Source organism: Bacillus rossius, chromosome 15 (assembly GCF_032445375.1).
Source record: "Bacillus rossius redtenbacheri isolate Brsri chromosome 15, Brsri_v3, whole genome shotgun sequence".
Lineage (NCBI taxonomy): Eukaryota > Metazoa > Arthropoda > Insecta > Phasmatodea > Bacillidae > Bacillus > Bacillus rossius.
Window position 1 is genome coordinate 34,707,987 of NC_086342.1, and position 248,758 is coordinate 34,956,744.

General features: G+C 37.9%; 3 protein-coding genes across 8 annotated transcripts; 2 read left to right on the forward strand and 1 right to left on the reverse strand.

Moving 5' to 3' along the window:
• Positions 1–114,512: 114,512 nt before the first annotated feature.
• LOC134539190 (protein inscuteable homolog) lies at positions 114,513–146,313 on the forward strand. 2 transcript variants are annotated; one of them, XM_063380957.1, is made up of 9 exons: positions 114,513–114,601; positions 128,895–129,297; positions 133,204–133,425; positions 135,787–136,036; positions 138,433–138,672; positions 140,096–140,267; positions 140,949–141,306; positions 142,304–142,427; positions 143,263–146,313. In XM_063380957.1, the coding sequence occupies exons 2-9, from the start codon at positions 128,906–128,908 to the stop codon at positions 143,392–143,394; spliced, it is 1,890 nt and encodes a 629-aa protein (XP_063237027.1). In that variant the 5' UTR covers positions 114,513–114,601; positions 128,895–128,905; the 3' UTR covers positions 143,395–146,313. The 2 variants fall into 2 exon arrangements, with proteins under 2 accessions (XP_063237027.1, XP_063237026.1); XM_063380956.1 differs by having other exon boundaries at positions 142,304–143,356.
• Positions 146,314–148,700: 2,387 nt separating this feature from the next.
• LOC134539191 (MIT domain-containing protein 1-like) lies at positions 148,701–195,313 on the reverse strand. Of its 5 annotated transcripts, none has more exons than XM_063380961.1 (5): positions 195,146–195,313; positions 162,475–162,654; positions 161,729–161,967; positions 155,676–155,872; positions 148,701–150,763 (listed from the first exon to the last, which is right to left on the reverse strand). In XM_063380961.1, exons 2-5 carry the CDS (start codon positions 162,608–162,610, stop codon positions 150,607–150,609), a joined length of 729 nt encoding a protein of 242 aa, XP_063237031.1. In that variant the 5' UTR covers positions 162,611–162,654; positions 195,146–195,313; the 3' UTR covers positions 148,701–150,606. The 5 variants fall into 5 exon arrangements, with proteins under 5 accessions (XP_063237031.1, XP_063237032.1, XP_063237030.1 ...); XM_063380962.1 differs by having other exon boundaries at positions 162,475–162,624; positions 195,146–195,312; XM_063380960.1 differs by having other exon boundaries at positions 194,919–195,305.
• LOC134539189 (zinc finger protein 37-like) lies at positions 195,074–243,497 on the forward strand. Its single transcript, XM_063380955.1, has 5 exons — positions 195,074–195,212; positions 208,362–208,622; positions 211,812–213,533; positions 228,357–228,633; positions 230,892–243,497. Exons 2-5 carry the CDS (start codon positions 208,377–208,379, stop codon positions 231,338–231,340), a joined length of 2,694 nt encoding a protein of 897 aa, XP_063237025.1. The 5' UTR covers positions 195,074–195,212; positions 208,362–208,376; the 3' UTR covers positions 231,341–243,497.
• The last annotated feature ends 5,261 nt before the right edge of the window (positions 243,498–248,758 follow it).

Sequence of the window (248,758 nt, forward strand, 5' to 3'; positions counted from 1 at the left end):
ATGAAGTTTAACGGTAATTCCTTGCTAATGTGTTGTTGACATCTTTGTTTTACAACTCTCACTTAACGATGATAATTTTACGATCCTTCCTAGCGATTTTTTTTACAAGATATTTAACAAACTTTAAAGCCTTTATGCCGTTATTGTTTGTTTTGCTAACCAGTTGCTACTAGCGTGCCTTCAGCCTTGAAGCAGAAACCCACTCCACAGAACAATACTATTGGCAGTTACAGGTATTTATTTCTGGAGGGGATTTGAAAAATAAAATTAAACTAAGAAGTAGTATAGGAATGGCGGTACTGGGTCTGGGTTCTGGGTGTGGAGACTGTGGAAGCAACCACCATATTAGATTGTGACGTCGCGGCGGCCATCTTGGGCATTGACATTGACATTGACCTTTGAACATGGCTTCAAACTTTGACCTTGACATTTGACCTTAGTCTCCATCTTTGACCTCCGACTTTGAACATGACTGCATTTTAACATTGACCTTAACCTTTGACCTCAAACTTCATATTGTATTCCGCCATCTTGTTATCGTGCGTCCCAATCACAGTATGTTGCAATTTTAGTTATGGTTGCCATCTTGAATTCTAATTTCATGTCCACCATCTTGTTTTCGTTTGCCGAAGGCAGCCATCTTGGATAATGTCACAGCCATCTTTTTTTTTCTTCCTGTGTTGCTGTTCTTTTTTTTTCTTTTTTTTTGTGTTTGTGCCTATAGAGCGTTATTATCACGACGTCTCATGCACATAAGGTCAATGTTCCATTACATGCCAATATTATTGTGGTCCTTATCGACACATATACATAATACATTGGAAGCGCTGTGATTCGAAACATGACAGCTCTGACATCTGGGTTGGAAAACACAAGCCTTTAACTGAACGGCCAGGCCGAGATTTAAAAAAGGTATACTCTTATACTCTATACTAAGGCAACTCTTTACTGCTGTTTTCAGAGCTAAGTATGTATTATTATTTATATTTGTTTTGATATGTGAGCGCACAAACACTGCTAAAGGACAGCGGGTGGCCTGTAGGCCGCCTGCTGTAGTATAAATCTTTAATTTTAATGTATTCAAGCTGTGCAAAGACTTTGTTAAACTTCCCGCACAAGTAAGGGTTGAAGTGTGTTTTAGCAGAAGTAAAAAACTAATAGCCATAATATTTATGAGAGTATAAACATTATGTTAGAATTGTGCCTTAACACACAATTGTTACATATATAAATATATTGTTATTAATTGTCATAATATTATCACCATTGACAGTAAGTAGCATAGTTTTTGATCATGGATTGAATATAAATTAGATAAATGTAAAAATACTTTGTGAATTACATTACAAGATTCTTGCATTTTTTGTTTTCCTGCCTAATACACTTCTTTCACTTAAATCCCCCTTATGGCTTAGAAATTGAGTTTTAACTGAAGTTAAATTGTTTGGCTCATTCATAAATTGTATAACTTAGTTTTTTTTTACTTTAGTGTTACCAAAATAATGATTATATTTAATAAGCTGCATCCTGTTAACTTTCAATTTGGGACTTGACTTAGATCCATGAAGTAATTACTTGGGTGGAGTTATTTCTATTGTCTGCTTGTTTCTTAGTTATCTCACAAACGTTATTTTAAAATTCATGCTTTTCATTTATTAAACATCTGTAATACTATGCATCTGATTGCGCGCTAGCGAATTGATCACAGCTTATACCTGTCTACCCGCAGTGTTTGTTGTTTCATTAATTAATTAAAATATTGTTACGATCGCGCTTGGCTGCAGTGCTTGGCGTCGCCGCGCTCGTTCGGCCTGTCTGCGCCCCCCCAATAAGCTGGGATGGGTAGCCTCAGCCTCTGTGTATAGCCAAAAGCTCTAACGCCCTTCCCGGTTGCGTATGCGGCGTATCCACATCCATGCCCATGGGGGCCCCAGGGCGGTAGGCCCTAATCGCTAAGAGCGCTGGGCAAACCCCTGTAACAGTCTATGTCTGCGCCCCCCTTCCACCCGCATCCTCTCCCTGGTATCTCGTGTCATACTATCTCGCGACATCCTGACCTTCGCAGCGCGCACCTACCTCAAATCGAGTTACTTAAAAGAGGCCGCACTGTGGCATAAAAGGACTCAGACATGTTTATCGGCCCGTTTTGTGGGAACCTGATGCTTGTTGCGTTTATCGGCGTTCTTTGAGCAGCCGCCGCGTCCTTCGACAGAACTCACGACGCGTTTCTAGGCATTTCGACGGCGAAGGTCGCGCGATATCTCGGAGACATGCCCGATTGTTGTGGACGGGAACCCAAGGGCTATATAAGGAGGTGGGGCCGACCTTCGAGTGAGTCTGAGTCAGAGAGTTCAGAGTTTCCGGGCGATAGTGCCGCGGGTGCGGCAGAGTGGCGAAGTCCTTGGACGAAGGTTTCAGGGCAGGGAGTGAGTGAGTTCAGTGGAGTCGGGAGTTTTCCCGCGGCGAAGTTTCCGGGCGATAGAGTCGCGGGCGCGGCGGAGTACCGAGTGAAGTTGCGAGCGAGGCGTCTAGTGGGATCCTCGGCGAAGGCAAGTGTCGGCGGCGGCGGAGTGCGGCGACGGAGTCCCGCGGCGGAGACCCACGAGGGGTGCTGCGGCGAGAGTTGCGCCAGAGGTGCGGCCCAGCGAGGTGTGTGGAACGAGTGACTGAGGAATAGAAGTTTCTTTAAGTGTAATTAATTATTTGCCATTTTAGAAGATTTTTGTAAGTGACATAAGTAGTGGTAATAAATAAAACTGTGTGTGTAATGAAATCTTTAATTGGGCTATCCTTTATGAACCCGCGGTAAATCGTAACAATATGTATGGAATAAAACACTATGTATGCAGGGATACAATATAGAAAACGTTATGAACCTTATGTCCAATTAAATATGTATAAAGTAAATAGCGAGAAATGAAAAAAAAATTTTAATTTGTAATATTATTTTTTAATGCCTAAACTTCACAACTACGGAATATTTTGTAAGCTCTATTTATAGTTTATTGTAAGATTCAATTAATTTTTATTTCACCTTTTTAATCTAAATTAATTATTTGTTTTTACAGTTCACATCTGACTTTATCCACTGTCAGAAAATACAAACACAGGAAAAAAGATTCACAGTTAAAGAGAAAGTAGCCGCATTGGCCCTGAATAAACAGAATGGCAGAAGGTACCATTTGCTGTCCAAATGGTTTGCTCTGGCATCAAGCAAAACCTTATCTACTCTTATGTCGAAATTTCACTTTAACCCTGGCATAAATTTGCACATAGCACATCATCTTCAAGAATGTGTAAAGAATATTCTTCCAAAGGACAGGATCTGTAACCTCATATTTGATGAAATGAGTATCCAAGCAGCTCTTCATATGTTCCCCACAAAGATCTTGTTGTAGGTTTTCAGGATATGGGGGGTAGTGAAAGAAAATCATTGTTTGCTGACATTTGGTATGCCCTTGTCTTCATTGCCAGAGGCATACACAGAAAGTGGAAACAGCCCATTGCTTACACTTCTGTAGAAGAAAGTACAACAAAAACGATTGCTTTGTTGAGGCTCATCAGAGAAGTAGTAAAGGCATTGCCAGATGCTGGCTTGTCTGTAGTTCTTGTGTGTGCGATCAAAGAACTGCAAATGTTGCTGCCATAAATGTCTTAAAAGCCAGCACCAGGGAAGCCTGCTTGAAAGAGCGATCTGCATGCACATACATGGGTTTCATTATTGGCGAGGAGGAAATAATAAATTACTATGCGCCTTCCCAAGTGCATTAGAAACAATATTTTAACAAACAAGTGCGTTTTCATATAGCAGGGGACTGAATTGGTTCCATCATGGGATGACATTGTGCAGTCTTATCTATATGATATGCAGCAAGATGAGAATTTGAGGTCTTGCCCAAAACTTGTAGAAAACATGGTCTTTCCTGACAAAAGCAAAACGATGAAGGCGGAGTCTGCAGCGAAAGCACTGAGCCAGCATCTGGCTGGAGGAATAAGTGCTCTTGCAGGTAATTTTGGTTCGTTCATGTGGTTATATTTTATAAACTAGGTTGTAAATGTATTTAAGTGGGGATTTTGTGACAGTAGTTAATTTACAGAACTATGAAGACTATTAAAATCAGTACATGTTTGGAAAACATCACCTTTATGTATATATTTAAGTAATAACTTTTTGTTTTTTATTACATCTTTGGTATATATATATATATATATATATATATATAATGGAACATCGACCTTACGTGCATGATAATAGTAATGTCAGTGCTCTCTAGGAACAAACACCGAAAACCAAGATGATGGAATCCAAGATGGTTGCCTCCAGAAGAACAGAAATAAACAAAATGGCAGTTGTGACATCATCCTAGTTGGCTGCCTCCAGCAAACGAAAACAAGATGGTGGACATGTTATTATAATTCAAGATGGCAACCGTAACGAAAATTACAACATTCGGGGATTGGGTTGGTCGATGATAAAATGGCGAAATCCAAGATAGCGACTGATATCAAAGTTCAAGGTCAAAGTTCAAGGTCATAGATCAAGATGAAGGGCAAAGTTCAATGTCAATGTCAAAGGTCAAGGTAAACGTTCAAGGTTAATGTCAGGTCAAGGGAAAAGTTCAAGTTCAGGGTCAAAGTTCAAGTTCAAGGTTAAGGTCATCCAAGATGATGTAACAATCCAAGATGGCGGTCGGCCTCACAGGCTCCACACCCAGAACACAGTCCCTGTACCACTATTCGTATACTACTATAAGAATTTTTGTATTAAAAATTCTTATGTCAATAACAAGATATTTGAACAGATACAATGTTATTCTCAACATGCATTACTTACTACCTCCATGGTTCCTATGGCGTATAATTTATTGGTACTCTTGAGTTACAGCAGGTTTTAGCAAGGCAATCTTAGAGTAACGCATCTTGGTGAAGAGACTGCACATTATTTCAGTGTCTTGTGACTAGAGATGATTGGAGCACTCAATGCCCATGGGTCTTCCACACGCACAAAAGACCTCCAAAAATATTATCTCGACAATAATAATTACCAATAATACATAGATTAAAAATATAAACTATATCAAATTTCTTGAGATGGAAGCTATCAAAATTGTGAAGAAACGCACTGTTAAAATAATAGACTTGAATTTAAGAACTAGGCGTTTACAAATTATCCAGGAATATTATTTAATTGACGGATATCCTGTTAAAATTACGTGTACAGAATTTACTCACTAAAAACATGTTGAAGTTTTAACAAATGCTCTGAACCGTGTTGAATATACAACCAAAATCATATTTTTCTTCCCCCATTTATATTTACAACTGAACACAAACGTCGGTAGACGTAATCCCATGAAGTTATCTACGAACATCTAGTTAGGCTATCTGAAACTACAAATAACTATTTTTTGGGATGTTGTCTTCGTTGAAATGTTCGTAAATAATTATTTAATTTCTCTCAAGGTCAAGAAGGGTGTCAAAATCTTGTCAAAAGTTGAACTTTTTTTTAAATTTTGTCTCTGTAAAACCTTTTAGTTTATATCGGAAAATATTTTTACGTGGAATTCTTGGTTAGAAGATTATTTTCAAACTAAATAAACTAAGAAGCCTATATAGAAAAAATTAGACCAGCTAGCAAATAAAGTGCTTTGTAATATATTTAAATTATGTAAATACGTATGAGAAAATGTAGTGACTATACTACTCTAGTAATACCCATTGTTCTGAAACTCATTGGTGAAATACCTGTTGGTTTAGGTGTACAGTGTTTTTGAATTTTTATAATTTTATATTTTTTGTTGGATTGGGGAGGGGGGAGAGACTGTATACAAACACTACTTTTGCGTGTAAAGTTCTTTGGAAACAAATTTGAAAGTCCTAATTGATCTCTGATTAAGCAATTCTATACCTTAGTCATATTCGTTGCGATCAACATGCGCGCTAATCGAATGTAACGGTGGAATTATCGCAAGATGTATTTATTACTACGTACAGTTTTCATGTCAATGTTCGAAATAAAAAAGAAAAATACAATTTCAACTAACATCAATAAGAAAAACTGCTTTTCCGATGTAAAGATAAGACGTAATTTTCTGCCAACTCTGGACGAAAACGGGCAATTATGTTCAATTACAGGCAGTTAATGTTTTTTTCCAAATGTTGATTTGAAACAAGTTCAGTATAGCAGGAATGCAATACTTCTTCTCTGCTTCATTTATCCCGAGACTTTTTAATTCATGCCATTCCTAAGACCAATTTACGTTCTGCTTCTGCGCTTAGATATACAAAATGTCCGTAAAGTCATGGTGTACTTTCGACCGGTCGCAGGAAAGCAACGAAACTAGATAGATATAAATATGAAATCTTCGCCAAAAAAAATAAATAAAAATAAAAAAATTTCCTTTCGGCATAGGGAACTGGCGTAAGTAGATTTCAAAGTACCTATTACTTCTGGAAATGTTTTGGAAACTTCTATAAAATCGTGGAACATTTTAAGAACTTAATGTACATAACATCATATACGTTCGCCAGTATAAAAAAAATTATCGAATAAACATTTTCTCATATTTCATGCAGCGAAAATATTTTGAATGTTTTAACTCAATGCATCCAGCATTGAATGTCTTAACGAATATCGTATTATGCCTTAAGATAGTTATGCAATTATGTTTGCCTTTAAACACAATATTTTTCATCCCTTTCACTAATATGTGGTCTTATGAAATATTTTTTGGACAAAGGTTGAAGGTAATATTAATTTTTTTTTTAAATTTGATCCCCGGTTTTTACTGTAATAGTTCGTTTCATCCAAAATTGTTTCAGCAATAGGTTGTTAAAATTTAGGAGTTTTACAATAAACTATAACTGATTTAATAGTAATTCTATTATATATATATACTATATACTTTTGAGTTGACGATGGTTTGGGGTATATTTACCACAACACTAAAAAACTATATAAAACATTTTCCTGAAATCGCATCATGGTAACCAATAAGTAATAAGTAACTACTTTTTGTCTTATACTCTTGTTATTTCCAACACTTGCAGTAACGGTTTGTTACATAAACGTTACTACATACAAAAGTATTCAACAATATTAAAAAAGTTCAACAAAAATAAACATTAATTCGATAGCGTGCATGGTAGGGATATTATCTTCTTATTTAAACCCCAGGGTTTTTCAATCCCTTTCAGTAATGGTGTGTATTATCAAAAATTGTTTCAGTCAAAAGTTTTAGATAACAATCATAAGATTAATACATAATTTGTACGGATTCGATGCTGTGACTACGAAGGAAATTATGATTTTTTTGACCTCCAACCCTTGATTTATAAACCACTTGTAGTTATGGTTGGTGGTATCAAAATTTTTTCACACTGAAGATTTTGGTATAACTAGTAGAATATAATATTCGGTCCTGCAGCTAGAGTCGAAGTGAGGATTGGGATTGTCTGTCCTCCATCTTGGAATGTGACTTAACGGCGGCCATCTTGGAAGACATGGACTTGACCTTGACTACCTTAGTAGGCATAATATGAAATTCTTTAAGACATTCAATGCTGGATGAAATAACTTACAAAAAAAATTCAGAATATTTTTGTTACATGGAACATGAGAAAATGATAAATCGATCTTTTTTGAATATTTTTAATTTAATATGTCGATAAGTGCCACAATATTGGCAGCCAATACAAAATCTATCTTATGTGCCGGAGACAGATCGATACTTTCGCTCGCTAGGAACAAACAGCAGCAACAAAGATGTCGATATCCTAGATGGCGGCCTTCAGCGGAACAGAAAAATCAAAGATGGCAGTTGTGACGTCACTTAATATGGCGGCATCCAGCAGACGACATAATATGGCAGACATGACGTCAGAATCGAAAATGTGGTAGTGACATCAGATCCAATACGGCGGTTGTGACATTAGGATTCAATATGGCGGTCGTAACGAAAAGTGCAATGTTATAGAATCTAACCATCACACACACCAAAACCTGGAACCTGGGCCAAGGCCCCTAATATACTCTACTTGAAGTGTTTTGGTAGGAGGATCCACGCATAACTTAGAAAAATACAACTTAGAATAGCATAACTTAGAATTCTCAAAAAAATCAACATAACTTAGATCTTTCATAAGTTAAAAACACATAACGGCGAAACACACATAGGTAGTATTAGAAACAACTTATAACTGACATTAACTAGGAAACATACAAAACCGAACCACATGACTTAGAATTTAGAAACACTCAACCAAGTACAGGCATAACAGATAAAAATGTGTCTTGTGTGTTTCTAAGTTGCGTGTTTGTAAGTTATACAGCACCCCTTTGTTAGGTGGAGGTTTTCAACCGAGTTGGGATTTTTTGGTGGGGGGAGGATTTGGGGGGAGGTGGATTTGGGGAGAGGGGTGGAGAGTTAGGGTAGAAGGATCCACCACTAGAACACGACCAGCTGTCGTCTTGATTTCTTTATCGCCGTCGTCGCATCCCGGTCCCGAGGTGAGAGATAAGTCACGTGACTGCTATCAGCGCGCTCTCGTGTCGTCCGCCGGACCTGCCGCGCCGCAACTCAGCGGATAAAGGCGATAACGCAGGTCCGCGTAGAACCAAGTGTGCTCGAGCTTATCTCCTTTCGAAATACATCACTGCCCGTAAATCTGGGTTGCGAAAGAACGTGCAAACGCCACTATGTATGTATATATTTATTTATCTAGTAATTCATTTATTTACCCTCTTTGGTGGTGCTGAAGTTAAGGCGATATGCCTTTTCTTACGCATAACAATAACTGCAGATAAACTACCATTTAATTAGCTATTCCTAGGGCCATGAGTGTTTTTCCTGAAAAAAAAAAAAATTCTGAGCGCTCATTAGACTGCAATAAAGTTTGCCGACGCCACTGTTTACCTTCCTTGTAAGTGGAGGCCGTCTAGACGTCTAAATGAGACGCCATTGACCGATTTGACCTGTTTATTCAGGAAGTTTTAGCTTCTGCAAATAATTGCTGTGATTCCTGTGCTGACAGTAGACACGTACCTCAAACTTTCACGAGACACGAACGATGCTACAATGTTTTAGCACCCAACTAGAGATCTTCATGCAAAACGTAAATGCGTCTAAATGGAAAATAAACATTGTCACACAAGAAAGATATATTTGACGATGACATAACTAGAACACCTTGTTGTTCAAAAACAATCGTTAAACAGTACAGCATCCAAACAAAAATTAATTTACATTAATTTGCAAAAATTTATGCTTTTATAAAATACCAACCAAAACTTACAATTATGCGCCTATTTTCGTAAGGGTGACAAATAATAATCAAAATTGTTACCAAAAACAAATTTTATGTATGCAAAAATAATCATAGTAAAGTGTTTTACAATTTTACACAATATATCTTGTAGTAGGCTATCAATAACTATTTTTTGGCATCTGGTTTCCAAAGGAATCTTTTGTAAAATTAAAAAAATATATATCTTTGTTGTTCTCGCACCCCCCCCCCCCCCCCCCCATATCCCTCCACGGCTAGAATTCGCTGCCGCAGCAGCTACATCAACTATTGTATCATTTTATTAGCAGACCGGCATTTTTTATTATGTAATAAAATGGCTCCGATAAAATTGAAGAAGATTTGAATAAAAACCAAACCCCGGCTCAGGACCTGATTTTCGACAGGGAATTTTATTATAATCATGCCCAAATCATAAATTTCATTAAGCAGTTAATACTATAGAGTTTACCTTTGGCTTTGTGAACTTTGTATTGTGCCATCCGCCATGGGTGGCTGCACTGTGGTTCCATATTTCCGTTGTTTAATGCCCCTAAACGTTTCATTCACGAAATTACTTCTATTGCAATGAACCAATTGTCAATCTCCAGCTTCAAAGGATTTAGACCATTAAGTCGTTTCAACTTTTTTTCCGTGATGAACCTCCAGCCTAAGATATGCCTACCCCTCCTCCTCCTTTTAGCTCTCCAGGAAAGAAAACATATATAGTGTATTTAAGTGTTTTTCTTTCAAGAAAATGATTTAAAAGTACCGTGGCATATTATTTTAGTAACAGATCAAAATTGTTAACAGGGTCCGATCTGGAACATTTTTTATGACTAGGCCTACTTACAAGTCACCATTCGTCTTCCAAAGTATTGTTACGATTGAGAAAAACCCATTAGTAAGGATAGTTAAGTTAAATTTATTCAGTTTTATTTGCTGCTAATATTTACATTAGTAATCACCACAATTAGTGTCTGTTCACAAATCACTAGGTATCTCTCTAGTCCACAGTCCGTACTCCTGGCTGGAGCTAGGCTCAACAGTGGTTCTTCCCTCACCACGCCTGTCCACACACACAGTCTCGCGCCACTCAGTCTCACTCGCACGGTACCGCTGGAGGGCCCGCTCAGTTCGCGGCCTTGCCTCGCAGTTCGTAACAATATTAATAATACTCCATACCATCATATGTAGCCCCCCTCTCTCTAAAAATAAGTGGATTATCTGTAAAGTCGGTTTACGGACGATAGTTTAACGTGACAACATCATAACAAACATTGATGACATGATTGCATACTTTTATGAATAAAATTGAATTATTTTTATTGAATTATCACTATTTTGTATGGATACAAAGAAGGAGTGAAATGAAATGTACAAATTAATAGATAAATTTACTTTTTTTTTGCACTCATTAATTCAAATATGTTTATTACTTTAATGAAGAGATTATTTTAACTATAACTTTTATACATGTTAGCTATTTAACTTCTTCCAATCTGTGTTATTCTGTTGAGGATAGGACGATGATAGGAAAAGTAGGAAACGAATGGGAGTGTTTCAAGGATGATGTGAAGGAAAATGGCTTACCCAACACCAAGATGCAGTCAAAAATAATATATTTGCGCCACGGACTCTGCAGCAATGCTAGGAGGAACGGGTTAGCAAAGAGCAATGAAAATGTTACATTGAAATGCATGAAAACAGAATTACGCCACGGACTCGGTCGCAATGCTAGGAGGTTCAGGTTAGCAAAGAGCAATATAAAATGCGCGTAACGGGACTCAGCGAAACGGGACAATGTGCGTAACGGGACACTTTTTCGTGCGTGAAGTCGGCGTTCATCGATTTATTAGACGTTGTCACGTCAAAAAACTTTGGAAGCTAGTCGGTCGAATTACGACTCATTCTTAGAGACTGGAAAAATTCGCGGGTTCGATGACCTCCAGGATAGACTCCACTATCCTCTACACCTTAGGCGTGCGCAGGACTTCAGTAGTGGTGGTGCCAGATTACACAACAGCCCTGTCATTCACGGACCCGAGCCTAAAGCGGGGGGTCCGGGGGTCCTCCCCCAGAAAAATTTGGATTTGAAAGCGCAAAATGGTGCTATTTAAGGTGTTTCCGAACAAAAACATTAAATACACAGATGTAAAAATTTTAATTTTTTTTATGACAAATTATGGCTTTGAACGTTTTAATCGCCAGGAAAAGTACTAAACTATTTACAGTTTTAAGCTTTGTTGAGCCATAAAGTAAATTGCACAAATTGTTTGCACGTAATTCATGCTGCTGGCTTTGAAAAACCGTACTTACTTGTTTTCTGAAGACGCCAAATAAATGCTAGAAAAAACATTCTCATATGTTAAGTTTTAAAATCAGCAAATCAAGGAAGTTTTTGTAACATACCTCAAATATGTAAAATATTAAAATAATAAAAATACACAAATAAGAGTGGGCAAAAGTTTTAACTTTTGGAATACAACAAAAATGTTTTGTCGGCGACTGCATATAAGTAATCGAGTAATCCTTTTCGGGATCCGGCTTTTTAATTTTAATCACCCATTTATACATCATACCAGGCGCGTAGGAACCGGGGGGGGGGGGGGCGACCCAGGCGACTGCCCGGCCATAACATTTCATGGCCGGGCAAAGTGATGGTTTTGCCCGGCCATTGCATCAGATGAACAAGATGCATTGGCATCATTGCAATGCTAAGTGGTTTTGTGGGATTTTCTTGTCTGTGCGTTACCTTATTCTTAAAATAAATTAAGACTTTTCTATAAGTGTACAGGCACAATCAATACGGCAACTGTTCTTGTTTTCTTCTAAATATTCACGTTTCACAGTGCTGATAGCGGAAATATTATTGTGAGATATAAGACCAGTAAATGTTTCCGCTCGTTGCAGTAGCTTACGCTCCGTTCTTGTCCACCCTTGTCTACCTGACCTTCAGACCCTTGCATTCACCCTGCCTCGTTTCTACCTAACGGTAACGACCTGACGTGCAGAGCGCTTTCCACATCAGTCATCATTCAACAGCTGTACATCTTGCTTTTAAAGTCCAAGAAACTTTGTGAGCCGTACTACAGAACTGTTTAAAATAAACTTATTTATCTGTAGTATCGTGAGTCATTAGTGTGGAATGGCAGTGATGAAAAACATTTAGGGTTTAAGGAGAAAATTTATAACAGTATTTTAATTTTTGCGGCTTACAATGACTCAGAAAAGCATCAGCTTTTTCTTCAACAACTGTTCTGCACAGTCCTGCAGTTCATCACAACAACCGCCTTAAAAGCAGTGCACATTAGGCTGTAATGCCTGTGAAGACAAATATCCTAAAGAAGAGTTGGATTCATTTAACTCAGGTATTACTTTTGAGCAGTTTAGACTGAGACGAATTTTTACATGATCCCGAAAACCATATGTAATATACCTATTTAACATTAAAGTTTAGTATGTCGGTACATTATTTTTTTCCGCTCGTTGCTCGTGATTATTCCAGCGAGTAATAAAAATTTTTCTTTGAATCTACAAATAATTGAACAAGAATTTATCAAGCAGATTTGCAGTTATTTTTAAGCATCTTCGCTCGCCTATTCTGTGGGGTTCGCATTTTAAACTTATTCTTAAGGGGATTCTGACAGTAAAAAAATTAAAATATTGACATTTTTAATTTTTAATACCAAGATAAAATTTCTACTTTCCTGAATAAAATGATATGAGTGTTATTGCGAAAAGCTTTTTTCCATCTTTAATTTTTTTATTTTTTAAAAGTTGAACTGCATTTTTTGACAAATCAATTTTTGTGACTTTTTTAATTTTAAATGCTAAAAAAAATATTTTGACCTTTCTGAATACATACAATGTAAATACATTCTAGTACTCCTTTCAATAATAAAATATAACGAATAGTAAACTTTCAAAACTTTGGAGCCTTAATTCAGATTTAGTTGATGTATAGACCTTTCCTGTATTGACCTTGATTTATTAAATCTGACAGTAAAAATAAAAAAAATAAAAAAAGGTTTTTGTTCATTTTAATGTCAAAATAAACTTAAGTTTTTCCTGAATAAAATTATATGATTGTTATTGCAAAAAGTTTTTTCCATCTATATATATATATATATTTTTTTACTGCATTTTTCGAAACTTATTATTATTTTTTAACTTTCAAATTTTAAATGCTAAAAAAAATATTATTTTGACCTTTCTGAATACAATTTAAATACTTTCTAGTACTCCCTTCAATAAAAAAATATAATGAATACTGAATAGTATATTTTCAAAAATTTGGAGCCTCACTTGAGATTTGATTGATGTGTAGACCTTTCCAACTTGCCTTTAAAATGAATTCTACGAGGCGAAAACTGAAAAGTGAACACTGTTTTGTGATGCCGAGCCTTAAGTAAATTTGTTATTAAAAAAAGTTAAAATTTCTGCTAGTAGTACATTCTATTTTTATGTACGAAAGAAAGATGCTTAAATAGCACCATTTTGCTCCTTAGAATACAAGTTTTTTTCTACCGGGGGAGAGCCCCCGGACACTATAATGATACTCTCCTTTGCCCCCCCCCCCCCCCCATTAAATATTTGCTTCCTACGCGCCTGCATCATACAAACAGATATATACAGCAACTAACGAACTATAACAACTGTCAACTAGTGAAAATAAAATGATAATTAATTAATGAGTGATCCACGTAACAAACACAGGCTGTATTCGTGTACTCAACAGTACAGAACTGTAAACTGATGAGTAAACAGTAAGAGTAAACACTACACAGTAATGCTACCTGGCGGACGCAGTGGCGTAGCCAGGATTTGTGTATGGAGGTGTTAAGAAGCATGGCCCCCCCCCCCCCACTCAGTATTAAAGCGAGGGGTCCGGGGGTCCTCCCCCGGGAAAATGTGAATTTTAAGGTGTAAAATAGTGCTATTTTAGCAGTTTTCGGTTCTTAAAGTTAAATATTATTATGGTAAAAATTTTATTAATTTTAATATGAAATTTGTTTGAGTGATGAATAAGAAATTAATTGAATTGGTTTCCGTGGGGGGGGGGGGGGGGGGTTTGAACCCCTAACCCCCCTATGGCTACACCCCTGGGCGGACGGCGGCTATTATTCCGTGCGCCTGCCGAGTGGAGTGAACAGTGGACACCGAGCGCGCATTCTATGTAATTCGAGGAGAACTAGGAGAAGTATTTACATTTCAGAAGTTTCGTAGCCGTGGCCCGCGTGTACAACACAAGTAATTGCACCTGGCTTGTTTCCGTGTGAATAGTTGGTTCGATTGATAATTGAGATACTGATAGTGTTATGAGCACATATCTGTAACTCGACACAATTGGAAAACATATTTTTTTTTGTGGAAATAATACGGTTTTTTGTAAGTATGTATTATTTCTGCTTGTAAAAAATAAAATAACGTTAACCCTAATGGTGGTGCCAAGGCACCTGTGGCACCTACCGTGCGCACGCCTATGCGTCTACACACTCGGGCAAATGCCACCTGTTCATTGGCTGTTGACTTGTGAGTCGGCTCGACTGAGTGTCTGTGATTCGACACTTCTATGAGTGAGGGTCTCTAATTGGCCCTCAGTCCTCCAGATTAACAGTGAACCAATGGCAGAAGCAGCACTAAGGTATAATTATTTGAATTGGAGCATTCCACGAAATGAATCCGCAAATTTTTCAGGTCTCTACTCATTCTGTATATACACATAGTGAAGTAACATCTAACAATGTAACACACGTCTATACGTTATGTTGTGCCTTTTGAATACGTACTTATATTTTCTTTGGTTCAATTTTTTTTTTTATTTATGGACTAACCTTAGTTGCTTCTTCATAAAAGAACCGACGCTTGCAACTTCACTGTTTGCTTACCGCCTCGACGACGGGGACTCAATAATTAAAGATAGTGTCCCGTCTCGCACATTCATCTCTCTTTCTCTCTCTCTCACCCTCTTTCATTTTCTGACATCAACTTATTTCCCCTCCTGCTTTACGCGATTTACGTCTCTGACCTAAAGACCGGATCTGGTCGAACATAAACATTACCTTTCGTGTGGCGGGAATTTAACTGGACCTGGGAGAATGTAGACTCTTGGAGCAGCCAATGCTTGTAATAGTTATGGAGGGGGGGGGGGGGGAATTTGTGCGTGGCCACCTCGCTCTTAGAAGTGAAACTTCGCAAATAGAGGGCCAAGAAATTTGTAGGGTACTTGAAACACGTAAAATAAATCGTTTGAATAAAGTATACATATTTTTAGTGGAATCTAAAATTAATAAAAAATAATGGATCGAAGAGAAATTCTATTTAGTTTCCAGCGTAAATGAAGCACTGTAGCGACGCTTCACTAACGCTTAGGCCTGTGCGAATACTACTAGTTTTTTGACGCGAAGCGAATATATAAAATCGAATGTAGGTACAAGATATGCGCGAAGTCAAATCGAATTACAAATATTGTTCTCGGCGAAGGTGTATTATACTTCTTTTAAAAAATACAGGATTGAAGTTTAAAAAAATCATTTTGCGTTTGTAATGTTTGAACTGATTAAGTGATTAACTAATTGGGCTCTATATAAAATAACATTTAATAAAATTATAGACTAACCATGCATAATATTAATACTAAGTAATCATAACAACAAACGGAATGTCTTTTTTTTGTGTTTTTTAAGTAACCAACTTTATTCAAGCAAAACATATACAACACAAAAAAAAATTAAAACTTTCATAAGCGAATTTTGGCTTTCAATGATTTAAAGCTTTGCAACAGACGCGAAGCTTTGCATCACAACCGAAGCTACAAATAAACAATATCATATTTCCCTAACGAAGTCAAATCGAATATTGAAAAGAGTTTCGATTGATTTGCTTATACGAAGCTTCACACAGGCCTACTTAGCGCTTTCCCGAGAGCCATTTTATTTAATTTATTTTATATATTGTTTGACCACATTTTTAGGATAGAACATGTCATATATATAAATACATAAATTATACAACAAGGAACACAAAACAAATATTTTATTATATTAATTTAAAATCATAACATTGATTAAGTAAAACCATATGAAATAATAATAACAAATAAAATGTGCTACATATTCTTTACTATCACAATAATACAGCATAAATTTATAGATACTGTGACGAAAGCAGACAGGACCGTGACACGTACCAAGTTCGGAGCTGGCAGGTGTCCCTGCCAGCCCACTGGCATCATACGCCATGCCACATGCCAACCACTGATTTAGGCATGCCACACGTGCCTTACGGGTTAAAAGGGTCGTCGCTTCTCCCGTTCTCACCGCATCCATCGTCCTGCCTCGGTGCTGTTATCTATCGCTGAGCGGCCTTGGGAATTCCGTGGGCCGTCGCGCGGAGTGGCGCGAATGGACACCGCCCTTCTGGATTCTTCGGGCGTCCGGTCGGCCTCGTATGACACGACTCGTTACAGCCGCTCTCGTCGGTTCCACGAAGACGTCTTACTATTACTTAAGCTGCGACGCTGGCCTCCACGGGAGTTCCGAGCGAGTTCCGAGAGTTCGGAGAGTTGCGCGAGTGAAGGGAAGTGCGACATTGGCGAAGAGGGTGAGGTACCACTCTCGAGAGTGGCGCGATGCGGAGCGACGGGATCGACAGAGTGCGACCGAGTGGCGCAAGACTGTGTGAGTGGACAGGCGCGAGGTAAGGGGCGAACCATGTTGAGCCTACCTCCAGTGAGGAGTGCGAACTGCGGAATTTGACATACATTGAGAGACTTGAGAACAAACATTTTATAGTGCCAGTGATTTATGATTGGACAGTTTTAAGTACAATTATTTATTAATAATGTAAATACTAGTACTTAATAAAACTGTAATAAAACCTAATTGGTATATCTCTTACGAACCCAGTTCTCCCCACATAAATCTTTTGCTTGAAGTCACCCTACAATCTTATTTATATTATTTATTTGTATAAAATTCTATGTTTTTTTAGACTATAAAATTATTTTTTGCTAGTTTTTGCAACAAAATGGCAAAAAAAATGTTTTTTATTTTTTTTTATTTTATATTTTTAACATGTGGTAAGCTGTTGCACTGTGCACTACTCCCTAGCGTTGTACTTTTCGGTACGCTTTACGAGTCATAGCCTCGAGTTATCCTACGGCTTGTCGAGACGTTTCACTTCACTAACGTGTGTAACGAGCACTTGATCCGCAGACACGTCCAGCTGCTCGTTGTCACCATAGAAATGCCAGTGGAATAAACATAGCCACCAAACAGGATTGCAGTTGCACCACTCACTTCCTGACCTTTGCACTTTTCATAACGCTCTGAGCATTACACTTCTTTTTTTTTTTCGTTACACTCTGAAGACGCCATCGCCTCGACTTAACCTACCGAATGTAAAGAAGTTTCACTTTGAAAAGGAGGAAAAAAAGATGGAGGGGGAAAAATAAGTGTTTAAACGTCCAATGTAAATTGAAATTTCACAACGCATAATACCGACCGAATTTTTAGCGTAACAGTGCTAAAACTTGGTGCGATTCGCCCATCTGCTGGAGGCCACCATCTTGTTTACATCTGCTAGAGTGCACTACCGTCATGTTAGTTCAATTTTTACCTGCTAGAGTGAAGTGGAACCCACCATATTAAAATTTAGACACCATTTTGGAAGTCTGTATTTATTAAGCTAGAAATTCGGGAAAAATTCCATAATACATCAAAAAAAATCTGTAATCAATATACTGATTGATTTGACCGATTCCTGTTATTTGTTCGATACTTGATCGATGCAAAGAAAATGTTATGTAAAAAATAATGATTTCAATGGTGGAAAGTCCTTAAAGAAGAAGATATTACTCATCTACCGATCGATATATCCATCTTAAGTCGATAATGACATTTGGACGCCATCTTGGAAAATAATAACAATTAACCTAAAAAACCACTCATTAATTTACTAATTTATACGATCGATATCTGTTCTTGGTTCGATCCTTGGTCAATGCATAAAAATAAATTAAATGAAATATCACATCAATTTAACACAATAGTGATAGGTTCGAAAAAAACAACAATTTTTTGCAAATACAACTTATTACATAACTTCTATTCTACTACAGGAACACTTGCTAAAGTTAGCAAACTTATAAACAATTAGTTATACATTGGCTTGATCTGACTAATTCTTAGCTCCAATCTGTTTACTGAAGACAGAGACCAGCCAGATCCTTTGCCTACATAGTCTTTTTCTTCCCGACATAGTTTCTCGATACTGTGTTTAACAGACTGATTCACATTGTTGAAATTGTAAATGGGAGTATTCACTGTCTTGAATGCCAACTTCTTCACTTTGTCCTCTAAGGGATATGGTTTTCCATATACACAGTACAACCACAAGTTATATTTTAAAGGTCCGTATGTAGCTACTCATCAGTAAACTGACTGATAATGTTCTGCCTGATATCGTCAAGAAAAGTACAAATGTCTTTTGACTCACTAAACGTATTTAGATAATAGTAGTCAGTAGTATGTAAATGGGGCTACTGAAACAGGCGCCGGCGCGTGGATTGTGATTGTCGGTCCACCATCTTGGATTGTGACGTCACGGCGGCCATTTTTGACTCAAAATTCCTCAAAATTCCTCAAATATGACTCAAAATGATTCAAAAATTCCCGTTTTGAAGAAAAATTTCTCGTTTTCTTCCGCAAAAATTTGAAAATTAGGATTTCGAATAACCACAAAAGTCGTTTTGCCTTAAAAACCACAAAAATTCTAATATAGGCATCCATGTCTTCAGCCTCCGATAAGACTATTTAGGGTTATGACGTCACCGTTGCAATTTTCGTTACGGCCGACATCCTGAAAATCTTTATTTATTATCGGATTTAATAAAAAAAATTATAATTTATAAAAAATTAAATTAATAAAAATATTTAAAAAACAAACTTTTATCGCACGGAGCTCGGAGTCCTCGGTTCGAACCCGGTAAGATCGAAAAAAAAAAGGCGAACAATCCTTCCCTCACTGTGGCTGCAGGCAGACTGACCGCCACCACTTTTTGCCATGCATATATATCATCAAGTAGTATTATGTCATGTCCGCCATCTTGAAATTTAGACGCCATCTTGGAAATCCGTAATTTTTATGTTAGAAAATCGGGAAAAATTCCAAAATTCATCAAAAAATTCTGATTGATTATATCGATTCCCGTCCTTGGTTAGAAACCGGTGGCGGCAAAAAATAATTAAAAAAAATAAAACCATCAGATCCTTCCTCCACAGAAGCCACCTACAGACTGAACTACCACCAATATCAAAGTATATATCGTCAGCTGATATGACGTCATGTAGGCCATCTTGTTTCGTCCGCTGGAGACCGTCATCTTTTTTTCGTCTGCTAGAGTGTGCTGGCGACATTTTAGTATAATTTTCTTTTCACCATACCTTTAACCTCGTCTGTTGGCATTGAACTTTGTCATTGACGTTGAACTTTGAACCTGAACTTGAACTTTGACCTTGACCTTGAACTTTGACCTTGAACCTTGAACTTTGACCTTGAACCTTGACCTTTAACCTTGAACCTTGACCTTTAACTTTTACCTTGACGTCCATCATGGATCCGTCATTATATGTTCAGTACATGCTACCAGGAGCTACCACCTGCTAGTGGTCATTGCCACCATCATGTTTTCGTCTGCTGGAGGACACCATCTTGTGTGTACTTGTCTTACCATCATGCTAGTTTTATTCTAACCAGCTACAGTGCAGTAATCATTTATTATTACTGAGGTGCCCACCATCTTTAAATTTGGGCGCCATCTGGAAATCATGTAATTATTTAGCTAGAAATGCGGGAAAAATTCCAAAAGTCTCCGAAAAAATCAATTATTAATTTACAAATTGGATCGATGGATTCCTGTCCACGGTTCGATTCTTGACCAGTGACAGTTGTAACTAACTATTAAATAAATTTTAGATTCTGTTTTCCATTACCTTTCGCGGAGTTTATTAATCATTCACTCTACGAAAATCAACTCATGTCAATATACCTGACCAACGAATTAATACAGTGCCGATTAGCCTATTATGTGAGTTTAATTTTTCAATAATCTGAATAACCTATAAGCCGTTCATGTACAAAGCCACACATACAGGCCAATTGTCTTCAGTCCATGAGACCGAGTCATGTCAATATCAGACGTATAGTTTAGTCATTTCAGGACCGCATGACCTTCGTCGTTAGCTAATTATATTCAATTAATCCAACGTGACACTTTTTATACATACTAAAGGACCAAGTTACCTTGAAAAATATTTTAGTAACACAAAGAGGTTTAAACTAGTAAATATTCAATCACTAGATTTTGTACTACGCGCAATCAACGAAAAGGCAGCACCGCCAACGGAAAGGCAGCACATTTTGAAGCACCGACAACGAAAAGGCAGCACCATCAACGAAATGGCAGCACATTGTCATTGACTCCAATATTCATTGGCTCCAATATTCATTGGCTCCATTAATTCGCTCGCTCCAATATTCATTGGCTCCAATACTCATTGGCTGAAATATTCATTGGCTCCAATTGCTCCAAATGCTCCAACAAGCTCCAAAAGGTTCCATCAGTCTTATGGCTCCAACAGTCTTTTGTCTCCTATAGTCATTGGCTTGAATTGTCATTGCCTCCAATATTCATTGGCTCCATTAATTCGCTCGCTCCAATATTCATTGGCTCCAATACTCATTGGCTGAAATATTCATTGGCTCCAATTGCTCCAAATGCTCCAACAGGCTCCAAAAGGTTCCATCAGTCTTATGGCTCCAACAGTCTTTTGTCTCCTATAGTCATTGGTTTGAATAGTCATTGCCTCCAATATTCATTGGCTACAATATTCATTGGCTCCTATATTCATTGGCTCCAATATTCATTGGCTCCAATATTCATTGGCTCCAATATTCATTGGCTCCAATATTCATGGGCTACAATATCAATTGGCTCCAATTGCTCCAAATGCTCAAACAGGCTCCAAAAGGCTCCATCAGTCTTTTGGTTCCTATAGTCATTGTCTCCAATATTCTTTGGCTCCAATATTCATTGGCTCCAATATTCATTGGCTCCAATATTCATTGGCTCCATCAGTCATTGACACCAACAGTCTTTTGGTTCCAAAAGTCTTTTGGCTCTTTTGGTTAGAATTCTTCGAGTCTAAGAGACTATGAGGCCACATGGCTACGAGTCTAAAATGATCTAGCTGATTACGAGTTATACACGGTTTTCGAGGCTAGAGCTACGAAGCTTCTAGTTCACAAGTTTACGTGACTGCGAGGATACAGGACTACAAGTCTGCATGAGTACTTGACTACGAAGCTACTCGTCTACAAGGCTCCAGTTGCCGTATCTGTCTTCGACGGAATTTTCTCTTTTGTTCCAACTGCTTCATCAGCATTATGTTATAAGATTACAAGGCTGCTTGCTTACGTAGCTTCAAGTCAACGAGGCTCAAATGCATCATGACTACGTGACTACGAGCCACGAGGTTACGAGTCTATGCGATTGCGAGTCTTCAAGGTTACGTGATCGCGAGTCTATAGGACTACGAAGCTTCCAGAACGCATGGTTACGAGACTGCGAGGCTACGATTCTACGAGGACCCAAGACATAATGTCTACGCTACTACGAGCCTTGAGGTTACGTGACTACGTGACTACGATTCTTCAAGTTTACGAGACAGCGAGGCTACAGAGCTACGAAGCCTCTAGAAAACAAGTTTATGTGACTGCGAGGATAAAGGTCTACAAGTCTGCATGAGTACTTGACTACGAAGATACTCGTCTACAAGGCTCCAATTGCCGCATCTGTCTTCGTCGGAATTTTCTCTTTTGCTCCAACTGCACCACCAGCATTATGTTATAAGATTACATGGCTACTAACTTACGTAGCTTCAAGTCTACGAGGCTACTTGGATACGTAGCTACAATTCTACGAGGTCCCAAGACTTCATGACTACGCGACTTCGAGCCATGAGGTTACGAGACTACGTGACTACGAATCTTCAAGTTTATGAGACTGCGAGGCTACAGAGCTACGAAGCTTCTATAACTCAAGTTTACGTGACTGCGTGGATACAGGAATACAAGTCTGCATGAGTTCTTGACTACGAAGCTACTCATCTACAAGGCTCTAATTGCCACAACTGTCTTCGACGGAATTTTCTATTTTGCTATGTCACGGGTTTTACTAAGGACATAGGAACACCCTAACAAGGAGGAAAAAGAACGTTTGCTGGTGGTTCTGAAATAAGTTGTTATGTTAAGTTCATTCCAATAACAAATTATTGACAATCTCAATAACACAAACAAGTACTTCATTGATTCTCAAACTGACATAAAAAGTAAATAAGTCGGGTTCTTGTGGAGTCGAACTCACGATGCAAGTTCCCTCTATAACACAAGACATATGAATTAACTTTCTGTGATGGATTGCAGAACAATTAAAAAAAAAACAATACCCTTAATTCTGGGGAGCCATGAGCTCGTCACCGCCTACGACCGATACGCCGTCAAGCTAAACTACTAAGACTAGAATACATACAAAGTCACACTGAACATTCAAAATCTTAATATTACTCAACTCGGAGCATAAATCAGATCATTAATACAAGTGGTTACAATTATTTACACACAACCATTCGTTTAACATAGTCTCTGTTTATGCGGTTTGTTTTTCTGTTACTCTTCCGCCGCTACCAAGTAAAGCTCGCTACACATCGCCGCAGTAACGCACAAGTTATTATATCGCTCGCTGTTTCTGGTGTCTACAATTTTTCGTTACCGGCAGTAGAGTTAAAGTCCGTACTGTGTTGTAATCTGGTGGTGAATGTGTCGTGATAGTGTCGGGATTGTGCCAAGACACCCGCTCGCTCGGCCCTCACGGAAGTTGCTAACGCACGCCCTCTTGCCCTTGTGGCTAGGCCTTCGTTTTTAGTTAATGTCAGTTCGGTAAGATTTTATGCCTAATACAGCGACGCTTCCACTTGAACTGTCCATATCCTGGGTTACAACTCGGAGAGGTCTCACCCAGTCGAAGTCTTCTTGGTCCTCGGGCGGCAGCAACTCCGCGGAGGTTGACAGTGTAGGCCGGCGAGCGGTGTCGGAGCAGTTTTTTTTTTTAAAGGTTTGACAAGTCAAGTATCACCTATTGAGTAAGATACTCACTCGTGTAAATTACACGATCCCACCACCAACAGTTGGGTTCAAACGCTCCAGCTCTTGGAGCTCTTTCGTATACACTGCTACGAGCGGGGGAAATAAAGCAAAGAATGAAAATTAGGTATTACCAGCAAAGGTATAAGATGCTGGGAAAAATTGGAAATCCCAGCCCGTAGCCATGGTGGAGGGGCAGTAAAAGTAAACAAAATGACGTTTTCTAACAAAAGAAAGAAAGTTGCACGGGGCAAAAGAAGAACCGGTGCTGATGAACAGGTAGGGAAGTCAGCAAGACACCACGAGGGGAAAGAATCTTCACGTTAGAAGGGAGCAGGCAAATTCATGCCAATGTGGGGAGGATCTTGCAGCAGAAAATCACGAATGCGGCGTGATTTGGTGCCACGATGTCATAATCGCCGATGGCCGCAATCACCGGGTTGGTATGCCGGTGGATCTTCCGGAAGAAAGAGGCAGCAAGCAATCGAACCCGCTCCTGCGGGGAGGGCACATTCCCCAGTCGGTAGAGAAGGCGGACTGCAGTATGTAGCGGCCAGCCGAGGACGGTACGGAGTCGGTGGTTGTAGCCGAAGTAAACAAGCGCGCTTACAGTACTCCGGCACGTACGCCCAGACGACGGCGCCGTACATCAAGATGGGCAGGATGAGCGTTGCCCACAGCCGGAGACGGGTATCTTGGTCCAGAGGGCAAGCGGGCACAAGGAGAGGGCGCAACGAATGGAGAGCAGAACGGGCCTTGGCGGCCATGGTGGCAAGATTATGGGTCCACAACAGCGTGGAGTCCAAGTGGACTCCCAGGTACTTAATGCGCGGCTGCCACGCCAGTGGGTGACCGAGCAGAGTCGGCGGTGCAGGGGGACGCCGGCGACGTTTGGTCAGGAACATGATGGAGGTCTTTGCTGCATTGGGCAATACGCCCCACCGCTGAAAGTATGTGCTCAGAGAACGAAGGCAGCACTGCGTACGGGCCTGAAGCTCTAGAGCATTCGCCCCGACCAGGTGGACAGCAGTGTCGTCAGAATACTGGTACACCGTGGCGCCCAGCAGACGTGGGAGATCGGCCACGTAGAGGGTAAACAGCAACGGGCTAAGGAGCTAGCCCTGTGGCACGCCAGCGGCAACAGACAGCAGCCGGGAGAGGGCGTCGGCCACTCGAACCTGGAATCGGCGTCCACGAAGGAAACTACATAGCAGCGATAAGAGGCGTTCGGGAAATTGGCGCGACCGAAGCTTGCAGAGAAAACCATCATGATGTACAGAATCGAACGCCCGGGACAAATCGAGTGAAATGAGCGAGGAGTGCTGGTGCAAGCAAAACCCCTCCGTCACTTTGTCAATAAGGGCCGCGACGGCATGTATCGCAGAGTGGCGACGGCGAAAACCAAACTGGTGGTCGGGCAAGAGTTCCAAGACATCGGCAGCAATAACGAGGCGACCCAAGATGATACGTTCCGTCACTTTGGCCAAGATGTTGATCAAGGAGATGGGCCGGTAGGACGTCAACAGATGCGGCGGGCCGCCGGGCTTGGGCACTGGCACAACGATGGCCAACTTCCAGGCCGACGGGAAGTACGACTGGAGGAGCATGCCATTTATTATGTTTGCCAGGAAAAACACAGCCTTGCGCGAAAAAGAACGAATGAGGCGTGCCAGAATACGGTCCACACCAGGTGACTTGTGGATGGATAGTTTGTCAATCGCACGGGCCACTTCCCTGGGTGAAGTCAGATAGCTGTACAGTAGGTCCGAGTCAGCTTCCGGCGAAAAATGCGTGGTACCTAGCTCGGCCCCCACGGCACCAACAGGAGAGATGACAGAGTGGAATGTAGCTTCGAACCGTGTGGCGAGAGCTTCGGCCTTGTCTTGGGGATCCTCAAGGCCCGCCATGGCATCGTGCAGGGGGGGAATGCTTTGAGGGCGGGCTCGCATGCTACGGATGTGGCGCCACACCAAGCCCGACGAGATGGACAGCGAGCGGAGGCATGGAAGTTGGACAGCCGCCTGCCATTAAGAGACTGCCCAGTTGGTAGCACGGATGGCCCTGCGGTAATCATCCAATCCTGCCTCTGTGCGCAACGACTGCCAGCGAGAGCGAGCAAGATCCCGGTGGCGAATCAGGTCTTTGATGGCGCGCGCGAAAGGCATCCCAGCGTTCTGTGGCCAGCATTTAGGAATGGCCAGGTCTGCAGCACGGAAGACGGCAGCTGAGAGCACCTGGACAGCGGCGTCGATAGTGGCCGGCGAGCGAGGCGAAGCAGCAAGATTGAGCTGTCCGTCCAAAGAACGCCTGTACGAAGGCCAGTTGGCATGGTGGAAGTCCCAATGGAGAGTGGCGTCCGAGAGGTCAAGCGTAGCCTGGAGCTCGGCCACTACAGGCAGGTGGTCAGAGGCAAGGCCGAAATGAGTGCGAACGGTATATAGGGCAACGCCAGGCATGGTCAAGAACAAGTCCAGCGTGGAAGGCCGCTGGTCGCGATGCGCGGGCACATAAGTGGCAGACGGCGGAGCGAGTATGCGGAGACCATCAGCCATAGCGACACGGAGTAGGCCTCGCCCCCGAGAGTCCGTGGCGGCACAGTGCCAGCGAGTAAGTCGGCTGTTGAAATCACCAGCAATAATGACAGCTGCATTCAATTGAGCCAGCAGCGAGATGCCCGCAGAAGGAAACGGCCTATGAGGCGGGAGGTAGGCCGCCACAAACATTAAAGGACGCGCCATGCCAGTAATGTGAACAGCAACGGCCTCAAAAGGCAAGACTTGAGGCAGTACACGTCGATAATGGCGCACATCCCGGCGAACGAAAAGCGCGACCCCGCCGCGCATCGCATCCAAGCGGTCAGCACGGTGGATGACATAGCCAGCCGGGGAGAAGGAGATCCGGGGCGTGAACCAGGTCTCGGTGACGCCAGCGACCAGAGGGCGATAGGTGTCCAGCAAAAGCGAGAATTCTTCGCGGCGACAGGCCAGCGAATGGGCATTCCACAACAGGAGGTTGTCAGGCATGGCGAGTGGCAATATCATCGGACGATGGAGGAGCATCGCCACACACATCGAACAGCGAGGACAGGGCCATGAGGACCACGTTGCATTTGTCTGCCAGAGAGTGTGCCACTCGAAAAGAAGCCACCAGATGTCGGAGACGACCGAGCCACGCACAAAGGTCCAGCTGACAGAAGAAGGCGAAGAGCTCCCGTAGCGATTCCATAAGCAAGCGGCACGTCTTCGGTCGAGGCAGATGCCGCAGGACCCCGGAGTCCGGAAGACTGGGGGAAACCTGCAGCGGCCGCAGCAAAGGAGAGTGTTGGGTCACACCAAGCGGGAGCAGAGATCGGCGCAGGAGCCCGTACTGCCGGGGCCTGCTGACGGCGGGCCTTCCGCTGAGTCAATTGATGATGCTTGGGGCAGCCGGCATAATTGGCCAGGTGGTCACCACCGCAGAGACAACAGGTGGGCTTCTCAGTCAGAGGCCAAGGGCATTCCTTCGCCTTGGGGCCTCCTGCACAACACACACACTGAACAGGCTCGTTACAGTTGTGGGACGTATGTCCCAAGGACTGGCAACAGTAACATTGGATCAGCCGGCCACCACCCCGAAACAGCTCAATCTTCACCGCCACGTGGCCGAGGTGGGACAATTTCAACATTTCCTGAAGTTGGTCGGTGCCTTCCAAGATGACCAGGAACAGCGGATATGGTTCGCGATACGACCCCAACTTCTCAAGGCGCAGAACTCGGGAGTGCCGAATGCCTACCTCGCGGAGACTGTCCGAGATATGATCCATCGGCGTCTCAATATGTAGCTTCCGAATGACCACACATGCATTCCTATCTTCGGGGCAAGTTCGCGTATGATAAGGAATGCCATGCTGCTGGAGGAGGTCCGTCATCTTGACATGGTCGGCTTTGCTGGTCATCTGGAAGGTAGAGTAATCGTTGTAGTGCGCAGCAACGAAATCGGCACCAAACTCGGCGCGCAAGGCAGACATTTCCTTGATGGCAGTTGGTGTTAACCCACCACGACAGACAATAAGAGGCGGCCGGCATGACCGCGCCAAGCGTTCGTTCACGGGCGGGGCGTGCGGCTGTTGAGATGGAGCAACCCGATGGGAGTCAGAAGAGGACGGACCGGACGCATGGACGGCGGGAGAACGTCCAGGAAGAGTACCAGAGGGAGAAGGGCGCGAGCCAACAGGGGTAGAAGGATAGACAGCACGACCCCTTGCGTGCGGGTCGGGAGCACGGGCATCCGTGGAATGGGCCCCAGCAGGACTGGCCGACGGTCGGCGAGAAGCAGGAGATTCGGAACGCGCCGGCGTGACGTCACGGCTTCCGGCCCCAGGGGCCCCAGCAGATGAACGAGCAGACGCCCGAGCTGGGCGGGAAGACTTGGCATGTTGGTGCTTGGGTTGAAAGGCAGTCCAGTCGTCGGAGTCGTCACACCAAGCTGTCGGGCCTGGGCGTTTTCCAAGCCGCCCTTCGGCCACATCCATGTGGTCAGGATTAGGCAGCTGGACCAATGAGTTGGTGTAGCGGTAAGCAGGTGGTGCGGGTGGGCCCATAACAGTGCCAGCCTGTTGCGTAGGTGGCCGTGGCAATGGAGAGAGCACCGCAGCAGAGGAGAGGTCAGGCAGCGAAGACATCGTAGTCGAAGCTGCCTCAGGTCGGGGCAGCACAACACCAAGCGGCGCAGCAGCCAGAACAGCAAGACCAGCAGGCAAAGCAGAGACAAAATCCTCTAATGGCGACGAGGGCAGAAGGAAAGGGGTGGCCGACTGGCTTGGGTAAGAGAGACTCGGGTCAGGGAGGCCGTGCGACTCGGCAGAAGGGTGCGGAGCAGTCACCGAGAGCGACACAGACGTCTGCGACAGGAAAGGAGACTGATCGTAAACAGTAGAGGACCTGGTGGACGGCTGAGAGAGAGTTGCAGCAGCAGACATGCGCGTGGAGCAGACAGTGGTCGTGTAAGTGCTCGTTGTCAGCGTAGTCGTGGGCGACGAGGCCGGCACTGGCAGGTCCCCCGCTGCAGAATATGGCGACATGGACACGTGATGCAGGCCAGGGGCAGCACTCTTCGTCCCCTGGGAAAGGGCAGCACCATCCGATTCATCCAGGGACGACGAGGAAGCTGCACGGGAAAATTCGGGCGAGCTTCACGACGTGTGTCTGGATTGAGACCGCGACGGCTGCTGCAGCGACATCGGGCGAGTGGGGACGCGGCCACATCCAGCCGCATCGAACTGGTCGGAGGTGAAGGGCGCCTGAGGACGCCTGTGCCCTCTCCCGCGACGCGCAGCGGTGGACTTCACAGACCCAGCATCGGAGCCTTGACTGGCAGCATCGTCAGCAAGCGCCGCAAATTGATTGCTTGTGGGCAGCAAAAAGGACGGTGCAGAGTCCGGGATGGACTCGGCTGGATGAGCAGCATGCGGTTGCCTCCGGAATGGGCGATCAGCCATAGTTGAAGTACAAAACACAGCCGAAAATAGCGAACAGCAATAGGTGGCACAGACAGCAGGCGACAGAAAATGCAATCAGTAACAGACACAATAGAGCAAAAAACAACAATAGACCACAACAGGACCCAGCGCAGAACAGACAGCAAAAACAGGAACACGAAACAAATGCAGCGAACAGCAGAACAGAAAAATTATACATACTCGCAACATAAGAAAAGCACAGGCAGCATAATGCACAGCAAAAGAAAAGAAATCATACGGCGTTAAGCAACAAGAGACTGTACAAGTGAGGCGAAAGTAAGCAGCACCTAGATAGTAACATACATAACACACTAACTCGCATGTAGAAGTAGCAGCAGGAGGAGAACGACATCAGCGACGAAAAATCGGAGTCAAAGTAGAAAACCAACAAAAACGAAAAGACGAAGCGCAAGTGACATCGCAAACAGCAAAAGGACTGGCACACCACACAGATAAACAGCGAAAACAGAGAGAAGCAGAGACGATCAGCATAGGAACAGCAAAACAGCAGTCGTAGATCCAGGATGCCAGCGAGAGTGAAGTAGTTGAGCAGCAGCACGATAGGCGGCAGCACGGTGCGCGGCCGAAGCTGCCACCCAGCGGAGACGACGTGAGCTCTATGGGGATGGCGATTGGAGTTTGCGCCCGGCGACACCCTACGACAGCTATACGCACAAGTTCCCTAACTATGCTACGACGTTCACGAAGGTGGAGAGCGGTGTCCGGGCAGCGCGGCGGCCTGCCTCGGTGAAGTCCCAGTTGTTCTGCTCGTCGGTTGACTTGGCACATGCCCTTTTATACTCGTTGGCTTCCCTGTCGAGCTGGAAGAAGAATAGTCTCGTCTATTCGGGGGAAGCCTGCCCAGCTCACTGTTGCGCGGGTGGTATGCAGTGAAAAGTAAGGGGTACTATTCTTTGCATGTGTACGCAGGTACACACGTTACAGCTACATCTGCACCATCAGCATTATGTTATAAGATAACAAGGCTACTTGCTTACGTAGCTTCAAAACTACGAGGCTTCGTAGCTCTGTAGCCTCGCAAGCCATGTATAACTCGTAACCAGCTAGATCATTTTAGACTCGTAGCCATGTAGCCTCATAGTCTCTTAGACTCGAAGAATTCTAGCCAAATATATTTGGAGCCAAAATACTTTTGGAACCAAAAGACTGTTGGTGTCAATGACTGATGGAGCCAATGAATATTGGAGCCAATGATTATTGGAGCCAAAGAATATTGGAGCCAATGACTATTGGAGCCAATGACTATAGGAGCCAAAAGACTAATGGAGCCTTTTGGAGCCTGTTTGAGCATTTGGAGCAATTGGAGCTAATTGATATTGGAGCCCATGAATATTGGAGCCAATGAATATTGGAGCCAATGAATATTGGAGCCAATGAATATTGGAGCCAATGAATATTGGAGCCAATGAATATTGGAGCCAATGAATAGTGGAGCCAATGAATATTGGAGCCAATGAATATTGGAGCCAATGAATATTGTAGCCAATGAATATTGGAGGCAATGACTATTCAAGCCAATGACTATAGGAGCCAAAAGACTGTTGGAGCCAAAGGACTGATGGGGCCTTTTGGAGCCTGTTGGAGCATTTGGAGCAATTGGAGCCAATGAATATTGGATCCAATGAATATTGGAGCGAGCGAATTAATGATGCCAATAAATATTGGAGCCAATGAATATTGGAGTAAATGACAAATGTGCTGCCTTTTCGTTGATGGTGCTGCCTTTTCGTTGTCGGTGCTTCCAAATGTGCCGCCTTTTCGATGGCGGTGCTTCCAAATGTGCTGCCTTTTCGTTGGCGGTGCTGCCTTTTCGTTGTCGGTGCTTCCAAATGAGCTGCCTTTTCGTTGGCGGTGCTGCCTTTTTCGTTGTCGGTGCTTCCAAATGTGCTGCCTTTTCGTTGGCGGTGCTGCCTTTTCGTTGTCGGTACTTCCAAATGTGCTGCCTTTTCGTTGTCGGTGCTGCCTTTTCGTTGTCGGTGCTTCCTTTTTGTAGATTGCGCGTAGTACAAAATGTAGTGATTGAATATTTACTAGTTTAAAACCTCTTTGTGTTACTAAAATATTTACAAGATCACTTTGTCCTTTAGTATGTTAAAAAATGTCACGATGGATTAATTGAATATAATTATTTAACGACGAAGGTCATGCGTTCCTGAAATGACTAGCCTATACGTCTGATAATGACATGACTCGATCTCATATACTCTATATGTGTGGCATTGTACATGAACGGCTTATAGGTTATTCAGATTATTGAAAAATTAGACTTTCATTATAGGCTAATCGGCATTGTAATAATTTGTTGGTCAGGTTTATTGACTTGAGTTGATTTTCGTAGAGTGAATGATTAATAAACTCCGCGAAAGGTAATGGAAAACAGAATCTAAAATTTATTTAATAATTAGTTACAACTGTCACTGGTCAGTAATCGAACCGTGGACAGGAATCCATCGATTCAATTTGTAAATTAATAATTGATTTTTTTGGAGACTTTTGGAATTTTTCCAGCTAAATAATTACATGATTTCCAGATGGCGCCCAAATATAAAGATGGTGGGCACCTCAGTAATAATATATTATTACTGCACTGTAGCAGGTTAGAAATAAACTAGCATGATGGTAAGACGAGTACACACAAGATGGTGTCCTCCAGCAGTTGAAAACATGATGGTGGCAATGACCACTAGCAGGTGATAGCTCCTGGTAGCATGTAGTGAACATAAAATGACGGATCCATGATGGGCGTCAAGCTAAAAGTTCAAGGTCAAGGTCAAGATCAAATTTCAAGGTTAAGGTCAAAGTTCAAGGCCAAAGTTCAAGGTCAAGGACAAAGTTCAAGGTCAAGGTCAAATTCAAGGTCAAGGTCAAAGTTTAAGGTCAATTACAAAGTTCAATGCCAACAGACGAGGTTAAATGTATGGTGAACAGAAAATTATACTAACATGTCGCCAGCACATTCTAGCAGACGAAAACAAGATGACTGTCTTCAGCGGACGAAGACAAGATGGCGGACATGACGTCATACTAGCTGACGATATATACCTTGAATTTGTTGGTAGTTCAGACTGTAGGCGTCTTCTGTGGAGGAAGGATCTGATGGTTTTTATTTTTTATTTTTTGCCGTCACCGGTTTCGAACCAAGGACGGGAATCGATATAATCAATCAGAATTCTATTAATTTAATTTTTTGATGAATTTTGGATTTTTTTCCGATTTTCTAACATAAAAATTACGTATTTCCAAGATGGCGTCTAAATTTCAAGATGGCGGACATGACATAATACTACCTGATGATATATGCATGGAAAAAAGTGGTGGGGGTTAGTCTGCCTGCAGCCACAGTGAGGGAAGGATTGTTCGCCATTTTTTTTGCCCTCACCGGGTTCGAACCTAGGACTTCGAGCTCCATGCCGTAAAAGTTTTTTTTTAAATATTTTAATTATCTTTTATTAATTGAATTTTTTATAAATTTTAATTTTTTTATTATAATCGGATAATAAAGATGGCGGCCGTGACGAAAATTGCAACAGTGACGTCATATTCCTAAAAGAGTCTTATCGGAGGCTGAAGACATGGATGCTTAAGCCTATACTAGGATTTTTGTGGTTTTTAAGGCAAAACGATTTTTGTGGTTTTTCGAAATCCTAATTTTGGAATTTTTGTGGAAGAAAACGAGAAATTTGTCCTCAAAACGGGAATTTTTGAGTCATTTTGAGTAATTTTTGAGGAATTTTGAGGAATTTTGAGTCAAAAATTGCCGCAGTGACGTCACAATCCAAGATGGCGGACCGACAATCACAATCCATGCGCCGGCGCCTGTTTCTGTAGCCCTATTTACATACTACTGTATTCATTCAACATTCCACGAAATGCATATTTTGCAAAGCGTATTCCGTTATCATTTCCCTGTAATGCACCGAGCACAGTCTTAGGCTTAAATTCATTTCCAGGCTCCATCGCATTCGGTTGCTGAACATCTGTTTATGTGCTTGTACGCATACGAGTCTCCAATATAATGTCTGCAGATAGTTCATCTGTAGGCACACGGACTTCACCGTTACATTTGGTTTCGCATGCCATAGCAAACTGTTAATTCGTGTAAACCAAACAGGGAACTCATCACAGCGAAACATCATACGAGATGGATTCTTCATACATTTACTCCGCTCATGTCTTCGTGCATCATGGACATATGTAAAACGACATATCGCAGTAGCCGCAAGTATGTCTCAGTGGCGTAGCCAGGATTTGTGTATGGGGGGTGTTAAGAAGCATGGCTCCCCCCCCCCCCCCTGTGTTAAAGCGGGGGGCCTGGAAAAATTTGGATATTAAGGTGTAAAATAGTGCTATTTTAGCAGTTTACGGTACTTAAATTTAAATATTGTAATGTTAAAAATTTTATTAATTTTAATATGAAATTTGTTTGAGTGATGAATAAGAAATTAATTAAAGATTTGGTGCTAGGAGGAGTGGGGGTTGGAAACCCAAAAAAAAAAAACCCTGGCTACGCCCCTGGTATGTCTAGTCGATGAAGACGATCCTTTCAGGCCCGAAACGGATAATGATGTTGCTGGAGTTGTTCCAATTCCCGGTTTACTCTTAAGCGAATCAATCAATCGCTGTTGTATAGAAATATTTACTTTCTGCCGCACAGTAGGAACATTACATGTCTTCAAGTGTCTATTCAACGTATCATTTCTTGTAAATTGCTTGCGACACTTTTTAAAGCTTAACATTTTTCGCGAAAGATTCTTAGCACATTCTCTCTTCTCGTGTTGTCGAGCATTACTGTTGTTTGAGAAGATTTGTCACAGTAACGACATCGATGCTCGGTAGTTGTTGACGAATCACCGGCCCTTGAAGTATCCATCGAGGGCGAAACCTCATTCATTGTGGTTTCATCTGCAGCCAAAACTGTAGTCATTAATCTCTCTCTGGTGTAACCACGCCACACTTCAATGATGTTGTTCACGATGAAAAACATTCCATCGGGATCTGCATCCTCGATGATGATATCTCCGCAGTCGATGTCACATCTTCCATCGAGCTCGACGTTAAATACGGTAAAGATGCCATCGAGTTTGCAAGAACATGTAATTACGCGACCTATGCACCAGATGGGAACAACTAAGTGATCCTTAACACCGCCGCATCCAGTAACAAACTGAAAGTCCCACCATCTGGGGACTCGCTTATATGCATGCAACCTCTCGAATAATATTAGAGCTGTAGCAAACCGTATGTATTCGTTACTGAGTAACGGGTGCGGCATCTAGTACCGAGTAACGAAACGTTACACACGAATGCATTTCGTTACTCGCATCTTTCGTATGTTTCACGCATGCGCGCGCGTATTCGTTACAAAGAACGATGTTTGTTTATTAATAAAAGTATAATTTGGAAATTCGTCGTCCAATTTTTTTACTGTTTATTAAAGGTATTGTGTGTGTAGACAAAGTTTTAGATTCGAACAGAAACAACGTAAGAAAGTATTTTTTACAAATTATAAATATGTATGTTTTTGTTTTTTATAATCGCGTATTTTCACGTTTTATGTTCTTATCTTAAAAGATATATTATAATAAAGCCGCTCTAATGAGAGTTAATTGTTTCTTGGTTAACAAAAGCTGTTAATGATCAAATATTTTTAATTGTTTATATTCGATTTCATTCGACGTCATACTGTACGCGTGCGAAATACGACTCGATTCGATGCTGTTACATAACATAGCATGTGCCATGTCATGCGGTATCAGAAGTAACGAGTAACGATACGAAAGTAACGAGTACTAATTGTTATAGTAACGAATACATACGGGTACACATTTTTTCGTTACTTTTACACCTCTAAATAATATGCTAGTCAAGACAAGAACCAATTACTATGTCACACGAGTCAAAACAACATTCAAATTTTTTGAGATTTTTTGGCCGAATTTTTTTCCTAAAAACTGGACATTTGGCATATTTTAACCAATTTTGGGCTAATTTTGGGTCATTTTTGGCAAATTTTAAAGGTCAAGGTCAAAGGATAAGTTCAAGGTCATCCAATATGGCCGCCGTGATGTCACAATCCAAAATGGCGAATTAAAGATGGCCGCCACGAATCCCCGAATCCTGAACTTTGAGCCGGTGCACCAGGACATACCAAATACATCTACTAAAGTATTAAAACAATTAAATGAAAATTAAAATAGAAAATGTTCATTTCTCTTTTCTCAAGCCGAATCATTTCTTAAATTTCTGTGTGTAAACGTTGGAGTTCTAAAAGTCCACTACTCCCCGGTATTTTAGTGTGACATCCGATTTTCTTTTAAAATTCAACTATAAAGAGAACGTACTAAAAAAAAGTTATAATGGTTAAACCTTTTTCATGAAATCCTTGCAATGGCCGTGGGATTCATGTCAACAAAAACATAAGCGATCGTATAGCCAGCCATTCTCACTACTGTGCAACACCTGCGCGAAACTGTTTCACAATTGAATCATAAATACTTCATTTAGGCCAACGAAATTTCGCGATGCATCTAACAGGTGTTGAATAGTGTTAGTAAAAAAGTATTTTAAGTGTTATCCTTGCTCATTAGCTTGCAAGCAGCCTGTAAACATAATTTTTCAACATAAAAAAATTATATTAGGTTATGATAGGTTATGCATAACATTTAGTAAACAGTAATAATCAAACCTAAAAGCATTTACGCACATTTATTACAATAATTCCGATGATTTATTTTTAAATGTAAACTTTTCGGTAATTACATGCCATCACATGATAGGTGATTAAAGACAGTTCCCAACATCCGCCAATAATTCCAGCCTACTCTGCTCTCATTGGCTGTTGCTTCATGCTTCCGTAGCAGAAATAAAATATATTAATTTATATCCTAATTTTACCCTGTATCCCATGCACACGACTATACGATGCGTAGTTTTGAATTATAGGTTCAAATTAAGTTTTAGTTAGTTAAATCATGTTCATACGACACATGTTCTTCTTATGGATATTTCCTCAATTCCACGCTGCCGGGGAAAAACGACTGTACGACATTTTTTGACTTGTACTCTTTTTCCCAATAGGGCTTACAAAATGACACAGGCCTACAAGGAAAAAATATTTTTTTGGTGCCTAGGATTGTGGAACTGATTTTAGGTAAGTTTGGGGCGCTGAATATAAATATTAAACGAATTTTTTCTATAAGCTCTACTTTTTGAGATAAGCGAAGCTTGAAATGTGTTCTTCTACACAATGGGAACAAATATGGTTCAATACCCAATGCTCATTCAACGACAATGAAATAAACATATAGCACCATTTTGGTGCTAAATATTTATTTCATTGTCGTTGACATAGCTTTGGTCTTGCAGAAAATAAGGTATTGTGAACATCAACGGGTGATTTGTGTGGTTAACTTTCTCCTCGGACAGTCAATTGGCCACTCCAGATATCCTTGTTTCTTGCGTCTCTGGGATAGCAGAGACAAGCCACACCACTGGTTAGACAAGAGTGGCCTAAGAGAGAAGATGTGGTCGCTGGATTAAAAAAAAAAAAAAAAAAAGTTAGTAGTATATGAATGGGGCTCCGACGGCAGGCTTCAGGCTGTGGAGCCTGTGGAGCCGACCGCCATCTTAGATTGTGACGTCACGGCGGCCATTTTGGATGAGCGTAACGGGACATAACGTAACGGGACAAGTAGATCACGGCGGCCATTTTGGATCCGACATCTTGGATCCGCCATTTTGGATGACGTCATTGTGTTCTCGAAAATTCCGGCATTGTGTTGTCCGCCATATTGGATGATGACGTCACCGTTGCAATTTCCGTTACGGCCGCCATCTTTAACTTTTTTATTTATTATCCGATTTTAATGAAATTTTTTAAAAAAATTAAATAATAAAATTTTAATATATTTTTTTTAAAAAACGTACGTTTTAGTCACGGAGTTCGGAGTCCTCGGTTCGAACCCGACGAGTTCAAAAAAATAAAAATTGCGACCGATCCTTCCCTCACAGTGGACGCTGGCATACTGACTCCCACCACTTTTTTCAAAGCATATATATCGTCACCTAGTATGATGTCATGTACGCCATCTTGAAATTTAGACGCCATCTTGAAAATATTTATTTGTTATCCGATTTTAATGAAAAAAATTCCAAAATTCATCAAAAAATTAACGTATTTGAATTCTGTTAGATTATATCGATGTACGTCCTTGGTTCGATTCCCGGCGAGAGTAAACGGACGATCCTTCCTCCATGAAAGCTACCTAGACTGATCTACCACCAACAATACCAAGGTATATATCGTCAACTGGTATGACATCATGTCCGCCATCTTGTCTTCATCCGCTGGAGTCCACCATCTTGATTTAGTCTGCTAGAGTGTGCCGATAACATGTTAGTATAATTATCTGGTCACCATACTTTTGTCCTCAACAGTTGACATTGAACATTTACCTTAGCCTTTGACCTTGACCTTGAACTTTGACCTTGACCTTGAAATTTGACCTTGACCTTAAAATTTGACCTTGACCTTGAAATTTGCCCTTGACCTTGAAATATGACCTTGACCTTGAAATTTGCCCTTGACCTTGAAATTTGACCTTGACCTTGAAATTTGACTTTGTCCTTGTCGACCATCACGGACCCGACATTTTATGTTCAGTAGATGCTATCAGGAGCTACCACCTGCTGTAGTATGCCATCTTGTGTGTGTACTCGTATTATAGAGTACATTTCCATCTGGATAATTTTATTCTAACCCGCTACAGTACAGTAATCATTCATTACTGTGACACACGCCATCTTGAAATTTGGACGTCATCTTGAAAATCCGTAATTTTAATGCTAGAGATTCGGGAAAAAGTTCAAAATTCATTAAATAATTCACTCATTAAAGTAATGATTGATTAGATCGATTCCCGTCCTTGGTTAGACCCCTGACCGATACCAAACAACTTTAATTTTAAAAAATACCACAAAAGCGACAGGTTTGAGATAATAAAAACACAGCAAGTTCTTTTAAAAAATACTTTTATTACATACATACTACACTACTACAAGTACATAATAAACACAGACAAAGTACTAAAGTCTTGTGGATTCCTCGATTCAAGCAGTCTTCTTATTGTACGGACTAAGCGTTTTACATGACTTTAAATGTCTATCCGATCCGTTCATCACCGCAGCCAGAGACGAACTGAAGTTCATATCACCAGGGTCCCACTTATATATTCTCATTTGCTGGTACAACACACGAGTCAAAACAATAACCATGTTCATTATACTTCTCGGAGCATTTTTTATAATGAAGATGTAAGCTATCAAGACGTGAAATTAGTTTTTTGCACTTATTGCACTAAAATTGTATTCTTTTAACATTATTAGAACAACTGCTTCTTTCATGTCTGCGAGCATTTAAGGTAATAGTAAATGATGCGTCACAGATTTGCACCGACGCAATAGACGCTTTTCATTAGTGGAAGAATCCATTGCTGACGATGAAACTTCGGATGATGGTGGTATCACATTTGTTGAAATCTCCTCCAATGTTGACGTCGTCGTTGCCAACGGGATCTGCACGTTCTCCATCGTAGCTGTCGTCAAGGTTCCCGTAGACGATGGTACAACCTCCGAGTTCGGCGTTAAAGACGGTAAAGATGCCATCGAGGTCTCAAGACGGTAAAGATGCCATCGAGGTCTCAAGAACAGCTAATTGACACAACTTATGCACCAGAAGAAACAAACTAGGTGATCCTTACACCGCCGACGTCAGTAACAAACTGAGCGTCCTGCTGTCTAGGACTCGCTTATATACATGCACCGTATGGAATAATACGCTAGTCAAATCAAGAACCATTTACAATAATACTAGAGTCCAATCTACAAATTAAAAAAGAGGATCATTTGATCGAAAAAAAAATTCGATCTCTCCAATATACGCCAGGCTCCAAGAGCTACAATTCACGTCATCAGATCCATCTACATTTTGCTCCTATGCTTCAATTGTCCATTAGCTGCAAGTGCTCCAACAGCTCCATCAGCTCCAACACATAATGTACGCAATGTACGCACAATACATGCAATTTACATGCAATAAATGTAATGATCACTCAGTACACACAGGAAACGGAACGTACACACAGTACACACAGGAAACGGAAGGTACACACAGTACACACAGGAAACGAAACGTACACACAGTACACACAGGAAACGGAACGTACACACAGTACACACAGGAAACGGAACGTACACTCAGTACACACAGGAAACGGAATGTACACACAGTACACACAGGAAACGGAACGTACACACAGTACACACAGGAAACAGAACGTACACACAGGAATCGAAACGTACACACAGTACACGCAGGAAACGGAACGTACACACAGTACACACAGGAAACGAAACGTACACACAGTACACACAGGAAACGAAACGTATACACACAGTACACACAGAAAACGGAACGTACACACAGTAGACACAGGAAACAGAACATACACACAGGAAACGAAACGTACACACAGTACACACAGGAAAGGAAACGTATACACACATTACACACAGGAAACGGAATGATCACACATACATTAGCGGAAACACACAGGCTTAGTTGGAAATCAGAATACAAGAAATAAAAATATTAAATTTTTACTTTCAATATTTAATTACTTCTCAACATTACACAAATACAAATAAAAGAAGCCATTATTGTATGTAGCCAGCTTTCCTCAGTTCTTTGAGTATGAAGGATATTTCTTTGATGCACGAATAGTTTCCTGCACAAAGCGAGTCATGTAGAAGTCTTAGCCGGTCAACCAATATGTTTGGATCTTTCCATGATGTGTAATCAATCTCTTCTACCACCATCTTACTTGCCTGTTTATTATAAATACTGTTAATATCACAATCGTCCCAGTGATCATAATAAGCATTATCAGATTTATTTATTATAACACGACGTTTCCATCGTTTCGGTCTCAGGACATCGCCACATTCTTCGATCTTGTCAGCTCTAGGTGCTTCATCACAGTCTATGCCTTTGTCAACAGCCTCAGAGTCACTGTAACAATCACTGTAGAAGACATCCTCTTCACCCAGATTACCGTATGAATTCGCTATCGATGATGTCGAAGTGTCTTCATCGTCTTCATGCTTCCTTTTTAGGAGTCCATCATTTTTACAAAGAATGGAGGATCTACTGAATATAGGCTTGAATGTATTCTCACTTTTCACGGTGTTAATACTTCCATTAGTTTCAGTCTTCCCGAAGCCATTAGCATCCTTCAATTTATGTTCTTCCTCACGATCGGGTGAGCTAATACCATCACGCTCAGGACAAGGAAAATTATTGTCGTAATGCAGATCACTCTTCTTTAGTCTAGTGGATCCATCGGTGTCCTCTATGCCGTAAGTAGTCTTGACTTTACATGTTCTACCATGTCTTTTTAAGCTGTCAATTCGTGTTAACAACCTGCTACAACGATTACAGCTTATCATGTTGCGTAGTGGGTTTCTAGCACAATCATTCTTCTCATGACGTCTAGCATTCCTTCTCATGGCAAAATCCTTGCCACAGTATCTACAGCGGCTTCCTTCCGATTCAGCTGCAGATAACAAACCACGATCCATGGTAGCTTCTGTGACTAATGTTAGATACAAACTGTCAGTTTTCTCCAATTGGAACCATTTCTTAAATAGAGTTTTTGAAATATTTCATCAGCGAGAGTTAAGTTATCTAATGCAAAGCAAATTGATGCAAGTAGTTCTGGCTGTCATCAACAGATGTCGCCACGTGTTGCTTTCAGGTAAATAATATCTATTTCATTAATGTGGAATGCGGAACGCTCACTATCGATCGCAAAGGAAGGTTGGCTTCGATAGTATCCAAGGAGAAAAAAAGTTCGTCCTTCCTGCTAGTGCTTCTCAGATTTCTCACGGTCCGCCATATTGGAATGCAACGTCACGGCAGACATCTTGGATGGGTGTGACCTTGACCTTTGACCGAAACCGCAAGATTGATCGCAAGCACACGGATTAACCATCAAAATATTGATAAGAATAATCAGGAGCACACGGAGAAAACTATTATAAAATTGGCAAGAATAATCAGGAGCACACGGAGAAAACCATCATAAAATTAGCAAGAATAATCAGGAGCACACGGAGAAAACCACCAAAATATTGCCAAGAATAATCAGAAGCACACGGAGAAAAACGACACACGTTTTCTTTGATATCATAAAATTACAGGAAAAAAATATTTAATAAATAACAAATAAATTAATAAAAAAATTTAAAATGACAAAAAAATACCAATAATACATAAAATTCTGGCTTGTACTAGAACTATATCTTTGCTCAACAATGAGAAGTTCACAAGCTAGCAGAATCTGTTTATGTATTTTTGGTATTTTTTTGTCATTTTAAATTTTTTTATTAATTTATTTGTTATTTATTAAATATTTTTTTCCTGTAATTTTATGATATCAAAGAAAACGTGTGTCGTTTTTCTCCGTGTGCTTCTGATTATTCTTGGCAATATTTTGGTGGTTTCTCCGTGTGCTCCTGATTATTCTTGCTAATTTTATGATGGTTTTCTCCGTGTGCTCCTGATTATTCTTGCCAATTTTATAATAGTTTTCTCCGTGTGCTCCTGATTATTCTTATCAATATTTTGATGGTTAATCCGTGTGCTTGCGATCAATCTTGCGGTTTCGGTCAAAGGTCAAGGTCACATCCATCCAAGATGTCTGCCGTGACGTTGCTTTCCAATATGGCGGACCGTGAGAAATCTGAGAAGCACTAGCAGGAAGGACGAACTTTTTTTCTCCTTGGATACTATCGAAGCCAACCTTCCTTTGCGATCGATAGTGAGCGTTCCGCATCCCACATTAATGAAATAGATATTATTTACCTGAAAGCAACACGTGGCGACATCTGTTGATGACAGCCAGAACTACTTGCATCAATTTGCTTTGCATTAGATAACTTAACTCTCGCTGATGAAATATTTCAAAAACTCTATTTAAGAAATGGTTCCAATTGGAGAAAACTGACAGTTTGTATCTAACATTAGTCACAGAAGCTACCATGGATCGTGGTTGGTTATCTGCAGCTGAATCGGAAGGAAGCCGCTGTAGATACTGTGGCAAGGATTTTGCCATGAGAAGGAATGCTAGACGTCATGAGAAGAATGATTGTGCTAGAAACCCACTACGCAACATGATAAGCTGTAATCGTTGTAGCAGGTTGTTAACACGAATTGACAGCTTAAAAAGACATGGTAGAACATGTAAAGTCAAGACTACTTACGGCATAGAGGACACCGATGGATCCACTAGACTAAAGAAGAGTGATCTGCATTACGACAATAATTTTCCTTGTCCTGAGCGTGATGGTATTAGCTCACCCGATCGTGAGGAAGAACATAAATTGAAGGATGCTAATGGCTTCGGGAAGACTGAAACTAATGGAAGTATTAACACCGTGAAAAGTGAGAATACATTCAAGCCTATATTCAGTAGATCCTCCATTCTTTGTAAAAATGATGGACTCCTAAAAAGGAAGCATGAAGACGATGAAGACACTTCGACATCATCGATAGCGAATTCATACGGTAATCTGGGTGAAGAGGATGTCTTCTACAGTGATTGTTACAGTGACTCTGAGGCTGTTGACAAAGGCATAGACTGTGATGAAGCACCTAGAGCTGACAAGATCGAAGAATGTGGCGATGTCCTGAGACCGAAACGATGGAAACGTCGTGTTATAATAAATAAATCTGATAATGCTTATTATGATCACTGGGACGATTGTGATATTAACAGTATTTATAATAAACAGGCAAGTAAGATGGTGGTAGAAGAGATTGATTACACATCATGGAAAGATCCAAACATATTGGTTGACCGGCTAAGACTTCTACATGACTCGCTTTGTGCAGGAAACTATTCGTGCATCAAAGAAATATCCTTCATACTCAAAGAACTGAGGAAAGCTGGCTACATACAATAATGGCTTCTTTTATTTGTATTTGTGTAATGTTGAGAAGTAATTAAATATTGAAAGTAAAAATTTAATGTTTTTATTTCTTGTATTCTGATTTCCAACTAAGCCTGTGTGTTTCCGCTAATGTATGTGTGATCATTCCGTTTCCTGTGTGTAATGTGTGTATATGTTTCCTTTCCTGTGTGTACTGTGTGTACGTTTCGTTTCCTGTGTGTATGTTCTGTTTCCTGTGTCTACTGTGTGTACGTTCCGTTTTCTGTGTGTACTGTGTGTATACGTTTCGTTTCCTGTGTGTACTGTGTGTACGTTTCGTTTCCTGTGTGTACTGTGTGTACGTTCCGTTTCCTGCGTGTACTGTGTGTACGTTTCGATTCCTGTGTGTACGTTCTGTTTCCTGTGTGTACTGTGTGTACGTTCCGTTTCCTGTGTGTACTGTGTGTACATTCCGTTTCCTGTGTGTACTGAGTGTACGTTCCGTTTCCTGTGTGTACTGTGTGTACGTTCCGTTTCCTGTGTGTACTGTGTGTACGTTTCGTTTCCTGTGTGTACTGTGTGTACGTTCCGTTTCCTGTGTGTACTGTGTGTACGTTCCGTTTCCTGTGTGTACTGAGTGATCATTACATTTTTTGCATGTAAATTGCATGTATTGTGCGTACATTGCGTACATTATGTGTTGGAGCTGATGGAGCTGTTGGAGCACTTGCAGCTAATGGACAATTGAAGCATAGGAGCAAAATGTAGATGGATCTGATGACGTGAATTGTAGCTCTTGGAGCCTGGCGTATATTGGAGAGATCGAATTTTTTTTTCGATCAAATGATCCTCTTTTTTAATTTGTAGATTGGACTCTAGTATTATTGTAAATGGTTCTTGATTTGACTAGCGTATTATTCCATACGGTGCATGTATATAAGCGAGTCCTAGACAGCAGGACGCTTAGTTTGTTACTGACGTCGGCGGTGTAAGGATCACCTAGTTTGTTTCTTCTGGTGCATAAGTTGTGTCAATTAGCTGTTCTTGAGACCTCGATGGCATCTTTACCGTCTTGAGACCTCGATGGCATCTTTACCGTCTTGAGACCTCGATGGCATCTTTACCGTCTTTAACGCCGAACTCGGAGGTTGTACCATCGTCTACGGGAACATTGACGACAGCTACGATGGAGAAGGTGCAGATCCCGTTGGAAACGACGACGTCAACATTGGAGGAGATTTCAACAGATGTGATACCACCATCATCCGAAGTTTCATCGTCAGCAATGGATTCTTCCACTAATGAAAAGCGTCTATTGCGTCGGTGCAAATCTGTGACGCATCATTTACAATTACCTTAAATGCTCGCAGACATGAAAGAAGCAGTTGTTCTAATAATGTTAAAAGAATACAATTTTAGTGCAATAAGTGCAAAAAACTAATTTCACGTCTTGATAGCTTACATCTTCATTATAAAAAATGCTCCGAGAAGTATAATGAACATGGTTATTGTTTTGACTCGTGTGTTGTACCAGCAAATGAGAATATATAAGTGGGACCCTGGTGATATGAACTTCAGTTCGTCTCTGGCTGCGGTGATGAACGGATCGGATAGACATTTAAAGTCATGTAAAACGCTTAGTCCGTACAATAAGAAGACTGCTTGAATCGAGGAATCCACAAGACTTTAGTACTTTGTCTGTGTTTATTATGTACTTGTAGTAGTGTAGTATGTATGTAATAAAAGTATTTTTTAAAAGAACTTGCTGTGTTTTTATTATCTCAAACCTGTCGCTTTTGTGGTATTTTTTAAAATTAAAGTTGTTTGGTATCGGTCAGGGGTCTAACCAAGGACGGGAATCGATCTAATCAATCATTACTTTAATGAGTGAATTATTTAATGAATTTTGAACTTTTTCCCGAATCTCTAGCATTAAAATTACGGATTTTCAAGATGACGTCCAAATTTCAAGATGGCGTGTGTCACAGTAATGAATGATTACTGTACTGTAGCGGGTTAGAATAAAATTATCCAGATTGAAATGTACTCTATAATACGAGTACACACACAAGATGGCATACTCCAGCAGGTGGTAGCTCCTGGTAGCATCTACTGAACATAAAATGTCGGGTCCGTGATGGTCGACAAGGACAAAGTCAAATTTCAAAGTCAAGGTCAAATTTCAAGGTCAAGGTCAGATTTCAAGGTCAAGGTCAAATTTCAAGGTCAAGGAAAATTTCAAGGTCAAGGTCAAATTTCAAGGTCAAGGTCAAGGTCAAAGTTCAAGGTCAAGGTCAAAGGCCAAGGTAAATGTTCAATGTCAACTGTTGAGGACAAAAGTATGGTGACCAGATAATTATACTAGCATGTTATCGGCACACTCTAGCAGACTAAAACAAGATGGTGGACTCCAGCGGATGAAGACAAGATGGCGGACATGATGTCATACCAGTTGACGATATATACCTTGGTATTGTTGGTGGTAGATCAGTCTAGGTAGCTTTCATGGAGGAAGGATCGTCCGTTTACTCTCGCTGGGAATCGAACCAAGGACGTACATCGATATAATGAAACAGAATTCAAATACGTTAATTTTTTGATGAATTTTGGAATTTTTTTCATTAAAATCGGATAATAAATAAAGATTTACAAGATGGCGTCCAAATTTCAAGATGGCGTACATGACGTCATACTAGGTGACGATATATATGCTTTGAAAAAAGTGGTGGGAGTCAGTATGCCAGCGTCCACTGTGAGGGAAGGATCGGTCGCCATTTTTATTTTTTTGCACTCGTCGGGTTCGAACCGAGGACTCCGAACTCCGTGTCTAAAAAGTACGTTTTTTAAAAAAAATATATTAAAATTTTATTATTTAATTTTTTTTTATAATTTTTTAAAAAAATTTCATTAAAATCGGATAATAAATAAAAAAGTTAAAGATGGCGGCCGTAACGGAAATTGCAACGGTGACGTCATCATCCAATATGGCGGACAACACAATGCCGGAATTTTCGAGAACACAATGACGTCATCCAAAATGGCGGATCCAAGATGTCGGATCTAAAATGGCCGCCGTGATCTACTTGTCCTGTTACGTTATGTCCCGTTACGCTGTGTCCCGTTACACTCATCCAAGATGGCCGCCGTGACGTCACAATCCAAGATGGCGGTCGGCTCCACAGGCTCCACAGCCTGAAGCCTGCCGTCGGAGCCCCATTCATATACTACTAACTTTATTAACGAACCCTTAGTTGAACGAGAGAAACTCATCTTTCCTCCATTGCATATCAAGCTAGCCTTTATGAAGCAGTTTGTCAATGCTGTTGATAAGGACGGATCATGCTTTGCTTTTATAAAAGGGGGGGGGGGGGGGGGGGGGGATAAATGCCTCACTTGAGTAAGTAAAATATTAAAGCAGGAGTATTTAATGGGCCATAAATAATAAAATGCATTAAGTGCCAAGCCTTCCTAAAGTCCATGAATCAGGCTGAGTGAAAATCCGGGACTTCATTTGTTGCAGTTGTCGGACATTTTCTGGGCCAACGAAAAGCAGAAAACCATTTTGAACTGGTAAACGTTATGCTTAAAAATTTCAAATCCCTCGGGTGCAACATGAGTATAACGGTGCACTATTTTCACAGCCACCTGGACCGTTTACCTGAAAATTTATGAGACAGAAGGGAGGAGCAAGGGATACGCACATGCTGGAGTTTTAAAAGCGACTGTTCCAAGATATATTCAAGAAGTTCACAAAAAAGAAACTTCCGAAGTATTGATTGACTAGTTGATTTCATCGATGACTTGGTACTATCTTTGTATATATAATACTAGTAGTATATAGAAATAATATTTGTATTATATAATGATAATTTTATAATATAATAATATTTGTGTATTTTGATAAGTTTCATGTTTAATTTTTCGATTTTATTCGTGGATTTAACCTAAAATAACGTAAAACGTACATTTCACTAAAACGTTATATCTTAGTAATCTGACTTCCTAGGTAAAAACTAACGCCATATTTGAATTCAGGGCACCAAATTCATATAAAACCAGCTCCAAATACCCCTGCACCAAAACTATTGTTGGCCCAGGTTATGATTTGGTCTGTTAAAATCCAAGTAATGTCGTAAAGACCACGTTAACAAGCTTAACAGGATGTCCATATTCCGGAAAGTGAGGAAAAATCAGGGAAAAGTCAGGGAAGCTTATTTTGAACAGGAAAAGTCATTGGAATCCTGGAAAAAGTTATTAATTCCCAAGTGATAATAATTTTAAGGGGAAATGTCACCCAATCTGCCACCATCCAGACTGGAAAAGCATTTTTTTCAGATGGGTTTTTAGCGCATAGCCATACACGCTATAAAATGGCGTATGCCAGGTTCTGTTTGAACTAGACCAGCTATAGGGATGGCCGAGGCCGTGTTTTATTTACATATTTCTTTTACAAAATCGCAAAATAGTTCTATTATTAAAAAATAAGTTATGGAAAGTCTGAGAAAAGTCAAGGAAATTTTCAATACAGTTTTGTGTGGACACAGTGCTTTATTCCATTTTTGCCATATTGTGACAGTTATTCTCAATTTTCCTTAGCAGCCTAGAAAAGTATGAAACATAATTTGATGGTTTTCGCCGTAAGGACCACACGGCCATCGAGAAAGACCAAAAACCTGGTTTTCAAATCCCACAATTTAAACAAAAATTCTGATGACTGTAAACGTGATATGTGCGTATCGCATTACTTGTAAGGTTTTCTGTGAACTATAAAAGCAATATACGTGCAATTTTCATCCTAGCAGGGTTAACTCGAGCATTAAAAAAAAAAATACTGAAACTTTTACTAGAAGGGGGGAGGTGGGCTGAATCCCAGGGAATTCTACTTCCCCCTCCCCTCCTTTTTGTCCTTCAACATGGCCCTGCCTACGGTATTTCGGTTGATTAAGGCCTGTCACACTGTCAAATATTCGCTTCCAACACCTTCCAGTATGTTGTGTCAAATAAGTTGGACGATTATGACTTCACCGAAAACGTTACAAGCGCAGCCATGTTTGTTTGACAAGTTTATATAAAATATTTTGCATATAGGATAGGTTCTATAATAACTCGGATGTTAGATGCAATCGGACAATCAAAATTTGGTGTAGCGAAAACGTAAATGACATCCATTTCCGTCACAACGAAACTTTAAAATGACCAAGGACACATAAACGATTAAAGAAGTTATAATAGTAAAAAAGCAAAAATAATGTTGATATCAATGTCGTGTGCGAAAAATAGTGTAAATAAATAAGAGTTTAAAAAAAACTAAAAAAACATGCTTTTATAGAAAATACAACTAACAACTAGAAAATAAATTTTAATAAATTTAATTTAAAAATAGTGTAAAATTAAAAAAAAGTATTTTATTTAAAAAAACTGGGGGGTGCATGGTGTCAATAGTTATAATTATTTTACTGACAGATATGAGTAGAAGGATTATCATTTTGATAATATCTTAAAAAGCACCCCACGCTTTTTTAAAATAAAATACATTTTTTTATTTTACACTATTTTTAAATTAAATTTATTAAAATTTATTTTCTATTTTTTAGTTGTATTTTCTATAAAAGCGTGTTTTTTAGTTTTTAAACTGTTATTTATTTTTTACTTTTTTGTTTTGTTTATTTATAAAAGCGTGTTTTTTAAATTTTTTTAAACTGTTATTTGTTCTAATCTACTATTAATTCCGTGATAACTATAAGTAACTGTAATTATTTTACAAATTATTAATGTGTACAGCTGTATTGATAGTCAAATCTCGATTTTAGAAGCCATTCAAAAATTTTAACGTTATCAATGTATACAGTGTGACTTAATGGTATAAGGTTATTGACGAACAAGTGAATTCGACCAGTCTTACATACTGTACGAAATTAATGCTGTGAAGCAGGAAAGGATGGGAGTTACTGATAATTATTACGTGAAGCGTTCCACATTTACGCAACAGTAATTTTGGGAAGGATAAGGATTGATAAAGGATGAGGATATGACCTGCTCAATGAGAGTGTATGCAATATGTGAGAAAAACTCGGATAGACCGGACTGGGATTCGAACCCAGAGCCTTCCGATGACATGTCGGCTGCTCTACCGTCGGGCGCTCAATGTACGATAAATATGATACAAATAGCCCCACGCCTTTTTCACAATAATACTAGTATTTTTCATTCATTATTGTTTTAAGCTTATTTTAAAAATTATTTCCTTAATTTCTTCCAGGTAAAAATACTTAAACTGTAAGTTTTGCTCTCTATCCAAATATATTTCTGATAAATCATTTGTCAAACTTATCCAAATTTTCCGTGTTTGATGTCTTTTATTTAATGAGTTACTGACCTTGGCATAGTTTGGAGTATTTGTAACTACTTGGTGTAGGTTGGTGTTAGAGTGGAATTTCAAAAATCTGCACATCAGGTGTAGCTATTGAGGTTATGCATAATGGTGTTTGGTTTCTCATCTGCTGTTGGTTTCACAGCAAAATCAAGCCTCAATTTTTCCATGTTTCGTGAAATATTTGCAGAAAATGTTGTTTTATAATAATATTTCACTCTTGGTTAATTGGTAAAATGAAACAAAGACGTAATTGTGTTTCTCTATTTAACAAAAGAAACAACATTTAAAGTCCTTATTTCCGGTTTTTTTTTCATATTTTTACAAATATAGATAATATTCTCTTCAAGAAAGTATATTGCTCACAATAAACATAACCCATTATCACTTTTCATTTAATTAAATGTCACAATATTTAGTAGGCTTTGTTTATATCGCGCCAAATACAAACTGAAAGAAAAAAGTTCGCACATTGTAAAGAAAAACATTTTGCTCGTGTGCGAACTCTTTCTTGTGAAATTATATAAATTGACAAAAATCTTATTTTGCAAATTGAATAATGGAATAATCTTATCAAATTAGTGTATTGTCATCGGTCCTCGATAAATCTACAAAGTTTGAATGAAATCTAGCCGTTTAAAGTGGGTCAAAATCGCACCCAAAAAAGTCGGTTACAAACATACAAACAAACATACAAACAAACATACAGGTGAAGCTAATATAAAGCGTGTAAAAAGAAATTATATTTCTATTACTTCAAAAAAATTACTTAACATTTTATGTGTTATGTAGCGAATATTGCTGTAAATGATTTTTTTTAAGATTAAAAATAAACAGATATAACGAGATTAAAAAATTTCATCCAGCACTGTATGTATTATTTAATTTCAATATTGAAATTAAAATTGAAAAGTTTGAGATACCTCTGACCAAAAATAAACTTATATTTGAAGTTATCTGACAAATATTTGTTTCATGGAGAAAATTGGAAGCAGTTTCCCGTCCAATGCTATCTCTCCAACGCTGCCAGATGTATCGGAGACACGTATGTATTTGACAGTGTGTCCGGGCCTCTGGAGCGGCTGCGGTGTTGCCACGTGTCCCGGAGGGCCCGCGGTGTGGTGGTGAGTCACCCTCTCGCCTGGCGACCGTTACAGGGGCAGCAGGGCGACCCTCGAGAAGGGGCAGATGCGGTCCGCTCCCCCCTCCCTGCTGCATCATCCCAGGGCAAACCCTTCAGAAGCCAGCCGAGCTTGCAATGGGCTGGCTGGCAGCCCTGCGGGAAACGGTAAAAAAAGTCGCCCCCGATACAACCAGTGCCACCCAAACCAATACGGACAGCAATGTCCAAGCCCCCAACCCCCCCCCCCCCCCCTCCTGGCATGGTACACTCTTTTCCACTCTGTCCAACTCTTCTTCCAGATCCATCCTTCTGATTTCCGTAAGCTTCCTGCTTGATATTAATGCATGAAACTTTTGCATCCCGCATGTCAGAGCCCAGGGTTTTCCCTGTGTCTATGCGGGTATTACCTGGGCCCAACTTATCTAGTTTTAGTCTAGTATAGTCAGTGAGGGGATTAGTCATGGCGCCAATCGCTGCCATGGCACATGATGCATGCTACCCCTCCTGCGTGGCTAACAAACACCCTGCATGCTTAGAGCGTATGGGCTTCGGCCTGAGACGCACTTAGTCTCCCTCCCTAACCCGGAACCCTCCCCAACACACTTAGTTTTTAGTTAGGTTAGGAAAAAAAATGTCTTGCAAATAGTTGAGTCCCACTGGGCCACATCAGCGCGACGGGAACGATGCGATTGACGCGAATATACAAGGTGTCCATAAAAGAATGTCCCAGTGGCATCAACATGTATGCCTTGTAGTGTGTTGGTTGAAGGTCACAATTAAAGACTGACTAAAAAATAGTTGAAGCTAAGCGCATGCGAGATTACTGCTTTCTTGTTTTCTCGCTTGCAGCGCCACCTACGCAAAATGGCGATTAGTAGAGGGTGAACCTGCAAACTTTATTTGGCAAACCGGACGGAGCCCCTTCCCCACTGGAATCTCTTTGCACGAGAGTAGTTGGACGTCCAAGTCCCTGTCCGTTGGATTGGTCGTAACGATCGAGACGACAGAGATCCTTTCCGCTGGCCTCCACGTTCACCTGACATAACGTCATGCAATTGTTTTCTTTGGGGCATTATAAAGATCGTATCTACGTTCCGCCGCTACCTAATGATTTGCCAGAGTTGAGACACAGAACTGAAGAGGCTATTGCTTCCATCACTCCTTACTTTTTAACCGAAGTGTGGGAAGAATTGGGCTTTATGTTGGGTGTGTGCCGTACAACTAAAGTGGCACACATTAGACATTTGTAACAAAAACTAAGCTAGTTTACCTTCAATTTAACATAAGATTTGTTGTAAATAGTCTAAATTAAATATCTTATGCCATTGAAACTGGGACATTTTTATGGACAGCTGTTATTTTCTGACCAATTACGTTAGCAAAATCTGTGACGTCAGAGAAAAACATAAATGGAGGACGCGACAGAATCTCCCGATTTTCCATCGCGTTACTGAAATGTGAAGAAACAACTGTGACAGTATAAACTCACTGGCGAGCAAACCAAATTGTAGAAATATACTTTATCAACGAACACTTCAGTGTATCTGACCTATGTCTATCTCGGTCAATTTCTCTCACAAAATTTATTTAGGACATGCTTTACACTTTTTTTTTCTTTTTACTTCTTTAAAATGCGACGAAAGTTGCCTTTTTATTATATGTAAATCCCGCCCGTAACGCACACAAAGCTACAAATAAGAGGACATGCCGTCTTGTAGAAGACGTATGGTGATCCTAACTGCACGCATAGAAAAAAAATTATCTGTAATTTTACAAAATATTCCTTTGGAAACCAGTTGCCCAGAGATAGTTTGTAAAACTACAAGAAATATATGTAACTTTGTAAAACACATAGCTATCGTCAATTTGCATGCATGAAATATGTTTTTGAAGATAATACTGAGTATTTATAATAAAAATAGGTGCAATATTTAATATTTTGATTGGTGTTTTGTTCAAGTATAATATTTTTAAAACAATGGAAACGGTTATAGAATATTAAAAAATATAACTTTATTTTGTTTCGTTTTGCTTTTTAATGTGCGCAGTTAATACTAAAAAGCTGTTCAGGGAACGGTATACAAATAACTGTAACTATAAGAGGTATTGGGACAATACAAAGCATAATTTCCCGGGTAAGAATTCGAACCCAGTATTACTGCGAACACTATTATGCAGTGATACAGTTGTTTTCATGTAAGTAGTTTAATAAAGTATTTCCTGCGGCAGGTTTCAGGTTGTGGTTCTGTATTGCCGTCCGCCATTTTGGATTGTGACGAAAAGTGAAACAAGTGAAACTATGACATTATTCAAAATGGTGTAATCCAAGATTGCCGCCGTAGCCAAGACCCTGTTCTTAGAGAGAGATTTTGATTTTAGTTATGTTACGGCCAAGGCCAAGACTGTTTTATACCCTACTCTGATTTCCATTCCTCTGTTAAACACTATAGATAACTCAGAAAACCATGCTTTTGATGTTGTTCTGGCTTTTTACGCCACAATTTACCTGGTCTTCATAACCCACTCTTCTATAATTTTTTAAAACCTATTTCAATTTTAAAACCTAAGGATAACTTAAAGAACATTAGTAGTTAGTTACCACAAACAACACAATTTTCAGAATCTTAAATTTATGTATTTCCTTCAGTGAGAAACTACTCTAGGAATTTACCCGAATTACTTTGGAAAAATGATGATTGAAAAATGAGTTTTCATATAGAACTGGCAAACTTATTCCAAAGAACCAGCAGATTAATTCAAAGTTTTTTTTTTTACATTTCTAGCAATAAAACTAAGGTTACTAACTACTAACATTTTATTTCAATTACAAATTATGTTATAACCTGCATTAAGAGAGAAATTGAAAACTATTATCACATCAGGGAGTTGAACGCACGCCTTCTAGTTACTGAAACCTGCTTGTAAACAGTGTATAACTTCACTTCTTCATAATTACGACACATACATGTAGAAGTACCAAACCGAAAGATGTGAATGAAAACAAATGTAATAGCTTAACACTCACTATTTTCAATAAGGCACTCTATATTTACAGCAACTTTGTGGCTTTAACAGTTGGGCAGCAAAAGAAACTTTCATGGCTTTAAAGCCTTTAAGGTGTAAGTGTTCCTTGGTCAACTTGTGTAACAGGTTAAAGAATGCGTGCTTGTCAATATCACAGGCATTCAAAATGTGCTGCCACTTTGCAATCCCAATCATATTTATTCCACCAATGTTCACTTTCACCTCTACATTGTGTTTGAACCACATGTTTCCACACACTTCAGCAGATGTGGGGGGGGGGGGGGGGGGGCGAAAATTTTTGCCATTTTCAAGTCATTACAAATAAAGTAAGGCTTCTCTGTCGTCACACCCATACTTTTCAATGCACTAACATTGCTACTTGCCATGTCACAAACCGTAGTTACAACACTTTCAAGCTGGCCTCCAGGCATGCTGCAATTACTTGTTTCAGCACTGTGACTATATTTGTAGCTAGAGTCCCACCTCTAGTGAAGAAAAATGTTATTGGTTGTTTCCAGTTTCATTTCAAACCTTTCAACATTAACACCAGAGCACGTTTTGCAAAATTGTCTGTGCGCCCGAAAATACCTAAATCCTCAAACCCAACAATCCTATCAAAACTTATGTTGTGCTCAAGATGATCACGAATCTAAATCTCATATCGAACATGAGCACACATAAACGGCCACTTTCATCAACAGTACATAGTTTTTTTTTTACTTTTTAGAGAAGCAAATGTGTGTTGGTCAATTTCAGCAAGAAATGGAATTTTATTTAGTAGTTTTACCAATGTCCTTTTGCTTGGTAGACAAAAGATTGTCCTCAAAAGAGCATATGCTTTCGTTGACCTTTCGTAGACCACCAAAGTCAAGAGTTTATCACTGTTTGTCCAGTGACTGCCTTGTGATTTGATATTTGAACACCGCAAATGGGATGCTATTAATTGTGCCGTGGTTACTGACATTGACTTGGAGATACATTCCACATTCCAAACTAATTTTCTTATTCTCGTACATTTTTCGCAAAAATTTCAATGTCCCGTCCTTTTTTCTTTCGTTGACATTTACGAACTAAAAACTGTTTTCTGGGAGTCAAATTCTTAAATCGTGAGCAGTTTATTTCAGTGATTACTATTTTCTTCTGGTTTCTCTGAGCTGTAAATGGTGTTTCAGACACTACATTGGCTGTTGTCTCCAAGAAACAGTCTACATTTGGCAGTGTATCCAACTGTGCTTCAACATCACTTGCTGCAATACCTTGCACATTATTCATGAACACCAGTTTTGTAGCAAAACTTTGCTTGCTACTTGGAGTTAAATGCGTCCATGTGTCCGAGACAACACTATTTTCAGTAACCACAATCACCATTTGTTACAAAAACTGCTCCAAAATCAAAGTTGTCCTTCCTTCATCTCGAAACTGATGTCTAGCTAAGTGCTTCCCACAAAGGTACGAAGATGTCATGCTGTGTACACAGAGTTTAGGATTCTTTGCAGCACCAGCCCACATATTGTACCTAAAAATAAATTTATAAGTTTTCAATTTTTTTCATTAAAAATCGTTTCCTTGGGGAAATTTTACAAGTGAGATTTTCAGCATAAAAGCTTTTCAATTAATTTGATAACTGTTTAGTTGTGTTTCTATACTTACTGCAGATGTTTTATTGGAAGGGCATTGCAATACTTCATTACTTGAATACATTTCATTTACCTGTTTAACAGTATTGTTGATTCCATGTTGTTTATTACCGTAATTAGAGTGAAGGTACAGTCAGTTACATTTTGAATGTCATAGGTTAGATATAAAGCAAAATAGCTTAAGTTAGGTGAAATAAAAAAATGCTAAGGTTAAGAAATAACAAGTTTCACTTAACCTTTTTACTTTTCACCTAACCAAAGACAACAGCATTATAAATGTAACTGACCTTACTTAACCAATCTCTTCACTCTTATTGAAATAATAAACATGGCAACTATCAATCGAATACACTATTACACCAGGAATTAAATGTACGTTAAGTAATTAAGAACTCCAAATATTGCAATACCCTTCCACAATACCATTGAGGTAAGTTTTTATAACACAATTAAATAGTTTTCAGATTTTTGGAAAAATATTTATGCAAAATCTCAATTGTAAAATTTTACTCTTAAATGGGTAGTTAAAGACACATTTAAACTTCACATTACCGCCCAACAGATGAGCTTAGTCTCCAAAATTTGAATTTTCAAATATACATCATTATATTTTAAAACAAATTTTCCAATCTGAATTTAAATTTCCGGGGGCCCCTGCGTGATAAGTGAATCGGTACTTTTGAATACCGCACCTAAGATTTTAACAGTGTAAAAGTGTAACTTAACCTAATATAACAAATATACCTAATAGCGCATAAGTACTCAAATTAAAAACAACATAAAAACACTAATAACCGAAACAATTTTTCTTATAAATACCAAGTGCTGACCACAGCACATTCACTTTCGGGATATCATGATCGAGTAGTTTGAGACATTAAAATTTTACATCCAAAACCATCGGTTTTGTTTAAAATCAACATTTCTTCACTTTTTCAAAAGTTATTTAATATCTTAACCCCATTAATGAGCACCCAATGATGAATTTCACAAGATAATTTGTTTTCTTACATACCTCTCTTTCAAATTCCTAGGAAAAAGGGGAAAAAAAATCCGAATCCTTGAAAGTTGATGGGCATCCTAAAGCAGCACATTTCCTACCATCCAAATGTCTTTTCCTTTCCAGATAAATAACAAAAGGTTAAGATTACCATAGAGAGTTATACTAAAGTCAGAAAACCACCTTTTTAAAATATCAACAAACATAAAAAAAATTTATACGGTAGCGCTCCAAGTTGTCACTCGCGCAAACACCACATCGTTCACACGTAGCACATATATGTTACATTCCCATGGCATTTTTGCTGTGTGTTGTCCCAGTACCTCCAATATTTAAAGATATTTGCAAACATTTCTCTGAATATTTTTTCAGTATTAACAGCGTACATTAAAAAGCACAATAAAACAAAATAAATTCAAATTGTTAATTATTCTATTATCCTTTCCATGGTTTAAAAAAGTTCTGCATATATAAAATAATGCGCCAATTTTCGTAAGAAGTACCTACTTAGGATTATTTTTGAAAACATATTTCATATTTGCAGGAATAACCATAGCCATGTGTTGTACAAAGTTACAATATATTTCTTGTAGTATTACAAACTATTTCTTGGAAACTGGTTACCAAAGGAATCTTATGTAAAAGCACGAATTTTTTTTTCTGTGTACCAGCGTACGGAAGCACTTAAAACCATAGAGTAAAACTACAAGACGTAATATATATGTATATATATATATATATATATATATATATATAGTGATGAACCTGGCCCGCAATGTGTCGGTCGAATGCAAACTAAACTCACGCTGGTTATTCCTTGTAGTTGCAGACCGTTGGAACCGCTTCAAAAACTGCAGCATCAGCCTGTTAGAGCTCCGCTAAGGTTTCTAAGCCATCCGAGGCCGCTACGGGATTTTCTTTTCTTTACGTGTACTGTTATGTACTACCTGTAAATTGAAACATGCCTTGCAAAAAAACATCGAGTTTCAATCTAGCATGCACCACGACACGATATTCGCCGAGCGGATAATAAGTTACAATTTAAAAGGTTGTTGTTTTTGTAAAACCGTTTATTTAGATACCTGGCACCTGAATTGTGCTGCGGATTTTTTTTTTTTAATGAGAAACTGCCGGATGAATTCGCAATATGAACCACCCAGACCATAGAATAATGATACTAGAAGCACGATAACGTGATACACGCGACGGGACATCAGGATACCGCGTTACTGTAAACATTGCGGTTTCTATCAACGCTACAAACCGAAACGAACAACTTGACATGATTTTTTGTTTTTGCCATTTTATTCGCACTACATATACGACAGTCATAAAGTTTCACAAAGTTGCTTTTGACTAATCGGTTTGAAAGTTTCGTTTAATATACACACACACACATACACACACATACACATTACATACACATATAAATAAATATATAAGACACGAAAAAGGAATTGTATTACCACTGCAACGAATTAACCATCATTGGAGAACACAGAAAAAAATATATGTCACTCATTTCAGCAGTATGGCAGCCGTGACGTAATGGAAATATAAAAACATTATAGGAAAGTCTGGCTCTCGCGCGAATTTGACCGAGATTATGTCACTATTGTAGTCCAACTCAGTTTTTGTCGAACGTGATTGCTTTGTACTGTATTTTCATTCGCCTCGCGTCCATTGGCTTATGCTGAATCCCCAATAGCGCGGCGGAGGCAACGCGATTATTTCCAACCAATCACGTTTGACACTACGTCAGCGTAGCTAAAATAGTGGGCACAACAGATTTGCTGAATAGAAATATTTCTGTTTCCATTGTGTCGCTGGCGCGGCGTTACAATATTGCATGTCAGAATTTTGTTTTCGAACGATTGTTAAACTAATGCGTTGGTAGTTGTATTATTATTCTTCTATTTAAAGTTTTTTTTATTTTTTTTTTTTTACAAAATCTATGCGTGAAATCTCTGAAATGTGTTTATGCACAATAATTCTTACAACTGAATACTAAATTTGAATTCAACAAATTACTCTCTCAAAAATATCGATTTATAAAACATGTAAGCTTTGACGGATGTCGTTTTTTCGTGCGGATGTAACAGCAGGAAACATTAGATATAAATTATTTATATTCGGTTGTCGCGCGGGAAGAAAAATAACTCCGCAATCATGTCAATACAACATATAACACCGAAATGCGAGTTAAGACACCATTTAGTACTGGAATATAATTTAAAAAATGAAATGAATCAGCAATTTGACTAAACTGAACTCAAATTACAAAAACTGTAATTTTTCTTATGGTAAATTCATTGAATCTAATGATTTTTAGCATGAAATTTGTACCCAAATGTATAATCTAAATGTATTGGAATAAATTTATATTACATTATTTGATATTGTATCTTTTATTTGTAACACGTTTTTATGTTAATAACGTCGGCACATCTGTCAAACACAAAATTTACAGATTTATATTTATTTGCCTTGGTATTTCTGTTCTAGACGCGCTTATTATTAATACTTTTACTGTAACAGTGCATCAGGTGTCAATCCAAACGAGACTATTTTGGTGAAATAAGTATTAAGAAATATTTTTGTTTAATATTTATTGAATAATACACTATTATTAAAAGTAAAGACGTTATATAGAAAGGAAAAATACACTGAAAATCTCCTGTTTTAAAAACGAAACTGCCCAAAAAATAAAAACCTAAAATCTTTTCCCTAACAATAACGCGATATTGTGTTGTCGTTAGGGGCGACTATCGGGGCCCGGGGCCGATGTTTTTCATATTTATTTTTACTTTATTGTCTAGTGTTATTTTCAAATGGGAAAAAGAAAGCTTGTAAGTTAAAGTGCTCCTCAGTACAAATTTCAAGTCATAGTCTCGTATTATATTTTGATCGCAAGAATACGTAAACCTGAGCCGAAGATGATTTATCAGAGAAAAGAATATCATTTCTACTAAAAAAAAATAAATCTTCGAAATTTAAGTACCAGGTTAGCTTAAGATTTAATTTGAAAGAGTTAATTTTTCAAATTTTCCGGGGGGGGGGGGGGGGGAGGGTCTAGAGCCGCCATGGGCTGACACAGCCATCCTCGCTTCTTGCAGTTGCGTTCGTTATACTCTCGGGGCGCTCTGGCGCGGTTTACTTGCGGTTACAGTTGGGCAGGTGGCCATTTTACTCGAGGGAGAAAATCGGTTGCTGGTTGTTTTGGCACGATATCTACTTCTATGTCGTTATTAATGTTCAGCGTGTTGTTATTTTTTAAGGAAAATGAATGTATTTATTTCATTATTACAGGTTATGTGGAGTATATGCGTATATATGATCTTACGTTAAAACATGTACAACTGAGTTTATTAAGATTTCATCATTTGTGGCATAATGTGAGGTATTATCTGAGCAGTTTCATTTTCAGACGAATCCTACTTCGCAATTGTAATTTACAAGACGTCATCTTTTACATATCCTAGGGAGCCAAAGAGACTGCGAGTAAAGGAAATCTCGTGCAACGTGAGAGACCGAGGAACGGGGACGATATAATTGTATCCCCTCGGAAAGGGTACCTTTCATAATTTTGGTGGCGGTAGTGTAGCTGGGTAGAAATTGGAAAGGTACTCTTTCCGAATTCTTAAAATGTTTCGGTTTTAGTGCAAATATGCACTGGAAAGGTATCACATGATTTCATAGTATTTTTAATGGAACTATACTAACCCAACCAACCGTCCACAATATTTTTTTTATTTTGCTTATGATCTTAACCCATGAATCGTTACTTACGACATGATTCAAAACTACTTCAAATGAAATGTATAAAAAATTTACTTTCTTAATTCTTAAGTTATGACTTTGATTGGACTATGAATGATCACAATTTTGAAAGGGTACCTTTCCAGTTTATTTTCTGCTCTGTTATTGTACAGAAAATCCTGAAAGGTACTATTTCCGAGGGGATACCTTCCCAGTGCATATTTGCATTAAAACTGAAACATTTAAAGAAATCGGAAAGGGCACCTGTTCCAGTTTCTACCCAGCTGAACTACCGCCACCAAAAGTATGAAAGGTACCCTTTCCGAGGGGATACAATTCAGCGTCCCCCGGGGAACGTCCGCCATGTCAGGCGTGTGGCCTGCTCCCAGGCGCTTCATACCCGCACTGTAGCCCGCGTGCCTGCTGCGCTGTCCTTGCGTCCCTCTGGCCAGGGACCTGCGAGCCTGCGAGCTGTCGGAGCTGTGGGGCACCGCGGGGTCTCCTAGTTGGTAGTTTGCAAACTAGCAGGCAAGCAAGTCATTCATTATGAATAGAGACCGGAAAAATTCCCGAATTCATTTCGCGATAGGCTATAATGCAAATCGTTATACTTCAGTGCTGCCTCTGCTATTGGCTCACAACTCACCTGGATGACTCTGTGCCAATGAGAAACACCTAACCAAAGCTTTATTGAACCACAGGCTGCTACGCTGGAACGTCTCACAAGACAGCAGCCAATGAGTGGGTGGCATTTGACCGAGTGAACGTAGAACTATGAAGTTCATCCTACAGGTCATTGAACCCGCGAATTTTTCCGGTCTCTAATTATGAATTATGTAATAATTAGAGACATGCAAAATTCGCGGATTCATTTCGGGATAGGCTAGCATCAAAACAACTATACCTTCGTACCGCTTCTGCGATTGGCACACATTTTATCCGGGGAACTATGAGCCAATGGGAAACACTAAACCAAGAAAGTGCAGAATTACGGACAGCCTAGTTGAGACGTCTCACGCGTCAGTAGCCAATGAACAGGTGTCATTTCCGCGAGTATTTAAAGGACTGTGGAGTCTATCCTAGAGGTCAATGAATCCGCGAATTTTGCAGGTCTCTAGTAATAATGTTCGCAGGCTTTCACGGCCTTTGTCTGAAGTAGCTTGGCTTCTGGGTTGTAGCCGCGTCCTTAAATTCACCGACGTTTCGGTCGACATTGCAGTCGCCATCATCAGGGAGCAGTTACTGCAAGGTTTATCTTCATTTTCCCAGGAAATATTAACGTTATTGTGTAGTACTTATTGCGAGTATAGGATATTTATTAGTAGGTAGTTAAGTTGAGGTAATGTATTTTCTTCTGTTTATTTATTTACGATGTGAATTTCTTCAAATGTCAGGTTATTGATTTATTAGAGTTAATCTTGATTATTTATAGATTTAAGTTAACAATTTTTTTATTCTTTCAATGAAAAAACTTCATTTCTTCTAGTTTTAAAGTTATTATTGGTAGAGGCAAAACTTATGGGTTCGCGTCACCGACATGCCAGGGATATAATACCACAATCATTTTTCTTGCGTACATTTGACGTAGAAATTATTTAATATTACACATTTAAAAACAAAAATTTTAATTTTTCACTTCTGTTGACAGTCCCATGACTGACTTTTAGTTTTTTGACGTTACAACGTCTAATAAATCGATGAACGCCGGCTGCACGCACGAAAAAGTATCCCGTAACGCACATTTTCCCATTACGCTGTGTCCCGTTACGCTCATTGTACGCTTGCGCCGCATCTATCTCTCTTCCACTCGGTTGGAACAACCATCGATTTGACTTTTTCGAGGCACATTAAACTTGAAACACTCCCATTCGTTTCCTACGTTTCCTATCATCGTCCTATCCTTAACAAAATAACACAGATTGGAAGAAGTTAAATAGCAAACACGTATAAAAGTTATAGTTAAAGTAATCTCTTCGTTAAAGTAATAAACATATTAGAATTAATGAGTGCAATAAAAGTAAATTTATCAATTAAATTGTAGATTTCATTTCACTCCTTCATTGTATTCATACAAAATATTGATAATTCAATAAAAATGATTAATTTTATTCATAAAAGTATGCAATCATTTCATCAATGTTTTGTTATGACGTTGTCACGTTAAACTATCGTCCGTAAACCGACTTTACAGACAACCAATTTTTTTGTGTGTGCCTTGGAACAAGGCCTTGGCATCACACACGGTATTCTCTGACAGGCGACCTGCCGCCTTCTCTTGGCGCTTGTCTGGGAATCTCCCCAAGGGCGCAGCAGCATTTTAGAGACATTTTCTTGAAAAATTGTTTTCTGATCAGTTAGCCGTGTTGAAATGGGGAAATGTATGTATGTATGTATGTATGTATGTATGTATGTATGTATGTATGTATCTATATACATGTATGAAATGGGGAAATGTATGTATATATGTATATATACATGTATGTATGTGTATATATATACATACCCATTTCAACACGGCTAACTGTTGAGATATTGAGATATTGAGACTTACAGTTTCTTAACACACATAACTTTTAAGATATAAATGATTTTTTTTTAAATTATATATCATAAGTGTTGTTATAACTTCTTGTGTTTTATCTGTATTGTGTATTTGATTTTAAGAATATAGTATTCATTAGACAGTTAAATAAAATACGTGTGTTATGTGCCCTTTTTCCAACCAGGGGTTAGGTTTAAAATAATATGTTATTTAAGATCCAAAAATTTGAATATTAATTTATTGTTTGTTCACAAAAAATGATAAAATATCTTGGTTGTATAAATAAGTATGTGGAAGAAAAATACCTACAGGTGGTTAAAAAGACCTACAAAATCAAATCTGCTGATAACATAAAAGTTAGATGGCCTATGTTACTGATTAGGCTCAACCAATATTTGTTCAATCCAATGAAAGTCTCTTTGGGGCTAGTGTGTACACAGACTTCCTACATAATCTATTTTACAAGAACTCACAGTGGGAAAATGGGACGGTTGTTAGGTTAACATTCTTCAGAGTTTCTAAAATTGAATGTGCCAAGTAAGTGAACAGTGTGTACATTGGGAAGTAGATTTCTGAACCCAATACACAAAAACTATTAGTGTACTTCATAATCACAAGTTTAATTATAGTGAACCTCCTTAAATTAGATTGTATTGGTGTTTGGGAACTTCTGCAGATTTTCTTCAATGTGTCATATACAAAGCACACTACCGAGTTGCTGTTTTCAGTCGCCTGTGATTCCACGTGGCAATAAAAGTATGACAAATCGTTGTTAAACACATGAACATTAAAGACATATAGCCAAAGACATCTTTTGCAAAACTGGCTGTTCACACTAAGCTTGGGTATAGGGTAGTTTTGGCCATAATCAAACTCTACAACTAAGTAAGATGAATTGTGATATTTAGCCTTGGAAATAAAATCTGCCCTTAGAAAGTGATTTTTTATTCTGTATTTCCTTTTGTGGATTTCCAGATTCATTTTTGCAAGGATCGTTTGCATCTCTTGACAGCTCACAACAAAAATCAGAGATTTCTGTCTTAGGACGTGTAAACACGTATTTAAAACGGGGTTTTAATAGCTTAAGATAGTGTTCATATGAAAGTTTGAGAGGTCTATGTTGGTCGTTACTTGATAATAGATCTTAAAAAATATCAAAAAGGCTTTTAACAGTAAGTTTTGGATTTTCAAAATACTTCAGATTTGTTTTATGAACACAATAGTGGCTAAAGTCACTAGCAATTAGTTGTAAATGAGCCTTCATTAAGTTAAATCATCACCATGTAACTTATGTGGACGGTTTTCGTGAGTACTTTTCTTGAAAATCAGCTCCCCGCCTACCCGGGTACACACACGGTGCGCAGAGCTTCAGGGAAAACAACGCGATTTCAAAACTGCTCGAGACATCCCAGTGAGGTCTGCTTACCAAAAGCATTTAAGAATTCGCTGAGGGCCGAAAAGTACTTTTGATTTCGGATTAAGTTTTTAAACCATATTTTTAGAAGAGTTCAAATGGCTAAAACGTATGTTTTCAGAGCAATTTTTAGGGCGTAAAACAACCGGTATTCTTGAAAGCACTTAAGGGACTTGCATTACACCTTTATCTTCATTTCTTCACCATATAACGTTAAGATCACCGCTCAAATTTCACAGTTATCCTGTGACGACGAGAAGACTGCGTGCCAGTTCAGAGCCTTGCGCTTAGAGGCTATACCTCGCTAGAAATACCAGCGAGCATCGCGCTTATCATCCTGCCTCTCTAACACACATACACCCATGATGAGGCGGGCCCCTTAAGGACTTAGAATTATAACTCCAAAAGACGTCAGCTAGCAGTTCCTTGTTAGTTCCATTTCATCACGAACCAACTTGTGTATTCTAAACAATTCCATGATAGTTGCAATATATCCTCATAAAGTTAACGCTTTAAAAAATGTTTCACGGGACACAGAAATGAAACTTAACGGACTGGTTGTAGCTCACTGACGGCACTGCAGGCAGTACCTACTGCTACTGACATCTGTATTTTCAGAAAGTAACTTGATAGCTAAAATATGATACATGAATTTGCGGTTCGAGGGGCTTTAGTGTTGAGGCTAGTACAGTGCAATACATGATATATTTTTAAGCTATTCACAATAATGTGTGCAATGAGCTTTGACATATCCGCAACCACAAGGCCTCTACATACTTCGAATTTTCGGTGTTGTCATGGAAGAGCGACTGGAACAAACATGGCGCCAAATAACAAAACAGTTACACAATCTCTGTCTGGTTGTTACACTTCCTGCAAAGCTCCGAGCGCTTCGCTACTTCTCGTTATGCTTTGAAGATGTCATCACTTCGACTTAAACGAGTAGCTTGCTTATATTACTTCGTGTTGATGCCCACGATTTTAAATAAATTCTTAATGTAACCGTTTACCAAAGTTTTTTCTACCAAACTAATTTGTATGTCATGCTTTTTATTAACTTAAAGGCCAATATTTTTTCCAGTCCTAGCTTTGGTAAACAGTTTTGGAATAAGAGTTCTTATGTAGACTTCGTCTTAAAATTATTTTTTTTAGTATGTATATCATTATTCAGATTAAAGTAGAAGGCTACATTCGAACGATTACTCCAAAAGTGTATACACATGACTTCATGCTCTCAGCAAATGCTAGGACTGGCATAAATGTTTGCTTTAAGTTCATTAAAAAAAAAACGTTAAACAAATTGTGCTGTTACATGACTATTCCATGCACAGAAAGTGAATTGTTTTTATTTTAATAACATTTTAATATACTTATTGTTATTTGTTTATTTTCATGTTAAATGCTCTATATTTGTAGTTGGACGTATCTACGACTGCTACACTCTATGACGTAGCCCGAGCTGACATGCAAGCAACAATTGGCAAGACCCCTCTAGGGCGCTATTGACTTTAACGGCAAATAAAACTTTTTCCACGTATTTTATATAAAAGGATTTTCATTGTTGGAAATTAACATTTTAAATTTGTGACATTTTGATATTTGCAGATGTATGGTTGGAAGTCAGTATTTTGTTTTGAAGTGTAAATTACAGTAACGGTCTATGCACTCCGGCCAATGAGAGGCCGAGTTACTTAAGTTAAGCGTTTTAGAAGGAGAGTTAAGAATAAGTAATGTAATGGTGACGGCGTTGGCGATATAGCCCGGGTTGAAATCCCTTATAAATCAGATAATCTGCAAAGTTAAATTAGATCATCCATGTGTAAGGATGTTTTGAATCGTCGTTTATTTAAATGTATGTGATTAATATAGGGCACATCCACACAGATGTGTAATTAGGTGTGATTCCTGACGTGAGTAAAACAGACTCATAATTCTCCATTGTAAAAATACCGTTTTCCTGCACCGAGTATAATCCAAACCTGCTAATTTCTAATAAAAAACATTGATTATTAGTCAAAACTAAGTAAAGCCTTTCAGAGACAAACATTTTATACCAATTAATATTCTGCTTACATATCCCAGTTCAGACCCAGAGGTGAAATGAGACAGGTATCTCATGTTGTTCTACCCACCCAACATACTGAATTAAGCCGAGGTATATTGTTTTAAATTAAATGTTAATGGTAATAAACTATATTTTACATACTTTCTTCGATCTAAGAGTGAGAGCAACGGACGTAATAAACTGAATTAATGAACTTTTATTTTAGTTTCATGTGTGCAATATACATCCTGCTTGTTATAGACATAATTATATACCACTCGCCAAGCCAAAAATTATCTATATTTATTTTATTAAAGTCAATTTGTTTAATCATATTTTATTTTATTATTATTTAATATTGTGTATGCTTCAACTACCCTAAATTCTCCATGTTTTCACTCTACTTAAATATTAGATCTGAAGTGTTATTTTTCTCTTATGTATTCTACCCCACTTGTTCTCTTTGATAACAAAGTTAAAGTCTACATAGGAGTGGCGCCCAGAAACGACTACAAATTCAAGATTCTCCACACAACAACACATTACATAGAGTGACTCCACCCAACAGAGGGACCATAATAGGAAGTAGACCTAAAAATACAACATAAAACTACTCAAAATACTTTTTTAAGTAGAAAAAAACTTTATGGTTATACTATGAATTTATATAAAATGTGTGGAAACACGAAATAATATAAGCAAAATAATTAGGGAAACCTCCCACTTAACACTAGCAGAAGTTGATAAGTTTCACTTGAAATGTTTCGGTCTGTTTGTACGTGATGCAATCCGGTTGACACGGCAGTGTACACCCCTGTGCTGCGGAAGGTACAGGAGAAGAGGTGATTAGGGGGATGGGGGTTGCGATGAAACAGAAGAGCAGGGCTGTGTACCCCCCTCCCCCTCCCGAACACGCGGTCACCCTCCGTGTCGGAGCCCTCGCGCAGGGCGAGTACGCGCGCGAGTGGGGACGCCTGCTGCGCCCTTCCTAACGGTCACCGCAGCCAGCCGAGAGCATACTCTCCCGGGCCTCGCCAGCTTGCCATTTGAAATATCTTGCATACGCTTGCAATATACGAGCGAGGAGCTTTCGTGCAAAACTCGACATGTCCATCACCATTAAAAAAAAATGTATGTTTCACATGTTTTGAGACCTTTTTTTGCACAAAAACCCATACTTCTTACTTATAAATGACTTTGACATGTTGGGTTTTGTATCGTCGTGAGATGGTAGTGTTCTTCACCTCACAAAAAAGGGTCTCAAAACATGTGAAACACAATTTTACTGGTGATGGACATGTCGAGTTTTGCACGAAAGCTTCTCATACATAGCGACCGTGTTATTTTTCTTAAGATACTTCTTTAGGCGCGTTATGAAAAAAAAATTATGATAGTGATGCGCGCGCACCGTGCAAAGAGATTTTCACATGATGAGAAAAAGGCTACATACGAATAAATATATAATGTTTTTAAAACACATACTTTAGTGTCTGATATTGACTACTGGTCCATGACATTAAAAAATATTTATTTATTGCGAATTTTAGTGGTTTAAATTGTGTTCATAAACATTTTCAAGTGTATGGAGGCCTATATAAGTGATATCATGTTCCCATATATGCTAATTTATTTTCATTATAACTTATAAATTATTAAATAATTATTTTATAAATAATCAAAATTAATAAATTAGAATAAACATTTAGATTTTTATTAATTTTCGTTAAGTAAATTCATCTTAATTATTTTACTAAATAAAATTATCAATTTTGTTCATATGTTTAAATTAATATTGAATACTAAGTATTAATCTTAAAATTTTTATTTTATTGAATTTATTATTTCTACTTTACCAACATTATTTATAATATCACTCCAGTCCTTATATTATTTTATTTCTACTAATTATTTGAATGCAAAATTAAAGTTAGTTTTTTTTATTACGCCAAGAGAGTGTAACTTCTAACGCGAGTATATAAATATAGGCAACAATATTTTTTTAATCAAACTTATTTAGACGCGTTAAAGAAAAAAAATATGAGAGTAAATTGTCTACGATGTGCGCGCACCAAGCAACGAAATTTTCACAGGAAGATGTCAGACCTACGTGTATATGAAAATAAACCCATATATAGTCACTTTCATAAAAATTGGGAGATATACCAAACGTATTGGTGTGCCAAAAGAAATTTTATGATAGTGAAACTACCGTGGAATATATTTAGTAAACTAAAATAGTCACAATAAAGAGAAATTTCAATTTTTTTTCAAAGACCTAAGGGTTCTGGTATGACAACAATTACAATACATATTCTCCTTCCAATATTCTAGCAGGTTTCGTAACGCAAAAAGATAGAAAAATCCGAAATGGCGGAGCCTAATCCCCCTCAAACGATTCTGACACTACCAACCACATAGCAATAAAACCATTCAAATTTAGTTCTGTCCCTAGCGATAACATTTTCTTGGTTAATAATTAATTGAATTCCTTAGGCTCAGAATCTAGGTACTAGTTACAAATGTATACGTATTAATAAAAACATTTTGTTATTTGCATTCCAATTTCTTATTCATTAAAAAATTAAGGATTATCATACGGTTTTATTATATACTCATGTTCGGGTACGTTGATGCTAAACTATGCCAGGATAATCTGTTTGTTTAACGTTAACCATCTTTGCATCCCAAAGATGATATAATTTTTTACACAAATTGGCGTATTTTTAAAATGGTAGCTATTAATACTTCTTTTTAACAATTTTTACGTTTCAAAAAAAATTGAAGTTTAAAAATGAAATGCGGAAATTTCAACGATTTAATCGAGCTCAGCGTATTCCTAAATATTTTTTTCGTAAACAAGCACCGCTCGGATATCTTGAGTGGTTTGCAAATGGGAAGCCTTCTTTTCACAGACGAGAGAGCCAAACGCCCGATCGTGCATCTTCGGGGTTTTTTTTTTTGTTCATTGTAACTCATGATAACTAATGGTCAATTAGGTTAGGTTAACTACATAATAAATACTTTAAAACATTGTGGACGGTTGATTTGGTTAGGAAAGCTACATTAAAGATACTGTGAAATCATGTAAACGGTTTCCTAACTCTGGATAGCTACATATTAAAAAGTTTTTTGCTAAGCAACTATAAAGTGATTTTACAGTATTTTTAATGTAGCTATACTTACCTAATATAACCAATCATCCACAATGTTTTAAAGTATTTATAATGTAGCTAATCTATCCTAATCGACCGCAAAATTTAATGCCACACCGGTTTATACAATGAGATAGAACGGAAAAAAAAGCAAGCATGAACTTCGGGGAACTTCGGGTGTGGCTCTCTCGTCTGTGAAATGAAGGCTTCCCGTTTGCAAATGGCGTGCTCGCCCCGGGACGCGAGCGCAGTGCATGACGGGAGTTGGGCAACTCGCGTGTGAGCGCGCTGCAACAGGCTCAGGGGGAAGTCGAGCCATTTGAATGAGAATACCCCTGGCGGGGTGGGTAGGGCGGTGACAGGAGTCAGGCCACGCCCCTTCGCGACTCCTGCGAGCTGGAAGAACCTGCTGTTCGCACGCGCCCCTTCCTCTTCCAACACCGTCCAGAGACGCTGTCACGTCGCTACGGAGAGAACACGGGGGAAGCCTTCTTTTCACAGACGAGAGAGCCACACCCGAAGTTCCCCGAAGTTCATGCTCGCTTTTTTTTAACCATTCTATCTCATTGTATAAACCGGTGTGGCATTAAATTTTGCTGTCGATTAGGATAGGTTAGCTACATTATAAATACTTTAAAACATTGTGGATGGTTGGTTATATTAGGTAAGTATAGCTACTAAAAAAATATTGTAAAATCACTTTATAGTTGCTTAGCAAAAAACTTTTTAATATGTAGCTATCCAGAGTTAGGAAACCGTTTACATGATTTCACAGTATCTTTAATGTAGCTTTCCTAACCAAATCAACCGTCCACAATGTTTTAAAGTATTGATAATGTAGCTAACCTAACCTAATTGACCATTAGTTATCATGAGTTACAATGAACAAAAAAAAACCGAAGATGCACGATCGAGCTTTTGGCTCTCTCGTCTGTGAAAAGAAGGCTTCCCGGACACGGGGGTCCGGAGTTCAAAAGAAAAAAGAAAAGTGTGGGCGTGAAGAAATGAAATTTCCTGCTTATTATTTTTATTAGGTATAGGTATGGCGGAGCTCGCAAATAATAAAACAAAAAAAATGCTAGTTTGCAAGTGTGCAAGTATGCTGCGTCATTTCTGCCTCTCCCCTGCCAGAGCCTCCTAGGAGGCTCTGCCCCTGCCGTCTCCACATCTACTTATCTCCACCCCCCCCCCCCACCCCCGCGCAACTAACTATTTCACCCCATGTGATCGGAATTCTCGTAACGCTCGAAATTTTTAGTCCCCTCAGCAAAAGAGTTTCATTTTAAAAAAATTTCGTGAAAAAAATAATAAGCAAATATCAACAATTAAGCTACATAAGGTTACAAAATTATCATTTTGGAAAAATCATTGTAATCCTTAGTGGGCAAAATTAGTGTATTTCCTCCATATTACAGCTCTCATACACAGAAACAGCAGTATTTGTGTTTCCAAGTTACTGTAACATGTGTGTTTAATGTATTTATTAACATTAAGATATATGTATATATGAATTGTTAAAAAAATTAAACAAAACAAAATAATATATAAAATAATGTATAAAATAATATATAGCCTAAAATATCCTATTTTTTTTCCTCAAGCAAAATCATTAAAAAAATTATGTGTAAACGTCGGAGATTTTAGTGTGACCGTTTTATTTTTAAAATTCAAAATTTTCCATTGTAAATAATACTTACTCGTAAAAAAATAATAAAATGGCTATAGGGGACCCCCTCCTTCACAAGATACTGGCTACGGGCCTGGTCACCAGAAATGACACCAGCGCAACCATGTTGAATGACTAGATTTTACGTCAAAGATTTTGTATTCCCTGTCACACTGCCCTGTATTCCCTATCACACTGCCCAATTACGATTGACAATCGAGTTGGAGGAGTAATATCGAACGGAAAATGGCTTCCAATATTCTACACAAAATAAGGTTAGACCGATAACAAATTCTTGAAAGCAATCAAGGGACTTGCATTACACCTTAGCTTCATTTCTATGCCATAATAATGTTACGGTAACCGCTCAAATTTTATAGTTGTCTTATGCACGACGAGAAGACTGCGCGCCAGTTCAGAGGAGACACCGCGCTAGAAGCACCACCTCACTAACACAAAAACACCCCTCACTAGAAAGGTCCCCTTAAAAGGGCTCCACCTACCTGGTCACACACACGGTGCGCAGAGCTTCAGAAAAACAACGTGATTTCAAAACTACTCAAGGTATCCGTGTGGGGTCAGTTTACGAAAAGCATTTAAGAGTTCGCTGAAGCCCGAAAAGTACTTTAATTTTGGATCATGTTTTAAAACTGAATTTCTATAAGAGTTAAAATGGCTAAAACACATGTTTTCAGAGTAATTTTTAGGCATATCAACCGGTACACATTGTAAAAAAAAAACCCTAAGGGACTTGCATTACAACTATATGTTCATTTCTATATGCCATATAATGTTACGGTCGCCGCTCAGTAGTATGTAAATGTATTTTCTAAAACTGGCTTCTGGCTGTGGATTGATGATTGTCGGTCCGCCATCTTGGATTGTGACGTCACGGCGGCCATCTTGGACTCAAAATTCTTCAAAATTCCTCAAAATTGACTCAAAATGTCTCAAAATTTCCCGTTTTAAGAAAAAATTCCCGTTTTTGAGGGAAAAATTCCCGTTCCGAGGGATAATTAGGATTTCGAAAAACCACAAAAGTCGTTTTGCATTAAAAACCACGAAATTCCTGATATAGGCTTAAGCATTCTTAACTACAGCCTCCGATAAGCCTCTTTTAGGATTATGACGTCACCGTTGCAGTTTCCGTTACGCCCGCCATCTTGAAAATCCGTAATTTTTATGTTAGAAAATCGGGAAAAATTTTAAAAATCATTAAAAAATTAACTAATCGAATAAAATAATAAAAATTAAATAAAATAATACTTAAAAACCACTGTTGCACATATCGTTACGGTCACCATCTTGGATTATATAATTGTAGCATGTTTCGTTACACCCGCCATCTTGGTTTAGTACCATGTCATTCTTACACTTTACATTACGACCGCCATATTGGATCCTATTAATGTTGCAATTATCGTTACGGTCGCCATCTTGAAATTTAGACGCCATCATGGAAATCCGTAATTTTTATATTAGAAAATCGGTAAAAATTCCAAAATTCATCAAAACGTTAACTTAATATAATTCTGATTGATTAAATTGATTCCCGTCCTTGGTTCGAAACCGGTGAGGGCAAAAAATAAAAAAACATCAGATCCTTCCTCCACAGAAGCCGCCTACAGACTGACCTACAACCACCAATAACAAGGTATTTACCATCAAATGGTATGACGTCATGTCCGCCATCTTGTCTTCGTACACAGTAGACCACCATCTTGTTGTAGTCCGCTAGAGTGTGCTGGCGACATGTTAATATAGTTGTCTGTTCACCATACCTTTAACCTTGTCTATTGACATTGAAATTAGACCTTGACCTTGAAATTTGACCTTAGCCTTGAACTTTGACCTTGACCTTGTACTTTGACCTTGACCCTTGACCTTGAACTTTGACCTTGACCTTGAAATTTGACCTTGAATTTAAAAGTAACGAAACATGCTACAATTATATAATCCAAGATGGTGACCATAACGATATGTGCAACAGTGGTTTTTAAGTATTATTTTATTTAATTTTTATTATTTTATTCGATTAGTTAATTTTTTAATGATTTTTAAAAATTTTCCCGATTTTTTAACATAAAAATTACGGATTTTCAAGATGGCGGGCGTAACGGAAACTGCAACGGTGACGTCATAATCCTAAAAGAGGCTTATCGGAGGCTGTAGTTAAGGATGCTTAAGCCTATATCAGGAATTTCGTGGTTTTTAATGCAAAACGACTTTTGTGGTTTTTCGAAATCCTAATTATCCCTTTGGAACGGGAATTTTTCCCTCAAAAACGGGAATTTTTTCTTAAAACGGGAAATTTTGAGTCATTTTGAGTCAATTTTGAGGAATTTTGAAGAATTTTGAGTCTTAGATGGCCGCCGTGACGTCACAATCCAAGATGGCGGACCGACAATCATCAATCCACAGCCAGAAGCCAGTTTTAGAAAGTACATTTACATACTACTCCGCTCAAATTTCACAGTTATCTTATGACGACGAGAAGACTGCGCGCCAGTCCACAGGCGACACTGCGCTAGAAGCACCAGCGAGCGTCGCGCTTATCATCCCGCCTCACTGACACGCATACACCCCTGACGAGGCGGGCCCCTTAAGCAAGCCAGGCGAATACACATGCCGTGGTTCACAATTCAGGCGTGACAATCCTCATTCGTTATTATAAAATAGCCTTTAAAAAAATTAGGAACTATCCGAGCTATAGCTTGGGATGAGTCGGGGGAAAATGGCAAACCAGAAATCAGGATGGATTGCGTCAAGAGCTCCGCGACTCAACTCTGTGATCCAGTCGTAATTCACGCTTCCCGGAAGTTACGTATTACTGTTCTCAGTATTTGTGTTTCTTTTTCTCCTTCAACCTCATTCAGGTATTTCTCCCCGAGCAGTTTAGTCATCACGCGAGAGTGACGTGGACTTATTGGAAGCACGTTATTCTCCATACAGTTTTTATTGCATTCTAGTCGAGCCCACGGCTTCGTTCCCGTGGACAAGATAACTCGCACACGTTATTCACATGCACAGAAGAAAAATTGGTTTTCTATAAAGTCGGTTTACGGACGATAGTTTAACGTGACAACGTCATAACAAAACATTGATGAAATGATTGCATACTTTAATGAATAAAATTGAATCATTTTAATTGAATTATCACTATTTTGTATAGATACGCTAAGATGGGATAATATATGTTTTTTTTTTAAATTATCATTACTTTAACTATCGCATCCACAACGATAGTATTGATAACATATATTTTAGTTAAAACCTATAAATGATAAGACTTTAAGAAAAAATTGTGGTTACAACAACAAAATGACTGTGGATTTTGTGGATTTTTGCCTATAAGGGTCATAACGATAAAATGACTGTGGATTTTGTGTATTTTGTGTATTTTTGTCTATAAGGGCCATAACGATAAAATGACTGTGGATTTTGTGGATTTTTGTCTATAAGGTTCATAATAATGTTGGTAGAGAATTGAAACTCGACCTTACATACACTAGCGTACTTTAGAAACCTACACCCGATGATGACATCCATCAGATGAAATCAAGATTGCTGTCTCCACTAAATAAGATGGCTGCCTCCGGCAGACAACGATGGTGTATATTTTTTTTTAATTTTGATAGTAAATTTATTTTAAATAATGCGGTGTAACGAAAAATTGTAACAGAGATGAGTGAGGTGTTCGATGACGATATCATTGTAACAGAGGAGTGGGGTGCTAGATGGTGTATTCGTAATGTAGAGGAGTGGTGTGTTCTATGCGCAGGTTTTAAAAAAAATAATTTAGTAAATAATATATTTTTTAATTTTATTTTAAAATTATGATTATTTAATTTTTTTATAAATTTAAAAAAAAATTCCATAAAAATCGGGTAGTAAATAAAGATTTACAAGATGGTGGACGAAACTCAAAATGGCGGAATGTTCTAGAAAACAAAATGACCGCCGGGGTCAAAGGTCAAGGTCAAATCCAAGATTGCCGCCAGAAATGATGTAATCCAAGATGGCCGCCGCGGATCCCCGGATCCCGACCCTGGACCCGGTGTCCCCATATGAACCAAATACACCTACCGGCTTTAAATAGCGGAGACTCATTGGGTTAGCCTTCCCAGGTTATTTTTTCTCCTGCAATGGGTCAAACATTTAGTGGTAGATCACTAACGGTGAATCATTCTACTACACAGGAAATGAAGTCGAAGTCATCTCACCCGTCATCACCAACGCCCCGGGGGCGTAGGAACCGGGGGGGACAGGGGAGACGTGTCCCCCTGAACTTTTAGGGTGGAGGGGACTGTCCCCCTCTACTTTCTAGACCGTAATATTTTTATTTTATAATATTATTCCGCATTACTGTTATGCTATTTGAAAAAATCAATAATCTAAGCAGATTTAAGCGAATCGGGTACCATGTATCAAAGGTTAATGTGCAAGAAATATTCCCAGCATCGAAATTATAACATTCAAACACAAATAGTAAAGTGACTTTACTTTAAACTGTCAAAACGTACCGATATTATTTGAAATAGAGTATAACTGCAGGACTACGCCCCTTCCACTTTGCAACCAGACCTAATGTATGCTGTCATTAGGCAGCTTAGCTCCCTCCCTCCTCGTGTATCATACACCTATACATATCGTCTGTGAGTGTACTTGCACATTCCTTGAATAACCTTAAGTATTTCGCAATTTTGTTGTCGTGTTGGGTGTAAGGAGTAGTGTTGTAGAAACATGTGTTGAGCAGTAGACCAGAGAGTTGTAGATGCAGAGTCAAATTACTTACGTGTGCATTAGCATTCAATTTTATCGACAATGAAAAGACAAAAAACTGTTTAAGCATATTTGTTAGTGGAATGATGGAAGCAGTTACTCTGATAGAAGACTCAATCAGCAAAATTAGATCTGAAGTGAAATTTCAAAATATACTTACTGAGGTCTACAGTTTTACTACGGAGCACAATTTGGAAGAGTTGTAGTTACCAAGACAAAGGAAACCACCGAAACTTTTCACTGGGCCAGCAGATGTTTTTGAAGTAACAACCATTGATCAATATTTCCGCAGAGAGTTCTTCATGATGGTCGATTCTGCTGTTAGTGGGCCGCATTGCAGATTCAACCAAGAAGGCATAAAGAAAATGCAGAAGCTGGAAGACTGTTTGCTCAAGGGAGAAATTTGTGACGAGCTAGCAAGTTATCCAGAAGTGAATTCTCAGTTACTGAAGACTGAAGTTCAACTATTTTTGAAGAAGAATTAGCCAAAATCTGTTAAGGATGTATCAAAAATACTATTGAACTTTATGCTAGAAGTTAGGCAGCTGTTTTCAAATATAGAAGTGGTTTTGAGATTGCTGCTTGTTGTACCCAGCTCTTCTTGTTCAGCTGAAAGAAGTTTCAGCTCTCTACGAAGGCTTAAAACTTATCTCAGGTAGGTATGTTTTATGTTTAGTGAAACCTCAAAAAAATTATTTGGCTTTAATAAATATTGTTTTTGTACCTTCATGTGTCGGAATGTAATTACCCTTAAATTTATTTTTTTTTGTTTGGTAAACGATAACGAGCTACAGGCTGTCGGGCACTAGTACAACAGAAAGACTTTAATGCAAAAAAATGTGCAGTGTTATTTAAGGTATCGAATAGTGACGTGTGCTGGAGATTTTAAATGTGTAGGGCTAATCAGTCAAAGTAGCCGTGACATAAGATGTAGCCTATTATGTGGACAAGAAAGCAAAGTTTATGAATTATAAACAATTTTTTTAATGTTTCCAAGTGTACATGTTTTTTAATTTAGATTGAAATTATCGTAAATGAATTAGTTGTAGAAAATAATTTATAAAAATATCATTATGATTGTAAAATAATACTATTCTGCCCAACTTTATTTGAAAATTCTTCACTCATCAAATTTTATCTTAAGGAAACAATAATAATTTTAACATCGATGTATCCAATGGTTAGATACAAAAACTGCTTAAAAAGCGCTATTTTGCACTTTTAAAATCAAAATTTTCCGGTGGAGGACCCCCAGATGGGAGGGGAATGGGTTTACATGACATCAATATCATTATTTGTCCCCCCCCCCCCCCCCCCAACTTTATGAACACAGCTACGCCAATGCCAACACTTACATCACCTATAGTGCCACCAGAATCATCACGTGCTGGAAACTATGAGTGTATGAAGAATTCCCCCCGATATAATATTTCTGTGTGACAAATGTGGAAAGTTTTTGGCGGGGCGAGAAAATTTTAACTTCCATATTGTGAAGTGTAACAGGAAAACTAGATGCAAATCCGAAATTTTGTGTAGATATTGAAAGCAGAAGTTTGCAAGCAGCAGTAGTGCTCGGCGACATGAAAAACATCATTGCCTTGTGAATCCTACCTTCAAGTCACATCAGTGTGATAGATGTGAAAAGTCGATTTCACGAAGCGATAGCTTGAATGTGCACATGAGTCGCTGCAACATATAATTTGATTCTTATGAAAGCACCCAGCCTAGCAGATACTACTATGGGACTGGCCTTCAGTTTACATGATATCAACGGCTTCCAGATGATGATGATGATGTGATTTATAAGTGAAGCAATTGGAAATGATTGTTCATTTACGGTGTGTAATATATATTCACCTAAAGAGATTTAACTTGAGGATATACCACAAGAAGTAATGTCCGACTGCAAGAACCAGATAAAAAACATTTTCTTTCATGATATGTATTCTCAGCTGAATCCAAAATCATCGAATATTTTTGGACGTAATTGAAAGTGTAAGAACTTGTTCCTGGTATAATGTACCTAGCTGTATCAGTGATATATAGTAAAATAAATCTGTGTGCCAAATACCAGCATTTGTTGTTAATTCTAGATCCTTCTCATTTCATTTACTTCTCCATTTTCTTACATTACATTATAGATGTTGCTTCAATATTGTTACTCAATAATAGAATGAGTGCTAATGCCATTAACTTTTATGTATGTAGCTTAGCTGCAATGCTTATGCCAAACACATGTTCTATCCTTCGGAAAAAATATATTTATGATCTGCATATAAAAGGCTTAAAGTAATGTTTAGCCTGTATGGTTTAACGTCTCGATTCGTGCAAGTTTTGTAAATACTTATACATATGACTTTATATATATTGTTGTGTAGATCTACTAACATATTGAGTAATTTTTGTCTTTGCGTTCATATTATGTGGGTAAGGAAAGTTATTATCACTACTTATAATATGAATTGGTGGCATAGTAGTTGTTATTTAAGTAAGAAATTAGATTCGGAATCTCTACAGCACATTCATTACAAGTATTTACATCGTGAAAAGGACAATTAAAATGGGCGTTATGTATCGAGTATTTCTTTTTGCTGGCCTTACATTTCATACACTTTAGGTGGATAAGGGAAAAGGTTGATATAAATGCGATGGACATAGATCGTATGGCTTAGACTGAGACATCAGTATTATATGTTGACTTTGCAGTTCTTTTGATCTTAGACGATATTTATGTGTTTTATGCCTGGGTTTCTGAATGATCGATCGGAAAGTAATTTAAATCGGAAACATAACTCTTATAATTTACTTTTCTGGTTGATATAGTTGGTACAGCAGGACGGGGATGGTCTCCCCCGAAGGCGTGCGGTGCTCCATCTTCTTGATGCTGTCCACAGCAAGCCCAAGGGAGCAGATCTGCTCCTTGAGCTCCACGGTCGACCCCCAGACCCCTGACGACAAACTTGGAGTTCTTCTGGTCGGCCCTGGGGTGTGTGAAGTGTACAAAGTTCTTTTCCGTGAGGAACTGCAGGAGCCTTTCATGGTCCTTCTGCGTCTCCGTCCGGATCGTCACCTGGAAGTTGTTGGTGCGAATGGCATAATTGTGTTTGAGCAGCTTTGTCAGGGCAGGCCTATGCTGCGTGAAGGCCTGGTTCATGCCAGTCTTCACATAGATAGGTAGCATGGGCAGCTTCGGGATGACCTGTTGGGTGCACATTGGTACCTGCTGGGGCTTATTCGCAGCAGCGTCGGGGGGTCGCGGCAACAGATGCCGTCTAGGCGGTGGAGGCCTGGGTGCAGTGGCAACATCGGTGGGCATGTCAGGCTGGGCCGGTGACATTGGTGTTCGTACAACGTCCTCTTCTTCACTTAGCACCGCAAACCGATTGCTTTTAGCGAATGGCGATGAGCTGAGGCTGGTCCCCAAGTGGGACGAATCTCGCTTCTGTCTGTCATTTCTTGGCACTGTTTGCCAGTCGTTTGTTGTCTTGGTAGGGCTGCTGGGTGGTGTAGTTTCCCTGGGTTCTGCTGTGCACATGTTTTGCTGCTGATTAACTCTGTTAATAACAGACACACACAACTTCCTGCCACTTAACTAGAGTAAAAACCAATTGTTACACATAATATTTTATTTTTAAATTGAAATACTATTTTATAATTAACTGAAATAATGCATATACACATAATATTTAAACGGGTGAATAAATATTTTAACATGGGAGAAATTACATTTGTATACAGGTACACGTAATACTTTCAGCATGGAAAAAGTATTTTTACTTGAGGTAAATCTAAATAAAATTAATTGAAGGCTTTGCTACCAGGCTCCGAGTGCTGCTGGCTGGCGGTCCCTACGTGGGAGACTGTCTGGGTTATTATTAAAACCGGAGGGGCCACCGTCGCCACATGTCTGCAAGGGTCGCGACACAGCAAGAGCTCTCTTGGATAACCAACACAGCATTGGCAATATAACAATTTAATATAATGACTATAAGAGAGAATACTCTATATATGCACAAGACATTCCTTTAAAAAATTCTTTTAGTCATGAATAATGACAACTGTGTGTGATGTAATAAGAATACTTCTAATAAAATGGGTGATTTATTATAAAAAACATTACTTTTTTTAGTAATTGCCACTGTATATTTAATTACTGGAAAAACAATAGAAATATATCACTACAAGAGAACTTATGTCTTTAACACATAAAAAAACAGTGTTTGAATTTGCCAAATAGTCCTACATATACCTAAAGTATTTTATTAACACATAAATATTGCTTTAAGCATAGGTAATGCCTATATCTTTTTTCATTATAGTGGTATCCAAAATGGCAGACATGCTACATTTCAAATTAACATAATATGACTATACTGGTCTAGTACTATAAAATATACATGGCTGCCCTTTAGTGTGTGTTTTGAATTTGGCACCTACTACTATAGTCAAAGTGCAGAAATAATTTTTTTATATTCAATTTGAAAACCAATGACTATAATGGGAAAAAATATGGCAGTCTGGTATGCTCTGCTACAAGATGGCGGCCTGGTATGCTGTGCTACAAGATAGTGGCTTACAGCAATCGATTGCCATATATAAAAATTATTTTTTTTCGAAGTTGGCTGTTCTGGATACTTCCTAGTAACCAAAATTATTTATTTTTCCAAATGTTGATGAAAAACGATGCCGGCTGCCTAGCAGCCAACAGTATATTTTAAATTTCCCGCCTAGTACTATAAAAAAATTAACAGGGCGGCCACCTAGCAGCCGACACTACATATATTTTAAATTTCCCGCCTAATACTTAAAAAAATTAACATGGCAGACTACATAGGTTTTTAAAACTTCCACAACACAAAAAAATGTATAAGCATATATATATATATGTATATACAACATCTTAAATTATTATTTCCAACAGCCTCGTGGCCATGTGGTTAGCATTGCTGAATGATAGGCACACCTCCTGGGGCTGCTTACGAAACAACCATAGAGGTATTGCTCTTCACAAATACCTGATGAGAACTCCCCTAACACTACATGCCCCTGACTCATTCACCTACCAGCTTCACTCCCATACTGGCAGCCCCAGTGTACTGGACCTGGTGATAGGCACACGCCTACCCTGAGTCAGACCCCTTACTGTCAGCACCGACCTGACATCCGACCACTAACCTGTCATTGGGATAATCGATACCACAGTCACCCCTGCTTCCACCAACCACATTTTCAACTACAAATTAGCTGACAGGAAAAAGTATCGAACAGCTATGGACCAGCAGCTAAACCTGCAATGTAAAGCTTGCACAAAGGAGGAACTTGATCAACATGTTCTTCACTTTGCTGACACCATCATCACCTCAGCCGCACTGCACATCCCTAAGGTTAGGCCTCACCACCTTGGGGTCCCATTCCCCGAAGATATCAAGCACTTCATTTCATCCCGAATTAGGGCCAGGAGCCGATGGCAACGTACCCTCCTGCAGCCAGACAGGGACGACTAGAATGCACTGTTCCGACAGTGCAGAGTGGCCGTCGCTGAATGGATGATGGTGGGTAAGGTCAAAAAGCTCCAGGCACTGTCACTAGCAAATGGCTTGGTGTGGCACTTTGCACACAGTGTCTGCTCTACCAGGTCCATGATCCCGCCCCTGGAGGTGGATGGTGGCATGGTGGAGTCGGGGACTGACAGGGCAGAGTGCCTGGCCGACCAATTTGCCAATTATTTCACACCTGCACCAGTACCACCTCACCTCTCTAAGCTATCCACCCACTACCAACCTCCCCCACCACCTGCACCTGGTGCTCTCAGGCTTGCAATGCCTAGGCAAGTGAGAAAGGAGATTGACTGGGTGCGCAACAATGCTGCCCCAGTCACAGATGAAGTCACCCCATGCCTTCTCAAATCCATTTCATGCAAAGTGCTCATATACCTCACCAACATAATCAACAGCATCCTCATCTCAGGTCACTATCCACTGCCATGGCATGAGGCCATGGTGGTACCCATATTCAAGGGGAAAGGCATGCCCAACCGACCTGCATCTTACCATCCCATATCACTGCTATCTGTGATTTCCATAGTAGCGGAGCGCATAGTCCTGGCCAGGCTGGAGGCGGAAGTAACACTTCTACAACCGCTGCTGGAATTCCAGTTTGGTTTCAGGCAGCAACTGTCAACTCAGCACGCACTGGCTTATGTCATCGACCAAATCACCCTCAACTTCACCCAAAGGACTCATACAGGCATGGTGTTGCTAGACCTGAGTCGTGCATTCGATACTGTTCACCACCAAGCCCTCATCCTCAAGCTAGCCTGTCTGGGATTCAACCCTGAACTTCGCCACATACTTAACTTTACACTCTCACATCTGCTATTCTCCTTATATACTCACAACATTCCTAAGCCCCCCAAATGCATTATAGTCATGTACGTGGACGATACCGCGTTGATGGTAAAACATCATGATCCCCATCAAATAAACACCAGGCTGACCTCGGCCATCCGAATTATCACAGCATATTTTACCTCCTGGGGCATCCTTCCAAACCCCACCAAAACCGAAGCCATATTGTTCACGAGATGACGTCCCCATCTGCCGCCAGCATTGTTAGTGGGAGGTGCGGTGATTAAGTGGAGCGATTCGGTGAAATACCTCGGTGTGACACTGCGCTTCACCCTGCATTCCTCGTCTGTCACCGCACAGGCATACCGAGCATACAACTCGTTTTCCACCCTTATCCGCCCCCACAGCTCCCTGCCAGCCAAGGACAGAGTGTGCCTCTTCAAGGCGTACATTGTACCTATCTTGTTATATTCCTCTGTAATCTTCGGCCATGTACCCTACATCCACTTCCACCAAATAAAAACATTTTTTAATAAATTACTCAGAGCAACACTCAGTAAATACAAATATGTAACTAACATTCAGCTACACAAACTTGCAGACACACCATCACCGCACCAATTAGTTATTCAATATACACACACATTTTTCAATAAGGCAGCACAAGACCCGTCCACACTCATTCAGAACATCGGACAACACGACATAACACACCCGCACCCACACAAACTAATCATAGAGTACCACCCTGGCAGGCCACCCTGATGAGGCAACACAAATGCAACCAGTCAAAGAGACACCGACCATAGTTCTCATCCAAAGTGAATAGACATGGACACCCACCACATTGCATGTTGTAATACTACGGTATTATCAGACTAACTGAAACTGTTTATTATTGTTTTACGTTCGAGGTTAATACCGCTTCCCGATACTTTCGGCAGTGTTTTGTTTTGTTCCACGCATGGCGGCGCGCGCATCTCGTGCTGTGTCGTCATGACAACTGCTAAAATAAATAATCGCGCGGCGTTCGGAACAGCTTTAACGAGCCTATGCTTGATTGATATTGACATTTCATTGGCTTCATTAAAAAGGACGCTAACGTGTCGCGGCCGTGATTGGCCCTTTTCAATTAACAATTTAATTTCGGCAAGAGAGAAGAGAAAGAGTGGAAAATGACGCCATTTAGTGCGTGTGGTAGTGTATTCCCTCTGGGAATATTTCGTTCGTGGCGATGCTAATTTCGGCGTTATTGATCTGGAAATTACGTCAAAATACTGGGCAATGTTAATTGACGCCCTGTAATTGAATGCAGAAGAATCGCATTCAATTCACGTGAGTGACGGAGTATTTTACGAATGACTTTAATCATCCCGAGTTAAGGTATGGTCTGCATCATCGCTATATATTAAAATTGGCGTAAATTTTACCGTCAACATACGCGAACTATAATTATCTAAACTTTGAATTATCATAAAATTAGTTGAACATTGACTTTCGGCGATTAACGGCAAATTTACTCACATTAGCACAAACTATATGTACACAAGTCCAGAAGTCTTTTGGTTAGGCGTTTCATGCTCGAGCAAGCCGGAGCAAAACCCCAAAACTTTTACTCAGTGAACAATTTCAGGAACTTTATTTATTTTGTATTTTATTCAAGAGTCAGGTTATCTACGGCATCCCATAGACTTTATTTAATATTTGTTTGTTTGGTTATTATTTCCATGACTCGAGGTTTCTCATTATGATTAAAACAATAAAATAAGTTTTTTTGTGTTATTTTGTTTTTAATTCTTGATGACCTCTGGCGCCCTAGTATTAAGTCCTGGAATAACGTTCTGAGTAATTAAAAATGGAAAATCTTAGTTTCATCACGTACACGTTTGTGTACAGAAGGGAATAAGAAATTACAAACATATTTTTCTGGCGCACGAACTGTGGGGCCGATAGTGTGCATATTTGTATTGTGTTCTTATGTTGTAAGTTATAAGTAAATATGGAAACTAGGGGAAGGAGTAGACGTGTCAGTCAGGACAGCTCCAGGGACAGCAGTGTGGAGTCTACTCACTCTGTAGATGTATCTGTTCCCACATCACCTAGCCAAGTACATAACACAGATTTTGTTACCCCAGTAACACATGCTGGAGCGGCTAGAGTAGATGTGACACCACCCCAAGCTACCACCACACCACACATACACTTACCTTTATTGCCAGCTGCAATTAGTAATGAAACAAGTGCTAGCTTGCTCATCATGCTGCAAAGCATGTGGCAAGAGGTGAAAGCTAACCACCAACAACAGCAAGCTAGTTTTCAGGAACAAAGTGCTAGGAGTGCTAAGTTAGAGGAGAGTCTACAGGGCACTAGTGCTAGATTGGAGGAGAGTCTACAGGGCACTAGTGCTAGATTGGAGGAGAGTCTCAATAGTAGTATTAAACAACAGCTGGAAGTCATAGACAGCACCCTTAAAAGTGAAATGGGTGAGGTCAAGAGTAGTGTGTCTGCTATTTCTATGCGGTTGGCAGAACACGAAAGCTACACTGATACACAGTTGCAGCTAATACAACAGCAGTGCAGTAGTACTACAACTAGGTTAGCAACAGAGTTGACTACCCAGACCAGCCAGCTGAATGACAGGTTAAACCAATTAGCTGAGCAAGCTGCTCAGAACAGCTGTGGTCTGAATCAAATTCAATCTACATGCCAGACCATGATTGAAACTGTAGTAATCAATCACACCACAGACATGAGGGAGCAGGTGGACACACTAGTGAAAAGGCAGACCGAGTTTTCACTTGACATAGAGCAGCAGGTAGGCAAGCTACAAGAGAAGGTATTGCAGTTGAGGGTAGACAATCTTACTCGTACATCCAGTCACCATGTAGCATTGGCCCCAGCCCTGAACACCAATGCCAATGAAATCCTCAGTAGCTGCGATTCACCGCAGGTTGAGCAACCTGAGCTCCCAATCACACACTCCAACCCTGCTCACACACACACCACATTGGACCCAGTTGCAGTGATGCACCACCCGGCACGCCAATGGTCAGAGGCGATGCCTAGGTTCTCTGCTCATGAAGGAGAGAATCCAATGAGATTCCTTCGACGTTTCGAGGAATACGCTGACATGTTCAGGCTAAGTGATACTGAACGCCTGAAATGCATGGCAACTGCACTGAGAGACCATGCGTATTACTGGTGGGAGGTATTACAAAGTACCATCACTTCCTACCAAGAATTCAAAAGCCATTTCAAACAGCAGTTTTGGAATGTGAAAATACAGGGAACACTGAGGGCACGTCTGCATACCGAGCGGTATGATAGCAAGAAGAACAGAACTCTGGAGACACACTTGTCTCAAATGTTCGAGAGGACGCGCTACCTCGAACCAGAGATGGGTGATATTGAGTTCATGGCGATGGTGACCTCCCAGCTACCCATCAAGTACCAAGTACATTTGACAGGGCGCAGCTTCCACAATATCACAGAGTTCCGCGAACAGGTCCTCGCTTTCGACCGGCTGGAGCGGCTGTCCAGGAACAACAATAGTGAGGTGGAGAAAGACCTCAAGCCTACACATCAGAAGGCAGCACCACTCTACACACCCTGGCAGCGTGGTAACGACGGCGGCAAGGCCAACGTCCACTGCACGTCATGGCAGCCTGCGAAACAGTACCGGACAGGGAAGTGGAAGACCAGGAGGGAATTCCAACCTCAACATCAAGGAAACCGCCAGCCGAAGAAACCCTACACCCACAACCAAAACCAGTGGTGGGGAAAGCAGTACCGTCCTGAAGATCCAAATGGAAGGCCACCCAGGTGGGAGTACAGGAGTTACTCTAACCGTCAGCCGCCCAACAATATGCAACAGCATATGTTGCATCCCCCCGTAGCAGACACCGCTCCTGTGAATCAATCACCAGCGAGTTTCTCTACAATCAACCATCCTCCAACCACATCGTACCCCATGCAGCGTGGATATTTTGCTCGGCAGCAGCCGATTCCGCCCAACTGCACAGTCACGCAGCCTCAGCAGACTGCGAATTGCAGCTACTCTCAAGCTGTAATTGAGGAGCATCAAAATAATTATGCTCAGTAAGGTTGGATGTATTACCACCAACCTTATACCCGGAAGTAACACACCTGGACATGACATGGAGGGGCTAATAACAGAAAGAGTGAATAGAAGAAGAAATAGAAGAACTAGTACGAGACAAGTTAACAAGAGAAGCCGACCTTAGGAAGAAAAGGAAGCCAGCATCCAGGATCAGTAAATTCACTGTAGGAGACTTAGTTCTACGCCGTACAGCACCAACTAGTAACAAGTGGGCTCATCTAGCGAAGAAACTATTTTTATTGTACTCAGGTCCCTACAAAGTAGTAGCTGTGGAGAAATGTAACTGCTACACTCTACAGGACCCTGATACAGGAAAAATTGTAGGTAATTACAACTTAAGTCAACTTAGGCCTTACAAAACACCTGTGGTGAATTAGAACACCAAATATGTACCATTATTACTTGTGTTATGCTAAAAAAACCATTGTGTTGTTTATGTTGCTAAGGAAATTTAAATATATATATATCCTCATGAGTTGATAGAGGTAATCCAGGTGTATAGGTACCTCATTGCTTCGATATGGTAATTTATATTCGAAGAATTAGGGTGTTTGTCAGTTGATGATTTTATTCCAACTGATATTTGTGCTTGGAGCATATGTGTTGCCTGAGCGTTGGTTTGGTACATTGTCCTAGAGAGACATACCAAATATTATGTACTGTGTGTACAGTTACTGTGTTGAGACACAGTTATTATCACCCTATTAGTCGAGTTCGACCATATTAGCAATGGATATACACGTGAGTTTTAAATAATATTTGGCATAAGATGTGTACAAACACTATGTGACATATTACAATGTATAACTAATGCAACGCACAACTAAATACTACATATAATTAATGGCCTAAAGATTAGTTGACTAATATCCTACTAAATGAACACACTTGTTGGTATGAGTACTTACAGTTTGATCCAGGCTACTGCCTTGCCCCTACCTATGCTTCTTCATCGTCTAGTAGTTAATAATGCACTTTAATTGGGTTCCCACAGGACACCCGAAACTATAAGTGGATATCAACTTCATCCACACTCTTATGAATAGGATGTAAAAACACTCCACTTTATATTGAGAAAAGAAGAAATGAAAGATAAAGAATTTTAAAGATTGTCTTTAATGAACAGCTTTAAAAACATAAACACTATACACTAGCACTCAATCAATAATATTTATCTTGAGGTTATTGTCATTATTTCATAGCTGAGAAGCAAATAATGTCTCTTCTTGTAAATAAGTGTAGCTATTGTATAACATGTGATGAAGGAAAATATTCACATATGATATGTGAGAAGCATATTAAATATGCTAATATGTTATTGAAAGCCCAATATTATTGACAAATCTCAATTAAGAAATTGAATGTAATTATTTACTAGGTGAAGATATTATGTTGATAACATCCATAAAATATATTTTATTTATTCATCACCTACAATAAAGGTAAACAATAACCTGTTGTTGTTATTGAAAAACACTATGCAATGTTATTGTTGCAAATACTGTTTATTTATGCATTACCTTATTATTTAACAGAGTTATTATGTGTTCAATTAATGTTTATATTTATTATTAAGTTGTTATGAATTATTAAGTTTATGAGTTTGAGGAATCTCGAGTCATTTAATTTATGTTAGATTAGGGGAGCAAGAGAAGAAGAAAGGTTAGTGATAGCATGAGGCACGATCACAGGACGCTGTATATTCATATCGCGCAAGTGATAAGAACTGTTATAGGACGTGTGATTAACGTGTGTGTGTCTTCTGATTGCCGACGAACTGAACGAGTTTTGTTGCGGTCCCCTTCGACACCGTCTGCAGCAGTAGATGCAGCTGCAGCAGCAGCAGCAGCAGCAGCAGCAGCAGTAGTAGTCCAAGGCACATGTAGAGTCATGTGTTGGACATTTGACTCAGCAGCTCGTACCAGTTGGTACGACCCCAGCGAACACGCCGCAGACCCGGTGGGTCCGCATCAGCACGACACCACAGCATCCATCGTGATGTCATTGGTGACATCAGGTGATGCGATCATCGATGAACAGCACACTGGTCCAGCAGTCTTCACGACGTCGATCGCCTACAACAGGGTATTGTTGGCTGAACCGCCATCCCAGCACTGTGGTTTACACCGCAGTCGACCTCTCTGCTCAGCTGTCACTTACCATGTATGGAGATTGGTGAGCCTTCTTCTACATCCTTGCTTCGCCTAATCAGGTAACTGATACTCCACAACATTTAGACAGATCATGTTTACAAACAACAGTGCGACTGTCCAGCCTACGAAGAGTAGTGTCGTTTGGCAAGAGAATAACGTTTTTCAACTTTCATCGCAATGTTGCCAACTTGTGAAGTAACCAGTTCCAGTTATTTGTTTTAACGATCTAAATTGAATTTAACTTTTTGGACAGTGAAATATAAATTTATATCGGGAGCGGCACTGTAATACTACGGTATTATCAGACTAACTGAAACTGTTTATTATTGTTTTACGTTCGAGGTTAATACCGCTTCCCGATACTTTCGGCAGTGTTTTGTTTTGTTCCACGCATGGCGGCGCGCGCATCTCGTGCTGTGTCGTCATGACAACTGCTAAAATAAATAATCGCGCGGCGTTCGGAACAGCTTTAACGAGCCTATGCTTGATTGATATTGACATTTCATTGGCTTCATTAAAAAGGACGCTAACGTGTCGCGGCCGTGATTGGCCCTTTTCAATTAACAATTTAATTTCGGCAAGAGAGAAGAGAAAGAGTGGAAAATGACGCCATTTAGTGCGTGTGGTAGTGTATTCCCTCTGGGAATATTTCGTTCGTGGCGATGCTAATTTCGGCGTTATTGATCTGGAAATTACGTCAAAATACTGGGCAATGTTAATTGACGCCCTGTAATTGAATGCAGAAGAATCGCATTCAATTCACGTGAGTGACGGAGTATTTTACGAACGACTTTAATCATCCCGAGTTAAGGTATGGTCTGCATCATCGCTATATATTAAAATTGGCGTAAATTTTACCGTCAACATACGCGAACTATAATTATCTAAACTTTGAATTATCATAAAATTAGTTGAACATTGACTTTCGGCGATTAACGGCAAATTTACTCACATTAGCACAAACTATATGTACACAAGTCCAGAAGTCTTTTGGTTAGGCGTTTCATGCTCGAGCAAGCCTGAGCAAAACCCCAAAACTTTTACTCAGTGAACAATTTCAGGAACTTTATTTATTTTGTATTTTATTCAAGAGTCAGGTTATCTACGACATCCCATAGACTTTATTTAATATTTGTTTGTTTGGTTATTATTTCCATGACTCGAGGTTTCTCATTATGATTAAAACAATAAAATAAGTTTTTTTGTGTTATTTTGTTTTTAATTCTTGATGACCTCTGGCGCCCTAGTATTAAGTCCTGGAATAACGTTCTGAGTAATTAAAAATGGAAAATCTTAGTTTCATCATGTACACGTTTGTGTACAATGTATATAGTTAATTTTTTTATAGTCAGTCCAACTTATTATATTTATGTACAGTGAAAGAAAAGGTTTTTGTAAGAATATGTAAATAAATAATAAATAGTGTAAATGTGCTTTTAGGTATAAGATCTAAACCAGGACAAGGTTGCACAAGGCTGCAAAAGACAATATGAAAGGTTTTTTAAATTTTCCTTTTATGCAAAACATGTTTATTTAAATAATTTCTTATGAATATATCAATTAGATTAGGCAAACGAGCACTGAGTGCTGGAATGTCTCATTGTAAGAACCAAACCTTTAAATTGTAAAGTATGTGTTAGTAAAAACTTTTGAATTTGATTTGACTACCAATCCAAAGTTTGATAGATCGAATGCCCGCCGCTGCGATACCTTCAATTTTTGTACTTGTAAAAATAAATGCGGCGTGCGACACTAGCGCTCCCTAGCTTCCTAAATTAGAACCAAGATGCCGTCGCCCGAGCAGACGACGCTCCATGTGACGTCAACAACCACCTGAGGATTCCCTCCACTTGGCTCCCGGCCACGCCCCACTCGACCACGTGGTGCCACACCCACCTGCTGCCACGCCCACCTGCTGCTACGCCCACTCGAACACATTGTGCCACGCCCACCTGTTGGAGTGCCACACCCACCTGTTTGATTGTTTACTGTGCCCCAGAACCAGCTCGCTCCCCCTACTGCAGAACATCTGATTGTGTGCTTGTACGCACACGAGTCACCAACCTAAACAGAAGAGTCGAAATGTCTGCAGGTATTTTAACAGTAGGCACACCGACTTCACCTTTACAGTTTTTCACATGCCGTCTTAAACTTTCAATACGAGTTAACCACACATGACACTCATCACAGCGAATCTTCATACGAGAAGGATTCTTCGTGCATATGCTCCTCTCATGTCTACGCGCATCATTGGAAAATGCGAACGTCATATCACAGTAGCCGCAATGATGTCTAGTCGATGAAGACGAACATTTCAGACCCAAACCAGAAGCTGATGTTACTGCAGTTGTACCAATGCCTGGTGTAATCTAATGCACATCGATGCATCGTTAATGTAGCGAAACCTTTATTTTCTGCCGTGCAACACGACCTCTACAAGTCTTCAAGTGCGTTTTCATATTATCTTTTCTCGCAAACAGTTTATGGACTCCCTCACAGCAAAACATTTTGCGAGGAGGATTCGTAGCTCATTCTCTCTTCTCGTGTCGACGAGCACCACAGTTGGTCGAGAAAATCTCGTCGCAGTAACGGCATCGTTGCTCGTTAGTTGTTGACGAATCATCACCCGTTGAAGTCTCCTTCGCTGGCAAAACATCATTCAATGAGGTTTCCTCCACAGCCCGGACTGCAAGCACTCTTCTACTGGTGGCACCAAGTCAGTTGAAGTGAAGTCTCTTCTATTGTTGTTGGTAACGATGATAAACATTCCACTGGGATCTGCATCTTTGCTGACGAGATCTCCGCAGTCGATGGTACAACTTCCATTAAGGGGCCCGCCTACATAGTCTTGAAATGCCCTGCCGCGCTCAAAAATTGTGTTTCTTCCACCAAGTGCCGTGGTGGTTTGAAGAAACATACAAGCTTCCCCCCCCCCCCTGATCTACTGTGTTCTTCCGTATTTTACAACAGGAGGGATGGGGGTGACTCGGCTTATCCCTCTTCTCCGGCCTTACATGACCTTCGTTCCATACTGCGAACTAAAAGGGGCAAGGGAATACAAAAACTGGTGGCCAGCGTAGCGGGCCACGGCTGGAGTTCGCCTGTCTGCTACCCCACGGCATTTAGTCCAGGAAACAAGGGACAAACATCGAAAAAAATTATCCAAAACTGAATTTTTGCACAGTGGTAGAGTTGACTATGCTTAACAACATACCTAAAGTTTACCGCATTAGACCTTGTGCGTATCACCTAAAAAGTGCATTTAAGTTCTAGATGACAGCGACTTGCAGCACTCCATTTAAATACTTATTTTTCATACAGTTTGCAACGTAGACTCTCCGTAAACTTATCAAAATAATCTAGAAACGCTGTTTACACATTCGTGTTATAAATATTCCCAAAGTATAATATTAAATATAAGATATTCATCGATTAAATCATTAAATTCTTTTTTTTTATGTCACCCTGATAAAAATATGATTTACACAAGCTGAAAAGCGAAACATTTCCTTCTAAATGTTTTTGTGTATTCTTTTAGCTTTAAACTAGTGTTTTTATAAAGAGTCTAGGTTAATAAGATTGCATTCTAGAGAGGCCCGAGTGTCGCAGCGGGTATCGTTCTGTAGCGCGGCGGTTGTAACTCTCACAGCCGGCGCGACATAGCGTCACTAATTACACTTGGTCTTATTTATCTATTTTATACGATAGAGTGTATTTAATTTACACGTATATAGATGTATACTTCTATTATTTTCCTTTATGTACGAGTCTTTATACAACATAAAAATCAACTCTTAAATGATTTCGGTTAGAAATGTTTCAGTCGAAGACCTTTGAATTCTATCTGTTGGTAGATATTATATTTAAAAAAATAGTATTTGAATTTAAAATTATATAAATACCAATTAATTATTGCTTATAATCCTAATTCATCATTTTATTTTCAACCAGACAATGCAAGATTTTTAACCAAGCCTTTATCCGAAAATGTGTTAATTTTTGAAATCTTAAAAAATTAGTTTGATGCTTCATAAAAAGTACGAAAATATAAATCGTCAAGTACCTACAAAGTCAGGTTTTTTCTCTTTTATTATATCATTACTATAATTCAATTATTTTACCTAAAATACATAAATCAAGGGGTCTATTGTAAAATATTTAGCATAAATGATTAAGCTATTTTAAGTTGAATTGTGTGCTGGCTAGCAGCCTTCGTTAAATCTATATAATTAGACCAGGAAACAAAGTATTAATCCTCAATACTTTTTCAAAAGCCGAATTTTTGTACAGTGGTAGATTTTATTATGCTTAATAACATACCGAAAGTTTACCGCTGTAGACCTTGTGCGTGTCACCAAAAACATGCAGTTAAATCCTAAATAATAGCTTCTTGAACGCTCCACAATATTTTCAACCCGTAAACGTTATTACTATTGTAGACATTCAGTAAAAAAAACATAATTAAAAGCATATTCATACGAAATAAAATTAAAATTTAAAAGTTTGTATATGTTTCACTACACATGCAATTCTTTAATAATATTAGGAAATGATTTTTATCCCGATATATGAAGAATGGAATTATTTATTACAGTTATATAAATTAACTGACATGAAAATTAACATGAATACATTTAATGTATTTTTTAAGCTTGGAATTGGTATATTTGTTAAAATAGTTGTATAATTGATTGACTGCAGAAGTGTTCTGAGTGTGGTAGTGTGCATTGTACTGCGGCGATGTTGAAGTCGCTCGGGCCGGGACGATTTTCGTTCCTATGAATTGAAGCTTTTTAATGCATTGAAAAATTATTACAAAGCTGAAATTTCGTACAGTGGAAGGATAAACACATCTTAGTAACATATTAAAAGTTTACCGCCGCAAACCTTGAACGTCACACCAAAAAGTGCATTTAAGCCCAAAATGGTAATATTTTACAATGATCTACAAAATTTCCTTTCATAAATGCAATTTTTGTAGTGTACTCTCAACAGGAACAACTAAATAATCTAAAGAAATTGCCCTACATGGTTATAGTGATAAAAATTACATAATTCTTAGATCTTTTTATCGATAGACAAGTAAAATCGTTAAAGTTAATAAAACCAGAATTATACTATTTAATGGAAAAATAAACACAAATTATAAATATGAAGAGTTCAGTGGGAAAAAACGCTTTTATAAACGTTGTTGCATATTTGTTTGGCTTTAAATTAGTGTATTTGTTTAGAGTCTGGTACAATTTATCTGGCCACTGAAGCGTTCTGAGCAGCGTAGTGTACCGCACTGCAGCGATGCTATGAGTCGCTCGCGCTGGGCACACTACGCAGCTCAGGACTCTCCAACAGTCAGAAAAAATCATACCAGACTCATAAAATATATACTAACTAGCTGCAGTACCCGGCTTTGCCCGGGCTGAACACCGGGTGATATATTGTGCGCGAGTTACAGCAAAATGGATAGCGATATGTCCAGTGTGTTGGACATTAATAAATGGCACATAATTACTGTTTGTGTATCTGTGACCTATGATTTTCAGTTTACCCATGGCGATCGGTTGAAAGGTTTAGAAGTTGATGCACTACAGCACCATCTAGCGGCGAGTTACAAAAAAAATGGATGATAAAAACACTTCGATGAGCCAACTTTCATGGCGATCGGTCAAACGGTGTAAGAGTTTATCGACGTCATACATACCAAAATCCAATTATATATATTCTTATATTTCGAAATATTGGGGCTTTCACTTTTGCGGAAAGTGGATGTTCAGGACCTCGAATGGTTTGGAACACTCCATCTCGAAAGAAATGATATTTGAAATTCCTGAAATTTTCGAAATTTTGGGGCTTTGTCCCCAGAGGGGGAGGGGTGATTTTGAGGACCCTGAATGGCTGGGAAACAATAAAAATCGAAAGAATGATATTTGAAATTTTTTAAATTTTGGGGTTTTTACCCCTGAGGGGGGGGGGGGGTGATGTTGAGGACCCCGAATGGCTCGTAAACACTCCAAATCGAAAAAGAATAGGTTTTTGGAAATTTTGGGAATTTTTTTAATTATTGGGTCTTTGACTCTTTGTGGGGGGAGGGTAGTTTGAGGACCCCGAATGGCTAGGAAACACTCCAAATAGTAAAAAAAGTATTCTTAAATTTAAGAAATTTTTCGAAATTTTGGGGTTTTGCATTCCCCCAATCCCCTTACCACAAATTTGTTGGAGAACACGTCTTTGGGTAAACGTTCTGCCATCCCCCGGACACTTTAGTTAGTAATGACTTAATTTTAATACAATTTCCTCTAATTTTTCGAAATTTTGTGGCTTTCACTTTTGAGAAAAGGGAGGGGGGTGGAGGTTTAGGACCTCGAATGGTTCGGAACACTCCATCTCGAAAGAAATGATATTTGAAAATCCTGAAATTTTCGAGATTTTGCGGCTTTGTCCCCAGAGGGGGAGGGGTTATTTTGAGGACCCTTAATGGCAGGGAAACACTAAAAATCGAAAGATAATGATTTTTGAAATTTTCTAAATTTTGGGGCTTTGACCCCTGAGAAAGGGGGGGGGGGTGATTTTGAAGACCCCGAATGGCTTGTAAACACTCCAAACCGAAAGAGAATAGGTTTTCGAAAGTTTGGGAAATTTTTTTATTATTGGGTCTTTGACTCCTTGTGGGGGGAGGGTAGTTTGAGGACCCCGAATGGCTCGGAAACACTCCAAATAGTAAAAAAGTATACTTAAATTTAAGAAATTTTTGAAATTTTTCGTAATTTAAGAGTTTTGCACTCTCTCTCCCCCCCCCCCCCTCCCACAAAATTGGGTGCGAAGTCGACTTTGGGTAAAAGTTCCACCATGCCCCGGACACTTTATTTCGTAATGACTTAATTTTAATACAATTTTCTCCAATTTTTCGACATTTTGTGGCTTTCACTTTTGAGAAAAGGGAGGTGGGCGGGTGGAGGTTCAGGACCTCGAATGTTTCGGAACACTCCATCTCGAAAGAATAGATATTTGAAATTCCTAAAATTATCGAAATTTTGGGGCTTTTTCCCAAAGGGGGGCGGGAGGTTCTAGGACCCTGAATGTCTCGAAAACGCTTAAAATCGAAAGAGAAAGATTTTTTAAAAATTTTAAACTTTCGAAATTTTGGGGCTTTAACCACCTGAGGGGGGGGGGGGGGGGTGATGTTGTGGACCCCGAATGGCTCGGAAACACTCCAAATCGAAAGAGATATAAAGGAAAACTTATTACCTACCTATGAATAATTTTCTAAATAAATTAATAAATAACTCTATGTTTAAGAATTTACGTACATACATAATATTAAACTTCAAACTATACACACCAAAGAAAACTAAGGATGTTTGTGAAACTATTTTTTATTTGTCATAATGTTTAAAACATTTGTAGGATTTGTTGATATGTAAAACTGTGGTGGCCCGCTTATCCAAAGGAGTATAGAAATTAATAGAGATATCACTCCCTGTACACCACAAATCTTTGAATTAAGTAAAAAAAAAAAAAAAAAAAAGTCCAAAATGAAACAAAAAGTATAAATAACAACTAATTTGTCAAAAAAATTTATTCAACTGGAATGACAATGTTAACATCCACCTGAAATTTAATTGAAGTAGGTAGATAAGAATATATATATATATAAGAAAATAAATGAAATTAAAACATACATAAAAAAATTATCTCACACTCAACCGAACATAATGTTTAATATGAACTAAAGGAAGATGGCAATTACACGTAACTATTCTAATTAATAAAAAAAATTCGACCTACCTGAAATAGTAAAATTCAAATTTTTCAACAAAAATATTTCTGGTCTTCGGTCTCAGTAGCCCTAAGACTCTTGACGCTCAGCAGATAAATTATAAACACTAAACCAAACTCCTTGCAAATAAGTTACAAGTAGGTACTGTAAAAAAAATAATTTAAATTGTAATATACAAAAACGGTATTGAAAATTGAAACAAATACGTATGGCGACACTACAAACTGTCAAGATATTTATTTTTTTCTTACTCTCTACTTAGTTCCTTACAATAGCAAAACGTAACGTAATGGCTTGAAAGCTATTGCTCGGCAGACATAGAGGAATGACACTAACAGTTTGTATATCTATGACACACGTTACATAAAATTAAGATATATTTTTTTAACCCGTTTAAAATTTATTTTTTTTAGACAAAAGATAGCCTATGTCCATCCCCAGGATATAATCTATCACATTGCCAAATTTCATTACGATCCGTTCAGCCGTTCAGCCGGGAAAAGGTAACAAACAGACAGACAGACAGAGTTACTTTCGCATTTATAATATTAGTAAGGAAGTAAGGATTTTACGCTTATGAAATACGAAACAACATTTATTTAATCAATTTTTACGTCGGGCTCTTCATATTTATGTAATTTGTATTTATATTTCCATAAAATTGAGTAAATTTTTTTTCCTTAATTTAAATAATTTTAATTGTCTATTAATGATAAGATGTTACAACTTTGTGATTTTTATCACTGTCATTATGTATGACAATGTTTTTCGATTATTTTGGTGACCATACTGAGAGTTAAATATCTATATTACATTTAAGAAATGCATTTTTTTTGATCGTTTTAGAAAATATCATTTAGGACTTAACTGCACGTTGTTGTTGTGACGCAAATGGTTAACGGCTGTGAACGTTTTATATGTTACTAAGAATACTTTTTACTGCTTCTGTACCAAATTTCAGAATTGGGATAATCTTCCATACATTAAAAACCTTTGTTTTCTAACAGTGAAAATCGTCCCAGTCCGTGCGATTTTAGCACCGCCACAGTGTGGTACGCATACCACGCTCGGAGCGCTTCTGCGGTCATGCCAGTTGTACCAGTATCTTACATATTATGCCAATTCAAAGTTTACGAAATTTACAACCATGTCTTTTAAACAATTTTTAAGTTAAAGTCTGTAGGTTTATGTAATATATAATTTCATTCCTCATACCTAAATTTTAATGAAAAATCCTTTTTCCTAATATTATTATAATATTGCATGTTTAGAATAACATAAAGAGATGTTTTTCAATTAGGTTTATAATGTGGAATTTTGTTATTTTAATATGGTTTTATTTACTGAATGTTTTATATAATAATGAAGTCTACAGAGTGCAATATTGTGGAATGCTCAAAAAAAATATTATTTAGGACTTTATTGCACGTTTTGGTGTGACGCACAAGGATTACGGGGTAAAATTTTACATGTTTTTAAAAAAGAATGATATTACCACTTTACTTAATTTCTGTGTGGGTAAAATATTCCAGAAATCTCGATTTCGTAAGAACGAAATTCGTCCCTGCTCTTGCGACACCGTACCCATGCAACATTATTTCGCTCAGAACGCTCTAGCATTGTAATAATTTATGCTAGCGTTTTGCAAAGTATGTCATTTTAAAGCTTAAGTAAACGCAAAAATTTTCAATTAAGTTGTTATTACGTCAGACCATTCGTTCATATTATAATCAGTTTATTATATCCTTGATTGAGATAAAAAAAACTCATTAAATTAATTAATATATTTATATCACACCTTTAATATTATAATTATAATAAATTATAATAACATATAATAACATAATATATAATATAAAATTATAATAACAGATTATTTTACGGAGAGTCTACGTTTAAAACTATAGAATGGAATGTATTTTAATGGACTGCTGCAAGTCGCTGTCATCTAGGATTTAACTGCACTTTTTCCGTGATATGCACAATAACTACAGCGGTAAACTTTCGGTATGTTATTAAGCATACTTGACTCTACCACTGTGCAAAAATTCAGCTTTGGATAAATTTTTTCGAGGTTAAAACCTTTGTTTCCTGAACTGATTTACGCACTATCATGGACACTTAGTGAGCGTTCGTGTAATTAGATTTGACAGAAAATATGTTTTTTCCCAACGAACATTTTTTTGACGATTTATGTCACAGCTTTACTGTGTGAGAAATACAACTTTGATAATATTCTAAAGAAGATATAGTGGGGAAAAATTAACACGTTTACGCCAAACAATTTCTGTTTTATGTTTATGGCTTCTTTGGTTTTTTTTGTATCATTTAATTTAGTATAATATGTAAATTTTGAATACTCATGCATGGAAACAACCGATTGTAAGAAATACAAGCAACAGGATATTACTGGTTGTTCTAAACATTACAAACTATTTTCTTTAATTCGTTAAAAAATTTAGTGCCTAAAAATAAGTTAAACGGCCTAACTATGTATCTAGATATTATGTATGATAAACCTGTCTGACAGAGCATTGGCTGGAAAACATAGAAATACCAGCTACAAATCTTCGTGGCTACACTACTACTGCATTCAAGTATATAAATGCGGAGGAGCTAATTTTTTTCACTTCTAGGTATATATTATCGATTATAAAAAATGCACTTCATGTGTACAGAGTTTATAATAATAAAAATTCTGTTAATGTTCCCACAATAGTAACTTGCTGTTATACAAATCTAGATGAATATTTGTTTTCTATTGATGTCATAGAAATTTGTCTCAGTGACAATACTACGCAGTTGCTAATTATGACATAGCAGCTTAACTAGATAGTATATTAGTAAAATAATTTTTAATACACATAATCATATTCATTTTAACAGCCTTCTGTAAAATACAGTACGGACAACATCAAAGCATAATGATTCTATGGAAATTATGTTTACCGATTTCCATTGTCAGCTTTGGTTACATTTTTAAGAAGCTGTTCATTGAAAACTGTGAATCATGCACTACCAGAAACACAAGCTCAATTACTCAAGGTGTAAAAACGTCGCCTAGATCTCAAAAGACCTAACATACCAGGAAAGACAAAACAATAATTCAAACTCACTAAATTACGATAATCATTAGAATATACAAAAAGTGTTTGGAAGCTACAAAAAAAATTATTTGAAAGATGCTTGCTTAAGCTAATAAAACAAAATAGTTTGGAAATAAATTAAAACTAATAAATGAGTAAAAAAATATTATCCATAAATAAAATTATCAATAACTTTTGTGTTAGCTGAGCTCATTGTATGGTCTGTACGAAAATAAAGAAACACAAAAAATGCTGTAATGACCAAACGTTTTCTTCTTCGTATTCTAGGTTTCTGATCGCGTCTTTAACTCCGCTTTGAAACTGAATTTTGTTTACTTAGGATGTTTTGTTTGCAAATTTTCCCTGGGCTGTGCCTTGTTAAACTCTTGTGAATAATTATTATACCCTGTGTTCTGCCATCGCTATTTACATTTATTACTGACAAATCACACATTATATTGTACCCTCCACAAAGACAGTGATTCACTCTCTTTCCACCTACATATTTGCAAATAATGGAATTAAAGGACTCTGCCATGTTTGTTGAAACATTGTGAATGAGGCTAGATGCGTGGGAAGTAACAACATTTCTGGCTGCTAAAATCTCATCCCAAATACCAACTGATTTCAAATCTGGAACTATATTATCCTCATCTTGCTTTGGACCTGTCCAGAAATACCCTCGTTCCTGACACATGCTGTGGTCTCCAAAAACATTGAATGGGCCATTTTGTATATCCTTCTTCAGTTCATTTCTTGTAAAGTTAAGTCTGCTTGACCAGCCCTGTACTTCATAGCACCTATCACAGCAGACTGCAAACGAAGTTGCCTATCAATAGTAATAACTCTTCTTGCACTCAGTGGATCTTGCCCAACAGCATTCTTAAATTTCGTGCTTATGTCTCTTATTCGCCGAAGGTAATTTCTGAGTATGTGATTAGAACATTTAATTTTGGTTATGGTGAATTCTGGTCCATAAGGCTGGGCTTTTGTGATTTGCGCCATAACACTGTCTCCATCTCATATAGGTAAATTAACACATTTTTAATGTTAGCATTGATAAAACATTCATTACGAACTACCCTAAAGAAAGTGATGTAATTGTAATCATGGGCCGTTCTGGTGTATGATTGTATTATTATCAATACAGTACATACAGAACAGAACTGTAATTATATTAATACTATGGATCATGCTTGTTGATAAATTTTTTAAGTTATAAAACTGAAAAAAGTCGTTAAGAAACTTAACCACTTGGACGAATTAAACAAATTAAATTTAAGAATTGTGTTTGTTATACGAAAATCTTCCTTTAACTTATAACTATTTTTTATCTCATTTACTATGTTTCTTAAAGCATTGAAATGAATTTTATACATAGAATAGGCAAGTAACTCTAGCTTTTTAATGATAACATATTGGGTTACATAAAAATAACCTCTGTTTCGTATCAGTTTATTCGTCCGTTTTTAAACTTTCAAGTTCTGAGAAAGTATCTGTTAAAAGTATTGATGAGAATGTGTACTTGTTTTTAAGTCGCTAGGAAGGTTTCTTCAAAGTAAAATAGAGCTGTCAGTCGTGTTGCATTCAACAGTTTGCCTTGTGTCCCCGCCTGTAGTTCATGTCGTTTGGCCGCAGCACAACAGACTGTATCGCGCTCAGCCAGCCCGCAGAAATGCTTGCCCCTTCACCCCTTTCTCCGGCAGGCTAGTCTGGTCGAGCGAAACACGAGTGAAAGAAGACGCAGCGGGAGATACCTCCCCCGCCCACCATTTGTTCGCTAGGGTCGCGCGGCCGTGGCGGCGACACAAGTCGGGGAGTACATTCACACAAAACACATCGTAGAAAACACGGCTTTTCTCAAAATTTTCAGTTGTAACAAGGTGCAAATAGTCACGGGATCGAAAGATAAAGGATAGATCTACTTAGGTTAAATGGTTTCAAGTAAAAATAACAAAAAATAACGGCATAACACAAGCCAGAAAAGGCGCTACTTTGCAATGTTAAGCCCATATTTTCTAATTACTAAAGAAACTGATATAGCTGAAACCATTTACCCTTAGTGTGAGGTACCTTAATCTCTTTTATATGTGAAGCACACAATCTCACGACTAATATTTTCTGTGAAAAAACGATTCTCCTGAACTTCTACATCACAACTTTCACGGCAGGTAAGGTCTTCGAGATGCCAATGGGATTTGCTTCGCCGTCGTCGTCACTGCTGTCAAGGTTGCCGCAGACGATAGTAAAACTTTAACCGAGTTCGCTGTTAAAGGGGGCAAGCTATCATTATCTTTAAAAAAAAAAAGTAATTAACGGACCTTTGTATCAGATGAGTCAAATTAGGTGATCCTTACACCGTCGTAGCCAGTAACAATCTGAAAGTCCTTCCGTCTGGGACTCGCTTATATACACGCGACCGATCGATTAACATACTAGTCAAAACAAGAATCATTCACTACAATACACTAGATAAAACAACATTCAAAAATGGAAGCTTACTAAAAAAAAGAAAGCACAATTGGAAGCGAATTCAACCAACAAAAGAAATAGACTCACAATACAAACACTGGACACGCAATGGACACACAGTACACACGTTGGACATGCAATAGGTAACAGTATAAATCGTGCCCTGGTCCCTATTTCATAAACACAGTAATAATATTAGTTCCTACATAGTTGTGAAATAAAAAGTAGCTATTAGTGCAGAAATTTGTGTTTCATAAACAAAGTTGAAGGACTGCAAAAATAGTTCACTAATTTTATTAGTTTAATAGTCAGCTGATGTTGGTGGGTAATATTTTGATGTTTACATTTTTGAACATTGTGTAAAAATGGCTAAAAGAGAACTTTAAAAAAAAGGAAATATTAAATTTTTTGAGAATAAAGATGTTCTGTTTTGTGCATTTTCTGGCACTTTAACAAAAGATGTGAAGAAGTTGTGTTGGACAGAAATACGTGATTATGCATTAGCAATCGGTTTAGTCATAAACGACAAAGACTATGCCAATTGCCCTACATACAGTAGCTTTAGAAACATTGTGCATGTCTGCTATGCAGTGGTATTGCACACGACTACCAAGCCAGTGTAGTGCTATTTGCAGTGGTTGCTTAGGTGGAAGTGCCTGGTTCCGCGCTGTTGGATGAAATAAAAAAGGTTCAATGCTTGTGATCACATAATTAAAAACACAACGTGTTAACCTAACACAGGGGTCGGCAACCTTTTGATTCGGAAGAGCCAAAAATTACAATTTACAAAATTTCAAAGTGTTTAAAGAGCCACAAAACATTTCTCGCCAACAATAAATAGTACTTGCATAATAAAGTTTTTTGATAAAAAAAACTAATCTATTTATTCATAAGAAAAATTTGTTCATATATAAGTAGTGTTTTTTCACAACAAATTAGATAATATTAATGGTCTTATTAGATAATTACTTATTATATTAGTAAAAAATTAAAACAATTACACACTTACTAACAGCACAGCCCGTAAGTACTAGTAAAACGAAAACCTCGGGCGGATGACAAATTGATAATTTAACTGCTTGATGACATATTGTTTAGTAAAATATAACAAGCGTGGGAAAAAAAACCAGGCTTACTACTGGTTTGTAATAAAAAAGTATTTTCCGTATAAATGACCTGGTGATGCAGTATTTCTGGAACGGAACTAAATAGCCGCAGCTTCACATCCAAAGAGCCGCATGTGGCTCGCGAGCCGCAGGTTGCTGACCCCTGACCTAACACGTTCATTGTACTCATATGTTTCCTCTAACAACGTATAGGTTTTCCTTTCTTGAAAATGTCTCGGACGTCTTACTATTACCTTTTAATATATATACTGTATAGAAGTCGCCAGCCAAGGTTAAAATTTCTAATACGGTTTGAGGTAGTTGGTTAATTCACCGCCGCAATCGCCACCATCTCCAGGGCATCGACTTGTGGTCCCTAGCGGACAAGTGTCTAACTCTTCAAACACCCCTTCCCCACCCTCCTTCAAACACGCGTTGTCCTCCACCCACCCTCTACCCCACCTCTCATCCCTACAGTTTTGTGACGCACAAACTCCCGTTTAACGACCTTGAGCTGCAGTGAATGTTTCGCCAGGGCGAGCATTTCACAGTTCCTTCCTCAGATTTTGGTTTTGGGTGCGATGCGGTTGAGTGTATTCGTTCTTAGTTTTCGAGGAACGATGGCAAATTTCAGAATGGGCAAGAAATGTGATTACACTGGTTGTTTTAATACGAGAAACAGTACCACGGGTATATCTATGTTCAGTTTCCCAATGAAAGACAAGGACGGTAATTTTTTAATTACTAGGCTATTTCAGAAGTGTAGTTCAAGGACCAAGAGGTTGTGATTATGAAAGTAAAATAGGTTCGCTCAATGATTAAAATGGTTTGTTTTTACTACGACACACGTGCTTCCGTGAGGTTATAGTCTAAGCGTATTCAAAAATTTATTTGGTTTTAGTTTCATCGTCAAGTAGGAAAGGAAAAAAAGAAGAGGGGGGGGGGGAAGTTTTGCTATTATTATTATTAAATCCATAGCTTTATGGTAACCAAACAGAGAAAATAACCCGCGGATTAATTGTAATTCTGAGGTTAAGTTTACATAAACATTGTTTCAATTTAAAATAAGAGTCGTAAGTGTTTTTAAACTCTAATTATCACTGAGATGTGATTGTTGTTGAACAGTTTATATTTTCCCCTTCATTAACTGGGTTTGTGATTCGTAGCCCTATATTATTCTTAAAAGTTAATAGCTATGACGTCCGTTATTGAAATATGTACTCGTCAGTATAATGAGTGCCTGGTTCAGACTTTATCCTTTATCATTGATTTTATATTTTATTCATTCACATTTCATTTCCCGGTCCTTTTAACAGAGATAACTGAGGTGATCGCTTATTTGTCTCATGCATGATATTTTTGCCGATGCATTGTGTATTTTGCATAACTTTCTTACACATCGAAATATTGTGTGTATATGACAAACAAAAAAGTGGTTATTAAATCGATGCGTTTATAAGCTAATAACAATACCTACCATATGGTTAGATACTGTTAACTTTAAATAGAATAATGCCCTAAAAGATTTAAGACAATTTTTTTCGAAAGTGTATTACTATATTCCTTTCCTATCATTCGGAATAATTTCACATGATTTAAAAAAAATTCTACATATTAGTTTCAATGCTTAGCGTAAAACACTAGCTTGAAAAGTTAGTAATAAATAACTTTAACTGTTCATTAAAATTCCGAAGAATAACAATGGAGATTGCTCTTTAGCTTATAATTCACTGTCAAGATTATGATAGGTGAAAATATCAATCCCTGCATGCTGACGCTACAGTTAATTGCTTAAATTGGTAAATAGAACATTTTTTTCTCTTTGAAAAAAGAAAGCCCTCAAGAAATTTAGCCTTTGAAACCGTTAAAACTTTTTGGTTTACTAAACTTCATAGGGATATAATGTGAACAAATGATTTACTCGAGCATAATTTATTAGAGAAAAGTAATACTTTCTGTGATTTCACAAGACAATTATTAACATATTTTATTCTCGTTCACTTCCACGTGAAGTGTGTTATTATGTTGAGGAAATTAAATTCTTGCAAAACAAAACAAAACGACTCTTGTAGACAAAACTGTTATGAGTTACGCATGATGACCCTGCCGTATGGTGTATGTAAATTTTTACAATGTAATTTACGTCAAATAACGCAAAGTAAATAATTTGTGGCGCTGAAATTCACGATTAGGTATAAAGTTGAAACAATAAAATTCTACCTTCAACCGTACACATGTAAGAAACACAAAGGTTTATGCAACACTTAAGTGTGTGCCCTATCCAACATGAAAATATAAAATATTGTTCGGCGTTTTTCCCATTACGTTGACATACCTTCAAATTTACCAATACACAAAAACACGCAACAGTCATGATAATTACGTTAGGACCGTAGTAAAAATGGAAAATGATTGTGCTAATCTTGCATTTTAGGATTTTTATTATTAACAATAAAAAATTGAAAGTATTTACATTATAAGTGTAAATGAAATGAGAACAATGGCGTGGTTCAAATATCAACACAAATAGGTTTTTTTTTTTTTTTTTTTTTTTTCCTTATTTCGTTTGGCGCATCAATATAGGGGCCAATGTGTTTTTCAACACCAAAATCTTGCAAACGTGTAAATGTGCAATTATTTTCGTTTTAATAATATGTGATTATTTTCCTAACCTACTGAAAGAATTTCATCACAACCTAGTAATACACTACGCATAAGTAGACTAATATTTAATCTTGAATGTTGAGACAGAATAATATTTTTAGCAGTAATTTACTTCAATGTACGCATATTTTAATGCACGTATTACTTGATAAGGTTATTTTAATAAAACAGTAGGTACACTGTGGTTACTGATATTGATTGATAAAAATAGGTTCTAATGAATTTTTTTTAAATGTCTTGAATGGATTTTAAAAAGTGGTAACGACAAACTTCTGGAACTATCATACAACAAACTTAGAAACCGTGTGATATGCGCTGATAATTTTGAAGTGAACTAATTCAAAAATTAACTTAAGAAGTCATTAAATTATTTTGTCGTTCCTCGAATTTTCACACCATGCAAATCCCCGCCACTAACTGAACAAAGCTTCAACACAGAGGAGACTGCTTCCAGTCCTTGTTCTTTGACACTCCGTGAAGAACATATTTCAGAAGCTGACCCCCAAATAAATCAGTCGCATGATAAATCTCAGACAAATGTGAAAGAAAATAGCAAACTGAAAAAACACCAATAATATGTATGATGACGCTACATGAGTGAACCATTGTTTTTAAACTTAATATATTTGTATAAGAAGTACGTGTGCGTGGTGGTTTGCAATATGTTCTACGCTTGCGTTGACATTTAATATCTTAATGTTTCTGATAGAGTTTTACTTCAAATATGACAAATTACAGCTGCTAAATCACTCATTCGCAGTATTATTAGCTGTTACTGTAATTGTTGGACATAGTAATAGATGACCCATTTGTTTATAACAACGAAAATAATAACGTAAGATGTTTGGAGATTCACGTGTCATAAAAAATACTTCGTACGAATCTTTAGAGTTCACGTGATTCGCGGCGATTTTGTTTTGATATTCACCGTGTGTTTTTGCTATAAACACAACAAAATCCCAACTAGTAGATATTTTATTTACCATGCACTATTTATTGTGTCAATAACACCCACAAACGTTTTCATGTATCAACGAAATACCAAAAATAAATAAACACCAGTTTCCCATCATACCATAGACAGGCATGCTAATTTATATTGTTTACGCTGGATTAGGCGAGAAAATCAAATAACAATTAAAAAATTGGTTGTCTGTAAAGTCGGTTTACGGACGATAGTTTAACGTGACAACGTCTTAACAAAACATTGATGAAATTATTGCATACTTTTATGAATAAAATTTAATCATTTTTATTGAATTATTACTATTTTGTATGGATACATTTACTTTTACTTTTATTTGCACTCATTAATTCAAATATGTTTATTACTTTAACGAAGAGATTATTTTAACTATAACTTTTATACATGATTGCTATTTTACTTCTTCCAATCTGTGTTATTCTGTTAAGCATAGGACGATGATAGAAAAAGTAGGAAACGAATGGGAGTGTTTCAAGTTTAATGTGCCTCGAAAAAGTCAAATCGATGGTTGTTCCAATCGAGTGGAAGAGAGATAGATGGGGCGCAAGCGTACAATGAGCGAAACGGGACAATGTGCGTTACGGGACACTTTTTCGTGCGTGCAGCTGGCGTTCATCGATTTATTAGACGTTGTCACGTCAATAACACAAATTCGCCGCAGGCGAATCACGTCAGTAACTACCTCATATTCTCGGCCAGCACGAAACGGGAAGCGACAACCGAAGTCACACGCCAAAGGTTGTATAACTGTTGTCACGAACTGCCATATACACCTTACACTAAAGGAAAAAAAAAAATAACTTCCTACTTCAATTTATGCTAGCCAGGGCCCCCACATGGCCGGTGCTACCATTGCTATGGCAACGGGGCCGGTGCTACCGTTGCTATGGCAACGGGGCCCATGGGTCTAGGGGGCCTGCGAAAGAAAGAAAAAAAACTTAATACAAAAAAGTAGACAATTTTAAATTAATCACAGAAAAAAATTAAACAGTAAGGCCTTAATTTAGTTACCGATGAAATATTACACCATAGTAATACTATTCGGAATATGCTGTGCGTACAGAACGTGTCTGAATCTACAACTGTGAGTAACAAAACCACCACCAACTGACGTGACACCATGTTGACAGTGCAGAACACCATACACTCATTTATTTGCCATTATTCAAAATAAATTTACGTTGACAATCGAAACACTAACTTAAAATTAGTTTTAATGTGTTTTAAAAATAATTGTGAAAAGGTTAAAAAAAATATATAACTAAAACAATGTACATAAAGGAAAAAAATTTTTTTTTATCTCTGTTAGAAACAAAAAAAAAGGGGGGGGGGCAACATGACTTCTAGCAACGGGGCCCACAGAATGTGTGTGTGTGTGTGGGGGGGGGCTGATGCTAGCATATTTAATAGTTCCGAAATCTGCTACATGGGCTGAAAGAGTAAAAATGTACAAATGTACAATGAGAAAATGTAAACAGTCAGTCAGCTTGCTGACTTCCGCTATTGTGACCGAATTGTGACGTTACATGACTTGATGTAAGTTTTTGGACATACGCCATTGCTAAGAACTTTTTCTGTTGAAGAAAAACTAATAAATAAAATAAATAAATAAAAATACTCAAAAAAAGACAAAAAACACACAAAACTAAGCAAACAATTGCTGTTGTCAACAAGGATATGAACACCACAAAATATTCCGAAACAGGAATATGGTCAGCAAACAAAGAAAAACAAAGAAAAATGTACTAAGAGAACGAAAAAATCCCCACAAATGATGACAACACAAAAATATTGAAACCCAAAATAATTCAGCACAACAGTTTAAGCGAGACAAAAAAAAAAAAAAAACATGACAAAACTAAAAGACAAACAAATACAATAGTTTTACCTAAACAGAAACAAGCGACGTTTTAAATTTTAATTTTTTTTATTAAAATCGGATAATAAATAAAAAAGTTAAAGATGGCGACCGTAACGAAAATTGCAACGGTGACGACATAATCCAAGATGGCGGAAAACACATCGCCGGAATGTTCGAGAACACAATGACGTCATCCAAGATGGCGGATCCAAAATGGCCGCCGTGACCTACATGTCCCGTTGCGCTATGTCCCGTTACGCCGTGTCCCGTTACGCTCGTCCAAGATGGCGGATCCAAGATGGCGGATTCAAAATGGTCGCCGGGGTCAAGGTCAAGGTCAAAGGTCAAAGGTCAAGGTTATCCAGGATGACCGCCGTGATGTCACAATCCAATATGGCGGTCATGGTATCCGTATTCCTAGAAATGGCTTAACTGAGGCTTGAGTTAAGGATGCTTAAGCTAGTTTTAGGAATTTTCAGCCACTGGGATTTTTAAGGAATAAAACGGGAAATTTTCCCTCGAAACTGGAATTTTTCCCTCGAAAACGGGAATTTTTTTCTTAAAACGGGAAATTTTGAGTCATTTTGAGTCATTTTTGAGGAATTTTGCCAGAGATGTGTAACATGTAACCTCGATAACGAGCAAATTCGTGTGTTCTCTTGCTGCAAATACACTTATAATTAGGGACCGGAAAAATTCGCGGGTGCAATGACCTCTAGGATGAACTCCATAGTTCTACGTACACTCGGTCAAATGCCACCCACTCATTGGCTGCTGTCTTGTGAGCGTAGCAGCTTGTGATTCGATAAAGCTTTGGTTAGGTGTTTCTCATTGACACAGAGTCATCCAGGTGAGTTGTGAGCCAATAGCAGAGGCAGCACTGAAGTATAACGATTTGTATTGTAACCAATCGCGAAATGAATTCGCGAATTTTTCCGGTCTCTACTTATAATACGAAACTTGGGACTTGAGCACGAAATTTATAGCATAAACCTTTAAAATAATGCCGAGCGTGATAAATATATACGCATTTTTTTTCAACTAAATTTCTTGACGCGAATCACACGTAGTTTCTGCACCCGCCGATAGAATTCTCTCCCGGAACAGCTGTGTCGACTATAGAATCATTCCATTTGCAGACAGAAATCGTAAACCGCATAATGAAACGGCTTCAATAAAAACAAAAAAAAAGACTCTAAAAAATAATACTGTACCCCTGCTTTGGAACTGATTTTCAACAAGGAATTTCATTAAAATACTGGCCATCTTGTTAAAAAAAAAAACACGTTAAACAGTTCATACTGTAAAGTTTCTTTTTGGCTTTGAGAACTTAGGTTCTCACCATCCGCCACAGGTGGCAGCACCGTGGTTATGCATTTAAGGTCCATTTTCACGAAATTATTCCTACCGAATGCCGTACACCGTGAGCTAAGATTTTATAACTACATCAGTAAAAATATGTTTCACCGCGCGTTCGCCCTGCAGAGGCCAGCTACTTGGTTCGGAAGCCTAAGGCATGTTATTTAACGGCAAACGGAGACGCATCACGTAAACGGATCTGACGGAACAGAGTTTCTACAACAGCATGCAGACGTATCAGCTCGGCAATACTGAGCTCTTCCGTTTACGTCGCTCCGTGCGACCAATAGAAGCCGAGTATTTGGCTGCGGTGGTAGCCATGTTTGTTCATGTTATAACTACGTTAAAAATATCAAGGATATCTAGATATATATTATTACAATGTCGTTTATTTTTATTATATATGTAAATTCTTCCAGTGCTATGATCTCGAAGCATACTTTTTTTTAAATTAAATTCATATTTCGTTGACCTTGAAATTAGTGTATAATTTATTTATGAAATATACCGATTCCAATTCAATTTTTGCTTCTTAAATGAAGGTTCTATTCTTCAAATCCGATTGCGATTCTTTACATGTTTTTATAATGATGCTCAACTCAGAAGAAAAGTATGTTCATGATCAAAAAATGTAATTGCATTACTTTTCATTTCCTGTGCACAAATTAACATTATATACAGCTTACATAATTAAAAAATATATATTGATTGTAAAAAAAAAAGGCTTCGGCGGTTAGGTTAAGAATTTTATTTCGAACTTAACTAAGTAGGCCTACTGATCCGAAATAAATTATAGGTATTAGAAAAAACTTCCAATTACTTTATATTTTCTTACGTTGCGAAAAGAACAAAACAACGAAAGAATCGATCACGGTCGATTCCAAAACCATTGTATTCTGAATCCTACGAATCTAGTGGAAATCGATGAAACCGACCGATCTGGAACCGGAATCGACCCATCGCTACTTGAAATGCAATCTAATTAGTTGACATTTGTTACGTTTCCGTGCATTGTGCTGTTCTTCAAACATGTGTGCGTTTCAGTTCTTCAGGACATTGTTTCTTTTTGCATGACTTTACGTTGCACGGTTGTACGTTGTTGGTTTAGACCGGATTTATAATCCTCGCAAACCATGCAAAAGTGCAACAAACGTGGTTTACAAAATACGCCAGTCTCAAGACATTACCAACACTGAAAACTTGAAACTATAGAACAGAGTGAAATGGTTAATAGTTTAAAGTAAATTTGTAATTTGTTTATACTGCGCGATGCTTAAATAAGTGAAAACGTGATGCATGTGATAAAATAAAATAGTTAACTCGATGGTAGCTTTGTTTATTTATGTTATAAATACGTTAAAAATTTAATTACAGTTGTGTTCTAATAACACATTGTTATTGATTTTCATTGTGTATGCAAATTTTGTCCTTGCTGTGATTTTGAAGCACAATAAATATATTTTAGTTAAATTAATATATCATAACCGTGAAATGCAATCTCATTGGTTGCCATTTGAGCATTGTGGAAGCAACAGACTCCATGGCCCCCACAAGGGTGGGGCTGGGTGGACCCCTGGGTCCAGGGCCCGGGCATGTTTATTTTTTAAATTATAATTTAGCAGTTCAGCAATTGAGAATTAATTGGCCACGAATCTTGACTTTACCGACGTAATTGATGATTTTAGGCCGAAGAAAGCTCGAAAAATTGTTATTAAATTAAGTAGTCTTATTTCGTAGCCAGTGTCTATTCTTTACATAGATCCTAATTTTATTTTTTTGTAACTTTTTCATTTTTTTTTATCTCAGTGTGAGAAATAAATATACATACTAGCTGTGGTTGTTTTAAAAATATATCTAATATATATAATTCTCGTGTCACAGTTTTCGTTGCCATACTCCTCCGAAACGGCTTGACCGATTTTGATGAAATTTTTTGTGCTTATCCGGTATCTATGAGAATCGGCCAACATCTATTTTTCATCCCCCTAAATGTTAGGGATAGTCCACCCCTAAATTTTTTTTTATTTCCAGTTTTTGGTAGGAAATCACCATGGCAACGGCTGTTGCTTTGTTGATGCTTCATTCGTCTCTATGGCAACGGCTATTTCATTGTTAGTGCAGTCCTCATCACCGTTGAAATTTTGCAAGTCCTTTAAATATCAAAAATTGCCCTTTTTTTTCAAGTATATATATTTTGCAGACTTGAAACTTCACAGTAATGTTCCTTATGTTACGCAGGATGACATTTTCCGAAAATTAGATCCCATAGCATAGGTGGTTAAAACCAGGCAACAGTGGGTACTTTGTCTGCATGAGAACAGTATTTTGAATTGTTCATGCCTTCTGCGTCTCCATGGCAACGGGCATCGCGCGGCAGTGGCGTACCCACAACGAGGGGCATGTATTATGAGCGGCGCAAGAGTGATCTGCCTGTAGACTGCCGTAGCGAAGTACGGGTACATCAGTTTTATGTTGCGTGCACGAGTCGGGAAACCATCGGTACATTATACAGCATTGTAATAAATTTTCCCGGAATTTTTTATTATTTACCATTACTGTAAATGGGAGATGTGGCATAATTCTTTTTCCATTAGTATAGCCGTGCGAAGCCGGGTCGGGCAGCTAGTAATATTATAAAAAAAGCTTAGTTTGGACTTTTAAAATAGTAACCATCATGGGCGTAGATCCCGGAGGGGCCAGGGGGGCCCGGGCCCCCCCTGGAATTAATGGGCCCCTCCTTGGGGGGGCCCACTTCGTGATTTTAAAGTTAATGGTGTACACAACATATATATATTATTTATATATATTATATATATTATATATATATTATTTATATATATATATATATATTCATATATATTATTATTTACAACGACGACAGACACTTTGACATGCTTTACATTCCTACCTTCGAGTTCCGTAGTTATTTTCCCCTACCCCTTCTGCGAAAGCCATGGTATGGAGTTTTCCAGTGAGAACTTTTAAACCCTTAATTCCCAGAAACCGTTCATTCCAAAGGACGAAGCTAGGGTAGGGTTCCCTTAGCTTTTCCTCCCCATTGTTACCCACACTACCCTGTCCTCTGAAACGACAGTATTATAGGTTTCAGGTAGTCTGTTTTTAAAGTGGTTTTGCTCTTGTGTGCCCCAGTCTTCTGCTTTCTTGGCAAACATCAACATGGATAAGTTCGTGACGCGGAAGAAACGGAAAACATAATCTGATTCTCACCTGGTAAGCTTGATTGTTTTATAAGTAGTGACTATTATTTAGGTAATATATTTTATTTAAGTGATTATGTAACGTTATTTTTTCCAGTAAATAAACAACTTAATACTTTAAGAGTAATTATAAAAGAATTTAGTTTATTTACGAACTGAAACTTATATACCATTTTCTGGAATTTTTTTAGCTCATCTCCATTCTGTAAGGCTAGCTGCTCTGTACGTTACATGTGAATATACATGGAATAATTTTTTTCCTCGTCAATATGGAATTTAAAATCACTCCCCTTTTATTATCAAACGATAATTTTCACAATTCATGGCCGATAATCACTTTATAACATTTGTTATTTGATAACTGCAACACTGCACGAGTAAACAGAAGTAAGAGTGAGAAAGAAGTATTTAAACGTTACACATCCGTATTTAAGTTAATAAGGAAGCAAACGCGTCTCTTTAATAACTAATCAAGCGGCATATTTTAACTAAATAATTCACTGCCAAAATACTGATTATACTAAATATAAGCCGAGAAATGTATGTGGTTCAATTAGCTGTAGGATAAATTTTATAGTTCTATCTCCGAGATTTTTCATTTGTGTCATTAAGTTTTTTTTTTCTTTTTTACCTGGTTGATGCCTTTACTAAATGAAATAGTCTTTAAGGGTTTTAATATGATTCGATCGTTCATTTGATGTTGATCCGTTTATTAGCTTTGGCGCTTTGGGTTTTTAGGGCGCATCAAAAACTGTGAACAAAGAATTTCACGAACAGCATTTGAATCGCAGTAATTATGTGATGTGGCATAAAAAAAACCCGATAAAGTGCGAGTCGAACTCGCGCACGAAGGGTTCCTTACCATCATCTATAAAAACGGCAAAAAAAAAAAAAATCATGTCTGTTGTATGGGAGCCCCCCTTAAATATTTGTTTTATTTTAATTTAATCATTTATTTTTAAATTGAAATTAGAATAAACACTTTTGGAAAATGGTAATGTATGGGTGGGGTGTTATCTATTTGCATTATATTCACGTATATTATTTTTATAGATTTTTTTAATGGATATTTTATGTATTTAGGTTAGCAAATTATTCAAACATGTTTGAGGGATCACTTATTATAGTCATTAATTAATAATTACTAAAACATATGTTGCTCTGCTTTATTGTTAATATCACTTACGTAAAAATAAAGTGTATAACATACGAGCTTAATATCCAGAGAAGACTTGTTTCGGTTGAACTCTAGATCAAAATTCTTAAATTAAATTCACGGGCCCCCCCTGGAAATCCTACAGATTTGCGCCCATGGTAACCATAATTATAGGCCTATCCTGTATTTTTCAGGTTAAATAACATTCTAAAAAGAGTTTAGGTAAAAAATAACCATGCAATTATAATGTAGCACGTGACTGTAAAATTGGGGAGGGGGAAGGGGGCCATGATAAATATTTTAAGCGTTAAATGTACAGCTGTAATGCTATTACCTGTGAAACTTATTGTATCTGTATGCATTGTGTTCTGAAAAATGATGTGTCATAATATGCCAAAGTGACGTGTATAGTTCCAAAACAGAGCTATGCTCTCCGGAACATCGTAAAATAAAACATAAAAAAAATGATCAGACGTGATGATGATGCGTCTCCGAGCTGACGTGGCACGGACATCTGACTCGTGCGCGCGAGGCCAGGCAGGTGAGTCTGGGCGTGCCGGGAGGTTGACTCAGGTCGGAGGTGCGCAGCGGTGACTGCGCAGCGTCCCTGCCTCGTGGTTCCTGCAGTCTCCGCGCGGCGCGCCACGGTCGCCCGGTGGTCCCGCGCGTCGCGCTTCGTCAGTGTTCACGCGAAGCCCGTCGCGACGAGTTCTGTTGTTCCGCGTGTGTCCGTCCGTCCGTCCGTGGGGGGAAGCATGCACTGAACCGCTGGCCTGCGCCGTGCTTCAACGAGGTAAGCACAAAGCCTCCCGCTCCAGGAACGAATCCTTTTTTGTGAACGACGTCACATTGTCTCGCGGAAAACTTGCCTTGTCTGCAACTGCGGTGTCCGAATTCACAGAGCGCCGAAACAAGTGTTTTTGTCTTCTTGGCTTCATATCGCACCGCCCATACCTTTCTCTCCGAGAGCACATTTTTGAAACGTGAATCGGAAACAGCAGATATAATGAGTGTTCATCTTAAGAGTGGATTATGGTAAGTGCGACGCTCGCTGGTGTTTCTAGCGCGGTATCGCCTCTAAGCGCAATGCTCTGGAGTGGCGCGCAGTCTTCTCGTCGTGCGTACTACAACTTTGTAATCGTAACATTATATGGTGGGTGGATGATGAATGTATAATGGAAGTTCCTTGAGTGATTTCAAGAATTTGTGCCGGAGAATCTGTGGTATTTGAGCGGTAACCGTAACGTTATATGGTGGATGGATGGAGATAAATGTGTAATGATAGTTCCTTGGTTCCTTGAGTGGTTTCAAGAATCGTGCTGAAAATTATTCTGAACACTCGCCTTTTAGTCATTTCCACTCTTCTAAAAATAAATGTTCGTCTGTTCGCAAGAGAATTCTTAAATGCTTGTGTAAAGTCACCACTCGGATATCTTGTGAACAGTTTTAAAATCGCGTGGTGTTTATCACCTCACTTGCATTCAGGGGCGTAACCAGGGGGGGGGGGGGGGGTTAGGGGTTCAACCCCCCCCCCCCCCCCGTAGCACCAAATCTTTAATTAATTTCTTATTCATCACTCAAACAATTTTCATATTAAAATTAATAAAATTTTTACCATTACAATATTTAAATTTAAGTACCGAAAACTGCTAAAATAGCACTATTTAACACCTTAAAATCCAAATTTTCCCAAATTTTAAACGAAACAAAAACTTCAAGAGAGGTATAGAATTAAATTAACACGAAAAGCCCCGAAGTATTAGTAATGAGAAGAAAATGAATTTATTAACTTGGCGAATGAGACTGAGCCTTAATATGTTAGGATTGGTCTGGGAATATTTATAAATTTGCTGTCTCAAATGCTGAACTTTTGTACTTTCATACAACTTTTGATAAAAGAAAAGTTTGACACTGAATTAATAATTTAAGTAAAATTGGTTGTCTGTAAAGTCGGTTTACGGACGATAGTTTAACGTGACAACGTCATAACAAAACATTGATGAAATGATTGATCCAGAAGAAAAGGAAATATCATATTCGGCCTGAGACTGAGCCGTAATAGGGTTTTGCAACCAAACCATTTAGGCATTAAAAATATTATATTCTTTGAGGAAGAATTTTTTTTTTTTTTAATTTTTCAATCTTTTGCATGATAAAATCTACCTCTGCATACTTTTATGAATAAAATTGAATCATTTTATTGAATTATCACTATTTTGTATGGATACAAAGGAGTGAAATGAAATGTGCAATTGAATTAATAAATTTACTTTTATTTGCATTCATTAATTCAAATATATTTATTAATTTTGAAATGTTGCGTGCGCCATATTTATTTTTACAAGTACAAAAAAAATTTCGTAGCTGCCGGGTTTCGAACCGACAACCTTTAGTTTTAGAGTTAGGTATGCTAACTACACGCCCACGAGACCATACTAAGGTAATGTAGTTTCAAATTTTATATATATTTATAAAAACTTTATTCACGGTAGGGGTATAATATTAACACGATTTTATAACAAATACGCATCCCAAATACACCAAACTTATTTATAGTGTGTTACAATATTTTTTAAAACATTGTGCAAAAGATCCCGGGTGTAATTTGAATTATTATGTGTAACTGTAAAACACCATTGTTGGTTCGAAACGTATTTGAATTTTCAACATTTCTTTTAAATAACCGTACCGATTGTGCTGAAAATCGGTGGACGATCGTTAAATTACATAATATTAATAATTCAAACGACGAAAATATGATCGAAAAGTCAAATCTATGGTTGTTCCAATCGAGTGGAAGAGAGATGCCACGCATGCGTACAATGAGCATGGAGAGAGATGCCACGCATGCGTACAATGAGCAAACAGAACACATCCGTAGTGGGACACTTTTTCGTGCGTGCAGCCGGCGTTCATCGATTTATTAGACGTTGTCACGTCAAAAATAACAATATTCCCTCCTAAAAAATTCGTGCCCTGGAGGAACTGTCGCGCTTGGAATTACTCGTCATTGGAGACTCATTTGCTGTATCTTCTACCACTATAGGCTGTTCAAACATGAGTGCGTTTAAGCTCTTCAGGACATTGTTTCTGTTTGTATGAGTTTACGTTGCACGGTTGTACGTCATTTATAATCCTCGCAAACAACGCAAAAGCGCAAAGACGTGACTCGCAACAAACGTGGTTTATAAAACACAGTCAGTCTTAAGACTCAAACTGTAGAACAGAGTGAAACTTTTAATAGTTGAAAGTTAATTTGTCATTTGTTTTCACCGTTCGATACTTTAATAAGTGAAAACGTGATGCGTGTGATAAAATAGTTGGCTGCGATGGTAGCTACGTTTATTTATGTTCGAAATACGTTAAAAATTTAATTACAAGAATATCAAGCGTTCTATTATCACATTGTTGTTAATTTTCATCGAATACGCAAATTCTGACCTTGCTATGATCTTGAAGCATAATATATATTAGTTAATTTAATATCTTATATCTTTGAAATGCAATATCATTGGTTGCCATTTGTGCATTGTTGAAGCAGCAGACGCGTTAGTGAAATGTTTCCGAAGATCCGTCTCTGTTTCCATGCTATTGTATAACAACAGACCTTATAATGAGTTACAGATCACTTGGATATCTATCTACACGGTGCTCATCATGCTGGAATCAGAGTACCGTGACACGAAGAACGCTACACTAGAGAAAAAAAATATTGTATTTTTGTGAACATACGGTGTTTACCCGCACGTCTTTTCGCACCAAATGTAGACATCAATGTTTACTATTTTCTTTGATGAACCGGCCTGAGAAAAATTTGTTCATTCAAAATCTAACATGTATCCGGAAAACCATTTTAAGTGTACGCAGTGAATTAATGATTTCACGCTCGAATTTTTTAGGTAATCAAAACATAAAAATTTAAAAGTATATTTTAGTAACCATGTAGCAGTTTGATTATCTTTCGGAAACAATATTCTGATACTATACTCAGCAAAGGAAATAGGAAAACTTTTTTTTTTAGAAAAAAAATATTTTGTTGGCGTCGCATTCATCACGTCGCGCTTTTGTGATTAGGCTCCCGTCTGACATACGGTGTGCAGAGCTTCAGGAGAAACAGCGCGATTTGAAAACTGCTCAAGACATCCTAGCGGTGTCTGTTTGCGAAAAGCATTTAAGAATACGCTGAGTAGTTGCTTCCACATTTAATTTTTATTCTGTATTTTTATAAAATTAAAATGGCTAAAACTTGTATTTTCAGAATAAATTTTTTAAGCACGAATCATCCGGTACAGATTCTTGAAAGCAGTCGAGGGCTTGCATTACACTTTTGTCTTCATTTCTCCGTCCACATAATGTTATGGTTACCGCTCAGATGTCACAGTCGTCCTACGCACTGGGAGAAGACTGCGCGCCAGTTCAGAGGAGATACCGCGCTAGAAGCACCATCTGGGGATCGTCGGGCAACTGCACGGCACACATGCCGTGCAGGGTGTCCACAAGGAAAACATATTTCGTACCAACTTAGGCGAGAAAAAAGTACTAGACTTGAAAAAAAAAAGTACTAAATTATAATTTGTGATGGTTTTAACAATTTAGGAAGTTATTATGACATTTCAATGCTCGAACTTAAATATTACACCACACACACATATGCATCCCATAGTTTTTAAAAACAATTACGCTTAATAATAAAACATATTGGAGTTACTGTAATATTATTATTTTAAAGAAAAATTATTAGATCTGAGCGTAAATGTACTAGACCATTAAAAAACTTATAAATGTACTAGATCTAGTACGAAAGTACTAACTGTGGACACCCTGATGCCGTGTCCGAATCCCAGTACGCAGTTAGTGTGCTCTGTGCTGGCGACCTTGCGTACTAGAGCTGTAGCAAACCGTGTGTATTCGGTACTGAGTAACGGGTGGGCCATCTAGTACCGAGTAAAGAAACGTTACACACGAATGCATTTTGTTACTAGCATTTTTTGTAGTATGGAACATTTCACTTTTAGTTCTACACTTTACCTATTAAATAAAATAAAATTTAGAATGACTTAAACACAAGTCTGGTTCAAAATACGTAAAAGTGAAAAAAAAAAAAAAAAAAAAAACCTTACACAGCTTGGTATGTAATGTATAAGTATTTTCTACAAGTCATACTGTACGCGTACGCAAAACGACTCGATTCGTTGCTCTAACATAATATAGCATGTTATGAGGTACCTATCAGAAGTAACGAGTAACGTAACGATACGATAGTAACGAGTACTAACTGTTAAGGTAACGAATACATACGGATACGCTTTTTTTTTCTTTTACACCTCTATTGCGTACTTCACTACTTGGCCTCGTGCGCATTGCCGTAGCCAGGATTTTGTGAAGGAGGGGCTTCAGTATAACCATTGAAACATTTTTTATGAGTAAGCCTTATTGTTTAATTGAGTATTAAAAGAAAATCATCAAACTAAATTCTCAGGGAACAGTATACTTAGAGTAATGATTTTGGTTGAGAAAAGGAAAAATAAACATATAATACTTTGGTTTTTATTTAATTTATTTTAAATATTTTTTTCTTAAGTCAATTGTATGATGTTTTTGTTAAAACAAGACGTAAATACATATTTATTAATGTTATTTAATACATGAAACACACATGTCAAGTTTGTATGATAGTAATGCTTACAACTAACATGTATGCAAAACCGCCATTAAATGTAGACTTCTTGCTATCACACTCCCTGCTGCTTCTATGTGAGGCATGTTGGACTAAATTTGGGGAAAAAATGCATTGGTAGTAGTATCCCACTATAAGGATTACAAGAATCCTTCCAAATAAAGCTCTCTGTAACATTATGTGGTTAAGTTCCTGTCATTTTCTTATTCTGTCTTCACTAGTTTTTTTTTTAAAATTTGAATCCTTGAAGGAGGATCCGGAAACCTCTCCCCCTCCCCCCCCCCCCTTGATTATGGTGTAATTGATGAATCCAGACTAGTTCAGTGCTCGTCTTCAAACGATAATAGCGAGCCGAACAGGATGTTTACATTATTCTTTTCAAGAAGTAAATTTTAATGGAAATAAATAATGTTTAAATTTAGCAATTTTTAACTCGTCATTAGTGTCACACGAATTTACACCAATTTATTTTGTGATTCGATTATGTGCATGTATTTGTTTCAATGCATGTTTAAATTGGCATTACAAGTGTTTAAATTACTTAAATGTTAAATCCAAATACAACCTTAAAAACTTTTTTAATTTGTGACTTTTACTCAAAATGTTCTCAGACTCGTTTCCTTGCATGCTTGCATACTTCGCTTCCATTTCGGACAGACCTAGTGATGTCACTTCCGTGGCCAAGTACGTGAAGTATATACTTATTGCACGGCCGTACGTTGAATTCTATTTCCTGGTCTTGGGTTTTGTATGAAAAAGGGGGGAGGGGGCGGTAGAGGAAGTTAAATTTGGTACCACTTTGCCTCCTGTTTTGCTTTCAATGCATTTCCTGTGGTTGGTGGCAATATGTTTTTTTTTTTTTTAGGATTTTGGTGGAGGGGGGAGGAATATCTTATATATTTTCAGGTACTTTGAAAAAACAAAAACGTAATTTTTGTGACATAAAGTCTGTTACCACATATTCTGGGACCTCAGAAGTACTGGTGAACTTAGTACGGAAATTTTATCGCTAAAATAATATTTAATAATGTAGTAAATACTTTTGGGAACGAACCTATGTTTGTGATGTCTGGTACTGGTTATCTTCGATGTATTCTAATTGACAATTGAAATCGAGATGATTTTGCGATCTCATCATATCTAATATTTCTTTGCGAGTCATTATACTACTTCCAAAAGGTCCTAAAATAAGAAAATAAATTATAGATTATAAATTATATACTATAAATTATATTTTTACATTCCCGCCCCTCTTATCACGAATACGGACACGAATATGTTGCTACGGCACACCATAAGCCTAGTCTACATTCGCGGTAGAATGTAAATAGCACTGTAATCTTGCACACGCGCAGCAGAGGATTTAAATATAACGCAAAACCGTGATTACAAACCTACCAACTGTTTTTAACCTTTATTTCACTTCTGTTGAAAATTTCAGTTTAATTCGTTTGAATTTTTTACATCTTTTATTACATTCAAGCGGTTGTTTACCTGAATCAAATGTTTTTTTCTGCGGTTGGTTTTTAGCGACTTGAAATGATTAACTACAAAGCGTTGCATCGCAAATAAATTCCTCATTAAAAAAACTTTTTTTTTTTTTGTGTTTCGAAATGCGTTCGCTGGATGTGTATTCTGAATTGGCCGCGAACGGAATTAGATGGCCGGCCGTACAGAGAAAAGTTACGATTTGGACTTCTTTCTCTGTACCGTGTGTGTGATGTTTTCCTGTGCTGGTATTGTCGTTTTCCTTTGCACAGCAGCTGCTGTCTGCTTGTAAACATTCTGCTTCCGTGCGCGTGTACCGCCTGCGGACATTGGAACCCTTCCAGCCAATGGGAGCGCATTGCGAGTCCAAGCAGAAGAGTGCTCGGAGGTTTCCCTCCTTGTTCTGTGCTCGGAGGTCAGACCAGTTGCTTCCTTAGACCAATGGTTCCCAAACCTTTGCAGCTGGCGACCCACCTTTTCTTATAGGAATACCTCCACGATCTATCGGTCCATGGTGGAGTAAAAAACATTATTTGTATCCTATTTCTTCCTTATGTATTTATAATTTACCATCATATATATATATATATGATGGTAAATTATAAATACATAAGGAAGGAATAGGATACAAATATCTATTGTTAAATAAATAACTGTTTTGCTCCAAAGTACTTATATTTTGTCAACCATTTTGAAATCAGAACACAAATTGTTTATCAATAATCAATCAGTATCTTAAAAAAAGCACATATATATATATTTATACATTTATTATTTATACATTATATATTTATGTATATATATACATACATATATATATTTTTTTAAGATACTGATTGACAATTTGTGTTCTGATTTCAAAATGGTTGACAAAATATAAGTACTTTGGAGCAAAACAGTTATTTATTTAACAATAGATATGTGTTTGCACACAATTCGATTTGTTTCGATTTTTCTTATCTTTTCCGATGGTTTATTCGATGGTTTCTGATCTAGGATCGAGTCGCGACCCACCTGTAACCCTTCCGCGACCCACTAGTGGGTCGCGAGTAGGGTTACCAGACACTGATAATAAAAAAGGAGGACATTCATCTTTCAAAAGGAGGCCATTTCACTAAAAAGGAGGACAATATATTTAAAAAAAAAAACCATTAATTAATTACAATGGAGTACGATATTTTACAATGTTTTGGCATTTCATACAGTTACAGTATAAAGAATCAAACAAACTACGCATATACAGCATATTAAAAACGTTTTTTATGTGATAACTATTTTGAATACAATGGATTATATGAATAACCAAGTAAATCAATCCTATACAAAAAAAACACATGTTCAAAAAGTGAATAACCCAGTATAAACACACTATATCCAAAACGCAACATAATATTACATATACCACACAAAATAACATATCTCCTTGTGTATAACAAATGAATATTATAGTTTGTTGCAGGAACACCAATAAGCTTAATATTTACATAATTAGCAGACATATGCATTTAATATTTTTCAGATGAACTAATTTTGTTTAAGATTTTAGGGTTCTTAAGCAGATATGAGTAAAAGTTTTCGCAGGTTGTTTCTTTGAAGTTGTAAACTACTGTGGTGATGGATTTGACAGTTTATGGTAGAAGTCGGGTTCTCTCCTTTGTCTACTGACTGCTTATCATGGAAAAAATTATTTCAACCGACGCATTGTGTCCTGGTATAGAGAAAAAAAATTCACATATTTTTAAAAGTTCTGAGAATTGGTCTGAATTAGCGCATTCACTAAAAAATGTTTTCCATATCACATCGAAACTCCCATCAAAGAAACTTTCATCTTGTTCCTTGAGGAATGCTGTCAAATGACAGTACTGATCAAAAAGTCTGACATCATCGACAGCAATACCTTTGTTCTTCAAATATGTAATGCTTGGTAACAAATCGTCGAATTCAATATTTCGTCTGTATTTCAAGTACATCCACTTGAAACACTGAAATTCTTCTAAATTTGTTGTCCATTTTTCTAAATAGTTTATGCATGCTTCATACAGAATCTGACATTCACCTAAAAAATCAGAACAGTGTTCTTCCGTACACAATCCGGCTTGTTTGCAATTATTAGTCAGTTTTCTCACTTTCAAAGGAACAAAGGTGTGACGGTGCCTTTCTTTGAGGCAATGAAGTGTTGCCTCCAGATGGTTCATAACTTCCAAAATACAATTCCTTTCCTTTTCAATATCCTGTATTTTTGAATCGAACACAGACATAAGAGAGTGCAGAAACCACAAGTAAATTTCTGAAAATTCATCTTCAAAAAATTTCTTGATTATGTATGGTGGCTGTGGTTGACTAAGAAAGTAGGATTTCAAAGCTGTAAATAATTTAAGTATTCGCTCAATAGCTAGGAAAAGACTTAACCAACGAGTTTTACTGTACGACAACACTTGATAATCTAAATCAACTGAGTCGCAGAATTCCTTGAGAGATTCTGTGCGAACTGTATACACGGAAAAATAATTGAAATTTTCATGACTATTGATTCAATATCATATTTAAGCAAGTCCGTACCATGCTGTAACGTATTATGCAAAATATGTGCTGGGCAACCAACTCCTACGATGTCTCTACCGAGCCTGATTTTTAGAAATTAATACACATTTCGTCCCTCTTTTCTGTTCAGCCCACCAAAGATAACGTTTGCATTGTCTCCAGAATACGCAACACATTTCGAGGCAATGCCATATTTTTCTAAGGTCATCAAAATAAAATTTGTTATAGTACCTATCTGACTGTTTGTTTTCTAGGGCTTGTATTTCAATTACCTTGGTTTTTGTCCCGCCTTCTTTTCAGTCAAAATATTTAATAAGAATGGGAAATATCTTCATTGATCCATGGTTGCTGGCGTCTGTAGCGACACCAAAACATGAAATAAGGTACCTGTACCCTATATGGCCTAGTTAAGCTTCAGATATTGTTTTTAATTGTTTAATGACATAGAATTGCATAATGACACCTGGAAAGAAAAGAAGGAATACCATTTACACATACCAGAGAGATGGCGAGAACATCAAGTTGAAGGGAATTACATAACAATGTATTTAAAAAAAAGTGCACATCGGCCATATTGGGTACACAGTGTACTCAATATGGCCTACACATAAGTGGCATTAAAAAAATCACATTCACATAGAAGCAAATTACTTCAGGTCTGAATTTTCACAGTATGGACAACAGAAATAGTCTTTGTCATCTTTTGTCAGTACGACAAATTCTTCATGAAGATATTGTCCACAACTAATGCACAAACGCATGTCCTTCACTGAAGTTTCGTTGCATACCCTACAATACCAAGAATCTTGAGTTTTACCTGAAGTCAACTTGGCCTTCTTCGTTGCACATTTGCTTGGAAGGGCTTCTGATTGTGATGATGGCTTAGAAATGGTGGGCACATTTTTTTGAAAACAATGATTTCTTCAGGAGAACACCTTTGCTGTGTATAGCAGGTTTTCTCTTCTTAAATGTTTGAGTTTTTTCCTTCGGGGTTGGCAGTAAATCAGAAAATGAACTGTTATGAGCATTGTTTTTCCCATTATCGGGATCAAAAAAGGCTTTGCGAAGTTGCTCCACAGATGGTTCAGGTTGCGGTTGCAACCATGATGGTCCAGGCTGTGGTTGCTGCAGTTGTTATGGTACAGTCTGAGGTTGCTGCAGTTGAGATTGTCCGGGCTGTGGTTGCTGTAGTTGCGATAGTTTGGACTATAGTTTCTGCAGTTGATATGATCCAGTCTGTGGTTGCTGCAATTGTGATGGTCCTAAGTTTGGTGGTTCCAGATGTGGTGGTCCAGATGTGGTAATTCAGATGCTGTGCTTGGTGCAAATGCAATCATAGGAATCACATTTGGATCATATGGTTACATACCTGTTGCTTTAAACTCAGACTTTATGTTTGACATTGTGAGTGATTTGTCCCATACTTTTGTGAAGATTCTTCCAAAACGTTGTTTTGATAGTGTTCTTTCACCATGGTGATGCCAGTACAACATTACCTCTTCATCCCAGTGGTATTCGAAGGAATGGAAAACTGCCTTATCAAGAGGTTGCAGTTCATGTGTTGTATTAGAAGGAAGACAGTATAATACGATATCATACCGCTCTGCAGTGCCCACTATTTCGTAGTCCAGGTGGCTCTTGGCACCATCGAAAATAAGGACACAACGACCTGCTGGTTTATGATGTCCAAAATGGTGCAGCCATTCAATGAAGGTGCTTGTTGTCATGTAACCCTTCGGAGTCATGCTGCAAACTTATCCTACTGGCAAATCATCAGCGAATTCTGGCCTCATTTGTTTTCCCTTGAATAATATCATTGGGGGAATGGCTACACCCATTGCACTCACACAAGTGACAATCGTCACATTTTCCCCGTGCTCATTGCCAATGATGTGGACTCGATGTGAACCTTTTTCTGCTAGCACTTTTGGTTCTCTGTGTAAATTCAGTCTGCATCCTTTTTCGTCCATGTTGAACAGTCTTTGTGGTCTTCCAAAAATATTATCGTCGTAAATCGCTTTGATTTTACTGAAATGGTCTTCAACTACATATTTGTTTAATTTTTGCACTCTAGCAGAATTGAGGTTTTGCCCTTTTCTGATCGAAAGTCTAGGGTTATGTATCAGAAATTGTCTTGCCCATTTACAACTCGCGATTTGCGTAATGTCAGAAAACTGATGTTTGATGTTTTTCTCACAGTACTTGTACACACATAACCTTAAAACTTTCTGTGTAACAGGATAACCAACTTCGGCAAGACACTTGATTCGAGAACAGAGTTCTGCAGTTTGTTCTTCAGACAAAGCGAACTTACGTCCTAACTTTGATTTGGTAACTCTGCCAGATTTTACATATCTCCGCAAGGTCCTGCGTGGAATACCAAAACGTTCCGCTGCCTTGTAATCTGACATTTCTTTCTTCTTAATTGCTTGTAAGGCTTTTTCTAGATCCTCCTGTCTCCAACTGCCTCTTTTCTTTGATGGCGACTTCATTTCTGAAAATAAGAAACCATTTATTGTAGACAACAAAGCAATGCTAAGTTATTTATAAATTTCCAGATTTTAACATATCTCGAATTCTGTATTTTCATCGAAAATCTGATGAAATTTTAGAAAGTTTCATCAAAGATATACAAGAAGCCAAAGTATTAATTTCCATTATAAAAAATATCAAATTTGAAATAAATAATGTTATATAAGGAGGGAGAGGAAATGCAAATCGAAAATATACCACACCTACTAGGCCATATTGGTACCTATTGCTTCATAAAGATTTTTAGTTTAAAAAAATTGTTATTAATTTTGTTGCGAACTGCTATGACACTACTTTAATCTAGACACTATTTACTGTCAAAGAACACATCAACAATTTTTATACAATTTATTATATAATTATTATAAACAAAAGTTACCAACATTAAATTTATAATCCGCAAATGCCTTGTAACAAATAAACACACTTACTCGTTGCACCAACAGCTCATGGATACTATGCACCAGGTAAACGAAACACACTCTTCTTGTTACTTCTAGAAAAGGGTGCTGGCACCATCTTTTGTATAGATGGTGGCATTACGAAGAACTAGTCAATAGGCCATATTGAGTACTAGGCCATATAGGGTACAGGTACCTTACTTCCCAATGTCTCAACAACAATGTCGATTGCATGAGGAGCAATGACTTTTCGAATAATTGATTCGGCTTTAGTTCTAGCACAATATATATTTTTCGCAGTTTTCGAGTCTCCAAAAATTTTTCTGTTCAGGCTAGACGTACAATCCATTGACTTAAAAGAATGGTGGTGCTTAATGGTGTAAAACGCCAATGCTCCTTCTGCGGCGCTTACATTACTGTTTACTTCATTTACAAAATAAGAACTTGCTGTTGTAGTTGATGAAGAGCTGCGAACAATTTTCCTGTGTTTCTCACTAATAACGTGGCGTTCCAAGTCTGTAGAACCTTTATTCGCTACCGAAACGTAACAGTCGCACAACACACACTTAGCTTCATGTTCAGTTCTTCCACAAACAAATTTGGGAATTTAGTTTTTAAAGTGTCACTAAATTTACACTTTCTTTTAGACATTGTTTCACACTACTACAAGTTAGCGCCGCATTAATGCATAAACAATTAGAAAATGATGTGGCTTTTACAAAAGCAGAAACGACTTGTGGACTTGTGGTTGTTACACCACAGAATTAATCGATTCAACACAAACTAAGCATGCGCTGTGTCCTGCGTGTACGCGTTGAGCTGGCCGTTCATAGTTCATCCTCCTGCCATCTATAATTATTGACAATAAACTTGCAACACACCACACGTGCTTCTGCATGTGCTGCTACCTGTCAAGCTGTCATAGAACTACTTACTAGTGGGGTGACTCTGCGGACAGCGCATTAGCGCGCACCGCGCGCTTTACTCAGAGTGTAACTGCAGGAATTATCTCACTTTATAAAAAAAGCCGGACATTTTGGAGCATTAAGGAAAATCCGGCCGGACGCAAAAAAATACATAAAAAGGGCATGTCCTCCTTTTGCCGGACGTCTGGTAACCCTAGTCGCGACCCACCGTTTGGGAACCGCTGGCTTAGACAATACCGCAGCATGGAGTATCACGAACTGTATTGTAGTATCGAACCTACGGATTGCCGTCCCATTGCCTCTAGTGATAAAAATGCAGTCTTGTGGTATAGTAAATGAGAATAAAGATTATAAAATTGTGTGCTGTATTTGATCAAGCAGGCGGGTTTGCTGTCTGGCCTCGAACCCATGCTGTGCTGGAAAACGGGGTGAAGGTATTAATGCCGAAATGTCCCATTCAATAACAATAGCTTATATCAAATACTAACCCCCCTAGGATTCGCACGGATGCGATCTAGTAACGTGGCTGGGTTCTTAGGTTGGGATTGGGATTTACGGTCCGCCATCTTAGATAGTGACGTCACGGCCGCCATCTTAAATGACCTTTGATCTTGGCCTTCATGACCTGTCAAAAATTCGCCAAAATTTTCCTAATTGACGCAAAACGTTTACTGTTTTTAAGGGAGAAAAAACTTCCGCCAAGTAATATAAACTACAGTAGATTTCGCGTGTTACGTCTTGCACGCTTGCGTTTCGTGCCATGCTAAGTTTGTAAGGACCACTGGCATATGGCGCGGACGTGGAATATTTCATTTGAGAAATCTTGCGATGCGACACGCAGGTTCAGTTGGAAAAAACGCGACTGGCCCCTGGTCGCAACACGCGCCAACATCTACTGATCAGCATCCGTTCTGTGGTTTGACGGTTACCTTTGTAACGTTCTGTGCTCCATCTCAGTGGCGGGTACAGCAGTTTTTTTGTTCTGGCGGGGATTTGAATACAAATAAATTAACATTTATATTTAGAAGACCTTAACAATAAGGGGTTTAGACAGTGACATTATCATTATCAAAATGCTTCACTCCTCTGAGGTTTGATTCCAGGTGTTTTAAACAGTTCACCTTGCATCACCCAAAATAGCATACTGTCTACACAGAGATCCCGCGTATTTTTTTTATTACTTGGTGGGTTGTGGGGGAGGAGAGGGAGGGCAAAGGGATGTATCCCCACTATCCTCAATGCCTGTTTTTGCGTCGTTAGTTTAAGTGTCGGTGCGAGTCCTAGGCGGTTGCCCGTCCATGGAGCTGGGAAGATCTTACTTCAGACCACTGCTGCCTCTGATGACTAACTATTCTAGCGGAGTCACTGGGTAGCAAAGTACATGCATAGGTATCTGTTCCACCGAAGATGACAGGACTGAAAGAACGACATTGGCGACTCCGAGACAGTTGTGGACAGCAGAAAGTGGTTGACTTGACCAGAGTAGTGGAGTAGCTGAGCCGGGCGGCTGTTGGTCCGCAGGCGCCCCTGCGATGTGCGAGCTGCAGCGCACGCGCAGCAAGGTGTGGTGGGGCAGCGACGACGGCGACGAGCGAGGCTGCAGCCCGAGCGGCAGCAGCCACCGCAGCCACGACTCGGGCTTCTCCGACTGCGAGCAGCAGAAGCAGCAGCAGCAGCAGCAGCAGCAGCAGCAGCAGCAGTCCCCCGACTTCCCGTGCTGCATCGACCTGACGCCCGCCTCGGGCCGCCGGCCGCGCCAGCACTCGCCCATCCGCAGCCTGCGCGCCGCCAGGGGGTCGCCGTGTTCGCCCGCCAGCTTCGAGCAGCACCGGCCCGCGCACACGTCCACGCCCAAGAGCTGCGGCTTCCCGCGCCTGGGCAGGAAGCACGGCCGCCCCGTCAACCTCATAGTCGAGTTCGAGCGGTGAGTCTCCTGCACGTCTGCCTGCCGTCCTGCCGTCCTGCCGTCCTACTGTCCGCAGCTACATGCCACACGTGTATAGCTTAGAGGGGCCCAGGGCACCGAGAACAGTCTGTGATATAAGCCGAACTGAAGTAGCTTCTGGGTTGTAGCCGCGTCCTCGGCGAATGATTCACCGATGTTTCGGTCGACGTCGCAGTTGCCATCATGAGGAAGCATTTACCTATAGTAGGTAAATGCTCCCTGTTATTCGGAGATTTGAAAACATCATTATCCGACTTTTTGCATCTTGGGCTTGTTCCATTTTTTTTGTATACATTATATACAGCCTGATGCTGCATTATACGCAGGCGATTCAACTGCTGCAACATGTGTGTTTACTGTCTTCAAAGAGTTTGTCAGCCTGACAGCGGGAGGCCCTGGGTCATTAGCTATTGCTGGGAACTAATACATTGGAGAGGCACTCGGAGTAGTATGGAATAGACCCCAGAGGAGCACGAGGTCATGAAATAGATTTAGAAAACTTTCAAAGTTTCCGCAATTAAGAATTTATTTCATACAAACTACAGTTGGAATCCAACTGTGAAAAAATAAATGGTTAGTAGGAAAAAAAATTTGAATGTTATTCTTGTATGGTAAATTTCTAAGAGCTGCTGTTAACTATGTACCTAAACATTTATAAATGTTATTCTAGCATGGTTAAAGTTAAACTAAGCTGTGTAAACTTTCTAAACTCAGTTGCAGTAAGAATCACTAGAATGTGTCTGGGTATCGTTATCATGTGCTGGAAAGGTTTTCGAATTAGTAACAATCTCTTAAAATCTGACCTTTGACCCGAAACATAGACTTTTCAATAAGTTATGTCCACTGTTTTCAATTTTGTTTTGTATAAATTATAAAAGAATATTTTTGGTATGGACTGAGTGTGTAGTGCTAGTGAAATGCAGTTATTACACATCAAGGTAGACATTTTATTCTAAATAAAAAAAATTAAAAAATATATAAATGGACTTTAATACCTGCGACTCATTTACTTATTAAAATTCCTTTTGTTGTGTGCACAGTTTTATCTCCTATGATGCCTAAATGGATGAGCTAAATTTTAATTAACTGTTGAGTGCATTTTGCTAGCATCAAACAATGTCTTGTATCGAAAGTGTGGTAACAACCTTGCAAATTACTTAATAATTAAAAAAAAAAATCACTGCAGGTTTTACCTGGGCCCAAAATATCTAGTTTTAGTCTAGAATAGTCAGTGAGGGGAGTTAGTCATGGCGCCAATCGCTGCCATGACTGGCCAATCCCCTCCTAGCACACGATGCATGCACCCTCTCCCGCATGGCTAACCCCTGCATGATAAGAGCGTATAGGCTTCGGCCTGAGACGCACATAGTCTCTCTCCCTAACCCAGACCCCTCCCAAATACACGTAGTTTTAATTTAGGTTAGGAAAAAAAAAATCTGTTTATGAGGCTGGTACAAAGTTTTTCATTTGTTCGACTCGCACAATAGGTTGGGAATGGTAATTAACCTCTAAGATGCCATTTAATTTATTTGTGTAATACAACCTTGAAATCACCATTTAGTGCATAAATTTTACGAACAGTATATCTTTTTAATCAACATTTTAACAAAGAATCTCAACTTAATACACTATTTATGTAATGGTAAAAACTATAAACAAGTTTTCTCATATTTGTGTTGTACCAAGGTTTCCAGCATTTATAATTGCATCATCATCAATGTTTAATGTTTCAATGTCTCCATTTAGGTTTCCTCTTTTGACTTGTGATCATTTTCTTTAATCTTTATTCAGTTTAAGTAGATTCAATTTGCTTGTGTTTCATACGGTATGTATTATTTCCATAAAACTTCTTCATTAACTTTCTCCAAGTTAGTCTCACCTGTAATGCAAAGACCAGAGCCGGAAGGTCGTAGATTGAGCTTGGTGTCTAGAGTTGTACCGCAGTCGCACCATTATCATCGTAAGAGTTGTAAAATTTTTGCACCTTGTGTACCATTATTACCAGGTTCAAGTCGTCATTGCATTTCTCAACTGAAAACATGACATACTAAAATTAAATAAACATATGTAAGAACTCCCGATATGTCAACGGTGATAGTGAAGGTCAAATTTGAGGCACGTGAATATACACATAACTATTAGCCTCAGTAAAATATTTTTACCATTAATTTAAATTTATAGTTTCAAGAAAAATATACCAATTTATGTAAATTTATTCCCTCTAAATCTTCCTTACTGTCTGCTCAAGTCCATTTAAATGGGCTGCAAAATAATTTAATTTGAATAGGCTTTAAACTCATTGCCGCAGTAGTCATTTGAATATTTACTAAGTCTGACTGTCAGAACACGACTGTGTCAGAACACCAAGTCTTCAGATGTTCTTTAGCTTGGCTCATCACCCACGACAATGAGCCAACAGGTCAGAGTTTTTAGATTTTATAATAGTTTTATTTTGGTCGGCTAGGTCGGTGTTCTCATTGTCTTTCACACATTTGTTTGCACACACTGTTCGATTTAAAGTGTAAACGTTTTTTTATAGGTCCTTCAGTGAACATTAAAACTTTGGCAGCCGAATGTTGTGACGTAACATTCAAAACAATCACAAGTTCATGTATAGTTTGTGTCACGTATGGGGTTGGTTAGATATTAAGGAAAGCAATATTATTTTCTTACAAATTATATTTGTTGACATAGTCCCCTTGAAGTTCAATGCTTTGCCCCAAAGTTTCGCCAGTTTTGCAATTCCTTCACGAAAATGAGTTTCTTCTAGGCTTGCTTAGTACTCTTTTACTGCCAGTATGACCATTTCATTTAACGGAAATTTTAGTCCTGCCAGTGCAATCCATTGTCTTGAATGCTGTTTTATTTTTCCGGCATATAGTGGACATGATTCGTCCATTGTCAAAAAACAGTGCAAGAACTCCATGGGATTCTTCTCAAACACTTGCAAATTGTTACCGGATGTTTGCATGCAAAGTTACTTAGCTCTGGAGTGAGTATATGTGGCACAGATCTTGCACTAAGTTTTTTCACGTAAAGTTCCTTATGCATAATGAAGTTAACCCGCTCAGTTGAGATACCAGTGGTCTCTGTTAACTCGTGTACTTTTACTGCCTTTCGGCTAAAAACCAAATCATGGACTTTATCGATGTTTTTGGGCATCACAGCTGATTTCGAAGCTCTAGGATATTGTGCATCTTCGATGCTTGCTCTACCGCTTAAAATTTTTACACCAAGTCAGATTCATATATAGGACATGACCTACCAAATCTAGGTAAATATTCTCTCATTTATTTGCTTCATGATTTTCCTTTCTAGAAAAAAGAATTTGATTCACGTCATGATTACCAGTTTTATCCATTTTTCACGGTCACTCGAAACATTTCTGTGTAAACAACTGTTTAGCAATGAAATACCGCCAGCATGACTAGAGACCACAGATTATTTTTTTCATTAGGGGGAAACTTTATGACTGTATACAGATAATCTGTTAATATGCGGACCAAATTATTTATCTAACCATCCTCTTGAAAAGTGTTAAAATCTGTGGTTTTCAAAAGTAGTCTGCAACAAGGCCAGGTGCAGAGGAAGTAGTGAATCCATTATTAACGGTCACTCGAAACACTTCAGTATAAACAACTGTTTAGCAATGATATACTGCCGGAATGACTAGAGACCACAGATTATTTTTTTTTCATTAGGTGGAAACTTTATGACTGTGTACAGATGATCTGTTAATGTGCGGACCGAATTACTTATCAAACCGTCCTCTTGAAAAGTGTTAAACTCGGTGGTTTTCAAAAGTGGTCCCCACCGGCGTGCTGACACGACGGCACTCGTGCAGAGGCAGCAGTGATGAGAGTGCCGGCGGGCGGGGTGTTGCAGCGGCGGCCGGGGCGCCGGGGGCGAGGACGGCTGCGTGCGGCAGTGGCTGGGCGAGCTGCGAGGCATGTACGAGCCGGAGTGCGCGGCCACGCTGCAGAGCAAGTCGCTGGCCGCCGACCTGAACCAGCAGGTGGCCGCCATGGCCGCGGCCAGCACGGGGGCCGTGCACCTCGTGCAGGAGCACACCCGGCTCATCTCCGCCGAGTTCTCCAAGCTCTGCAGGTGCTTGCCCTGGTTCCCCACCCCTCCAAGCTTTCAACCTTTTTAAAAACACTGCTATGTTAATTCAATACAATTTTAAAATTATTTTCATCTTTATTGAACTATAACCACTTTTTAAAAGACATATCATTACTAGAGACCTGCAAAATTATTGGATTCATTCAGTGATAGGCTAGAATTCAAACACATATACCTCTTAGATAATTTTGCTATTGGCTTACTGTTCATCTGGACGAATCTCAACCAGTAATAAATCCTCAACCAAAGAAGGATCGAATCACAGACAAACCAGCTGAGACGACTTACAAGTCGGCAGCCAATGAACTTGCGTTATTTGCCCGAGTGTACAGGGATATGTGCAGTCCATCCTAAAGCCATCGAAACAGCAAATTTTGCAGGTCTCTAATCATTACAGTTAAAAACTTAGGCACTGTTTACTCACAAGTAAATAGAAATAAAGATGTTCAACTAATAAATAAGTGATGCATTTTTTTCTCTCCATAAAATTGATTTGAATTTAAATGTAGAGAAAAAACCTAATGGCATTTTGTATATGTTTATAAAAACTGTGTTTCAATTATTTATTCTTATAGTGTGATCAGTAATTATAAATGTTGATTGTAGTGTAAGGTATCGGTGATGGTACCAGGGTATCAGGAATTGGTATTGGAACAGACCTAATTTTAATGACAGCAAATACAAAAAAATTTAATCTTTGTTGGCTACCATGAAACACACAAAGGTACATAAAACATGTGCAAAAGTGTTTTAAGTACTTTAACATAGGCCATAAGACAGCCTCAGGTCTTAAAGAATAGCATCACATTTTTGACTCTTGGCTGGTAGCCAGGGCCTTTGAGTAAACTAAGGGTCTCCTCCCTATAATTTACCATACAACTTTTCAGCCCTGACTACAATTAAAAATTCTTAAGACTAAAAAACTGTAAACAAGAACTGTATGTATCACATTACTTGCAAGTTTTCCTGTGAATTCTATTAACAATAGACTTGTGATTTACGTATGTCCTATCAGGGAAAACACAAACCATTAAAAAAACTGGAAAATCAACCGGGGCCCAGAAATTTTGCTATCCCTCCCCCCACTCTCTCTCTCCCATCCCTGCTCATAGCAACATCAGGACATTTCACACTTGCGAATAATGTCTTGTGAATGCAATGTTGTGTGAGTTCAAGCTTTACGGAGAACCTACCATCTTAAATTCCATTATTTATGTAATAACCATTTATTTTTTAAACATTTACTGTGTATATATCGGACTGTTTGAAAACAAATTTTTTTAAAGTGAAAAGTGTTTTTTTTTTCTTCTTCCAGAAAATCACTTTGATGAAAAAGTTTAATATTTTAGAATCCATAAAATTTGAATATTTTTAAAATGTTTGTAGATAGATTATACTATTCTAAGACAAACTATCTCTTGGTGAAAGCTTTAAATGCTTAGTTTTTACAAGAAATAATAATTATGAAAAAGTTATATTTCTGGCAAACCATAAAAAAAAAATAACATTTTTCAATGTTTATAGATACAGGGAACGATTCTAAGAAGAAAATATTACTTTGTAAAATTTGCATTGTATGGCTAGAAATTGTGTTTATGTGAACTTCTTTCGGAACCAAAAATTCATATGTTTTAACACCAATAGATGCTGGGAATATCTTTTTATAAAAATCTTCTATTTTTCAAAACAATAAAAGTTATAATTTTCTAACTTTTCTTGATAGAGCGGACTATTCGAAGACAAAAAGTCTATTTAAACACGTGCATTGGCTGGAAATATTCTACTTTACCAAACTTATTTATAATATCTCCAGTAATTTTGCTATTTTATTTCTATTAATTATTTGCACCCAAAATTTAATTTCGTTTTTTACAGCGCCAAGTAAGTATAACTTTCAACGCAAGTACGTACTTACATGCACCCTTTTCTTTAAACTAAAAACAAATGGAAAAAAAAGGGGGTTGTCTGTAAAGTCTGTTTACGGACAATAATTTGACGTGATAACGTCATAAGAAAACATTGATGAAAAATTGCATAGTTTTTAATTTTCAAATATTATTTACAGTTATTGCAAATTTAATCTAAATAATTTTGTTTAAATATAATCACCAACAATTAGTTAAAAAGCCCGCCTTAACCTGTTTGATATTATAGAAGATTTTCTCGCACGGTGGTTTGGCCGGTTCTTGCACGCTAGGCTCAGGCGGAACGTTGACAATTTTTCGTGCGTGCAGCCGGCGTTCATCGGTTTATAAGACGTTATCACGTCAAATAAAAAATAAGACAGTCTTCTGCCTCGCCGACAACGCAAGCGGGGGCCAAGAGAGGGTGTGGCCGGCGCAGGCAGCTGGAGAGCGGCCAGGCGGAGCACGTGGGCCCGCTGGTGCAGAGCCTGGCGGGCAACGTGAGCCAGTTCCTGCAGCACCACGCGCGGCCCGACGAGGAGCGCGAGCTGCCAGACGCCTGCGAGCGCCTGCGCGCCCACGCCGCGGCGCGCGGGCCGCTGGACCGCGAGGCGCTGGCCCGGGACGTGGCGCTGCTGGGCCGCCGCTTCACCGCCCTCGTGGACGACGCCCTGCAGCACCAGATCTCCGTGAGTCACACAGACTCTCGCTGCCCTCGGTGCTCCGGCGACGGTCGCACATGCCTAGTGGATTTATTTGTTTTATTAAAGGTTTATTTATAACATTTTAACTGGATACCATTCTTGCATTTGTTGTACTGCCACAAATATTTTAAAACAAGATACTCACTTAATGTAATACCATGCTTATAAAAAGATGCGCAAGTCTTTGTAACTAATCATCACTTGCTCGCCTTTTTTTCCACCCATGATGTTGCACTAAGTAAATATCTGTCGAAATTATTTGTGGCGGAACAACAGATGCAAGGGAAGTCTTGAGTTGAAATTTTACAAATAGCTCTTAAATAAAAGTAATGAGGAAAGAAGAATCAACATGGGGTGTGAGACTGAACTGTAACACCTCATAATGACTTGGTCATAAACACTGAGATAACATCCAAAAGGTTCAGTGCCCACTATGATCTTGGAGGGGCCTTCGCCTTAAGCCTCTGTGCATAGCCGCACGACTTAAATCCCTATCCAATTTAATACAGACATTCACAAATTTTAAGTTATTAAATGTGAAACCTGTGTTGTGACATTATATATGCACTGGTCTGAAATATTCCACAACCTACCACATTGAAAATCTAGCAAATAGAGCATAAAAAGTACTGTGTCACCTGTGGCAAATACAACTCAAGGTTTCTACACTCCACTGCTTTTGTATCATAATTTATACATGTTAACTCATTTACCTGTTGTGTAAATCATCTGTTATAAAATCAATAAATACATAATTACAACCATATTTATAGTTGACAATTTTTTTTTTTAAGCTATCAAGATTTCATTGTCAAAAAGCAAAACTGAAATCAAAAATTCTCATACCATAATTTTTTATGTAATACAGATGTATTGAATCTGGCATTGTGTGTGGATTAGCACATTCTGTAACCAGACATTAATCAAGTCCCTTGCCTTGAATTTGATTTATTTTGGGGTGGATTCCAACTGTGGATTTTGGCTGCCGGTCACAATTCTGTGCTGTTTGCATTTAATTTAGTTTGCTCAGAGTTTATAATTACTGTCGGTTTTCATTTCAGTACAATGTTTCCTGTCTTCCAGCAAATTACATTTCACATTTAATGAATAAAACTTTATATTATTTTATTAACTGATGAAAGTGAAATAACTGGTATACTTGTTGGAACTTACTTGATTGTGTATAAAATATACCGTGTTTTATAACATAGTCTTCGCACATTTTATACTAAAATCATGTTTGAAAAGTAGGGGTGCGATTTTTATGTGAAAAAAAAAAATTGTTAGGTAAAGTTATTCATAAAAACATAACCCATTCATGGAAAGTACGTTTATTTAAAAAGTAGAGTAAACAAAAGCACGCCGAACAATTTAAATTAATAAGTCATGCTAAAAAATCCTTCAACTTTCTTCAACTTTAAATACAAAAAAAAATATCTGTGACCCGAATGCGGGCCTAAACTAACACATAACTATCGTCATAGTGCACACTTACCACGAAACAGTGCGAGCCATCAAATGTAGTTAGCTCGGCACTCGACAGAGAGTGCGTTGCATGCAATCAGAAATATAGCAATGTCGATAGTCGACACGGGAAGCAACATGACCAAACATGAATGATGCCAACTGGCGCTGGCTACATTTTTATAAGCGGTACACCGCGGCAACGCAGATGAACAGATAAAGGTTGTAACGTTTAATAACTTCTTTAAATGAAAATTTACACATCAGACAACTTTGTGTTTCCGTTAATTAAATAAGTAAGTGGTAATGTCCAAATAAATATTAGATTTATACTTTAAATTACATAGTTTTATACGGGAAAAAATTCCTGCTCAAAGCGCTCCGAATCGAATGGTGGGACCAAAAACATCATGCAACGTTTACGTGACAGGTTTTTTAATCCTAATTTTGATGTCCTAAAATACCGGTGCGACGATTATGCGATAAAACACGGTATGTTCTAAATTAATTTTTTTTTCTAGTGAGCATGCAGCCATATTTGTCAGTCCAATGTTGAATCATCGTCTAAATTTCTAAGAAAATAAGGGCCCCACCTACTTAGGCACACCCACATACACAGTGTGGGCTCTGTTTATGAATAGCATTGAATAAACGCTGAGGGCGGATTAGTATTTCTATTATTAGTTATTGAACTGTATTTTTAAAGCACATATTAAAAATGCTTAAAAGACATTTTTTTGGCATAAATTTTAGGCATGAAACATCTGGTAGAGATACTTGATATCAATCAAGTGAATTGCATTACACCATTATCTTAATTCCTCCACCATATTAAGTTATGGTTAAAAGTGGGATCTGTGTGGTCCCGTGCGCACGGTGAGAAGACAAACGCAGACACGACTGTCTGGTCGCCGCAGATGCTGGTGGCCGTGCTGGAGGAGCCGGCCAGCGAGACGGCGCTGCGCGCGGCGCTGGCCAGCCTGGCGGACCTGGGCGCGGCCGGGGCGCACCTGAGCCGCCTGGTGGCGCGCTGCCACGGCGCGCGGGCGCTGGTGGCCGTGGCCCTCGAGTCGCACTCCAGCTCTGTGCGGGCGGCCGCGCTCCGCGCTCTGGCGACCGTGTGCTGCGTGTCCGAGAGCATCCGCCAGCTCGAACAGGTACGCCTGCCTGCGCATCCACCTGGCGTCCGTCTGCGAGCACTCCAACAATAGTCAACATCCTTTAATAATTCTACATAATTCAGCATAAAAATTAAATGATCTTTTTAGCCTCTTCAAGGGAAAAATATTAGCATACAATGAAATGTTCGCGCACCATGCAACTGAAATTTAACTGAATGAAGTCTACTGTGAATGCGCGTTTCATTCAGTTGTGTTCAAACCAAAAGTAAACAACATAGGCTAATGGTTTGTTTCCAAACAAATGAAAAATAGTTCTTGTAACAAACAATACTTATATGTGCATTGAGGCTTTTGTTGACTATTTATACGTGTGAGGTTTGCATGTGGCGAATGCAACAGGAAGAAATTAAAATTTGAGGAACTGGCCTCTATGTCATAACTGATGAAACCCTGTATTAAAAAAAAAATAACGCCAGTAGAGATTACAGCTACAAGGAAAAGACCCATAAGTTATAGTTTTAAATTACATTAAAGCATTTTACGAGTCAGTAATAACATGTAATAAAATTTTGGTATTTGTAAAATTAACCTGTACATGTACAGTATAGATTCATAATTATTATCATAATATAATCATTGAATCAATATTGATGTATAATTGATTTGGTAGGTGGGAAGATAACAGATAAGTATCAAATTTTCTTTGTTCAAGTCAAAATTAGTATTAGCTTAGTATTAGAACTATTGTTTAGTTTTTTTTTATTACAACAGTGTTATATATTTAAAAAAAAAAAATTATAATCACAACTTTATTTATGATTTTCAGCTAACTGGATAATAACTATTTGAAAATAAAACTATGAAAAAATTATACAATAATTATCTAAGTAAAAACATGTCAAAAATGTGTAACATCATAACATTAAACTACATTCAGGTTACAGAATATAATTCGTAAAACTTGATACACACCTCTATTAGGAAAACCAGTATTTACAATAAATTTGTGCTTTATGGAATGTCTGTTACATATGCACCCGTATAATTTTATCAATTTTTAAGTATATTAGAATTTTTGGCTTATCGGCATGTCGGTTAATAAATAAACACAAAACGTCCGCCATCTTGGCCACAGATTTTCTCTTGTCTAGGGTTTACTGCACCATGGTAGTATGACAATTACAATATTACAATTCAGGTTCTGACTTATGTTGATATAATATATAAAAAATATGATACATTGAAGTTGGACAAAAAAAAGGAGAAGTAAGTAACTTTGCCACGTAATGCTGTAGACACTACTGTATTGGGTTAAAATTCAGGATTTTTAAAAAGTAGTATTCAATACAGTTAGGGTAAATTTTCTCAATTTTGTAAAACCCAGACTGTGTAAAAATCGGCCAGTTGCGATCGCTTGTCGGAAGATGTTCTCGCTGCTTCACACCGGGGTTGCCGGCAGTGCGGCGGGGTGGAGATCCTGGCGGAGCTGCTGTCGGAGGACACGCGGCCCGAGGCGGAGCTCTCCGAGGCGGCGGCCGTGCTAGCGCAGATAACCGCGCCCTGGGTGGAGGACAACCAGTCCGTGCAGGGGCTGTCGCAGCACCTGCCGTCCCTGGTGCGCTCCCTCACCCGTGAGTGCTGCCTCGTCTCCCACCGTCAAACACTCTCATCTTGAACTATTAAAATACTGGCCACAGCTTGCGGTTCATGTTTATTACTTTATTTTATTGGCACAACAAACTTCCAGACCTAACTTCGAACCCTTTTCGGAAACCACGATACATGGTCTAGTGTAAATAAATAAAATAGAACTTCTGCTCTCACCCATGTGAATTAATCAGTTATTTCATCTTGGCTGATGAAGACTAGAGCATGTTAATACATGTAAGACTGTAAAAACGTATAAAAGCACGGTTGAATTATTCGAGCTTATGTTGGAAAGTGTTTGCAAAATAAATGGCGTGTGATTTTATGCTTGTGGCACATGTAAAATATGTAACGAGTTATTAAAAAAAATATTGTCTTATCGTGTTAGCATGTCGTGCCAATGGAGACAAGATTTCCCTAGGTAGGGTTTTATGCATATTTGGGGGCAAAGATATCAATAGGGATGTTATCGGATGGCATAACCCTTATACGGCAGGTTTAAAGGTGAAGCCACCAATGGTAGCCTCTTTGGAGGTGAGTCTTCAAGGTGTGGAAGGTCTGGGGGAAAAGTAAACAAAGCGAGCGAATGAATAACTCAAATTAATGTTATTTCAAATAATTGTAGCAGATCCCGTGCATGGCAGCGTGTACCCTGGTGCCAGCAGGTCTGGTGAGCGACACGGACTCGTGCGAGACCCTGCTGCTGGCGGCGGCAGCGCTCGCCAACCTGACCTTCATGGAGCCCCAGGCGGTGTGGGCGCTGCTGGACTGCGGCACGGCCGGCCGGCTGCTGGACGCCGTGCGCGCCCGCGGCCCGCACGCCTCCGTGTTCCTGCAGGAGCAGGCCGCCACGCTGCTGGCCAGCATGGCCGCCGTGCCCGAGGCGCGCGTGCAGCTGGCCGGGCGCCGCGCCGTCGTCGCGCTGCTCTGCTTCCTGCAGATACGCCCCTCCCCGCTACAGCGCGCCCCCGAGATTCTGGCCGCCGAGCGCGTGCAGCACAAGTCCGCCATCGCCCTCTCCAGGTGGGGGCTCTCGCTTCCCCCAGCGCTCACCTTCCATTGTCTATGACTGACGGGCAAGAGACGTTTAGCTGAATCATTTCTATTACTTTTGAGAACCTTGTTAAAAAAAAATTATTACGGTTTAGTTTTATAAACATGAGTGAATGACTTAATTAGAGTTGATGCCTCATCAACATTATTGAGGTCAGCTGAGCTGGACCGAGGATGAAACAGTGAAATGATTTTGGTGGGTAAAAACAGGCGCACCTGGACAAGAAACTCCATTGGTTCATCACATTTTCTACTTGAGTAAACCCCAGGCTTTACCCTGCTGGAAAATCAAATCCGGATTGCGTTGGCAGGTGGCGAGTGATTTCACCACTCAACCACCAGATACAGTAATGATAATCTGCAGAGACAAGATTTTATGGTTTTATTTTCAAACAAATTTCATTTTTAAAACAGGAGATTTTGGCGTTATTGTTTATAATTGTTACGAAATCTGTTTATTAAAAATGGTAGCATATTACTGAACAAGTATGATAGTTAAATGTTCCATGATACTAATTCCTCCAAAGCAGTGTAATTTTGACATATATATGATGCACTTTTCCAATACATATAATTATTTGTAATAAGCATGTCTAACTTTTCAGGACAAATAAATAAATATGTTAAGTATGTATTTTTGTATTTGAAAAATGTTCAAAGGTCGCAATTTAAAAACAGTTTCAAGATTTAAAAAAAAGTAAACTATTTCCAATAATTATTGTGATAAAAAGGTCACCCTTAATAAATTATTTTTATTGAATTTAATAATTAAAAGATGATTTATGATTTGAATTGCATTTTGGTGCTTTGTGAAGCATTAACTTGAATTTCCGTGTTATGGTGTGTTGCCATGCTTCTCTGTGTTGTTTTGGTTTTATCGCAACTCAGCACATAGTCCTGGTTAACGCTGGGATGTGTTTGAGGAGCTGTGTGCAGGAGCATGAGCAGAGCCTTGGTGTGTGCACAGGCTGTGTGGTGACCCCGAGGTGGCCGCGCAGGTGGTAGCCCTGCAGGGGGTGGAGCGGCTCGTCCGGCTGTGCAAGGAGGAGCGCGAGAGGAACCACAGCGACGGCGTCCTGGTCGCTTGTCTGGTGAGTTCCAGCTTCCCGCTTCCCTCTCCAGGCCCGCCGTCCCGGAGTCTGCACATCACCCCAGCGGCTCTTCTGTTTTCTTCCACTCGTGCGTGTCTCGCCGAGTTAACCAGTGGGACACTTGCTGTAGGGAACAGTGGACACCAAGAACCCCATTTTAAATGAAGACACTCAGTGGCTGATGTACGCTTTCTTCCACTCGTGTCTCACCGAATTAACAGAATTAAACATTACTATAAAAAATTTAAATTCTGGTGTCCTTTAGTTAAAATACATTAAAATTTCTTAGATTGGAATAATTAAGGTTTTCAGAACCCTTTCATTGAGTCTAATCCACATAAATTAAAATCAACTAAAAAAATAAATCATAAACACCAGTAAGATCATCTTACCTACCTATCAGAACTGTGAACTTGAACTGTTAGTAAACATTAATACTAAACTATTATCTTTAACTTCCAAACTAAACAAGGTTTCCAAAAAAACTCATAATCCCCCTGTAAATAAAGAAAATTAACTTTAAAATTAAACTTTGAAAGCAACTACATGTCACACTTGCTGTAGGGAACAGTGGATTCCAAGAACCCCATTTTAAATTAGGACACGCAGCGGCTGATGTACGCTTTCTTCCACTCGTGTCTCACCGAGTTAACTAGTGCGACACGACAACAACAATTAGTAATTTTATTAGAATATCTTTTTGTCTGATTTATCTCACCTTATAATGATCAGAGCATACACCTCTTTCCACCGAGTTTACAAATGTGGTACTGGTACTCAGCCCAGGATGTACGCCACAGTTTCAAACCGCACGACCTGTTCTTTGTCCATGCAGGCCGCCTTGCGCAAGATCACGGCGAGCTGTGACCCTCAGGTGATCGAAGACCTGAACGCCACGGAACTCGTAGAACCGAGACTCCTCGACTCCTTCCTGCTGTACTCGTCGCGACAAGAAAGTTACGTTTGAAGCGCAAGTTCACAGTGCAGTGCTATCACTGGTGCAAATTGTATTTTACACTGTATCATCAAGGACATGATAGCAAGCTTCATGAATTAAGAATGGTAAGTTCTGGAATTGAAAATTGTGCTCGATCTACAAAAACCATGACTGTCCAACTTCATCTAAAATTTCAAGACTATTACATCCGATCCTCTTGAAATTATGTAGCATATTATTGCCACTATGTGTTGTGTGTGTTTGTGTGTAAAATTAGGACAACAGAAAATTTACAGTACATGTATGCTGTATGATGGACTTGTCAGTCCTTGTGCCATAATTTTGATAGTTTTTCATACAAAATAAATACCTATGTACAAGTACGTCATATGTAAAATAGTACCAAGAATATCCTTTGACATATTTATACTTGTTATATGTTGCTCAAATATATTTTAATTTTTTACAAAATATATATCCTTTTTGCAGTTGTTTTAATTTTTTGTGTTCAGGTATGTACTAAAACACGTAACAAAACAGCCGCTTGCTTACTACCTTTAAGGAGTTAGCGATATTTGTTATCAGGGTTGGCTGATTTAAACCACAATGGTTTAAACCATGGCTTAAATCAAGTGTTTCTTTAATGTTTTTAAAAAATATATTTTTAAATAGAATATCTTAGTAAATTCTATGAAAGGTCTAATTCCACTCTAATAATAATACTTTGCTCATTAATGTTTCTTTTGATACAGGAACAAATAATTATATATTAATCACGATCTTATTTTAATTATCTGAATATGTTGTAAATTATACCCAGCTAAGTAGGTACTCCTCTAACATTAAATTAATTAGTAAATTGTAGTCAAAATTGTAAAAAAGAGGAAATAAATTTAAAAAAATCCTATTTTATGGGAAATCCCTGACTACTATAAATCCCTAGTTTGTGGGAATCACCCATTCTATGGAGATTCTTCCTCCTGTGGAGAAATACCGGTAAATACCTTACATTGCAGATTTTCCGCAAAATAAAATTAATTTACAAAAATACAATTTTTCAACACTAAAGTCGTTTCTGTATTTACCTGAAAACAGTGTTAACAAATTCCTACTAGTTTCTGAGAAATCCAATTTTTTTAGCTCGCATTTCAATATCTGTGCACTGCCACTGCAGTAACCATGAATTGTTTAAAAGTGTCAGTGTGTGTGTTTGTTCTGAAGAACTTCAAATATTGTGAATGGTCAATAAGGTAAGGCTAGTTACATTAAAAATACTTTCAAACATTGTGGATGGTTTGTTGGGTTAATATAAATACATTAAAGAACTATAAAATGTTTCTTACGGTTGCTTAGGAATTACGATTACGAATTTAAGATGTACCATGTTTTCTCGCATAATTGTCGCACATTTTATTCTAAAATCAAGTTTAAAAAGTAGGGGTGCAACGATTATGCGGAAAATTTTTTTTTTTGTTAAAGTTACTCAAAAACAAAACTCATTCATGGAAAGTATGTTTATTTAAAAAGTGAAGTATAAAAGAGCACACCAAACAATTTAAATTAATAAGTCATGCAACAAAAACATTTCAACTTTAAATAGAAAAACAAAATCTGTGATCAAAATTCAAGCAGAACGAACACGTAACTATCACCGTAGTACACACCACGAAAGAGTGCGGGCCATCAGATGTAGTTAACTCGGCACTCGACAGAGAACGCGCGCTGCATGCACTCGCGGAGATATCAATATTCGACTACGTGTGCGTACTCTATACGGGAAGCAACATAACCAAACATTAATGATTGCAATGAGCGCTGGCTACATTTTTGTAAGCGATACACCGTGGCAACGCAGACAAACTGATGAAGGTTATAAAGTTTAAAAAGTCTTTAAAAGAAAATTTACACATCCGACAGCTTCGTATTTCCGTCAATTAAATAAGTAAAAGGTAATGTCCGAATAAATATTAGATTTATATTTTAAATACGTTGTTTTATACGGAAAAAATACACAAAGCATTCTGAATCTAATAGCGGGACCAAAAACATCATGCTGCGTTTACGAGTTTTTTTTTATCCAAATTTTGACGCCCTAAAATATGGGTGCGACGTTTATGCGATAAAAGAGGGTCTATCCTGACCTAACCAACCGTTCACATGAATTTACAGAATTTTTAATGTAGCTACATTAACAACTGTCCACAATATTTTAAAATTTTTACGTCACTAACGTAACCTTTGAATTGTTAGTTACTATGTGATTCAAAACACTATTTTAAATGAAATGTAAAATATAAAAAAAACTTTCTTGAATGATATATGGACAAACAACCAAAAAAAACAGAAAATATAAGCATTAATATTTCCTTACAACTGCAATACGTTATCATATTAACTACTTTTATTATAAAACAATACAGTTGACTACAGTTCTCCAAAATAAACAAACAAACCAACATGGGTAAACAATTAATGGTAGGCAGCAGCAATGCACAGATATTGAAATATGAGCTAAAAACTGGGATTTCCAGAAAATAGTAGGAATTTGTTAATGCTATTTTCACAGTAAATACAGGAACGTCTCTAGTGTATGAAAATGGTATTTTCGTAATTTTATTTTCACTTTGCGAAAAGATATTTAACGAACTACCCTTTCTGTGGTTAAGTCCCACTCAGATGTGCAAATTTGCTGGACTTCAGTTCTTCTATGTTATAACTTTTCTGGTTCAAAATGAGTGGCAAAAAGCGGATTATTATGTGGCTTTCATTTGAAAATGCTGAGAACCAAACTAACTAATGTAATAAAAAAACCTGGTTTAAACCAAAAAATAAACATTTGCTTACTGAACATATGAGGGATGTTCCAAGTGTATCCAAATACAGTATTTACCCGCGTATAGGTCGCGGATTTTATGCAGATTTTTTTGTTTGGTAAAAAGAAAAGAAAAAGAATATTGTTTATTTACAGGAAGAATGAGGAAAGGGGAGGGGAGAAAATGAAAGTTAAAAATAAAGATGTTCAGCATTTGGATAGTGGAGCAAATTTTCTTGTAGCAATACAATCGAATGACCAATATTAGCTGCTGTGTCCTAAATACACTTGATAATACATTTGAAAAAGTTTACAAACACAATTTCTATCACTAATATTTACAATAAATAAACATTGTTAATGACATAGACCAGTATTCAATATCAGTCACTAAAGTATAAGATTTAAAAAGCAGATATATAATTTTTTAATTTTTAAGTAGCCTTTTTTTCATCCTGAAAAAATGTTGTTCCATGGTGCGTGTGCATTCTCATCATTTTTTCATAATCTACCTAAAAAAATACATAACTTCAAAAAATAAAATTAAGCGTCCATATGCGAATTTTCCATTTTGGGTATAAAAATATAACATTGCACTGTTGTGGTTGACTATATGCTTAAATAACTAGCTTGTGTTTGGTTTTAATAAATATGTCAATAGTAAATGTAAATGGTTGAAATTAAAATATCTCAGCGGTGTGTGTAAGCATCATGAAGCTACATCTGCCGCCTGTTGTGCGGCTACTCAGCCGGTGCTGGTAAGTGACGTGGCAGTCTGCCGCCGGGCCGTGAAGCTCAGTAAGAAGAGGAATTAAAAATAAACCAGCCAGAGAGATAGCGTGGAAGAGAAAGAGGGAAAGAAGTACGTGTGTGTATGTGTGTGAACTGGCACCATACTCAGACATCACGTTTCTATCTCAACAGGTTTATGTGATGCAACTGTGTCCAAACATTGCTTTTGTGTGAGATATCAACGCTTTCTACTGCAAAATTTCATTCACGAAAAAACTGCTGTAAAGAGAATGCTTGTTATTTTTGAACTGCAGTCTTTTCTCTCTTGGGGAAGATGATGGGTAAAAAAAATAATAGGTGTTTCTTAGGCAGCAATAAGCTGAGACATGGCCCATAAAGACTTCACTCTTGTATTCTACTGGAAACAGATTTATGGTGCAACTCATATTGGAGGGCGACTCTTTAACGTGAAAAAATTTAGGTATTTTGCCCCAAATAAGGGTGCAACCCATACGAAGGGGCGACTCATTTGCGAGTAAACATGGTATTAACTATGGCATATAAAATAAGACTTTTAATTTTAACAACCTGGGTGGTATAAATCTGGAAACAGTGTTCGCCATTAATTTGTACTGCAATCTAAGTGTGATACAGACTATAGTGCGACGCATAAGTACAACGTGATAGCCGGCCATCGAGATTGTTGGAGGGGATCATATGCATGCTGCCGCGAAAGCCAGCAATTTACTTTCTATTATACAGAGGCTGTCCCATAACTCAAATGTCCAGCTGAGAACAGTTGATAGCTCGGGAAAAATTTTTATTGTTTTATTTTTATACACTGGATGTTTAACATCATGAAATCTAAAGAGCATGCACATTTTTACTGGATACCCACGTCGAAGTCGTCCAGACAGCGTACTGCATTTGGCGGCATTACGTATATGTACCTATTAGCTTAAGAACATAAGAGGGATGTTCCAAGTGTATCGGTGCCCAAATACCATATTTACTCGCATATGGGTCGCAGATTTTATGCAGACTTTTTGTTTAGTGAAATGTACTGTGACCCATATGCAAAAATTTCCATTTTGGGTAAAAAAAAATTAACATTTCACTGTTGTGGTTGACTATATGCTTAAATAACTAGCTTGTATTGGTTTTTAATAAACATGTCACGAGTAAATATAAATTGTTTAATTAATATATATCAGCAGTATACACCTTTTTTTTTGTGTATATAATCCACCAATCATTTATATTTGCACAACCAACTTAACTTTTTGTGAAATAAAAGGAATAATTCATGTTCCACCTACTCCACAAAAAGTACAATTTTTTTTAAAGAATAAAAATGTTATCAAATTTATTCAATTAGAAATAGAATACAAGAAAAATGCTTGAAATAAAGTTCAGATTTCCACTTAACAGACACTAGCAAGTTTCTGAGTCCAAGATGATGGCAAACTTGTTCAGGCCTAATTGAGAAGCTAGTCATTTGTTTTGTGAATTCCTATTCGGTTCTATAATTTTGGAAGCACAAGTGGCATATTTTGACCAAAATGCAAAATGGTTACGAAAAAACTTAATTTTACTTATCACTGAAAGTAAAACATGTGATTTTCAAAAATCTTTGAGGGTGCAAAATTAATGTCAGGTACCTAATAGTTTATTTGAAAGTGGAAAGACTCCTGAAATTTTTATGAGTCGGTTGCTATTATGTTTGATGTCAGTGTATTGACATTCAAAATGTCTTTGATTATTGCATACAATTAATAACACATGTGAAAAATTAACTGCATATCAAACCACACATTTAATTCTACTAAGTGTGACATATTACAGACTTTTTTTTACAAAAATATATACATACATATATATAAAATAAAAAGCACACGTAATAATAAAATGGTAACAAAATGTTTGGTTCTGTTCAATAGAGCTTGATGGAATGCACTTGAAGGTTAGAAGTGGCTCTAGGGGCGGGTAAAGTTTTGGGACTAGTGGGGGCCCCCCACGGCCCTTTAATTGCAGACACACACCTGTATCAACATTTCTTGTCTTAAAAATGTTATTTTCAAAAGTTAATTCTTTTTTACGTTTTTGGGCACGATGAGAGTTAAAATTTCAAGGCAGAATTTGAATGCAACATTTTCGTTGCTTGGCCAAAGAGATATCAAGAGAACACTATGCTATATTGTAGCTGACTTTTTTCTCACTCTCTTCTTTGTGCGATGGTTTGTATACAGCCCAAATAAAAAAATAGAACAGAGAGATAAAGGAACAAAAGAATAAGAAAGAGAGAGTGTGCTCATGTGCTTATTTCATAAAATAGATATAGGTATCCTATACAGTCAGATGTGAGTGCCTTGACTTTTATATTGGCTATCAGTATGCTCGCATTCCTCCTTCAACCACCAGCGTAGAGAGCACTGCAGAGACAGTCCCTGCATGAACTTCATATTTCCTTCACAAATTTCATACTTTGTTCCAAATGGAAGAATTGTTTGAAGAAACAGTAACATGCACCGTTTTTCTCAGGGCCGCAACTAGGGGGGCGCAAGCGGGGCATACGCCCCGGGCGCAAAGCTGTGGGGGCGCCGAAATCGCCGGCTTGCATTGTAATTCCTACTACAACTGGTAGTGGGTTCATACATGGAAGTTACAGTAGCACAGAAACTGTTACATCTACGTATGGAAAATGCTTAAATAACACAATTTTTCCGTGGGAGGGCCCCCGGACGCCACCCCCCCCCCCCCCCCGTTTTATTGGTGTGGTAAGTGAAAAAAAAGAGGGGGGGGGGGGGGGGCGCATGAATCCATTCATGCCCCGTGTGCCAGAGACTCTAGTTGCGGCCCTGGTTTTTCTTTATGGTGTATTTTAACAGTGGGTAATATTTATTGTTAATTCATGTTTATTTAAACAGTCATCTTTCTATCTCTGCCGTTTTACCCATTATGATATACTTAAGAGTGTAGGTTTGAATTCCCAAAGAAGTTTCACTTCTATCACGTGTACTGAGTTACACGCGTTTGCTTTTTTTTTTTTTATATTTTCTAGAGAAGGTTGACAAAATCCCTTTTTTTATCTGGGAGCTATTACATATCCCCAGACCCCCCAGTAAGACCCCTCTCCAAAATATTAGTGCCCCACAAAGTTTTGGGCCACCACAGTTGGCGAGACTGTAGTGTGCTCGAAACACCTGTGATAAGTGACATCCAGACACTGCCAAAGCACAGAATACTATAGCTTACTGCTGACAATGGCCCCAAAATCCTGGAAATTATTTTATGTACAAATTACTATGGGAACATAACATTTGAAACTGAAATGCCAGTTAGAAAATAATTTCAGCTTATTCCGGTACATTGCTTTAAAGCTCAATAAAAATTGATTCAGAAGTAGTAAATTGTTGACATAGGTTTCAAAAAAGTAAAAAAAATTATTGATTATCAATAGCTTAAACATCATGTGTACTTAAAATAAGTCCTTTTATGTACAATTTACCTTAAATTTTCATTTAACGATTGTGATATATGTATATATTAAAATTATAGTCTCAGTCCCACTGTAGACAATTTTGGTGCATTATTTACACTACATTTGGTATGGAAATAAAATAATTGTTTACATTACCTTCCAAACACTGTGCATGTTGTTGCAACAAAACTTCCTAAAACCATGCATGGGTCAAATTTTATAACAGCCGCACATCTTTGGAATGAAAAATATCAACGACTGTCTCGTGGCAATACCTAAAGTTGTAGTCAAAAAAACCTAACGAAAACTTTCCAGTCGGTGGTTTGAAGTAATCCAACCCGCGGCCAATCTTGATTATCCACCCGTTGCTCAGCCTGCAAAGAGAAGATGAAGTACTGTCAATTAGCATGGCATACAATGATCACAATGTTTTCAGTTAATGTTTGAACCGCTGAAATAACGTTATAAGTAAATAATCTAAATGTGCAAGATAAAGTCCACAGATAAACTTACAACTATGTGAACTAAAACTACTATTAGGTAAACCACCTATACGTCTGAAATATAAATATCCTTTTAAGCTTTTGTTCAGTCTCAATAATTAGACAAGATTGTATGGTTATATTTTTAGTAAAATTTTGTTTTCATAACAAAAGTTTAGGGTTATCTTTTATTTTCATTAATTCTTTTATGTAATAGTTATCCCCCAAAATAGTAAAATACTGACATGCTGTATTTTTATGATAAAATAATTTGCATTTTTGTCTTAAAATAGATTCATTCTGAAGAATAAAAATAAAATGCAGCACATTTTCAGTTTAAAAGTGATTTAAGAGGTGCATGGAAAGAAATTAAACAACTGCCGAGTGCACTGTCAAGGAACACAGCAACGAGTGGCGGGGGCAAGCGTTCCCCCTCTCCCTGTCCCTATAGCTGCAGGGACAGCCAACCGATGCAGTGGGTGACATATCACAAGGATGCTTTCTGGTTTCCCAACTAGAAGAGTTCCTACGCTGTCCCAAGCATGGAGGTAAGGATAGTTGGTGTGGGCAGTCTTCACAATTTTAATAAAACTAGTCACAACGATAAATACCATCTGTGCAGCAAAATATTTGTAGGTTATGAAAACACAACAGTATCTGACAATTTAATTCTTCATCACCATCAATTCCATCGTCTTCGCTGATTTCACTTCAAGATCGGTCTGACGTGGGTTTGAAACTTCTCTTCCTCGATTGTCTTCCTTCAGCAGTGCCATCTCTTTTAAGCATGGAGAAGTAGTCCGCCATCATCTTTACATCCCACCTTCTCTGGTATCGTTTTTCCATGTCCTTTATGTCCTGGTGAAAACATTCTCTTTGTTCCTCACTAAAATCGCCAAGATTCGCAGGTAAAAAATCAATATGGGAATGTAAGAAGTGAAGTTTCACACTCATGTTACATCCTAGTTTCATGAAATCTTACAACATTTATTTAAACATTTTTTTTGTACTCTGGATGTTTTTTGTTACCTAAAAAGTTGGCCACAACTTCTTTAAAAGAAACCCAGTCTTTTTTTTTTACATGATTTATTGTATTTTCGACAATACTGTCTCATTAATTTTACGATCTGTGGTCCCACAAAGAACCCTTATTTCAGTTTTGTGTAAGATAGTTTCGGAAATTTTGTTACCAAATACTGGAAGCAGTCACCTTCTTTTGGAAGTGCTTTAGTGAACTGCTTCATTAATTCGAGTTTAATGTGAAGATGAGGTAATAGTACCTTTCTTTGTTGAACAAGTGGTACATTTATATGTCTGTGAACTGGGTTGTAGGGTTTTTCTTTTGGGCCAGTCTGTCTGCTTCCAGTGTTTGTCTTTGGCTCTGCTGTCCTATTCACAAATAAAACATGGCATTTTTGTGTAGCCAGATTGTAGACAAAGTAGCAAACCAACAAATTTTAAACCACTGCAAATTGTCCAAGAATGTTTTTCATAGTTGATTCAATTTAGCAGAACTTATAGAGATTTTCAGGTCTTTCCTTGAGGTGCAATGAGCAATGAACTAAAGAAATTTCCATTATGTAAAATTACACTTTTGAGACTACTTTTTGACGAGTCTATAAATAACCTCCACTCATCTGGATTGTAAGTGAAGTTAAAGAAATTCAATAAACCCTCAATATCACAACAATAAACATAAGAGTCTTCTACTTTAAAGAAATTTATTAATTCCTTCACTTGAGTTCTTCTATGTATACCAAGAAAATGAAACTCCAGGTAGTAGGAGAGTTTTTGCTTTCAATCTTGATTCAAGCAATTGAGTAGCATCCTGTCAGATTTAAGTCACGAGTTAAATTGTTAAGTTCATTTTGAGTGAATAATATTGGCGCCAAATTTTCTTCGGACTTGTAATCATCAGCATTATCACATTCATTTTACAAACTGCTGTCCTGTAGCACATTTTCGAGAACGGGAGGTGGAACTGGGATAGGAAGTGATTCACAATGCATTACTGGTAGTATGGCCAAAGGAATGTTCGGATATTGTATGTCCTTCTTAGTTTTTGTGTTATGACTTTGAACGTTAACCATACAGAAATAAGTCATTAATATGATTTTGTGGCTCCCTCTAACCTATTGGAATTGCAAAGGACATTGATTTTTTTGCACCATTTTCCCATAGTCTCAGTCCCTCGACACACGTACAACTAATGTCTTGTCTTTGCATAGCAGTTACATAATTACCACAAAAACAGAACACGTTTGGGTTATTTAAACACTTACGGGAACTCATTCCTCAAATATAACCTCACACTACATGTAAACAATGAATCACCATTTCCCTCCAAAAGCCAGCTGGGTGCAACAAGTGTTGCCAACTATTTCATCTAACCAAAATAAAATTTCCACTTCACAATGAAAATTTCCAGTGTAAAATTTACGTTTGAATAAAAAATGATTTTCCTCAATTTGCAAAAAAATTGTACGTGATAGGAAAAAAACGGATTGCAGATCTGTAATCAGTGCAAAAAAATACTTTAGGAACACCTAAGATTGGAGGATCATAGAAAATCATGTTGCATAGTGTAATGGATGATAAGATGGATGATGGATGATAATGATGGATGTTGATAGTTGATAATGGATGGATGTAGATGAATTGATACTGATGAATGGATGATGAATATGATGGATGTTTTTGGATGGATGATGACTATGATGGATAATTTTGGATGGATGATGGTTATGGTATATGGTGATGATCAAGTAGGACGGTTGAATTATGATGAATGATGAATGATGAATGGATTATAATGATGATGGATAATGATGGATTTTGTATGATGGATGATGACAGATGGAAGATGGATTATGATGGTAGATGAGGATGGATGGTGGAGAGATGATAGATGATAATGAATGTTGATGTATGATGATAGATGAGAATGGAATATAATGATGGATGATGATGAATCATGATATTTGGATGATGAATGTATATTGATAGATGATGTATGATGTATGAATATTGATGATGAATATGATAGATAATGGATGATAAGATGGACAATGGATGTTGCATGGTGGATTATGGATGATGGATCCAAAATGTATGATGAAGGTTGATGAAAATGATGGATTTTGATGATGGATGAATGATGGATGGATTGTGATGATGAATGGATGATGGATAATGATGATGGATGATGATGGATGAAGGATTAATGATGGGTGATAATGGATGGTTGATGATGAATGATGGATGGATTATGATGTAGGTGAATAAATGATGATGGCTGTAGATAGATGATGATGAATGATGATGGATGAAGATGGATGACAATGGATGATATATGAATATGGATGATAATGTATGATGATGTATGACAATTGATGATTATGAATTATTTTGGATGTTGATGGATAATGATGAATGATAATGGATGGCGATGTATGCAGATGAATAAAAGAAAAGATTATGGATTATGATGGATGAATTAAACTTATGAATTATAATGATAATGATGGATGATGATTAATGGATGATGAAATATTATGATGGAGACAATGAATGACAATGGATGATGATGGATAATGATGATGTATGATGTTAATGGATGATATATCATGATGATTGTTGATGGATGATGAATAAATGCTGATTATGATTGATGATGAGTGTACTGATGATGATGGATGATGATTGATGATGATTGATGATGATGGTGATGATGGTGATGTTGATGGTGATGGAATTTGATGATGATGAATGATGGACATGATGGTTGAGGATGATGACATCCGTGTAAATCTATTATGATGATACATAGTTCTTTTACATCTTTTATTAGTTACAAATTCCATCACCAGATATCTACTTATCATTATTTGCAAGCAGTAAGATATAACAAAAGTGATAACATGTGTTATGGTAGGTTACCCCTACCTTACGATTTTGTCCCTAAACGGCAGGATATCTGCGAAACGTAGTCAAGAGGGTTGTATAACACTCAGGTATTGAAAACTCCTATAGCTACAAGAGAATCGCTGATGGCCACGTGCTTAGTAACAGCTAAGCGAACGGCTATTGGGCGCTGATGAGGTCATCCGCCGAGGTTCGTGATTGGATACGAATGATGCCATTGTCATTTCCCCGAGTATAAATAGGGGTCTCCTGATAAGATTCAAGCAGAAGGTGCCTGGCGTATATTGTCTGAGTGTGAAAATAATTAGTTAGAGCTGTGATCTAATCCCAACTTGAAAATTAATTGTAAGTGTGTGTAAATGTGACTGGACAATTAATACCACCAGTGTGATAAAGCCCAATTTAAATTAATTTAAACTGCGTGTTAATGTTATGTGTTTTGAGTAAGGACAGGTGTTTATTAATTATAGGTCAGTCTTCAGAATATAATCAGGAAGAGGGTTTGTGTATTTATATTTTGTTTAGTATTTATAAATACTCCTTCTGTTTACAGAGTCTTACAAGCCGTATCCTGTTAAGCGAAAGCCTACTTCGCGACGGACGTTCACGGCTACCTAAAGTGCCAAGTTTACATTTGTGTCATCTGTAAATCTTGTTCTAATAAAAAATTGTATTACGCCAAACTGTTCAAGTTTGATCGCAAGTAAACCTAACCCATTTCTCCTTTGGCATCTCTTGAAGAGCTGCTACAGGAGAGAGAACACATGTACAAATACTTGTGTGATCTTTTACTGATTTAAGATAACTTTTGAAAATACTAGGTAAATAAAATGCAAGAGAGACTGAAACTTAACAACGATAAACATTGAACTGAACTCACCTGATTTGTCTGTCGTGCAATGTGTCAGAGATATCAATGGTTAGTAGGATGTGTCTGCTGTGAAGATCATCTTTAATGCTTTCTAGTCTTTGTAGCTGATCTTTCCCATTTCCATCCAAACTTGTAAGCAACGATACTTTCTTCAAATTTATGCACGATTTTACCAACAATTCGCACAGGCGCAAAAAGTTCTGACACTGAAATAATGAGAATGTCTTATCTGAGAACAAAGATCTTTGTGAGACACATGTGAATAAAATCAATGTAAAGTGCAGTATGTTATTTGAGTGTTGAGAACAGAGTGAGCTTAGTTAATCATTTATAAACATTAGGCTTCTGTAAATCCTGTTTGTTGAACTGACTCAAATTTTGACTAAAGTATCAAATTATTCAGAAATATTGAATATCTGATGAGTTGAATTTAAACATACTGTGAAACTATTTTTTTTTATAATTCACAGGAGTCCAAGAAAAATTGATGACAAATAAAGTTAAATGATTATACTGTATATAAAATTGAAAAACAAAAAAAAAAACTAGCAATGCATCATTTCAAACCATCAGAATTTTAAATCTGAAAACTGCTTAGTTGACCAAACTGATTGTAGTATACAGAAAAATAGAGTATTTTATATAATTTGTAATCATAATCACATATTATAGGTAAGTTATAATAAGTATGTACGTAAGTGCTATGTTGTAGAAAACAAATACAAATTTCTCAATAAAGTTATTTTTTTTGATACATGTTATACTACTAATTAAATTTTTTTTGTGAATCAGTCCCACTTGCTGTATTTATTGTTAATGAATAATTAAAAATATTTGATTTTTAATAATGAATTGAATAATAAATTATTCACGAAAATCAAATATTTTTTGAGGGATTCTGGGAGAACATATTGATCGTGACCTTTCTGCAATGACCAATGAGCCATCCCAGCAATCGGCCAGAGTGATGGCAAGAAAACCAAAATCAGGATGGATGGATTAGGTTTCGAACCCAGGTCCTCGAGCATGCAAGTCCGACGTTTTATCATTACACCACCTTCCTCTATGCAGGCTAGTGTCTGCCCAGAAGCATTGTGATATAAAACAAGAGTTTAATGATTCAAAACAACTACACAAACTTAATGTAAAATTTATTTAACCTGATTACTTTTGAAATGTATGTAATAATATTATTTTTTAAATGTTTCTCTGATTCTTAATGTCTTACTGTATTTTTCTCTCCAATGTATGTGTTTATATTATGTACACCTATCCCTCACTTAGCACAAATAATTTGTTCCTAAAAATGCTTGTGTTATTCGAAATAGCGTATTCTGAAGCATTAGTTTCCATAAATAGCAAGGCTAATTTATTTAATGTGTTCCAAAATTGTGTAGGAAAATATACTTTACATAATATAAATGCGTTGAATAACACTCAACTATAAATATGTCACACCATTTATTTTTGTATGCCTCCCATTGCACTTTGTATGACAAATACGACACTGCGTAACGGGAAATATGTAGTTATGTACTTTATCGTCAGTTGGCTGGCTGACTTGCCCGCCCGGGCGTGACCTTCAACTCAAGTCGCGTACTTTTCCAAACCATCCTTTACAGACAGTGAAACCGATACTACTGTCCGGATAATTACATTTTAATTTTTCAAAAATTAAAGTGCTTATTCGTGTATCACCACCTGGTTCACACCAATCCTGTAAGGCCAATGATTATTTTTTTCATTGCAACATTCATTCAAAAACCTTTTCCACGTGAATCATCTGTTTATTTCTGTTCCGGTATCTAATGTCAAATATATTCCCGCTAGTACAACCAACAGCATCAGACTTATACAAACTTTTGGTAAGAGTTCTTATTTCCTACGATTGTGCGAACAGTTGACTTGCTTGAAACTAAAGTGCGACCAACATAATCATGGTCTTCATGACAATCTGCGCGCCGTATTACTTCTAGTTTTGTCTCAAATACTTGAACACGATGCATTATGACTATGAGTGATCAAGCACATACAGCTACCGGCAGCTGAATGGGCAGCCGTTGCTTTTGAGTCAATTCCCTGCCACTGGCTAGACTGAGTTCACGGCCCGGTCTGTGGTCAGGCGACAACGGTACAGCACAGCGGCATACGCGCAAACGTAAAAACATTTGGTCCTTTACACTCCATAGCCGCAATTTAACTTGCCATAGCTGATGTTTGTACAACAGCCGCTAGCGTAGACAGACCTGCATGCGCATCTCTTCGCCCCTTGTTTGGCTAACTGTATCCCACGGCACATCTGTTGTTTACAGAAGTTGAAACAGACTTTGTGGCGTCGTGTCCGACTTTTTTTTGCCTGCCAAGATTTCGTGCTAACTGAAATTTACAGACGTGCTTTTCAAGACTGGGGCAGCAAAATTCACATCGCGCTAAATGAATCTGCGCAAACTGAAGACGTGCTAAGTGAGGGATATGTGCATGTCATATGTGTGTCTGTACATGTGCTATACAATTTGTAAATGATTCTATGTAAGACTCACTTGTTCCATATCCTTATAGTTTCTATTAAAAAAAATAAATAAAAAATAAATGAATACATAAGCATTGAGGCCAGAGTTTGTTTGGGAACTATTGCCTAAAGAAGCCTCTGCTGAACAGGAAAGAATTCAACAATAATCCACAAAAAGCCACACAAAACGATCACTCACACTGTCATGAATCCTGAGTTTACAGAGGCTATCGATTCCAAATGCAATATTTTAAAAACAGTACACATAACCAACTGTACCATTCAATGTAAAACTGCATGACATTAGACAATGAATTTAAAACAAGCAATGAAGTGTAGTTACCATATACATTTGAAACCAACACCTAACAGCGCAATGCTATCAACGAGCAAGAGTACGACAAATAACCTGGTGGTAAGGAGTGACACTACAAAAATTTTTATATTTAAGTTAAATAATGTTTTTGATTATCTGGCAACAAACTTTAATCATTTATATCAGGGTTGACGTTTTTACGGAATTTCACTGATATTTTGGAGTTACACCGGATTAACGGATAAGCACTTCGAATCACGAATATTTTAATTGACGAACGCACTACATAAATATATACTTACTGCTCTCGCTCCACTTCATAGATAACATGTCATCAAGAGACACTTCACTTTGCTACGTCGTTTCAGTTTTTCTAAGATGATAATTCACGCTCTACCTTTTATGTCTGGAAGCATTTTTTTATTTCACAGATGAAAGTATACCATGCATTGTAATATCTATGACAGTTGTTTTAGACACCGTGTTCTGTTTCTCTCTTCTGCGCAATGGTGCGTTCGTACGTGTAACGGAACACGTCCAGTAATATTTGTGCGAAGTGATATCTGTGACGGTGTTTATACAGTCTGTGTTGTTATACCGTGCAATCACGATTTCTATGATGGATTGACGGAGTGTTTACAGTTTGTTGTTAATTTTAAAGTAATTGTTACGTACAAAAAATTCAGCTTGCATCTTTGTGGAGATTGTAATTGAAAGAAATGGAAAGAAAACGCAAGGCATCTCCAGATCGAACGCTGTATAAACAACGATACAAACGTGAGTGGGAAGTAGAATTGAAGTGGCTGAAACCCGGTAAAACGGACTTTACTGCAGTGTGTTCATTGTGTCTGTCAGACTTCAACATTCAAAAGGGTGGTCTGAAAGATCTTAGGCATCACGAAAGCACGCAGATACACCAGAGAAATCAGAGGGCAGCTGAACAAAGTACTTCTCTCACATCTTTCATCAGCAAACCAGACAACAAAATTGTAGATGCAGAGCTCATGTGGGCAAATTTTATTTGTGAAAACAATTTGCCAATGAAACTTAGCGACAGTTTCACAAAACTCGTCCCACAGATGTTTCCCGACAATGAAATTGCTAAGAATTTTCACTGCTCGTGTACAAAAACGAGCCAGATCATTGTTCAGGCATTGGGTTCCTGTGTTGAAGGAAACATAATTAGTATTATGAAAACATCAGTTTTTACACTACTGATTGACGAGTCAACGGATGTTACTGTCACGAGGCAAGTTGTTGTTATGGCCAGTTGAAACTCACCTGTATAAAGTGATTGAATTAAGTGGTCAGGCTAGTGGAGAAAACTTATTTAATTTGGTAAATTCTTCATTTAAACAAGACTGTATCCCTTGGGAAAACTGTCTCAGCATGTCCTCCGATGGTGCCAAAGCCATGGTAGGTGAATTTAATTCTGTACTTTCACGTGTGAGGCAACATCAGGGAAATGTGTAGTTTCTGCACTGCACATGCCATGTTGCTCATTTAGCAGCTTCCCACGCCTGTAATCAGTTACCAGATGTATGTGAGCAGCTTGCCAAAGATGTGTATGTTCATTTCAAGTAATCTGGCAAAAGAAAAGATGATTTCAGCACCATTCAAGATTTAATGGAAGTAGAAAATCATAGTATTCTGCGGCCTTGTTTTACCAGGTGGTTGGCCCTTTTGAATTGTGTGGAGCGTCTCTTAGAACAATGGCCAGCTTTGGCAGAATACTTTGACAGACTGGATGGAAAAGAGGCCAATTCTGAAGCTGTTAAACGGATTAGAATTACCTTGCAGTCTGATGCAGCAAAACTTCATTTCTATTTCCTTCAGGCAGTACTCCCTCGTTTCACAAAATTTAATGTCATGTTCCAAAAAGAACGGCCTTGTGTTCACAAGCTCCATCCACAAATATGTATTCTTCTACGGCAATTCATTGCAAGTTTTGTACAGTTTGAAGTCATACAGAAATGTGAAATTACAGCTGTTGATTACAAGAGAGAAAACCAGCTCACAGATGCAGGCATGTTCATAGGCCATAAAACAAGAAATTTTCTAGAAACTGCTGATGCATCCCTAGAAGAAATAAAGAACTTCTTTTCAAGTGTGAGGGACTTTTATGAGACAGGAACCCAAGAACTGTATCGTCTCTTGCCCCTCAATGATGAAGTACTTAAAAACATAGTTATTTTGGACCCTGCACATAAGTCATCAAGTGACGAAAAAACTGGAAGCACTAGTGGTTAGGTTCCCGAATATCATTCCAGATGACAAACGGGACGAACTACAGGAAGAATTCATCTTATACTCACTGAAGGAACCTGAGGAAAATTCATCTGTGATGGATATTGACACCTACTGGCACAATGTATCCCAAGCAGAAGAAAATGGAAAACCAATGTTTCCGTTACTTTCAAGACTAGCTAAAGCGATGCTTTGTCTTCCTCACAGCAATGCTGCTGTAGAAAGAATTTTCAGTAATTTGAAAATTGTGAAAACTGCACACAGGTCACGTTTATAAATGCCAATGTTGAATGCATTGTTGCACTGCCACAACAGGACCAAAAATTTGGGGCTGGAATTCAAACCCACTGATGAGCTGAGAAAAAAAGCTAGGAACCTGAAGAAGTGAAGCAGTTGGAGTGTTCAGGCAAGAAATGCCTGCAAATACATCATAGTCTGTGTGTATATTTTTAAAGTGATTTTTGTGAGAACCTCATACTGGTACTTAACTCTTTACATGTAAACTCATCAGTTTTATACCTACATTCATTACTATTATTTTTAAGTAGGCCTATGCAAATGAAGGAACAGCTGATTTTTGAAGAAATATGCTTATAATAGGTAATTTGTTTTCTCCTGTGTCTTAGCTGTAAAAAAAATGTTGGCACGAATGAAAAACCTGTTTACAGAAATTTTCTTCTTACAGGATTTTACAGGATTTTTTATGGTCTAATACAGGATTTTATAACCATCTTGGTGGCATCCCTGAATTATATTAAGAAAGTGTAGGCACTAGAAGTTTACTTTTAGAATAAATTTGTATAACAATAATAAAAAGGTTTTGCTAAAAGGAAAGAGAGTTTTTTTTAAAAACAAATACAATTTAATACTGCACATATCTTTTGTCATTGATTCGACTTATGTGACAACATACATGTCACACAAACATCATGACTAGTGAGTTCTGATTATAATTGAAAGAAAAATCCTTTTCAAAACAAGCAGCCGCACCTGATGAAAGTTCCTTATGTAAGGATCCTCGACGTGTACTTGTGTGACGTGCTCGTCGAGAAACCTCCCGAAAACCTTCTGGTAATCGTGCCCTGTGGAGTCATTCTCGATGTTGATCTGCTCGTGGTACTTCCCACTTTCCTTCTCTTCCTCGACATGCGCCTTGAGCTTCTCGGCTCTGCTCATGTAGCCTTCGACTTTTGCGCGCAGGTACTTCTTCTTCTGCACGTCCGTGACACCTGCACAAAAACAAACACAAGTACTCGGGACGGTATTTGTGAAAATCGAGTTACGACTGGTTTTCAACCGCCATGGTGGATTTATTTATTTTTCCTGATTCCAGACTTTTATGAAGAAATACTTGGAAAATACGACTACAGAAGAAAAGTTGTGCACATTTCCTAGCTGTGGAAACACATGAAAGGAGCTCTAGTGAGTGACCATTACACTTTTAAGAACGCAATTTTAAATACAAATGTTTCTATTTATTTTTAAATATAAAATAGTTAATTAGTAGAATATATCTGGCAAAAAAATTAAACAACCAAAAAGTAATATGCATTGCTTTTTTAGAGAAACCTCTGTTGAGAAATTGCAATTAAACCAAAATAAAGATGTGAAGTTTTCCAATGAATTCTGTTAGCAATAGAATTGTAAGATTGTTCTACTCTCAGGACATTAAAAACAATCTGAAAACTCAACCAGAGGGCCCCTGATGGAGGGTGACTCTTCACTACTGTACGGACCTTTTATCATGTCCACAAGCAGCTGAAGGCCCTCCTGGTAGCATATCAGCGCCTCGGTGTAACGCCGTTTGTTGTCCAGCTCCACTCCTCTCTGCAGTATCAGGCTTGCCGCTGATTCCACACCGGGCTGGGACATTTTTAAGTTCCAGTCTGCAACAATTTCAGTCTCCAATCACGTCCCTGTAACAAGAGAATGGCCACAAGCTCCAACAAGAACTGAACTAACAAAATTCATGTCACAATATCCAGTTACACATACACGGTGTTTCAACGTTTGTGAGACTTTTGTTGGAGGGTGATGGACTGCAACGAGGCGAGCACAAGTCACCACACAATATACGCCCGGAACTCGACTGGTGAAGCGTTAGAGGGTGGTTTTTGTGTTGTTTTAAATTATGAGAAACAAGACAGACAATCGTATTGCTATTAGCACCACCAAAAATGACAGTACGAAGTTGATGGTGTTTGAGAGGAAAATGCTGTGAAGGATTTTTGGCCCTGCACGTGAAGTGAATGATTATAGATGCTGGAAAACTGAAGAGTTGAAAGCAAAATGTTTAAATGTGGCCGGACATGCAGCCTGAATGCCGGAACACCCACGAGTAAAAGCAGTCGTTATTGTATGACCAGACGTCACTCGTCCACTTGGTACAACAAGTAAACCGTGGTAAGATAGTGGCCCACGATAGAGCAGAATGGAGGCATGGTTCTTCAGGGGCCCGTCTAGTCAGGGCTGTGTTTGTGTTAGTGAGGTGGGATGATAAGTACGATGCTCGCTAATGTTTCTAGCGTGGTATCACCTCTAAACACAAGGGTGTGCATAGGGGAACAATTAAATTTGATCAGTAACCATAACATTATATAGTGGAGAAATAAAAGATGTAAGTAGGTGTAATGCAGGTTCTTGTTTGAGATTCTCTATTGAATGTTTCATGACTAAATGTGATTCTGCCTTTTAGCCATTTTCACTCTTCTAAACAAACGTGCATTAAAAAATTAAATACTATTCATCCGCCCTCAGCATATCCATAAATGTTTTTGTAAACATACCTCATTGGAATATCTCTAGAGGTGGTTTTTCTGGAAGTTCTGCTCACATGTGTGTGCCCAGGTGGGACCCTTAAGGTCTCTGATGGCCGGATAAGTAGGTCTACACCCAGAACATTTTCTTGACCCAGAAATTTGCCCACTGAGTCACAGATACCTTTAAACATGAGAACTGTTTAATGGCCCACCAGGCATGGTAAGGACTCAGCATCTACCCGACGGGAGATCGTAGCGAGCACACGCAGCACCCAGGACCACTGGTGAAGTCCGAGCTCATCTTCTGGTTGCATGCATACGGCAGGGCCACCAAGAAAGGAAAATAAAGAGCGGCAACTCAATGCTACAGCAAACGCTTTTATTTCCTTTGGAAATCTGAGAAATGTGCTGGATTTAGAGACAACCTGAAAGTTGTCAACTTTTTGAAAGTAAATGTTGGCAACCTTGATGTTTTGTTTGTGTTTGTTCTTTGCTGGAAATATTAACCCTATTATGTTTATGATTATTTATTTTTCAATACTGATCAACCAAAACAATAAATTCAAATCATTCATCCTTTGTTTCAAAAATTGAAAACTGCATGGTTGCAAAGGTTGAGTGCTGAATTCAATTACAATTGCAAAAAATACACAAGAGCATAATCAAAGCACACACAAGATGTTGATTTGCAGCCATACTTATTTCACTGCTACCAAAGTAATTTAACACTGGCAAAAATTATTCCAAAGTATAATATTTTGCCATTATAAACAGTACGCTACTCTGTTAATGCACCGTTTTAAATTCTGAATTAAGAATGTTCGTAAATATTCTTTTTTATTTATTTTATTATATTTAAGAAATTTCTATGTTGTCTTTATATTTAAAACTTAATTTCTGATGACTTTTCTCACCAGCACAGTTTTTTTAGTGGCTCTATTCCGCCTGTTCAATTGCGGTACCTTGGGCAGCGATCTTCAAATTTCAGGCGCTAGGTCGCCGCGACGCCTAACATTTCCTGCTGGCGACTAATTTCTGCCAAGATACCAAGATATAACCACACAGTGGTTTGAAAACATCAGCCCATTTTGTTGTTACAGAATATTTTTGTACAGAAATAATTTAGGTCCAAGAAATCGGGATGTTATTTGAATTGCAATAACACAACTCTAATTACTGATGTTTTTTTTATTGCTGGCTTCTAGATTTAGGCCTGGTTCCTAAACTTTCAGAGATTTTGTAGGGGCCTGGTGTAGAGCATCATGGAGCATTAAGAACCATAGAGGCCAAAGCTTCCAAACCTATAGTCACGTCCTGAGGCACACGTGGTTTTTGCAACTCCTGTCTGCAGTAGACGTAAATAGATACGGTGGCTACTAGGGGTCTGTGAGTACTTGAAAAGTATTCCATATTTGCGAATAACTCAATATTCATGAATAATTTGATATTTGATCTGACATTTCAAATTGAATATTTCTTTTTTTTAACTATTTGTTACCAATAGATAAGCTTCCACCATGATGGAAACATTTACAAAAAAAGTATTTAAAAAGGTAACATGTATGAGGTTAAGATGAAGTATTGAGAAATTGAGATTTGTAATGCAGAATTATTCACACATTTTTTTTATATTCAACAAATAATCAATGATTATGATTTAAAATCATTAATAATATTATTTTTATACATGTAAGCAGATCAAAAAAACAACTTTCAAAATCAAAATTTACTGGTTTAAGAAAATTCAATGTCAGTTTTTATGTTAATTTCCTTTATTTTACACCTCTTTGTAGGTTCCATGTATATTTACTCTCATTATTTTAATGTATTTTAGAACAATTTTTCATGAACTCCTGTGAAGTGTGAAAACAAATTTCACTGTACGTTAATATTCAACTAGAAAAATATTAGATATTCATGGAGGGGGGGGGGGGGGGGGAGAGGACAGCATTTGCAGAAGCCTAGTAGATATTCAATTTAATTCAAGAATAAGCTTGCAAATGGGCTTTCCACGAGCTATACGCCAGTCGGCCTGACATCTAATGTAGTAAAAGTGATGAAAGACTGATGGCCAGGCACATGGGGCATGGTAGAGTGCTGTTTTTTTTAAATTTTATTTTGATATGTTTAGCTCGCAATTGGGCTTTCACCCGGTGGCAAGGAGTCCTTCCATTTCACTCACCCCCCCTCTCCGCCCTTTTAGTTGTCTACTCATATCCCTTCCATCTCTCATCCATGGCATTCCTTCATCCACTCTCTCCCTGTCCTTCCAAGGAAAGCGTTCTCACCTCTCTCCGTTTGCCCCCATACCCTCTGGAACTTCCACCCGTGACCTCTCCGCCTTTTATACACACACCTGTGCGTAACCTAGTCCCCAGGCTGCCCTTTATCACCTTTATACAGTCTAGCTAACCTTTCCACCCTTCTCCTCCCTTGTAAGGCTTCCGACTCCAAATCATTAATCATCTCAGTGACTCTTGCCCTTCCCTCCTACTTCATATACCTCGCTGCTCCACGCTGCACCAGATCACGGCCGCACAATCCATTACTGGCCCGACCAATGCAGAGTATGCCTACTCCCTTACCCTTCTCCCTGCTCCCTTGGATGGAGAGGGGCAAAGTGGTTCTAGGAGGGGTTTCTCCCGAGAGAAGTAGCTTAGCTTCTGTGTTGTAGCAGTGTCCTTGGCCAATAATTCACCAACGTTTCGGTCGACATTGCAGTAGCCATCTTCAGGGAGCAGTAGGTAACTCAGTAGGTAACTCCTCCCTGATGGTGGCGACTGCAATGTCGACCGAAACGTTGGTGAATTATTGGCCAAGGACACGGCTACAACCTAGTAGCCAAGCTACTTCAGACAATGGCCGTGAAAGCCTGCGGACATTATTCTCCTGAGAGACACAGACGGCTGTGTCGCTGGAGGACCTGGTGGAGGTCAACAGGCGGACACCATCTTTAATGATTTTGAAAAAAATGTTTGAAGGGTACTGCACAGGAGAGCAGTGCTGCCCACTTTCAGGCAAACCCATCACATTTATCCAAACATCAAAATGCAATAAATTTCACAACAAACACTTAACTCTAGAAAATAATTAACACACGTATGCAGCAATGGGCTAATTACATATCGTAAATAGTTTAAAAATTAAAAAAGGTCTGAAACAATCCTATAAAAACTAAATAGGTATCACGATTAATATTCATGTTCAGTATTTATTATTAACATTTCATAGTGCAAGCATTGCACACTGGGATTCTTGAATCTCCTTGGTGATAAATTTATTTTCATAGGTAGCATTCATAATAAAATGAACTGAATTTTACCAAAATATATTACACAAAAATTATTGTGCCAGATGTTCAGTCGATAGCCAACTAAAAATATGTGCGAGATATCATACAAAATGCTAATAGACACACAATATTTCTGACGTGTCCTTAAATAGTGACACTACACCATTTTAAAAGGAATATTTGAATCTAAGCATGAGTACCTACTCTTGATGTATCACCCTTAAAACTAAAAGTACTTTCAAAGCGTTCCAAATTAGTGTATGGTAAAAGAAAGATAGCTGAAGTCAAAAGTAAAGTGAAATCAAAAATAACAGCACTTTTGAAGCTACCAGAAGATGAATCGCAGTCTGAAGGAAGAACTGATGAAGACTTACTTGAAGAGTCAGTTATTATGAGGAATACAAGGGACTCAGATGAAAGAAAAATTGAAATATGCAACATCCATAAGGGGCCTCCCTAGTAGCTTCAGAAGTTAGCGGAACACTATGTTTTTTAAATAATGATGGGACTTTATTGATCAACACTACGAATCTGAAAATTTTTCACCCACGAGAAGATACTACACGAATTGTCTGTATATGTTTACATTTTTGTTTTTTTCTATCAGAATATGAAATAAAAAATCACCAACTTGTCCAACTTTGGGGCCATTTTATACTGCTTAGGATAATGACAGAAAAAAAGTACAAGTTTAGCCAAAAAGATAATTTTTTTCTGAAGAAATTCATGTATTTAAAACATATAGTTATCACTTTAAATTCTGAGATTTCTTTTCCGCAATTTCTGCAAATCCTGAAAGTTTTCCACCGTCTCGTGCTGCCGCTCGGCGAAGCCAGCTCGCAGTCCACAGCTCAGGTAGCGGGATGAGGGAACCAGTGCCCGGAGGGGAGGCAGGCTACCTGTGTGTGCGTGCGTGAGAGGGAGACAACCCACAACCGCAACGGTAAGATCATCCCGTGACAGAAAGAAATTCTCAGAATTGCTTTTAGTGTGCCTCGCCACAGTACCATGTGCTCGACTTACTCTGTGTGTATATTATTGTATCTCTAAAACATCGCTTTTTTTAAAACTACTAATATCCTAAAGCTTACAATACTAGATCATGTATTACGAAATAAAGTATTGAAACTGATCAATCAACACATTGAAAGTTGTCGTACAAACTATTTATTGGTGACTTTACAGTCTCGCTAGCTAATTCGACAAAATTTATATTTAACTTTTAACATGAAAATACACTTCAGTATTTTCCTTCTATTTTTAATAAATATTCAAAAAAAAATTATTATACTACCCAATATTTTTTTAAATCTTTTTAGTTTTCCAAAATGATTTTACACATCTTACAACGCTGAAGAAAAATTTATACTGGTTTTAACCAAATGGTTAACAATTTACAAAAGTTTTCATACTTAAAAATGTAGGTTTATATTGTCGCGGGTTGAAATTTTGCAGGGTTGTTGAAATCAAATTTAGGGACTTTACTGACGGGACTCTGGGCTGGCTGCTCTGTTCACTCGTCAGCGCAAGTGGCGTGACCATGTAATTGGGGCACGGGGCCGGCGCGGCGCGCTGCGGGCTTGCAGAATTTTGTTTGTTTGTTTGGCCGCGCGCTGGCGCAGCCACGGGCCGCAGTTACTGGGGCGCGCTGTCGTAACAAGCCGCGCGGTGTGGCCTGCACATTGGGGTAGAGGGGGGGTAGTCTTCCCAGATGTTCTAGTTAGTTGTTTAGTAAATTTGACTTCAATAACGAGCTTTTGTTATGGTAGGCGCGGCAGGGCGCGCGAATTTAAGCGCAAGTGATTGGTGACTCGGGGCTCACTCAGGCGGAGGCTATGCGTCTCACCTGTGGTCACGAGTTGTTAGTTCGTTCGTGATGTAGGAATTCAAGCTTTCGGGCGGAAGCTATGGCCGACGCCAGAGGCCACGAGTCGTTTAATTTAAGTTAGGTCATAATGTAGTCGTCAAGCTTTCGGGCGGAGGCTATGGCCCTCGTCAGGGGTCACGCGTCATAGTTTTTAAAATGTAATGTTCGTTCGGGATTTCAAGGGCAGGAGAGGCCCCTACGTTATTTTTTTAAAGTAATCGATCAAGAAAGGCTTTTCGGAAAATGTGAGTATGGACTTATCTTTGTTTTAATTTTAAGTATTAATTATGATTTGAGGTATTCGGAAGGACTAGGGAAGTGTTTAGTGAAGTTCTCTCATTCTCTCTCTTGTAAGGTCGTTCAATCGTTAAGGAAGTAAAGAGATTATTGTTTTAAATTGTAATCCCGCTATTAAAATGTTCGTCAAGAATGATGTTGATTATTTGACTTTAAGAATAAAATAATTTTAATTTAGTATTATGTTATTTTGCAAAATCTCCTTAGTTCAGCTCTCACCAGACATCCTGTACGGGATGACGAACCTATGATCCTAGGTACAGTAAAGTATTTTATGAAGTTAAGACTAGTTGATGCCAAGCGAGTTGTTTCTATGTAAAGAGCTACGATTCTCGCCCCCCCCTCTGAAAGTGGATCGTGACAGAAATGGCGGTGGCACCGGCTAGGTGCACGTGACAGAAATGGTGGAGGCGCCGGGTAGGTTCTATTTCTGGAGAGAGAGAGAGGTAGATTTTTATGTTTATTATTAAGTTAGTTTCAGCTTCTGATAGCAGGTTATTAAGAGTTTACTTGAGGAGAGGATTACGGAATTTAATCTAAGAGGAGGAAGTCTTTGAGATTTTTTTTTTTTGACGTAACAGATGTTTATTTGAGGATACTTGTAAGGATAAAGTTTATAGTGATAAGTTGTTTTAAGTCGTTGAATTTATTGTAGATTTATATCGGGGATTATTACGTGAGGAGAATACGTTATAAGTTAAATGCTTATTAGAGATAATGCAAGTGGTTTAATTTAATTGAAGTTCATTTTAAGATTGTAGGTTAAGAGAATTATAATTTAAAATAAAGTTTTTTGTCGTAAATAGGAATTATTTTCAAGAGAAGTTTGTTTTGTTTTCGTGCGCGTAGGAGACGAGACGTACGAATTAAATCAGTCGAGGGAAGGATAAACGTTAGAAAGGAATTAAAGAGAAAACGAGAGTTTATGTAAAAGAGAGTTATAGAATTTATAGTGATGTTTTGTTTTAATTAGAAAAATGTTGAGAGTTGTTTCAGAACGACACGTCAGTGGACGTGGCAGAGTGAACACGTGACGGGGAGGTGCTGAGACCTAGCGGAGAACGGAGGAACCGCAAGCGAGGGTTGGCGCACCTGATGGAATTCGGTGACGTCACGGGCTCATACGGAGACGTGGACGGCCGTGACCTTGTTTTGATCAGCTGTACGGTAACTTAGCGATAAGAAAATAGACTATTGGTTAAATAAATTTAAATTTAAGTGTGTTTTAGAAGAAGAGGAACTTTCAGTATGTAAGTAATTTATTTTAAGAAGTGTATGATGTATAGGCTAGAAATGTTTCGTTGTAAGTTGTTTATGTTTTTGTTAGTTAAATTCTACCTCGGTTTTAAAAATATTTTTTTGGGATTTGTAAACATTATTAAGGAGGTACACTATAAAATCGATAAGCATTGAGAAAACTGGGAAGGCTAGATTTTGTGTGTAGAGGGAATTTACTCCAAAAGAACAGAGAGACAAAATTAATGTTTTCTTTAAGGCGAGGGACCCTAAGGTGAGGTGTTGTGTCCCTGGGAAGAAAGGGAATTGTAGCGCAGACCATAGGAGATGGGCTGACTACGGAATTAAGGGTCAGGAGAATCCTGAGAGTTGTGAGTAGTTTGGGGCAGGAGTTCCCCATGGTAGTACCGAAGTGGCTATCCTGTATGGGATAGGGTACCATTTCAATGAAGTTTGTTGGTGGGGTTAGAGCCCCCTGTGTAGTGGGCCTATAGCAGATAGGCACTACAGTGAAATTTTTGGTTATTTTGTGAGGTAAATTCCCTGGAGGTTAAGTAAGATTGGATTCAGTTAGGAAGGAGGGAAATGAGAAACATTGCTGTAGAGAGTTAGTGTACTTGCCTAATGTGAAATTGAATTTTACTAAATTAATTTAGGAGAAAGTTTTGTTCGGTAAATAAATAATAATGGAAGATAGCTAGATAATTAATTAATTTTTTTTGAGTAAGGTGTTTTAAGTAATGAAATAAAATAATGTGAAGAAGTTTGAATAATTGGGGAGGAATTTCTTTAAGAGTTTAGATAATTGTTTTTGAATTTATTGAGATATTCAGCCAGTGGAGTTTGAGTGTGAGAGATACAGTGAGATTTTAAGGAAATCGGTTGTTTATTAATTAGGACAAATGAGATTTTATGATTTAGAGTCAGTAAGCATAGTTAAATTTACGACATAATATTTGTTGACAGTTTACAGTTATTAAGGAGAAAACAGAGTAATCTATTTATTTTTATTTTAATGGTTTGAAGATAAGATTATGAATTTTTTTTGGAAGTTTCTTTGGCATGTTGGAATAATTTTTTTTGATTTTTAGAATTTACAGAGAAAATTTAATTGATTTACATTAGTTTGGAAGTATGGAGGTTTAGTGTTCGATTAGCCCTAACTTGATGGTCGGATCCCAAAAGAATGCCGTAAAACCGATAGCCAATTGAGAGGAATGCGGTAGGCACTTGTGTAGAGAGGGGTTGTGGGAAAACTCCTTGGGACTGATGGCAGATCAGGGGCCCTAAATAGTGTGTGATGCTGTAAAACCAGTGCAGGGAAAGCCTGGTATGCTTAAATTTTTGGGCACAGGTTAGGTAAACCTGGGGTTCCATGGGATTTAGTCATGTTAGCTGCTGTGAGACATTAAGATTTCCAGGCTCCATAGTAAATTCAATGTAAATTTTTGTTTTCTTAAAATAATAAATTTGTTTTTAATTTTTTTGAGATATTTGATTTGGAACAGTGAATACAGACCCCGAGGAATAAGAGTTGTCATGCTGTGAGAGGAGAAGGTGGTAGGCCTAAAAGGGTACAGGCACCACAGAGGTTATGTGCATTGCATAATTTAAATATAAGGAAACTTGAGAATTTGAAATTTTGTTGTTGGTTTGTACACCCATAAGAAGAGTATAGGCAGAATTTTTATTGTTATGAGATGTCTAATTTAATTGAAAAGAAGAAAGTTTAAAGATGCAAGGTAACATTATTATTGTAATAATTGAAAGAGATTAAGAGGTAGAGAGAAATAGGCAGTTTTTGTTTGTAAGTACTAAAGTTTACATATAGAAATTTAGTAACTAAGAATGAATAATAAGTTAAGTCTAGTGTAAAAGTTTTTTTTAAGTTTGTTAAGTTAAGAGTCACAAGTAAATTTTTTTTTAGAGAGAATGTCTTTGATAGGAAGTATTAGAAACTTATGGGAATTTTAGGGTAACATAAATAATGTAGGTAATGAATAATAAATAGATGGTAGGTCTTAAGTTAGGATTAACATTTGAAGCAGAATTTAATTAAGAAGAAGGAAAATAAATAGGCCTAATGAAAAGAACAAAAAAGGATTTTATGGTAAAGCATTTTTTTTAAGTAATAAACAATGAATAATAATGTTGTTTCAGGGTAATGTGTACTAATAATACAATTTTTTTTTTAGGACCAAAGAACAGGAATTATGTAATTTAAATTAACATGTATTTTTGAAACTGTTACAGATTCCTTAAGATGAGCTGAGCAGCAGTCCAGTTTACAAGATGACAAGAGTTCGAGAGACAAGATACAAGATCACTGAAACAAGAGCCAAGACTGAAGATTCAAGAGAAGAGAAAGCTGGCAGCCATGGACTTACAAGTGGAGATTAATAAGGTCATGTAAAGTTTTATTTTTTTTTATGGAAGACAGTAACTGGAGTTTTTTTTGTTATAAACATTATTTACAGAACTTTTTAGGTTATAGTAATGTAATGGAACTAGTGAGTTGTGGTAGCTGTCAAAAAGAACTAATACCTTAAGTTTAATTTTTAAAGTTAATTTTCTTAATTTACAGAGGGATTAGTAGTTTTTTTTAAACCTTATTTAGGTTGGAATTTAAATACAATAGCTTATTATAAATGTGTACGAACAGTTCAAGTTCACAGTACTGATAGGTAGGTCAGATGATCTTATTGATTTTGATGATTTGTTGTTTTGAGTTGATTTTTAAGTGTTGTGAATTAGACAATGAAATAGTTCTGAAAACTTAAATTATTTCAAGCTAAGAAATAGTAAAGTTAATTGTAACTCAAAGGACACCAGAATTTAATTTTTTTTTGAATTAGTAATGTTTGAAAATTTTATACTTTACAAGAAAGGTTATAAACAAACAGATCGGATGGAACAAGAATGCAGTAAATCACAATTTCATTTAGAATTATTGATTTGCTTTTGAGGTTATGAAGGAAAAGTAGCTATAATTTAAAAATTTGAATAAAAATGGTTTTTTTTTAATTTGTTTGAAATAGAAAATTTAAAAGTTAATTAGTCATGATCTAGGTGGGTGATGGGGTGGGAATTGGCCACTCTTTTTCCCTATAACCTCCCTAACATGGCCTTCTATTACATCTAACAGAAAAAAAAAAAAGAAGAAAAAGAAGACTTATTATTAGTTAGAATGTTTTTTTATGAAGATACCTGATGAACTTTTTTTTATTGTTGGGAAGAATAGTAGCAAGATTAATCAGATGTTTTACTCAGAAGAAGAAGAAGAAGAAGATAAAGCAGTTTTATGACTCGACAAGCCAGAGATTGGTGTTTCCCCTCTGCGCTTCTATTGACTACGTTGTTTACTCTCATGGGATAGCTGGTTCGGCACCATGGAGAGAGATTGGTGGGCATTGTGGTTGCCCCCAGAAGAAAAGAAGAGTAGAAGAGGTTATGGGTGGGTCATGTGAACTGACCTTCAACCCAGTTACTTCGTGGGGACTATTTGCTGTATAGAGAAGATCAAGACTCAAGAGTTAGGGAAAATCATTGGAGGTCATGTTTCCCTTCCTTAAGTTTTTCCTATCAAATTATTTGCCTGATTAGATTATGCTAAGGGTGGGATACTTTATGTTAGCAGTTGAATTAATTAATTTTATTTTTTTGTGTGTTTGCATCCTTGCCCATCGATTGCAGTTTAGTAGTTAGTTTTGTATTTGTCAGGCGTGATGGTAATGCCTGTTGATGATGTTTCAGAATTGTAATCTGTTCGTGATGAGGATGGCACAACTCCGAAGCAGATGTGGGGAGAAGTTGTGAGCTGCCCTGGAAGCCAGTCCAGTAGCTGTTGGAGTTGAGTGGTGTTTGCTGATGGCCAGCCCAGGGAGCTACTCTTCTCGACAACACTGACTTCGAGGAGTTGCACCAACCTTCACGAGATAAGAGTTTAATTAATTGAAACACTGTAAGGACACTTAATTTTTTTTGAAGAACGAAAGAAGTATGGTAATAAACGGAAACCGAAAAAAAAATAATAATAATAATTATCAAGAATTTGCACATTGTTTAACGAATACTGAGAAACTAAGAACAGTAATTTAATTTGTAAAGAGAGCTTCACTAACAGAACAATTTTTTTAGAATTGAGAACTCGAGCCTCTGAAGGTTCCTGTGAGAACAAACCAGATAAAAGTTTTACATTTAATTTTATGAATACTTGTTGTTTTAAAATAAATCTTATGCAGAATCTAGATGTATGTTCAGACAGCAAGGAACTAAGAAAATTATTATTTTTGTGAAATGAGGAATTTATAGTTATGGTTTAATGGAAAAAGACAATTTGTAATTTTGAGGTAGCTCGATGGGGCTCGAGCTCTGTGAGGGGAGGGTTATGTCGCGGGTTGAAATTTTGCAGGGTTGTTGAAATCAAATTTAGGGACTTTACTGACGGGACTCTGGGCTGGCTGCTCTGTTCACTCGTCAGCGCAAGTGGCGTGACCATGTAATTGGGGCACGGGGCCGGCGCGGCGCGCTGCGGGCTTGCAGAATTTTGTTTGTTTGTTTGGCCGCGCGCTGGCGCAGCCACGGGCCGCAGTTACTGGGGCGCGCTGTCGTAACAAGCCGCGCGGTGTGGCCTGCACATTGGGGTAGAGGGGGGGTAGTCTTCCCAGATGTTCTAGTTAGTTGTTTAGTGAATTTGACTTCAATAACGAGCTTTTGTTATGGTAGGCGCGGCAGGGCGCGCGAATTTAAGCGCAAGTGATTGGTGACTCGGGGCTCACTCAGGCGGAGGCTATGCGTCTCACCTGTGGTCACTAGTTGTTAGTTCGTTCGTGATGTAGGAATTCAAGCTTTCGGGCGGAAGCTATGGCCGACGCCAGAGGCCACGAGTCGTTTAATTTAAGTTAGGTCATAATGTAGTCGTCAAGCTTTCGGGCGGAGGCTATGGCCCTCGTCAGGGGTCACGCGTCATAGTTTTTAAAATGTAATGTTCGTTCGGGATTTCAAGGGCAGGAGAGGCCCCTACGTTATTTTTTTAAAGTAATCGATCAAGAAAGGCTTTTCGGAAAATGTGAGTATGGACTTATCTTTGTTTTAATTTTAAGTATTAATTATGATTTGAGGTATTCGGAAGGACTAGGGAAGTGTTTAGTGAAGTTCTCTCATTCTCTCTCTTGTAAGGTCGTTCAATCGTTAAGGAAGTAAAGAGATTATTGTTTTAAATTGTAATCCCGCTATTAAAATGTTCGTCAAGAATGATGTTGATTATTTGACTTTAAGAATAAAATAATTTTAATTTAGTATTATGTTATTTTGCAAAATCTCCTTAGTTCAGCTCTCACCAGACATCCTGTACGGGATGACGAACCTATGATCCTAGGTACAGTAAAGTATTTTATGAAGTTAAGACTAGTTGATGCCAAGCGAGTTGTTTCTATGTAAAGAGCTACGATTCTCGCCCCCCCCTCTGAAAGTGGATCGTGACAGAAATGGCGGTGGCACCGGCTAGGTGCACGTGACAATATAAAATGTATCTTAAACTAAAAGAACAATCATATTTTGAAAACTAAATGTCATTTTTATATGCTTTTTGGTTAGATAGATATCTGATGGTCTTCTCTGTTTTAAAAATGTTCATGGAATGATAAATAAAAAATAAAAACTAGGGAAGATCTATATTAAATAAGCTAGTCAAAAGTATATATATGTTCCTCCTGGCGCAGGAGTCACGAGGAGTATTGAAGATGGGGTCAGTGACCGATCGCTCACATATGTAATTATGGATGGTACGTTATTTATTACAAAATTCAAAAACTATTTTGAAGTTAAAAAGTATAAATAGTGGCAATGTTTAATGAAGATTACGTAAATTTTCAGATAAACTTAATTCTACAGCTCGATTAATTAATAAGGGCAGGAAATAAATTTTTGACAGTAATTATACAAAATTATTAAAATTTTACTAACCACAATTAATTTATCCAAAAACCAAAATTAAGTAAATATTGCCCATACATTACAACATCCACGAAAGAACCTTGCAAATTATTTTTGTAAGATGCATTATTTTGCATTCAAGTTCTTTTTGTTTAATACTTCACCTACTTATAATTATTACATATTTGGCACATGGTCCGTCACGCCCAATTAAAGGGCCTGAATAAGTAGAACGAGATTCTGATCAAATTGCACGCCTGTTACTTTACCTGCAACCCGGAGCGGTGTGAAATAAATTTTTGTACATTCGTGACGTTGGCAATCAACTTAAATATTTATGAGTTAAAACAAAACATAACTATATGTAACGGATAATCAAAGAAATTGTGAAATTTTGAAAGCTTGTTTGGTTTTTATATAGTACATAAAACAGTTAAACCATAAATTATTTGTTGTTGAAAAAAAATCCTTAATCTTTCATGCTTTTTTCATTTATTTTTATTACCAGATATTTTCGTTGTAGTAATACTTTATATATATATATATATATATATATATATATATATATATATATATATCAATCTAGAAAAAAAATTAAGGTAGCCTTATTCCAAATTTCTTATGATAGACGTTAGTTAACTAAGAATATAAATTCGCTTTACAACCACAGCTTGTACACAAGTCGTAAAACAACATGGGTTCTACTTACAGGCCGTATTGAACTTAGTAGGTTTATGACAAATACAACAGCAATAAACATATGGCTGAGTCTGCTTCCATGTACACTTTTTTTTAAGTTATCACTTTTAAAGCGGGTAAAGTGTACCTATCAAGTAGCTTAGCATTACCCAAAGTGAATGTCGTGCTCCAGAAAATGTTCGAACTATGTAATATTTGTATCACTGTTGCGTTACAGACCTGCAACTTTTTTCAGTGCGCGATGTCACTCTTATGTAAAAATATGTCTTGTTTAGCGCAAACGTGTTCGAATGAATCCACATCGAGCTGCCAAAGAATACCTATCGATGTCGGCAACATACATAAGAATACAAACCATCGTTTATAAGTGTATTCATACGTAAGTATATATCTGGCGGCGGGCCATGATGCAGTTGGTTCTTCGCGTACAGTCCACTGACGAGATAAGAAGCGTCAAAGATCTTATATGGCTATTCTGTAAACTTGTATGTCATTTCACTGCCTGCTTTAGACAAACAACATCCATTACTTTCAGCTTTGGCTTGAAAAGAATTACTCCGGCCGGCTTTCTTATAAGACTTATTTCAGCTCCTCGTGCGACCAGTGTGTATAATTTGTCCGCTGCCTTATCTTTGGGTGAAAGTTATTTGGAAGGGAAGTTGTGTTGGTAATGTTATTGTTCATCATGTATTACATAACAATTCGACTTAGATACGCACATGAGTTTTTAAAATATAGGTATGTTTAATAACTTGCAATACAAAGTACCTATGTGTTGAATTTCATGTATTGAATTTTTTATTACATTATGTACGAACATAATAATCACAATATTTCATGAGAAATTTTTAACTCTTTTTACAAAGCAATCTCTAATTTCTTCCACACCTCATGGTTAAACTTACTATTTTATTTCATGTTTCAGTTGATTTAAACTGTTTGGAATCATAATATGACGAACAATGAAGAATATTAGTTTCAGTACATTTTATGAGAGGATTTGCTTATTACATTAAATATACCACAATTCTTACCTCAAAGGAAAAAGTTGCATATCATTAAATGATAAGTATTTGTTTCCCTTTAATATAGTTTATGAACATAACTTATTGTGATAATACCTATTAGTTAAATTGTGTTTTTGCAATGCTCTCCTATTGCAGTAAAATTCTTGGGCAAATTGAATAGCATATAGTCGATCTTTAACATAATCTTTTAGAATACATAAACGTAATAAACTATGTTCTCGTGATTTTAACAATTAAATATTTCTTCGCATGAAAAAATTAATTAACTAAAAAAATATTTCAGTAAATTTATACTCAAGGACTAAAAATGTTTATTTTAGTTTTAAAAAATATTGTATGTATGTATACTTTTCTGAAAAAAGTAGATTCAAGAAAACGATTTTTTATTTTTTTTAAATTTTGATCTTGAACTTACTTGACAAGCAATATTGAACTTCAACTTTATACTTTCGGTATAGCACTTTTCGATTAATTCTTCTTCAAACGGGAATTAAAAGTAATGAATAAATAGCATTTTCCTCTATAATTATTGCAGCCGTATACTGAAAAGTTTAACTTTCCTTTATTTGCATGACGCGGAACTCCTAACTAGACAAAACGTTTGTTATTTATTTTGAACGTTATATTTATGTTTCCTTTCGATCTTAAATGAAACTCTTAACATTTAATTTCATCAAAAGTTATACAATATAAGTATCAAGTTAAAATATTTTTAAGTGAAGTTGTGGCTATTTTGTTGTTGAAAATGACACTCTGAAGTTTGAATGAAAGTGAGATATGATAAAATTATATTTGTAGTTAAAAACAGATAATTCATTTCAAATTCAATCTTTTGTACATGCATATTGCCAAATAAATTCGACAATATATTAAATTCTATGCATTTGAATCTATTCGTATATTCTGCAGCATTAATTCCTATAAGCAAATACTTATTACGTACAATGTACTTTTAGTCCTGTCGTATAGTTATACAAAATTTGCGGTTATGGTTGAAAAAGAAAAAAAAAGTAATTTATATTATTTTTAAATTCGGTTGTTAGTAAGAACACGTATTTAGTGTAATATGACATACATTATTCTGTTTATTAAAACATTACTATCGATAACTCTATTTTAGATTTATCTGTCTATGTTATAGGTATTTCAACTTGATTATTTTTCTTCGGCTTATGACAGCAGCAAATTTTGTTTTATCGCATATGTAATGTTTTTATGTTTTGCATATTATAATTAATGAGTTAGTATTTGTTAGCGGGTGAGGCTTTTTCACAAATGGACGCGTTCTTGGCGGCTAGCAGGTAGGACGCGTGTATTACGCAGGCTGGATAGGGAAGTACGACTGCGGACGAGCTCCATGATAGAAGCAACGGGAGTAGTAGCACTCGGCTATTTGTATAGGTTGGGATAGCTGTGCGAATGGTAGAACAGACCACGGGTCTATGGTGAGGAAAAAGGTCCCAAGCTCGACATCCCGACGATGAGACCGTTTACGAACTGTCGATGGATCATCAGGAAAGTCAACAACTTGTTCAGAGAGTCCCTCTTTCAAAATTCAGTTTAATACCTGGAGATGACTATATTCGATGTTCTACCAAGCGAAGCAAACTCTTAATTCATTACTAGTTGATGTTTAATATTGTGACGCAAAACAAAATTGTGAATTAGCTTACTTAACAGTGGCAAACTATGAATTATTGTTCAATAAAACGAAATATTAAAACAAACAATAACATTACGTTCAGACAATTCGTTACGTGAAGTGAATGTAAATTTGATGAAATTATGCACAGATATTACCGCCATACAGACTAACAAATATATAAAATTTTAGAATGATATATCCATCCGTTTGGAAAAATTTGCTTTGTAAATTTTCGAAAAAACACTCAAAATCGCACGACAGGCATATTTTAAAAATACCATAATTCTTCTCCAAATTTAGTTAGAAAGGTGAGACAGGTGTCATTTTGCAGCATTTGGTATGGCCTTTCATGTGATATGTAACACAATAATGTTTAGAAAAAAAATTAATTTTCAAAATAATTTTTAATATTTAAATTTAAAATTTTTGAAAAAGTTCATTTTTAATTTTTTTTTCAAAAAATTCTATAAAATTTTTCGTGCAAATATTTTTAATTGTCTTCAAAGTTTCAAAGTGGAGAGTTAATGGGTTCATAGTAAAATTAATTGAAAACAAAGGACCTTTTTGTCAAACCTCAGGTTATATGTTGCCAGCAAAGGAAAACATAACAGAATACAGTAAAATTTTGTTGTAAAATACACAAAAAAAATCAGATGATTATATTCTGTACACTGAAAGTATTGTTGCAATTTACCGCGGGTTCGTAAAGGATAGCCCAATTAAAGATTTTTATCACACACACACAGTTTTATTTATTGCCACTACTTACGTCACTTACAAATAATCTAAAATGGCAAATAATCAATTGCACTTAAAAATGTTGCTTCCCCAGTCACTCGTTTTCACACACACCACACCTCGCTGGGCCGCACCTCGGGTGCAACTCTCGCCGCATCACCCCTCGTGGATCTCCGCCGCGGGACTCTGTCACCGCACTCCGCCGCCGCCAACACTTGCCTTCGCCGAGGATCCGCTCGAAGCCTCGCTCGGAACTTCGCTCGGGACTCCGCCGCGCCCGCGACTCTATCGCCCGGAAACTTCGCCGCGGGAGAACTCCCGACTGAACACTCCGAACTGACTCTCCGCCCTGACGTCCTCGGGCATATATATATAGGCCCCGGCACAATTCCAGAACTCACAAGAGCGGCCGGGGCCAGTCGCGTCATCTCGAGCCGTCCCGACGGCAGAAATCTCTCGAAAACACGTGTCGGCAGCTCGCTCAACTCCCAGCTGTCCGGTGTCAGTTACATGTCAAAGGCAGCGTGCCGCGCGGGGAGTGGTGGGAAGTAGGGGGAAAGCGACAATCCTTGTTATCTTCATATTGCGGCAGTCGCCAACCAGCTCTGCACCTGCACGTGTCCCGGCCTTGCTCTAGTTCGTAACATTGCCCCCTCCTTAAACCTGTTCGTCCCGAACAGGTAACTCTGCGCTGTTGTGAGCCATGCTGCGAAGCCATCCTACGCAGCGGGCAGGTGTACTGAATATGGCCCAATTCCTGACAGATGTAACATTGCGGCCATCCTCCGACTTTTCGGGTCCGTATGCCAGCTTTGCAGTGACTATGGGTCTCGCTCTTCCGCAACTGCTGCTGTGGTGCTTCCCTTTCTACCAGGCAACCCCACTGAACACGTTCCCATTCCGGGCACCTCCCTTGAGAATAACCTTGTCGGCACGCAGAAGCAGAACACCGTAGGTGACTTCCCGTTCCTTTAACCAGTGAGTTAGCACCCTCCTCCTTAATCCTGCTATCACATCCTTCGGTTTCTTCACACGATTCGGGCAGTCATGAAATACATGCCCTCTTTCTCGACACGCGTAACATCGTGGGCGACCTTTTCTTCGCACCTGTGTTTCCGTACCATGTGCGTCTCTGCCTGAGGACGGGAGCAGATAGCAGTTCCCGAAACGTCGCTTGTTTCTGTTTTGGTAAAACTATTGTATTTGTTTGTCTTTTCGTTTTGTCGTGTTTTTGTCTCGTTTCAGCTGTTGTGCTGAATTATTTTTGGTTCAATATTATTGTGTTGTCATCATTTGTGGGTTTTTTTTCGTTCTCTTAGTACATTTTCTTTGTTTTTATTTTTTTTTGTTGACCATATTCCTGTTTCAGAATATTTTGTGGTGTTCATATCTTTGTTGACAACAGCAATTGTTTGCTTAATTTTGTGTGTTTTTTGTCTTTTTTGGGTATTTTTATTTATTTATTTTATTTATTAGTTTTCTTCAACAGAAAAAGATCTTACAGGGTGTCTACCAGATCTAGTAAATGAAATTCCCTGATTTTTCCAGGTTTTCCAGGTCTAAAACTTAAATTTTCCAGGTTTTCTTTAACACAATTACGACATTCCACAACACTGAAAAAACTGCATAACAGTACATTGACGGGTTTCAAAGTAAGTATTTCAACTCACTTAAATTAGTAAAAAAATTACCTTCTTCCAGACGTGGTCAAAGTGTCTCAATTGATGGCAAATAAAACATGCTGCTACAAATATTTCACACACTTACTTTTGCAAAAACATTAGTAAAAGGAAGCTCCCATCAATTTCGCAGTGACTCAACTTTTGCGTCTATTGCACTTGCTTCAGAATGAGCCAAATCCAACACTCGAGCCTTCTTTAACTGCAATGCCTTGATCTCTTCTTCAACTATTCTTTTTTCTGCCTTCTTCTTGTCTGTAACTTCCATTTTGTTTTGTTTGCAGGGCTTCCTTATGCCTACAACTAGTATTTCTTACATACTGTAACATGAACTTGGTGATATCAACATGCTCAACAAAGTCGTACACTTGTATTTCTGCAATCAGTGTTTCTTCCTGCAAGTTTTCAGTCAGCAGATTAGAATTCACTGAAAATCCTCTTTCCAATTATGCATTTCCATGAGAAAGTACCAACATCAGCCTCACAAACTTTAGAAGGCCTGTTTTGGCAGCTACTGTAAGTGCCTTACGAATGAGCATCCACAAGTGATCAAGGTGCCTGTCTTCTCGAGAAAAAGACGAGAACAGTGCTTCAGAATCTTGCGAGGAACATACCAACTCATATGATCGCTCAATGTTATCAGCTTCTTGTCCTGATAGCCACCTGTTTTGAAGACAACATTCTAAACTGTACTTCACACGCTGTTTCCTCACACCCGAATTTAAAGCCACAGATGGACAAAAGCAGGAAATTCCCATGGTAAGTTTGTACTTCAGGGGACTTTTGTCTCGAAGTTTTTTTTACCATAACCTTTAGACAAGTCCTAACATCATTTTTCAGTTACAGGACAGACTTTTCTGGTACTTTCTCTTTCTTGATGGCATGGCGTACTGCATAACCCAACTTGATATTGTTAGCAGTCAATAGACTTTCCTGGTTATCTACATCCAATCGAGATACATTGTGTTTCTACCTAAAGCTCTTCAGTACCTCTGGTTTCACAAACTTTCCTGCCAAAGCTAATAAACTGTCTACCAGTGAATCATAGAGAAAAGGTGCCATGGGTGCTTCACTTTGGAACATTGTAAGAAACAATTCCAGCTCTGATGCCAAACAGTGGAATAATGTCAATTTTACTTCTAGAAGATTATCTTCAAGAGCACTTTTCACTACATCGAAAGAGACAGATAAAATAGAAACTTCACAAATAAATTTCTTTAGATGGGGTAACGTTTTCATGGCATGCTCAGCAACTGCAGTATTTTCTAACCATCTGATTACACAAAATTTCTTGGGAAAAAGCTCTGATCCAGTTATTATAATGTAATCTGCCCTCCTTGTAGGTACATGCTTAAACAAATAGTAACTGTGCCTCTAAAAACTAACAACGTCCCATTGTGTAGCAGAAAATCCAGTTTTGAAAGCACCATGGAACGTATGAAGCTCACAGCTACCAATTTCTAGCAATGATGGTGAATCTTCACGAAAAGTGTCTGTGATATGTATTTTCAAAGCTAAAAAAAATGCCCAGTTTACGTTGGGGCCATCCATAGATACCTGCAGAATAGTTCGAATGTCAACAGAGGAGAGAGCTCCCAAAAATGCTTGCAGTAAACACTGAGATGTGGTATGCCCCAAGAACATTGATGTTAAGTAAGCTGAAACAACTTGGTCAAAGCGCGGGAAGCACATGCCGCAGCACGTCACGTCAGCACGATAACAAACCAGCTTGAACCAGTTTGTATCACGTTATTTGATGCCACTTCCGAATCCAATGGTAAATAAAAGAAAATGGACGTGGGAACTGTTCGTTATTTGCCATTCAAAAATAAAAATGGGAGGGGATATACACTTGATGCTACGTCAATGCAAAATGATCATTAAACAAAAAACATATTGCCAACTACAACCTACCAAACAAAAATTCCATGATTTTTAAAAAAATCCCTGATTTTTCCCTGATTACAATATTCCCTGATTTTTCCAGGTTTTCCAGGTTTTCCAGGGTCAGTAGACACCCTGTTCTTAGCAATGGCGTATGTCCAAAAACTTACATCAAGTCATGCACTCCCATTGCACAAATCTTTTAAAGATAAGACCTCTTCTTCGTCGGACCGGTAGACTCTTCTCCTGTTCGATTGTTGTCTCACAGCGATGTACTTCTCCCTTGGGCTTCCTACCACAATTCGGACACTCGCGCCGGATGTGTCCTAGTTCTTTGCAGACGAAGCACCGCTGTCTTCCCCTTGTTTTCTGAAACTGAGATCCATTCAACAGCTTCTTCAGTGTTCCAAGTATAATCTCTTCGTTAGTATCTGAGCGGCTATTCACTTGGAGGTAAGGTTCTATCACGGCCTGTTTCACTTTGATACTCATGTTTCTTGAGGCAATGCAGGCAGCTTCGATTTCCAGGGCGTGAACAAGAGCATCGCGAATGTTTTTGTGGCGGGCCAACCGAAGAGTTTGCTGAACCTCCACATCTCTAAGCCCGTCTATAAAAGCACTGGTGGCTAGCAGCTGATGGAACTCTGTTGGTGCCTCTGGGTAGGCGAGGTGCACGAGTCGCTCGATGTCAGCTTTGAACTCTTGGAGGGTTTCCGAAGATCTCTTTTGACATGTCTTCAGGGCTGTTCTGTACACCTCGCTCATGTGTCGGTCGCCATACCTCAGCTCAAGGGCCTCTACTAATACCCCATATTCTTTCTGGTCCGTAACTGGTATGGTCTGCAGCAGCTCTAGTGGAGATCCTCGCAGGGCCAAGACGAGTGCCGTAGCCATTTCTTCATCGTCCCACCCATTTACTTCAGCAGCTGCCTCAAACTGTCGTCTGTAAGCAGCCCATGATGATTGGCCATCAAAGGTGGGTGGCTTGAATTTTGGGTGAGAGGTTGCGCCTTCCACCTTCAAATCTCCAGAATAAATGCTCCTTTTCGTGGCCGATGCAGCTTCCTTAATCATCCGACGGCACTCTTCAGTTACAGCTGCTACACGCTGTTCGGTGGTCTGCTTGAGCTGAGCTATCTGTTGTGCCACCATTTCTTTAAGTTCGGCTAGCTGTTGCTCTTGTTCTGCAAGATGCTGCTTCAAAAAAACTATACTTTGCCTTTCAAATGTATGCTGGTTTCATCCATCTTCTTCATTTCTTCATGTGCAGCAACTATTTCGTTACGCATCTCTTCTTGGTTTTTCTTGATGTCCTCTATCTCTGTCTTCATAAAATTATTCATCTCCTCTTGGCAGTTATCAATTTTATTCTTCATCTCGTCCAGCCTATTCTCCATTTTCTCCTGGCAGTTATCAATTTTATTCTTCATTTCTTCCTGGCTGTTATCAATTTTACTCTTCATTTATTCCTGGCTGCTCTTCATTTCTTACTGGCTATTCTTCATTTTGTCCAGCCTATTTTCCATTTTCTCCTGGTTACTCTTCATTTCTTTCTTCATATCTTCCTGACCTATATCAATCTTATGATTCATTTCATTCAGCCGACACTTCATTTCGGCCAAGAATGCCATTAAATTCTTATTCTCGTCGGCAGCCATCTGTCTTGTCCACATATACTACAAGCCTAACACTAATGTCCCATGATGACACTAATATCCTCTACAAGCTAACCAATACCCCTACTAAACACTAACACTTATATCCAAACTACTACATTCAAATCTAACTACAGTTCCTAACACTTGTTGCAATCTCGAAAATCTAATTAAATTTTAACCCACTATAAACTAATCCTAAATTCTTTAAATTAGGGCTATCCCACTTCTGACACCAAAATGTTGCGATTTACCGCAGGTTCGTAAAGGATAGCCCAATTAAAGATTTTTATAACACACACAGTTTTAATTACCTATTGCCAGTACTTACGTCACTTACAAAAATGGCAAATAATCAATTGCACTTAAAAATGTTGCTTCCCCAGTCATTTGTTTTCACACACATCACACCTCGCTGGGCTGCACCTCGGGCGCAACTCTCGCTGCATCACCCCTCGTGGGTCTCTGCCGCGGGACTCCGTCGCCGCCGACACTTGCCTTCGCCAAGGATCCGCTCTACGCCTCGCTCGGAACTTCGCACGCAAACATGACCGGGCGCGGAAAGGGCGGAAAAGGTCTGGGGAAAGGTGGCGCTAAGTGTCACAGGAAGGTGCTGCGTGACAACATCCAGGGCATCACCAAGCCGGCCATTCGTAGGCTGGCCAGGCGCGGTGGAGTGAAGCGCATCTCGGGCCTCATCTACGAGGAGACACGAGGCGTGCTCAAAGTGTTCCTGGAAAACGTGATCCGCGATGCGGTCACCTACACAGAGCACGCCAAGAGAAAGACAGTCACCGCAATGGACGTCGTGTACGCCTTGAAGAGGCAGGGCCGCACTCTGTACGGCTTCGGATGAATAGGAGATTCTCCTAGCCCTTGTAGTGAAATATTTAATGAACCAATCACCTCTGAGGATGCAGAAAAACTGGGATCTTTATCAGAATTTGAACTTGATTCGTTATCCTGGTGAGTAGAAGAAGAAGAAGTAGAAGCAGCAGCAGTTTGTAATGTTGTAATTTCTATTCTACAGCTATCACAAATTTTTGCTCCCTTTGGCAATCCAGAAAACAAACTGCACATCCAACTAGTAACATTCCTTAATTTTCTTTTTTCCCTAATGTTGTGATTGGTTTTTTTTAATGGATTAAAACACCGTAACTTCAAAAATGAATCACTGCCCACCTTTTCATAGGGTTTCAGTCACCATCATGATGAACACAGTACCTTTTTAAAAATAAATAATCAATATTCTCAATTCAGAATGCATTAACTCCACTAATAATATAAATCAAATGGTCACTTTTTATATAGGCATAGCACTGATACTTGAACTAACGACTTTGATACTACATCAGAACAATACAAACTAGTTTATGCTAGGAGCCTAGCATAAACTAGCTGAAACCACTACTGTACAGTACTCTGAAAGAGCTAGGGGGGAATCCCAGGGCAAAGCAAGGGTAGCACAGAGCTAAGGGAATCCCAAGGCAATGCAAGGAGAATCCCAAAGTAAGGGGAATCCCAAAGCTAGGGAAATCCCAAAGCAAATTGAGGGGCATCCCCAGTAGCTGTATGCTTGTCTGAACTAATCTTTGAAATCCTGTATCAGAGACAAGCAAAGTGTAGCACTATAATTAATTACAATTGTGTTATTAGTGATTTTTAATCAATTTTATGTGTTTATACTTTCAACATAACTTATTATAATTATAAAAATGGTTAAATATCATAATTGGGTATCTAAAGTAAAGTATAAATATGGTTACAACTACCAATTAATTTTACTATGAACCCATTAACTCTCCACTTTGAAACTTTGTAGACAATTTAATATTCGTACAAAAAATTTTATAGAATCTTTTGAAAAAAAATTAAAAATGCACTTTTTCCAAAATTTTAAATTTAAATTTTAAAAATTATTTTGAAAATTATTTTTTTCTAGACATTATTGTGTTACATATCACATGAAAGGCCATACCAAATGCTGCAAAATGACACCTGTCTCACCTTTCTAACTTAATTTTGAGAAGAGTTATGGTAATTTAAAAATATGCCGGTCGTGCGTTTTTGAGTGTTTTTTTGAAAATTTACAAAGCAATATTTTCAAAATGGATGGATATATCATTCTAAGTCTGTATGGAGGTAACATCTGTGCAAAATTTCATCAAAATCTGAGATGGTGAGGTAAAAATTTTATTAAAAGTGTTTAATTTGACATGGAATGACCCACCATGATGTTATCTTTGTATATGAATATGAGGTTCAAAGAAGATTGAGCTTACTAATTCATGAAAAATTACTTATCATTAATCAAGTGGAGTATATCACAGACGGAAGTGCAGCACACAATACAAGAATTTTAAAAGTTTGGTCAACCTCTGCTATCACTTGGAAGATTTTGATTTAAAAGCTTCTTGAACCTTTCATGCAACATGTGATGGTAAAACAGCTTGTGATGGTGTTGGAGGATGTGTTAAAAGGACAGTGTCTATAGTGAGCTTGCAAAGACTGTATTAAGATCTAATTTTGACAACTGAGTATATGTTTCAATTTTGCAATGAGTAGGTACTTTTACTAAAATTAAGTTTCAGGTCATCAAAGAAGACGATGTTCACGCAGTGAAAGAAAAGCTTAACAAGAGTTTCTCAGAGTTCACAACTGTGCCTGGAACAAGATCCTTGCACTATTTCATCCCACTATCAAAACTATACTAATAGCAGCTAACCAAATAGCTCTGATGAGAATTTTTCGTTAGAGTTCTCTTTGTCTGAAAAAACAGAGAGCCTCAAAATTAAAAACAAAACTTAAGTGTGTTCAGTTTATGATGAAAAGTGTTATATCAGGTTAGTGCTTGAAAAAGAAGATGAAGATGCAATGATTAAGGTTATGCATCCTCACTGGCTAGCTAAATGCATTGCAATTATGGCCAGGAAGATTCACGTGGGTGCCATTAGTCAACATTCTTTGCACTATTGATATTCCGGAACGTGAGACTCAGGTTGGAAGGGTGCATTATAAACTGACATCCATGAGCGAGAGAGAGAAATTACATAAAAATGGTCAAAATGATATCAGCTTCTTCATAAAGAACTTAAAGTACGTCTATTTCAGGTATGTACATCAAATGACACCGGTATTGTAAAATAACGCAATTTTCATGAGTACAGCTTGCAGGCCTAACTTTGACTAATGTAGTTCTGTAATTTTATTTTATTTATATAAATTTATGTACTATGTACAGTTGACAAAAATTCTATTTCTTTAGGTTGGGTGATAACGTAAATATCCATAAATTTTAGTTCACCATTTTGTAGCAAATTTCTTGCTCCTTCTAATGGTATCCAGTCCGAGATTGTAAAGATCAATAAAAAAAAGTTCAAAAGGATTACTGAACTGATGTTTACAATTTTTGGTAATTAATTTATTACACTTGTAACATAAATTGCACATACTTCTGGGCATTTAATTACATTTTACGAGTGATTTTTGAAATCTACGTAATATTCTGAATAAGTAATATGGTGAATCATGATTCTACATTAATAACTGACTTGATGTAGGCGTTTGGACATACGCCATTGCTATGCATAGCAATGGCGTTTGTCCAAAAGCCTACATCAAGTCATGCACTCTGTTGAGTTTACTGTTACACATTTTATTCCTTATTGTAGGTATTTATTTGCCAGTTTACAACACAACACGATACATAACGAACGCCATCATGCGCCATCACTCAACTGTCGTCCACACAACAAGCACACCAACTCCGCCTCCTAAACAGTGGTGCCAACACACCACATTTGTCACCAGTCCACAATTACCCTACATACACAACACCCCTCCCCTTTTACATGACACAGTCCTTCATCCAGCCTGGCTTAACAGATTCTCTGGCCGGTCTGGTCCGTTTTGGTGTACGAGCTTCGCTTGTTTCCCTTGCAGCTAGTGGAGACTGGAAGGTGCTTTGTTGTTCTGCAGCCATGGGTACTCTTGGCGAAAACCCTTTGAAGTCTGCTTCTTCACCTGGAGACGGTGGTGATAGGTCCTGACTTGCTCTCTCCTCCGCTCCCTGGCCTTGTACGGCCTGGTCCTTTTCTTCCTCTACTGCCATTGGTGACCTTACTTCACTGCCTGCATATGGGGTCATTTCTATGGCTTCTTCCGGAGGGTGGGCATGTCTGGACCGTAACTAGTCAATGTGCCGCCTCATCAACACCCCATCATTGGTGATTACCTTGTATGATAATGGACCGGTTACTTCAATGATTCTAGCAGGCAACCATTTCTGCCCACGCCCCATGTTTCTGACGTACACCAGGTCCTGTGGCCTGAACTTCCTTGGTGGAGATGTAGTCATGCTGTCTTCTTGTCTTTGCTTCATGTCCTCTGCCAGATCTGGGTGCACTTTATCCAAGCATGTTCTTAGCCGACGCCCCATCAGCAGTTCCGCTGGACTTGTCCCTGTAACTGCTGTAGGTGTTACATGTTGTGTTATCAGCATCCGAGCTAAACGCTGTGAAAGGTCACTGCCGCTCATCCGCTTCAACATCTCTTTTGCCGACTGTACCATCCTTTCTGCTTGTCCGTTGGATGATGGATGGTACGGGGCAACTTTAATAAGCCTGATCCCATTGTTATCTGCAAAGGTAGTGAATGCAGCCGAACTGAATGCTGTTCCATTGTCACTCACAATCGTGTCTGGAATTCCATGGGTAGCCATCAAAGACCTCATTGCTGTGATAACGCTTCTAGCATCTGTGGATGGCACTGGAAGCACCTCTAGCCATTTAGAATACGAGTCAACGACGACCAGAAACACCTGCCCCTGAACAGGGCCAGCAAAATCTACATGTAGGCGTGACCATGGTTGCCTGGTCCATTCCCAGGGGTGGTTTGGGGCCCTTGGTGGCGCATGGCGCGTGGACTGACAAACCTCGCATTGCTGTACCATTTCTTCGATTTCCTTGTCCAGTCCTGGCCACCACACATAACTGCGAGCCAATGCCTTTGTTCTTACTACTCCCTGGTGACAAGCATGTAAAGTTCGCAGAAGGGGATTTCGGCCCTCACTTGGGATGACTATCCTCGATCCCCACAGCAAACATCCACGGTGCAGTGATAGCTCATGCTGCCGCCTCACATATGGCTGGAATTCTTCCCCTAACTTGTCACTTGGCCAACGAGTTCCCACCCACGAACAAACTCTAGATAGAATGGGATCTTTCCTAGTCATACCTGCAATGTGATGTGCCCTGAGGGGGGGAGTGTCTAACACTTCCAGAAGCAGCACTTCCATGGGTGCTGGTACCTCCATCTCTGGGGTTGCTCTTGGTAGCCGACTGAGGCCATCCGCATTCGCAATACTAGATCCTGGCTTGTACACCAACACAAAATCGTACCCACTTAGTATTACACTCCAGCGAAGCATTCGGGGCGAGATTATGTTTGGTGTGACTTTATTGGTCGTGAACAGTCCTAATAATGGTTTGTGATCCGTGCGTATTTCAAACTGCCGACCATAAACATAATTATGGAACTTCTTGACCCCCGCTATAATGCTTAAAGCCTCCTTGTCAATTTGGGCATACTTCCGCTCTGTTGACGTCATGGTTCGTGAATAATAGCAAATTGGCACTTCTTCCCCCTGATTATTCGGTTGGCTAAGAACAGCTCCAATTCCATACTGAGATGCATCACACGTTAATATAAGTGGCTTTTGTGGGTCGTAGTGAGCTAGTAAAGAGTTTGAGGTTAACAGAGCCTTTGTAGCCGCAAAAGCTGCATCCTGCACCGTGGTCCATTCCCAGCGAGCGTCTTTCTTCAAAAGCTGATGTAAAGGTTCTGCTACACTAGCCTTATCCAACAGAAATGCATGGTAAAAATTAAGAAGACCTAGATATGCCTGTAATTCATCTCTGTTTGCTGGTGTTGGTGCATCGTGAATGGACTGCACCTTGTCGGGGGTGGGCCGTAACCCATGTTGATCCACCACATAGCCTAGAAATGTAACTTCTGAAGCCCCCAGCACACATTTCTCTGCCTTGACATGTATACCAGCATCTCTGAAACGCTGTAGTACCTGTCGCACATTGATGAGCAACTCTTCCATGGATGTGCCCTTCACTAGTACATCATCAAAGTACGGCACGACGTTCTCTAGCCCCGCCAGTAGGTCTTCCATGAATCGTTGAAACTTCCCTGGTGCTACTCGCACCCCAAATTGCAGACGATTTACTTTGAATGCCCCCTTATGTGTGATGATAGTTTGCGCTGCTGCCGCACTCTCATCCACTCGTAACTGTTGGAATGCTTGTGCCAAATCAATTTTTGCAAATACTTTGCCTCCACATAGTTTTGCAAGCAGTTGGCTGATTGGTGGAACAGGATATAGATCCTCCTTCAATGCCTTATTCAATGTGCTTTTATAATCAGCGCATATTCGCACATCACCATTTGGCTTCAAGACTGGAACAATGGGTGTGGCCCAGTCTGAGTACGTGACCGGCGTATATACCCCTTGTGTTACTAATCTTTCCAGTTCTTTTTCAATTTTCGGTAGCAGGGCGTATGGTACTGCACGAGGTTTTAACCTCACCGGAGCCACACTAGAGTCTAGTTGGAATTTTATAGGTTGTCCCTTAAATTCGCCCAATTCTTCACTAAATACCTCGGGAAATTCTGAGACTAACTCTGATAGCACCCCCGTTACTTTTAACACCCCCTTCACTTCAATCCCTAACGGTTGCATCCAGTTTCGGCCCAACAGAGAGCGATGACGCCCCTTGGAAACTATCAATGGAAGCATGCACCTCCGCCCACCATATGTCACCTGAACCCTGCACGAGCCTAATGTCTCAATAGAATTTTTGCTATAGTCATACAGCACACAAGTGGTTCTAGACAGTGCAGGTTTTCTGTTTGCATAAATTGCCTGGAAAGTCAATTCATCTATAATTGACACCGCAGCCCCTGTGTCTAATTCCATTTCAACAGCCTGACCATCTATTAATACAGTTGTGCACAATTCCTCACATCCTGCTGCTGTTATCTTCCATAAGTTGTAAATATCTGGTTCAGTACTACCTGTCACTGTGCCCAACTGCACCTCCGGGACTTCCTCCACTGTGTGAACATTACCCTTAGAGTTCATCTCACGTACCTTCTGTCTACATACCTTTTCCAGATGGCCAGGCCATTTGCAAAAATAGCATTCCACGTTCCTGAACCGACAAGCAGCTCGTAAATGTTGTCCACCACATCCAGTACATCTTACCCCTTGATTGTATCTGGGAGGTTGCTTAACCTTGCTCACCCTGTCGACCCCCGCTGCTTGTTGTACCCCATTACCCTGTGGTGCTTCTTGCCCTACGTAGTCAGTGTACACCGGCTTGGACACAGCCCCCCGGATGTCTCTGGTATTTTGGTTTGCTGCCTCCGCAACAAGGGCTTTCTCCTGTGCCTGTGCGAATGTCAATGCCGTTTCTGCTAATAGCCGACGTTGCACTGTCTCGTCCTTCATCCCGCACACAAATCGATCTCTGAGAGTTAGGTCCAAATTAGCGCCGAAGTTGCAGTGTTCTGCTAGCCTACGCAATTCTGCAATGTACTCTGCTACACTTTCATCGTCCTTTTGATCGCGACGATGAAATTTGAACCGTTGGTAAATCTCCGACGGCCTAGGGGAGAAATGATTTTTCAAAATTTTCATAATATCCGCATATGATGTGGAGGCCACAGAAGCTGGAGAATTAAGCGATCTTACTACCGCATACGTTTTCGGACCGCACACACTAAGAAGCACTGCACGTTTCTTCTCTTCGCCTATAACCTCGTTTGCTTGCATGTAAAACTCAAGACGCTCTGCATAGGCATCCCAACCTTGCGGATTTGCCACATCAAATTCTTCTATGTTGCCTAACAAAGAAGCCATTGCGGAGATGCCGATATAACGACTCGTTAATTAAATACTAGGGCGAACCGACGCATGCATTAAGCACTGGGGCACTTCTATCCCATCTTCGTCGCCAGATGTTGAGTTTACTGTTACACATTTTATTCCTTATTGTAGGTATTTATTTGCCAGTTTACAACACAACACGATACATAACGAACGCCATCATGCGCCATCACTCAACTGTCGTCCACACAACAAGCACACCAACTCCGCCTCCTAAACAGTGGTGCCAACACACCACATTTGTCACCAGTCCACAATTACCCTACATACACAACACACTCCCATTGCACAAATATTTCAAAGATAACATTAATAACTGTTATTACAAGTGCAAGTTGAAACAAGATGTCACTCTACTTTGGTTGTGGATTAAAAATATTCCACCAAACAGAGGGAAACTTTGTAGGGCTTTAGATTCCAAACTATAGCCAATATTCAAAAAGTGAAAAATATGGGTTCTTACATAATTTACGTGAAGATATCATGTACCGAATTTCATCCAGATCTGAGATGGTGGGGTGGACAATGTGTATCTTGGCTGCATGATCTGGCATGGAATGACACTGGTGCACACCTGAACTTCGAAACACAAGGAAGGTCATCGTCTACATGAGATTTGAAAAACCACCCCCACCCCTCACTCCCACCACTACTTGATGAAATTTTGTTCACATTCAAAATAAGGGTAAAATTACTGTGTACAGTTGATTTATAAGAAAGAGGTGGGTCACTGACATCATTAAATAAAAAAAACACCCCACCCCCTTTTCTCACCCCCTAAAACTAAATATTTGTAGTTTTTGATGAATTTTAGCACACTTTGCATTGAAAAGGACGTACAAAAATGAAATTATTAGTTTTGATAAATGTAGCGACAATAAAGTTTGTCTGTAAAGTAATGAGACGGGCTGCTCTAAAGAGCTCCAGTCGCCCGGAGGGCGGTCTCTGGCAGGGAAATTTGTATTGGGGGTTCTCAACTAAGCAACGGACCTGGTGGCAGTTATGTCTGAGCTCTGACGCAGTGAGGATCACATGTGACGCACAAGCTGTATTTGAGATTAGGCATGGCAGAAAACGTCCAAAATGAAGCGTTTACTGCTACATAATCGGGGGAACAGGAGATAATCTGTTTTAGCACATAATCTGTGAGCCTTCACTTCGGTTTATCGTCACCTTCACACCATAAAAACCATTTAGGCTGAAATATTTCAGCTCTAGTATGGTGCAACACCATCTCACACAGGTAAAAAAAAGATAGTAGTGAAAGCACAACATTTATTCTGTTCACCTCTTTTACTCTCTTTGCTAAATTACACTCTAATATCAAATTCTTTAAACATAATACTTTTTTTTATGATTTCCTAACCTAACTAAACACTAAGTGTGTTTGGGAGGGGTCCGGGTTGTGATATACAATCCCCTAATTTATTTAAGTCATTACCTACTGACATGCAACTGCATGGTTATGTTTTTCAAAGATAAATTAAATATTTAATAAATATACACTTACGATTATATGAAGTAAATACTGAACTTGAGAAAGAACACTGTGACATAAAATAAATAGTTTAGAAAAACGGCATTTTAAATAGTGTAAATAAACACACCAGCGTGACTTCATGTTTCAACAGCCCTACCATCTAGCGGAAAAATTACGAATTAGTATTTCCGGTTAATGGAGACACTGTTGTCATATTTTCGTACAAAGCTCTTATCCATCTCAATGTAGATACTTACAGTGCTTTGTTAGGTACTTTAGGCGATTGAAAATGATTTATTTATAACGGTTGAGTACGTTTGAAAGGTGAGTATCCATGAAAATGATACTGTTAGTGAATTTTCTTTGTTTAAATGCGTGCAAGGTTCATACATAAAAGGTGACCTTGCAACCACAGTCGATTATCACTTGTTTTTTGCAAATGGCTTCCTTGTCAGCTCTGTAAATGATAATAAATTAAAACATTCTTTCTTTCGCACAATTTTAGTATATTGGTGACTAGTTAGAGGGTTGAAACTTTTTACTTGCATTTAATGCAACTTCTTTGTACCAAAGTAAAATGTCACCCAATTAAGCTTATTTATTTTATGGCTCTTTTCAAGCGGCATACACATTAAAAAGCGAAGACGGATTATACCACTAATAATTAAATATTAGTTTAAGTGAACATACCTTTCATCATACGAATGTTCTACAATATTTCATATGTTCAAAACATAAGTTTGGTTAGTCAATGTTGGGGTTGGAGGAGTGCTGCAACAGACTTAATTACATTGGGCTCTTTGTCTTAAAATACTTTGGGGGTCATTGGCACTCCTTGTTAAATCATGTGAGAGACAGTTGTCAGGCTTGCTGGGGGATTTTTTAGGGGGTCAATGAAAGCTTAAAGATACCTGTTTCATTAAGTTTGCAAAAGCATTTGATAAAGTACCTACTGCATGCAAAGTTGATTAAGATTGAAGTGTAGGCAAGGGATGGGAGAGTTATGAGTAGATTAGGGATTTCCTTACAAACCGATAACATGTTACGAGCAGAGAACAGTGGTGAAGGTTGACAGGGTAGCCACAGGGCTGTATGCAGGGTCTACTTCTCCTTATCATGGTCAGTGGTATAAGGATGAAAATGTGTTACATGGGGATGCAGAGTATTTGAACAGTTTGGAAGAATGAAAATAAAGGTTAGTTAAATTCAGAAAGAAAACAACGGTGAATTAAGATATAATTGGAGAAGGGATATGAGTGGCCAAAAGTGTCAAATACCCAAGAATATTTCTATAGACTAAGGGGATGAAACAGTGTACTGCAGCAGTTCGAAATCTGAATGCAGTGGTGCTTGAGAGGATGTTGGTGGGGGGGGGGGGGGGGGAGAGAGAGAGAGAGAGAGAGAGATAGAGAGACCTAGGTGGGTGAAGGCGAGCTGGAGGAGAATAGAATATTAAGAAAAGCCATCAGAGCTAATTAAGGAAATGGGTTAGGCAAACAGAGAGACAAGTAAGGACATATCAGGTAATGAGTACGGTGGAAGGGTGGGGAAGTTTTTGTCTCAGGGTAAAGAGGAGGAGGACTCCAGAAAAGGTTACCTATAGAGTGAGAATGAGAATCAAAAGTGGAAAAAACTTGCGGTAAAAGTTCCATATTGCATATCCACGTTTATCACTTCATCCTTATGGCATGGTCCTGAATACAGTGATCTAGTGGCACATGATGCTTGCTGTTTTAATTTAGTACATCGAAAGATCCTGGACATAACAAAAACTGTCATATAGCAATCAATTATGATTGTAAGTTGAGTAGAATTAGAATAAATTTCCATAAGACCTGACGGTCAAATTTTTATGTTGTGATATGTATTGTATTTTTTGGTTGGCCAGGATCTTTTTATGTAATGTACTTTATTAAAATAAAAATAGCAATTATTGTGTACTACAGAAACAATATGTCCAGGGTCTTGACATCGTGATGAAGGGATAAACTGGGATGTGTGATACGGAACAGTTGCAGAACTTGCTAATCATAAGAACGTTTAGCAAATGGGATAGATAGATGAGGAGAGAGTATTAGCTAGGACAGGGGTCAGCAACCTGCGGCTCGCGAGCCACATGCGGCTCTTTGGATGTGAAGCTGTGGCTCTTTAGTTCCGTACCAGAAATACTGCATCACCAGGTTATTTATACAGATAATACTTTTTTTTATTACAAACCAGTAGTAAGCCTGTTTTTTTTTTCCACGCTTGTTATATTTTACTAAACAATATGTCATCAAGCAGTTAAATTATCAATTTAAAGCTATCCATCCGCCCGAGGTTTTCGTTTTACTAGTACTTACGGGCCCACCCAAAAGATAGCGCCACTTGACGCGCAAACATGGTTTCAGTTTGCAACATATCAGTCGCACTTCTATATCTCCCTCCTTGTTCTGTGGTCCGTCGGAAGCTCTCGAATAACGCCGTCGTCTGATGTTTCTATGTAGGATTTAATTCGTTTCGACGCAAGACAGTTTGGCATCTTCACCAGTGCTTTGGCTGTGACGTATAGCTTGTTGTTTCAAGTAGAAGAGTTAGAAGCGAATTATCTTCTCAGGGGTATGTATGTACATATATAATAATAATAATAAAACACCGAAGTAAAGCTAGGTAACATAATAAGTATTATATTTTTAATATACATATTATACATTTTTTTAAAAATAATATATCTAACTCCTTTTTTGAAGTCAATAAGAAGTGTCAAAAAAGAAACAAAGTACACTTTTTGATATTACCGCGAAAGTGTTTTTATTAAAATAGTTAATAATTGCAAAACTTGTCATCTGCTGTTTTGGATACCTAAATAATGATTTTAAAAATTCTTTATTACAGCTTCACCGCAAGCATGGCATCTACAAAAAAAAAGAGAAGAACTGAAGAAGGGCATCGATAATTCAATCCGGATTGGACGGAGTCGTTCGCTTTCATATGCAACTCAGATGGCCTTCCGACCTGTCTCATTTGCACGAACAACTCGCACACAATAAGAAATCAAATTTAGAGAGACACTTCACTACAAAACATACTCAGTTTGCTAGTAAATATCCAGCCGGTGAAGAACGAAAAAATGCTGTCGACGAGCTCCAAAAACAAAAACAGCAATCAAGTTCCATGTTAAGTAACTGGACGCAATCTACAAGTAATGTTAATCTGGCAAGCTTCGCGGCATCACTATAAATCGCAATAAAAGGCAAACTTTCCACAGATTGTGAGTATGTCAAAGATTGCTTCATACGTTCATCTGAAGAACTGTTTCGTGATTTCAAAAACAAACCAGAAATCTTGAAAAAAATCAAAGATTTGCCACTATCCGCTAAAACAGTACAAGACAGAAAGGCAAACATTTCTTCAAATGTAACATATTTGCAGGTGGAAGACATTCAACTGGCTTCTTCCTTATCACTTGCTATAGATGAGTCTTGCGACATAAAAGACACGGCACAAGTTGCCCTTTTTGTTAGGTATATGTCTTCCCAAGGTCCAAAAGAAGAACTTCTAGGATTTCTACCACTCTCGGGACAAACTAGAGGGGAAGATATAGCGAATGCCGTGCAAAAATGCCTCGAAGATAATAAGATCGATTTAAATAAAATCGTTTCAATAGCCACTGATGGAGCCAGAAGTATGACATGGAAAAATAAAGGGACAACAACGATTCTTCAGAGTAAAATAAACCACGAAATTCTTACGTTTCACTGCATAATACACCAAGAAGCACTTTGTGCCCAATTATTTCCGGCCGAAATAGTTGAGGTCATGAATTTGGTAATCACGATTGTTAACAGCATCTTGTCAAAAGCACTCTACCATCGTCAGTTTAAAGAATTCTTAAACGAAATGGAGACTCAGTATTCTGACCTCCTTCTTCACAATAAAGTGCGATGGCTTTCCAAAGGTAAGGTGTTGAAACGTTTTGCTTTGTGCTTGAATTAAATAAATACACTCCTCAATGAAAAAGGAATTAATCACCCTGAATTAGATGACGGCAAATGGTTGCAAACATTTTACTTTATGGTGGATATCACAGCGAAATTAAATGAGCTGAATCTAAAACTGCAAGGAAAGGGAAACCCAGCCTATGTTTTGGTAGAAGAATAGGTTAGTTTCGAAGAAAAATTAATTATTTTTGCAGAAGATATTCAGAGCGGTAAATTACTTCATTTTAAATTTCTAAAGCAATATCTTGATAAAACCAGTGCAACTGTTGACACGAAATACTTCAGCACAGTTATAAAAAAAATTAAAGATGAATTTGCTCACAGATTTCAATTCAAAACCAACAAAACCACTCTAGCATTCATAGTAAATCCTCTGAACACAAATGGTAATGAAATCCACATTGAGCCATTTGGAGTTGATACTAGATCTCTAGAAATGCAATTATTCGATTTAAAAAGTAAAGCTTTGTGGAGTAGAAAATTTACGTAGTTGAAAAGAAAGTTGGAAGAGTTGGAGGTTCAGAAATGTATGTACGTAACGCAACAAAAGTGGACAGCTTTAAAAGAAATGCCGCGAGTTGAGGCACTTATATTCGACGCATTGAATAGTCTTCCTGATTGCTACAGTGAGGTGAAGAAGTTGGCATTTGGAGTGCTGACTATCTTCGGATCGACATATTCGTGCGAGCAAGCGTTCTCTTGCATGAATATAATTAAATGTAAAGTAAGAAGCCAACTAACAAATGAAAGTTTAGAGTCGTGTTTGAAACTTAAAACCACAAGTTATGAGCCAAATTTATCCAATCTTTCTAAAACCATGCAAAGCCAACGCTCCCATTGAATGTGTTTGCACAATTTATTGTTATTGAAGTACAAGTTAGTGCTGTAAGTAAGTGTTTTATTGTTTTAATTTTTTACTAATATAATAAGTTATTATCTAATAAGACCATATATTATCTAATTTGTTGTGAAAAAACACTACTTATATATGAATAAATATTTCTTATGAATAAATAGATTAGTTTTTTTTATCAAAAAACTTTATTTATGCAAGTACTATTTATTGTTGGCAAGAAAATTTTTTGTGGCTCTTTAAAAACTTTGAAACTTTGTAAATTGTAATTTTTGGCTCTTCCGACTCAAAAGAAGGTTGCCGACCCCTGAGCTAGGAGAATGGTAAGAGTAAAGTAGGGTGGACTAATGCAACCGAGCTTGTGTCCAATAGCAGCAGGCTTAAATACAACTTACTTTTGTACCTAACAATGGTGTAATGTGTTAGCTTAAAACAAAAAAGAACATTACCAAAAGAAACGGATATTTGTTAAGAAAAAAATGGCCAGCTCTGTACATTACAGTGGTTCACTGCCATAGCATGCAAGCCTGCCTCTTCGCCCACAGACGAGAGACTTCATGCTGCAACTGATCAGTGACGTACCGTAACACAGATGATTGTCTTTTTATGCCGTTGCTCTGTTGAGAATTCAGGAGTACACTCTGTGTCGTGTGGGGAATTTGTGTGATACCTACTTAATTGGCTATGTCTGCAAAACATACAAGGAACATACACAGCGTATGGCTGTAAAAGCGAGGAAAGTATCAAAGATCAATACAATTTGTAACATCTGTGTATTAATATTTTATTTTTACACCCAAAACCATTTATGTTTACCATTAAGATGATTCAGGATTATTTGATGCATAGCGAGTACCTTCTAGTTTTTAGTAGTGAGAAATGTAGCAGCTGTTAAGGGTAACCACATGATTTTCTAACGGTCATGACGGCTTAATTTCTTTAAACCCCAGCATTGATACACGCTAATTTGGACATTCACCATTGCTAGTTTGCACTTAAGTCATAGATGGACAAAAAAAGATGAACACACAAATACACAGAAAACAATCCAAAATTAGCAGATGTAGATTGTGAAATCTAAAGACAGCTCAGATAATTCCCTTCGAAGGAATTAGAACAATATCACAGCACAGATGAACATGGTGAGCTGACAATGACAAGACATATTTGCAAAAAAAACAGTAAATACATACAAATAACAACTTCACACAACACACAGACAATATAGTGATGCACATGCAAAACCAGCAATGAAATTAAACAGGTATTCTGACAGCACTTACGAACACAGTTGCCTTCTCAATGCAAAACATTTGCTGCATTTCGGGAACTGAGATCTATTCCCATCATCAGACACAGACAGACTGCCTTTAGATTTAACATTTGACATCAGCTGATTTTGGATGGTTTTCTCTATGACATACTTACCTACAGTGCAATGGTGCTTGCCCAAAATAATTATTTAAATCAATCTTCCCATTGCAAGAATATTTCAATAAGGCATGATATCTTTCCATCCCAAGTTTTCAAATTTAAATCTGGCAGAGATCTTCACATTTTTGCCCCGTTACGCACATTGTTCCGTTACGCTGTGTCCCGTTACGCTCATTGTACGCTTGCGCCGCATCTATCTCTCTTCCACTCGACTGTTTATAAAGTGAAGTGAAAAGTTAATGTGGTTTTCATTGCTTATTACAACAACAGTTTCGGCAATAAAGGTTAATAATTCTTGCATTTTAAAAATGTGATTACTAGTATAATTTCAAGTATTTATTCTTTTTTTATTAAAATAAAAATGATTCAATTATATTCATAAAGTATGCAATCATTTCATCAATGTTTTGTTATGACGTCACGTTAAACTATCATCCGTAAACCGACTTTACAGACAACCAATTTTTTTTTATTTAGTTTCTTTGTATCCAGAGGATCACTCTGATTCAGATCTAGGCCAGCTCTTTAAAATCTGTTCTTTGTAGCCTTACTCAGGGTTTGTACGCCTCTTGATTTAAAAACACAAAAAAAATCCCTTTATAGTTATTGCTCAAGGGCCCTTTTAATGATCCTATTCAAATCCTTACTTGCATTTAATTCCAGTGGCATAAATAAATTAACATTGTGTACTGTGGATTTTTTATTCTTTTATTTTGGACTCTGGCAGCAAGCAATATTTTGCACACACGTTTGGTGTTTCCACAATGCTGTCTAGGTTCTAAAGCACGCATTGTGCTTGCGCTTCTTTATTGTTGTACTACGATAAATTAAAATTTTTTACTTATTGTGGGGTTAGGACTCAATATTTTTTGTCATGGAAAGACAGAATGTTGACTATTCAATCATAATAATTTCTGAGTATTATAAATATTAGTTAGGTAAATGTTTTACAAGAAAATTTAAGTTGATAGAAATGGTTTGGCATCAGGTTTTCTTTTTAATATATGTAGAATTAATTTATTAAAATTTTAATATGCAACATCATGGAAGGACAGGAAAAAATCACATAGGTGGTACTGTTCTCTATTCTGTGAAAAAAAATTTTTTTCCCCTCTGAATAGAACACTAATATAACAAGGCTCTATGCTTAATATTACATACAACTTAATTTTACATACAACAAATTTTTATGGTTTTGGTTTAGGCCTACTTACATATTTCAGTTATGTACCGTCACTGAAGGAAACTTTGTCCCATTATTATTTAAAAATTCAAGTGCTTAATAAACTGTTAGTATAATTACATAACAAAATGAACAAACACATGTTAGAAGCAAATTAAACTTCAGTTACATCAGTAGTTGAGTTAAACTTGTAAATAACCCTATCACTACCAATTTGACATTCCATTAGTGGATCAAGGAGTAAAACCAAAAAATCACTTCTTGAAACTTTAAATATATCACTTTCATTATATTCCTTTGTTGTCTGTTCCAATTATTTTCCTTTGTTGTCTATTACCTTCAACCCCATTACTTGAAAAACATTGGAGACAATAATTCTTTAATTATACGCTACTAACAAAACATTGAGTTCTTGACGTAGTTCAGAGCTTTTAACTTCCAAACATTTTGTTACAATGTCTCTGGAGAGTTTTCATCGTTTCCTGGTAGTTAACAGTGTTAACATTCTCAATAATTTCACAACATACACAATTTTTCTCCCATCCAGAAAACACTTTAAAAGCACTGTTGCCATTTTCAGCTGACACTACATAGTGACACTTACGGAGTCCGAGCACTGGGAGAAAACTTTCCCAACGATGCTGTAGCTTGCATGCAATATCTGGTATTTTATTTTCAGGAACATGCAATATAATAATAGATTTTACTCATTTGGCAGAAGCATATTTGTAAAATCTTGAGCTCCATTTACTATAATGGTTTTTTGAAGCTCAGATCTTAATATCTCTCTCTTTACTTCTCTGCAAACACAATCATGGGGCCCTCTTCCATGGGACGTTTCGAAGTAACTGTGGTCAGCTGGAAAGCCAAAGTATTCTTCATGGGAAAGAAGATCACATACTTTATATCTGATTTTGAATTGGCTTGCTGCACCATCAGAAAAGTAGTGAGAAAAATCAAATTGAAACAGGAGCCATCAATGAGTCTGCATAGCAAATATTTTGTAATTGACATTCAAATTTGCAGTATACTACCGCAATGAAAATTGTAACACTGGGTGAACTCCAGTGAGCCTGCATGGTTTCGGACTGATGCAATTAAATAATCTCCTGTGAAGTCTTCCAAAATAATTATTTTGTTTTCTGGAAGTGTTTCTTATAAAGTTTGCAGTTCACTATGTTGCCTTTTAGCATTGTAGCTGTGCCAGGAAAGATATTGGAATTGTGGGTAAAACTTAAATTATACTGATTCAATGTCTATAAGTATTTCTTGGTGTAAAACTCTGAAATTTTCTGTTCCTCACTTATAATAGGAAATACTTCCTTTGAACTCAGTGTCATCAAAATAAAAGTCTAAATTTGAAGTTCCACAGTGATTGCATTCTCTGTCTACATTATGAATGTTATTTGTGTCAAAACGTTTGTGAAAGCACTTTGCTTACAGAATTGGGGAAGTTTTGAAGGAACTTCCACAATGAGGCTATAAGCAGTTCAGCATTTCCATGATAACTACATACACATCCTGATCTGCAAGAGACACTAGAGGAGGAACTATATGTTCAGGGCATAAAGATTTGAATTTGGAATACCCTAATGAAACATCACTAGATTCTTTCTTGAAAATACTGACTGCTTCAGTAAGTTCACAAGCAATATGTTTCTGACACCACATTTTGCAGTTTGGACAGTCACAAAGTCTTTCTGACTTCCACATTGCCCTGCTATATCCAAAAACATTTAGCCTACTCAATTTTTTTGGTTATAAAAATCATAGCAAATTTTCCAAGAACCTCAACATGTTTCCTTGGCGAATGAGGTTTTTCACTCAAACAGTTGCTTTACATATGGCACTTTGAGAAAGATGTGTATGATCTGTGCAGTTTTGTTATCTTATTTTCTTTTGTGCATCCTTTTTCCTTTTTCATTCATATTTTCTTAATTTAAAAATGCCTCCATTTTTTTGTTTGTTCTTCTCTCTTTAATTATTTCCTTTCACGATCTATATGCAGCATTTCTCCTTTTTCTGAAAGTATCTTTTGCCTCTTTCTGCATTTCTGCATCTGTTGAGCACATGTATTGCCCATTGTTTACTACAAACAACACATCAGTAGTAAAGTTATAAAAATGTAAAATAAAGCAATTTTTCCATTTTTCAAAGAATGTGTAGCTGTAAAATATCAGACAGAAATGTAAGCATATTCAAACACTCATTTTTAAAATATGTTAAAAGATTATAGTTACAATTGGTGTACTAACTATTTAAATTTGAATAGTATATTCTTTAAAATGTGAAATTACAGTGGAATAAACTTGCCATATTTAACAAATTTGCTGCATTAAATGTATATTCTGAAACTTAGTATTCAACCTCCAGCTTTCAGTATTGAAAATGGAGAGGAAAATAGGAGGGAACAGGAAACGATAATGTTGATAAATTTGGTTGGTCCTTTCCTTCCGTGACAAAAATGTCCTTCCGTGACAGTACGTATGTTTACTCATACAAAGTTACATCGGCCTACACTGAAATATTTGAAAAAAAAATAAATAAATTGGAATTTAATAAATTATAAAAAAAATTGTTTTTTTTGTAAAGTCTGTTTACAGACGATAGTTTAACGTGACGTCATAACAAAACATTGATGAAATGATTGATCCAGAAGAAAATGAAATATCCAATTTGGCCTGAGACTGAGCCGTAATAGGTTTTTGCAACCAAACCATTTAGGCATTAATATGTTATTCTTTGAGGAAGTAATTTTTTTTTAATTTTTCTATCTTTTGTATGATAAAATCTACCTCTGCATACTTTTATGAATAAAATTGAACCATTTTTATTTAATTATCACTATTTTGTATGGATACAAAGGAGTGAAATGAAATCTAAAATTTAATTGATAAATTTACTTTTATTTGCACTCATTGATTCAAAAATGTTTATTACTTTTGTAGTGTCACGCACGCCGTATTTATTTTTACAAGTACAAAAATGACGGGATAGCTGTGGCGGGGATTTGATCCGTCAACCTTTGGATTGGTAGTGAGCGATGCTTACCGTACGGCCATGAGGCCATATTGGTAATAATAGTTTCAGATGTTGTATATATATTTATAAAAATTTTGTTTAGTGTTTTGGAAGTTTTAAAAACGTATGTAGTCCGCCATGTTTATTTCTTATAGTGATAGGCGGGAAATTTAAAATATATTGTCTGCTGCTAGTCGGCCTCCATGTTTATACTAACTTCAAGATCGTCAAGAATGTTTTACACTTTTTCTCAATTACACACTTAATGACGAAGTTTGTTCGTCGTGAAATTAAACGTATAATTTAATAAAAATGCCCTTGCAGTTAATAAAATACGTATTAGTAAGTTTAAGAAAGAATTTCGGCTTTAATCTCCAACCCAGACGTTCGTGGTGCGCTGGGGCCGAGATTAAAATTCGTCGAGAATATTTTACGTTTTTATGTCTTCCAGTGCTCAAAATGATATGCAATTGTGGCCCCAGGCACGAAAATTTATTTATAATTCATTAATAAGGAAGGAAAATATGATTAATCATATCATTAAAAAGGAAAATATGTATTAACGAGTGCCTTGTTTCCGCGGAAGACAATGGGCGTAACAGGACACATTGTAGTGGGACAATGTGCGCAACGGGACACTTTTTTGTGCGTGCAGCCGGCGTTCATCGAGTTATTAGACGTCACGTCAAAAATTATTGTCCATCCGTGACCAAAACATTTTACGATTTTTAAGTTTGAGGATGTGTATTAAACCAATGGTTTTGCTAAATCCTTAATGCAAATGGTCTACAATAAGTTTAACAGCTTGATATACCAATTTTTAATATTTTTGCGGATCTAATATTAAATATTAAAATATGCAACATGTCCCACTTTATTGTTTTATGACAATGTGAACTATTTATTGATAGTGCTGTAGATCTATAGTCATTAAAATTCTGGAAGGGTTCCTTAAAACTTCTTTAATTTTTATTTATATTAAAAGGTACAAACTTTTTTCCCATTAGGGCATATGTGCTTTGGCTGCTGAATATTAATTTGTGATCTCTTGGCAATGAACACTATTCACTAAGCAAAAATCATTAAAATTATTAAAAGAATATTTCACATTATGGCTAGCATTCTTTAAGATTGCTTGCACTGAAGATTGCTTTTAGATTAAATAAACATAACTTTGTAAAATTATTTTGATAATTTTTTCTCTGGCAAATAGGTCAGTTATGTAGGCAGGCAAGCTAAATTTCTTTTATCCTAATGAACCAAATGAAAGAATGTCTCCTTGTCATTGTCAATTTAAGGTGCCACTTGCACATAGAGAATTTCCCCTTTTCTAAACCTTCTAAACCAGAACATTTGTTGGTGTGCGACCAATTTCACCCCACCCCCTCCCATTATATATTTAAACAAATATAATTGAATATGAAAAGTATTCTCATTATGAAATGGAATAGTATGAGGGAGAAACGTGGCTTTTAAAAGAAAACGATTACTTTTTTCATGTTCCTACCATGGTTTTTATAACTGAAAGATGAATTTTTCATGTGTCATGGTTTTAATAAATGAAAGATGAATCTTTCTTGTACTATTTCTGTAAATCAAGTAATGAGACTGGCAATGCTATTACGAAAACTGCTATTGTGAAAGCGGAATTCCTGTGTATATTTATGCCAGTGAGATCCTTTAATCTTAAAGTAATCGCCAACTTGACAGGCTTATCAAAATTACCTCTAAGTTACAAAGTGTTTAGTTATAATTTTTGTCTATTAAATGCTAAGATGTGTAGGTACCTTTGAGGCAGTGTTAAAAGCAAAGGTCTTATCATTAGTTTGAAGCCTTGAACAAAATCAAAAATTTCTTGTGTATCAAGAAATAGGATACTTGTACGATCCCTGTTGAAGTCTTCAAGGCCTGAGAATGAATACGTGAATTAGAGTTTCCTGTCTTGAGATCAGGGACATTATAGACGTTAAGAGGTAATGGATGAGAACGGAGCATTAGTGGAATGAGAAGATAGGAGAAACGTTAGTACCCGGAGAAAGTCCATCGGCTCACTCCAAAGTCTGCCAATATTTATTGTAAAAAATCTGTGCTTGACTGAGTGGGGAATCAACCCCGGATACGAGTGACCTGACCACTGAACCACCAGGATCTCTGCAATGCCTTAGATTTAAGAATAAAGTTGGAGCCACAATGCCACGACAGGGACGACTTGACAGGCTTGACACGCCCAGTAGCCAATGAAATACAAGGTCGCAGTGACGTTGACACCTACAAAATACGCGCCCCGATGTCCCGCAAGAAATAGATTCAATATCTGTTGTTGTGTCTTGCCATACGACGGAAAGCCAAACGAAAACCTTACAAAACTAAATTTCAAAAATATTTACCTAGGTACTTGGTAAATCTTTATGATGAAAAACTTAATTTGGTTTTACTTGTGGGTACACTTTCACATTTGTAGTGTGCGCTAATCTGTTTATGTAAACGAATACATTGTGTTTACATTCATTGTTATTATTGTACATTGGTCAAGTGGTAATTTAAGTATGGACAAGTTCAGCGAAGAACTTTTAATTGATAATATTCAGGCTAATGGTATTTTATATTACATTGGGTTGAAGGATGACCGAAATTAGCCAAAAAAAGAAAATGCATGGGCTGAGATAGCATGTTCTTTTTCTCTTCTATGCATTTTATAAACACACATTTGGTTTGAAAGAATTGCAGACAGCTATAATAGAGTTTGTAGTGTTAATGTTGTTGAGGTATTGTGACTGTTTGCTATTAAATCTGTCATGCTGGAATGTGTTACAACTATTTGTAATGTCGTTTTTGTCATGACACTATGACTCCAGCTTAACTGGATAATATTCTTTGTAAGCCCAATGTTTTAACCCTTTTTGTGTTTCTTTTTGTTACTTGGATAAGAATCCAAGTAGTTTACACATAACAATTAGGATCACAAAGCAAAACTGTTTTCAGTGTGTGGGTCACTGTTTCAGAACCATGTGACCGTAATGAAAGTTGAACAACCACCATCGACCATGAATGAACCTGGAGAAAGGACTCCAGAAGAGCTTCTGAGCGTGGAAATGGTTCCTGACATTGGTTCAGAAGTGGTGAACCTCAGTATTGCCACCACAACATCTCCGCTCAAAGTTAGCGACAGAGAGACAGTATCGGATACTTCGTCAGACATCATGGGTTCGCAGTACATCAGTATTCATAGAGTTGCTGATGTGGATTCTCTTGATAAGTCATTGGTAACAGAAATTATTATTATTAATGTTATTATTTTCTTAGTTGAGTACATTGATATAGTTGATCATTTAGTAACTAGGTGCTGAAACCTACATGCTTGTAACAATCCAGATCTCTTTACTACCTTAAACATAAGAACATTTAAGTGCTGAAAAAATATTTAAATTCAAATAGATAATGTTACTGTAAACAATTGGTTGCCGAAATGTCTCTTGGGCATAAACTGATATTAATATATTTTATTTTATTAATATTACACAAATATTAACAAGTAGTCATGGTCGCCATCTTCAGACCACAGAACAAACGTCAAATTTGCAGACAAGTCGAACAAAACACCTTCACTGATGTCTATAAAAACGTTCATTGTTTGTAGGTACCGAAAATTTAATATTAAAATACAGTTTGCAAGTAAATTCCTTGGTTGCGTGCAACTCATGATACAAGCCCATGTACTCATGTTCTCTGAAGAATTAACAATGTTTACTTGATACTCGTGGGCTAAATACCTGAGACTGTGGTCAGAAAAATTCTAAATAAAAGTTCCAAACTACGAAAAAGATTGATTATATAAAAGGTAGCGTCCGGACCCTAGCCACAAAATTCTTTCTTCAAACTATTAATATATTATTATTGAGCCACCGCCTGACGTTACCTAGTACAGACGCTGACTGTCGAGGCTACACACAAATGCATACCACCGGAAGTGGCAGGTGCGTAGCCTCACCAGCCAATCACAGCCTTGTACTCACAAAAATGTATCAGTATTCAAATTTTCTAACTCTCGCAATGAGGCTTTTCCGGCAAAAATTACAAGAAAAAATCACAAAATCTATTCTGATTCACTGTAGTAATAACATGATCAAATTAAAGTCTCTCCTGGGACAGGAGACCTGCTGATTTCCCCACTAAAAAAATACATGGATAAATATCAGCCAATCATGGTACATGGCGAAACCATTTGACTAACTTCAGAGTCCTTTCTCACTGCTATTGAACTCTCTCTCTCTCTATATATATCTATATCTCTCTCTATCTCTCTCTCTATCTATCCATCTCTCTCTCTATCTCTCTCTTTCTTTTTTTTCTCTATTACACATCTGGCAAACCACCACAATTGTTTGCCTTCAGACAAATGACACTGGCAAAAAATACAAAAGAAAATTCCAATAACAAGCATAAATACACAAACAGGTAAAATAACTCCTAGGGGCTTATCACCATAAAGTGAAAAAAATGTCAGAACAACTTAAGCATGAAATATGTAAGTTATGATCATTAAAACATATGGCAAACAAAGGAATACTTCTTAAATGGAATAAAAAAAGATGTTATTTAAATCATGCCAGGAACCTAACCATAGCACTGGATATGATCAGACAACATAATAAAACGTTAATTAAACTGTGCAACAAGTGGGAAGAGCAGTAACCTGGGTTGCTTCCTGGTGTTGTTTCCGAGCTGTGCGGAAATGTGGCAGATATTTCCAATCTGTCCAATCTGCCCGGCACTAGCTCTAACAGAGTAGTCTCACGTGCTAAGGCAAATACATGGACAGTTTGCCTTGTGTGGCCCACCGCAGACGCGGTCGAACGACACCAGCGAGTTGGCTCATGTGTTGAGGCCCGTGAGCACATCCCTACACTGAGCAGCCGACCAACACTGGCTAAAAAGAAAGGATGTTGATGCTGGAATGATACTCACTGGTGGATGGTTGAATTGTTGGTTTATTGTAGCCAGGTTTACACTGAAACATTCAGCTACACGAAAAGTCTCAACAATTGGCACTGTATGAATTTAGCTGATTTTACCGGGCACAAAAACGTCAGTTTTAAATGTGGCATTTGATACACAACCGTGTCTGACACTTGGGTAAATAAAATTCCCCACAGTCGGCTTGTATCAAATTAGTGGGCCTGCCCGTAAAACAAGCGGTGCGATATGAGATAGTTACGGGACAAAGGGCTTAAGTCCACCGCTCAAAAAAATGTTTAGGGCACACGTGAATCTCTGTGAAATTAAAACAAGAGATATAACTTTTGATGCTAACAAATCAGTTCACTGCAAAGTAAGTTGAGAGAGCTCCACAGGACAGCGTCCATTCCCGAAACTAGGTCCATAAATTGAAACTGCACGTCCAGAGATTGTACTTTTGTGTGCTGGGTAAATCATACCTCATCATCCAGCCAAGATACACATAACATCTAAGATTTGGATGAAATTTGGTACATGGTATCTTCAGACAAATATAAAAACCAGTATTTATCTTTTTTGGAATATTGGCTTTAGTTTGGAATTTAAAGCCCTTCAAAGTTTCCCTCTGTTTGGTGGAATTTATTTTATCTGCAACCAAAGTCAATGTAGGGTTTAATATGTAGTTAACTTCATAGTATGGTTTATTATATTAAAATGTTTATATAATAGCTGAGTGTACACATGCAATTAACTGACAGAATATCACAGCCGTCAACATCCACTTCAAAATTTAAAAAAAAATATCCAGAGATAGATAAGATAGGCATATATTTGTAAATAGCCCCATTTCTAACTCCTTATATATGTGTGTGTGTGTGTGTGTGTGTGTGTGTGTGTGTATATATATATATATATATATATATATATATATATATATATATATATATATAAAACCCTACATGTTAATAATTTTGGTCCCAAAATAAACTGTCTAATTTTTTCATTGGAAAAATCTTCATGCCACAAATTTGTGAGTAGGCTAGTTAAACTAGTGCCCATGGGGTTATGTCACATCACATAATTATTCCAAGCAGCTGTTATTTTTATCCTAAGCATATATGTATGTATATGTTTGTGTGTGTCCACACACAAACACACACACACACACACATATATATATATATATATATATATATATATATATATATATATATATATATATATGAATAAATAAAAAAGTTTTTATAACCTTAGTCATTTCGTTCAATTGTAAGTCTCACATCATTTTTTCTCTGCCCCATGTTTGTCATATTTTAATTTATTATCCTCCTTTTCTAATGCTTTCCTGAAGAATTATAAGCGAATATTATTATTTATTATTTTACTTCTATTTGTAGGTAGTTAATGGGAGTTTCATGAGAAATGACTTCACTTTGAAAGGTTTCTAAAGTAGTTTGATTGTGGGTTGGTTGAGGTACCTCTGTCGCTTGTTCCAGGTGGATGCCACCTCGAGCGCCCTCATGAGCTCGGAGATGATACAGCACCACGTCGTGCACGGGGGGATGGTCGTCGACATGATGGTTCCCGTGTCGAACGGCACGGCGGTGTCGGACTTCGCGCAGGCGCACGCGTCCCACTTCATCTCGGAGCACTACGACGCGGAGGACCTGCTGAGCCACGGCCTGACGGAGGAGGACCGCAAGCTGGCGGCCGCGCTCGTCGCCGTGCAGCTGGTGCAGCAGCAGAAGCACCACCAGGGCTCGCCGGAGGCCCCCGGCCTCCTGTCCCCCTCGTCCAAGGTCCACGTGCCTGTGTCGCTGGCGGAGCACGGCCAGCCCGTGTCGGCCATGGTCTCCAGCTACATCCAGGCCGTGGAGGAGGAGGCCCTGCTGGACCAGCCCCTCCCGCCCCTGAAGAAGGCCCTGTCGAGCCGGTCTCTCAGCGCCAGGAGTCGCTACCTGCGGCCGCACCTCCTCGGCAAGCCCGACGACGGCCTGCAGCTCCCCCCGCCCCAGGTCAGCTCCCTCTCCGAGCAGCTCCGGGAGGAGTACGGCATCAAGTGCGAGGGCCTGGACGACGACATCATCATCGAGGAGAGCGACGACGGCATGCAGGACGATAACGATTCCGACTATGACGTGGAGAACGACTTGAGGTCTTCGCGGAAGTCTCTCCCCCACAAGAAGCGCATCCCGAGGAAGCTCAAGAACATGAAGAAAACGTCCTCCCCGTCGCACTGCAGTCTTGCCAAGCTCCACAAGTGCAGCACGTGTGGGGATCAGTTCATGAGCCAGGCAGCCTTACGCAGTCACTGGCTCACGCATACATCTCCCAAAAAAATGTTTAGCTGTGAACTGTGCGGGAAGGGTATCGTGAACCAGTTGAAGTTCTTTGAGCACCTCAAGTTTCACTATGAGCCTGCAACCATTACCAAAAGTACTGTTGATGATAGGACTTCAGACCCGAACAAGTCGGGCACAAGCTTGTTGAAAGAAGTGTTGTTGTCATCCTCGAGAAATAATCTTACGATCACAAGTGGACCGATGCCCAGTAAACCGCCCGAAGCTGTGCCGGAAACCATCGGTGCGATACCGCCACCTCTGACGTGCGGGCAGTGCGGAAGGACGTTCAGGCGACAGAAGGCGTTGGAAACCCACATCAGCGTGACTCATCCCAAGCAAGAGGAGATAGAAGAGTTCAGTGAGCCCGAAGATCTGATGGAGGGAATAAGAGGTGTGGTGGAAGTTGATGGTGATACGGGGGACGAGGCAGACATGGATTGTTTGGGTCCCTCTTCGCTCATGCGGGGCCTGAAGAGCGGTGTCGACAAAGTGTGGTACCGCGAAGAGGACCTTCGAGCAACGGAAGTAGATCTTCAAGCGATGGAGTCGAGCAATCAACCGGGCCAGCCCACGAGCGAAGAGGACCACATATGTGATTTGTGCGGGGACATCTACGAGAGCCGTGATCACCTGACTGACCACGTGAGGGAGGAGCATCTGGAACTCTCCCCGCGTAGACGCTCCGTGCAGCGTCACGTGCTGCAGTGTTTTCCCAAGCGTCAGAACAGGGCAGCTAACCGCTTGAAGTGCACGCAGTGCGACCGTACGTTCAACCACCGCAACTCGCTTGTGTATCACTTACGCTCTCATTCTGGTGAAAGACCTCATCAGTGTGAAGTCTGTGGGAAGAGCTTCTTTGCAGCAAGTGCACTTAAGGTAAGTGATTGGCACCTCTGTATTTAATTAATTAATTAAGCATTTTATTCCCAGCCAAAACAGACAGAAATGTCCTAGATAAGCCGTCAATGTCTTAATTTTTGATTTTGAGCATGGTGATGTGGCCACATTTGATGATCCTTTTGTGGTTCGCCTATGCCGTGGTTGTATGGGGGTTGAAGCAACACAACACCCATCTTTTCATCTTAGAAGGTGCACAAGAGAATACCAGTCCAGTTCAAGAATCAAACTTTGGACCTTAGGCGGTGACTGATTTCAAGTACACAGTACACCAATCCCTCACTTAGCACGACTAATTCGTTCCTAAAAATGTTCGTGTTAATCGAAATCGCGTATTCTGAAGCATTAGTCCCCATAAATATAAGGCTAAATTATTTAATGTGTTCCAAGATGTGTAGGGAAGTAATCTTTACATAATATAAATGCGTAGAATAATACTTGAAAATGCATATGTCATATCATTTATCTTTTTAAGCCTACCACCGAATACGTTAGATAAAGAAAACACGGCACAGTGTAACAGGAGATAAGTGGTAACATATTTACGTCAGTCAGCAGGTTGGCTTGCCCGCCCAGGCGTGACCTTCAACACGCGCGTGCGTCTGTCTGCCTGCTGTTGCAAGCAGCTGGATCCTTTGTTATTACGTTTAAAACTTAACAACATTAAAACACTTTTATGAAATTAAGAACCGGTTTTATATAACTTTAAAACACACAGCCATATGTAAACATTTAATTTGTTATGCACACCTCTTATAAAAGCGGCTATGTAAACAAATCAGTTAACAGATAAACAGATTTAGATTTTCCCTAGAGCACAAACATAACATTAAAATATGTATGTACAGTATGTACATATACAAAACATAAAAGTTAGTTAAATATTTTCTGGGGTGAAATTAACAATATCATCTTGCTTTTTTTTAAAAAAAGTGTCCAATTTCATCTGCTTTGGTTTCTGTACGGTACGGCCTGGTCTGCAGCCGGGCATCAACGGTACGGCCTGGTCTGCGGCCGGGCATCAACAGTACGGCCCGGTGTTTGTTTATCTGCGTGCGCATCTCTTTCCCCTCGCATTCCAAACCACTCTTCCCCCCTCGAATTCCATACCTGACGTCGCGTCGTTTCCGAGATTTTTTTTTAGCCTGTGGCGATTTCGTGCTAACTGAAATTTACAGACGTGATATTCGAGACTAGGGCAGTAAAATTTACATCGTGCTAACTGAATTCGCATTAATTGAAGACGTGCTATGCGAGGGATTGGTGTACTTGCGACCCTTTGTGTAACAGGTTGGGACATAAATAAATGTTGCCCTCTTACTGCCTGCTAAACTGGTTGTTTAAAAAAAAAAATTAATCCCAGGAAATTTTTTTTAACTGAAATTAGTAAATTTTTGCTCCCAATTGCACACACACACTTAAATTTATATCATTCTTATTCTTTATAAATATTTTAAACTATTAACTTTTTTCAATGAACATGTTAATCCTGTAAAAAATGGAAATTATTTTATGGGTTTTTTTGTCTTGTACAAACGATATCTATCAAATATAACTCACAAAACTCTTTTCAAAATGGTGACCTTTCTTTGCTTGGAAGTATGCTAATGTACAAAATTGGTTACTTGCATACCTGCATTACTTCACTTCCAGTTTTAGTCAGTCCTTGTGATGTCAATTCCAGGGACAAGTACGTATAAGTAGTGTATATTTCAGGCGAATTTGGACATGGCCTAAAGCCCACCAGCCACTAATCAAAATGGTTGTTTGGACACACTCCGATATACACAGTTTCAAAACTCCTGTAATTAATAACTCAGGTGTGAAGAGCTGGTGTTGAATGGTTCACACCGTAGTGACCCCTGTCACGTTGAGGGTAACTATAGGATCTTTCATCCTTAATTTGCAGTGTGCATTCAAATGGGCATTTACTCTCTCTTTCCAATGCACAATTTCTGCCATTAGCACTGCCCTTGTTCAAGTGTGTGCTCTCTTGTCAGACATATGCCACAGTGTACAATAGTGTTAGACCCAACTTTATAATGTTATGAAAATTTTCAAAATGTGTCTGAAAGATTATATTTTGTAAAGGAAAATTTGGAATGTAAAATTTGGAAATACAATATCTTCTTGTATTTCCATCTAATAACATTAAATTTTTACTTATATTGAGATATAACTGAAAGATGCCATCTTGGTTTCAACCTTTTTTTGTCAATTAATTTTATCATTTAATATTACAATTTTTAGCTCTAACTGAACACAGCACGTAATTTAATTTAATGCCTGATTATTAATAGGGTCACCAAGTGAATAATATAAATATAATATTGTGAAAACACTATAAAACCCTATATTAAAAATGTTCTAGAGACTTACCTGATTAACTGCAGAGCAGTGGCAGAGATAGTTTCTTTGTGTTTAATGATATATTGGGAGTATAAATATTTGCTTGTCCACGGAGGTGACAGGTTTTGACCACGAAGGTGATTATGATCTGGTTTAGAGTACTTTTATTAATATAAATGAATAAAAAACAGAAATTTTTTAAGAATATTAAACTTTTTAATCTAGTATGTAATTGCACATGAATAACAAAATTGTAGAAAAAAAGAAGATAGGAAAATTTAGTGCAAATCGAAATTGTGCAGATCATCAAAAATGTATTGCAACTTATTGTTGAGAACAGGTGGATTAAGTTTACACACAATGTCTTCTACGTTATCAGAGTTTCTTTCTGATGAGAATACAAATTTATTGTTTGATGAACTGCATTTCCTCATGAACTTTATGTTAAATTCATCACAACTAATTTTTTTTTCAATAAAGCCAATAAAATGCTTAGTGGATTTTTTTCCTGAAAATTTTATAATCACATACTCATCTTCTTGAAATGGTTCATTAAGGTTAGCACTTCCTAAACTATCTTCAGAATAAACCTCCGAATATCTAAGTCTTGGCTTTTTCGAAACTTCACTGCTGACTGTAGAACCTGTACCCAAGTTAAGAAAATTATTAATTTTTAAGTACCTAGGTAAGTTATAATTAATATATGTATCAATCATGATGACTTCATTTATTATTTCAGTACCACTAAGTTAAATTTTATTAAATAATTTAGAGTGTGTATGACGAATTAAAAATGTATATCCCTATTATCTTTTAGAGTGAAGTTGTTTTAAATTGACCGAGCATGATAGTCTCATGGTTAGTGAGTTTCCTTCGCATCTGGGAAAGTTGGGGTTATATCCCTGACTGATACATTTGATTTATTGGGGTGGTGTTTCCTAAATGATTTTCCCTCCATCCACCCAAGCAAAAAGCTGGTGCAGTTCCTCTTACGCTACCTATCTAACTTCCTTCTTCGTAGATTAATTAAATTAGACCCTAATTAAGCCTGTATAGTGCATAAGGAGAAATAAGGTAACAAGTTTTTGGTATAATTTGCAAAAGGATACAGTTTTGAGGTGAAGCAGATTGATTTTACCAATTCCATAATGGCTGCATAATTCTTTCGGATCAAAAATCATACAGCTCAATCTTCGTGCCTGTAGGTATTCCTCCCCATTCACCCAGGTTATTTGATGTATTTTTGTTGTTCCCTTGAATACTTCAGCATTTTTAGGTATTATACTTTCAAGCTTCACTATTGCAGATTCTTCTACTGGAATGACAATGATGGCTTTGCAATTTTCTTGGAGTTTAGTCACTAAAGTTGGGAAATCAGGAATGTCCTCACCCTTTGCAACAATGGCATCAACTGTCCTTTTGACGGAGCCTCCAATTCCATCGGGGACACCTTTGCCATGGCCACTCTCCGAGTAGTGCCAAAACATTTCTTTAGCACACAGCCTGGCTGACAAAAAAGATCCAGAGACTTGAAACATCTGTTTATTTTTATATTGCGTAGAAGGTCCATCACTTAAAATGTGCACGGTAGATACACTAGGTTTCATGTGTTTGATTTTATTTAATATTGGTTCCAAATGGGCAGCAATAGCTACCGGGTCATGTCGATTGTTATTTGATACTGTTACAAATGATTGATGGGTTTTTAGACCAGTAAGTTGGATCACAATAGTATAGCACAGAAGTATGCAAAGTGATCTGGGGTTTAGATCCACCAAAATGTGCTGATTGAATCTCCTTGCCATATTTACACTGATAATTCTCCGAAAAATCAACGTGCAGCAGAACTTCATCCTGGTTTAAAGATTTTTTTATTTCATCTATAATAGTATACTGGTGCTGTATGTTGCATTAACTGATGAACAGAAGTTTTTATAACATTAGCTAGTTCTTCTTTTGTACACTTGACTTCTGTCTTGATTGTTCTTTGACAAAACTTCTTCTTTTTAACAACCACTGGTACTTTCATTGTTATCCATTTCTCGTAAGTAATCTGTTCTGACCAATCTTCACAATCGAAGAAATCTAATTCCTTTGCTTGACAATTCTTGCATCTTCTTTCTAAACATTCTTCTTGCTTCTTATCTTACAACATAAACTTTTAATCACATCAGATGTCGAGTTTTCTTCAATTAACTTTAACATTTTTAGTTTTCTAACTGCCATTGAAAAGTTTTCATGTACCTTACAGAGGCATGTTTCACGAGAAGCGGCATTGGGAATGGTTATCCAGAATGGTCTGAAGTGACAAAATTTTGTATAGCTGATATTTCGGTACTGCTCATCATCATCAGAAAGTTTCTTAATGAATCATTCAAACAACACTTTTGTTTCTTCATTTTTCCTATTGTAATGGTCTCTTTTTTTCCAGCACACAATCTACTGTTTTTATATTTTTCTAAAAATTCCCTGACAGCATTAGCAGTGTTTTTATTTCTGACAAAATTTACAAGATTGCTTTTGTGATATTTGATTTTTTTTTGCATCATTCTATGAGAAGTTAGTGACTGCACGTATCCAACACACTTGTATTTCCTGACCAGTTTACCAGACAGCATAGTTGCCCACTTGCGCTTAAGTTTTGTTGATTTTTCTTGGTGAAAATTATTCCTCAACTGTTGACAGATAACTTCATTGGCGAAAAGTCTTCTTTTCGAAACATCATCCAGACTTTTACCTTTCAAAAGTTTCTTCATGGTTTTTCTGGGAGTGTCATTTTTAGTTTGTTTGTTCTCTGAGGTCTCTCTCAATCTTTGCATTCCTTTTCTGTACCTTTCTAACTTTCTCTCCAAATGTTCATACTTATCTTGCATTTCTTTCAATTCCTTGTGCAATTTGTCTCTATTTCTTCTTGCCCTTTTTTTGCCAGACTCCACTCTACTTGTAGATGGTTTTGGAAGATTATTATCTAAAACCTCCTCTTCATTCAATGGACTAAGTGGAGGAGTATTTACATTAGCAAAGTGTTGTGTAGTTTTTTGCTGATTTTTATTTTCGCGGTATCTTTTCGATCTTCCTCTCCAATCTTTACGTACTGCTCTTTTTTCCCTGTCACTTAAATCTCTGACAGTTCTTACTTTACCAGTTTTCCGTCTTTCGTGCCATCGTTGTCTTTCTTTAATTTTTGCTTCTTCTTGTAAAGTAGGATTAAGTTTTAGTTTTTCTCTTGCTCGTTGCATGCTTCGATGCTTTTGTTCCCTTCTTTTCTTACATTTTATGTCTGTGACACTGATTTCCTTTTTAGGATTCATTATAACCTGGAATCAAGAGAAAATATTGCGAGTCTTGAGAAGGCTTGAAAAACAAAACCGTGTGGAGCGACTGGCAAACAAAAAAAACCTCAGCACGAGCAAATTTTGTAGTATTTCAAAAACCGAGGACAAATTTAAAGTAGGCATGTAGTACCTGTACAAAAGAGTAATGCAATTTCAAACAGGCGTGCACTTATTTGAAATTAAAATCTACCAGGCGGAAGTTTAAACAACCTCCATAGTTCAACATTATGTATACGGTACATATCTATGTTTAAAAATGTGCACTTTAGTATTTTTACTGTATTGTTTTGTATGGTTGTAAATTATTTTAGTATAAATAATGTTTTAAATATTAATAGCCCCAAAATATACCAAGTAGAAAAGGTTATACATGGTTTGGTCACCTCCGATGACATTTGTCTACTCCGTGGACAATAGCTGTCCATGGAGGTGATGTCCACGGAGGTGAGGAACGCATGGATTTATACCTTCCTACTTGCTTAATTTAGAGGTTATAAAATAAACAATAGTTTACAGTGACAGTTTAACTGTTTCTTTTTATGTAACTTGTAAGAACATATTTTTTTAAGTCCTAATCTTACCTTTTTATGCTACCACGGAGGTGGTGATATGATCTTGACAATATTGCTATTCTAACTTTGAAATGGAAATGAGCACTTAAATACAATTTGTAAACCAACAACAATCACCAGCTAAAACAAAATAGCAGCTGTTTTTCCCTCCTTTTACAACATAAATCAGTTGTGACAACTGTATATAGCTAAATTATTGTAGTTTTGTAATATCCATGGAGGGTATGTATATTTTGAGGACAATTAAACATTAATATATACAAAGCACAAGTTCATATTTAAAAATAAAATATATTAATGATAATTAATATTCATTTTTTCTTTACTCAGATTTGTATGCAATTTGGTCAGTTATTTAAAGGATTTACCTTAAAATTATTAATAATACTTAAGTTTTGCTATGGGGACAGTCCACGGAGGTGATAATTTGTATGCATTTCAGCAAATATAAGCGTTAAAATTAATTTCACTTATTTTAAATACTGAATGGAGGACAAATAAACAATATACACAACATTCTGAGTTAAGTGAAAAATAAAAAATGTAATTTGAAAATAATTTAAGTTAAGTGGACAGCAATATATATGTTATTTTGAGAATGACCCACAAATAGTTACTCCTGTTAAGTACCAATTGGTGTTTACAATAGAAATAATTATTAGTTACGTTGTAGCAGTGTAGGTAAATAAGATTAAATACATAAATACTACTATTGACATTACACAGTGGACCTTTTAGTTTCACAAAGACATGAGGAATGAACAGAAACAAGGTGTGATTCTGTCTGAATATAATTACTCTATTATTATTTCAATGAATGAGAGACAAATATATAAGAGGTATTAAAATGTGTTAAAATATAATTTCAATTACAGAATTAAAAAGCTCTCGGATATGTAAAATATACGGGTCGGCCCTAATTAGAATATTTAAGGTTTCATTTAATATAAATAAACAAATTCAATTTAAAAAAATACAAAGAGGCACAAACAATCCCAATGTAAGCGCTTAAAGTCCAGAACGAAAGTTTTACATAGTTCTTATCTCTTCAAACGTAGTAATTTAAATGTTATTCCAAAGGTTCATAAATATTGTAGGACCGGAGGTCTGATGCTCGTTGGCCGGAGTCCAGCAGTCAACATGGTGTCAGGGCGCCTGTTTGTTGGAGAGGGAGTGTGCGAAAATGCTGCTAGGTCCGCATCCGGCTCTTGGACCTGTCAGACAGGGAAGGTAGCTTCTAGAGCCCGAAGCGTAGCACGTCCGGATCTGAAGATCGCAGAATCGCGGGAGTCGCTGGCATTTCCATAATTTAAAAAATTTAAATTATTAAAAAAAATTACTACTACTACTATGCTGTATACAAACGGACTAAACTACTTAAAAGAATTTATAGGGATAGCTTACCTTGTCTAACTGACTTCATCTTTGGTTACGGCCGGACAGAAGTCTTGCTGTGCGTCTCGCCGATCCGTCGATAATCTAATGCATTCCGTCTGGAATCGCGACGCGAAGTGTCCCCGGAGGGGCCGCGTCTCTTAATTAAAAGGTATAACTCAATCAAAAGGTGGGGGGAAGACTTTGGCGTCCGGACCGAAAGGTTCCGAAGTTCTCCGAGTGGGAATCACAAAAAACTCTGACTTCGATATCACGAAGTTGGTAGCACTGGCCGATTTTAGCGCTACCTGTTGAGGGGTGTCCGAAACAAAAAGGGATTTACTCGCCCGAGGCATCTGTTACAACCTGGGGCTAATGGAGGGACAGGAGAGAACTCTGGTGGCTGGCAAAAAGACTACAGCGGAAGTCGCCAGAGGGCAGTGGCGTAGCGCGGGCATTCGAAACTCCAGGGTAACTCTTGAAATCACCGCTAGAGTGCGGGGGCAGTACGTTAAGAGAGTTGTGCCTAAAACTTGACTGTTTGGGGTCATTGGCCAGTGTTTCCAGGGAAGCCTGAAGGGGGAGTGGGGGGGGGGGGGGTTGAAAATTTGCAACTCCTGTAGGAACACAGCTCTACGTGTCTTGGGACGTGCCTAGACGTCGTGGAAAATGATGCGGTGATGTGACAAAGATCGCTCACGTAAGGAGGGTTCTCAGGAACGGTATGATCTGATAGTCTGCTGGGGGAAGCACTCTTTAACACAAAGAGGAGACGAATATCAGCCGGTGAACGTGCGCTGGAAGCAGGGTTAGACGAGTACACTGTACGACATGCATGGCATCCGCAAAAATCAGCTCAAGTAGTGGGAAAGATTGGTGTGACTGGTCTGACAAAAGATAAATGGGAGTGTACAGTAGGCAGAAAAAGTTTAAATATGAGTGGTTATAAATAAATGGCGAAATTAATTTTTTTTAAAATTAATTAATGCATGTCCCAAAAATCCTAATTTTTGGCACAGAAAGCTTGCAATATTGTCAATGACACATTATTTATGATCTTACAAAATCCACAAATAGTAAAATAAAAAGTATTAAAACTTATTAAAAAGAATGAAAGTATACAAAATAAGATTTTTAATGTTAAGTTGGGTAGTACCAGTCTGGTAAGAGTAAGTGCACATCTACTGTTAACTGCAAAATAAGGGTGAGAGACACGATGCATATGAAATGTGCATACACAACAGAATGCTATTATAGGAAAAAAGAAATGTGTGTGTGGAGTCCATGTGTGACAGAAGTGAAACTTCTTGCTTATTATAGATTTAGGTATAGGAAACATAATTCACTTGGCTGAGGCTGCAGATCAAAAAAAAAAATATATATATATATATATATATATATATATATATATATATATATATTTGCAAGTATGCGAATGCTAAATTTTGCTATTCTGCAAGTGTAAAGTGTACAAGGTTTGCAAGCATGCCAATTGGGCAAGTATGCTGTGTCATTTCTGCTTCTCCCCTGCAGTCTCCTTCTCTACCGGTTCCCCCAACACATACCTAACTATTCCCGTCATGTGATCGGAATTTTTGTAATGCTCGAAAAGAAATTTCGATTAAAAAAAATTGGTTGTCTGTAAAGTCGGTTTACGGACGATAGTTTAACGTGACGTCATAACAAAATATTGATGAAATGATTGCATACTTTTATGAATAAAATTGAATCATTTTTATTGAATTATCACTATTTTGTATGGATACAAAGAAGGAGTGAAAAGAAATCTACAATTTAATTGATAAATTTACTTTTATTTGCACTCATTAATTCAAATATGTTTATTACTTTAATGAAGAGATTATTTTAACTATAACTTTTATACATGTTTGCTATTTAACTTCTTCCAATCTGTGTTAGTCTGTTAAGGATAGGACGATGATAGGAAAAGTAGAAAACGAATGGGAGTGTTTCAAATTTAATGTGCCTCGAAAAAGTCAAATTGATGGTTGTTCCAATCGAGTGAAAGAGAGATATTTGCGCCACAGACTCTGCAGCAATGCTAGGAGGAACGGGTTAGCAAAAAGCAATGAAAATGTTACATTGAAATTAGTGATGGTTCGAATCCCATTTTTCTCGAATCCGAATCTCGAATCCGAATCCCAAACAGTACCTTGAATCCACCCCTCTAATCCGAATCCAGTTCTCAAGGGTTAATTTTAAAATAATTTATAAGTTAAGAGAAAAAATTAAACATTATGCAGAATTATTTAACCCTTAAAATTTTTATTTAAAAAAACAAGGATTTTGACACGGTCTGGATCAAGACGATTCCGTTTTTGGTCACATATGTTTCCTGCAGTGCTGAACAAACGTTCAGAGAACACTGTCGCAGGTGGTGAACACAAATATTTTTTGGACAGTTTATGTACCCTGGGTGAAAACGCAGACTGAGTTTTCCAGTATTCGAGGATGTTTATTTCTGGGTTAACTGTAGGATCACGTAAGAATCTGGTCACTTCATTAATTGCTGTAGAATCTGACTTGGTGGATTTAAGGCATTCAGGCATTATCTGTGAGTACAGTGATTCATGTATCCACGGAAATCGGAAAACGAAATTCAACATCCGATTGAACAATATTTTGTAGTTACCAACTTGACATTTGTTTAAAGTCCCAAATGAAGGTAAACGTGTTCCTGAAATATTTAATGGAAACTGAAAGGCGCCATCTTGGCTTCAATGGTTTTAGGCCATAAGAAACATTGTCGTGCATCTTTTAAAATTAAGCCTCACTAAAGCATAGTGATTATTATGCCCAAAGTTAAAAGTGACGGGGTGTTTTCTCTAGTTTACCCATTAAAATTTTTTATATTACCTAATATTAGTTATTTTTTATATTGCTCAAAATGATTGGCTAACAAATTCATTGGTTGGCCATCATGGAATTCTCAGATAATACATATTTTAACGTTGGTAGTCTACACAAACCAAACTTGGTCCTAAAAAAATTCATAAATAGATTGTGTACCAGAATATTTAAAATTGAATTGCGATTAAAATAATAATTGTATAATGTATTAATTTTTGTCATTCATTATTTCATTGTTATTACTACATGTGCGACCGTAACTTGTGATGAAAGTCGGCATTATTGTTGTATTACTAAGTAACAGATTTCTCGGTAAAGTTATTTTAAAAAAAAAAAAACAAGATTCATATTTAGTCTAGATCCTAAATGTGCTTTATTTTATTTTTTAGCATATTCTGAGAATACATGTGATTTATGCCTTATTTAATGCCAATGTAGTGACAATGCATCCATGTTCATGAATATAAAGTAAGTTTCATAATTTTTTTTATATAATAACGAATTAAAAGTACAATACAGTAGAACTTCGTTAATCCGTGTTGCCTTAATTCGGGAATCGGATAATCCGGGACGATTTAAAAGAGAAGAAGAAAAAGAGAAGTAAAAATTGTCAGCCCTTAAAATTAACCTCACGCGGGCCGGCGGCCGGCAAACACTGCAAGCCATCGCCTGGGCCGCCAAACTCTGCAACTCTGTTTGTACCGACCCTTTGTGTCGCCCCTCTTTCAGCTGTCACATTTGTCACTCTTTAAACTTGAGGGGCATGTCCTGGACTTCTGCTTCTCGTCTCCCTTTGTTTGTTTCCACCCGCCACCGCACGGCAGGCGCCTGGCGAGTGACGTGTCTGGCTGGCATTCGGCTGTACGAGGAGGGGGGGGGGGGTGTGCAAGGTCAGCACGATCTTATCTTTCTCTCTTCGGCTGTTGTAAATGACCGTGAACTAATGGCTAGGCAGTGCTGTATTTTTTTAAGCCAAGACACTAATTCGAAGACGGCCGGCCCTTACCGTGAACGGCCTTAACCCAGGCCGGTGTCTGAGAAGCTTGACAAGACCTTCCGGGCTTTTAATCGCTAGTCCGTGAAATTCGGTAATCTGTGATTATCTCGGTCCTGACCATCACGTATTAACGAGGTTCTACTGTACCTCAATAGGATGTGTTCCAAGGAAAACGTAAACAGGCCAAGTAAATTGTAAGCATTTAAGTTTTTAAAGTACTACATTTACATCAATATTTTTCCTCGAATCCCGAATCTTTTCCCTCGAATTTCGAATCTTTCGAATATTCGGTGGGATTCGAGGATTCGAGGATTCGACCGGCCCATCCCTAATTGAAATGCATGAAAACAGAATTACGCCACGGACTCGGTCGCAATGCTAGGAGGTTCAGGTTAGCAAAGAGCAATATAAAATGAGCATAACGGGACACAGCAAAACGGGACAATGTGCGTAAAGGGACACTTTTTTGTGCGTGCAGCCGGCGTTCATCGATTTACTAGACGTCACGTCAAAAAAAACCTTGGTGTTTATAAATATACAAATGACATGTATGATGTCTGTGTCTGCAACTCTAGGAATGTAGCAGATGGCTAGTGCAGGGTTGAGTTGGAACATCAGAGCAGCGAGACTTCACTTTGTTGCTCACGGGACTGCTTCTTACCTCCCTGGACCCGCCCCCTCCAGCCGGCCGTGTCGGCCGTGTAGTCGTCCCTGCTTCCCTCTGCATTCCTGCCGATCATTCCGATCATTCAGGCACTAACATCAACGGGTTTCTAGAAGTAAAGTTGCTTTGGCAACAGTGAGTGCCATTATGCTTATAAACTGGCAAAAATCTTAGTTACAAATATTTGACAGATTTCTTACAAATAGTAACAGATAACATTTTGAATATTATAGGAATAGGTATTCAATTATTATTTAAATATTTACAAAACATTTTTTTTTTTTTTGGAAATTCAACACTCACAAAAACAAGCTCTTTATGCTACATGCAATATTTTAACTATACTATCCATATAATGTAAAAAAAATTAATTAATGACAATACAAAAAATAAAAACCAAAGCAAAAAAAACCTTAACTATTTTAAATGCTAGTTTTTTTTTATAAATTCTAGGTTAGATAAAGTATTTAATTGATTCAAATTCTATATGATACTTAAAATCACAATAAAAATACATGAACATTTGCCTACCAGAAAAAAAAGTAAAACCATAAATAAATATTAGAAAAATGTCATGAGTTAAATTATCCAGCTAAAGTTTATATATATACACACGCACGCGCACACACACACACACACACACACACACAGACACACACACAGACACACACAGACACACACAGACACAGATATATTAAAGGAAGAAGAGAAATAAAATGTGTCAACACAAATTAATGCAATGAAATTTATTACCATTGAATTTTGTAAAGTAAAATTTGGAATAGTAATAATTTTTTTCTGAGGTGTTATATTTGGGAGATGGTATATTAGTTTCAACTATTTTTTTTAATTTGTTGTAACATTTGATATTGTAAATTTTGGCTCCGTTTGAGCATAGAACATAATTTAATGGAATGCCTTGTTATTAATAGTGACAGACTGCTGCAAATAGTTTCTCCTGTGAAAAAATGCATTAATTTTTTTTTGCCAGAATGACTACAACTATTATAATGACGTTGCGAGCGTCGATATTGTTACTGGTAATATGAATGAAACTGTAATTAATGAAAAAGTTCCTTCCAAGTCGGCATCCCTATTGTTTGATATACTTAAAGTGACGCTGTTATATAATTCAGCTTATTTTAAAATATTTCTAGGAATCAGTTGCTTTAAAGCAGAGTAGGACCAGCCTGGAAGACGAGATATCGGTTACATAGGGAGATATTACACAATATCTTTTGTTGGTAGTGATTTTTATATGTTCGCAAACGCAGCCATTAAGGTAAGCCTGCTAAACTTCCATGGCATAGTGACGCCTTGTAGATTACTATTAAATAAGTAAATCAGAGAACAAAAACTATGGTAAATCTTCATCTGTGGACAATTATATATTAATTGACTATAAAATTGTATTTTTTCCATGTATAAATAAATCTTTAATACAGAGAAAAGTAAACAGTACCTACGGTTCCTGGAAAACCAGTGGTCTTTGAAAGATTCCATGTTTAACAAACCCCTGGGATATATTCCAAGTGAAAATATTAGATACTTTAATTGTTGATGACCCAAAACTAAGTTCATATAATTTTATATTTAATTGACAGTGAAAGAACTTTTGAGAAAGATAGTTTTGTCCTCCGTATGTCCCGTTATTGTTCAACATGATCAGTAACATTAAGGTATGTGTATGGGATAAGAATATAATTCATTTACAGTAATTAAAACAAATACATTTGATTTAGTTCTGGTAAAGTTCAAATATCTTGAATTAAATTATTTTGTGAACTTCAAGTGTATTTGTGTATGTAAAATGGTATTGCCTTTGTTTATGGTTAAATGTGTTACACTACAACTGAAGGTTTTAAAGATTAAATATTACTGTCTCACAGATGTTATTTTTGTGGGGATATTGTACTGCTATTTTCGGGTTATCTCTATCAAAACATTTATCAATTAGCATAGATTTAACTGACTTCAAATAACTCAAATACTTGACCCATTCTAGTGACTTTATAAAATCAAATCAAGAAATGAATCATTTAAGGTTATGTTTAGGGTGCCAGCAGTTTCTAAGAAACTACAATTTGTTAAATCTTTATATTAATTAAAACAAGTAAAAGGGTGTGAATGATTTGACTTAAAAAAAAAAAAATTATGAATGCCATAATATTAGTATAGCTGTCTTTGTCCAATACCAGAGCGTTTTACAAAATTTAGTTATATAATATTACGAATGAAAAATGAAAATTAGTTTCTTATTGGTTTAACAAAAATATCTAGTTACGTGAGCAAAGAAGTTTAATATTAAAAGATATACGTACCTGCAAAAATTATTAACTGATAGTTCATAGAGAAAGACACATACACTGAGATGACAATATAAAATATAACACATTAATTTTGTTCCTCCATCTTGTCTATAAAGTTTTCAAGTTCAACCTTTATACTATTTACAGCAAATTTCAATACACAAGAGTGTAGGTATTCATACGGAGGAGTCTACAACAAGGACTCGTTACACATACATGTACGTGGATGAGGATTGTACATATGTACAGTGGTACAAAAATAATATTTTGAATGTTAACAAGCTGGTTGGTATCTGTATTGCGATCCAAGCAAGGATGTACCTGTGTCCAGGTACACATGCGCTTGCACTCCGGAGACAAGCCGTACAAGTGCGAGTTTTGCGGGAGGCACTTCCGGCAGTGGGGCGACCTCAAGTACCACTGCATCTCCATTCACTCGGAGGAGAAGAACTACCAGTGCGAGTACTGCGGCAAGGACTTTGCCCGCAAGTACTCGCTCATCGTCCACCGCCGCATCCACACGGGCGAGAAGAACTACAAGTGCGAGTTCTGCAACAAGACCTTCCGAGCTTCGTCGTACCTGCAGAACCACCGCCGGATACACACAGGTAGCTGTGTGTTGTGCTTCATTCTTTCATTGTTTCATTTCAATAACAATGCCATGTTTTTAGTAAAAGCATAAAAATGATAATCTAAAGAGTTTATTTTTAGTAAGAAAGAGAAATTCTAAAGATATTTTAATTTTTTCATTTCTGCATTATTTAAATAAGTTTTTGAAGAAAACATGGAGTTTGTGAAAAGAACTTGTAACATACTTTCAACTTGTTTTAGGTGGTGAGTGTTTTTTTTTTTTTTTTTGAGACAGGAGGTAGTTTATTATATTCTTGGACACCAGCAGAGACACTTTGTACCTCAAAATAAGTCACACACAGGTAAAATGAGGTATTTTTGTCTTTGTTCTGTCAAATGTTTTTTTTCTTTAAATGAGAGTAAGCATAGCATGTCCGTTTATTTAAAATTTGTTTAAAATAAATACAGAGAGAGATCTTATTGTGCACTTTGTGGACCATGGCCATGTGAAATTAGCAGTTTCTTCAAAACGTATTTATGTATGTTTGTAACATGGCTACCAACAGCCTAGGGCGTTAGCGGTGAACACGACACATACAGACAGGTACAAAACAGAAACTGAAAGAGTCAAAAGTAAAACAAAAACCAAAATGGTCCCTGCAAGTACCTCGACACTCCACCATGTCTGAACCAAAGTAGGCAAGCTCTACCTGAGGTAAAACTAAAGCAGGTAAGCACATCCACAGTTGGCGAACACATGAAGTCATGCATACCAGATAAATAAATGTAAATGTAGTTTTCATGAGAATATCAAAGAAATTTTAATGTACAGTACAATTATATCTGAAACAAAGCTTTAATAAGCTGCTCTATTGAAAGCAAAAATACAGATGCACGTTGGTCTTCTTAAAGAATCATGATGGAAATGTACCCGTGAAATGTAACCCGCTAGAAAACACGAAACACTGTACTAAAATGAAAACTGACATTAATGATGGTCCGGGCAGAACTAAAATTGCCTGCAATGCAATAATGTCACCTGGTTGCCGGGGTAAACAGCTGGAATCCATGGGAAAAAATCTGAACATGAGTATCTTGATTGGTGCCGGATCACAGAATGTGTAGAACCATAGCATGCCGGATTAAAGACCTCTTCCTCTGAACCGTAAATGTTTTTGAATGTGATAGTTTTTTAAGGTGGTATTTAGTGTATAGTTGTGACTTCAAGAAGTTTTTGACCAATTAATAAAATGTATAGTCATCATATATATAGTTACGCTGGTCACTCTGTAATGCCAAAGAGATATGTATACCTTGGAGACAAGCGTATCATGAATCACAAATATTATAGAGATGCGCATAAAATAGAAAATATAAGTGTAACAATAGACTAAAATTTTAAATACAGCTACATTAGTGGAACACACCTTAATTATAAAATTAAAGTATTTGTTATATTCATCATTAGGTGCTTTAAGATTAACTATGCCTTTAATTACTATTTAAAAAAACTTATATCATAGAAAGATTAGCTCTAAACACAAATGGTGAAAAAAAAATTTTTTTTTTTTTTTTTAAAATATAAGTTTGTGTCACTGGGAAACTGTAGATGATTTTTTGAATTTTGTATTTATGCCCTTTTCAAAAATCTTTGTTTTTAATTTTTAAATATGCTTATATCTTTGAAGTTAAAAATTATATTAAATTCCTTTGGTATTTTTTTTGTGTACATCTATGTTAGTATGCCCGAAAACCTTTTTTTTTTTTTTTGGCAGATTTGCTTTTTTGTAGCTACACCCTTTTGAATTTTTATATTATATTCTTCTTTTGTGGTCACTTAATTTTTTGCTGCTAAAATTATCAGTTAATAGCACAGACTCTCCAAATATATAACAGTTTTTTGTCAAATATTTTATTTTTTCATTTGCACAAATTTAAAATAAATTGAATTTTTTTATAAAAATTATGTGTATTAAATAAAGTTTTTTGTTGTATTCATAATTTCTCAGTAGGTGCCTTACAAACTCCTAGTAATTCTTATACTTGGGAGACTTTGATTTGGATTTTATCCCTCCATCCTCCAAAAAAAATTTGTACTAAGTTTTAATAACGGTAGCACTTAAGCTCCCCATTAGATTCTTTTCTAGTCCTTTGAACAATATCCTCTGAGAATAGAGACCTTGATCATCTGCTATTTTGTAGAGTGTTTCTGGACATTGTTGTTGTTTAACCATGTTGAACCTCGAGCCAAATGAAACACGGTAGTATCTGGTGAGGACCAACTGCGTGGTTGCAGGGGAGAAGCCGCACCCGTGCGAGGTGTGCGGGAAGCCGTTCAGGGTGCGCTCGGACATGAAGCGACACCTGAACACACACACGCGGGAGCGGCCGCGGGGAGGCGCGTCCCACGACGGCGAGCCGCCCACCAAGCAGGAGGCCCCCGACGAGGAGGCGGAGCCGGCCGAGGAGGACGAGGAGGAGCAGGACGCGGAGTTGGCGGCCCTGGAGGCCAACGAGCAGAGCATGCAGGTGCTGCCCGAGATGCAGCCCGTCACCGAGATCACCATCCAGACGTCCAGCGCCTCGGGCACCGTGCTGAGCCAGGACCCCATCAACCTGAACATCGCCGTGCCGACGCGCCACCAGCTGTCCTCCGAGGACGTGCTGCACTACACCCGCGACCCCCTGGAGACCGTGCGAGACGGCACCAACACGGTCTACGTGTGGCCCATCTACATGGCGTAGCTCTGCTTCACCGCTAGTTGCGTTTCCACTCGGTGGTTCTCTCTGGATGCTTCGAAGCATAATGTACGGACTTGATGATCCCTGGTAGAGCAAACAACTGTAATTATTTCTTTTTTAACTGTGCCTATTCTGGCACATACTTTAGGGTAAACACAAATATTTTCCTAATTTATTTTTTGTTCCAAGCGAATCCATCAATGCATTTACATTAAAGATAATTAATTTACCCCTACATATACATCATGCAAAGCAATCAAGATTACAAAAAATAAACTGCGACTTTAAAACTCAAACCTAGTCGGGTAAATAGTTTCAGGTTGTTTTAACTCAAATGTTGAGCCTTTGACGGAATGTGACTAAAATGTAATTTTTTTAATACTCGATACATATTTGAAATAGTGTTCTATTTTGCAAAAACTTTATAACGAAATCTCTTTATTATATTCTTGCTGTTTACAACATAGTTATTTTATGTTATTTTATTACATTACAGAACATGAAAAGCACACGGTACAGCTGCAACTGTTGTAACTGCAATTTTTTCCCTGGGATTTTATATTAAGAGTTTGTTTGTTTTATAGTTTAGATAATATGATTTAAAATACCATTATGTCTGTAACATAAAATTTGTGATGTGACAGCAGGCTCTAAGCATTATATTATCCAACAGCACGTGCTGGAAACCTTTTAACAGCACTTAGAGATCTTATGCGAGCATGTTAAGTGTTCTGCCTACTTAGAAACACATATGGTGTGCGGAGTTTTAAAAAAAAACTCAATTTAAAAACTGCTCAAGATATCAAAGTAGTGTCTTTTTACTTACAGCATCCAAGAATACACTAGGGCGGATGAGTAGAGGAGAAGGTGGTAATATGGACCCCCATTTAGTTTTATGAAATTTACTTGTAACTTTACAGCTTCAATCAATTATTTGATGCGTGGATATCTTCTTTAACTTATTATACACACATTTCTTGCATTTAATGAAATTTATTTATACCTACAAATTATCTGGCATGAGTTGTTTCACAAAGTGTGAAAATGCCTACTGACCCATACATGCTGGTAATATGGACCCCTAATAGTCGACATAATATTTAAATTGTATTAAGACAACACAGACCATTCAAATTCAATTCTATGGCACAATAGTCATACCTAAATACTTAAATACCTAAATTAAAATCTAAAGTCCACTTAAATAAAATGTTTAGCGACAAAAATCACACATATAGGAAATGTCCTTTTCAGCCTCAGCACATTCACTGTGTGCCCATTGGTTGCACATCTCGCACCTTACCCACAATTCTCCCCTGCAGTCATCAGTAAATGCCCCTTCACAAAACATGCAGAGAGAATCTTCTGTATCTGGAGCCTTTCCTCCCACTGGGACTTCAAGGGGTGACTCTGTCTTAGCATCATCTAATGCACACGATGCGTAAGAGTCACTATCAGAACTTGATCCTTCAAATGCCAGTCTCCTTTTCTTAGTTCGTTTTACAGTTCTTGGGCGCTGAAAGACAAGACCAGACGTGTTGGTAAAGTCTGAGTCTAAGTCTGCTCAGTTGTAGGTTGACAGAAAGAAACCTACACATCTTCCTCGACCTGTTCTTTTTTTCGACAGCTTCGCTTCTTTTTCTTGAATTGCCACCTGTAAAGCAGTTTTTATACGGGGACCCAGTAATTATATTTGCGGATGATGGTTTCCTCCCACGTTTTGATTTGTTTGAGTCGAGGTAGATGCTGAATATCCTTAGGTGAAATAAGAGACGACTTGTTGCCAACTTGAGAAGTAGGGCTAATGGCCGCAGTCGATGCAATCGGTGAAGACTGCATAGGTATGGAGATTAAGGTTGGTGGATTGTTGGACACTGTAGAGATGCTGGAAGTTTGGCTTTGTGCATTAAGAATCTCAGCAGCTTGTTGTGCAGCGAGAAATTCTGATTCTGGAAAAATATTGCGGTTACATGGCCAGATACCAGTCACTCGGAATCCATTCACTGCAATAGATGCCCTCGTGCATTCTAAGTAGGCCTTTCCGAACAGACCTGCAATGTCAAATGGTCCCAGACGTTTCTCTCCATGGAATAGCTCTTGTCGAATGAAATCACTGTAGTAATATTTCAATGGCCCCATGAATGTTCTGTCTAGAGGCAGAAGTTTGTGCATAGTGTGGGCTGGCAAAGATAGGATGAGAACGTGATTGTCCCGTGCCAAATTGATTACGTCCAGGTTTTTTGTGTGTGAGTAATGCCCATCCAAAATTAGGAGAACTGGGTTTTCCTTTGTGGGTTTCGTTTTGTCAACGAAGTGTTGAAGCCATTCAGTGAAGAGGTTTGCCTGAACCCATCCTGAAGGGTGAGCTCTTCCTATTGCACCAGGTGGAGCACCCCTCATCATTTTCTTTCGAGGAAAAATGAGCATTGAGTTAAGAAATAAATTATAAATCGCAGACATTAAATAAAATAAGAAAAATTTACAGTTCCTAAATTATTTCTTGTAAGAAATAGACCCGATAAAAATGCATGTAATATGGACCCCGGGTCCATATTACAGACATTCCAAGGGGTCCATAATACCGACAGCACCATGTTGGATTTGGAATTCAATAGTACATAGAGAAACAGAAAATATCGAACTCTGATAATATACTGTTACAGCCTCAATATTACCCTATAAGATAAAATAAAAAACATTTCTTGTTATGCAAATTAAACTTAAATTAGAATAAAATTTTACATACCTTGCAAAAATTTTCACAATATTAGAAACTTTCCTTGCCTTGTTCATATAATGCGACAATACTGGTTTGCTGCGACATCTACCTGCTGTTGGCACTTCATAAAGAGATAGTTCATACAATGACCAAAAGAGTGCAGCACGTCACTGCTTGGAAATTGAGGGGGTCCATAAAATCAGCGGGGTCCATATTACCACCTTCTCCTCTACTGTAGTTCTGTTTCCATATTTTGCTTTTAAACTTTTTTTTTAAGTGTGAAAATGACTAAAATGTATTTTTCAGAATTATTGTTAAGAATGGAACACTTGGTACAGATTCTTGAAGTAGTATCTATAGCATCTTGCATTACACCTTTATTTTTATTTCCCCGCCAGATAATGTTAGGATCACTGCTCAATTGTCATAGTTGTCCTATGCACGATGGGAAAACAGCGAGCATCGCACTTTCTATCCCAATTCACTAACACAGACACACTTTTGACTAGGCGGACCCCGTATCATCTGGTGTTTTATTTACATTTTTTTAGATGTTTTCGAATAATTTCACCAATTTTTTTTTTTCTTATGGCACTGCATGCTGGTTTATTTCCTATTGTGTATTCATCACTCTTCATTGAATTCCTATGATTGGTACTATAGAATGCTGTTTATATGTTTTACATGTTGAAACTAAACTTTCTCCTAGTTATTTTGTGGTAATTTTTACACTTATTTAATTTTTGGAAGTTCATCAAAGATCTATTACATAGAAGTACATGGACTGCCGTTCTACACATGCAATCTCTTTGTGTACGAAACACGTCACTGCACTACGGAAACAAATCTTTACAGTTCAGTTCTCTTATTTAATTAAACTTACCATATGGTATATTAATTCTTTTTGTGTGGTGTTATATTTTGATAGTGTGTGTAGGATTAGTTTTTTAAAGTCTGTTTTGTCATCTGTAGTAAAATTTTATTTGTTTGGAAAGAATGAATGTGGTCATTTTAAAACATTAAGCATATGTTGGAGGTGACATTTAATGTTAAAAATGTTGTTTTCATAGAAAGAAAATACTGTTTTTAATACTCTCAGTATTTAGTAGTGTTTGTAAGACATTAGGAAAATCTGTTTCATGGTATCAAAACATCTTTGTGCCAACTTAAGCACTACAGTAAAATCCATGTCTATGTAGGGATAATTTTTGGTTTTGTTACGTGTAGCAAACTTCATTTAAGCCAAGATTGTTTATTGTTTAATTGTTAATTCGTAAGAAAGTGAAATATATTTATGTGGAATGCTGAACATATGGTATATACATAAACAAAAATGCATTAAAAATAAACAAAACTTAGTATCCATTATAATTCATGTTACTGAGTTGCCAGTATTAAGTCAGCAAACAAAATTCTAGACATGCTTAACATTTTGATTTCAATATTTTTCAAGCAGAGGATTTCACTGAGGAATACAAAAATACAATGCAATAGTATTTAGTGTTATGCCAGCAATTCTTGTAACTATAGGCATGGCTAGAACTCATTTAATATTGTCCTATTACAAGGACCGGCCATTTTAATCTTCAGCATGAATTTGTGATACTCATAAGCAGACACCTGAAAAATGCATGATGGCAATAAACTCTTATCTTAAACTCTTATCTTATCTTAAATATCTTAGAGTTTTGAAGTTAGAATGTAAATTTCTATATATAATTTTTTTTCTCACCTTTCACAGATTTATACACAAGTAGGTTCCATTTTAAAAATCTTTCATTTTCATGACTTTTTTGTCATGAGTAACTAAAAAAAGGTGCATGATAGAGAAAAAATTTAAAGGTTAAAACATGGTGCAAATTAAATTTTTTACAATAAAGTTCCATAGTAATTTTTTTGTATCTCTAACCATTAAAATTTTATTGGCTAATCTTAACGTGCATTACAGTGCTGCTGTTACCGTATTTACTCGTGTATAGCGCGCCCTCGTGTATAGCGCGCACCACGATTTTTGCAACAAATTCCAAAGAAAAAAAAAATTGAAATTTTTTTTCCCATAAATAAAATTTACTAACATTTTGTGGTACCTGATTATTTAAATTGATGTGTGGTGATGCGTCAGGAAAATACTTAAACTCTGCTGTGTAGACGGAAGATAATGAAGCGCTGTATCGTCACAACTGGTACGTGGGCGGGAGGAAGGGAGGCAGGCAGGAATGTGACACGGACTAGATGACTCACCGGTAAAATAATTTTAGATATATTTACGGTAACACACATTTTTTTTTTTTTTTTTACTTTTTAGCACCGCTTTTGTGTTTTTAAGTGAATTTTAGCACCGCTTTTGTGTTTTAAAGTGAATTTTAACACCGCTTTTGGTAATATTTAATGACGAAATCTGAAAATTTTATGTACCACTTTCAGGGGGCCCTATATATACCTATTCAACAAACTCACAAAGACTTTTATAGGCTGTTGGCTACAGAAAGAGCTTAGTTGAAAAATTACACGCACTGTCTCTAAACTGTATCCCTTATGGCACTTTTGACTGCCTTCCGAACCGGCACGGAAGTGCGGTGAGGCAGGGTATCACTGGAATGTGTAGGAGAGGGCAGGGAGAGAGAAAAAGAGAGCACTCATGATAACTGAGTTTGTTGTAGGATCACTCACATTTCCTTTCCTTTTCTGTGGCTCATTCTTTGGAACAAGCGACTGTCAACTTAAACATTAAAAAAAATTTTGTTTCACACTTCACAAGAGTCCAAGAAACATGTATAGAAAATACAGTAAAATGAAAAAGAGAGAAATATACATGGAACCATGAAAGAGTGGAGTGAAATGCAAGAAAATAAATACCTAGCAATGCATTTTCTTAAACCAGTAAATATTTAGTTCTAATAATTGTTTTGTTGATTCAACTGATTTTATACATAAAAAATTGAGTATGAGTATTTTGAATAATTTATATTTTTATCACATATTATATATTGCACATAAACAGGATCTTTTGCAAACAAAAACTAAGGAGTTTTTAAGGACTTGTTTACTTCGTTGCGCAGACCCTATTATTCACCTATATCAGCTGCTTGTTGCTTTAAAAGTGGTAGTGTAAAGAATTGGTAATGACGAAAGTTCCACCAAGAAAGCTATCAAATAATGCAAAACCAGAAAGAAACTGGCGAAGAGTTCACCGTGCTATCATTTGACGACTACATTTAATATTTACAGTGAGAAATTTTCTGCACCTTTAGTATTAAATGCAGTTAGATACAAGATTTATGAAATTGAATTTATGTGAAGTTATTTATAACTATTAGGTAAATTTTCTCTCCCCCCCCCCCCCCCAAAAAAAAAATTAACTAAAAAAAAAGACTTCCAATTATTAGGTCTCTAATGATTATGATTAGTCATTGGCTGTGTCACATGTTTATAGGCACAGTTATATTTAAGCAACAAAAATTTTGTACTGTGCAACTTTGCCCATACATTTCTTCTGTATTCACTCTAGTTGATTATTAAACCACAGGATAGGAGGTTAGGTCACCTTAAAGGCATAGTGGGTGGTCATATGCATCCTTGTAACACAGCTACAAAATTCTAAGAAATCTATTATTTCCACCAACAAAAGGAAAGGATTTGAAAGCAAACAGTGGGCAAAAGTGGTCTGTTTCCTCCCTTCCCCCCTCCCGAAATGAAATTCTGCATCTGCTCCTGCAGAAAGTTTTGGGCAGTTAGGTTCCTCTCATCTTGACTTTGCTGTGTCATATTTCATGAACTTGTTGTGTGGTCACACACTTTGTGATGTGAAACTACTTTGGGCGTGATTAGAGTAAAATTTCAAGGCCAAATTTTAATGCAGCTTTTCGTGAAACAATGTTGTGAAATGTTTCTGACTCGAAAGGGCAGAGGATAAGTAAAGCACTATGCTATATACGTTGCTGGGCTCATTTTCATTCTTCTCTATACAGTCAGCTGTGAATGCCTTAAATTTTATATTTGCTACCAGTGCGCTCACTTTCATCCTTGTTCAACCAGCAGTGTAAAGAGTGCTGTTGAGACAGTACCTTCATTTCCTGCATTGATAGCGCTACCTGTAACAAATTTCATGTTTAGTACAGAAATTTTGCATGTTCCAAATTGCAGAATTGTTTGAAGAAACAGTAACATGCACAGTTTTTTTATGGTCTGAGTATTTCATCAGTGAGTAATATTTATTTAGAAAACTGTCTTCTTACTCTCTGCCGCTTTACCCATTACGATATACTTAAGAGTGTAGGTTTGAATTCTCAAAGAAGTTTCACTTCTATCACATGTACTGAGTTACACACACTCTTTTTTTTTTTTCATTGCAGCTATGTAGCTAGGTTATTAGAAAGCCTAATCGACCTGGTAGAGAGCCTTGTATAGTCTTTTTGTAGTTAATTTCTTAGTTTTTTGCAGTGGAGTTTTCATCCATGTAATCAAGGTAAGCGGCAATTACACTTATTCGTAGGTATTATATATGTGCACAGACTGCAGTATTTCCTATTGTTAAGCAAGCATCAAAGCAGTTTGGTTGAAGGTGAAGTGGGGAACTTCCTCTCTTACCTGTTCACCACAACCATGGCATAAAGTTTTATGTTTCTGCTTTGCAGTGTTAGGACTGCAAAAGTGTTTGCTTGCCAGGTGCTTACTGGGTCCATTAAGCTTGTATGTATGCATGATGGAAGTGCATCTCCGAGGTTCTAGTATGTTCACTCGGGGTGGGTTACCAACTTAATGGGGAACAAAAAAAAATTGTTGTTTAAACAGTACCTACCAATCTGCATAAAATAAATTATTCTATAATGTATATTATCTAAATTAATTTATATCTACCTCGTCTATCTTTATATATATATATATATATATATACACCAATCTCTTACTTAGCACATCTTCCAATTGCGCGAATTCATTTACAACAATGTTAATTTTACTGCTCCAGTCTTGAATAGCATGTCTGTAAATTTCAGTTAGCACAAAATCACCACAGGCAAAAAGAAATTCGGGCATGACGCCTCAAAGTCTGCTTCAACTCAAACAATAGATGTGTTGTGGCATACAGTTAGCAAGACAAGGGGGGAAGAGATGCATGCGCAGATCTGACTACGCTGTTGCAACTTCAGTTGCGGCTATGGAGTGTAAATGACCAAATGTCTTTATGTCTGTGTGTATGCTGGTGGGCTGTACCATTGTTGCCCGGCCACAGACCGAGCCGTGACGAACTTCAGTCTAGCCAGTGGCAGGTAACTCGCACGCACAAACACAAAGCAACGGCTGCCCATTCGTCTGCCGGTAAGTGTATTGCGCAAGCACCTGCAGTTGAAATCATATTGGAATCATGGCTTCCAAGTGAGTGCGTAATGCATAGTGTTCAGGTATTTGAGACACAACTAGAAGTATTACAGCGTGCAGACTTTCATGAAGGCTACACTTATGTTGGTCGCTCTTTGGTTTTAAGCAAGTCAACTGTGCGCACAATCGTACGAAATAAGGAATCTATCAAACGTTTACACAAGTATGATCCTGTTGGTTTTACTAGCGGAAATATATTTGACCTTAGGTACCAAACAGAAATGAACTGATGATTTCTATGGAAAAGGTTGTTAAGTGAATGGTGCAATGAAAAAAAAAATCATATGCATGACAGGTTTGGTGTGAACCAAGGGGTAATACGCGAACAAGCACTTTAATTTTTGAAAAATTAAAATGTAAATAACGGGACAGTAATATTGGTTTCACTGCCAGTAAGGATGGTGTTTGGAATGTTCTTGGAAAAGTACGTGATGTGAGTAGAATTGGTCATGTCTGGGTGAGCAAGTAAACCAGCTGACTTGACGATAAGTAGGCCTATGTTACCACCTATCTCCCGTTACGCAGTGCTGTATTTGTCCTACCAAGTATTCAATGGTAGGCTTATAAAGATAAATGGTGTGACATTTATCATTGCATGTTATTCTACACATTTAGATTATGTATAGAATAGTGCCCTACACATTTTGTAACACATTAAGTGGATTATCCTTGCTATTTATGGAGACTAATGCTTCAGAATACATGATTTAAAATAACATTAACAGTTTTAGGAACACATTAGCCGTGCTAAGTGAGGGATTGATGTATTAAATTATGTAAATGTATGTTGGTAATGGAAAAAGGAAAATTTTCTGGGAAAATACGGTTATATTTTCGTGCTCACATCTCTAACTTCAGGCTTTGATAAAGCCGGCGTACAGGACAGCGTCTTTTTTCTACAATATTTCAGACAGGCAAATACTACGTATAAAAGTTTAATAGGTATATCATTATTACATCTTCAATATTTAATTAAAAGATACTTTGATTACTTTCCTTGTAATGCAGGTCTATTGTCATAGTACACTGTACTTGCTAATTTGGCACGAGGTTCAAAGAATTTTATTGTGTTTGAATATTTATATTTTTAATAGTTTCACCAACTTTAGATTTTTCCTAGTTAAATGTGTCATGATTGGACAGGGTAGCCTCACGCTTCCACCAACAAATCTATTCCAAATTTTATTGAAATTAGTTCAGTTGTCCAAACTTTCACATTTATATATTATTAGGATTTAGTAGTATGGAATGTATCAAGCTGTGCGATGGAAAATTTCTGTAATGGAAGTTTCAGGGTGTCTACTGACCCTGGAAAACCTGGAAAAATCAGGGAATATTGTAATCAGGGAAAAATCAGGGAATTTTTGTTTGGTAGGTTGTAGTTGGCAATACGTTTTTTGTTTATTGATCTTCTTGCATTGACGTAGCATCAAGTGTATCGCGGCTCATTTTTTTAATTTTTGAATGGAAAATAACGAACAGTTCCCACGTTCATTTTCTTTTATTTACTATCGGATTCGGAAGTGTCGTTAAATCACGTGATACAAACTGGTTCAAGCTGGTCTGTTATCCTGCTGACGTACGTATTGCAGCATGTGCTTCCCACGCTGGGATTATACCAACAGGTGCATTTAATGCCCTCACCGTAAACTGGGCATTTTTGTTAGCTTTGAAAATACATATCACAGACACTTTTGGTGAAGATTCGCCATCGTTGCTAGAAATTGGTAGCTGTGGGCTTCATACGGTCCATGGTGCTTTCAAAACTGGAATTTCTGCTATACAATTGGACGTTGTTAGTTTTTTCAGGTACAGTTACTATTTGTTTATGCATGTACCTGCAAGGAGGGCAGATTACAGTAGAATAACTGGATCAGAGCTTTTTTCCAATAAATTTTGTGCAATCAGAAGGAATACTGCAGTTGCTGAGCGTGCCATGAAAACGTTACCCCACCTAAAGAAATTTGTTAATGAAGTTTCTATTTCATCTGTGTCTTTCAGTGTAGTGAAAAGTGCTCTTGAAGATTATCTTCTAGAAGTAAAATTGACATTCTTCTACTCTTTGGCATCAGAGCTGGAATTGTTTCTCACAATGTTCCAAAGTGAAGCACCCATGGCACCTTTTCTCTATGATTCACTGGTAGACATTTTATTAGCTTTGGCAGGAAAGTTTTTGAAACCAGAGGTACTGAAGAGCTTTAGGGAGAAACGCAATGTATCTCGATTGGATGTAGATAACCAGGAAAATCTATTGACTGCTAACAATATCTAGTTGGGTTATGCAGTACGCCATGCCATCAAGAAAGAGAAAGTACCAGTAAAGTCTGTCCTGTTACTGAAAAATGATGTTAGGACTTGTCTAAAGGTAATGGCAAAAAACTTCAAGACAAAAGTCCCCTGAAGTACAAACTTACCAAGGGAATTTCCTGCTTATGTCCGTCTGTGGCTTTAAATTCAGGTGTGAGGAAACAGCAAGTGAATTACAGTTTAGAATGTTGTCTTCAAAACAAGTGGCTATAAGGACAAGAAGCTGATAACATTGAGTGATCATATCAGTTGGTATGTTCCTCGCAAGATTCTGAAGCACTGTTCTCGTCTTTTTCTCGAGAAGACTGGCGCCTTGATCACTTGTAGATGCTTATTCTTAAGGCACATACAGTAGCTGCCAAAACAGGCCTTCTAAAGTTTGTGAGGATGATGTTGGTACTTTCCCATGGAAATGCGTCATTGGAAAGAGGATTTTCAGTGAATTCTAATCTGCTGACTGAAAACTTGCAGGAAGAAATACTGATCGCACAAAGACAGATGTACGACTTTGTTCAACGTTCTGGAGGTGTAGAGCATGTTGATATCACCATGTCCATGTTACAGTATGTAAGAAATGCTAGTTGTAGGCGTAAGGAAGCCCTGCAAATAAAACAAAAAGAAAAGGAAGCTACAGACAAGAAGAAGGCAGAAAAAGAAGAGTTGAAGAGGAGATCAAAGCATTGCATTTGAAGAAGGCTCGAGTGTTGGATTTGGCTCATTCTGAAGCAAGTGCAATAGATGCAAAAGTTGAGTCACTGCGAAATTGATGGGAGCTTCCTTTTACTTATGTTTTTGCAAAAGTAAGTGTGTGTAATATTTATAGCAGCATGTTTTATTTGCCATCAATTGAGTCACTTTGGCCACGTCTGGAAGAAGGTATTTTTTTTTATTAATTTAAGTGAGTTGAAATACTTTGAAACCCGTCAATGTACTGTTATGCAGTTTTCTCAGTTTCGTGGAATGTCGTAATTGTGTTACAGAAAACCTGGAAACGTTCAGTTTTAGACCTGGAAAACCTGGAAAAATCAGGGAATTTCATTTACTAGATCTGGTAGACACCCTGAAGTTTCCTATGCAGTGTCAATGTCTAGCCGTTCAAGTGTACAAGTCTGCTTGGTCAAACCACTCCAGGTTGTCATGAGATTAAAAATAAATGAAATATGTTACAGTTTTTTAAATTATATGCAATGTAGACTTTGGAAAAGCATATTGTGTATTGGGTTTTGATTAAACGTAAGGGAAGTATTTCAAGGGAAGTAAACTATTATCTAGAATCAGCTTGAATATATTTTAATGTGTATCTTGACATGACGCATAGAGCAACATTCACTGAATGTCTTCCTAGAGACAGCTGCTCACAGTAGCTGTTAATTTATGTGATTTGATGTCTCTCATAGTGCATTTTTGATGAACTTAATATTATTTTACAAGAAATAATGCTTTGACAGAAAAATTAACGTATTTACGTTAACCTGGTGTGGAAATCTTTCATATTAGAACTAAATAGAATTTTTGCCAGGTAATTGGTTGTCGCAATAAGTATTACACATAATGTATAAAACTGATGTATTTAAATATTTAAAAAAAATATTGTTGATACAAATTGTGTACTGTAAAAATATTTTGTGTTGCTTCTTGATGAAACCAGTAATTGATTGTAGGAATTTGTTCTTGAATTTTTGAGACTGATATTTGTTAGTGATTATGAAAATGTTGTATGCATACCTATTTTTATTATTATTAAACTTTATAGCAAAATGTTGTGTTGTTGACTACTTCAATTTAAAAAGAAAATCCCCATATATTGAAACGTTTTTAATATGGCATTCTATGGTTAGGTCCATTCTTTAATCTGGTAGCAATTAAGCTTCTTGTGTTCAGAATTTTTGGGTGGATTCTGGCTATTGAGCTTGGTAGGCCTGTGCGAAAACTAGTTTTTCAATGCAAAGTGAATATAAAATTGAGTATTAACAATATTCACGAAGTTAAATCAAATTGCGAACATTTTTCTCTTTGAAGCTGTATTACTCTTATTTTATAAAATACAGGATTGAAGTAAAAATAAATTTTTAATGTTTGAACTGATACAGTGATTAACTAGTTGGGCCTTATGTATAACATCATTTAATAAAAATTATAAAATAACCATGCAAAGTATTGATATCACGCTTTCATAAAAGCAAATGGAGTGCCACCTTTTGATTTTTTTTTTTAAGTTACCAACTTTTTTCAAATTAAAAATATACAACATAAAAAAAAACCAAGATATTTTCATGAGTGAAGCTTTGCATCACAAACGAAGCTTCAAATAAAATATATAGTGAATTCCCTGGCAAAGTCAGATCAAATATTAATAAGAGCTTCGGTTAATTTGCTTAGTCAAAGCTTCGCACAGGCCTCGACCTTGATCACCAGGTCTCATTACTGCACGGCCGGTGTATTTAGTTCGCTCGGAGTTTGTGAGATTTGGTGGTCATTTCAGTAGTGTTTCTGTTTTCTAGCTGGTGAAATTTCTCATTGTACATTTTAGTAATGCCTTTTTGAAGACAAACACTAATCACTATAATTTTACAAATTGAATAGCTCCAAAAAATAATTGCTAAAGATTATTACTATTATTGTTATTAAATTTATGTAAGTTTTTTTTTTTGGTACTCCTGTTAAAAACTACATTGACCTCAATAACTCTGAAAGGCTGTGGTACTGTGTGTGCTGGATTAAGGACCTTTCACTTTAGTTGTGTAATACTGCCATTCTTACTCGTTCAGTCCCGAGATTCCATAAACGGCAGAATGTACAGAATATCATCGCTAGGCCCTCTAGGGGAGTCTAGTGACTATGATCACTGTCTCTTGCTAGTGTGGCTAGTGTGGCTAGGGTGGCTAGGGTGGGTGACCTGCAAGGACCGTTGCTACAAGGGGGGGGGGGGGGGGGAACTCTAATTGCAGAGAATAAGACCTTGTTTTATGAAGTAGTATTGGGCCCACCCGCTAGATAGTAGCTTTCATAATATACTAGCTGACCCGGCGAACTTCGTACCGCCTAACAGTCGATGAATGTCGTGTTAACGGGATACAATAGCCAGTCCTGTCAGAAGTTATCCGGTAGAGCGCGCGGGTGTCGCGAATATGCAGCGCTCGGCTGCGGCGAGGCTTACTCCGCGCGCGGGGTTGCCAAGTCGTCAGTCGCGCGCTGGCCACTGTCGCAGTGCCTTGGTTATCTGCCTCCCTGCCACCCGATATGTTTCCTCGCGGCCAGACACCAGCTCCGCCGGGATCCACGGCCTTCACATGCTGTGCGCGTGCTATTTTACATACCTTTTCAATTAATCAGTTGTCAACTACAATTTCTTCGCTGAAACAATTTATTTATTTGGGATTTAGTTACTATTTGAAGAGTGGCTTATAGCGACAGATTCTGATGTATAATCTCGGCCCGGGTATGATTTTATGGTCTAATTTCGAGCATAAACCGAAAACAATAAAAAAATAATTCCCAGTCTTATAACTCTAATCGATTAAAAAACCTTTCACTCGATAAGAAATAACTTTTTTAAATTGTACTAAATACTTTAATAAAGTAATGTCTTAAATACTTCCTGAAATGTACAGGAACAAACACTATACAAAATTTAATGCTGTATTAAACAATGCTACTCTGGCCAGAGTTTTGTGTAATTTAAAAGAGAGTTCACAAAGATAGTTTTTATGTATGTACATTAATGATACCGTTGAAAGACACCATTAAAAAATTTATACAATATGTGTACTATTTAAATAAATATATTAATTACATATAATTTAGCATAACATTAAAGATTGAAATGGACATGTTGACATACGTTTTTAAACAGAGAAATTATAGTCTTTCAAGCACTTTCACTGCTACGATACACATAATATTACTTTAGTAAAAGAGGTGTCTATATAAATTTATAATAAGTTCGAATTTAATCTACAAATAAACATAAAATATGTGTTTGATAACCCAAATTCTAAAAAAAAATCGTATTGCTTTTACAATCAAAATATTATCATAATATTATACACACTGTTATATTAAGACTATGTCAAACACAGAAGAAAACATGCATAACATTTAGGAAACCAAAACTTAAGTAATCTGTTTTATGTTTATCTTTAGTGATTTTTGAGCTTCTTTTACAAAGTCAGGCTCTCGTGCATTTAGTCTTCGGGTATTTAATGGATCTGCTATCTCTGGAAGTAAGCACTCCGCAAAAAACTGTTGTAGCTTTGACAGCATGAGTTTTTCCCAAATTTCTTTTTCGAAAAAAATTCTTTCAACATGGAAATCATTTTTCGTATGAACTACAAAGTCGTATTAATTTCTACTGCAGACGCCAAGTTGACCTTGAATTTGGTAAAAAAAAAAAAAAAAAAAAAAAAAAAGTGGGGTTTCTTTAGACGCAAATCTCCAAGTTTTTCTTCGATAAACGTTTTTTTTTCTTTTTTGATATATAGTCCTTTAATTTATTGCATTGCATTCAACTTCCAGCAAACCATCGTCTGCCACTAGTACATCTGGAGATATTCCGAGAAATGAAAAGCTTGGGTGTACAAAAAAAAAAGCCACAATCTTCAACTTCGACATTTTTTTAGTTTGGAATACATATTCTTAGCCACATTTTCGTTAACTCGTCCAAACTGAACGGCTTTGGAACTTATCTCCCTGTGATACAAAATTTATTTTACTAGACAGTGACAGGATGTATGTGTTCTTTTTACCACAAAACCGAAACTATATGCTGTAAGTCTGTTCATAGAAGCATCCCTCCATTTAGTGTTCTCGTGTTGACCAACACTTCCTTCTTTCCAACTCATGAATATTTTTTAATGTTGTTGCATCCCGATTCAGGTTTTCGAGGATAAACTTCATCTTTGTATCAAGTTCTTCAGGACTCAACACGTCTTCAGGACACAAAATATCTTCAGCACTTGAACCATACTCCAAATCAGGACCAGGAGTGTTGTTTGGTCGTCTCTTTTTATTTGGAGGGCCATCTTCATACTGGAGACAGCTAATTTTTAAAACTGTTTGGAAGTATGTTCCTGGGTTTCGATCAAATTTGTTTTTCCATGGGATGAAGTTGCACCTAGGACCTCTGACATGGGCCAGTCCAGCTCCCATACAACGAGCGTGATAAGATCATCTTTTAGCAAAGTTTACTCGTTTTCCATCTGAAAACTTAGCTATCGCTCAACCTGATTTATAGTTTTGTTAAGTACGAGTCTATCAGATTTCATTACCATAGGATCAAGAGCCTTTTCAATAGCTTCCATAATCCCCGACTCTTTCACAAATGTCACAAAATTTTCATTGGTATTTTTTTCTTTTTCAGTAATCTACACGGCAGTTTTCGTGACAACCGAATACATGATGAGGACCATTTTTTATGTCAAGTTTCAATCGAACGATAGATGTACCAACAAGAGTTGTTCCAGCAATTTCGATTGCTTTTCTAGCGCCACGCCGGATTTTAATCTTTAATCAAGCAAACGACGCGCAGATGGTGGAAATGACATATTTCTGAAAAATTTGTGAAAATGTTTTTTTTACAATGTGGTTTGCACACTCAATTTTTATGACTTCCCTTCCGTAAGGAACTCGCTGCTTTATTCTAGAGTAAACACTGAATCTCCGTCACCAAAGTAAGTATTTTAACAAGTGCTGCTCAACACTCCTGCCTAATTGCCTGTCTAATTGCCTGTCTAATTGCCTGCCTAATTGCCTTCCTAATTGCCTGCTTAATTGTCTGCCTAATTGCCTGCCAAATTGCCTGCCTGCCTAATTAACTGCCTAATTGCCTGACTAACTAATTGCCTGACTACCTAATTGCGTGCCTAGTTGCCTGCCTAATTAACTGCCTAATTGCCTGCCTAATTACCTGCCTAATTGCCTGCCTAATTATCTGCTTATTGCCTGCCTAATTGCCTGCCTAATTGCCTGCCTAATTGCCTGCCAAATTAAGTGCTTAATTACCTGCCTAATTGCCTGCCTTTTTTACTTACTTATTAACTGCCTTCCTAATTAATTGCCTAATTTTCTGCCTAATTAACTGCCTAATTGCCTGCCTAATTGCCTGCTTAATTGCCTGCCTAATTGCCTGCTTAATTGCCTGCCTAATTGCCTGCCTAATCGCATGCAACTGAAAACCGCAAAACGCAAACCGAAAACTGAAAACTGCTAATGGCGAATTGCGAACTGCAAACTGTGAACTCTAAACTGTGACCTGCAATGTGCAAATTGCAAACTGTAAAATTCAAACTACGAACTGCATATTGCGAACTGCAAACTGATTAAAGCAAACTGCCAACTGCAATCCACAAAATTAAAATCGCAATCCGCAAACTGCAGACCAAAAAACGCAAACGGCGATAGATGACGTCGAACAGCGAACTGTAAACGGCGAACTGCAAAACTACAAACTGCAAATGCGAACAGCAATCCGCAAAGCACAAAATTTAAACAGCAAACTACAAACTGCAAACTCCCAACTGCGAACAGCAAACTGCAAAAAGCGAACCTACAAACTCTGAACAGTAAACTGCGAATTGCAAACTGAGAACTGCGATCAGAAAACTGTGAACTGCAAACTGAGAACTACGCACTGCAAACTGCAAACTTTGAACTGCGAACTACAAATTGCGAACTGCAAACTGCATTCTCAGAACTGCGATGTGCGAAAAGCGAAATGCGAACAGCAAACTGCTCACTGCAACCTGCGATCTGAAACTGCTAACTACGAACTGCGTGGTGCTAATTGCGAACTGAAAACTGCGTTTCGTAAACCGCAAACCGATATCTGCAAACCTCAAACTTCAAACTGCGAACTGCTAACTGTGAGCTGCAAACTGTGAACTCTAAACTGCGACCTGCAATGTTCAAATTGCAAACTGTAAAATTCAAACTACGAACTGCATATTGCGAACTGCAAACTGATAAAAGCAAACTGCCAACTGCAAACCGCAAAACTAAAACCGCAATCCGCAAACTGCCGA

What these genes read in the sequence shown, in the direction of transcription:
- LOC134539189 (XM_063380955.1), top strand. Translation starts at nt 208,377, where the DNA reads ATGAAAGTTGAACAACCACCATCGACCATGAATGAACCTGGAGAAAGG. An exon ending in TTGCAGCAAGTGCACTTAAG is followed by an intron (nt 213,534 to 228,356) that starts GTAAGTGATTGG and finishes ACCTGTGTCCAG; the next exon opens with GTACACATGCGCTTGCACTC. An exon ending in CCACCGCCGGATACACACAG is followed by an intron (nt 228,634 to 230,891) that starts GTAGCTGTGTGT and finishes GCGTGGTTGCAG; the next exon opens with GGGAGAAGCCGCACCCGTGC.
- LOC134539191 (XM_063380958.1), bottom strand. Translation starts at nt 194,964, where the DNA reads ATGTCACAGTGTTCTTTCTCAAGTTCAGTATTTACTTCATATAATC. An exon ending in AGTATTTACTTCATATAATC is followed by an intron (nt 162,625 to 194,918) that starts GTAAGTGTATAT and finishes AAATTGTTGCAG; the next exon opens with ACTGGAACTTAAAAATGTCC. An exon ending in TTGCACGACAGACAAATCAG is followed by an intron (nt 150,764 to 155,675) that starts GTGAGTTCAGTT and finishes TTCTCTTTGCAG; the next exon opens with GCTGAGCAACGGGTGGATAA.
- LOC134539190 (XM_063380956.1), top strand. Translation starts at nt 128,906, where the DNA reads ATGTGCGAGCTGCAGCGCACGCGCAGCAAGGTGTGGTGGGGCAGCGAC. An exon ending in CCTGGTGCGCTCCCTCACCC is followed by an intron (nt 140,268 to 140,948) that starts GTGAGTGCTGCC and finishes TGGTGCCAGCAG; the next exon opens with GTCTGGTGAGCGACACGGAC. An exon ending in TCCGCCATCGCCCTCTCCAG is followed by an intron (nt 141,307 to 142,303) that starts GTGGGGGCTCTC and finishes GTGTGTGCACAG; the next exon opens with GCTGTGTGGTGACCCCGAGG.